We start from the raw sequence: 238,648 nt of genomic DNA on the forward strand, positions 1-238,648 counted from the left end.
TTTATTTGGCCATACGACAGACTTTATGATGGTTTTATTTGATTTTTATGCCTGCCGCTATTTCCATTCCATTTCTGTAATTGAATTGTCATTGTCCGGGGGGCGAACCGTCGCTGGTTGGTTGTGGTCCTGGTTGGCTGGTCAGCCAGTGGCCGACCGCTTGGCGGTTGTCCTTCTACCCGTTCGTTCCACATGTCCGAGGATGTCAAAAATGGTTTTGCGCTTGATTGGCGTTCGGCACAGGCCAAACACCCAAAGGTATACAAAGTGACGGACACGGGAAGTGGGAGCCCGGACACAGGACACAGGACATGACACGTCCTGGACTAAAAAGGGTTGCGGTCACAAAAGTTTCGTCCCAAGGCCATGGAAACGAAAGTTAGAAGTGTCCATTCATTGGCAAATTGGCGCAATTGATGTGGGAGGAAGGGCCGGGATTACTTTGGCGGAAGGGGCGGCACCCATGGACCGGTGATGTGCTAAATTGTCGCAACATGAAAGTGAGCAAATAAAAGTGACACGGGAAAAGGAAAAGGAAAATTGCAGTGCAATGGAAATGGCAAGCGGAAAAAGCAATTTCAAGTTTCCGCTGGGTCTGGGGGGAAAGTGATTTCCATTTCCACTTGAGGTTTTTGAATGAGGTTTGCTTTAAAAAGTAGATATCTGCTCAACACGAAACACGAATTAACAACGAATATAAAACAGGAGAGCAAAAAAGAAAACAGTCTTACAAAAAGTCTTACCTATAAACGATAGATAGAGAGACTCGTAGATTCAAAAGACTGATCGTTTATTTGTTAATTGATATATTCATAGACAACGAGACATTTCGATGGGTGGATACGCAGCAGCATCGAATCTAGACATAGATTTAATGATGGATAAAACGCAAAATATATTAAATGGATATGCAAATAGAATGGATAAAAAAAAAATTTAAAGATATAAATAAATAAATAAATACGCAGATAGCTTCGTAAAACGTAAAGAGTAAGTCACCGAAATTAGTTAGTTATTCTATAAAACTAGAGAGTTTCCCCCCCTACCGATAGAGTGTTGAAGTCTGATAAAACGAAGTAAAATATATAACCTATGTATATGCACCATGCACTACATCTATATGTCTATTTTGTTGTTGATAATAACAAATATGTACATCCTTTTGAAAAAGAGACACTCCCCTGGATATTCGGCAGCCCCAATACATATATGTCTATCATTTTCTATGGTTGGGGAGCAAGTCCCTCGCCATCTCCCGCTTCTGCGGAGATCATCCTTACACCTGTTCAAATATGCGAATTCTGTTCGCTTTGCACATTCTTTGATGCCCATTTGGAGGACAATTTGCGCAGTTTTCATATTTAAAATTCCCAAAATGGTGCTACGTGAGATAATAATCGTTACCTTTAATGGGATGGCAGGGTCCTGGCCCCTTCTCCCGCAGATACAGATATTTCACATGCGAGATACTTTCAGCACTGAGCAATTTTCGCTGCATAAAAGCAGCCCCCACACCACACGGAATCCACTCCCCGAAAGCGAGGAGATAAATTTTAAAGAAAAGGGTTTTCTCTTCCGTTGAGTTGGCAAGAAAAGTTGGCAACAACCCCGTGCTCCGTTCTCCGTGCATCGTTCAATTTCCGCCGGAAGTGCCATTAGCTGGGGTAGGTGGAAGGTGGTATATGGTCCTCCTCAAATGGGCAATCGGCAAACATAATGGCATAATCGAATGATAATTTAATAAGGCCCAAACGGTGACGTCAACATTTGAATTGTGGCCGTTTAATTGAATTCTCGCCTCGCCGCCTCGCTCCATTTCCTGCCCCGAATATGCTCCATGAGGAAGATGTTGCACGGATGGAGTCGAAGGTGAAGGTGGGGCATGTGTTATTCATATCGATGTGTGTGCGCATAATCAGAATGAATGTTCATCCAGGGAATTGCAGAGTTTCGAGTGAGTTACAAGAGAGAGTCAGAGGTGGACCAGGACATGGCTTTCACTGACAACCCGAACAGTCAGCGAAAGCCTGCTCCTGCTTGTGGTCCTCCACCATCCTATTGTAGACATCATCTACATCTCTGTCCAGCTCGATTCAATTTGCATGCACTCATGAATAATTCCCCCAGATGCTACATGCTGGATGCGGTGGGGTAGTGGCCCAAGAAACCAAATAATTCTAATGGACTTTGGCTGAAATATTTATGCAGCAACAACATCTAAATATGAGACCATACGAATATGCATGCCATACGAATTTCTGAAAAGGGCAGAGGAAGACTTGCACCACAAACAGAATAAATGAGCTGCAATAAAAACTACATTAAATTTGCTTAGAAGTTCAGGGAAATTAACTCTCGCAAATCCCCCAGCACTCCATGATGGAATTAGATATGCCGAACCAGAATAAAATAAATATAAATATAATAAAATATATGGTTTCTTATAATAATCATTCAATTTAGAAGCAAACGCCAATTAGAAGCAAACCCTACTCGTTCTTGGTTACTTTTTGATACGAGATTTTCTTTGGATTTAAAAATCTCTTGAATGTGTTTGGATTTTGTAGTAGTAGGCCACTCTGTTGAAATCCTCTCGATAATCCAGGCGGTCTGCCGTCACAAAGCCAACAGCTCTGGAGGTGGTGTCATTCAGCAATACTCTATTCACATTCGAGAGCTGGCCCTATCGACCATCTCGTCGGTTGCCACCTCATCGATAAAGATGATAGAGATAAAGATAATAGTTACTTGCTTACTTATAAATTACAAAAATACAAAAAGGAAATAGAAAATATAAACAATTTGTTTATTTACTATTCTGAGAAAATGACGGACTTTGACTCGCGTTTAATCCGCTTAATACGGGGAATTCCCCAGCTTTTTAAGCGGAAAGCCCGCACAGCTCCATACATATTTATTTTTACAGTCACCATAAGCTAGATTGCAGAAAAAAATTAACTAGAAAAAGCAAAATACAAAAAAAAAGCAGCACAGCAGCCCGGCCAGTACGAAGAAGGCCAGCGAAGAGGAAGCCTCCTTTTAAATAATTTAGTTTTAAACAATTTAAACCAACTAATAGAATCAAAAGCCATGCCCCCCGAGAAGGAGATTCGTTGCGGAGGTTCAATTACGCTCCAAGAAGTGTGGTTGCGGAGGTTCAATAACGCTCTAAGAAGTGTGGTTGCGGAGGTTCGATTACGCTCCAAGAAGTGTGGTTGCGGAGGTTCAATTACGCTCTAAGAAGTGTGGTTGCGGAGGTTCAATTACGCTCCATGAAGTGTGGTTGCGGAGGCTCAATAACGCTCTAAGAAGTGTGGTTGCGGAGGTTCGATTACGCTCCAAGAAGTGTGGTTGCGGAGGTTAAAGTACAATTCGAGAGGAATTCGAGGAGGATAGAAATGTTGGATGCAGCCGCCGATTCCGCCGGGCCGATTGTGGCTCTGGCGTAGTTGCTTTATATGTATACAAAATTCAGCTGGCCCTATCGACCATCTCGTCGGTTGCCACCTTATCAATAAAGATTACTTGCTTACTTATAAATTACAAAAATACAAAAAGGAAATAGAAAATATAAACAATTTGTTTATTTACTATTTCTGAGAAAATGACGGACTTTGACTCGCGTCTAATCCGCTTAATACGGGGAATTCCCCAGCTTTTTAAGCGGAAAGCCCGCACAGCTCCATACATATTTATTTTTACAGTCACCATAAGCTAGATTGCAGAAAAAAATTAACTAGAAAAAGCAAAATACAAAAAAAAAGCAGCACAGCAGCCCGGCCAGTACGAAGAAGGCCAGCGAAGAGGACGCCTCCTTTTAAATAATTTAGTTTTAAACAATTTAAACCAACTAATAGAATCAAAAGCCATGCCCCCGAGAAGGAGATTCGTTGCGGAGGTTCAATTACGCTCCAAGAAGTGTGGTTGCGGAGGTTCAATTACGCTCCAAGAAGTGTGGTTGCGGAGGTTCAATAACGCTCCAAGAAGTGTGGTTGCGGAGGTTCAATTACGCTCCATGAAGTGTGGTTGCGGAGGTTCGATTACGCTCCAAGAAGTGTGGTTGCGGAGGTTCGATTACGCTCCAAGAAGTGTGGTTGCGGAGGTTAAAGTACAATTTGAGGAGGATAGAAATGTTGGATGCAGCCGCCGATTCCGCCGGGCCGATTGTGGCTCTGGCGTAGTTGCTTTATATACAAAATTCAGCTTGTAATGTGACCGTTGGTGTTGCGCTGCGGGCACACTGGGTACCAGTGCTGCCAGATTTTGAAAGTCACCATAAGCTAGATTGAAGAAAAAATAAGCTAGAATAAGCTAAATACAAAAAATAAAGCTTTAAAATAAGCTAACAATAAAAACACATCAAAATAATGTATAATTCAATTTAATATATATATTTTTTTGAATTTTTTATGAAAGTAATGACATGATTTTATCCACTTCATTATGCCATGGCCGAGTGCTCAGCAATGTACAGCCTTTTGCTCCTCTGTTTTTGAGGAATTTCTAACAAGAGGTATTTTGTTAGTTTGTGTCATGCTAGCATTGGACGCATATGTTTTATAGCGACAGCATACTGCCATAATTCCCACGACTTGGCCCCAATTGTTGAGTTACAAAAGCAGCAGTACGCTTTTGTGGATTCAGTTGGCACATTGCGTAGCCCCTCCTTAAATTCATCGAAATTTAACCAGAAATTGTGGAAGTTTTATTTACAAAACACTTTTGGCATTTTTTTGTATACAAAGCTTGTAATTACCTAACTGTTTGAAGTGTTACAAATTGGTTAGCCAACGTCCAGGCAAGCCATTGCTGAGGGGAGTGCCCGAAAAAACGTGTGGCAATGTCGCCTCCATTGTTGATTTTTTAGTTTTTTGTTTTTGGTTTTACTTTTTAACATACAGTTTTTTTTACATATGATAATCATACGCGCCTAGTGGTGGCTAAAAGCTGAGTTTTGTTCGATTTTCCGAATATTTCAACCCTGCTCTGCCTATCGTCTGAACATTATCAACACTACCAACAACAAAAGACATCATACTCTTCCATCTCTCATGACAAGTGCAAGTGAAATTGAGAGAGCTGCGCGGTCTACTTGGCCAGAACCCCCAAGCCAGAGATGCCTTTAAATTAAGAACCAAATAACCAAAGGACATCGAAATATATGCAAATATTTACCAAATATGATTCATGGACTGAATGAGGGAGGGCCGCCTGGCCTGGAGTGAAGCGAGAGTTCTGCCATGTATTGCCAAATGTGGCTTGTTCCTTAATGTCTTGGCAAATACGAGTATCCAAATGTGCTTGTGGCTAGTCGCCCAGCCCGAATCCAGTAGCTGAAAATGGACTAACTCTGACCTGAGACGACCCCCATGCCAAACCGAACCGAAACGAACAGAGAGGAACTGAAGCGAAGGGAGCCGCTCGACTTGCTGTCCTGTCCTGCGTATTAAAAATAATATGCAAAGTGCGGGGACCTGTTGAGATTTTCACAATTCCCCGAACAAATAACATATTCACATATTGTTGGGGCCCCTGCTCCCCAATGACTGGCTGGCTGGCTGTCTGTCTGTCTGGCTGTCGAGGCCCTGGGTCTGGTGGTGCGGTGTGTCCTGGCTGGTCCTGCCTCCTTATGTTTGTGTGGTTTTTTTCCCTGTTTGTGCTTCCATTTTTGGAAGGAGGGTCTGCTTATGATTTATCATCGCCGAGGCCAAAGTTATTTCTTCAAGATTAAAACAAGGAGCGATGCTTTTAACTGACACTCGCCGCAAAGGACTCCTTCCCTCTCTCCTCGTTCATTTACCTAATGTGACAACTTTAATTTGGTTCCAGCGAAATTCCAGAGAAATTCCGCTAAGTGGCTTTCATATTTAAGATGAGATGGGAATGGGGATGGGGATGGGGATATGTGGGTACTCGCATGACTTGGGGGCGGACCGTGCAAACACCACTCAAATGCGAGAAAAGTTTTCCGCGCTGCAAAATTCTAGTTTTGCCAATTCAAACAGAAACTTTCCCAGCACCAGCTCCCTCCTCTAATCCCCCTCGGACCTGGACCGGGTGTGTGTGTGGAAAGTTTCTGGGATGCCAAAGTTCGCTTTGGCTGGCCTCAAAACTAAATATATTAGCCCGAAGGCTCGGCTCTCCAGCAAAGACCAAGAGAACTCTGGCTCCGAACTCCAAGAGACCGCAAGCCACACACATTATTAATAATATTTATGATTGAGTGACTGGGCAGAGTGGGTGGAGTGAGAGGGTGCTCATATCAAGACAGATGTCTGGGTCGAGCATCGAGTGTAAATTAAAGATTATGGCATATCCGCTGGCCAGGTCTGAATATTTGATGCTAATGAACAAGTTCAGGCCAAGAACCAAGTGCATTTTGGAGTTCAGTTCATAACGAAGGAATACATAATAGTTATTTCCGGTAATTAAGTTTATCAGGTAAGACATCGCACTCGAAGATATTGGAATACAAAGAGTGGGTTAATGAGAGCGGATTCTGACAACTGAAATGGTAATATAGCTTGAAGTATACAAATTAGAAGAATTCTTTAGCCTAAAAGCCATATAAAGCCAATGCCAATAGTTTTATAGAATCCCAAGATCGGAATAAGTGGAAATTAATATGAAAGAAAGGCCCGTGACACTACTAGATTATCCGAATTTAAGTTAATTTCATGTCGTTTCTGTTTGACAAACTCCAGCCACATGTAAGCTCCCCAAAGATCCAATTCCCTGGAATTTACACACAATGGTGGCTCTTCTTTCAACCATATATCTTAGCCGGAATCTAACAGTTTTTCAAATTGAAAAGCCACCCCCTCCTCGGGGTCTTTCAGGACTCTTTTCGCTTGTAGCGGGCGTTGTGTTCATCTTTATGTGCATGTTCGCACATCCATTAATCCGTTCCTCAAACAGAACAAAACGGAACAACGACAGGTCGGGCGGGGTGGACAGGATGGCGGATGAACTGAACCCGAATGCAGTCACTGGGGACTGGAGGAATTTATGGTATAAAAAATGGATTTGCGATGTTTTCGCTGTGCAAATTAAATTTATTGCCGCGGATACTTATCCATGCCCATTGTTCGGGGGCTCCGCACGTGGAGTGCCTCCTGCCACACGTATGAAACAGCATGTGTGTGTGTGTGTGTTTGTGTGTGTGAGTGGGAGTGGGAGGAAGGTACGCTCTACGCCCACAAATTTATTCGCGGCTTCTCATGGCGCTTCCCCATTTAACAGATGGAAATGGAAAATTATGAAGCGACGTGCCCGGAACTGCAAAAAATTTCCTTCAGTTCCTGTGCCTCAGCTCGTGCCCACATAATAAATGTACCTGCCTAAGTGCCCAAGCCACCATGCCATAGATGATGGTCTCGACCATGGGATACCTGTCACTCAGCAGGAGATACGGAAATTCACAAGTATTACAGTCACAAGTAAACTCAGTGTCTCCGGAGAGCTAAATTGAACGTCTTGCTAAAAAAATACATAGTTTTTATAATTCAACAGAAATTGCTCAAATAAATTGTCTTTCATATAGAACATTACCTCTAATATTTTATTTTATTTAATTTTTTGAATATTTAATAATTATAAGTACTCTTTTGTGTGTCTGGTGTTTCAATGTAATTATAATACAATAAAGGTCCAATTAAAAAAATTTAATTAATTCAGAACTAAGTCTGCCTTTGCATCACAATATAGAAAGAATATGACTCTGAATAATATTTTATATTTACTAAATAGTGTTTTGAAATATTTTTGCTGCATTCTTTTTTTGCTATTATTATTATTTAAAGAAAAAATAATTATTACACAAAAAATCGATTTAATAGACTCCTAAATTATATATCTCTATCGTATAATATCCCATTTAATATACCCTTCAGTTCTCCGAGTACAGGCTATTAAAGCTACACGCAGGAAAAACTGGAAAATTAAAAAAAAAGAGGCAGACAGTTGCAGGTCCTCTTCTGAGCCGTGCCGACCGTCACCCTGTTGCACTTGCCTGACAATGAGACCAAAACCCGCCCGCATCCCCCTGCCACACTCCCAACCCCCCACCGCGGTAACAGACTAAACGGAATAAGCGTTAATGCTTCGTTTGAATGAATTTTTGATTGCGTTGTTTACGATTGAATTTACTTCCTGCCAGGGAAAATTTTTTTGTATTTTTTTTTTGCATGCTTTGTTTTTTTGGGGAGTGAGCATAAATTTCCATGGCTTCAGCTCCGGCGGAATTTCTCCTCCTTATTTTCGGCAAATCCGTGCTAAATTTTGTATGTACGCAATGCTCGGAGTTGTTGCCATTTGAAGATGACTTTTGTTTAGTGCTAAATGGGGAGAGAGACCCGACCCCGACGTCGGGGAGATCTGAGATAATGCAAATGGCATTGAAAAGAATGGGATAAAAGGCAGGTGGAGAGGGGAGGGAATCTACTTAAACACACTTCACATTCAATAAGCATTGCCTGCAAACTGGGGGACCCAAGATATGCGATTAAATTAGCGATTATTTCTGATATAAATAAGTAATACAAGGCAGAAAAAGGAACCTTCTCTTTCCGTTCCTTGGAAGCTCACATTTCCAGCGGAATTCCAAGCAGAGTTGATGATGGCAAATCATCGAAGTAATCTCGTTATCGGACTCCTTCCGTTCCCAATCTGCGGGTCACTTTTTCAGCCTATCGATGGTAAATGTAAGGAGAAACCAATTAATCTCTATCAATGCCTTGACTTGCCAGGACCCAGACTCAAGCCCAAGGATCAAGTGACAAGACATTGACTGGCTTAGCAGACACACCGCACCCCAGCCGGAATGGACACAGGCGTGAAGTGTCCGGGCAGGAGAAGGGTCTCCGGTCGGCGCCAGAGTCGAAGGGAACTGACATCTACGACTCCCTGGAGTGCAATCGGAAATGGACGCCAATGAAACAAATGCAAGCACGTAAAAAAGCCAAAGACCACGGGACCAACCAGCCGAAGGTTGCTCTGGCTCTCTCCCCCATTTCTCGTGCTGCCCCACCTTTCCTCCTGCCTGAATTCCTTCCAATTGTGCAACGTGTGGTAAGAGTAATGAGAACTGAGAACAGAGAACAGAGAAATGCCAGCCGCCCGAAAGAGGAAAACGATTTTCCGGTTCAATCAGTTTTGATTTAAATTGCAATTATTAACTTCAGTTTGCCAAATCATTTGGATTTGAATGAGGAGCATCTATAAGTGGAAGCGGCAGAGGGTTGATAGGAATTCGAATGGGGAATGGGCTGCTCTCTGGATCTCATTAGCCTCAAAGCGGGTCGAGTGGAGGAATCCTCTCAGACCATAGGCAAATACAGGCATACCATTTCTTAGTCTATTTAAGCGATATCTGAAGTGGTACAGAGAGTCTAGAGAACTTAATAGATTTAACCTGCAAAATAAAAGTGAATTTTGAGGTTTTTCAGACAAATTTTACACTAGTAGAGTCTGTGGATCTTCTAGAGCTTTGGGCCTTTAGGCCTTTATCCAATTCCTTTAGTTTATTCTATCCAAAGGAGACTTACATATCTACTTTTCGAAGTATAGGTATGCATAAAGACATCTCACAGCACAAAGACTTCCAGATATTACCATTCCGTTGAAGACCAAAAAAAGCAGCTAATCTCTCCGAGCTACCGGAATCGCAGACAACCGTTATCCACCCATCGTCATGCAGTCCCCAAGTGATCCCAGACCCCTGCACCTAATCTGGTTCAGCTTCAGATGTCAGGGAGGGCGTGTGGGATCGAGGTGTTGGAGAGCAATTAAACATTTGACTAATAAATCTTTTCCCTTTTGTGTATTTGACTACGACCACACACGCACACACACACACACACAAACAGTGGACAGACAGACATTGGGTGGATGGAGGAACCTAATCTTACGACTATATATGCATGGTATGTTGTTATTATTACGAGTTTACTTAAAGCTGGAGGTTGGAGACGCCTAAACTCGCCCAAATCCGTGGGCAAATATTTCCCCCGATTCGCAGACCGATAAGCCCTATCAGGCGTCCACGGACTGGGTGCCATAACCAACACGGACCTGGGGGCCAATAAAGAGGGGGATGACGTGCTGGATTGTCACATTTCAGAGCTGAATGGATTTTGTTTTGGTCTCGGTCTCCGTCTCCGTCTCCGCCTCGGCCTCTGTCGTGACATGATCGGCATCTGATCTGTTGAGTGGTTTCTTTTCCTCCTCATCCTCCAGCCTCGCCTCTAAGGTCTGCAGCTCCTTGAGTCCAGCATCGGGCAGTGCGTGGCAGCCACTGTTCCACGGCTGTAACGTGGACTCCGAGAAGAGGACATACAGGATGCCACTGCCCGTCAGCATGGCGGAGCTCAGAAGGAACACTTTCTTCCAGGCTTCGATGGTTTGCTGGAGGAAAAACAGAACTCATTCAAATAAAAGCAACTGGGAAAAGATCTCCAGGAAGAAACTTACATTACCCTGGGTCAGGTGACCCACAATCAGGGGTGAGATGAAACCCGGCATGCCTCCAATCATGCCACTAACACCCAGAACAATGCCCGCATAGTTGGGCGACAGATCCACCATCGAGGCCAACGGGCCGGAGGACACTGCTCCATGGAACATGGTGGCCAAGGTCACCAGCAGAATGGCTGCCATTGCATTATAGCCAAAGTAGGCCAATGCCAGCACCACCAGACCCTTGACACCACAGCCTGCAGGAAAAGGAGAAGGAAGAGATTTAGGAGTTCTGGAGGAGCTCCACAATACTCACAGACAAAGGTGGCCAGCTTGCGGACATTGGTGCGACTCAGGCGATCCGTTCGCAGCAGATAGTCAGCCAGGATGGAGAAGGTATAGGCGAATATCATCCGCATCAGATGTGGCAGGCCGGAGAGGAAACCCGTCTGAGGAAAAGAAGTCTCCCATTACTCTCTTCCGACTCTCTCTCTTGCGGAGGAGCAACCACTCACCGCTCGGATGTTCCAGTGATGGATCAATCGGAAGTAGGTCGGGGCATGCGTCATCAGGGTGAACAAACCCCAAATGCCGCCCCACTGGGCCACCACATTTAGCCAGACGGGCCGCGAGGTAGCTATGGCCATCCAGGGCGTCGGACCCTTGTTGCTGCTCTGCACGGAGGCGCCCAGCGACTTTTCGATGTATCTGCGCTCCGAGTCGGCGATGCGCGGATGCTCGGCAGGTGTGTCGTAGACGAGGAACTGCCAGGCAATGAACCACAGAGTGCCGACAACGCCGCAAATATAGTATACCCACTCCCAGCTGGTCCAGTCGATGATGTAGCCAAAGATGGGGTAGAACAGCGCCACTCCGACCGAGCTGCCCAGATAGGCGCTGACGAACTTGCTCCTCTCGTTGGGCGGTATCCATTTGGCGGTCAGAACATGCATCGAGGGCCAGGCCAATCCCTAAAAGAGGATACGATCAGTGAACCGCGCGAAACCTGCATCCAGGCTATCCGTCTTACAGTTATCCAGCCTTGGAAGACACGCAGACAAATCAGACCCGTGTAGCTCCAGTAGGAGACAATCGGTATGAGGAAGCAGCAGAAGACTCCGATGCCGTTCGACCAGCCAAAGATCAGCTTGGTGCCGTATTTGGTGGCCAGAATGCCGCCGGGTATCTGCAGGGTCCAGTGGGCCCAGAAGAAGGACCCCAACAGAGCGCCCTGCTGCTTCTCGTTCCAGTGGAAGCCCTCCCGATCATAGCCAATCTGTCAAAGAGAAGGAGATGGAGGGAGAGATAGCGTTACTCATACGCCCCGTATTCCGCATTCCGCTGCACAAGCTGCATCCATTAACCACTTAACATGTGATTCACATATCCGAACGCGCACTCACATTAGCCCAATCAAGAAACCACCGCTCCAGTGAGAACCTCTCGCTGTCATCCGGAAGAGAGGCAAAGTCCGATGCGTTCACCAGATCGAGGGAGGACTGATTGAGGGGCACCGCCTCACCTTTGCCGGCAATCATGTCCACGATGGTGATGTTCAGATTGATCCGAATCATGTAGTTCACAATGAATCCCATGAACGTCATGTACCAGAGCACAGTGCGGGCCTCGACTGAAAGAACAGAGCGCGGTAGAGATATGTATCTTTGGGCGGATGATCTTCACAGAACATGAAATGTGAAGCCCCAACAAGCGTGGCTTGTGGTTTGAAACAGTGCCAGATCTTGAGCCAGATGCTAAGATGAACTTGTATAGTCATTGTAGAGTCGAACTGTAGCCCCCCCTTTAGTACAATACAGTACCTTCAGCCATGGCGAATGAGTTGATTCTTCTGTTTTAATCAGCTATCTTGCACTTGAATCGGTTTCCTCATCGCCGGATTGACAGGATCTGATCGGATTTGAGATCGCAGCGACAACGAACCGACTCGTCCAATTGCCAGACTAGAATGCCCAAGCCCATTGAGATCTGTGTGCCACACACCCACGCCAGGCCGCTCGCCACGCCACTGATAAGCGCTCGCCGCTCGGCTTATGTTGCAGCTCTGCTCGTGGATCGCTCATCTCGCATGCGATGGGGCCAGATAAAGTTCTCATTTTTAGCTGATCAGTCAGCCGGTTGACAAGCTTTATGACCTGGCGTGCTTACGCATATAGTATGGGAACAACAGACAAGTCAACTAATACGCGTACTCGTACCAGGTGACAGTTTAATGGATAGGATAGCCAGGAGAAGGATTAATTACCCAGCCGCAAAGTCCACACAGAGATGGGAGCTACCAGATACAGTGGCCATTCCTCATACAGTCTAAAGATACATTTATATTTGAGTTATTGCATTTTGTGTATACATCGATAAATTCACGGGTCACGATCTAACTATATTGCCACTGGAACATTTACATGAGGATCAGATCATATCATGGCTCTACATTCAGACAATGTATCGTACTTAGGTATAGGCTAGCATAGGGATTAGACGAATAGAACCTAGGGTAAGGTTGCACACAGTTCAAAGTTCGCAGAAGCTTGGCTAACAGTGGTGTGGGTCTGCCGTCGTGGGTGACACCGTCGTGGGCCGTGGTGCAACACAAGTAGCTTCCCACAGACGGCTCAACACTCATCCGACATTCTCGTAGGACATGGCCGGGCGCTCGGCGCTCATGGCAGTTGTGCTGGTGGCCGATCCGAAGATCGTTGGCGGGTGGTGCTGTTGCGACTGCTGCTGCTGCTGCTGGTGGGGATGTTGCTGCTGCTGCTGTTGCTGCTGCTGGTGGGGATTGTGGGCATGGTGCTGCTGCGTCGGCGGCTGCTGTTCGTTGCGCAGCTGCGCCAGCGGAAACATGATGTTGTGGGCCATCTGCGGGTGGTGGAGATGCTGCTCGTTGGGCGGAGGAGGCGGCGGCTGCTGGTGGGCCGCATGCTGCTGCTGATGCGCCTCCACATGTTTGCGCTGCTCGCTCTGCTGCTGCTGCTGCTGCTGGTGAGCCTTCTCGGCGGCGCTCTCCTCGTACTTCTTCTGAAGCTGGAAGAGCGGCAGCTGCTGGGGGACGTGTAGGGACACGGCCGAGGCGGCAGAGACCCGCTCCACCTGCGACTGGGGCGAGGACTCCCGCTCGCCCTTGTCGTACTTCTTCTGCAGCTGGTACATGCTGTGCGACAGATGTGCGGTCACGGAGCTGCCGCTGCTGCTGCTTGTGCTCTGCTTCGAGGACGTGGAGGTGGAGGAGGCCGATGATTTCTCCGCCTTGACCGGCGACTTCTTCTGGTACTTCTTCAGGATCTGCATTAGTTCGGACTTTACGTCCAGGCGTATCTCCTCGGGCACACGCTTGATCTCCTCGTAGAGCGACAGCAGGAAGAGCTTGTCCGGATCGCGTTGCTTGCGCTTCTTGCTCTTCTTGGGGAACGCATCCTGCATGAACTGCAGCAGCTTCTCCTCGAACGGCGTCTCCCTGGGCAGCGGCGTATTGCCGGCCTGACGCCTCAGTAGATGTGGATGCAGACCGCCATGGAAGGCTGGATGTTGAGGCATTCCCGGATGCGCCTGCGAGCCGTTACCGTGCTCCCCTCCAGCGCCAGCTCCATTGTGCGCCTGCAGCTGGGATACAGCTACTCCCTGGTACGAGCCACCATTCGATGAGCCAGGCGCATCGCTCGTCTCACCATCGTTGGTATGATGATCCTGCGACTGCTGGACCGCATGCGACTGGGGATCCTTCTGGTGCTGCATGTGCTGCTGATGATGGCCCACAGCCGCCGTCAGAATGGCGTCACAGAGGTGCTCTGGCGCATAATCGAACCCGGACATGAAGTTCTCCGGCTTCAGCTCGCCGTTCATCTCCTCGTAAAAGTACTCCGTCCCCACAATGTCAATAATATCGTTGTCCTCCTGGTTAAGCTCAATGCCGGGGGGCGGCGAGCCCCCCGACAGCTGGCAGCGCTTCAGCTCCGCCAGTTTCTTCCGCGTGGTCAGCCGCATATCCCGCCAGCACTGCAAAGGGATAATCGTACAGACTATTGTGTTGCTCCATGGAGAGGATAGGATCCACTCACCTTCTTCCATTGTATAATGGTCTTCTTGGGGCCGATGGTGTTCAACGCCGCTTGGATCTTCTCCCAGTACCACTCCTTCTCCTTCTTGCCCTCCATGTACTTGGTCTCCCGCAGCAACGTGATGAGCATTTTCTTTTGCGGCTTCGTCACACGATCCTAGAAAACAAAGTGGGGGAACTTTTTAAGTTGGGTGTCGAGACAGACAAAGGAAAGTTTCAAGAAGACTATAAAATAATCCATAGTTTTGTCAGAGGAAAAGCTCTAGTCTCTAATGGAATCTATTCTATTGTTGCCACTGACACTGACGGGGAGGCATCACATCACATCACTTGATTGTATTGTTGTCTATGCTGTGTGTCCCGTCCGTGCCAGAGGCAGAGGCAAATGCCAGCGGTGTCTATACATTTTTTTCCTCGCCTAACACGCGGATGATTTTGAAGAATTGGCGAGGATAATTACCATTGTGAGCCTGTGGAGGAATCTGCGTTTGCTCGAAATCTTGAATATTTTGTTTTGCGACCGCCGTTATTTAGGTTTTATTCGATTTTTGTGCAATTTTATTCACTTTTTCACCTCCCTCAAAAACATTGTTGTGTAGTGTTGTGCTGCTCTTCGGGTTGCTTCTTCCTCTTCTATCGCGCACACAAACGCATTTGTATGGCCGTGTGTGTGCGTTCGACGGTCTCACCAAACGTTCCGTCTCGCTTTTGCACGTGCACCGCATAGTCAGTCAGTCGCTTCGTCTCTGTCGGTCAGTCAGTTTGACGTTTGCTGCTGGCGCTGCCATCGCACACAGACCCTGTTGGAAATGTGCGCGCCACTGGGCACTGTCCGTTATGAAGTTTGAATGTAATTTTTGAATCGAAATACAATTTTGACAGTCAAGAGAGAAAAATCTTCATTCTCGCTAAAATAATGATCCGATCAAGACCAGATTTGCTTTTCTGGTAGATAAGGCCATTCTTGATCTTTGAAATTGTGGATCAAAAAATATATGGTACATATACAGCCCTCTCCTGCGCGGCGAAGAGTCCTTCTCTTCAATATAATTTTTCCTATATTATTATATTCATTTTACTAGTAAATTTATAGGTAAAATAGTATTTATTTTTAGTATTCAATTATTTTTATATGTACATACATGAATTCTCTCGTGAATGTAGATGAGATTTAAATTTTCAAAATGAGAATGAACTAGTAGAACCAGCACTGAAAGCAGATCAACGTTTGTGGCCACCGGTGGTGCCCGATCTGCTGACCTGCCGCGAGACGGTAGAGACGCCCTCCTCGAATAGCGTGCGGAACAGCACATTGGCATGATTGAAGAGGCCGTCCTTGAGCGACACAATAAGGAACTGAGAGTTAGTAAAGTGCTGCTTCAACATGCTGCCAATGTTCTGCGTGTGCGACATGTCCAGGGCGGCGTCCACCTCGTCCAATATATAGAGGGGAGCTGGCGAGAACTTCAGCATGGCCAGGACAAGGGATAGAGCCACCAGAGACTTTTGGCCACCGGACAGTTCACCGAGACTCTCCTTCCACGTGCCATTGAAGCCGACCTTGATCTCAAGGCCTGTTAGACAGCCGTTGGTCAGGACGGGATTGAGACAGGCATCGGCACCCGGCAGGAGAGCGCTGAAAATGCTACTGAAATTGCTGTTAACCTCGGTAGCCGCGCGGTTCAGCTGTTCCTGCTCCTCTTCGTCCATTTTCACAATAATTTTCTTAATCTTCTCCTTGTCGAGAGCCACGATGTTGCGGCGACGCTGTGTCTCGTCGTAGTTCTCCTGCTCTCGGGTCAGAATCGCGATGGCATTCATGTTAAGCGTTCGCTCCATTTTATCCTTACTCTCCTGCATCTGTTCCAGCTTGTTGCCAGCCTCAACGGGATTCGTCTTGCTGTAGTCGTAGCGGGTGTTCTTCACGCCAAAGGCACTTTTTTCCTCTGGAATCCAGGGATACTTTACCTCTAGGTCTTGAATCCGCCTCTTGGCCTCGTTGGTCTGAGTGCCGGACTTGCTCTTTTCATTCTCCTTTTTCTTTACCTGCAGCTCAAGTTCCTGGTTCTGCTTTTCCATCTTTTCCCTCTTCACCTGCAAGTTTCGCATCTCCTTGTTCTGGGCATTCAGCTTATCCTTCTGCACTTTAATGCCCTGCTCGAGCGCCGCCACCTCGGACTCTGCACTAGAGCTCTTCTCCTGCAGAGCAGCCAGATCGGCTATGAACTTCTCGAGATTTTCGACCATCTCCTGGTGCTGTTCCTTGGATGATTCAATGGTTTTCTGCAGCTCAGTGATCTCTAGCTTCAGTGTCTCGAACTCCTGCTCTCGCTTCTTCCAATTGGCACTCGACTTCTCCGCCCTCTGCTTGGTCTCCTTCACCTCATTGGTGGCCGACTTTAGCTCGCGCTCGCGATACCCCTTGGCATCGGCCAACTTTGCCTCGATATCCTTGATCTTGACCTGGGAGGTCTTCTGCTTTTCCCGGGAATCTGCATTCTGCTGCTCCAGGGACTGGACCTTCACCTTCATCTCCTCGATCTCGGCCTGGTTCTGCTGGAATGTGGTCTGGGCCAGACGGCTCTTGCACATGGTCACCTCGTGCTGACGCAGATCAAGATTCTCTTTAATCTTGTTGTACGAGTGGGCCAGATTCTCGATGGAACTGCAAATAGATTGATTTAAGTGGAATTAAATTGTGCCTTGCGATGTGCCTCTTCCTCTACACATACGCCATTTCCTGCTCCACACGCTGCAACTCGACCTCGAGATTCTTGTAATTCTTTTCCAATTCGCGGATAGAGTGCAATTCCTCCAAGATGTTTGCTCCCTTAGGCGCAGCACCACCCGATACAGTGCCGTGCGGGTCCACCAAGTCGCCTTCCAATGTAACCGAACGGCAATTTATACGCGGATCGTAGCTGACCTGCAGAAGGAATACGAATGGTGAGGAAAGAATCTATATTGCTATGCTGCTGCTATCACTTACCTTCTTGGCCACGTCCAGATCTTTACAGATTAGAACGCTGCCAAAGCAAAACTTCATGACCGGCTCATAGTAGCGATCGTACTGGACAAGGGACAGGGCCCACTGGACATTCTCTGGGCCAACCTTGCTCTGGGCATAGTCCACCACGTTCTTGTTGAGGGAATGCGAATTAATCTTGTTGATGGGCATCATGGTGACACGCCGCTGCAAGTTGCCCCTCTGCAGGATCTTTTTGCTGGTCACATCATCGTCCGTCACATAGCTGTACAACTGGGGGCCAAAAATCGGATATTAGTCACAAGGAAATTCCCAACTCCAGAACTATATGAGGTACTTACACTTCCGCCTGCTGCGGTCATCAAGGCCATGGAGTTTTGCATATCGGACACCTGAAAGAGCTTCCCCACCATGCCACGCACTTTGCGGCGATCAAAGTTCGGCTCTGGATCCTGGTACTGCAGATCGTAGCGAGAGGCATTGCAACGATCCAGCTCTCGCTTAAGGTCACGCTTGCGCGTGTGCAGTTGGTTTCTCTGCTCCCGCAGCTGCTCGAACTGCCCGCTCTCATAGTTGAGGCCTTGCAGTTGTCGCTCAAGGCTCTGGATCTCCACCAGAAGCTGGTCGTGCAGACCCTTGTCCTTCTCATAGGCAGCATCGTTCGTCTGCGTTTCGCCCTGTTTTTGTTTCAAAAGACCTCGCGTGTGCCGCAGCTCCATCTCCGAGGTTTTGATTGTGGTCTGTGCCTCGCTCAACTGTTCCTTGGCCACTGAAAAGCGAAGCAGAATAGGTAAGGTAAGCAAAGATTGTAATCGTTGCATAAAGGAGTCACCCACCTATTAGCTGCTCCTGCAATGTGCTCGCCTGACCATCCTCATTGGTGGACAGACCCTGAGTGACAGCCTCGAGCTTCCGCCGGGCAGCTTCATAGGCCTTGGTATCGGTCGCATCTGCCTCTTTTAGAGCTTCAAATTCCCCCTGAACCTTTGACATGGCGGCCTCCTTTTTGGTGAGTGCACGCTCGTCGTCGGCAATGTTCTTGGCGGCCGTACTTATCTTCCGCTGGTCTTGTTCAACGGTGCCCTGCGCTGCCTTCAGGCTGCCCGAGGCTTTGGCCTCCTGGGCACGCTTAGCGCTCAGTTGCGCCTCGAGCTCCTTTATCGATCCACCCATCTCGGCATCAATCTTCTCCTGCATCTCCTTGAGAGCGATTTCAATAGCTTCCATTTCTTCCAAGTTCTTGTCACGCGTCGAAAGGCAACTGGCTATGCGATCGTTTATCTTTTGTTCACTAGTCTCCAACTGTTTCAGTTTTTCGCACTGCTTTAGGTAATTCGCAGAGATGTAGATTCTGGTTAGATAATCGATTTCGCGCTTGAGTTTATTGTACTCCTCGTGGGCAGCGCGTTCCTCTTGCAGCTTGACCAGCTTGGGATAGACCTCCTCCTCCAACAAAGCTGTGGTCTCCCGCACTTTGGATTCCTTTTTTTCGATTAGATTCTTGGTGGCATCGCGCTTTGTCTTATACTGGCTGGTGCCAGCGGCCTCCTCCACCATGGAGAGCACCTGCATGCAAAGAGACAGTAAAACAGCTTGTGGAAGAGAGCGGTAGAGACGCCTGTACTTACCTCCTTGGGCTTCATGTTGAGCACTTGCTGGATCTTGCCCTGCATGATCAAGAAGTTGGGATTGTTCACATTCAACTGGATGGAACAGAAGAAATCCTGCACCTTCTTGTTCTGCACAATCTTGCCATTGATCATGAATTTGTTCTTGCCACCGACAACGACCTGGCGGGCCACCGAAATCTCGCGGCACTTCTCGTACCCCGTCGGACACTGCAGGGCATTTGTGTTGTCAAACACAATGGTCACCGTTGCCTTCGTTATACCCGCCTGTCCATTCTTGTACACCAAGTCTTGCAGAGCGGAGGCGCGCACCTTCAAAGTGTTTCTGGCGCATTAAATAATGTTGTGTTATATGTATCTGGCGGAACTTACATTCTGCAGATTACTGATGCCAAGCACGAAGCAAATGCTGTCCAAAATGTTGGATTTCCCGGAGCCGTTCAGACCGGTAATGGCCGTAAACTCCGGATCGAAGCCATCGATTTCCGTGCGCCGACCGTACGATTTGAAGCCGTCGAGCACCAGCTTTTTTACGTACATATTGCTGCAACTTATTCACAATTCAATTCCGTTTTAATTCGCGTCTGTTTTAGCGCCAATTCAGAATTGGCGTCTGTTTCAGTGTTGAAATTGTAGCTTCTTTTAAGCTAGATTTTTCTTATTTAAAACAAATAGCTTGAAAAATAATTGAAATGCTTATAGCTTGAAATCTAGCTTATTTAACAGTTTATTTAGCTTATTTTGGCTAAAAATAATTTACTACAAAACAATTTCTGTTTTTTAATTTTTATAATTGTTTGTAATATTTGTTCATTTTTAGCGAGAAATCGGACAAGTCATATTTTGTATTCGTATTTTGATATATCATCTAATTCTGGCAGCACTGGTCTGTTTTGTATATTTCGACTCTCAAAAATATACCAAAATATACCGTCTCATTTTAAAAATATACCGTAAATATACTGACGAATTTAAGTTCTATATTCCACGATGTTTACATTCCGTGGACATATCATTTTATCCAATTAATGAATCTATTTTCTACTCGACAGGCTTATTTTAAATACTTTACTTTGTTTTTTTTGCCTCAATTTTGGTTCCTCAACAACAATAGCGTCTCATATGCTGTAAAACTGAACTTAGCCCACTAAAACCCCCTCTATTTAAATAGTTCAACTACTTGAGGTAAATGGCGAAAAATATTAACGATTGTAAATTCTTCTTATAGATTCATGCCATCTTTCCTCTGAACTTAAAAAAAACACACTAAATCATTCACCTAAACTGCGTTAACATTATGAAATTTTCATTATTTTCGGTGGAAAATTAAAATACCCCCTTAATTGTTCTCCGTCAAGGATTGGAAATCATATTGTTAAATTTTGATGTTCCGTCGAATATTATTAGTTATATAGAACATTTGACCATACGATTGATGAATCATTTTTCTACTGAACTGGCTTATTTGCCAGTTTATTTTATTTGCTTTTATTGGATTTTGCATAAAAAAAGATTATAGCGAAATAGCTAAAAAAAAAAAGTTTTGGCGAATATGGGCAAACAAAACAAACGAAGAGGAAAGAACGCCCAGCCCTGCCCACATATTTTTATCCGATTAATTAATCAATTGCCTACATTCCTGGTTTAATTGAAATACTTGCTTTTACTTGAGTTTGCATAAAAAAGGGTTTTTTACGAAAAAGGTCAAACAAATAAAACGTACGAGAAAATCGTTCATTTTGCTCGATTTTGATCCATCGAATAATGCTGACTAACTAAAACCTTTAGCTTTGCCCATATAATTTCAGGCCATTGATAAATAAATTTTCTGCAAGAAAAGTAGCTTGCTTTTAATTACTCCATTTTATTGTATTGTGTCTTAAAACCAGGTTTAAACTAATAAGGTCAACAAAAAAACAGGCAACGTATGTAAGTGGGTATGTAATGTAACAGTTAACCCATTGTCGATGATCAGTGTGTTTTAAAATACACTCCACGAAAATTTGAATCTTAAAGAATTTTAGCGCTTTTGATTTTATTTATTCAATACAATTTACAATTTGGCCCTCACAGAAGACTGGGGGCTGTATCGCTTGTACATGCTGCGCCAGAAATCCATACGGTCTGCATCCGGATTCTTTTGCATTTTGCATTCCCGATCAATGAGTAGGCAGTCTAGCTGCATGGGCTGCCCAGGCAGGGCTTTTTGTACAGGTTTCCAACTGTCGGATGGTTTTCCGTGCCGCGCGAAATTCGCCCACATCTGGCAAATCCTCTCCGAGACGAGCGCATCATCCTTTTGCATCGGAGAATCGTCGCCGGCCATCTGGAATAGATAGCAAATATCATCAGCATGGGCTACTCCGCGAAGATTTTCATTCTGAAAGATGGTTTTGTATAGATTGCGACCGCCAACGTAGTCCAGACGATAGAAGTACAGTGGCGACTGCGTCTGACAGTTGGCATGGATCTCTGCCGCAATCTGCAGATCCATGCTGAAGTGATAGTCGGAGAACAAATCCACCAAATTATTAAGATGTTTCTTGGTCAATGCCTGGCCTTCGAAGTAGAAGTTACGTATATCAGCTGCTGCTTCCTGAGCTTCTAGTGCCTGTGGGTCTGGCACCAGGTTGCGGGGCACCGTTCGCGCAAGATCTTGTTCGTAGTCCTCCAGTTTTTTCTTGGCCCTTACAATCATTGCCAGTCCTTCCGCAGAGTTGTAGCCCATGATCATGGGCATTTTCCCCACGTGATCCCTTTTGTGCATCAGATCCAAAATATTCTCATCGATGAAACTATCCGGACTGCTGGCCTCCTCGACAACAGGCTTGAAGGGGAACGGCAGGTGACGACGCCGTTCATCCGCAGTCAGTACTTTCATCGTATTGGCCAAAATACCAATCGGTTTCACTTTCTCAGACTGAAGGAACTCCAACAGGGCCTTCGTGTTGCTCCCAAAATCGCCGCCGCCCAGCAGTTCGGCCAGTCGACGTGTTTTAAATGCCGGATCTGGTTGAAACACCCATTCCATGTTGCCCGTTCCGCTCTGCATGATGGCCTTATGGAAGAGTTTGTTGGCGTGCCGGGCATATGTATGCAGGTGAACAGACGCCCCTCCAGCGCTTTCGCCGAAGAGGGTCACATTGTTGGGATCACCATTGAAGCTGGCTATATTGTCCTGCAGCCACTGCAGGGCCATGCGCTGATCCTTCAGTCCCATATTGCCGTGTATGCCTTCCTCCGGCAAACTTAGGAATCCCAGGGCACCGAGGCGATAGTTCAGGGTGACCACAATCACATCCTGCTCCATGAGCTTGGCTGGAAAGTGGCTGAAAGTATTTAGTTTAGAGCTTAGCTCTACTCCGAGCAGCTCTGAACGGTTCCACTCACAAGTCGCTGTTGCCATTGCCAAAAATGAAGCCACCGCCGTGAATCCACACCATGACGGGTAAGGGCGACGATGATCGTTTGCCCTTGGGGGCGTACACATTGAGGAAGAGGCAGTTCTCAGAGCCAGCCACTTCTGTGGTGAAAGGATCGCGTTGGTGCGACACGTCTCTCTCCTTTCTGCAGTCCAGCTCATGCTCCTCGAAGCGCTCTTGCGGCACGGGGCTCTAAATGTGCAAATTACGTTATAAATATCTGTTACATGTTGGGAAAGCACTTACTCGAAATCTGAGGTTACCAACAGGTGGTTCGGCATATGGCACCCCCAAGAAACTATTGTACTCCAGGCCACTTGGCAGCTTCTGTTGCTGGCCCACAACAATACCCTGCTTCACTGGAATTTTCACCTGGCAATCACAAAAAATCCCATTAATTAACAGAGATGCTGCAGCAGAACAAATGAAATTACCTTCATGCTGCTGTAGAGTCTCACGAGAATGGATTTGCCGCCAGTCCGTTGCATTTTGCTGTCCCAAATTACGTAGCCCGCCCGGTTCGACAGACCGACTATCTAATCGCAATACAATTATTCGGCAATAAGAAACAATCAAACCAGATTTCGCGAAGGTGGACGGACTTTGAACCGAAACCGAAATTCTGGCCGAAACAGCTGACGCTGCGATTAACCCTTCATAGTGCTATGGGGTATTTTTATACCCCAAAATTCAAAATTCTGGTTTTAATAGTTTCATAACAGCCCCTGTTGATAGTTTCATAGCAGCTACCTTTTATTATCATAGCAGACATGTGTACAGCTGTTAAAATGTAATTGAAATTTATAATTTGGGAGGGAAAGTTACGGTGCAGTTGGTAACAGAGGCATTGTAATTTAGTAGCGAGCTAACAGCGAAAGAACATGAGAGCATAAGCTAACAGAGGTCGAAGCGATTCTCTTCTCTGTACAGACGCTTGTTAATTTAGGAGCGAGCTAACAGCGAAAGAACATGAGAGCGTAACTAACAGAGACCGAAGCGTTCGCTACGCTCTTTCGGACACCAGCTTCGCTCTCGTTCTTCGAAGAAGCTTTGAGCGGCCAACTCTGCTGCACTCTTATCACTTATCTTGCTCTGTTGCAGCCCTCTCACCACCCTCTTTCGTTCGCTACGCTCTTTCGGACACCAGCTTCGCTCTCGTTCTTCGAAGAAGTTTTGAGCGGCCAACGCTGCTGCGCTCTTATCACTTATCTTGAACTGCTGCAGCCCACTCACCACCCTCTTTCGTTCGCTACGCTCTTTCGGACACCAGCTTTGCTCTTGTTCTTCAAAGAAGCTTTGAGCCGTCGACGCTGCTGCACTCTTATCACAGTTCTCAGTTCCCCCCCGGTCCATCACGGTCATAAAAGTGGACAACTACATCGTGTGTTTCGAAAAGTGCGCGCGTGCGCCCTTCAATTAAATATTCCTTCTTTGTGATCACCATTTAATAAAAATATAAATGAAACTCATTAATAATAAAATGCACAATAAATCAATTGAAAAATATAATAATGAAATAGAAATAAATAAAATAAAATAAATAGATTATAAAAAATACTAAAAAAACTAAAAATAATAAAGTGATATAAATAAATATAAATAAATAATTGATAAAATATAAATAAATAAATTTAAATAAATAATTAATAAAATATAATAAAAACAAATAATAAAATATAAATAAATCAATTTAAATAAATAATCAAAGGAATAAATCAATAAACAAAAGTAAAATAAGTGAAAATAAAATAAAAATAAATTAATGTAAATAAAAAAAAAATAAAATTAAAAAAAAAACTAAAAATATAAAAAAACTAAATTTTAAAATAAAAATAAATTCATTTAAATAAACACATTACAAAAAAAAAAATAACATAAATTAATAATAAATAATATAAAAATAATCACATTTAAATAAAAAAATAAGTAAATACATTTAATAAAAAAATACAAACAATAAAATATAAATTTAAATAAAAATATGTAATATTTATATGTGTATAAATAATAAAACCCTAAAAAAAAATTGAATACAAAATAAAAAAAATAAATAATAAATAAAATAAACAATAAATAAAATAAATAAATAATAAAAGAAAAATAATAAATGATAGAATAAAATAAACAAATAAATTACAAAAATAAATAAAGTAAATATATATGAAAATAACAAAAATAAATAATAACATAATATTAAATGAAAATAAATAAATATAAAATAAAACTATACATTTAAATAAATAGGTACAGAAATAAAAATAAATTTGAACAAATAAATATTTGAAGAAAATAAATTAATAATAAAAGGGAAATAACTACAATTAAATAAATAAACAAAAAAAATATATAAATATTAAAATACAAATAAATAAATATTAAAATTCAAAATAAATAAATAACAAAAAAAATAAATAAGCTAAAGGGAATCTAAAAAGAAAATCAAGTGAAAAGTGCATGTTGTGAGTGAAAGTGCGAACGAGTAAAATTAATGTTGAAAGGACTGGCAAGGAATACGAGGCGACACGAATTTACTATTTATTTTGTATTTTTTTTTATGGTTTTGTGTTTGTGTGTGACTACCAACTACCAACAAAAAACTACAAAAACATACTACAACAACAAACTACAACAGCGCAATAAAAGGAAACATCAAGTAATTTTCAGCGCTTCACAATATAATAATGGGAACAGGTGAGTGTTTCAATTTTTATTTACTCTGTTTACTGGTTTTTTCTTCATATTTCATTTTATTATTATATGTATATATTTCTTCACTTTTTGTATTTTCTCGTATTACCTCTTCGCTCCATTTTCATTTGAAGTGTCCTCTTTGTTGTTTTTGATCAGTGAATATGTTCTGGTGGAAAGGACAAAGAGTTTTTTCAGGTAACAGGCAAATGCATTTCAATTGGAGGCATCGGATGTTGTTTTCGATTATAGGGGATTCTTTTAGGAGTACCAACCATGCCTTATGAAATTTTGTGAATTTCACATTCACTTAATTTGTTTAAGATTTTATCAAACGAATTACATTAAACTGCCGAAGGGGATAAAAATCCACGGAGGAGCATTCCAGCAAGCACGTGTCCCTCTAGTGTACCCGATAAGTAGACGATTAAAATTTACTACAAAACAATTTCTGTTTTTTAATTTTTATAATTGTTTGTAATATTTGTTAATTTTTAGCGAGAAATCGGACAAGTCATATTTTGTATTCGTATTTTGATATATCATCTAATTCTGGCAGCACTGGTCTGTTTTGTATATTTCGACTCTCAAAAATATACCAAAATATACCGTCTCATTTTAAAAATATACCGTAAATATACTGACGAATTTAAGTTCTATATTCCACGATGTTTACATTCCGTGGACATATCATTTTATCCAATTAATGAATCTATTTTCTACTCGACAGGCTTATTTTAAATACTTTACTTTGTTTTTTTTGCCTCAATTTTGGTTCCTCAACAACAATAGCGTCTCATATGCTGTAAAACTGAACTTAGCCCACTAAAACCCCCTCTATTTAAATAGTTCAACTACTTGAGGTAAATGGCGAAAAATATTAACGATTGTAAATTCTTCTTATAGATTCATGCCATCTTTCCTCTGAACTTAAAAAAAACACACTAAATCATTCACCTAAACTGCGTTAACATTATGAAATTTTCATTATTTTCGGTGGAAAATTAAAATACCCCCTTAATTGTTCTCCGTCAAGGATTGGAAATCATATTGTTAAATTTTGATGTTCCGTCGAATATTATTAGTTATATAGAACATTTGACCATACGATTGATGAATCATTTTTCTACTGAACTGGCTTATTTGCCAGTTTATTTTATTTGCTTTTATTGGATTTTGCATAAAAAAAGATTATAGCGAAATAGCTAAAAAAAAAAAGTTTTGGCGAATATGGGCAAACAAAACAAACGAAGAGGAAAGAACGCCCAGCCCTGCCCACATATTTTTATCCGATTAATTAATCAATTGCCTACATTCCTGGTTTAATTGAAATACTTGCTTTTACTTGAGTTTGCATAAAAAAGGGTTTTTTACGAAAAAGGTCAAACAAATAAAACGTACGAGAAAATCGTTCATTTTGCTCGATTTTGATCCATCGAATAATGCTGACTAACTAAAACCTTTAGCTTTGCCCATATAATTTCAGGCCATTGATAAATAAATTTTCTGCAAGAAAAGTAGCTTGCTTTTAATTACTCCATTTTATTGTATTGTGTCTTAAAACCAGGTTTAAACTAATAAGGTCAACAAAAAAACAGGCAACGTATGTAAGTGGGTATGTAATGTAACAGTTAACCCATTGTCGATGATCAGTGTGTTTTAAAATACACTCCACGAAAATTTGAATCTTAAAGAATTTTAGCGCTTTTGATTTTATTTATTCAATACAATTTACAATTTGGCCCTCACAGAAGACTGGGGGCTGTATCGCTTGTACATGCTGCGCCAGAAATCCATACGGTCTGCATCCGGATTCTTTTGCATTTTGCATTCCCGATCAATGAGTAGGCAGTCTAGCTGCATGGGCTGCCCAGGCAGGGCTTTTTGTACAGGTTTCCAACTGTCGGATGGTTTTCCGTGCCGCGCGAAATTCGCCCACATCTGGCAAATCCTCTCCGAGACGAGCGCATCATCCTTTTGCATCGGAGAATCGTCGCCGGCCATCTGGAATAGATAGCAAATATCATCAGCATGGGCTACTCCGCGAAGATTTTCATTCTGAAAGATGGTTTTGTATAGATTGCGACCGCCAACGTAGTCCAGACGATAGAAGTACAGTGGCGACTGCGTCTGACAGTTGGCATGGATCTCTGCCGCAATCTGCAGATCCATGCTGAAGTGATAGTCGGAGAACAAATCCACCAAATTATTAAGATGTTTCTTGGTCAATGCCTGGCCTTCGAAGTAGAAGTTACGTATATCAGCTGCTGCTTCCTGAGCTTCTAGTGCCTGTGGGTCTGGCACCAGGTTGCGGGGCACCGTTCGCGCAAGATCTTGTTCGTAGTCCTCCAGTTTTTTCTTGGCCCTTACAATCATTGCCAGTCCTTCCGCAGAGTTGTAGCCCATGATCATGGGCATTTTCCCCACGTGATCCCTTTTGTGCATCAGATCCAAAATATTCTCATCGATGAAACTATCCGGACTGCTGGCCTCCTCGACAACAGGCTTGAAGGGGAACGGCAGGTGACGACGCCGTTCATCCGCAGTCAGTACTTTCATCGTATTGGCCAAAATACCAATCGGTTTCACTTTCTCAGACTGAAGGAACTCCAACAGGGCCTTCGTGTTGCTCCCAAAATCGCCGCCGCCCAGCAGTTCGGCCAGTCGACGTGTTTTAAATGCCGGATCTGGTTGAAACACCCATTCCATGTTGCCCGTTCCGCTCTGCATGATGGCCTTATGGAAGAGTTTGTTGGCGTGCCGGGCATATGTATGCAGGTGAACAGACGCCCCTCCAGCGCTTTCGCCGAAGAGGGTCACATTGTTGGGATCACCATTGAAGCTGGCTATATTGTCCTGCAGCCACTGCAGGGCCATGCGCTGATCCTTCAGTCCCATATTGCCGTGTATGCCTTCCTCCGGCAAACTTAGGAATCCCAGGGCACCGAGGCGATAGTTCAGGGTGACCACAATCACATCCTGCTCCATGAGCTTGGCTGGAAAGTGGCTGAAAGTATTTAGTTTAGAGCTTAGCTCTACTCCGAGCAGCTCTGAACGGTTCCACTCACAAGTCGCTGTTGCCATTGCCAAAAATGAAGCCACCGCCGTGAATCCACACCATGACGGGTAAGGGCGACGATGATCGTTTGCCCTTGGGGGCGTACACATTGAGGAAGAGGCAGTTCTCAGAGCCAGCCACTTCTGTGGTGAAAGGATCGCGTTGGTGCGACACGTCTCTCTCCTTTCTGCAGTCCAGCTCATGCTCCTCGAAGCGCTCTTGCGGCACGGGGCTCTAAATGTGCAAATTACGTTATAAATATCTGTTACATGTTGGGAAAGCACTTACTCGAAATCTGAGGTTACCAACAGGTGGTTCGGCATATGGCACCCCCAAGAAACTATTGTACTCCAGGCCACTTGGCAGCTTCTGTTGCTGGCCCACAACAATACCCTGCTTCACTGGAATTTTCACCTGGCAATCACAAAAAATCCCATTAATTAACAGAGATGCTGCAGCAGAACAAATGAAATTACCTTCATGCTGCTGTAGAGTCTCACGAGAATGGATTTGCCGCCAGTCCGTTGCATTTTGCTGTCCCAAATTACGTAGCCCGCCCGGTTCGACAGACCGACTATCTAATCGCAATACAATTATTCGGCAATAAGAAACAATCAAACCAGATTTCGCGAAGGTGGACGGACTTTGAACCGAAACCGAAATTCTGGCCGAAACAGCTGACGCTGCGATTAACCCTTCATAGTGCTATGGGGTATTTTTATACCCCAAAATTCAAAATTCTGGTTTTAATAGTTTCATAACAGCCCCTGTTGATAGTTTCATAGCAGCTACCTTTTATTATCATAGCAGACATGTGTACAGCTGTTAAAATGTAATTGAAATTTATAATTTGGGAGGGAAAGTTACGGTGCAGTTGGTAACAGAGGCATTGTAATTTAGTAGCGAGCTAACAGCGAAAGAACATGAGAGCATAAGCTAACAGAGGTCGAAGCGATTCTCTTCTCTGTACAGACGCTTGTTAATTTAGGAGCGAGCTAACAGCGAAAGAACATGAGAGCGTAACTAACAGAGACCGAAGCGTTCGCTACGCTCTTTCGGACACCAGCTTCGCTCTCGTTCTTCGAAGAAGCTTTGAGCGGCCAACTCTGCTGCACTCTTATCACTTATCTTGCTCTGTTGCAGCCCTCTCACCACCCTCTTTCGTTCGCTACGCTCTTTCGGACACCAGCTTCGCTCTCGTTCTTCGAAGAAGTTTTGAGCGGCCAACGCTGCTGCGCTCTTATCACTTATCTTGAACTGCTGCAGCCCACTCACCACCCTCTTTCGTTCGCTACGCTCTTTCGGACACCAGCTTTGCTCTTGTTCTTCAAAGAAGCTTTGAGCCGTCGACGCTGCTGCACTCTTATCACAGTTCTCAGTTCCCCCCCGGTCCATCACGGTCATAAAAGTGGACAACTACATCGTGTGTTTCGAAAAGTGCGCGCGTGCGCCCTTCAATTAAATATTCCTTCTTTGTGATCACCATTTAATAAAAATATAAATGAAACTCATTAATAATAAAATGCACAATAAATCAATTGAAAAATATAATAATGAAATAGAAATAAATAAAATAAAATAAATAGATTATAAAAAATACTAAAAAAACTAAAAATAATAAAGTGATATAAATAAATATAAATAAATAATTGATAAAATATAAATAAATAAATTTAAATAAATAATTAATAAAATATAATAAAAACAAATAATAAAATATAAATAAATCAATTTAAATAAATAATCAAAGGAATAAATCAATAAACAAAAGTAAAATAAGTGAAAATAAAATAAAAATAAATTAATGTAAATAAAAAAAAAATAAAATTAAAAAAAAAACTAAAAATATAAAAAACTAAATTTTAAAATAAAAATAAATTCATTTAAATAAACACATTACAAAAAAAAAAATAACATAAATTAATAATAAATAATATAAAAATAATCACATTTAAATAAAAAAATAAGTAAATACATTTAATAAAAAAATACAAACAATAAAATATAAATTTAAATAAAAATATGTAATATTTATATGTGTATAAATAATAAAACCCTAAAAAAAAATTGAATACAAAATAAAAAAAATAAATAATAAATAAAATAAACAATAAATAAAATAAATAAATAATAAAAGAAAAATAATAAATGATAGAATAAAATAAACAAATAAATTACAAAAATAAATAAAGTAAATATATATGAAAATAACAAAAATAAATAATAACATAATATTAAATGAAAATAAATAAATATAAAATAAAACTATACATTTAAATAAATAGGTACAGAAATAAAAATAAATTTGAACAAATAAATATTTGAAGAAAATAAATTAATAATAAAAGGGAAATAACTACAATTAAATAAATAAACAAAAAAAATATATAAATATTAAAATACAAATAAATAAATATTAAAATTCAAAATAAATAAATAACAAAAAAAATAAATAAGCTAAAGGGAATCTAAAAAGAAAATCAAGTGAAAAGTGCATGTTGTGAGTGAAAGTGCGAACGAGTAAAATTAATGTTGAAAGGACTGGCAAGGAATACGAGGCGACACGAATTTACTATTTATTTTGTATTTTTTTTTATGGTTTTGTGTTTGTGTGTGACTACCAACTACCAACAAAAAACTACAAAAACATACTACAACAACAAACTACAACAGCGCAATAAAAGGAAACATCAAGTAATTTTCAGCGCTTCACAATATAATAATGGGAACAGGTGAGTGTTTCAATTTTTATTTACTCTGTTTACTGGTTTTTTCTTCATATTTCATTTTATTATTATATGTATATATTTCTTCACTTTTTGTATTTTCTCGTATTACCTCTTCGCTCCATTTTCATTTGAAGTGTCCTCTTTGTTGTTTTTGATCAGTGAATATGTTCTGGTGGAAAGGACAAAGAGTTTTTTCAGGTAACAGGCAAATGCATTTCAATTGGAGGCATCGGATGTTGTTTTCGATTATAGGGGATTCTTTTAGGAGTACCAACCATGCCTTATGAAATTTTGTGAATTTCACATTCACTTAATTTGTTTAAGATTTTATCAAACGAATTACATTAAACTGCCGAAGGGGATAAAAATCCACGGAGGAGCATTCCAGCAAGCACGTGTCCCTCTAGTGTGCCCGATAAGTAGACGATTAAAACGATTTTAATCTAAATTGAACTTTTTTATATTGAAGAATTTAATGGTAGAAATTGTAGTATTGAATATTGAAATTGCCAATCGATCCACAATCAAACAAAAAGGTATCCGCTGGATACAGGATATGTTGTATCCGCTGGATAGAGGAGATATTGTATCCGCTGCGTACAGGAGCTGTAATAGATTCTCAGAATAGAATAGATTCTCCCTTTGCGATTCTCAAATGTGGCCTTCTCATAATGATTTTAATGGTAGAATTTGTAGTAGTAGAATCATGTGTAGTGTTTGGAGTATTGAAATTGCCAATCGATCCAAAATCAACCACAAATGGTATCCGCTGGAGATATTGTATCCGCTGGACACAGCAGAAATTGTATCCGCTGGACACAGGAGTTTGTGATAGAAGCCCTCCCTACGCGATTCTCAAATGTGGCCCTCTCATAATGATTTTATTTGTAGAATTTGTAGTAGTAGAATCATGTGTAGTGTTTGGAGTATTGTATTCTCAAATGAGACACATTGCATGGTTTTAAACGATTTTATCAAAAGATTCTTCATAGAGACACTGCATGTTTTTAAAAGATTTTACCAAAAGATTCTCAAATGAGACACTGCATGTTTTTAAAGGATTTTATCAAAAGATTCTCCAATGAGACACTGCAGGTTTTAAACGATGTTATCAAAAGATTCTCCAATGAGACACTGCATGTTTTTAAACGATTTTATCCAAAGATTCCATGTTTCTAAACGATGTTATCAAAAGATTCTCCAATGAGACACTGCAGGTTTTAAACGATTTTATTAAAAGATTCTCCAATGAGACACTGCATGTTTTTAAACGATTTTATCAAAAGATTCTTCATAGAGACACTGCATGTTTTTAAAAGATTTTACCAAAAGATTCTCAAATGAGACACTGCATGTTTTTAAAAGATTTTACCAAAAGATTCTCAAATGAGACACTGCATGGTTTTAAACGATTTTATCAAAAGATTCTTCATAGAGACACTGCATGTTTTTAAAAGATTTTACCAAAAGATTCTCAAATGAGACACTGCATGTTTTTGAACGATTTTATCCAAAGATTCCATGTTTCTAAACGATGTTATCAAAAGATTCTCCAATGAGACACTGCATGTTTTTAAACGATTTTATCAAAAGATTCTCCAATGAGACACTGCAGGTTTTAAACGATTTTATTAAAAGATTCTCCAATGAGACACTGCATGTTTTTAAACGATTTTATCAAAAGATTCTTCATTGAGACACTGCATGTTTTTAAAAGATTTTACCAAAAGATTCTCAAATGAGACACTGCATGTTTTTAAAAGATTTTACCAAAATATTCTCAAATGAGACACTGCATGGTTTTAAACGATTTTATCAAAAGATTCTTCATAGAGACACTGCATGTTTTTAAAAGATTTTACCAAAAGATTCTCAAATGAGACACTGCATGTTTTTAAAAGATTTTACCAAAAGATTCTCAAATGAGACACTGCATGGTTTTAAACGATTTTATCAAAAGATTCTTCATAGAGACACTGCATGTTTTTAAAAGATTTTACCAAAAGATTCTCAAATGAGACACTGCATGTTTTTGAACGATTTTATCCAAAGATTCCATGTTTCTAAACGATGTTATCAAAAGATTCTCCAATGAGACACTGCATGTTTTTAAACGATTTTATCAAAAGATTCTCCAATGAGACACTGCAGGTTTTAAACGATTTTATTAAAAGATTCTCCAATGAGACACTGCATGTTTTTAAACGATTTTATCAAAAGATTCTTCATTGAGACACTGCATGTTTTTAAAAGATTTTACCAAAAGATTCTCAAATGAGACACTGCATGTTTTTAAAAGATTTTACCAAAATATTCTCAAATGAGACACTGCATGGTTTTAAACGATTTTATCAAAAGATTCTTCATAGAGACACTGCATGTTTTTAAAAGATTTTACCAAAAGATTCTCAAATGAGACACTGCATGTTTTTAAAAGATTTTACCAAAAGATTCTCAAATGAGACACTGCATGGTTTTAAACGATTTTATCAAAAGATTCTTCATAGAGACACTGCATGTTTTTAAAAGATTTTACCAAAAGATTCTCAAATGAGACACTGCATGTTTTTGAACGATTTTATCCAAAGATTCCATGTTTCTAAACGATGTTATCAAAAGATTCTCCAATGAGACACTGCATGTTTTTAAACGATTTTATCAAAAGATTCTCCAATGAGACACTGCAGGTTTTAAACGATTTTATTAAAAGATTCTCCAATGAGACACTGCATGTTTTTAAACGATTTTATCAAAAGATTCTTCATTGAGACACTGCATGTTTTTAAAAGATTTTACCAAAAGATTCTCAAATGAGACACTGCATGTTTTTAAAAGATTTTACCAAAATATTCTCAAATGAGAAACTGCATGGTTTTAAACGATTTTATCAAAAGATTCTTCATAGAGACACTGCATGTTTTTAAAAGATTTTACCAAAAGATTCTCAAATGAGACACTGCATGTTTTTAAAAGATTTTACCAAAAGATTCTCAAATGAGACACTGCATGGTTTTAAACGATTTTATCAAAAGATTCTTCATAGAGACACTGCATGTTTTTAAAAGATTTTACCAAAAGATTCTCAAATGAGACACTGCATGTTTTTGAACGATTTTATCCAAAGATTCCATGTTTCTAAACGATGTTATCAAAAGATTCTCCAATGAGACACTGCATGTTTTTAAACGATTTTATCAAAAGATTCTCCAATGAGACACTGCAGGTTTTAAACGATGTTATCAAAAGATTCTCCAATGAGACACTGCATGTTTTTAAAGGATTTTATCCAAACATTCTCCGTTGAGACACTGCATGTGTAGTGTTTGGAGTATTGAAATTGCCAATCGATTAACAATCAACCACAAATGGTATCCGCTGGATACAGGAGAAATTGTATCCGCTGGATACAGGAGAAATTGTATCCGCTGGATACAGGAGATATTGTATCCGCTGGATACAGGAGATTTTGTATCCGCTGGATACAGGAGAAATTGTATCCGCTGGATACTGGAGATATTGTATCCGCTGGATACTGGAGATATTGTATCCGCTGGATACTGGAGATATTTTATCCGCTGGATACAGCAGAAATTGTATCCGCTGGACACAGGAGTTTGTGATAGAAGCCCTCCCTACGCGATTCTCAAATGTGGCCCTCTCATAATGATTTTATTTGTAGAATTTGTAGTAGTAGATGCATGTGTAGTGTTTGGAGTATTGAAATTGCCAATCGATTAACAATCAACCACAAATGGTATCCGCTGGATACAGCAGAAATTGTATCCGCTGGATACAGGAGAAATTGTATCCGCTGGATACAGGAGATATTGTATCCGCTGGATACAGGAGATTTTGTATCCGCTGGATACAGGAGAAATTGTATCCGCTGGATACTGGAGATATTGTATCCGCTGGATACTGGAGATATTTTATCCGCTGGATACAGCAGAAATTGTATCCGCTGGACACAGGAGTTTGTGATAGAAGCCCTCCCTACGCGATTCTCAAATGTGGCCCTCTCATAATGATTTTATTTGTAGAATTTGTAGTAGTAGATGCATGTGTAGTGTTTGGAGTATTGAAATTGCCAATCGATCCACAATCAACCACAAATGGTATCCGCTGGATACTGGAGATATTGTATCCGCTGGATACAGCAGAAATTGTATCCGCTGGACACAGGAGTTTGTGATAGAAGCCATCCCTACGCGATTCTCAAATGTGGCCCTCTCATAATGATTTTATTTGTAGAATTTGTAGTAGTAGATGCATGTGTACTGTTTGGAGTATTGTATTCTCAAATGAGACACTGCATGTTTTTAAACGATTTTATCAAAAGATTCTCCAATGAGACACTGCAGGTTTTAAACGATGTTATCAAAAGATTCTCCATTGACACACTGCATGTTTTTGAACGATTTTATCAAAAGATTCTCCATTGACACACTGCATGTTTTTGAACGATTTTATCAAAAGATTCTCCATTGACACACTGCATGTTTTTGAACGATTTTATCAAAAGATTCTCCAATGAGACACTGCATGTTTTTAAACGATTTTATCAAAAGATTCTCCAATGAGACACTGCAGGTTTTAAACGATGTTATCAAAAGATTCTCCAATGAGACACTGCAGGTTTTAAACGATGTTATCAAAAGATTCTCCAATGAGACACTGCATGTTTTTAAAGGATTTTATCCAAACATTCTCCGTTGAGACACTGCATGTGTAGTGTTTGGAGTATTGAAATTGCCAATCGATTAACAATCAACCACAAATGGTATCCGCTGGATACAGCAGAAATTGTATCCGCTGGATACAGGAGAAATTGTATCCGCTGGATACAGGAGATATTGTATCCGCTGGATACAGGAGATTTTGTATCCGCTGGATACAGGAGAAATTGTATCCGCTGGATACTGGAGATATTGTATCCGCTGGATACTGGAGATATTTTATCCGCTGGATACAGCAGAAATTGTATCCGCTGGACACAGGAGTTTGTGATAGAAGCCCTCCCTACGCGATTCTCAAATGTGGCCCTCTCATAATGATTTTATTTGTAGAATTTGTAGTAGTAGATGCATGTGTAGTGTTTGGAGTATTGAAATTGCCAATCGATCCACAATCAACCACAAATGGTATCCGCTGGATACTGGAGATATTGTATCCGCTGGATACAGCAGAAATTGTATCCGCTGGACACAGGAGTTTGTGATAGAAGCCATCCCTACGCGATTCTCAAATGTGGCCCTCTCATAATGATTTTATTTGTAGAATTTGTAGTAGTAGATGCATGTGTACTGTTTGGAGTATTGTATTCTCAAATGAGACACTGCATGTTTTTGAACGATTTTATCCAAAGATTCTCCATTGAGACACTGCATGTTTTTAAACGAATTTATTAAAAGATTCTCCATTGAGACACTGCATGTTTTTGAACGATTTTATCAAAAGATTCTCCATTGACACACTGCATGTTTTTGAACGATTTTATCAAAAGATTCTCCATTGACACACTGCATGTTTTTGAACGATTTTATCAAAAGATTCTCCAATGAGACACTGCATGTTTTTAAACGATTTTATCAAAAGATTCTCCAATGAGACACTGCAGGTTTTAAACGATGTTATCAAAAGATTCTCCAATGAGACACTGCATGTTTTTAAAGGATTTTATCCAAACATTCTCCGTTGAAACACTGCATGTGTAGTGTTTGGAGTATTGAAATGGCCAATCGATCCACAATCAACCACAAATGGTATCCGCTGGATACAGGAGATGCTGTACCCTCTGGATACTGGAGATATTGTATCCGCTGGATACAGGAGTTTGTGATGGAAGCCCTCCTTACGCGATTCTCAAATGTGGCCCTCTCATAATGATTTTATTTGTAGAATTTGTAGTAGTAGATGCATGTGTACTGTTTGGAGTATTGTATTCTCAAATGAGACACTGCATGTTTTTAAACGATTTTATCAAAAGATTCTCCAATGAGACACTGCAGGTTTTAAACGATGTTATCAAAAGATTCTCCAATGAGACACTGCATGTTTTTAAACGATTTTATTAAAAGATTCTCCAATGAGACACTGCAGGTTTTAAACGATGTTATCAAAAGATTCTCCAATGAGACACTGCATGTTTTTAAAGGATTTTATCCAAACATTCTCCGTTGAGACACTGCATGTGTAGTGTTTGGAGTATTGAAATGGCCAATCGATCCACAATCAACCACAAATGGTATCCGCTGGATACTGGAGATATTGTATCCGCTGGATACTGGAGATATTGTATCCGCTGGATACTGGAGATATTTTATCCGCTGGATACAGCAGAAATTGTATCCGCTGGACACAGGAGTTTGTGATAGAAGCCCTCCCTACGCGATTCTCAAATGTGGCCCTCTCATAATGATTTTATTTGTAGAATTTGTAGTAGTAGATGCATGTGTAGTGTTTGGAGTATTGAAATTGCCAATCGATCCAAAATCAACCACAAATGGTATCCGCTGGATACTGGAGATATTGTATCCGCTGGATACTGGAGATTTTGTATCCGCTGGATACAGGAGATATTGTATCCGCTGGATACAGGAGATTTTGTATCCGCTGGATACAGGAGAAATTGTATCCGCTGGATACTGGAGATATTGTATCCGCTGGATACAGGAGAAATTGTATCCGCTGGATACTGGAGATTTTGTATCCGCTGGATACAGGAGAAATTGTATCCGCTGGATACTGGAGATTTTGTATCCGCTGGATACAGGAGAAATTGTATCCGCTGGATACTGGAGATATTGTATCCGCTGGATACAGGAGAAATTGTATACGCTGGACACAGGAGTTTGTGATAGAAGCCATCCCTACGCGATTCTCAAATGTGGCCCTCTCATATTGATTTTATTTGTAGTAGTAGATGCATGTGTAGTGTTTGGAGTATTGAAATTGCCAATCGATCCAAAATCAACCACAAATGGTATCCGCTGGATACTGGAGATATTGTATCCGCTGGATACAGGAGAAATTGTATACGCTGGACACAGGAGTTTGTGATAGAAGCCATCCCTACGCGATTCTCAAATGTGGCCCTCTCATATTGATTTTATTTGTAGTAGTAGATGCATGTGTAGTGTTTGGAGTATTGAAATTGCCAATCGATCCAAAATCAACCACAAATGGTATCCGCTGGATACTGGAGATATTGTATCCGCTGGATACAGGAGAAATTGTATCCGCTGGATACAGGAGATATTGTATCCGCTGGATACAGGAGATTTTGTATCCGCTGGATACAGGAGAAATTGTATCCGCTGGATACTGGAGATATTGTATCCGCTGGATACTGGAGATATTTTATCCGCTGGATACAGCAGAAATTGTATCCGCTGGACACAGGAGTTTGTGATAGAAGCCCTCCCTACGCGATTCTCAAATGTGGCCCTCTCATAATGATTTTATTTGTAGAATTTGTAGTAGTAGATGCATGTGTAGTGTTTGGAGTATTGAAATTGCCAATCGATCCAAAATCAACCACAAATGGTATCCGCTGGATACTGGAGATATTGTATCCGCTGGATACAGCAGAAATTGTATCCGCTGGACACAGGAATTTGTGATAGAAGCCATCCCTACGCGATTCTCAAATGTGGCCCTCTCATAATGATTTTATTTGTAGAATTTGTAGTAGTAGATGCATGTGTACTGTTTGGAGTATTGAAATTGCCAATCGATCCAAAATCAACCACAAATGGTATCCGCTGGATACTGGAGATATTGTATCCGCTGGATACTGGAGATTTTGTATCCGCTGGATACAGGAGATATTGTATCCGCTGGATACAGGAGATTTTGTATCCGCTGGATACAGGAGAAATTGTATCCGCTGGATACTGGAGATATTGTATCCGCTGGATACAGGAGAAATTGTATCCGCTGGATACTGGAGATTTTGTATCCGCTGGATACAGGAGAAATTGTATCCGCTGGATACTGGAGATATTGTATCCGCTGGATACAGCAGAAATTGTATCCGCTGGATACTGGAGATATTGTATCCGCTGGATACTGGAGATATTGTATCCGCTGGATACTGGAGATATTGTATCCGCTGGATACAGCAGAAATTGTATCCGCTGGACACAGGAGTTTGTGATAGAAGCCCTCCCTACGCGATTCTCAAATGTGGCCCTCTCATAATGATTTTATTTGTAGAATTTGTAGTAGTAGATGCATGTGTAGTGTTTGGAGTATTGAAATTGCCAATCGATCCAAAATCAACCACAAATGGTATCCGCTGGATACTGGAGATATTGTATCCGCTGGATACTGGAGATATTGTATCCGCTGGATACAGGAACTGAAATGGAAGCCCCCCCTAGGCGATTCTCAAATAACTCTCGAAATAAGGTAAGAAATTGTAGTAGTAAAAGTGTACAATTAAATCGTGTGCTTCGAGAAGTGAGCGTGCGCTCGTTCTCTGTGATCCCATTTAAATCAAAATATAAATGAAACACATTAATAATAAAATGAATAATAAATCAATTGAAACAAAAATAAATAAAAATACAAAAATTAAAATAAATAAATAATAATACAAATAAATATATAATAAAATAAAAATAAATAAATGAATTTTAAATAAATATTAAATAATTGTTTAAAATGTAAATTATGTAAAAATTGAAATAACATGTGAAACAACCCAACACCCACCCACCCAAAGGCACAAAAGTGTTCCAACGAAGCTTGAAATGTAAGCAAATGGCAATCTAAATGGAAGTCAAGTGAAAAGTGCATTCTGTGAGTGAAAGTGCGAGCGAGTAAAAATAATGTTGAAAGGACTGGCAAGGAATACGAGGCGACACGAAGTTATTATTTATTTTTTTTAATGTTTTTGTGTTTGTGTGTGACTACCAGCTACCAACAACAAACTACAAAAACATATTACAACAAAAAACTACAACAACAAACTACAACAGCGCAATAAAAGGAAACAGAAAGTAATGTTTCACAATTTACTAATGGGAACAGGCGAGTGTTTCAATTTTGATTTACTCTGTTTACTGCTTTTTTCTTCCTATTTAATTTTATTATTATATTTATATATTTCTTCACTTTTTGTATTTTCTCTCGTATTTCCTCGTTTGACTCCTTTTCCATTAAATGTGTTGTTTTTTTTTTTTTAATATAATATATTGAATTGAATATAATTGTTTTTAGGTCTTCAATTATACTGAAAACATCTTGGGCGTACCGTGGAACGCATATTCTGTACAATTCTCAAAAGTTTCACATTCATATGCTGCGGGGGCTCTTTTAAGCTTTACTCGTAGTACTCAGTATTTTATCAAACGTATTGCTTCATGTACATGCTCTGAATACGTTCACCGTTCCCTCACCGCAGTAAACAGTTCAACCCAAGTCCATAGGTCCGCCAGAAACAAATAGCAGTCTTTTCGATAGTACACATTCGTTTCTTATGAAATTCTAGATTTCCCTTAGAATTTCAAAGATGGAAATAAAACAAGTTTTGTATTTTTTTACACATTTAAAGATACATTTAAAATGTTTCTAGGGTTTATTTGACTAGTTCCATTGCATAAACATTAATACAAGATTCATTTACGGTTTGGTTTTACACTATCCACGTTTTTCAAATTGTTTTTTTTTCTTTTGTATCTCTTTGATCAACTCTACGCGCGATTCGATGGATGATGGTGGGTGGAGGGTGGACGGGGGGCCCCCAACCCGACGGTAGAACTAGCAGTTTGGGTTTGAAGAAATTTGGTGTTTAGTCAGAAGGCCCCTGGGATGGGGCCAACTTGAAAAAGGTGTGAGCTTTCTTCGCCCCCAAACATGGGTAGCCAGCTCACAGTTGGATCCGGGGCCGCCGCGCACACGTCGTCGAGCTCTGTAAAGTTTTGGGGAAGGGGAAGGGCAAAGGGAGGGAGGGGGTCTACGATAAGGTAAGGACAAAGGTATGGGTGAGGGTAATATAATAATTGGTAATTAACTTTAGTTTAGTTTTTTAAGCATAGTTTACACGAAAAGTGGGTTTGGAAACATTTACACTTATGTACATACATACATGCATACACATTTAACTGACACATACATCCGAACACTTAATAAACATTTATATATGTATATATGTAGAATATGTGGTAATAGTAATATTTAGCAAACATTCCAGGACACCTCCACTACACGGAGTATGCCCCAGCACTATGTAAGTGTGTGTGTTTCGAGACTCTTTTAGCCATGGTTTGTCGTCTTCTTGTTTGATATTCTTTTTCGATTGGTTGTGTTCTTCATTACATTAAAATAAGGGTCACAAAATATTGTTTTACAAATAGTAAATTGGTGTTTTTTCTTCTTTTCCTTTTCCTGTTTCTTCTTCTGTATTGCGTATCCTCATATTCATATTTAGTCCATATCGTAGTCGTCAACATGGGGGGTGTACTGTAATTGTAATTATTTTGAATCCTAGAACCGCCTCAAGGCCAGGGTTCGCTTCAGGTAGAGACAAATGGCCCGGTGTATCAGCTCATACTGCTCGGAGTTCTGGACCATGCCGCCGCGCTGCAAGCGTAGATTGCACACAATGCCCAGCACGTCCACAAAGATGTCTGGCATCTTGGGTAGCTTGTCGAAGGTGGGCGGCTCCTGGTGGTCAATTATCTGCCGTATATGCCGTATGGTGTTGCATGTGAAGCTGCTGTCGCTGTCGTCGTGATTCGCCTCCGAGTTGCAGTCAAAGTCTGCCACATACAGAGCTTTGGTCAGCATTCCGGTGAGAGAGTAGGCCAGCGACTGACGCACCTGCCGCACGGCATTCAATATGGCCGTGAAGCAGCCGGTCCGCCCGATGCCAGCCGAGCAGTGGATAACGGGCAAGGGCTGCACGGCATTGAAAATGTCCTGCTTATAGATGTCCAGACGCTGGGCCGTCAGATGGGCATTGCGCACGCTTCGACTCTCGTCGTAGTTGTCAAACTCCGATTCGCATTTGCCCAGATTCAGGACATGCAGACAAGTGTCCAGCAACGTATTGATGTCTCGCGGCGAGTGGTGATCGGGCCAATCCGGATACCAGTAGTGATAGCAGCAGATCTTTTGCAGGTGATAGCTCGCCGTCTGCGGCACATGGATGCAGTAGAGTAGCACAAACTTTCGCACCGAGTACCCGTTTCGTCGCACAATACCCACGTTCTTCACCAGAAAAAAGTTGCTCTGGGCTGGCAGACTCTCCAGCAGTTCGCTGTCCAGCGTCACCTTCAGCGACTCGACGCCAATGTGCTGATAGCTCAGATCCTCGAGCTCATTAACTCGCGGCGGCGGTGCCACTGCAGTGTCCGGCACAGACATGGGCACCAGGTGCTGGTCAAAGTATTCCCGGGCAGCCGTACTCAGACAGAACACCTCGCACTTGGCGGCCACAGCGAATATCTCATTGAGGTCGATGGGAAAGTAAATGGCGCACTTCTGCCGATTCGCCTCCGTAAAGTTGGTGAGCATGACGATCTTCTGAAAGTACTGCTGCAATATCTGCGACCTTTCCATGTGCGGACTGCTGCTGCTGCCCCCGTCTACGCAGCGGCGGATGTAGCGCTGCGTGTTCTGGTAGATCATCAGCCAGAACTCGAAGATGGTGTTGGGCAGCGGACCTTGGGTGGCCACATAGCACTTGGACACGTAGTCGGGTCCCTGCAAGAACAAAATTAGAATCATTCGGATACTTATAGGAAGATGGGACTCACCTTGATATAATTGGCATTGATGTAGGGCGCATCCTCGTTGGCGGACACATAGAGGGCTTTCTCCAGCTCTTGCGCCTGCTCCTCCAGGCTGATGAGCTCGCTGGCCTCTGGCTCGAGCAGCACACGGGAATGCTCGTTGGGCAGAATCGTCTTGTAGCGATTCTTCGTCTGGGACCCAAACACCATGGGCTTCTCCTGATGGTTGAGCGGCAGATCCCAGAACTCCTTGTGTAGATCGCAGAAGATGCGCTTCTGCTCGGCCTCCTCCAGCTGTGGCATCGACTGCACAATCCGCTGAACCACCGCCTGATAGCAGGCAATCAGCTCGCTATCCTCCGAGCTGGGCGGCAACTGATTCGTGGGTGTCTCCATCTCAGCATCGCGGCCATTCGAGCCCAAAACCGGCGGCTGTTCAATGATGTTCTTGCTGGTCTTGTAGCTGTGATCGAAAACGTGATTGAGGCGGATCAGATCGAACTGGTTCAGTGGATTGGAGGCACTCTGCAGCATCTGGATGCTGGCCAAATAGATCTTGAACTCCTCGCTGGTCGTCTGCGGCGAGAGGGGCCGTGTCATGATGTTGCGCACCGTAGCACCGGCGCAGGTGCAGGCAATGCTCTGCTCGGTACTGGCCGGACCTCCCTGTACCGGATTGGGCTGCAGGTCAGAAGCAGATCCGAAGCACACCTGGCCAAAGAACTGGTTGTTCTGTTTATTGTTGCTGTTCAGATTCTCGGTGCTGAAGAATTTCCGCTGGTGCGGGGCCTGGCTGGAGGCGGCACAGCTGCAGACTGTGACCTTGGGCTGGCCACACACATCCGGAACGGGCAGTTCGCCGCCACACCCCACCCCCAGAATGCTGCCCATATTGAGGGTGAGACTCTGATTGGATCCGCGCCGCTCCAGCAGACCGCGTTTGGGTGTCGGCACATTCGATCCCGATCCCGAGCCCGTCGAATTGGTTCGCATGCTCAATCTGTTGTACTTCTCGGCATTCAGCATCGCCTGCTGCTGTTGCTGTAGGTCTCCGCACGAGGTGGTGGTGTGTCCCTTCAGTGTGATGCTGTGAGTGGATCCCCGCCTGCGGAATAAGCCCTGACGATTGCCCTGGCTGCTGGCAAGATGTTGGGGTGTCTGCTGCTGACTGGTGCCTGCCAGTTGAGTGGCTCCGCTGCCTGTGCCCCCGCCAGCATCCAGGTTGCAGCTGGACTTGGAGTTGAGTATGGATCCGAGGCTGTAGTTGGACAGGCTGAGGCCGCTGTTCATCAGGTTGCCGCACGAGCTGTGCAGATTGAGAGTGAGACTGTGGTTAGATCCACGTCGCTGCAGGAGATTCATCGATGAGGTGGACACCGTCGTCTTGGCCTGAAGATTGGGCATAGGCAGGTCCATGGACTTCTGTTTGAAGGGCGACTCCTTGGAGGAGGAGCCGCCGCCGCCGCCAGATGAGAACTCTACCAGGGTGAGGCATTCGGGCAAGGTCTTCAGATTGGTGCTGGACGAGTGCAGCAGCTGGTTATGCTTGTGGGCACTGCGCGGCGCCAAAGTGGCGCCCAGGCCGAACTTTGAGCTGCTGTCCACGCTGCAGGCGGACTTCAGCTCGGCGGCGCTGCGCTGCGGGGAGTCACTAAGGCTCATTTCCGAGTCCAGCGAGCTCTGAGCCGTGCTACTGCTGCCATGATATGGATTCTGCTTGCGGTGGTACATCAGCCAGTTGGGATTATCGATGCCGGGCGACTTTCGGCGCGCAGTGCGACGGACATTGTGACTGTCGAGACGAGAGAGCGATGTCGAGTGTATGCTGGCGGAGGAGGTGGGCTGCTGCAGATGGTGGATGTGGATGCCACCGGCCAAGGGTTTGTTCTGGTTGTCCATCATGTCCTCGCAGCTGCCATGAGATTCGGTTATGTTGTGCACCACAATCGACAGCTCCGTCTCGTTGGCCGCCGAGTCCAGGGAGCGGGCTTTCTCCTTGGTGCTCTTGATGGTGGGCGTCTTTGGTTTGGGCAGCGGCGATACCTGTCCACCGGAGTGTTTGATGGGCACATCTGTGATGCGAATGGTGAGATTGTTCTTGTTCTTGCGATTCTTCCGGCCTTCGGCTCTCTGCTGATCTTGCGGCTCTACACGCGCCAGCTCGGCGGCCAGTGATTCCTTGCCCCTGAAACGCAACCCTTGGGCCGCTTCCTCAATATGTACTGCATCGATTGGAGCCTCCTGGACGACATGATGATCGATCTCGGGGAAGCGAAAGAAGTTCCCGCTCTTGTAGCCAGCCGAATTGATGATGTTCAAGGGAGAGCCGTGGCCGGACAGATTCAGATTGTTAATGGACGACAGAAACTTTGGTGAATAGGTGAGACGGCTCGCCTCAAGGCCGCCGGGCGTCGAGGAGGATTCATCTCTAAATATAATTGTGGGTGAGTTGTGCTCGCTCTTGGACAGATACAGACTATTCTCTAGATCGTCGCCGGACTTTGGAATTGTGTTCTCCTTGTCGGTGGTGCCTCCTCCCCTGCCCCTCTGCTCCTCTGTGGTGCTAGCAATGTGCGGTGAGCAGGATCGTCGATCGTATAGGGAGAAACGCTTGAACTTTCGATTCAATGTCGGTGACTGCGTGACGTGGTGGGGTGGATTCGGGTGGGCGATGGTGAACTGCTTGGCCGTATAGGGGCGTGCGGAATCCTCTATATCGTGGTCGAGTGCCTCTGCGGGTAGTGTGGTGGCGGTGGCTGTGCCGACGACACCCCCTGGCGATTGCGTTGCTGTTTCGGTTGTGGGCGATGGGAACTCAAAGGAGGTTTGCAGAAATTCCATGGGTGTGTAGTACGGTGTGCTCTTGTTGCTCTCCACATCCTCGACATCAATTGTGGTCGGGTAGGGGGTCGGGGGGTACTCAATTGATGCATTTTCCTTGTTGTTGTTTTTTAACTTGTCCATTATACACACACACACACATACGCAAGTGCAAAAGCAAGGCGCACAAAGCGCGTTCGCTTCGCCCGGTAAGTGATTCGATCCTCCTCACTCAATAAACATGTTTGCCTGCACAAATTATGCACTTTGTTCGGTTAAATCTAAATCGCCATCATATGAAAATCATTTTTCACAACAACAACATTTTCACAACATTTTCTCGAGAAAATTGAGATGGCCGTCCTTCGATAGAATGCGCGATGGCAGTTCGCTAGTGGTGGCAGTTCTTCGATAAGAGAATTCCCCGAAAATTAAACTATCGACATGAAATTTAACTATCGATAAGCAATGAAATTTTAATGACACTTTAAATACGATATCTATCGAAAATATACCGAATTAATGCTAAATACAGTTTTACTCGTGGCCGTTAATTTGAAAATTTGAAAAGTGTCAACTTTGAACATATTAAAAGATGTGTTTTAGTCTTCTCTGGCTTTGTTTAGCATATCACAACATCACCATTCAACCACATACGTTGCTTGGCCTTAGTCTTTTCCAAAAAGGCGGCTGCGTTTAGTTCCGGCCGTTATAATTTTTTTTCGTCTAGCTGGTAATTATAGCGCTCACATTTAGATGGCTTTTGGGACCGCGGCCGTTTAATCCAGAAAGAATCCGAGCACTGAGTGGCTAAAATCTGTTGCAGTTTACGAAGGTGATATCTGAGATAACTTTCGCTATCGGAGAACTCTGGAGTATTCGTCTTTATATTTGGAGCTGGATTGGATTCCAATGTAGCTTCAGACTCAGTACTTTCTATGGAAACGCCTAGGAATTGCAGATTCTTCTCATTTAAGTTTGTTTCTGTCGACGAAGATTTAGTTCGGACATCTTGGAGCTCATTCGGAGCGTCATTCTGTGGCTCCTGCAGCTCATTCTGAGTGGCATTCTTTGGCTCCTGGAACTCATCTTGGGGATTAAGGGGCTTCTGTGGCAATTTCTGATGTTTCTTCAAAATCTTTGACATTTTGTGGACCTCTTCATCAATGGTTTTGTCCTTTGCATATAAAATGACAAGATGCGGCTTGGGCTCCTCTACGTCGAATATCGTGAACTTTGGATCGACCGTTGACCTCCTATTGGCGGCCTTGTGTGATTTTTGCTGCTTCTTAACACGTGGCGGTATGACAATATTCATATTCTGAAATTGTTTGGGCTCAATGACATTGGCGACGACCGCCGCATAGCTGATAGCACCGTCGCCACCTGGCATAGGACGCGCACTGGCCAGACCCATGTACGCGCCCAGGGGCTTCTGACGCACGGGAAGGATCTGGCCGAGATCCTTGCTGCCGACTGAATGTCCATCAGAGCCTTCGGTGATCTTGTGGCGTATGGGCCTCCCCCCGTTGTGCTTGGGGAGGGGCGGCGGTGGCAACGGCCACTCTGACCAACTCAATTTGGAAGCCACTGGCTTTGTCTGGCGCCCCATCGCATTGTTTCCCGCCGGCCCTGGCGCGATCTTGCCCTGTACGAAGATGTTCTGATTAAGTAATTTTTACGACAAACAAAAAAAATCAAGAAACTTACTTTTGTTTTGATATTCTGTGCGCTCTTTGCTGGCATTTTATTTTTGTGTGATTTAAAATAAATTTCAGTTCCGTGTTGCCTGTATTCAGATCTGAATATTATAGTAATACAAATCGAGGTGAGGTGACAACTGGCATTCTCCGTCCAGTCAGTCGTAACTGTCTAAGTTTGAGCGTAGAATTTCCGACTTTTGTCTGAATCAGTTCTTATATATTTCTTTTTCTGAACAAAACGTTTCATTTCTCGAATTCAAAATGTTTGCAGCCGGACTCCTGCAACGTAGACTGAGCCTGAGCGCGTAAGTAGAGAGACCCATGTTTTGTTCATTAGAATTACACAGTGTACGCAACGAGAAACCTGCAGACTTCGACCAATATACCAGAAGAACTACAGTGATACGAAGTCCCCGAATCTCTACATGTGGGGCGGGGGCCTGGGCAAATTGCAGGGCGGTTTCAAGGAGGAGGAGTACTTCACCACAGTCAATCTGAATCTGATTGGGAAAATGCGCGGAAAGAAGGCTATCGCCGAGTTTTTGCCCAACTGGGATGAGTACCACAAGGCCATAGCCAATGACGCTCTTTACAACACCGCATTGATGAACAAGCACAAGAACGTACGCGAAGAGGCATTTTTCATGTCCGAGGTGGGTGCTGTCATAGCATATACATTGATTTCGTTCTCTTAATTTCAACTGAATCCGCCACAGACTGCTGATAACTTCAAAATACTGCAAGGACGTAACAAGGAAGAGGGGAAGTCCACTCTCGAGGACGATGCTGATGCTGGGCAGCAAGAGAAATTTGCCGCCGTACGGGCATCAATTGAATAGTAAACCGTTTTTGTTTATAATTTCATTGTTTGGGTAGGGTGAGCAAAGCTTTCTTAACCGTTGTTTGAAAGTTCTGTGCTCAAATAAAATTGTTAGTTCTTTATATTTAAAATTGATACTCGATAGGTGTATTTTTTGGGAAACAGGTTGGCAGGTCCGCAACGATGAAAATACTTATCGATAACAGAAACAGCTGTGGCGCGCGCAAGTTTCACAAATCGTCGCAATCGTTTGCATAAATCACACGCTATATATAACATATAACTATACTATATAATTGATTTGACTGGTATATAAGAGAAACATGTTTACACTGCGTCGTCTCAGTCAGCGCCTATACCCAAAGCAAATACAGTAAGTGTTCCATGAACATATTCTAGAAATTGCATAAGAAAATAGTATCGTATCGTTATCGTGCATACATACATATATTTGAACTATTTTCAATCTGCAGGCATTTGAAAATGTCACAGATCGGTGAACTCGGCAGTGGTGCCGGCAAGGGCGGTGGCGGCGGGGGCTCTATCCGCGAAGCTGGCGGATCTTTTGGCAAAATGGAGGCTGCCCGCGAAGAGGAGTTCTTCCACAAGCAGGTCGGTGGTGAGGCTGAATCGAGTGGATGCCGATTCTAATAGACTCTCCTTTGCAGCAAAAAGAGCAGCTTAAGAACCTAAAGACCAAGACGGAAGTCAAGACTCCAGATCCGGCCAAGAAATGAGCAATTTAATCAACCAACTGATTTGTATTTATTGAAAATCTTTGTTAAAAATATATACTATGTATGTTTAAAGTGGTTTCAGCACTTTTTACTTGATTGAATCAGCTGTTCGATTCTGGTTCAAACTAAGGTTCGCACGCGGTGGACCCACTCTGGATCGCCCTGCCATTTGTTTACGGATCGCAGTGGGGAGAAAAACGAGCGACTGATAACCGAGCGCTGATAAGACACCCGGAGACCTACAGATGTCCGCTTCTAGGCGGCAGCTGCAGACAGTTTTCACCGGTTTGGACGAGTGTGTGAGCATCGCATCGGACAAAGACAAAGCGCGGATGGCGTCGACTATACAAAATGGCCTGAAAGTGGCCCTGAGGAAGAGCATGAAGGATGCGCTCAAGTGCTTGGAGCCGGAGGCTATAAAGCGGCAATCGCACGCGGTCACCGCAAAGGTAATGTAATGATCAGGCCAGGCCTATGATAACGCTGGATAAGCTGAGTGCTGACTGCCGACATCTTATTGTTTGCCTTTAGGTGCTCCAAAGCGAGGCCTTCCGTCAGGCGCAACGTGTGAGCATCTACCTGAGCACCAGCGGCGAGGTGGACACGACAGAGTTGCTCTGCGAGATGTTTCGCCTGGAGAAGATGGTGTTTGTGCCCAGCTACGAGGGGGCCAGCATGAAAATGGTGCGTCTACGTGGCATGGAGGAGTACGAGAGCCTGCCCCTGACCAAATGGAACATCAAGCAGCCCGACTTCAAGGAGACCCGCGAAGATGCCATGACCAATGGTGGGTTTCAATATCATTAAGAGTGTTTAGAGCTTCTAGCACAATCTCTGATTCGCCTGCAGGTCACGGCATTGATCTGTTTATTGTGCCCGGTGTGGCATTCACCCGCTGCGGTGCTCGCATGGGCCATGGCATGGGCTATTATGACAAATTCCTGCGCCAGCACTCTGACAAATATCCCCACAAGAAGATCTCCTTCATGGCCCTAGCCCTCAACGAACAGATTGTGAGCCAGGAGGATCTACCGATGGACAACCATGACGTGCGTTTGCATAGTGTCATAACAGAAAAGTAAGCCCAGATCCTTTCGATCCTATATTTGTATAGATCCGAGCTTTTTAGCGAATTGTATAATCAAGATAAACTGACATTTCCCCATCTTCCGAGCGATCTCTCTTTAAAGTAATGGAAAATAGAATGAAGCTTAATAATGTATTGCAGGCAATCGAATGACCGATCTCTATCGTAGGTAGGGCGGGCGCGAGCGCAGACCACGCCCACGCGATCTGCCACTGTAGTGGGGCGAGGAGTAATGGGAGTCGCTGCCGCCAAAGTGCGATTCTGAGGTGGAACGATACGAGCCGCCACCAGACTCTGTCCAACTGGAGGGCGAGCCTATGCGCATCATTTTTTTTTGTCTGTCAAAGAAAAAAGACGGAGAATTAATGGAGAGTTGAGAGAGTGAAAGGACGTCTTATCGCTACCTAAAGGCAGCCGCTGCCGAGATGCGTGATCCCCGATTGCGACCCACTCGAGAGCCCCGCAGCATAGAGGGTATCTTGTTGTAGCCCGTTGGACCAGTGGGCTGAGCGCCACAGGTCTCCAAGGCCAGGAAGTCATCGACATGCAGCGACGGCGGGCGCGAGGTATTGGGCGGACGCGAACGAAAGAGATCGCCACGCGAGGGCGGCGGCCGGGCAAAGCCTCGTCCACGCACCGATGAGAGGAACATCTTCTTCTCTGGCCGCCCGGTGGCGGGCTCCACCTCCACACGCCGTGTACGGAAGCAGGGCGCTGTCGGCGTCATCTCGCGGTTGGACTGTGGTGAGCCGGAAAGATTCAGCGTGCGCTTCGACTCGCCGGAGGTGGCCAAGTCCGGATTGAGGCAGACATTGGCTAGGTCGGTGAGGTCGCAGGCTATGCGCTCGTAGAGCGGCTCGTTCATATCCTCGATCAACTCGATGGGCAGCGGCTCCAGCCAGTAGCGAGCCGTAAGCTGCGGATTCTCGGCAGTGGCGCAGTAGCGGGTGAAGATCGGCCGTGCGTCGTACTGGGTGACAATGCCTTCGGCCTGGGGCAGAAAAGGTTCCACGTTAAGGGATCCGCCACTGGAACTGGTGCTACAGCTGGCGGCAGGGTTGGCCCCATCATTTTCGGTTTCCACGGCGGGCGTTTCCATGCTGGCACTGCCCATTGCCTCCTGCCTGGACGCATGCAGGACAATCAGTTGCTTGAGGTCGCAAAGGGCAGCCTCATTGGCCAACAGTTTGTACTTTTCCAGCACTCGCAGGATGCGTGCCAGCACCGGCGGCCTGGCCATGTCAATGTCCTGAAACTCCACCAATTGCGCAAGCTCCATGGCCCCCAGCTTGAGGGTGCGATTCGGCATCGCGCACATCGGCGGCGGCGGTTCGATTTGCGTGAGCGAACGGAGCAGCAGGATCAGCGACTCGATGTTGGCATGGTACTCCACCGTCTCGTTGTGCAGGATGACGCGCTCCATCCAGGCCTGGAATTCGGTGAGTTTCTGCTTCAGCAGCTGGGCCAAGTGGTAAAAGGTGAAGCTGCAGAGAGCTAGATATTAGATATCACAGATCATTGGATGCTTGGCAAAATACTCACTCGTGTTCCGTGAGGATCACCAGATTGCGCACGGCCAGTATGGATATGCCATGGGTGACTTCGACGCTGGTTAGATTACTGAACACCGCATCGATGATCCGTGGTATGAGTTCCTTGGGCGGCAGGGCGGCTGAGAGATTCAGAGCAGGTTGAGCCGTCGATTTGTGGGAGATCAGGGATATGCCCGAGTCCAAGAAGCTGTCGAGGATGCGGTGCACCGCCTCCTGGCAGTTGGTCACCACCTCGTTGAACTCATTGAGGGCCAGCAGCGATTGGAACAGCTCCCAGAATTTGCCGGACAGAATCGAGAGCATGGAGCTCTTTAGCGGCGCAAAGGCGCACAGGCGCGTGGAGAAACGCAGGAGCCGCTCCAGATTGGTGGTGGGAATGCAGTTGGAGGTCTGGTACTCGGTGCATAGCAGCTCCGTGATGGTCTTGGCTATAAGGAGGGTCATGTTGGGGGCCAGATCCGAGAGCTGCATGCAGACGCGCTGCAGAAGCTCCGCCAGCTGCGGGAAGCTGGAGGGAGCCAGGGCCTCGACCAGCTTGGCGATCTGTCCGCTCTGCGGATGCAGGTGGGCGGACCACAGCTTCCGCTCGATGATCAGCCGCTGCTTGTGCTGTTGCTTCAATTGGTCGCAGAGCGGCTGGGGCATGGGCAGCGGGAGCGGCAGCAGTTCGGCCAGCAGCTTGAGTCCTGTTTTTAAGGGAGGCGTGGATGAACACTGGATGAATCTCTCGGGGCAAACACTCACCTGGTATAAAGTGCGCGGGTCCATCGATGTTCTTCAGCACCTCTCGCACCATCAGCGTCCAGAGGGACTTGTGCAGCGACTCTGCATCCTGCTCGTGCGGCTGGGTGTAGGCCAAAAGGCTTTTGACCACCTCCAGCTTGCACTGCTCCACCTCTGCGCCGGCCTGGCAGCGGGAGGGGTAGTAGTAGAGCAGATAGTAGACCTTCACCAGGTGATCGATGGCCGTCAGATCCTTGTAGGTGCCGTCGCGGCACAGTATTGCGTACGAGAGCAGTTCACGAAGGATCTGCAGCGTAGGCAGCATGATCTGGCAGCAGTGTACGCCCTGGATGGTCATCAGGGCGGGGGCATGAATGCCGGGCTGCTCAAAGTGCGTGCATAGGCGCTCCATGATCTGCAGCAGCAGCTGGACCCCATCCGCCGCATACAGCTGCAGGGCCACAAACCGATGCTTCAGCTCTTCGGTGCCGTGGGACTTCTGCCGGGGCTTGCTGATGGCCAGAAAGCGGAGGATGCGCAGGGCCATAATCAGGTCGCCGGGGAACGTGGTCAGATAGTCGAGGGAGCGACCAATCACCTCCACCAGCGGCATAATGTCGTCGTAGACGAACACATTGATCGCCTCCAGGGGCTTCATGTACACATACATCTCCTGCAGCACCGCCGACACAGAGGGCTCGAAGGTCTCGTGGTTCTTGGCCAGCTCCAGTATGACGCCGCCGTGCTCGATGAGGTAGTCCAGCTGCTCGCAGTAGCGCACACAGGCATCCACCATGTCCACCGCATAGCTCAGCACCGGGCTCTTGTACTTGGTGCCAGGGGAGCTCAGCAGCTGGCGCTGGGTCTGCAGCCGCTGCTCCTTCTTGATCAGATCCATGAAGATCTTCAGGTTGTTGTTCAGACCCAGCACCTCGATGGTGTGCTGGCGCCCGGAGGGATCGCAGGTCTGCGAGTAGATCGAGTGCATGTGCGTGGCTATCTTAATGGTGTCGTACTCGGGGCAGGCGGCTGTAAACGTGATGGCATCCAGATGGTAACGAGTCTGCACCTTGTAGGACAACTCGATGCCCAGGCGGGCCAGGCGGGGCAGCACGGGTCGAAGAATGGGTTTCCGTACAACTGGCGGGGGCGCCATCTTCGGCTCCTCCGCGGCGCGGATGCCAGCCGCTTTCCCCTCATCCGGCTTCTGCTCCACACTGTCGTCCATTGGCTTATCCTCCTTTCCCTCTGGCTTTGCCTCCACTACCCTGGGCTGGCTTGGCACCTCCTCCAGGCCCAGCAGTATGGACACAATCATTTGGGTCACGGGAAAGGCATCGTCCACAAAGTAATCGATGCCCACATGGGACCGGAGGAGGGTGTGCATCAGGTCCAGTGTGCAGAGGAACGTGGAGGCCGGCACCTCCTTGGGATTGCTCAGGATAACCAGCACGGCCTCGGCGAGCGAGTGCTGGACAAAATATGACTGCAGGGCGTTGCCAAAGCTCCGCTGGGCCGTGGGATCTGTGAGAACCTCGAACTTCTTGGAAACAGGCAGGAAGCGACGCGGCTGCTGGTAACTCAATTGGCTGTCGGTCAGGGCGTCCATGAGCATCTGGAAGGCAAACTCGATCTTCTGGCAGACGTCCAAGCGATTGGGATCTGGCGTCGCCTCAGGCACACTGGCATCCGTATCGAGAAAGATCTGGCGGCAGCATTGCTGGACACTGGCCAAGGCCTCGTACAAATGCAGCTTCTTGATAATGGCCTGCAGGGCGTATTTGGTTCTAGTAAGCTTCGCCGTCTTCAGGAAGTCCATAACCATCTGATAACCGTTCGTCTTGGGCGAGAGGAAATTCTGGACTCCCAGCCTAGTGTCCAGCATGGCATAGACCGCCTTGAGTAGCTGAAGCTTAATGGATAAGGCCATGTAGGGCTCTTTGTAGAGGCTGAGCACGGCCTCGAACAGATCGAAGTCTTGCTCCTGAAGCAGGTGTCCAAACAGTTGCTCATTGCTGCCCAGTAGCTCGGCCATGCGGGCCCCCAGCTTGATGTGGCGGATCTTGAACGCCGGCTGCGGCTGCATGCAGGCCGCCTGGAAGCTCAGAGCAACCTGCAGGACATTCGCCGCCTGGCGCAGATGCGCATCGTCGTGGCTGAAGAACTGCTGCAGGACAAAGTTGCGCCGCTTGTAGTGCTGCGAGAGGTATCCCAGCTGGTTGTTCAGCTGCTCGCCCAAGTAGACAAACTGTTCCCGCTCGTCCGCACTTAGCCCGTGCTCGTCGCTGAAGGCGGTGACGCTCTCGCAGCGTGTCTGCAGCGACAGCTTCTTGAAGAGCAGCCGCAGCGTTTCCAACTCCTTGTTAAGGTGAGCCGCCAGGTCGCCTTCGTAGACCAGCAACGGCCTCTGCCACGGCTCGAAGGCGTCGATGGCTGGCGGGGCAACGGCGGCGGCAAACTCCAGCTCACGCTCGTATTCGGCCGCTGCAGCCACGTCCTCGGCCTCGTCCTCTTCGTCATCGCCAATGATCTCGTCGTCGCTGAGAATGGGCTCGAATTGTTCCTGGGGCGTGCCAGAGCGCTCTTCGTCATCGCGGTCGCGGTGCAGGGACTCCGACGAGTGTCGATAGCCACGCGAGGCCTGCATTTTGTAGTGGGATCGCGAGTCGTCATCATCGTAGTCCATGGCATCGGGCGAGCGCGGTCTGATGGGCGAGTCTATCGATGCTGGCGGAGTTCGAGGCCACTTGTGCTCATCTGCATCCGACCGGGAACGATCGGAGCGCTTGCGACGAGACCGATGGCTGGAATACTCCGGTGAACGCGACCAATCTCTCGATCCCTTGTCGCGCGAACTGAAATCAAAATAAAAGACTGTTAATCTTCTTTCAGGAGTGAACAGCGTCAGAGCATACCATCTGATGTACTCCCTTTCGTTACTCTCCGAGTGCGTGTGCGTCCGCATGGGTGGCGGTGGAGGCGAGCGGTCCGTGGAATGGGTGGAGCGTCGCAGGCGACGCATCTCTCGCTGCTCCTCGTCGACATGCTGATGGTAATGCTGATGTTCGCGCGACAGCCCGTACTCAATGTCATCGTGCTCGTAATCGCTGACAACAACGGCCTTGTGCGGCACCAGCAGCTCTGTGGGAATCGGCTCCGCCCAGTCATCCTTCAGCACCTCCTCCTGCAGCAGGACATTGTGTGCCTCCGTACTGAGATTGCACATCTCCGGACCCGCAGGCTCGCAGGGCAGCGTTGGACTGGCTATGGGTTGCGTCACCGAGTTGGTCAGGATGCCATAAACGGCCAAGGTGATGGTGCTGTACCACCCGCGCAGCACGAGACCATCGGTGGGGATCTTCTCTCGCGAGCAGTCCAGGTGGATGCAATCGTTCTGGTTGTAACGCAGCAAGCCCAGGTTCTCAAACGCCGAGGCACCCGGCATGCCCAGGTCGTTCACAAAGAACTCCAGATCGAATTTGGATGGGTTCGTGGCGCCTAGACGAACTCCGCCCGGAAAGTCGGCCTGCACCCGCGCACCCAGCGGAATAATTCTCACTTGCGTGATGAAAACCGGCTTCGGGAACTGCACCAGATCCAGGTTTATGTCCTAAAGCAAAGTACGACGTGTGAAACAAAAGCCGTGTATGCTGGACACCGTTGCGCTACTCACGGTGATATCTTCGTGGGAGAAGGTGTCGAAGAACAACAGCTCGGCTCCATCGTCGACTTCGGTCATGTTGCAGTCTCGGTTCGGTCCAATTTTAAATAAGTTTCTTAAATTTATTTTCCGAAAACTGGCGTCAAGAGTGTGACCACTTACACATAATCACACACACAATGAGAGAGTATATTTTGGTATTTTTTAAGCTGAAATCGATAAAGGTAAAACAATCAGCTGTTTTTTATCGATAAGCAGATTTTAAATTTCTTGAACTTTTTACGTTCTGTTTTCTACTTCGTTCTTACTTCATACATACAAAGAAAATATAGTGGACTAGGCCTATTGGGGACACCACTTAAAAAACGCACCAAAAACTCAACCTCTTGGGTGGTGTGGAATAAGTTTCTTTATTTCATTATTATAGGGTATATATATATAGAGTAGGAGTAGGTCCAGAAGAGAAACTCGATCTGCTACATATGCCGGGGGCATCTTCGGGGCATCCAGCACCGCCTCCAACCGCAAATGGTTCATGAAATGAACCTCCTCCAATATATGCAGATTCTAGTCAGTCTCTGTTTTAAAGGTATCTCAACGATATTTAGCAATGGAAACCAAGAATTTGGCAAAAGGAACGTTTTTTCTCTTACGTTTTATTTGTTTGATCTTGATTCATTAATCGGATCGGACCGAAACGAATACAAAAATAGAGCAATATTGTTTCCAATCCTTGACGGGGACCGATTAACCCATTGTAGGCCAAGGGGGTATTTTAATATTCCACAGACAACAATGAAATTTTAATAATTTTAGCGAAGTTCAGATGAGAGATATCTTGTTTTTTTTTCTGTTCAGAGGAATGAATCGTTAATATTTTCAGCCATTTACCTGAAGTAGTTGAACTATTTAAAGAGGGGGCTAAAGTGGGCTAAGTTCGTTTTTTCATCATAGCGAGACGATATATTATTGTTGAGGAGGAAAAACAGCAATCTCCGTAGCAAGAAAACAAGTCAAGTATTTAAAATAAGCCATTCAAGTAGAGAATTGATTCATTAATCTGATAAAATTATTTGGGCAGGGCTGAAAGTTCGAACTAGCTAGAAATATTCGACGGAATATCAAAATCGAGGAATATGTATAATAGAAATTTAATTCGTCAGTACATTTACGGTATATTTTGGTATATTACTGATTGTCGATAAGACCGATAGCTCTTCTCCCTGAGTCCGGAAAAAAAATTGAACGGGTCGGTTGTGGCTGTTCTGTTCGATTGATTGTTTTTCCCTACTTCGCTCGAAATAAATTTTGCAACGCTCAAGAATCAACACACGAATGCTTTATCTTAATTTGCTAAAGTAAAGAAATTGAAATCCTTGTGTCACGCAATACAAAACGGGAAGTGACGCGTGAGTCCTTTGAAACAGTCAGAAGTTTGTCAAACAATTTGAATGAGTGTCGTCGTCTTCCTTTGATCTGCCGCGAGTGTACCGACAAACGAAAAAGAGAGGAAGAGATAAGAGTGCGATACCATTATCAATAATCCCAGAACCCCATCATGTCGATCTCGTGCAAATGCTCGAATTTTGTGGCCACCTCGTCCAAGCTGCAGCCCATCCGCTCCTTTGACGTAACGGCGTCTCCATCGCCGATGCCCGGAATCGAAGCTGAAGCCGGTGCTGTCCTGTCGACCCGGTTGTCGCAGGTATTTCAGGAAAAGTACCCCAGAGATTTTCCATTCTACACGGAGTTTATGGATTTCTTCAAGCACGTAAGTGTTGGATCCCATCGAAATTACAATTACTATCATTCAGTCCGAACTTATTCTATATACGCATCGGTCTTGCGTGTGTTTTCCAGTATTGATTGAGTGGGTAGTATGGGAAAGAGGGAGACGAGAGAGTAAGCGAGCATAGCATAAAAATAAGCAATAACAATGGGCCTATGTTGAATGCGAGTGTGTGTGTGTGTATTATCGTTCTTTATGCTTTGTGTGCCGGCCTCTATGGCTTTGCGTTTGCTTTGCCTTATTCTTTGCTTTGCTGCCTATTCTTGAGGCACGCACAATCGTGCTCACAAACATACCCACACACACACACACGCATAAATATGGGATAGAAGAGGCCTAGGCAAATGGAAAGGGAAGAAGAAATAGGGTCATTTCATCCATGAGAAACATGTACACATGTACATATGGTGTGAGGCATGATGGCATCCCATCCCTTTTCAAATTTATTTTCTGTTTTTGGCAGGCCGGTCCAAGTGCATTTCCTTTGCCGATCTTTCTCCTTTGGCCCAGCACCTGTTTTGTGCCTGGAACACCCTGTATACGCGTTTTCTGTCGCCTCCTTCCTGATCGACGGTATTTTTAGTTCTCTGCGTCAGCTTCTGCTTCTGTTTCGCTTGGGATATTCTGTTTTTTTGGTTTTTGTAGTGCCTTTTATGATTTATGCGCTTTTGCTTTCCGTTTGTCACGCCCTCTCTTGTAAGTAATTTGCATAATTTCATACACATTTTCCAGTTACTTCCCCCTCAAAGGCGTCGCAAAGGGTGGGACCCGGGACTGACTGGGCTGTGACGGGTTAAGTGGAGTCGGTTCCACATTTTAACATTTGAATGTTATTCTCCGGGAATTCTATTGTTTATTTGTTGATTTCATTATGAAGCGTATGCGTTTAAAAACCCCGTCTGCCCCACCACTTGAATGAAAGTTTAATTTTACCTTAACCCCCAAACACTATTATTCATTTTATTTGTATTTTTCCATTCGATTATTATTCTTCCTCAACAAAGCAGAACCTCTATCTCCTTCTCTCTATCTCTCTTGCTCTTTGTAGCCACCATCTTGTCCACAATTTTCAAGGTTAAATCTTGCTATCCCCACTTTTTCTTGTCTCTTTTATCTCTCACCTTTTCATCCCCGTAAGCACTTGTCACGTTTTGACAGCCACTGAGCTGATCCCAAGTTTGAGCAGCTTTAGGGACCACTCGCCCCAGAGTGGTTCATTGTGGGAGGAGGAGGATTCTGTTCAACCATCAATATTTGATTTTGTATTTTCTATAATCACGCCCATTGCACAGCCCACCGCAAGATTGTGTATGTAATTTGAGTTTTGCATTTGTTTTAATGCCAAATTGACTTGCGGTTTGATATTCGCCTTTGTAGTTGTTGCTTTTGTACTGCAGCCACTTCAAAAGCGCTGGGGCGTACAACAACATCAGAGCCAACAAAAACCATCATCATAATAATGGGCAGAGTCGAGACAAATAGACCAAAAAGTGTTATTTTGAATAATTCAAAGCTCAAAACAAAATAAAAGCGAGAACAACAAGAAATCGTCAAGCAAATGCCGAATAACAAATGCACTTACATATGTAGATAAAACTTAAACTGTTGAAAACTTAAACAGGGTTTTACATCCAAAAGATCATAATTCTTATATGACTAATAAGCGGGTACGTTCATCAGCTGACGTCAACTGTCATCAGCTGTTTTTTGTTACAGTTTCAAGCAATAGAATACAGCAATACATGTACATTCTCTATCCATAAGTCCGAAAATGTCATACGATGTACATTATTAGAACCTTATCAAGTCATTGGTACTCTTACACATCTATAGGGTATGACTTATATTAAAATATACAGACATAGTATATATCACAGCATATGTATGCCTATAGATATATGTATGTATGTACATATGGATGTACATATGTATTCCCCTATACAGAGCCAAAACGGAACGCTTTTAGAATAAATTACGAAACCAGCGACAAAACACACAAGCAAAAGAAGTAAAAAAGCACAAAGAGCAGGCAAGAAGAAGACGAAAAGAAGGTGGAGGATGGGGTGGAGAATAAGGAGAGCGACAGTGTGGAAGCGGGGCAGAGGTGCGGCTGAGGAAGAACAACAACGGCAGCAGAGCCAAAATACAAAACAAAAAACTTGTTTATAATGTTTTTTTTTCCTCTCCCTCCCTCTCCCTCTCTTGTGTGTGTGTGTGTGTGTGCCTGTGTTGTTGGATAAACAAGTTTCTGAGATTTCCAAATGCGGCCGGTCCGGGGTTTGGATTCGGATTCGTCGTATTCATCAGATTCGTTAGTTCGTTGGTGTTCGGTAAACCGGGCACTGTGCCCTGGGCCTACTATGCCTACTGGGCGCCCTCTCAGCGAGGGGGAGTCATATGTATCCATGGGACTGCGGGGGGATCAGCAAGGGACAGAGAAAGAGATGGTTTTGGGGCATTTTGATGGTCCCTCAGTTGACAGGCCGGCAGCTAGCCGCACCCCCTTCGGCCCACACAACCGCACTCTATACAAGAGCTGCGTAGGCCTCTCCTAATCATCATGGGACTGCGTAAAATGTTTATTATACACAATTTTATGCATAAATATTTTTCCAAAAACTTGTCCAACTTTTGTGTCTTTTTTTTTTGATGGCAGATGGTGCTGGATGGTGCTGTGTGTGTGTGAAGTGGGGAGCAGTTACAAGGTTGCATACTACACTAAATTTGTTGTTTCAAGAGATAATCACCATTCACCAAAAGCCACAAGAATCAAGAGGAACTAACGATTAATTTGTATCGTAATATGCTCACCCGCCACTGAGCCTGGAGTTTGGGTGGAATTAACAAGGATCTTAGAGCAGAGCAGTCGGGAAAGTCCTCAATGGAAGAGGAGAGCGCTCCCTGTAATGAGAGTGGAGTACCCGGGGAGGCTGCAAGCTGTACATACAGTTTGAGATGCCTTGCAGGACTGCTAACAGCATCCTGAAGGAAGAGAGTAAAAGAAGATATAGCCGATCACCCACCGCTCTGTAAAACGAGAGGCTATGTTTAAGGGGCGCACAGTTTTAGACGAACTGTGAGCGGCAAACGGTTGTGTTCACTTCTGTTCCAACCTCCCCGGTCCGCCTTCTAATTGCTTCTTCGTCTGCTTGATTGCACGCCCGTCTCTTATCAATTTGTCGATTGTCCAGCGCCCACTTGCTAGACTCGCAGACTCTCGCGTTCTCTCTTTTGCACACACACGCACACGAACACACACCTAGCTGTTTCTAGGTTATCAAACGGTAAAAGAGCTTCGACACACACAAACACACACACACACATATGCACTCGCTGCGATTCTGCTGACGTTTGTCTATCGTCAGTCGTGAGACTCTGCCTTTTGATACCCACACAGAGGGTATTAGTATTATGATAAGAGGTTTGCAAAAGCGCGTCCCCCCTTCCTGCAAAAATGGATCACTACTACAATATCATGGAGAAAGTTCGATCGTTTGAAAAAACCAAATAGGGATGAACATTTGCCATGAATATGGATGGATGGATATGCAAAGGGTATTAAACGTTTCGTTGCCTCTTTTTCTTGTTTTCTATTTTTGTATGGTTTGGTGTTGTTTTTCGTCTGTGGTTTTACGAGTATAGCCCTTTACTTTGCAAATGTTCAGTAAAAATCATTCTTCAAAAAGAAAAACAAAAACGAGTTTTTTGATCAAAACAAATTCAACAGTCCCCCAGATGCATTCATATGCTAATGCAGTGTTTATTTTTAGACCGACGAAACCGAAAACCCTTTTCCAACCCACTGACTACGTGAAAACTACAATCAACAAAATAAACCAAATAAAAAAAAAAAACAATAACCAAGTTTTTTTGTTTTATTAATTTACTATAAGGCACAAGTTATCAATCAGTCATGACTATACTATATGCCTATAAGTGTGCGGGGATAATGTAAGGCGCGGCTTTATAAATAGGCATTATCACATGTAAAGTGCTCTCTCGAGTGTGCGGGATGGTCTGAGAATTTCTACTGGTTTCTGTGAAATAATAATAGTAATTCCTAGCTGATAAGCGGGCGAGGGGCATGAGCAAAGTGTCGGCAAATCAGCTTGCAAAAGATAATGTTAGTGCTACTAAATCCTGTTGACAGTGTAAGAAATATGTTGCAGAGAGCAGGATACAAAGCATATGTATGTAGAGACAGGTCACAGTTCGAGAGTCACTGCTGGGGGGTGCCTGGTGCTGCTTCCTTCCTGCTCGAATCAGAGCCAGCCACCCCACTCCCTCTGCCCCCCTTGGAGAGAGCGCGCGTGTCGCTTAATTGAAAACCAATGTTAATCTTTGACAAGTTTAACCTTGAATGCGGCAGCAGTCAATCTTTACATACATATGTATGTATGTATAAACTCACTGAAATATAGTAAACATATATGTACATTGTATGTACACACTGGACCGCACCAATGTTGCCAATGCAGTGACACTCGCAGGCCGTTTAATGAGCGTGTCAAGACGCTGTTAAACTTTCAACCTTTTGGCGCTCAGAAGGAGTGTGTGTGTGTGTGTGTGTGTGAGAGAGTGTGTGGCACTGGCGGGGCAGGCCTTGTAAACTCTGTCAGGGCAGCCATTGCACCCCAGTGTAAACAAAACTATAAATTCTCGAATTGAGAAACTGTGTGCTTGGCTAAAAATAGAAACTAAATGAACAACAACAAAAAAAAGCACCTCTTTGGCGCAGAACACAACGTAGAATTTTCAAATATTCTACGCGAATATTTTATTTTGCGTGTGCGCTGCGGTTCTGTTGTGTGTGAGAGGGAGAGAGATAGAGTGAAGAGGGTTGGGATTCTCTTTGGGGTTGGGGGTTGATTATTGTTGTTGGTTTATTGTCGGTCGCTCACGTTTACTTGGCGTGATTTTTGTATTTTGGCGAGGGGTTAATATCTTTCTTCTCTCCCTGCAGACCCCTCCCTGCCATCCAATTAAATGCCGGCTGCGCATAAATATTTGCAAACCAACAAACAAACAAAAAAAAAAACAAGCAACAAAATGTGTGTCAAATGTGTGGTCAGAGATTTGTTGGCATGGGATAAACATTCATCACGGTAACACATCTCAATTTTGTTCAGATCCACCTGAAGGAGCAGAAAATTTAGGAGTGCCCGTTTTGGGAGATGCAGCTACTGGGGAAATACCCCAGAAGAATGGAATTTTTTCGGGACTTCTATTCTTCTCACTTTGCAGCTGTATTTGTACTATTTTTCCTTATCAATTCTAGTTCTTGACAATTCTAACTAGATCAATAGCTATTTATAGAGCCCAAGGCATAGTAGATAATCGAGGCTTATCACAATCCATTTCGGTAGCTCCAAAAATAGTCCAAAGGCAATTACAGGCGCACACTGAAATGTCAACTTCAGATGATCTCATTTATTTATAAGAATACATACATATGTACATATATGCGTGTATGTGCGTGTGTCTGTGCGAGTAAACTAACAATTAACAGCAGACCCACAGGGTAGGCTGTCGTCCGACGCCATCTTGGCTATTTGTTTATTAAATTTGAGCGGAGTCTACTCGCACGCCGCCAGACCACAACCGTACAGCCGTACAACCGTACAGCCGTACAGCCGTAGACCGGCGACCGGCCCTGCCTGCCGGGTAGGTAAACAACACACGGCAACAAAAATTTGTTTGTCAAAGTTTTTTGATAACAGAAAAAGCAAAAGCCACAGCCACAGCACACCCCTGCCAGCCGCAAGCAAACATTGTTGCGCTTAATTTACTGTTAGAGGCAGCCAGCCGGCCAGTCGAGCCTTGAATCGTTTACTCACCTCTCGCACTAGCTTTCGCCCCTCTCTTGCTCTCTCAAAGCACCTCCTCCCAAAGGGCTTTCACGTGTGCACGTTTTCCAAAGCTCTGCCGTCTCTCGCTCTCTCTCTCTCTCTCTCTTGCTCTTGATTGCATTCAGAGTTTCAGGCCATTGGCTGTTGCGGGTATCGTCTGGGGCTCTGACGCGGAGCTTGTTTGGGTTTTGTGCCTTATCAGATTTTGTTTTCAAACGACATTGAATGATATTTTTTGTTGCTGTTGTAGATAGGAAACATTTTGATTAGGAAAGTGCTTAGAGGAGTTGGGGAGGAAGCCTTAATTGGTTTAGAAAGTCGGAATGGGAATAACAATCAATCGTATCCTATTCGTTATATATGTTCATATGTATGTAGTTCGATCATTAATTGATTTAGGCTAGAGGCATTAAACTAGAGTTTGGGATTTACGATAATGCCTCATATGTGAACATTTATCTTTGGCCGCAAAACTTTCCATAGATAAAAAATACTAATTCCCCACAAAGTTGTATTGTATTCTATTTTCTTGACCTGCTTCAAATACCGTAACAATACTAATCCCTCAAATCTTGTAGCAGGGCCAGAAGACTCTCCCCCTCTGCGCCGCAATCGCGTATGGCACCCGTCGTCATGTCCGTCCCATGACAAACATGTTTTGGTAATCAAGTAAGCCTAAGAAATGACGGCATGTCGGTCGTTACATGGAATTGAGTTGGGCTTAAGTTTGGGGCTTAATTCAAGTGAGTCACCACCCACCGGACGGGAACCAGAAGAGAAGAAGAGAAGAAGATATCAGAGACTGCCACTGGGAGAGAGTGAGAATCTGAAAAGGTATGGTACCCCGAATGATAGAATCGTCCAAGATTATATGTATGCCAATTGTTGCCTGTGCAGATGTTGGCATACAATGCCCAATGCCTACTCCTATAACAGCCCTCTACTAGGGACCCCTCCGCAAAGGTCTACCAGATAACAAATAACGAAACCCAATGGAAAATTTTGAGATCACAAATGAGCACAGAACCCAGAGCAGTAGAGCAGGGAGGGCGAGAAATAAAACAAATTGGCAATTGGTAATCCGAAAAGAGCGAATCCGAAAAACGAGCCACACCCCGCTTGCGCGTGTCCCCAGCTGTCTAAAAGTTGTTTATGATAATGGTCCAACATTGGCAAAGGGGGGCGGGGGGTTGGTGGGTCTCTAAAGAGAGCACCCCGCGAACCCCACCCACCCCCCCTCTGGGCGATCCAAAAGTCAAAGCAAACAACAAGCGGCAGCCAAATCTATAAAAGATTATTTTCGTAGTTTCTTTTGCCAGTTGATTTGTTTACAACTTATTTTCTTTTTGGCTGAGTTTCGGTCTTTCGGTTTCTCGTCTCTCTGTCTCCCTTCTTCTTGTGCGCAAAAAACAAGAAGAAGCAAAATTCAATGAAAATAGAAACTGAAATGGAAAACAAAACAAAGGGAAATGCGTCAGTCGCCAGCGGATATTACTTCTTTTTTTTACGGTGGGGGGAAAGCATGATTGATGGACTGATTGATTGGTAATTATCGGGGTAGGTGTTAACACATTTTCCGAGCAGTTTATCTATCAATTCTATCAATCTATCTATCGGTACTCTCACTCTCACTGCCACTGTCTATCTCTCTCTTCTATGCGCTCCCTCTATATTTGCATTCGCTCTTCGTTTGTGAAGAAGCTTTCGGTTACAGCAGTAATCCTCCATTTTCCCAATCCAAATCGAAGCGAATCGAATTTGCATACAATACGAGACCCAAGACCCATTAGGAAAATGCGAGTGTCCGTCGGTGTCGAGTATCGTCTGGCCATAATTAATGCCAGGCAGTCAAATTACAAACAGCCAGATCCAGAGCCATACCAATAATAGTCACAGCCCAACAACAACAACACATTCATTATGCAGAAATGTGCAAAAATGTGATAAATGATTACAGACACATGCATATCTAAAAGTTGTTTGTTTTATGATTGTGTTGTGTAAGGCCTGCCTGCCTGCCTGCCAGACAGGCCAGAGCGGGGGACGAGGCTCGACATGTGCTGGGGCTCGGGGAACACACGAGTCGAGTATGCATTGATATGAATTTCAATTGTTTCGGTCTCTGTCCCAGCAGCCGCAGAATAACAACTACAATTCAAGTGCGCAACTTTTTAATGACAGCAAAAATAGTTATTTAACAGCCACTGTTAACAGCCAACAGTGTTAACAGCCAATCAGCCACACTGAGAGCACAAGATCTGCGCACACTGTTAGCTTAACAGCAGACTAACAGCCGGCACGTGCGGGCGGGACTGCTTCCTGTGGGAAAGAACAACATTTATGGAAACGTTTTGATGTTGTGATATAATACGTTGGCTAGAAGTAGAATTTTTAAAACCAGTATAACGGGTATCTCTTAAAAATATTGCCGTTTGTACGAGTCATAATTTAAAGAATTAAATGCCAAGAACACATTCTAAAGGATGAGGCATGCGGGCTACATACACACGAGTAGTTTCTAGCCCATTAGTTTATCTGATAAAATCGCTGAGCAATATATAGAGGTGTGTGGGTATCCATGTCGAATATCACGCACAGCTCTCGTTGACAGTTTGACAGCGAATCCGACAGTTTAGACAATTTGCAAACTGATTCTCGCTGGGCAGTGCCCCAGGCCATATGCATACTCCTCCATACATATATTATTCAGTTGTCGCGCTTTCGAGTGCGATTCCATGCAATTTATATTGATTTCCGATATTCCGGCAGCGTGCGGCTGTCGTTACGTGCTTTTTGTCGCGTTCCTTCCTCTCAGAGTCTCCGTCTCTCTCTCTCGGACTACGTTTTATTTATTAATATTTCATTTTGAGATTCGGTGTGTTTATTTTGTTGATGTGATTACAATTAATCAAATGGATCCATTAAATATATAGTCATATGTCAATGTCGGGCGTAAATGGGTATTTAATTAGTTCGTGCAACGTTCGGGGGCGCCGCAGCATAATTGGCAGCCACTGTGTATTCATTTAATTTCAATTAGCAGCCAATTCCAATTCGAACCCACTGTGCCGCCGTCTGTCTGTTGTCTCTTTATCATTGTTTCTCTCTCTCTCTCTCTGCCTCTTGCTGACTCTCTCTCGTGCAGCATTTACAGTTAATTAAGCAGGCAAGAGATGAGAGAGGCCTGCCAAATGCGAGAGTCGAAGCGTGTGATACCCTAAACTAAACAAAAAGGTACAAAAATTATCTCCCGCCGACTTTCCAGTGCCTTTTTTTTTGCCACTCTCTCACTCTTTGCCTCTTTCCAGTCATCGCATTCTCTATATCTCACGTCGTTTGTGTAGTAATTGTAAATCTCTTCTTGTGTGCAAACATCTGAACCAAATCGTAATACCCCCTCTTCAAGCTGGGTATCAAAAGAGAGCCTACGTGTGTATGCCGCTGCAGCAGAACAATTGCTAAAAGAAGAGTCATTGACATTTTGCATATTGCAAAATACAGAGAGAGGGAGAGGGAGAGCGGGAGCGGAAGAGGCCCTAGAAAATGTGTTAGCCTAGCCGCCTTCTACAAATATCAGACGATATGGACGGGGGGCGACACGTAGGTGCAAGTGGGAGAGGGAGAGTGCTCAACATTTTACAACTCTGACGACGTCGGAAGATAATGTGGGCCGGACGAGGCTACACAGAATCAAGAACAAGAACAACAGTCATAAAAACTGTAAATGAGGTAGAGAGAAAAAAAAGCCCAGAAAGAATGAAGTAGAATCGATGGAGTATTGCACTTACCCTGGAAGCACTGGGGATCTTACAATATCCTCTTGTGTAATTAAGAGATCAATCAGAAGGCCATCTTTTGCAATCACCCCACAATCTTATCTGCTTTTCTATGGTATATACCATAATACCTCCTAAGTGCTACTACATATGTACAGGGTATCCAGTATTGCGGGAGACACGCACTCAACAACAAAAACAGTCGTAAAATAGCGCGACTCGACGCTGAGCTAATAAGCCCCAGGGGCCCATAAATATATTTATGCGTTTGACAGCAGAAAACAGAAAAACACCCAAACACTTGACAATAATGCATTTGCATTGTCATTTGTTGTGTGTGTTTTTTTTTTTCTGGACAAATATTGTACAGTACGATAAGATATTACGGCAGAGAGGGTAAACAATAAACATTCAAGTGATGTGCAGACACTGGACGCTGCCCTGTGGTGGGAGAGGCGTGAGTGTGACCACACCGTAAGAACATTCCGAACAGGGGGGGGAGATGGACAAATGCAGAGTGCCCTGGGCATCGTTAGGTTCGTAAAATGTGTCATTTTTCAAATGTCGCCCCCCCCCACTCCCACTGGGGTAACATTGCGCTGGTTCATAAAAATACAAAATGTAGTAATAGCAGTGCGAGAATGTTTCCATAAAAATAAAGACAACACTTGTCGCTTGTTTATGCATTCAATTTCACCTGATGACAATGACGATGATGATGATGATGATGGAAATGACAATCTAGGAGAGTGCATGCAACGAGAACACACTGGTTCCACCCCCCCTACACCACCACGGTGGCGGACCTGAATGGCAACATTGTCATTTGATTTGTGCCGACGTTTGCATTCTATAACTTAATTCAATTTAATTCTGTTACGCTCCTCCAACCGGCTCTGGTTCGGTTCTCTCTTCTGTTTCACGGAATTCAAGTGTCGAATTTAGCAGAACACGTCTATAAAGAGTGCTCGGTTCCTGTCAGCTGTCAAACACGTGCGCGACGATCAAAATATATGCGGGAATTACGGCACAAACTCATGTATACAACAGTGATAGAACGGGATAGGGTTTTATTTACGCATTGGATAAATTCCGTTCTTCTGGTATTCTGCTCTGCCGTCTATGGAGGACACTTGGCGGGGTCACCATTTGTTGAAATACTTTTAATCTATGCAGAACTTATCTTCATCTTGCTTGGATCACAAACCTGTATTTGGTGGGTTATAGATTTGATTCTGTGAATATTTGGCTAAGGCGAAAATGTCTGGATTCACCATTTGTCGGGGTCACCATTTATTGTTTTTTTTACTTTTGTTATCTTCTATGATAGCTTTCGCTGACAACCACTCTTCCATAGTTTGTAAGACGAAATTGGAAACATCCTCTGCGTTCCATTTACGAGTATATCTATTGATATCAATTGTAATATCAGTGTATCATTCTGCCCATCAGCATGACTGTCAATATCGAATACGAGTAGTCTGTTTTTTGTTTGTTTTTTTCCGTGGGTGGATTCGTCTTGGTGGGTGTCAGAGGGTAGTGACAGCATTTAAGCATTCCCCTAATTGTTTGCTGTTGACTTGTTCCATCTGCTCCACTGCTTGTTGTGTGTTCTGTTCGATGATAAGCCCTTGACTTCACTTCTCTTCCACTGGGAACATAATTGACAAATTTGCACTTGAACTACTGTGTGGATGGATGCGGAGGGGGTGGCTGGGGGGTGCTGGTGTGCCAATCCAATAAAAAGTATACAGCAGAGAAAGAGTAGTTGTTCTTGGAGGTAGAAGGAGCGGAAGCAGCAGATAATGGCTTGGCTTGCAACATTGGGGAACGAATGGGGAAAGTGTTATGGCCTCTTATCAGGCATTGACCGAGCTACCGACCGACCAGAGTCTTATCACCTTATCACCTCCACCTGAATCAATGACTAATCTCTTATAATAATACCCTTCTCTGTTCCTCTCCTCTCCTTCGGTTCTGTTCTATTCTGCACAGGCTTATGGACCCATTCCAGACCTCACCGTAAACGTGATCAATCAGCGCGAACTGCTCTTCGGCCTCACGCTCGATGCGGGCGGAGAGAGCTGGCAGCTGAGTATCTGCATCAATTGCAAGGATGTGCTGTGCGCCAAGCGCCTCACAGCCGGAGCCGGAGCTGGAGCCGTGGCGGGGGCCACGCCCAACCAATACCTCATCAACAGCACGCTGCTGAGCAACGGCGAGGAGCTTGCCCAGCGACGCGGCCTCAAGTCATATTCGGAGACGTTCGATCTGCTGGTCATGATCAGCGGTGTCCTCTCCCCGCCACCACCGGCCACGGGCATGGCCGCCTCGTCATCGAGCCTCAGCATTGGCTCGCTGGCGGGCAATCCGCTGGACATGAAGCAGCAGCGCCTGCGACAGCTGCTGGCCAACAAGCAGGCGCGCCTGCAGGAGGAGATCAAAAAGACGAACGAGCGCATCGAGCGGTATGCGGGAACGGAGTTCGAGCTGCTGAAGAGCTTCCGGGAGAAGGCGGACCAGGACTGCGCCCAGTTGATGCACCACATCCGGCAGGTGCCGGAGCATGTGGCAGAGCTTCTCGATAGGGGCATGACCCCCGCCCTGGAGGTGACCGGCAATTGGCTGCCCAGTGCAGCCGGTGCCAGGCGTCGGAATACGATAAGCAGCCGCCGGGAGCTTAGCAACCCCACCACGCCCACCACCACCCTCAACCATCCCCCCAACTTCCTGGCGTTGAACCAGCAGCAGCAGCAGCAACCCTCACAGCCATCGCAGCCCCAGCTGCAGCCATTGTCCAGTGCCGCCTCCTCGATGGCCAGCGTCAGATTGAGGAAGATGTCCAACTTCGATACGCCGCCCGCCACGCCAGAAGCCACGCCGATGAGCGTCGGCAACAGTCCCACTTTCAGACAGCAGCAACAGCAGCAGCAGTCGTCGGTGGCAGTTGCCCCACACCTGCTTGCCACACACGGCGGCGGAGGAGGACGAGGAGTCACTGCGAACGGGGAGGACGATGCTGATGACTGCCTGTTCGACCTGGAGGATGTAGAGGAGTATACGGTGCCGCAGCCAGTGCCCGTACCCGTGCAATCCGGATATCCACACACCCTGATGTACCAGCGGGTGCACAGCATCCAGCCAATGCAGAACGGGATGGTCGATGATCTGGACGAGGCCGATACAGCCGATGAGGCGGAGGGTGAGTAAGCAGCAGGGATCGGTATTTGTCAGTGACTGAAATGTGTCTTGTCTCTCCTTAGATGCCCTGGATCTGGATAGCTCCGTTTCCATACCCGTGGGACGGGCTGGACGTCCGACGCAGGCCCAGCTGATGAACTTTGCCAGGAGTCTGCCCATCGAGATGCCCAACTCGACGCTTGCGGAGCGGGCAGCAGTCGCCAACAATAACAACAACTTTGCGTTGGGCTGCGAGGAGGTAAGATCCCTCAGTCGCAAAAGAGATGGAAGTGCATTCACATATGTAATCTTTCGACAGGGTTTGGACAACATCGATATAGCGGCCAGCATTCAGGCGCTGACCAAGAGTGTCCATGGAGAGGCTGTGTTTGGGGACCTGCCCCGGCCCCGTCTGCGCTCCCAGATCGAGGGCTAGCGCAGGGAGGCGCCGCCACAGCGAACGACGGGGAGAGGGAGATGACGAGTCGAGAACCACCACTACGTACACATACTTATATATATACATATAAATCAGTTCGTATTCCGCATAAACCCACACAACACACACACAAATCCGCGGACTGGATCCAAGGGAGCGCATCCACAACGAAAGATAGACCATAATAAACAGGCCAAGAATTTGCCATCTTGGAGGCATCTGAAGGCAGAACTACCATCTACAGAGTACCACTTGGGCAGTGAGGCGCAAGCTGCACCACCCACCACACACCACAGACTACACATCCCTTCCTTCTTTGACATGTTTTTCCTCATAAGTTCTTTTTTCATTATTTCGCGATGATCTTCGATTGAAAAGTTTGTATTTTCTTCGAACGACAAGTGCAAGCGGACGGACCCATTAGTAGCGGGTGCCGCCGCCGCTGCACATTAGTTTTGTCTAACTGATACTGATACGATGGTTACTGATGATGATGATAATGATGATGATGTTGTTAGTTTATACAATGAATAATCTAGTATACATATACTTGCATATATATCTTTATATTATAATATACTATACATATACAGAAAACTATAAAGAAGCGCCAGCAGCAAGACCGACCAACTGTCGAAACTTAATTGAAATCGCGGTTTTATTTAACGAAAAGGAATGTTGTTTTACGGCTAAAGATAAATGGGAACTATTCCTGAGAAATAAAGGAACTTTTGGCTTTTAGGGAAGAGAGGTGGTCCAAATCATCATTGGAGAAGTGTTACCATTGAAAACACTGGTATTTCACTCCCTTTACATCAATCTAATCGTTTTTGAATTTCGATTTATTTGGGATATTTTACGATAAAATCTCTAAAAGATATCGATGCTAAAAATATCGTGTGTCATTGCCAGTCACGTGTGAACGTAAAATTCAAATTTAAATTTAAATGCGAACTGTGGGATATATCCGATCCAGCACCAAGACATATGCAGTAAATAGAACAAAAAATCCATCAATATTCTTAACAAAATACTTTGTTTTGTGGTTTATATGTGGGTCGAGAACTGGAATTACAACTGATAAACCTCGTAACATAACTAGATATAAGACTAAGGACTAAACTTTACAACTTTAGACATGATTATCAAATATCGTATCTAGAAAACACCAGACAAGCGTTCGATCTCCAGCAGATCGGACAGAATCTCCTCGGTCCGCGTGCCAATCTTCTTGGCCACCTCATTGCGATCGGAGTTGGGAAGCAGGCGATAGGACCAGATCAGGTCGCCATCGATGATGCAACGCGAGGGGTTGAGGCCCTGCTTTTTGAACGACTTCAGCGTGCGGAACTCTTTGGGATTGAGGCCGCACAAGTGGTCCTGGTACGAGAGCAGGACGTTCTGCAGCATAAGGAAGCGGCGGTAGACCTTCTCCGGAAGCGGCAGACAGTAGCCAAGACCCCCATCCAAGGTGCCATAGACGACAAAGTGTTTGTTCTCGTAGAGGAAGGGCTGTCGCTGGTGCACGCCCCGCTGATGGCATTGCACCCGGAACATGGTATTCACCACCTGCCCCAGATGGTAGTCTGCCTTGCGGATGAGCTTTTGGCCGCCGAGAGATTCCCTGGCCTCCGGCTGATACATGTAGACAATCAGGTTGCGCTCAGCGTCCGTCACCAGGAAGCCCAGATTGCTGTTGTCCACCATAAACTCGATGCCGTACACCTCGAGGGGATTGAAGTCACGCGAGGCCAGCGAGAGGGTGCGGTGCTCCTCCTGGAAGCGCAGCAGACTGATCGACTTGTACACGTCCGCTATGAAGATCAGCGACTTGACGGTGATGATCTGGTGGACATAGATGTTGGTGTCGATGAAGGCCACGCCGATGAGATCGCCGTCCCGCAGCTGCCAGATGTAAATCTTCTGGCCCAGCCCGGTGACCAGGAAGCCCAGCACATCCGATATGGCCGAGACGGGGCCTTTTTGCTCCTTCTTGAAGACCTCCTTCAGCTTGAACTTGGTCATGGGCTTGCCCGGCTCGGGCACCACCTCGATGATGTCGTAGATGTGGATGTTGCCGCGGCTGGTGATGTCCTCGCTGTAGTTGAAGTTGGTGCCGATGCAGAGGTACTCCTTGAGACCCGATCGCGTGCCCTCGTACGACAGCTTCACGATCTTGAAGGCCGTCACATGCTCCCACGGCTCGAAGCGAATGGAGGCGTCCGGCACAATCTCCCAGGTCTCGGGCGAGATGAGAACCATCTCGAACTGCGAGCCATTCGGATAGATGAACCGCTCGCCGCGGCTCTCCTCGGACAGCTCCTTGTCCTCCCCGTTGAAGCGGTAGTACTTGGTCATCGGCTCCTCCGTCTGCGTGATCAGGCAGTAGACCCGATTCTCGCGGTGGTACACCAGCTGACGGGGCGTGCACCGCAGCGGCACCTTGCGCACGGGCCAGACGGAGTCGTAGCTCAGGTAGCTGGGCAGCACGGAGATCTTCAGCTCGAAGGTGGTGTCAAAGTACAGGAATCCATTGGGTATGTTCACGTTGTTGAAGGCAGCGAAGCTGCGGACGTCGCCGTTGCCCTGCAGGCGGTGGATGCGGAGTTCGCCGCGGGCGGTAAGGAAGACAAAGCAGGGGTTCACGCCACAGACCATGATCCCAGCCAAACCTCCAACGTTGGAGAAGGGCCGCAGCTTTTGGACGTACTTCGGTTGCATGTTGTAGGACTCCAGCTCCTCCTCTTCGTCGTTCTCCTCGAGCTCTATGTGCGAGGGCTGCTGATCCAGCAGATTCAGCTGCTCCAGCTTGCGGAAGCGGATCTTCAGGTTGCCCTTGGGATACCTGAACACCTGATAAATGAGCAGCTCCACGCGGGTGCGCACCATCAGCACGGGCCGCTCTCCATTGAGCCCGAGCCCCACCAGACTCAGTTCGAGGGGCAGCGGGGAGTTGGCGTGCTGCGGCATACAGGACTGGACAATGCCCACCTTGGAGTTCTCCTGCGTGCTGGATGAGAGCGAAACGAACTCCAGGGCATCCGAGAGGACCATGGCCCCGTTGCCCACATCATTGATGTGGTAGACGAGCTTCATATCTGGCATCGAGTAGATCTCGAGGGTTCCACTCTTGCGGGATACCACCAGCCAGTAGCTGGGCTTTGCCTGCACCAGGAGGCGGCGCCACCAGTCCGAGTTCTTCTGCTTCGATTGCTGGGCCAGGACCGCCATGCTGTTGATCTTGAAGGCATTCCCGGCATCGCCGTACAGCAGGTCCTCCTCATCCTCCACCTTCATGTTGGGTTCCGCCTTCATGTAGCCCCCGAAGCTGTGGCCAAAGCCGCTGCCCGTGCCCCCCGTCAGATTGAGCACATCGTCCGACTTGACCGTGAACAGGCCCGACAGATCCTTGTACGCGGCGATGGCCACGACGGCGGGCGAGCTGGTGATCGTGTGCTTGTTGATAGCCAGTCGGGGCGAGCCGCGCGTCTCGCGCAGTGCCAGTGTGATCACCTGGCCGTTCAGCATACGCAGGCACACATAGGGATCGGCTATGGCCACCTGCACCACCGGCGAGCCCACATCGATGGGCACGTTCTGGATGAGGCGAGTGCCCTGCAGCAGACGCACATGGCGTGTGGTAACCTGCAGAGGAAACAGGGGACTTGCATGAGGAGTGGCAGACAGGCTGGCTGGCTGTGTTACTCACCTGAACAATGAACCGCTGCTGGCCGAGATTGCCCACAAATATGGTGGCCTGATTCACCGTGAATCCGGTATTCTCAATCTCATTGATCTCCTGCCCGGTCTGCAGGACCAGGGTGGAGTTGCTCTGCGAGAGCAGCATGAAATCGTGCTGATCGTGCCGCGAGGTCTTCTTTGTGGCATCGTCGAACACCGTCCACACGTCCAGGCAGCCGTCCAGCTCGAAGCTGGTGATGATCTGCGGATTGATGCAGTTCACAAAGACGGAGAGGGCACCGTTTTTACTGTGCCCTGTGGCGGCCACCAGCTCGATCTTCAGGTCATGCAGGTTCTCCGCATGCGGTCGCAGCGTGGTCCCATCCTCCTCGAACTCCACGCGCTCGCCGGCGCACATGTAATTGATGGGCGCCACATTGATGAGGCTGTCGCAGACCTCGAAGATGAATTTGCGCAGCTGGAGAACCGAAGCCTTGGCCCCCGAGCCATAGACCTAAAGGAATACAAGTCAGAGGATAATTCCAAGGGAAATCGCTTAATCGCTGTCCTACACACCTCCAGTTCCTCGTCTTCTATCCGTCGGGACTTGGCTTGAGGGGGAGCCAATTCAATTTGGTCCACATCGTAAACCTCCTCGATGTCCTGATCCTCCTGCACCCGCTGCTGCTTCTGTTGCTGCTGCTCTGCTTGTTGTTCCGCATCCACATCCAGCGTGATGACCGTGCTCTGATCCTCTTCGGTGAAGTGCAGCAACAGGGAATTGCCCAACCGAGAACCCAGGAAAATGTACTCCGAGTGGCAGACGCAAATGCAGCTGGTCAGGACACTGGCGGCCGCTTTGTGAAAGTGGAAATTCCTCACAGTCCGCATGGAGTCCACGCAGAGAGTCAGCACATAGAGCTCGCCCGTGCGCAGCGAGATAACCAGTTTGTCCACATCAATGAAGGCGAAATTGGCGCAATCCAGGCTTATCCGCACACCATCCTGGGGCTTGAGGGGGAAGCTGGTGCTGTTGTCCGCCGAGCTGTTCAGGCTGACCCCATACGGCGGTACACTCTGGTTGAGGTAGATCACGGCATTCACAGTCATCACCAGACAGCCGCCAATGGGCTTCTGAATCGGATAAACCTGGGGGATTGGAGCAAAGAGCTGGAGATTAAATTTCGGCCCAAATTATGCTGTTGGGGGAACACACCTGGAAGCAGTCGAAGGGCAGACTATTCACTGTCCATATAATCGGATGGACGCGCTGCTGAATGTTCAGGGAGATGGCCACCAAGACGCAGGTGTCCGAGCGTACTTTTATGCGGCCCGAGCAGGTGCGCACCGGTTCATAGAGGATCAGAAGCGTAGGCTCGTAGTAGCCGTGCAGGAACTGTATATCCAGGACGTTGTCAATCTTCTCGTCCAGTTCTTTGAGGGTTATCAGGTAGGACGCCATGATGGGCGTCCTCGAGACCATTGCTGTGGGTGCCTTCTTGAAGGGCTTCACGTCCGTCAGCTCGATCTCGTCCAGGCTGTTGTCCTTGCGGAAGGGCAGCACCACCAGTCGTTTGCCGTAGACCAGCATGACAGCACAGCGGGCGTCCGGGTCCACGCGCACCACCGGCACAAAGTAGCGACCCGTCCAGCCACCCCGGATGTCCTCCTCCTCGAAGTAGTGCAGCGATAGTGTCTTCAGGGCGTATGTGTCCGGATCGTGCTGCAGCACCGACAGCTTCGCATCCTTGAAGCTAACCAGGAGAGCATCCTGCATTGCGCCCGCCAGGGAGACGCACTGCAGAGACATCACATTGCCGTAGAGGAAGTATGTGGCCAGGCACTCGAGCCGCATCTTCGGGGCAATGCGCATCTCGTTGGGATTGAGCTTCTGGCGCTGCCCCGCCTCCACATTCGGCGAGATGCGGTACACCTTCAGCATGTTGGCGCCGGCCACAACGAGGTTCTCCTCGAGGTTGTTGAAGAACCGGCACGAGATGGCGAACTCCACCGACGTGGCGGGGTGGGTTTGCTTGCACATGGAGAACATCGCGTCGCTTTATTTTCTTCTGCACAGCAATAAATTAAACATTATTTTCCTAAACTAATTGCTGGGATGTCTTATTCAGTGCTGCCATTTCAGCTTATTTAAAGCTAGATTTGGCTTATTTTAAAACCAAGTAGCTTGAAAAATAATGAGATCTAGCTTATTTAAAATTTCATTTAGCTTATTTTGGCTAAAAATCATTTAGTACAAAACAATTTGTTTTTTGATTTTTGTAATTGTAGTATTTTTTACGATTTGTTTGCGGTTTTTTGTGTACTTTGCTAAGCACTCGGCCATGACAAAAATAAGTGGAAAAAATCATGTCATTACTTTAATTATTGATTTATTTTTAGCTTATTCTAGCTTAATTTTATTCTTCAATCTAGCTTATAGTGACTCTCAAAATCTTGCAGCACTGGTCTGTTTTAGTTTAGTTCGTCCTCAAAAATATACCAAAATATACCGTCTCATTTAAAAAATATACTGACGAATTCAAGTTCTACATCCCTCGATTTTTATATTCCGTGAAATATTACTATCTATCTAGATCTCTCAGCCCTGCCCACATAATTTTATCCAATTAATGAATCTATTTTCTACTTGACTGGCTTATTTTAAACACTTGCTTTTATTGGATTTTGTCAAAGAATTCTCCTAATTATTAGCAACCTAAAATCAGTCTGCTCTTGAGTTTTTTTACCCTACCTTCTTTAAATCTACCATGACGGTAGATAGGGCTACCTTATTTACTGAATATTTGTAAAATGAGACGGTATATTTCGGTATTTACAAAACATACTCGATAGCAAAATTATGGTAATACTGATTCCGCGTTAAAATACTAATAGTTGTTTTTGGTCCGTATTTAAACTAAAAATTGCGTATGATATGTTTAAAAACTGCTCACAAACGCAACCTGTAAGCTTAAATGCGATAACTATAGTGATCTAGTGTGTGCTTAGTGTGCAATTATGTGATGTAAATAAATTAGTTTCATTCAATTGCACGCAAAGGTTTTCTGCGTAGCAGCGTGCACGAAAAGGACAGCCGCTGGCCGCCAGGCCGAACACTTGTACCAGAAAGAGACCGTCATAGTCAGCTAGAAAAGAATCATTTTGTAGCTGCTTTGCTTTTGTTTGTGTGTTTGGCATTCACATTTCCCCCCATTCAATATTTAATTCAGTGGCCGTTTATTGCAGCGGTGGCCATACAATGTGCAATAGATAAAGGTGGAAGGCACTATCCCCGTCTTGCAATATATGGGAGAATAGAAAAACCCCAAAGTACTCTTCTAATCGTGGCCAAAGGCAGTAATTTTCTACGTGCTTACTGCGCGTTAGTGTATGCGTGTGCCTGACCGTGTGTGTGCGAGTGTATGTGCGGGAGGAAAAAAACAACTCTGCTTAACCGTTTCTTGTTGTTGTAGTAACATTGTTGTTTTTATTGTTGTTGGTTTTTAGGCAACGGAAGAGGAAAAATTAATGTAAAAAAGAGACCAAATAAGATATCGGAAGTATATAGGAAATACCGTGGAACCGCAATCTGATTAAATATATCCATATACACACATACACACCTAAACAAACCAGCGGACATACACACACACCCATAGACACGAAAACACACAGATGGAAGTACATATACAAAGGGCGCAACGTTAAAATTATACAGAAAGGCTCTCGCTTTGCCTTAAAATGGACAATACTGCTGGTCAGGTTAGTAAAATGCTCCCGATTCACTTTACATACACCCACATCGCTGTTGGGGGAAATGGAAAATTTCTATTCCCCTTTGCGGTACCCTTGGTGGAGGAGGGGGGCAGTGTACAGCCCCACATTTTTCTACCGCAGAGCCTGCTCTTCTGCCCTTCCGATAATTTCTCTTCCGGTGCTGCAAATTGATTTGATTTAAAACCAATCAAGGGCAAACGCAAAAGCCCCTCCTGCCGCCTGTCAGCTGTTGCCGCTGCACAGATAGACGGAAACCGAAGACCGAAGCCCGATACCCGACACTGACTTTTCCCTTTCTCAATTTGATTTTCAGTATGTGCGGAAGAAACTGGCCTGATGGGACATGGACATAGAATAGATAGCAAACCCTCTGTGAAGATTTGGCTGTAAATAGTTTCGAGCAGTGAGAGAGAGACCGAGAGACAGATAAGCAATGAAAACCATTACGCCGGACACGACGACAGCGTCGCAGCATCAGCAAAAGCAACAACTTCTCATTCCACAAGCAGAACTGCAGATGCAACATCAGCAAACGATTATTGTGCCGCCATTAATAATGGAAGCCACGGCGCATGTGAATCTCGTGGACGATGATGAAAAGGATCCGCTGGCGCTGGAGCATACGGAGGTGGTGTCCCCAACGACCAAGCACTCGCATAGTCTCAGGTTAGTTTCCCATTTGATTGTTGTGCCAAAACAAAATGCTCATATGCCGACTTCTTTCCTTTCCACCTTAGACGTCACCTGCCGCGCATAATCGTGAAACCCATAACACTTGAGAAAAAGTCCATGGCGCCAAGCGAAGATCCTCTGCCAGCGGCAATGCCAGGACTGACATCGCTGGTCCCACATACTGCCTCCAATTCAGCTCCCCCCGCACGCATGTTCAGCAGTCGGCGCATCCAGCAGCAACAGCAGGCGAAGGCAGCTGCAGCCGCGGCGGCGGCCGCCGAAGCAGCAGCAGCAGCCGAAGCAGCAGCCCAGGCTGCAAATGCAGCCACCACGTCGCCGGGCAGCAAAGGTGCCTCCTCCTCGCAGGCCTCAACGATGCGCGAGGTGCTGGCCTCCATACCCGGGTTCAGCGTGAAGCCGCGACGTCGCAGCAACAAGAAGCTGACAACAGCAGCGCAAATTGAGCAAACGAAGGACGGAAAAATCGATCTGGAGACACCGGACTCCATATTGGCATCCACCAATCTGAGGGCGTTGCTGAACAAGCAGACGTTCTCGCTGCTGCCCCCGCTATATCAATACAATCTCATTCAGCTGTTGCCCAGTGTCGATCGTGAGGCCAGCGTTGTGGAGCCACAGTTCTTGCCGCCGCATGGGCTAGATCAGCCAAGCAGTAGTGGTGCCTGCGGCAGTGGCAGTGGCAGTGGGAGCTCCACCTCTGAGGCCATTCGACTAACTGCGTCATGCCTGAACAATGAATTCTTTGCCCGCGCCTGTCTGGAGTGGCGCGAGCGATTGAGCGAAGGAGAATTCACGCCCGAGAACCAGTTGAAGCTTAAGACGGAGGCGGAGCGCGAGAAGAACAAGCTTGATCCGTGGAAATTGAAGCACTTTGAGCCCTATTGGGGGGAGAAGAATGCGAGGAATGCATCGGGTATGCCCACCACAGTTGGCAAGCTGAAGCTAGAGATCGAAAAGGAGAAGCATCGGACGACAACCATTAAGAGTGAGCCCAAACCACCAGCGACAACGCAACAGCAACAGCAAAAGCAACAAGCAACATGTGATAATGAGACTGAACTGAAATTTGATTTGGTAAGCAATGATTGGATCGGAGATCTCTCTGCGCTTTGAACTGTACTCTGACCTTTCCACTCTTTCAGAGCACAAAGTGCGAAACGACAACAGCAGCCGCAGCCGCAGCAGCAGCAGCAAACACTAGCGTACCAGCAGCAGCAGCTGCAGGAAGAACAACAACTGCTCCGCCTGAGACTAGTTGCAGTCAGAATAGCTTAGTAGGGACAGAGCAACAGCGTCGCATCCTCAAACGTCCGTCGAGCAGCCCATCGCGTCGCAAGCCGACACCAACAATAATACTAGACGATGACGATGATGATCCCAATGAGGTGCTGCCGAGCACATCCAAGGAGAGCAAACTGATGAAAATCGAAGCTCCGTTTGTTCCTTATTCGTCGTCAGGGAATGCTGTCGTTGCCACTGCACCGTCGTCGCCCCTGCCCACCCTCAATAAGGATGTGGTGGATCATGCCACAACGAAGATAACTGCAACAAGAATCAATGAGGAGCGACAACAACAACAGCAGCAGCCAATTATCAACAGTACCTGTGATAAAATCGAGCCATCCGAGTGCAATGAAGAGTTCATTTCCATTGATCATCAGGACATGGTGGAGCTTGAAGCCGCGAACGCCGCTGCACTGGCAGTAGCCACGGCGGCTGTCACACCGCCAGACAATCCCGAGGCGGAGGTCAATGACTTTGAAAGCTATTTGGAGAGCGTGGAGCTAGTTACCAAAGGGCCATTGGATGCGTCTAATGAGGTAGATCACACAACGGCAGCAGCAGCGGAAGTGGCAGCAGCAGCATCAGGAGCCAGCCATGATTTCGTGTTTGCAGATACCATCGATCATGGTGAGCCATCTTTTGATTACTGTTCAGCGCTTAGGGGACTTGCCCCTCCACCTTGTTATACCCACCCGACTAATGTTTTTCCCTTGTGTTCGTTCATGTTCAGCATATTTCCACAACCATCATACAGACATCAATCACACCTTCTACACATCATCGTCATCGTCCAACAGTAATACATAATGCCTCCATAGCCCTTAAACTAAATATAAACTATATTGCTTTCCTCTTTTCGTTGCATGCACAGTGGCGCATTCGGCACTCAAACTGGAGGAGGAGCAGCACTGCATTAAGCTGGATGACTCGCCCATGTGTTCAGTGGCCATACCCAGCTCGATTTGCAGCTCGACTCCACCCAGCTCGATCACGTCCACTAGCTTTACATCCTCCTCATCCGCTTCACTGTCATCATCGTGCTCGAGCAGCAATTCCAGCTCCATGCCGGCCACTGTAACGGCGGCCACCACCAACGCGTCAGCAACGTCGACAACATCAGTAGCAGCCGTAGGAGTATCATCAACAGCCCCATTGTCGCTGTCCTCAGCGGCAGGGTCAACTCTGGCCGATGTCCAGGCTATGCTCTCCTCGGTGGTCACGTTGCAACAGCAGCAGCAACACCAGCAGCCATCTGTGGAGTTGAACTCGAGCGAAATGTATCAGCACGTCCAGCACGATTGGAACTTTGGTGACATTAAGCTGATGGCAGCAACTCCCCAAAGAAGCTCCCAAGCAGCGAGGGAGCAGCAACTGAATCATGAGGCTATCAATCTGATGGAGGTCGTCAAGGAAGAAGTCATCGATGATGATGCGTGTCAGGAGTTCCTCAACGAGAGCGATGAGTTGGAGGAGGAGGACGACGATCTCGTTGAGTGTATCGACGATGATCAGCAGGAACAGCAGATGCTGGAAGCTATGAACGACGAGGACAGTGATGCAGTGCAGCAAATAGTGGACAAATTGCAGCAGCATCAAGAGGAACAGCAGCAGCAACAAGAGCAGCAGCAGCAGCAACGGCAGCGACAGCATGTGCATATCCAGGATGTAGTGCATTTGCCACAGCATTCGTTTTTGCCACAGGCCCACACCGAGTACGGGAACGAGGTGAGTTACACGACAAAGTTTATAGAGCCACTTGAATCTTCTGATACCATTTGGTGTCCTTCCAGATTACGCAGGAGATTCTGGGCGAAGCCGTGCCCATGTCAGCTGCCGAAATGGAGGTATCCAGCACCGTGATCACCAACAGCAGCAACAGCAACGACAGCAGCAACAATCTGAGCCTCAATCAGCCGATGCAGCCACAGCAGAATGCTCCAGCGGTTGCGCCACAGCAACGCCAGATTCTGGTTGATTCCAATGGTCAGATTATTGGCAACTTTCTGTTGCAACAGCAGCAGCAACGTCAACACCAGCAGCAACATCAACAGCAGCAGCAGCTGCTTCAGCAATTCACACTGCAAGCAGCGGCCGCACAGCAACAACAGCAGCAACAGCAGGCGACGAGTAGCAATGCTTTGGCCAAAACTCTGCCTGTAACGCTACGCAATGGAACCCAACAGTTTTTGTCGCCCAACTTGATCGCCCAGCAACAGCAGCAGCAACTTGAGCAACAGCAGCAGCAGGCAGTGCAACAGAAACAGCAGCTACAGCAATTTGCCCTGCAACAGGCACAGCTCCATCAGCGGCAGCTGATGGCTCAAGCCGCTAACAACAATCTGCTCCAACAGCAGCAGCAACAGCAACACCAGCAGCAGCAGCAGCAGCAGACTGTTGTCCCCGCAGCAGCGCAGCCCAAATTTATATCCAAGCCATTGAATATTATTTCCATGACGCGGCCCGCCGCCAGTGCGTTACCCATTACGGCAGCAACAACAGCAAACACCACAACAATTCCGTCCGCCTATGCTAATGTTGTTGCCGTAACAGCCGCGCCACAGCCCCAGCCCCAGCCGCCACCGCCCTCAGTAGCAACATCAGTAGCAGTGCCTCAACAGCAGTCGCAGGCCCTTCAGCATCCCCAGCAGCAGCTGTCCAATCACAATAGCAATATGCAGCAGTTGCCGACATTGCCAAGCGTTCTAACGATGAAAACGCTGCCTCCCTCGGGGGTGCCGACGACCATTGCCCAGCAGCGATTGCAACCGAAGATGCCGACGGGCAAGGGACGCAAGGCCACCAGCAATAGGCTGCCCCCAGGGGCTGTTAATCTCGAGCGAAGCTATCAAATCTGCCAGGCCGTCATCCAGAATAGCCCAAATCGCGAGAATCTTAAAGCACAGCTGCGTCCCCCCGCGGCCATACTCAACCAGCATCAGCAGCCAACGGTAGTGACCACAACGGCAACACCTGTGAGCAGCCCGCTGAATGTGTCAACTGTGGCTGCCACACCCTTGTCGAACATGACGGCGGTTTCCGCGAATGTGGTCGCCGCACCGGCGGCGGCAGCTCCCATTCAGAATATGCTAAAGCCGGAGGAGCTGCTGGTTGGAGGAGCAGCTGCCACTGGAGCCCTGCCCGCCGGCCTGCCGCCCAATTTGATGGGCGTTGGACGTCCTGGAGTGTACAAGGTGAACATTCACTTAAAATTCCTTTTGAGACCATTTTCAATCAACAATTTGTGTCGTCTGCAGGTCATTGGTCCTCGCATGAGCGGCTTTCCGCGTAAGAAATATGTCCAGAGGAAGCCATCACCCAACGCACTGATACGTCATGTGTTTAGTCCGGGACCTGGAGCGGCCAATGCCACGCCCCAGCAGCTTCAGATACTCCAGCAGCAACAGCAACAGCAGGCGACGACATTGCCAGTGGCACAGACCCAGCCACAGCCACCGGCGGCACCAGAGCAGTTGATCCATCAGAACGGCAGTGGCCAGTACGTGTTGGTGCATCGCGCCACTGTGGGTGCGGCCGACAATCAGGCGCCCAGGGCGTCCAGTGCCCCGCCACTGCATCAGAATCAGGTAAGTGTTTGGAAGCGGTTCTCTTGTTGATATACATATCTAATGATTATTGTGCATTGGCAGTTTGTCACCGTTCAGAATCCGCTGCACAGCCTGAATGGCCTGCCAATGGGCGGACGCGGGCGTCCCGCATCGGTGGATAATACAGCGGGCAGCGGCAACGTTATGGCGCCGGCAATTACTGCCACCGAGGTTCTGCACCATCACCATCTTAATCACAATCACAATCACGAGCTGCAACAACAGCAGCACCAGCAGCAGCAGCATCAGCAGCAACAGCAACAGCATCATCAGCAGATGGGAAATGTTGGCAATGTGGGCGCCGCCGCGAATATTGTGCGGCGCAATATCGCTGCAGGTAAATTGGTGTATTATTAGTGGTTAGCGAGGTACGTCTTTCAAATCACCTTCATCCATCATCCTTCAATCTTGAGTGGATTCAATCCATGAAACCATGATTAATTGGCACGCAGTCATTAGTTTGTTGCGTAGATTTGTTAGAGTTACTCGTACCCTAGGACCCAGCCACAGGTTGGTTCTGTCTTTGGTTCTGATTTTTGATTGTATGGATAGATAGATTACTTGCATGTCTCATCAGGGGCTCATTCAGCTTTGAACTGCCTCTCAAACTTGTTTATATTTTTATAGAACTTATAATTTGTTAGTAAGTATGTAATCCACATGAGAATCCCTTTGCTTCAGTGTTTCATGTATCGAATTCCTTTTCTTGGCAGGATCCACCAACATCACCTACATCGATGGCAGCAATAACAATTCAACAGCCGCCACCGCCGCTCTCATGGAAGCAGCCGCCGGCAACAACTACATAGTGACCACAGCCGCAGCACCAGCCGGGGCCACGCCAACAGTCATTCAGCAACAGCAGCCACCACTGCAACAGCCGCAACAACAGGCCGTGCATCCTCTGCTGCAGCTGCGTCAAAGTGGGGAGAACACACCGCCGGGCAGCGAGGCTGCAACAGCACCGGCCAACAACTGCGCCTGCTCGCTGAACGCAATGGTTATTTGCCAGCAGTGCGGAGCCTTCTGTCACGACGACTGCATCGGTGCGGCCAAGCTGTGTGTGTCCTGTGGAATCAGATGAGTGCCGGACCCCCTGCCGATCGCCCATGTGAACAACGTATTATAGTAATATAGAGACCCCCCACCCCCCCATAGACATGTAGACTAGAATGCAATGGCTATATACATATGAGTATGTATCCCAATAGACAGACACACTATAGCGCAAGTGCAGAGGCTTACGCACAGCAGAACCAGCAGCAACACCAGTCCTGTTCACAGGCACAGGCACAGCCACAGGCCCAGTCCCAGCCCAGGGCACACACACAAAGCCAAGGCAACAGATAGATATATATCATAAATATATACACATATGTGTGTATATTTTAGACCGATCAAAGACCCATGTAAACTAAGTAACCTTGCAGTTCTTACAACTTTTTGTATAAAGCCAAAAAGAGTACGAAGAGGAGGAGAAGGAGGTGGAAGAACGCTTAAAGGGCAAACAAACGAGTGTTGTGTATTTTGTGCTTGTTGCATATCCCTAAAGATACTCGTTGTTTTTGTGATTGTTTAAGGATATCTCAAGCACACTAAAAAATAAAAAGCAAAAAACAAACAATCTATAAACTCTCAGTGTAATTACAAGAAAACATACAAAAAGAAAAAGAAAAACAAGATGGAAAAGAAAACGAAAACGAAAAAACAAAAGGCAAACGTAAAGCATAAAAAACAGATTAGATTATATGTAATGTATATATTTATTTTTAAATTAATTGTACCATATGGATAGAAATCATAGTTTGGCATCTGTCTGGCACCCCCTATGAAGACTATATTTTTATAATTTATTCGCGCATGTGCGAAGTTCGTTTGGTTTGTTCTATGAATATAAGAACTTCATATTGATGTATATGAGATATATATATATATATATATATACACATACTTTACTGTGTAATTTATAAACTAATTGGAGTGTATATCGCCTGGGCCCAGCGCCTAGTTCTTAAGTTCTTATACTGTAATTTTAGCCTAAGTTTAGTATTCTCCACCAGACAAATCACCCGCACCCACACTCACCCGAGCCTAGAAACGACTCTCCATATCCACACCATTTCTTTAGCATATAGCGCATAAACGTAATTCTAATTCACGAAAATAATTTCAAAAGAAGGCCCCCTATACATTAAGAAAAACTGTTGATAAAAAAACAATACAAAGGCAATGCAAATGATAAACGAAAGAACGAAAGAAGGAAACAAAACTGCAAAAGAGAGAACGAAAACCACATAGATAATAGCAAGTAAAAATCAGAAGCAACAAAGTTACGATTATGATGAGGTTAAACAAAATTCAAAACAATACCTAAGCAAAGAACAAGAACAACAGAACATTCTGCTCCTAGATGCACCTCACTGCAAAATTAACCAATACATAAACATAATTACAAATAAATTTGAGAAAAAAAAGAAAGTGATGTGAATAAGTAGAAATTTCTAAGGGGATAACGCCTCAGAGCTCACTGTTCATAGGGTGATATTCTTCTGTCGCAGAAGGAAACGATCTATCTGCAGAGTATTTACAGACTGGCCCACATTCTCTTGGTTATTTTATTCGTTACTTAGATTCAATTATGGAACAATTTTTGTTGATGCCCAAATTTTGACGGGCTTCAGTAATCTAATTTTCAATGCCTATAAGGCCCTTTTTGATGCATATGTATATAGATCCATTAATGACAGAATAGCTTTGGTTTTTTATAATTTTATAATTCCTTTTGTTTTTGTTTTTATTAAGGAGAAAAAAATACAACTTTGTTTCGTTCGGATGGTTGTAACTTTACTTTACGAAGTATTCAGTCCATTTCTAAATGTTAGAAATTCTCTAACTAAGCACAGGGTGCGGTATAGGTTTAAGCCCTGATGTCCTTGTAGTGCTTGTCCTCGTCGCTCTTGTCCAGCTTGATCGAGTACTTGCCGATGAGGGAGCCCTCAACGTCGGCCTGGCCATCGGGATTGAATTGGGGTCCATCACCAATATCCTGCATCTCGTCCTTGAGCACCCTGTAGCCGTCCTTATCGGCGATATAGTGAACGGTGCGCTTCACGAATCCATCCGTGTAGCTGTACGAGCCTCTGACGGTGCCCCCATCGCGCTCCTCTGTCCTTGTATTCTGGTTGTCGTTGATTTGATCGTCGATGTTGGAGCTGAAGGAGTACTGTGCATTTTCGTTCTGCTGGCGCTCCAACTCTAATCTGTCCTCCTCATCCTGATCGATCTGAAATCGGAGAGAAATAATTTTCATTAATCAACCTGATCGAAGTGAGACTCAAGCCCCTTTTTTCCAATTAAATATTCTTGTGATTTAAATAAAATATGAATCTGATTTCAAGGTGAATACCGCATCATTTCTGTTCGGTCTGTCAGACCTCTGGATTTCCCCTTCCATTGCACATATGACATCATGTGGGGATTTTCTATACTGACTAATGACCCAATGAACCTTGCTAACTATTGAGCGTATAGACATCTGTCAGATACGGTTATATAATAATTTTACATGATCTTGCGATCTACAAGGTTTATGCAAGCCAGGAAGATTATCGCCATGGAAAAATCTGAATGAAAATTGTTTCTGATACCCATATATTGTCAAATATTGAAAACTTTCGCTCATCCGAAAGTGCTGATTGGTGCTATGGACAAAGAATGTTCCCATTGTCATTCCAACATGAATCGGATGCTATGTGTTGCGCATCAGTGCAACTACCAGAAATTGCTGGCAACTTTTGACAAATTTTAGCAAATGATTATCACAACTTGTAACGATCGTGTAAACCTAATCTTAGCTGCAACGAGTATGACTCAACAGAGCGAACGAAACGTTGATTGCGATGTTTTGACACATTATTTCTGTTCTCCTTCCCCAAGCATATTCAATTTGTCTTCTGCTTGAATGCATGAACGGAAGCAGTAATTGAAAAATGTGTCGATGTATTCCAGTTATCTGCTCGATATGGGGTCTCGTTGGTAGGCTAAATGCTCTACTAGAATACTTATGTGAAGAAACTACCTTCGTTGAATGGTAAGGATTACAAGGAACTTCCACAACATCAAATCCCCACAGAATTTATTTTAATACTCAAATAAAATAATAGATTTGTATTGCTCTTTTCTATCATAGCTTGTATCTTGTATGTATCTTCTACATCCTTCTTCCATGTTTCGCTATACATTTCGCGGGCTTGCGGGTAGCGTCTACAGCTATCGGCTATCCCGATCCTAGCTATATGTAAATTCAAAGTCAAAATGATAAGTTTTCGCTGTTGTTGGGGTGGAATATTTTTTCTTTCCTTTGTTTTAGTATCACGCGTCAAGGCGAGGCGTGGCAAAGGCAAGGTGGGGAAGTAGTCTTAATACTAAAAAAAAACTGAAAAAAAACAGAAAAAAAACTAACGATAAATAACCTGAAAACTTGTTCGGTCAGATCGAAACGGCTGTGTGTCGGCATATAAAGCCCGACGAGCGGCAGTCGATGTTGACTATAGTAACCAAGCGGACGTTCAACTGTTCAAAACAAATATACCAACAATTATAATCATGGGTAGGTGTTATGAAAGCGAATGAGTGCCAAATGCGGAACCATAAAGAATGCGGCTTTCATTAAACATTCACATTCAAATTTACAGTTCGACTGTGCTTTCTATCGCTCCTGATTGCTGCCTGTGTGGTGGCAACACTGGCTGCCAGCGGTAAGTACAGTACAGCTTTCTCGCTGGCAAGCTTTCGCTGGAGCTTTCCTAACATTTCACCTCACCCTTGCCGCCAACAGATTGTCCTTCCTCGACCAAAGTCCAGAACTGTACGCCCAAGTGCCTGCACGACAGCGAGTGCAGTGCCATCGGTGGCAAGTGCTGCCCAAATCTGTGCAACGGACGAAGCTGTGTCCAGCCTAACCAGCTGGGCAACTCTGGTGGAGACAAGTCGCCCTTCGGCAGCAAGAATAGTAAGTGTTACCCCTCATACATGCAGAAATCTAATGAAATCTGACTACTGATCTCTTCCTTTGGAAGATATTTGCCTGAAATATGGCAGAATCTGTTAATAGGATCTGCGTCCATAGCTTCAAAGTTTTTGCTAAAAGCGATTTGGTTCTTCACGAACGTTCTTAAGTAATGGGATAGTTTAAATTTGAGGATCAAACCATCAAACCTCGCAGAGTATAGTTTAGTATGCTTCTATCGATTCCTTCCTACCTAATCGATCTGGAGCTGTGGGTGACTAAAGTTAGCCTTTAACTGTTTCTAATATGATTGTACTTTTGTTTAATTCCTAGCTGGAGCTACGGGCAGCTATTGTGGCAATGTCAAGTGCAGCAGCTTCGAGAAGTGCGATATGGATCGCAGCACCAAGCGTCCCAAGTGCGTCCGATCTTGAGAACACCCAACCCCATACCCATTCCCACCCCCACCTAATATAGCCACTAAAACACCAACAGCAACGCGATTAAACTTGTTTGTTTGTCACTAAATTGAGATTTTCCATGTGGTTTTCCTTTGTTCAGGGGAGTTTTCTCTTTTCTTTAACACTCACGGGTGCGGAGAGGACAACGGTAGCCAGCAGGCTGGCGATCAACACGAATTTGAACATTTCGATTGGGTTGATGAACTACAACTCTTCACTGGACTGGATGTGTGTTGGCGCTGCAAGTGATTTTGTACTATGGATCGTTGGCTGGCTGGTAGCCGGGCTTTTATATCACACTTGAGACCGAACCGGCCCAAAAGCAGCAGCACCGGCAGCTGCGTCAGCGTCGGTGTTGCCTTTTCCCCTGCTGCCACTTCACCAATTTTGGCTTTGGCTTTGGCCTGGCTGTTTACATATTTGACAAGCCAGAGATCTTCCCCTTACCAGATCGGACCCAAGCGTGGTGGTTGTTTTTTTTTGGGGGGGAAAACTCACAAAATTTCAAATGGAATTTTGCAATCGTTTAAGGGGGGGTCTCTTCGAGTGGCCCGAGGCTGTAAGCTGCAATTCGGTTTGCATGGTGTAGATGGGGCCCTGAAGAAGATTGAATGGGGAATCGGTGCATTGCGTAAGACTCGCGTGGTGCGGTGCGTTGCGGTTCGGGCTGGGTCCCATCTCGGCTTCAAGGTCAGTTGGTCAACCAGTTTCGATCTCGGCCAGTTCCAAAAGGTGCACTTACCCTACTGCCTATTCTGTTTCATCTTCTTCTGCATCTCCTTCTCGTGCAAGCGCTCTTTTTTCTGTAGTCTCGTTTTTGTTTTGCTTTTTTTTTTGGTCAACTTATGTAATTTATGTGAAGTTTTGTGCAAATTGAAAGCCTCGATGGTGTGTCTCGGTCGGGTCTGTTTGAGTTTGTGTTTTATTTCTCTTTCTTTCGCTTACGAGGAAGTAAGTGGAGCATTACGTTGCGTCTGGGGCGGGGGCACCCTTTGGTTAAGGCAACGCCATAACCACTCACCAACAGCTGGGACTCTGCCTAGAGATTGGGATTGGGATTGGGACTGGGATTGGGACTGGGACTGGAGCCTGCGACTGGCCCCCAGTGCCACTGCAATTTTCGGCTTCGCCCCAATCTGGAGATCTACAGTGGGGCGTACTGGCACAGGATGTTGGGCAATCTTGGTAGCAGCCTCAGATAAAACAGATAAAACATTCGAGGAACCATGGAGAAAAAGTCAGAAAAAGATTCAATGAATACATTTCGTTTGCTAAGAATAATATTTATTAAACATATATTCAGATATATTTATTTAATTAATGCTAATTCTTCCTCACTTTTTTCAACGCAATAAATTGAAATTTATGAAGCCTAAATTATACTTGATTGTATTTTAATTTTAATTTTTTCTTTACCCTTGCCAAAAGGTTAACCAAATGAATTACTAAATAAGTAAATGACTTTAAAATTTTGTAAGGGGCTCTGCGTACTCTGTTCGGCATAAAGTGAACTCTCGAGAATTCTCTCAACAGACATTTTATCACGTATCCGACCATAAGGTACGTTCTAGCAGTAGGACGGACCGATTTGGGCATGCCCAACCGACTCTGGCCCACTGTCCGAGTGCTTGGTTTATTTGTTGTACATCCGTTCGTTCCACTTTCGATTCGTTTCCCCATCCAGAGCCACCACGGAGCTTCCCTCCATTCACCCACCTGCCGATCGACTCTGCCTCTGCCTCTGCCGCTGCCGCTGCCCCTTTCACTGGAGGGAGCATATGGGTAGTCTTTGTAGTATTGTATTGTAGATGTAATAACAGTTTAGTAAACTTATTTTTCTTTTATGTGTGTTATTTCAACGCCGCAACGCAACGTTGCAGTGGCACCAATTTCGTTTGAGATAATATCCAGGCGTCTCTCGGAGATGGAAGACAAGCGGCTTTTTGTTGTAGTTGTTGTTATACCCTGCCAGAGGGTGGGTTTTTTTTGGCACAATATTTAATAAAGAACTTAAATAAAATGAAGACTTGTCCATAAATAATCCCCTTAAAAATACTTGGTACTATGCGTAGAAAGGGTATACAAACATCGTATAGGGTATGCGAGAGCCCACTTTCTTGTTGGTTTTTGCTTATGTTTTGCCTGAAATTGAAATCAATATAAAAAGCTCAAGGTGAGAGACCGCATCAACTCGATGTAGCCATGTAGTCTTCGTCTCACACACGCAACGCCCCATCATCGGTGCGACGTTGGCTTGGTTTACCGATAATTTTATAATTATACTTTGTTGCCTTAATGATGGCCAATAGCGCAGCGACAGAGAGGAGGGGGCAGGAAGCTTCAAACATTTGCCATATTTACGACTCTATTTGGACTCTGCCTCCGCCCTTCCTTCCTTCCTCTTTCTTCACAAATTAGCACGCTCCTATCACCATCACCATCACCATCACCCCATCTCCTGCTTCCACTGCCTGCCTTCCACTCTTCCGACGGACATTTGCATGTTAACACCCCGACCCGCAATGGGAGTGGGAGAGCGGGACTCTCTTGGGCGTTTACGTTGACAAATTGCTTTGGGGCGCTCTCTTTTATCGGCCGCTCTTATGCAAATGTGCTTTTTATTTTGTTTTTCGGGCCTGTCTGCTGTGGGTTGGCCGGCTCTTGGATTTAGCTCAGGGCTATGGCTATGGATATTTGACATTTTCAATCAAAATTTGTTAATTATTTATTGGAGTTTGGAGACGATGATGACCCAGTCATACAAATGATGTCTGTGAGGGCGAGTCGCGTTCGCCTTTGGCCACTATTTAGTCTTTGTTTTTTGTTGTTTTCTTCTCTATATGGGCGATTCAATGACCTTTCGATTTGCATTTTGGGCATTGTCGATCGATACGCATAATGGGACTTAATAATCCATTGAAGATTCATCAATTAATCGGATTTAGTGGGATAAGTATTTATGGAGGGGGGATCGTTTTGTTTTGTTACCATCTCAAGTGGAGATGATGGACTGCCACGGCTAATGTAGAATAGCATATAATTAATGTACATTAATTATTATTACGCGCACTGCTTGAAGCCAAGTAATATTAATACGCGTTTTGAAGCATTTCCTCAGTGGAGCCAGTGAATCACTTGTTTTCATCTGGAAATAAATCCGATTTATAAGCCATCGCATAAATTTCCAGCTTTAACAGCTGTCCTCGCACTTGGCAGCAGACACTGTATATACGCACAAATTTCAAGGACAACTCGGCAAAAGTAACCCGCAAAACGTATGTATACTTATACTTATGCATACATATACATAATATACATACTTATATTTGACTGCTGACATTTAGAAGAGGAATATAAGAAGCTTGATGTCGGCGTCGCCGGGTGCGTGCGCTCGAAAGGAATGCAATAAGAGAAAATGTGCGAAAAAAAAGACAGGAAGAGCAGCAGCAGAGGCTCGAATTATGCACGAACACAGACACACAACACACACGCACACATTTGCCTACAAAGAAACGAACGCAAAGCGCCAAGGTAAATTAATATTAGTGGGTAAGGCCACACAAGCTCGTGCAAATAGTAAAGCACTGCAAACGAAAGTTTTTGATGCAAAATATCTCAGACAGACGCTATAATTCGCTATGTAATTTAGGAATTAAAATATAATTTGAATAGTTTTTGGTACCATACCCACTGAATAACATATCTCTTGAATGTAAGGAGAGCAAGGTGCTGGGTGAAGAGAGCAAGAGAACTGGAGAACGGGACAGAGTAAACATTAAAATATGTGTAGCAAATATTTTCCCAAGCACTTCCTTCTACACAGACAACCATACGCATGTGTTTGTAAATATATATGTATGTACATATGTACTGAAAATACATGCAATCCCTGCACCCATAAAGAAATGGGAACAAATGGAAGCTTCCAGATACATATCTCAAGGCAGGTTTGGCCAGTTTTAGATTCACTTTATTTTTTGTAAAAGAAATTTTATATAAAACCAGTTTAAATTAATATAAATAGATTACTGGAGCTGTGACAAAATGTATGCCACATGTTTAAGTGTAGAAAAAGTAATGCCACTTAATTGCTCCAACTTTGTATCCACTTTAAATCGGGAAACACTTGCAGGAGCTGAACAAAAAACTTGTTCTTTCGTCTCTTTTACGCGGGATAATGTTTCATGGTCTCACGTTCCGACTTTAGTCAACGTTAATTGCATTATTCATAGCATTTAATTTTATTTTGCTTGTGCACGTTTTTTTTTGGTTTTGCAGTTTTTTACTCGACCTACCTCAAGGCTCACAAAGCACTTAGCAGCAGCCCCAGAAGGCTGTATGTAGGGGGGGCGGCAGGGGCCCCTAAAGACCCTCATATGCATGAGAGCGAAAGGAGCAACAGCAGGGCAAACAGCTGTAAGCGATACTGAGAGAATGCGGTGTGCGGTGCGGTGCGCTGCAGGGAGAAGAGAGAGAGAGAGCGAGAGAGTACGAAGTTATCAAAAGTAATTATCAACAAAAGACAGAAACAATGGCAGAACTAGGATTATGGAGGGTTTTTTTTTGGAACACACTAGCGGATTATGAGGGGGGGTGTGCAGTGTGCAGTGTGCGGTGTGGGGTGGGGTCGGTGCAGTGCATAAATCTGGGGTTAATTAAGTTAGATGGTAACTCAGTTGGAAAAACATACAAAATTCTCCTTTTAGCAGTTTATTTCGACATTTTTGGTACGTTTTTATATCTGGGAGTACAGGTCGTTCAGTTGCTGGGACTTGGAGGATCGTCGGAAGCATCTGATACCGTCCCGCTTTGGTATAAAACCATGGGTACCAGATATAGACCAGGACTTCCATTATACTCCAGATGCTGTTCCTTACCCAACCGCGTCCCCGCCACAAACGAGGCCATATCTTGGTAGAAATCATCGCCCATGTGCTTATCGTACAAAACCAATTTCTTGAGGTTCTTAGACGATTCCCCTGCAGTAAGAGGCTCTCCAGGCTCTCTCTCACCTGCTCCTGCTGTCAGCGGCTTGAAGTTCCTCCATAGTGGAGTTCCTCCTAGTATGTCTCGCAAAGAATCTGCTGGTTTTCACCGAAAATAGGTTCATCTTTAAAGCTGAAGTGCGGGCTGGTTCTGTGGCTGGTTGTGTGGCTGTCAAGGCAGCATTGACCCTGCAGGAGTCACAAAAATACAGACACTGGCATGGACACACGGCGACATGTGTAATTGTGGCAGCAATTTAAGCGCTGCATCATGCAACATTGCCAAACCGGAAGCAAGTGCACCACAAAACCCACAGACAGGCATACAAGACTAACAAGGGGCGGCAGGATGGCAGGATGGCAGGATGGGGCTGGGATTGCAACTTCAGGACGGTGGGTTCTTCTGCCGGTGGCTGATGCCTTTATTAAGCCAGCAAATAAAATCCGAAAGCGTCAAGGATACGCCTGTCTGTCTCATGCATAGTCAGGAGCACCACCATGGAGGTGCATACATACATACCTACAGAAGTAGGAGAAAAAGCAGCAGCAGCAGCAGTCGCATCCTTCACATGTTTTGTATACGGTCTGAGGCAGTTGCAATTTATGCACACAACTTGTCAACGATGGCATGGCAGCGATGGAGGGAGTGGCTTACAAGTGCTGCATTGGTTAGCCCCGTCGAGCAGGGGGGAGGAGACGAGCGGAGGGCACAGAAGGAGACAGAAGACAGGAGTACTATGTGGGGGAGGGGAGGGCTAGGTGGTGGAAGGTTGATAGAAGCAAGCAATTTACACCGCACAATGCGTTGACACACGTCGTCCGCAAATGTGCGGCCAGAAGACAATAGAGCCAGGCAGCCAGACACCCACCCAGAGAGCAACCCATGGAGCCCAAGTCAGACCAAGTCAGACCAGATACGGGTCTAAGATGGGAGCTTCGTGCCTCATTAAGCCGGAAAAGTGTCAAATGTCCTGTGTGGCTGCCAATGGCAGCGGCACTCTACCATCCCAAGGAGCTTTAATCTTGAGCCAGAATTTACGACTGTGTGCCAGGCGGGAGCGAGTATCCTCGCCCACTTATCCTTGACGCTGGGACTCCCCCCCCCGCCACACCTTCATAATTCACACAAGTGTTGACAATGAAAATGAAATTCCCATTAAAATGCAATATGTTGCAGCAACAGAGAGACAGGACAGGACAGGACACAGACAGCACAGACAGCGCAGACTGGCCAAAACGAACGGACAACTTGGCCAAGACCAATATTTATACGGCCAACAGCATTTTCGCCTGTGAAAATTTACACAAAACTTTATGATTCGGTTTTCTGTGCAAGTGCAAGTGCAAGTTTTCTCTCGTAATTCAGTTTTGTTGTTGCAAACTGTAATTGAATTGGGGAAAATATTTGCAGAATATTATTAAATTCAATGCGAAAATCATAAACTATTTGCCAAGAGCACATACATAGGTGGAGAATAATTAGGATTTTGTGTGCACGAGTTGTGAGGTTGCTCAAATTTACAATGTTTTAAGACTCAGCTTCTATATAGGCTACCTGTCTATAGATCATAAAAGTATGCCCCGAAAAGACAGCCATATGACAGGAGATTGGAACCTTTATTGCCTCATTCTGGCTATAATAATGATAAAGAGTAATAGTTGTTGAGTAATGATTCTACCTGTCTATAGATCCTAAAAGTGTGCCCCGAAAAGACTGCTGCTCTATCATTAATGCTGTGCGAAAGTCAGGTGTTCAAACTGAAAAGAGCTGTAAACTTTTGCCTCATTCTGGCTATAAAAATTGAGCTGATTGCCAAGCTTTTCTGCAATCTAGTAGACATGGATAGTACTATTTGCATTCGAGAAATTATACGATTTAGGTAGCTCAGACTTTGGGGGATTTAAACGTAATCTTCGCTATCACAAATCGTATAATTCGCAGATAATAATCGCTGTAAAGAGGGGCATAAATGTAGAAATCTTAATCTTCAATCATGGACTTGCCCATAGTTTCTGGCAAGAAAAATAGTAGATAAATAAATGTGAACAAAGACCAGGCGCCGGAGAACCACATGGTGACCGATATGCCCCAGTGGAACATCATCAGAGGAAAGAGCTTCAAAGTGGCAAAGATCAAGATACTCATCCACACCACCGATATGGAGGTGGCCAGCGAGCGTATCTGAATAGGGACACAAACTATATAAAAACCATAATCGAGTCGGATTGAAAGTATTACCTTGGCTGGAAACAGTTCCACCAGCTGGAGGAAGAAGAGGGCGATTAGGCCAATGTTTGCCAAATAAATGATGACGATCATCAGCACCAATGGCAGCCAATTGAAAGCCGTGAGATCGTACTGCTCCGCACAGTAGGTGAAGCAGCCGAAGGCAATGCATCCCAGCCCCACGCCCAGATTTGAGATCAGCATGAGCAGTCGTCGTCCCACAATGTCCACGATCAGGGTCGATGTATAGACGCCGAATATTTGCACTATCCCAATGATGATCGTTGAAGTGTTGGCGTCCAGGGCCAGTCCGGACGAGGCAAAGGTATCGGACATGTAGTTGATGAAGCTGTACACGTTACAGCACTCGAGTCCCAGGCAGAGGACAGCAGCTGCCCCAAAGGCCTTCAGGGCGGGTCTGGTAACTGCAGGAAATCCAAGGGAGATTTAATATACGAAAGTGCCCCCCCCACCAACTGTTTGCTTACTCAGGTCCTTGTAACTCAGAGGCTCCGAGTTCTGGCACTGCTGGGCCAGGACTGCTGTTCGAAGCTCGTCAAAATCGCACTTGGTTGTCTGTTTGGCTTTGCGGTCTGTTGGATTTTTGTAATAATCAAACGATATCTCGGCAGCACTCAGCTGGCCCTGCCTCAGGAGATATGGCGCCGTTTCGGGTAGCTTTAGATTGGCCAAAAAGTAAGCAATCGGCAGACAAATGCCCAGCATGGGTACCACATGATAAGGCAAATATGTGCTCAATACAAAGCCAGCCAGCACGCCAAAGTTGTAGGACAGCATCACCAAAGAACACAGAGCACCTCGAATGCTGTAGACGAAAGACAAAGAGAGAGTTATAGCTTCCGTAGTGGGGGGTATCTGAAATACCTGGTATCCGCCAGTTCGCTGATGTAAATGGGAAACACCACAAATGCCGCGCCTCCAGTGAATCCGCACAGGAATCGCGCGGCATACAGAAAGCCAACATTCGAGGCAAAGTAAACGAGTATCCAGAGGCACTGCAAAGAGGGACCGAATCTCTGTTAGGGGAACCCCACAATCGAGAGGACTACGAACCGCATAGGGCACGGCCAGAAGGTAAATGCAGAACTTTCTGCCCGCTCGTTCCAGGAGCAGGGCTATGGTCAGATTGGCGCACAAGCTGCCCAGACCGATCATGGAGCCCAGCCAGGATACCTCGTCGATGTTCACCTCAAAGTCCAGCGGGGAGCTCGGCGATTGGATTTTCGACAGGGTCGGCGAGAGCCAGCCCACGCCCAGGCCATGGCCGAATGTTATGATGTTCACTGTACACAGTAGACATTAGACATTGGGGACAATCGATGCGATTCCTCCACTCACCGATCATCGTGGCCAACACCTGGTAGCGCGTCCTTGGCTGCAGCAGGGAATTCTGCAGGATCTTTGTCATTTTTGTGTGTCTTTCGCGTGACAGCAACTCAAACCGAATGCCAGGCCATGTCTTTATGCAATTCAGCAAAAGGCAACAGACCAGCCCCAAAGTTACAAATTACACCCTAAAGATAAATCGGGGGGCTCTCCAACACTTAGATAAGGCTCATCCCGAGGGGCAGACATTTCACAAGATAAACAGAGAATTGCGCAATTCAGTAGGGGGGCCTGGCCTGGCCTGGCCTGGCCTGGCCATCTTTATGATGCTGGTTTAAAGAGATCTTATTCGTTACTAGGGGAAAAGCGGATTATTCTTGAACATCTGTGCTGCTGGAGGAGAATCATTTTCACTATAATTTCACGTTAATTAATGAAATACTGATGAACATTAATATGCCAATAGATTACTCAGACACGTTTCTGTCGCACCCAAGTCCTGCCATCAATTCAATTAAAACATCAAAATGTAATTATTTCCCATTAAGTCGATTTAATGCCAGACAGACATGGTATTATTGTATCTTTAACCTACAGCTGAGAGGCCTGCAGGCCCGGAGGCTTTCTGTGTGCAAACGGGAGTCTGAGTCTAATCTGGTTAAAGGACACTCTCGGTTCCTTTGATCATTTTGTGTGTTTAAGGTTGCTCAGATTATGGGGAATATTTTAAATTTCCTTCCTGCCAGTGCAGTAAAAGTTTGTGTGAAATTGCCTAACGAAATTGCCTTTTGGCATAAAATAACACATTTTCCAGCTGGTTGGGCCTCAAGGATTATGCCGAAAATCTTTGCTCACTGAAACTCAAATTGTATGTTTTTTTTTTAGTGGTTCTTTAGAAGTGTACACACAATACATACGACTACATACAATATTTATGTCTCGAAATCAATGACAAAAACACACGAGTATTTGATGGTTCAATCAATGATTTGTACGGCCAGAATAGGGAAAGAAAATGCCACAGTTTTTGGAAACTTTTTACCAGAAGAGGTTTCAGAATTGCAGCTTCTGCTTGAATTGAATTATTCCCCCTCACATCCCTCTCCCTCATATGTGGAGTATATAAATATTTCCTTTTTTGTTAGTTGGTTCGCTGGCGCTTGTTGCTTTTATTGGGCGTCTGCTTCTGCTTCTGTTTGATGTTTGCCAAACTAATTTGGCGGAAGCAACACAGCAGAGAGAGGGGGAGAAAGCAATGGCGTAACGGCGAAAGTTTTCCTTCGTGTGGGGTTGGTTCGGGGGGCGGGGGATGAAGTGTTTGCATATCAAGTATACGCAGCGTTGATTGGATTTGTTAACTGACCAACAACTCCTCCTATTACTCCTCCCATCAGTCCGCCTTCCCCTGAATATTCCTCCCCCCTCTATTTAAAGTGCATCCCCCCTGGAACAGCCACTGTGGTAATGTCGGATAGGGTTTTCGGTTGGCGTTATCCTTGGCACGTCCTGCAGGCATCGACGACGACGACGACGACGTCGTCATGGCTGGGCCTGTCATGTTCACCTCAGACAGGGAAATCTGACAAGATATGGCAGCTGTTCTGCGTGCAAGTTTCTCTGGCTCTGGCACATATAGATATTGCATTTTTCTGGCTCTGACGCCAGATGGCCGATGGGTGGGGAGAGCACAGAGAGGATGCGTTAACACACCTCCACACACCGCCATAATCGTTCACATTCGAGTCGTAAAAAGACACGAGCTCAACCATATTATGGCCACTTTATATTGCCAAAGGCGATGCCAAGGACACCCTCGGGGATGGACAGCATTAGCTACACACGAGTATCTATCCCTTCTGTTTCGATTTCTGTGTTTCTGTGTGCATGATTTGACAATCGGGACAGGGAGCATTTATTGTCACACAATATGTGGCAATAGGTTTCACCCTGTCATCCGTTTACTTCGTGGCACGAGTGTTGTGTGGCAATGGTCCACAGCAGTCCAGGGCTCCTCTTTGCCAACCAAAAGGTTTTGTTTACCTTAAACTGTGTGTTAAATCAACATTTGTTGAGTGGAAAATTGATCAGTGAACAAAATATTATTTATGTGTTTTTTGCTAATTTATTCTCAGTATTTTCTATATATATATTTTTATATTCTTTTTTTTTGAATATATTTATTTTGATTCTATAAAAATAATATAAATATATTTTTATATTCTACTCCACATTTTATACATTATTTTTTCTGTTTTTTTTTTATATTCTGCTTTTATTTTCATTTTAGTTATTCTTCTGTAATTTATTTATATTTATTTTATATTCTACTTTCTCGTAATTTTCCCTTCTTTTCACTAATTCTCCTAATTTAAGTTCGTTAATTTAATTTGTCATCTGGTGAATTTTTGCTGTTCCATCTTTCTCCGAAGGTTCAAAATTATTTAGTTGATGTTTTTATCACTGGCATTTAGGTATCCATTTTTCTATTAAATAAGTGATGGAGTTTTTTGGATAGAATTTTTTCTTTAACTAAAATTAAATCAATAAAATATTTGTAAATGTATAGAATTGAGCTAAAAAAAATATTATACCAATAATATATTATTTAAAAAAAACCAATAATAGCTTAATAAAATATTTAATTTATTTAAATACCGTATTAAAATCTTTTATTGACTTGTGCATTAGTTATGGCGTACAAGTTTGTAGCACTAGGAATATTCAAAATAAACAATGAAGCAATTTAAATATCTCCTTATTCAAAGCGGATTCTATTCTTGGAGCATCGTATTTTAGATCCTATTAGTATTTATTTTTTCTAAAATACCTAGTAAAATGCATAATAAATGTCTTGGAGGAATACCTACCGTAATATAATATAATTCCCCTTGACAAAGGGCCCCCAGCTTCGTCTGTCTTCTTGCAACAACATAATAATATGTAATAAAGTCCCACCCTTCATCCTTTACCCGCTGAGACTGACGTCATAAATTTAGCAAGCACTTCAAATGAGGGGTGGAGTGGAGGGGGGAAGATAGTCGAGTGGGTGAATGGGTGTACGAAAAGTATATCAAATGGCAGGTAAGGTAGTCTGGAATCATAGCGAGAAACAGTTCGAAAGATACCTATAGCCGGCGGATATCCTACCCCGAAGAGTGCGAGTGCCTTACCTTTTCTGGAATATACTCGTATGTTGGGTGGGCATTCGATTTGAGGCGAAAAAGAGCTTTGACGAAATGATGATGCTAGGTGGAAGAGAGAGGCAATGGCAAACAGGAATTCCGTAAGCTTCCACTACACCACTCCCTACACCCTACCCCCTCTCCTACATTGTCTCCGAGCTAATGAATTTATTGTTGCTGTTGTTGGTGTTGGTGTTGGTGAACCACTAGAAGCCAAGGAGCTGCACTGCCAGAGAAGCAAGACCAGGAGCAAGTAGGAGAACTTAAACAGAGAGAGGGAGAGAGAGAGTTAGAGAGAGGGAGAGGGAGTGTGTGTGTAGATTGTACGAGCAGTTTTTTATAAACTTCCTAAACAAAGTTCATATATTCGAGATTCGAGTAAGTAATAAAGCCTGTGGCATCGGAAAGTGTGGACATGGGGCCACGGCACCTTTGGTCAAAGTGAATCGAAAATTGGTTTATTAGCAGCCAACAAACAACAAATCATCAAAGTTTTCATCGCATCAGAAAGAGACAGGCAAGACAGATATAGAGCTAGAGAGAGAGAGAGAGGGGGATTTGTTGGGGAGGCACCCAAAGAAGTGAAAGTCCCAGCTGCCTGAAAGCCTTAAAAGTCGGAAACAGGGCCAAAATTATGGATGAGGCGTGTGCATGATTGATTAACATTGAATGAGTGGGTGGGGCGGGCCGTAATCCGTGATTTACCAGAAAAAAAAAATTATGTATAAAAAAATAGGGAAAGAAATCCCAAGAGCTGCAGGGTAGTAGCAGGGCGGAGATGGCCTTTAGCCAGGGGCCATGAGGCGTGGCTGGACTGACGCCCCAATTAATTAGAGGCGCACCGGAAACGGAAACGAACTGCATGACCATCAAGCGGTGGCGCCAGAGCGCCAGGACCACAGCCAGAGCTGCATTTGGCATGTTTTAGCCTGGAAAGGACCAGAGGATATGGTATTTGTGTGGACGAATTAAATGGGTGGAGGTCTTTAATCAAATGAAGTAAAAGCGTACAAATATTTGCACTATTAATTAAATTACTGAAACTTTATAAATACCTAAAGACCCTCCTCCTTTCCATCCCGTTTGTACATTTTATCTTTCAAAATTAAATTCTACGCCGACGAGAAAGGAAGGCCTGTGCCTCCCTGTGCCTCCAGTTAAAGTCCTTTATCCTGTGACATACTCCTTCGTGTTCCCTCACTTCTCTGCACTGCACAAACAAGTTGCTCTGAATCTAATAAATTTCATGAATTTCATTGGGAGTTTTATTATATTTCAGATTTCTAGCATCCTTTTCCTCCGTGTAGAGCTCTTTTATTGGCTTTTCGCTGATTTGATTTGCATGTGAGGCGCCTTGGGAGCTCCTTATAAAGCCATGAAAGGCGGCTGGGAATGCCAGGGGGTACGTGGAACTCCCCTTTTTTTGGTCACAGCTGCCGCCTGACATATTTCACTTTTTTGTGAGGGTGGTTGGGGCGGATGTTTTATCTGCGAAGGGGCATCATAATTGCGGCCATGCCGCAGGAAGCACACCGGAAGTAAAAAGAAGGAGGCCAACAGAGGGGCAGGCAGCAGGGCATTCCTGTGCATAATTGAAATTCCAGCCTAAACGCGTTTGTGGCTCGGAAATTGCGCGCAGAGAGCGCAACCAATGGCCGGGCGACGGACACACAAGGATGCGGATGCGACAGTTTCCACAACGAACCAACAACAACAACAACAACAATATAGAGAAGACACAAAACAAATAACAGTTTATTTGCATTTATTTTAATAAATATTATTTCATAACGCGCCTGCTTCAAATGGCATGTTGCATGCCACCTTCAGGCCTGCCCGTTGCATTCAAATGAGTTTTTGGCCAATAATTAATAACCGAATAAGCACAATTCCCAGCGGCAGCATTCGCCAATGTAATTAATTTCAAAGCAAATAACAATTATTTTTACGAAGCTGCAACAGCAGGTTGAATGCCACAATTATTATATTGGTAATTACGTCTCGTGAACATATTATGCTATTATACGCTTGGGGATGGAATATGGCCCTTTTTTGCTCTCCCACCAGACAAACAGAAATGATAAATGCATTTGAAAATTCAAATTTGAATTGCGCGCGCACATCTGCGAGCGATCAGCTGTCGCGATTTATCGAAACACTGCCATCTCAATTGGATTTGTGGGGCAGATTTTCCCGCGGACGGCCGTCCGCGCATTTAATGCGCATGCGAAGGCTTTCCACAAAAGAGTCCAAGCGTTGTTTTTGGACATTTCCAATGAAGTTGGCTGGCCAAGTTGGCCAAAGGAAGTCCGTCAGTACCAGCCGAGCTATCAAAACGCATTCACATTCGCGCGGCCATTGCATCACCTGCATTTATTGTGCATTGTTATCAGTGCAGCGCGCACGAAACGCGATCAAACAGCTGCAGCTGCTTAGAACTAGTGGAAACACGCAGATAATCACTTTTGTCGCTTGATAATCGAAAGGAAGTTTATGGCACTCTTTTGTTGTGTTTGCGCCAAAAATGTGTTGAATTTCAAAAATTAACGCGCGTTCATTTCACAACATAATGTTAAATGTTAACATAACATTCACATAAAATGCCCTAAATTGTACCAAGCGCGTGCGAAGGCTTGATCGAGCATAAAAATGTATGGTGTGTGTTAATTTATATACTTTACGGCATATTTTGACGTCAAAATTGAGCTGACGGTATATTTACTGTATATCGGTATATTTCGACAATGTGATCAATCTATAAAGTTTCATTTTTAAAGATATATTAGAGAACATAGGGTATGCAGGTTTTTTGAATTTTAACTCCCTCAAATCGAACTTCCGTGCATCTATTATTCCAGTGGATTGCATTTTTTTTATTCACTTTCAAACTATTTCTATTTGGCGCTCAAACTCTAGCGAAATTTGTTAAGACTCTCTTTGTCGAGGATCTTTATTCACAGCACAGCCGCTGGAAAATTCAATTTGTATGGGCCAGACTCATGTGCCCCAGAGCAGCATGTCCCGAAACATGGGCAACATTCTGCATACCCTGGGGGAAAAGGATATTATAGAGTTCTGAAAAGCAAAAATAATTGCAGAAACTATTCAGTCTCTTTTTGAAAGCTACTTTCACCAAATTTTGCAGTTTATGGCTTTCTTACAGAGACCAAGTAGAGATATCGGGATCGAGATATATACAGAAAACAGATCAAATGCAATAATATGTCCAAAGAATGAGAATCTGGGTAAAAGACATTATTAATTACGATTAAAAGCTGGCTGAAGAACAATATTTTAATTAAAAATGTACGAAAAGGGTATATAAATGCCCATACTCCATTTGGCAAGCAACAAGTCTTCAAATACCAGCAACATGTAAGCAGCATTCCATACTCAAAACCTTGTTTTGCACACAAGGGAGTATTTAAAATAGAGAATTGATTCATTAACCGGACCAAATTATGTGGTCAGAGCTGAGGGTTCTATCTAGCTAGTAATATTCGACAGAATTTCCAAAACGAGGAATATGATAAAACTCGAATAATTCGTCAGTATATTTACGGTATATTTTGAAAATGAGACGCTATTTTGGTATTTTTCAGACGGTATATTTCATCGGAACATCCGTGGGCACACTGGTCACGATAACAAGACGAGCATAAAAAATGTTTTGTGTGTGTGTGTGTTATAAACATTAAGTTTATAAAACAAAAAATATAAATACCCGGCAATAATGCAAAAAAATGCAATAGAAATGTCCGCGTGTGTTAATGTGTGTGTGTAAATGTCGCGGATATGTTGTCGCTGGGAGACCGCGAGAAGTGCCGTCGCCGTCGTCGCGCCCCCGTTCCCCCGTCGTCGTCCCATGCTCCAGTCACAGTCACAGTCCCAGCCCCTGCCCACTGCTGCTGCCCGCCGGCGTCTACACCCCACCGCTGCCCTGCTGCTGCCCCACGCCGTGGCTTCTGGTCCGCGCCAGGAAATGAATAATCATATAAAGATTATAATAATATAACCTTTGCATTGGAAACAACAACAAACATACACACGCATGTAGTTCGGGGAGATGATCAAGATCTGTTTGTAGGCAAAAGTGTTATCAGCAGGGGGCGGCAGGCAGCCAGCCAGGCAACAAAAAACACTAAGCAAAAGAGCAGCAAAAAAGAGAAATAGTAGTAGAAACGGTAAAAATGCGTGTGGCCTAAGAGAGACTTGTTATTGTTGTTGTTGCCGCACTTGAACCGTAAGACACCTCCACACGCTCTCTCTGTCACTCTCTCTCTCCCACTCACTGGTGCACACGAGAAACAACGGTAGACCATTCCCCTTCACAAAAAAATAATCAAATCTAAAGCAAAAACGTGACTAGCGGTTAACCAAATATAAAAAGGGGGAGAATGCAGGCCAAAAAGCGTTATATTCTCGTGTTCGTCAGCTGCGCCTTCCTGGCCTACGCCTACTTCGGTGGCTATCGGCTGAAAGTGTCGCCGCTGCGGCCACGTCGCGCCCAGCACGAATCGGCCAAGGATGGGGGCGTGCAACCGCCCTACGAGCAGCTGCCCAGCTTCCTGGACCAGGCGGATCCTCTGGGGCCACTGGGCCATCTCAACGGATCTGCTGGGGCACTGGGCGCCCTGGGACACAACGACTCGCGGCGCAGTCGAGGATCGGAGTGCCGGATGGAGACCTGCTTCGACTTTACCCGCTGCTACGAACAGTTCCTGGTGTACGTCTACCCGCCGGAGCCGTTGAATTCGCTGGGCGCTGCCCCGCCCACGTCGGCCAACTACCAGAAGATACTCACTGCCATACAGGAGTCGCGCTACCACACCAGCGATCCCTCGGCCGCCTGCCTCTTTGTGCTCGGCATGGACACCCTGGACAGGGACTCCCTCTCCGAGGACTATGTGCGCAATGTCCCGTCCCGGTTGGCCCGCCTGCCGCACTGGAACAACGGCCGGAATCACATCATCTTCAATCTGTATTCGGGCACCTGGCCGGACTATGCGGAAAATTCGCTCGGCTTCGATGCGGGCCACGCCATTCTGGCCAAGGCCAGCATGAGCGTCCTCCAGGTGCGACACGGCTTCGATGTCAGCATTCCGCTCTTCCACAAGCAGTTCCCCCTGAGGGCCGGCGCCACCGGCTCAGTGCAGTCCAACAATTTTCCGGCCAACAAGAAGTACCTGTTGGCCTTCAAGGGCAAGCGGTAAGTGAATTTCTCTTCAACAATTTTACCTCCCCCCCATCGATCTGGACATTGAGGGGCATCCCAGGCTCCAGGCTGCCTGCTGTCAAACTGTTTTCGATTTCTCTGCAATTAAAAATCGCACCCCAAGGGGTAGGCTTGGTCTTTAATCTCTCTGTATCTCCACCGAGGGGGGTGTGGGGATGGGGGGGAGTACGTCTGGTGTAGTCAGGCGGCAAATTGCAGGTTGCATCTATCGATGCCAATTCCTCTACAGGAAAATGGAATACTGAAAAACTGCACACAGAAAATGCGAAAAACTCAATTCGCAATCCGAAAAGGATGACTATTTTTGTTCGTTTTTGGGCCCATGACTTTGGGCCCTATCCATTGGGGACCGATGGGGGGGCGACTGTGGGGGGGTGGGGGCGAGGGGAGTTGCCATTCAAATTGAAAAATTGTCTAGCAACGCGTCGTTCATCATCATGTCCTTCCATATTTCTGTGCCACTGTGCGACGGGGAGGGGCGAGGGGCCTCGACGTGGTCCTGGCCTTTTGTTACTCTTTTGTTTGTCTTCGCTTTATTGTTGTTTACTCGATTGTGCCACACCGCACCGCACAGCACTACAATATCAGCGCAGGCAAGGACTACCATGTCCTCCCCCCCCCCCCCCCCCCCCCTCTCCTCACTCAACGAAGGGGACAGGTGGGAGGCGTGTGCTGTGCTTTGTTGAGGCTTCTTTTGGCAGGTAACTCGATTCCATAACACACTCTCCTCTCTCTCCCTCGCCCCCCACAGGCACCGCTCGAAAGGTGGAGGAGGAGCCACTGTCTGGAATGACCTTTTTGTGTCGTGCGGGAATCACCCGATGGCCACGTGTTTATGGGTGACATGAGCTCATTTTGCTCTAATTTAAAATTGATTTTTGCCCGCCCGCTTCGACAGCAGCACTTCATAGATACTCCCTTCGTTCATTACGCTGAGTGCTGTGGCATTTAACACTCAAGCAATTAATATTTTATGGAAAAAGCACTTGAAAAGTGAAGACATTCGCCGGGGAAATGAGTGTCCTGCTCCTGCAGTTGACTGCCTCGGAATGCAGCGACATTTGAAGATATTTCTATATACATTAGCGACTAAGATATGCTCGGGTTCTGTACTCCAAAGCGTCGCAGAGCCACAGGCGGAGGACTACATTCGGGGGTACGTCAAAGTGTTGTTCAGATTGTTAATGCCACACGCAGGGGACGGCTTGCCACTACACCTTCTACTCGTACACGCACTCGATTGAAAGCGAGAGGAGCCCACATGTGCAGGAAGCCAAGTGCCCCACTCCCCCACAGAAAGGACATCCTTTGTGGAATGGAAAAGTTGTTGTTTTTCCCAATTAACCAGCCAGGCACGGCTTCTGTGTGTTTTTTGGGGTCAGAGTTAATCTGTGACTGGACGTCGGCTCTCAACCATCTTTTGTCGGCTTTCAGCGTTCAGCCTTCGGCTTATTCGCACTTCTGTGCAGCAGTTGGGCACTCAAAGGCTCAAAAGGACTTCCTGTGTTAAAAGTTCCCATAGACGAGCGGATGCATGCGTTACGAGAAGCTTACGAGCAGCCTTAAATAGCCTCGTTTCTGAGGCCAATAGCATATGGAGAGAGCTAAGGGAATTTTTAGCGGCAATTCCTGTGTGTGCAGGCAGCCAGGACTCGCCTGCCACCCCCAACAAAGGTGGCAATGTCTTGATTTTCTCACGTTTCTCTCTGGCTTTTATTAACTTTACATATCCCCCTCCTCCACCCAGACGTAGAGGGGGTTCTATAACTAAAAGAAGTGGCATTATTTTAAGAGTTTTTCCCCCAGTTTATGCCTGACTGCATCCTGCCACAGATACTCACTTGCTTCTTGCAATTTGTGCAATTTATGTGCAATTTTTTATTGACTTTGCTACTTGGAGACTTTTGCTTTTTGCTGAGTTGATTCCTTTAATTAAGGCAATTTTTCCCCTGCCTGGAGAGGACTGTTCTGTTCATATTTTTGGTTCCAATTACCAGAAGGAAGAAGAACCAAAAAAGTGTACCTGCTGGAAAATGGGAGAAACTCAATCAACATTCATTTTGTTGTCCATCAAGGACTAAGGACGTATATCTATATCTGCACTCCCCCAAAGCCCTAAGGGATTCCACACTATCCAGGTTCTTTTTTTTTTGGTTTTTTTTGGTTTATTTTTCGTTTGCTTTGAGTTTCATTTGGATTTTCGAGTGTGGCATCGTATGCGTTTTCAGTGCAAATGCGAAATTGCAATTGCATTTTAGACCAAAACTCACACCAAACAACTTGCCCCCCCCCCCCCCCCCCCCCCCACTCTCTCCCCTCTCGCCATTTTGGCTCCAAAAACAGTTTGTTGCGGTTCGCTTTTCATTGCGTTTCGTTTCGTTTCGATTCCCACTGCTTTGCGGGAGGGAGGGGGGGGGGTCTGGGAAATTGGGAAAAGAATTAGCTTTCAGTGCTGTGTGCGTTTCAGCATTGGTTCATTGGTTTTTCCCAGCTTTTCACTTAATTATTTTCTGTACAAATCAGAATCGGAGTTTCCGTGTGAACCCCCCCCCCTGCTCTTGGGGGAATTTCATTGTTTCTATTGCAAAATCCAATCAAATGCTAAAATAAATTTAAGAAAATGTTGAATTCTCGTTGATTTATGGTTGCCACAAGTAGCACTCACATTCGTTTCAATAAGTATCTTACTTTCGTTTAAAGTGCACTTTCCAAGGGCTTAAATTGTATTGTTTTACACTGTTAAATTTGTATTGTTATTCAACGAAAATAGACAAGAGTCTTAGGTGCGTAGTGGCTGCCCTGCCCCCAAAATGTTTTCCCTGAATTGATTATGGAGCAACAATTTCAGTGCCTAAAGATGCCAATAACCAGACAAGCAGCAGTAAATATATACAGACGAGTGCCAGAGAGCAAAAGATACATAGATACTTGCAGGAGGCAGGAGGCAGGCATCGTAACTTTATATAGGGCCTAGGCTCACCCACACACACACTGAAAGCCCCCTCTCTCTCTCTCTCTCTCTCTATTCGCACTTATGACGTGTAAGCGGCTCAGACCGTTTATGCGATTTGCAGCTTTATTGACGGCACGTGCCGGACAGGCCAAGAAAGGGATTGCTGCAGATTGCAGATCTGCCGCGAGGGGTGGCTGCCTCCATCCGTCTCTCCCCCCCCCCCAAATAGAGAGCAGTCGCTGGCTGGGGAGGGGCAGTGCGGGGCTTAGAGGAAATGAATCTCGTGTCCAACTCATTTGGCATTCGTTGGGGAGCGGGCAGGGGGGAGGGCGGCAGTGCCCGCGAGCTGTTTGAAAACTGTTTCTAAATTGTTCTCGAATTTCACAAACGCCAAGAAGCTCCGGCCGGCTCCTTCCCCACCCTCCTTCGGGCCACCTCCTTTGACATCCACTAAGTGACATTAGTTGGCATTTTTTCTTCTTCCACATTCTCTTATTCTCTTTATACTTATTTGCCTTTCTCCCTCATCGCCTTCTTCGCCTTCTCCTTCGTCTTTGGATTCTCTTCAATTGCCTTATGCAGATTTTCTGGCTTCAGTGAATCGGGATTTGTGCCTGGCAAAGGGGAAATATTTTAGGTCAGCCCCTGTATGCCACTCTGTGCTGTACTGTACAGTGAAGGCCCACTTTGATGGACAGCCACTTACTTGGCTAAAGATAGATAGAAAGAAGAGCACAGAAATATTGGTAGAGGTATTCCCGTAAGGGCTTTATATATATTTCATGATTAAAATAAATATATTTTATATTTAAAATAAATATATTTCCTATAAATTGAATATAAAATATTTATTTTAATGTACATTAAATCTATATTAAAAATGTATTAATTATGGGCAAAAAAAAATTAAATATGAGGCAAAACAAAATTTTGAATACTTTTTTTTTAAGCAAAATAAAATGAATATATTTAATTTATTTTCACAAAGATTGTACATATGTATGTATTTAATATTTAAAAAAAATATATTTCTTATTTAAATTAAATATATTTCCTAAAAATTTAATTGAAAATATTTTAATTTAAAGCGTTTTATATTTAGATTAAATATTTAATACATTTAAACAATTTTAATACATTTAAAATGTTTAAAAAACTAAATTAAAATTAAATGAATTTAATTTCGTATTTAAACTCGCAATAAATATATATTTTTCATATCTGAATTAAATATATTTCCTAAAAATTTTATTTAAAGTGTTTTATATTTAGATTAAATATTTAATACATTTAAACAATTTTAATACATTTAAAATGTTTAAAAAACTAAATTAAAATTAAATGAATTTAGTTTCGTATTTAAACTCGCAATAAATATATATTTTTCATATCTGAATTAAATTTATTTAATAAATATTTAATTTAATTTCAATTTTAAAACATTTAAAATGTAAAAAATTAAATTTAAAAAATTTTAAATTAAATTTAAATTAATTTCGTAATTAAAATCGCAATATTTAATTGAAATTCCCCGAATGTTCGGGTTTTTATTCCACTATAAATTCAATTTATACACTAAGAACCTGTCGCCTCACGAGAGTCTTCACTGTACAACTGTACGGGATGTGCGTGTGCGTGTGCGTGTGGGTGTGTGTTTGTGTGGGGCAAGAGGGCCACTGACTCGTTGCCAAATAAAAGTCAATAAAGACCGTAAAGCCAGTTGATGACCATAAATATTCTTTATGGTTTCCAGTGTACCAGCAAACGCAGCGTCGAATGAACTTCGAAAAATCATCAACCGATAAATAGCAAAAACCCCATAAAACCCCGAAACGGAAGTCTGATATCTGTCCGATTGATGTGTGTCTAAGAGGCGCTTCCGGGGGTTAAAAGGGAGGGAGGTTTACTCTATTTCTGTGGCATATTTTTGGGCTTTTATGCAGAAATAAATGGAGTCAAAATAAAGACTTGTTCCTGCAAATTAGTTGCCACAGAAACACTCTTAATTAAGATTGCCACTCGGTTCGAGTCCGAGTTGGAGTCCACTTGCAGCCGCAGAATGTGAGGGGGAGGGGGGGTGCAGTGGCGCCACACAATAATCTTTCGGCTCTTAACTTTTGTGCACCACAAAAAAGGAGAAGAAATGCAGAATATCCTGCAGTACGACGCTTGGATACCCTGAGGGATGCTTCGTGTATTTCGAGGAGAGACTTCTGTTAAGAGAATTGTGCTACCCTGTGGAAGGGTATGCCAAATGAAGAGTAAGCCACATTTTCGTCTGCGGACGAAATGATAATTCAATTGCTCTCAATTGAGTGCTGCCATCCGCAGTCCGAGGAGAGACGGAGAGCGAAGCACTGAAACCGCCAAACCATATTCCTGCCCCTGCCCCATGCCCCATGCCCCATGCCACATGCCGCATGCCACATGTACGAGCATGCATGATTATTATTCCACTTTCGAGTTTGGGCTGGCCTGGCCTGGCAGAACGATAATAAAATAAAAAACATTTAATTTTAATTTCATTTTGTAATGAGTCATGACGTGGCGGGATGGGGGGGGAGGGCGGGTGGTGTTTGTGGTTGGGTCTGCGGTGCGAGGGGGGTGTGCGGGAGAGAAGCCGGAAGGCTCTGAGGATTTGCAGAGAATGTTTGGCCTAAATATGCGATGGCCTCTGGTTGTAACCTGCCACAGCCGCTGCCCCAGCCGCTGCCTCTGCCACAAATTTCTTTCTTTTTTTTTTAATTATGCTTTTCCTCTCCTTCTCTATGTGTGTGTGTGTGTGTGTGTGTTGGTCCTTTTCACATGGCCTGGCTTTCCTCTCGGTTTGTGGTTCGTGTCCGTGCTAAATGCGCATATGGCGCAAAATGAATTTTTGTGCAACAAACACTAAAAAAAAATAAAAATAAAATTAAAAAAAAAAATGTGCGAAAAATTATGGTGGAAGTAAATGTACTTCAATAGAGTACGGGCATACCCATTAATTTAAAATGTTTCTAAATTTACAAAACATTTTCCAAGACATGTCCTTTGTGGCGCAACATGCCATACACCTGCCTCTTACTCTCCCCACAAAGGTCCCTATCATTCAATAACAACGACCCCATCCAACTTATCTCAAATCCCACCAACGCAAATTCCAAAACTATCCTCAAATTCCTAGAAACCGCAAATCTCCTTCACAAAATATAACCGAGCATACTGTAAATACTCATCCCTTACAGCTTAGTTTTAACTAGTTATTAGCCTTATTTAATAAAATAATAATAATAATTTACAATTTTTGAGCTTAAGGCTGCCCAGGAGATTATCCGTGGAATGGAGTTGCAATTTTGTGCCACTTTGCTCCCTCTTTCCTTATCGCCTATACTGTGCTCTCTTTCCTAGAACTTTGTGTGGGAGACAGCTGCTGCTGGCACCATTATTTCTGGATTCCGTTTTGAGCAGCAATCATGAAGAAATATTTGCTTCTAATAAAGTCTATGAACCCGCCCTCTTTGTATGTTGGTTTCTTTCCTTTTTTAGAGATCTCCATGCTCTGGCAGGCTCTGAATTTACTAACAGGGTGACATCGTCACCACATCTGCTCTCTTTTGAGGACCATCCGTTTGCCATGCACCGAACGTAAACCGTTTCTCTCTGAGAGGCGAGAGAGCGTGGATGGTCCTCACAAGAGCGGACGACGTCACCTTATTACTAAATTCATCTGGGTTTAGCATGCAATTCTTTTGCTCTTGCGGCTCTCTTTTAATGAAGATCATCTCTTGGGCAAAGGCTCTCTTCTGCTTCTGAAGCAACAAAATATGCGACTATCGGGAGAGAGCAAAGACGGCCTCTTATTTATTTGATATCTTACCTTTCTGCTCTCTCTTTAGGGTTCTCTTTTAAGGCATGTCTGTGGTGTGGGTTAAAGTAACATTTACTTGACAAAGAGTTTACTCGTTGGAGGGAGTCGCATATGGTCTGGCAACTACTGGGTATGCCAGCCACACAGTGGCAACACACACACAGTTGAAATAATATGCCATGTGTGCACTTTTGGAGCCACAACAAGTACAACTACAACTACAACTACAGGCACAGCTGCTGTGGCAGTGGCAGTGGCGGCAACAACAGTTCCACTAGTGCAGTGCATTTATGTTTTGTTTGTTTGTTTGTTCTTTTCATTAATTCCTCTCTCCCTCTCCCTCTCTCTCTCTCTCTCTCTCTCTCTGTGTTTAAAGTTTCATCTTAAAGTTTGCCTACTTTTTAGGGCTATGGAAATAGAGGAAAAGGGAAGGTTGAGCTTCACTTCGCCCTGTTTCTTATTCTTACTTTCGGGTATCTCGGCTTTTAATTTATGGCAGTGTGGGGGTGGTTGTGGGGGGAGGGGAGCAGGCAGCGTGCTAATGTAATTATGATAAAATGCGTCACCGCAACGAGTTGAATCTGCTCTCCCTCTCCCCCTCGCTCTCCCTCTCTCCTCTTTGGGGCATGGTTGTTGAACAAATTTGTTGCCAAAAACACGCAGCAGCACTTGAGTACACGCGTTGTGGGTAAAACAATAAATTTATAAACGTTCAACCGAAACGCCATACATCCCCCCCTCCCCTGCCCCCTCTGTCGCTGGTAGTACGTTTTCTGCCTGTCCCCGGCCCCACGTTTCTGCCTGTCCCTTGTCCCTGCCTCACGACTGCCTGTCCCTTGCCCCTGCCCCTGCCCCACGTTTCTGCCTCACGACTGCCTGTCCCCTGCCCCTGCCCCACGTTTCTGCCCCTCTACAGCCCTGTGTGTGTGTGTTTTTTTTTTGGCGGAGTTTTGCCAGTAATAACAGCGTAAAACGTTGTCTGGTAAGGTGCCAAGGACTCTAATGGGCGGAGGAGGGGGCCCATGGGGGTCTACACCCCTGACAAATGGGTGTGTGAAGGGAAAAAGCAACAGCAAGAGAGGAAGAGAGAAAGTACGTGCTTGGCTAGGGAGTTACCCAAGTATTTGGCTAAAAAAAGGGATGTACATATGCCGGCCCCTTCTCTGAAAAAGCCTTCCATATATCCTTTTGGTGAAACATTTGAAGAGATTGACCAGGAGGCAATACTCGTATGCAAATGGAAAGAAAATTCAATTTGTTTTACAATAAATAAACACACACATATTGTATTTATGGAAATCGTTTATTTAAGAAATGTGCATAAAGGAGGAATGGATTTAATCTTTTTTTCTACTGAAGAACGAAGAAATTTGGTAGAAAGCTTACACATGGTAAATGCTCTTCGATGCTCTGCCAACAAAGATCTGCTTGAAAGTCTTATACAAATAGAAGAGAAATCTGCGAAGAAACGGAGTCTCTACCTGCAGCTCTTAGAGATATCTGCTTCTGAAGCGATAGAGGGAGAGAGCTGTATACGCTACCGCTACGCGCTCTCTTTTCGTTCTTCTACTGCTTCATACGACAGCAAACTTCGTTCTGCTCTCACTCTATCTCTCTCACTCTCTCATGGCCATGGTCCGAGCGCCCTCCGTGGTGATGAGCGGACCCGAAAGAGGCACAGCACATACTCGCGTGGCTCTCTTTTAGTTCCAAGCTAAGAAAAAGCTCTTTAAGTTTTGGTTGCTTTTTTTGCTGTCGCTCTATCGTATTCCTTGCTGCCAAAGGGAGAGAGGAAAAACACGTGTGTGTGTGTGCCGTTATTTCCCTCAACTCTCTAAACAATGGAACTTTATTTTCCAATATTCCTTTTCCTTTGTTTTGTGTTCTAGCTTTTGTTTGTTTGTTTTGTTGTCTCGTTTTGTCTTTGCTGTTCTTTGCTTTTGTTGCATTTTCATTGTTTGCCGTTTACTTTGGCACTTTTGGCCTATGTTACAATTTTTTGGCGACTAGCGGCCCACAGACGACGACAGACAACATTTGATGTTATTTATTGCCCAACAAAAGCGAAAGAGCGGCACAACAATAGAGTTGGAGTGGAATCCGCTCACGTTTCAAATAAATTGATTAAATTTCATGACACTTCATCAAGCCACAGAAACAGACACTGCCACTGCCACTGTAACATTTTCATGGGGTTTTTCAGTGGGTTTTATTTGGTAGCTAAAACTTTTCCACATAAAACATGGGGGCATGGATGCTGCAAGTTGTTTTCCTTGTGATATGATTATTATTATGCCTTGCAAAGTGCCATTCCACAGGAGGAAAAAACCACAGCATACTTCCAGGCGCTAATTAACCAACACGTCTGCGTCCCCCCCCCCCCCCCTGCGCAAACCCCTTGGACGCTTCGCAGAGTCGTAATGCATATTTGAAAAGCGTTTTTTAATTGAATCCACTTCTGCGAGAGCGTTGTGTTTTTTTTTTTATGTCTACTCGCCAAAAAACATTTCTCTTCCTCTCGTGGCAAAGCGTCAGGAAAAAACCACAAAACCAGATGGCAGATGGCAGAAGCGAGAAAGAAAGGCCAAGAAGATGGCACCCGAAAGCCTAGATACCCTAGCAGGACGATTTATGACAGTGTTTGGAAATTATTTGAGTGCTTTTTGCCCATTGAAATGTTTCAATTAACAAGTAATCCGATTTGAAGGCAATAGATGCAGATTGTATAGTTTTTTATTGGATCCGATTTTTATCCGATTAAATGATGAAGTATAATGTTATTTGACGTTCGATCTGCTTCGTACGAGTATATAATTCTGTTAAAATCCTTTTAAATAGTCTCTGAAAGTGCATAAAAACTCAAGCAAAAACCCACACGTTTAATCGAATAAAAAATCCAACAACTTTGCACTTACGTGGGCATACATTTTTGATTTAATTAAATTTGCTTGCCATTTTCCAACCGGTTTTTTGCTGTTGTTTGCCCTTCCTTAAATGAACGGAAAATGCATGAAAAGAAAAGCAAAAATAATCGGAAAAAAGGGAAAATAATTGCGTTAACAAATACCCTTCGTGTCAATAGAAGGGAAGGTAGGAGGGAGAGGTTATTTGAACCCCATTTGAAGCTCTTTGACTGGACCTTTGGGCCCTCGAGTGGCAACTGGAAGGACCACAATTAATTGACCCTTAGTATTCAGTTAATGGGAACAAGAAGTTGTTTAAGGGTCAATACATACCTCAAAAGAAGTGAAGAATCCTTAAACGATAAGGGTTTCAATTCATAAACTTTTATTTTCAATTGAAACTAACTCCAAGTGTAGATTTCTAGCTACATTTTTTGATTTCTTTAACTTTTCGTATTGCCAAATGCAAAGAACTTCTATCATAACAATAATTTTTGTTTATTCGCTTTCAAGATGGCATATATGTATGTGCATATGTAGGGTTTTTTGTTTATTAATAAGTGATTAAATTCAGCACTAGAAACAAAAATTGATCGTCGTTTATCTTCTGGTTTCGCAAGACCCGAGGCTGGATTGAAACTCTCGGCTTCCCTCTCACGCCGATCTGCTTCGTGATTCGCCCCACTCTCGTTCGTTGCTGTGCCTTTGCGCTCTCAATTCGCCGTCGCTAGCTCTTGCTTTGCGCTCTCAATGGTGCACTCAGCTCTCCTGTCCGCATTCGCCCACCCCTCGTTCGTTGCTGTGCTTTTTGAGCTCTCAATTCGCCGTCGCTAGCTCTTGCTTTGCACTCTCAATGGTGCGCTCAGCACTCCTGTCCGAATTCGCCCTCCCCTCGCTCGTTGCTGTGCCTTTGCGCTCTCAATTCGCCGGATATCGAACTCGCCGCCGCTAGCTCTTTCTTTGCGCTCTCAATGGTGCGCTCAGCTCTCCTATGCGAATTCGCCGTCGCTCGTTCTTGCTTTGCGCTCTCAATTCTCCTGTCATGATTGGAATTTCGCCGTGTAACGAAATCGCCCTCGCTCGTTGTTGCTTTGTCTTCCAGATCAAATACATACACATTATGTAGTTAATTTTCAGAAAGTTGTCCTTTCTATCCCCCATTCAACTTTGCGCCAAGGGTTTTGCCCTTAAAAAATACCAACTTTCGGACTGGAATGCGCTTTACTATCAATTTCAATTCTCTCTCTGTCTATCTCCTCCTTTCCCACTTTTTTAATGCCTGTCCTCACTCTTGCCGCCCCCACACCGCCACACCCCCCACTCAGTCACTGAATAAAGCTGGAATCTCTTGAAAGTTGGCTTCATTTTTCTGGCACTTTGCGGACCACCAGGACCACTCTCTCTCTCGCATTTCTAACATATTTCTGCTTTTATTTTACTGTTAATGCGATTCCCATTTTACGTTTTGCCCTTCTGCCCTTTCGCTGCTCATTTTTATGGAATTTCTGAAGGACTTTTCATGTGGATAATTAAGCGAAATACCAACAAAGCAGGCGTTAAAATTAAAGGCCAAAAGTGAACAACAAAAATGTATGTAAAGATAAATAAGAATGCTGTCGACTATAAGATACCCAATACTAAGAGATAAAAGATACAAGTTGGTGAAAAATTAATTAAAAAATTTAAAAAAAATATATATGTACATATGTATAAATATTTACGAGTCTGCATCTGCATCTTCGTATTCACGTGTAGCCTCTCGCTCTTTCGCAAAAATACAGGATTCTATTCTGTTTTAATTTGATTTTTTTTAGTGTTAGACATTTGCATGATTTGTGTAATGAATGTTAATACCCTTTATTTTTAAATTCAAAGAAAAATAGAGCTACATTTTCTTGAGAATTGTAGAAACTTCAGCAATTTTTTCTATTAATTTAGTGTTTTATTATGATCTGATTTTCCTAACAGTAGACAGAAGGAAGAAATAGCTATATCCATATTACTATTTTTTTTTTAGAAACAAAAATGATTTATTTTTTATAATACATATTGTTGTTTGCTATTACTTTTGGAGCAATTTATACAACAGTCAATAGTCAGGAAAAATTATGATGATTAATGCCTCTCCTTATTTGTTAATTAATTAATTACATATATGTATATATTTTATTTTATTTCATTTTAAAGAATATACCCTTTGACTCTACAGATCACTGGGTATTAAATTAACTAAAACATTCCCATGGGAATGTGCTATGCCTCTCTTTTTTTTCTGTTCTGGCTACTCCTATTTTTTTCCCCCTTTTATAAAATTTAATTTGGTTTCGTTTCCTTCGTACTGCGAGTGTATTTGATATTTGACCTAATATTCACTCAAAGAACTTTTATTTGCGGTCCTCTCAACGCTACCTTTTTCCTACTTTATTTAAATACATATATTTTATTTTATTTCTGTTTATCTTCTCCTTTTTTTTGTTCGGGAATATTTTTGGCAGCTAATTAAATATGAAATTTTATATTTAAAAAAAAAAAGGAGAAAGAAAAACACTCAAAGGCTCAAAAGTTACTCCAACTGAAGCCATAATTAGGTGGAAAATACATGGAAAGGGTCTGCCAGCATTCTAAAGGAAAATCTATGGAAATGCAATGGAAAAAATATCAAAGGGGTTTCCAGAAGAAAATTAAGATTTTATTCGTCGCTTTTATGGCGTATGATTGAAAAAGTCTTGCTCTCACAGCGCTTTAGATCTCAAGGATGATGTGGGGTGGGAGTGGGGTGGGAGTGGGAATCAAGGATAGCATTCAATTGCCCCAGCTGCCACATCCTGCCGCACAGGATGTGGAGTTTGGCTGTGGCCGTCGCTCTGCTTGGCTGCCATCGACAAAAATGTGCTTCAATAGTTTTCTAATGGACTTCATCCGCCATTTAATGCACACACCGACACGGACACACACGCCATATCTCTCATCCACACACACACATAGAGAGAGAGAGAGATGCACAGACACACAGATACACAGGCAAACGCGTGCAATGGAAGTCCGAAAAAGTCGAACACTTTGGCTGGCAGCTTGCAAAGATTAATGATCAGTGCAGGCCCAGACCGAGGACGAGGACGAGGACCAGGACCCGGACCCAGACCCGGACCCGGACCAGGACCAGCTCCCACCCACCCTGTAACGCATAATGTGCGATTTGGAGTCTCTGGCATCGAGGACGTCAATAAAATTCCCCATTTCCCCCGCTTTAACCCACTCTGCAGCCGTGCCACCTTAACCCACTTGAACCGACCCCTAACCGACCCTACCCACCCCGACCCAGTGCTGCCGCTGCCGCTGCTATTGACAGAGCCATCGAGTAGCGACAGGGGCGGTGGGGGGAGTGGGATGCCATGCATGAAGTTATTTAATATAAAAAATTGAATGATTTTTCCCCTTGCGCTGTTGCGCTGGAAAATTCCCAGCTTCTGTTTTGTGTTTGTTTTTAGCTACCGTCGATATGAGCCGGAAAATCGCTAACGAAGCAAAAATTCACCAATTCGAGGGATTCGAAGGAGTTTTCTATAGAATTTTCGAGAACCCAATAAACTCGACTCGATAAAAAGTTATTAAATTTACAGATACATATATCGCCTGCTACCTTGGTCTCTTCTGGGAAGCAATTCCCCCAATCAATCGCATCATAATAATCGCTGGCCATAAACTCAATCGATTCGTGTGCTCCAGTTCCAGGGAATTCCAATTCGTGGTCTTAAATGCAATATTCATTAAAATTATAATGCGGTTGCACCTGAGTCCCCTGGCATCCCCTACTGGCGGCAGGCACCGATGTGAGCTGTGGATCCCATCCGTCGGTTGTTCCTCCTCTGAGTTTTGTGTGGCTGCATTTAGTAGTTTGTGCTAAATCCGCTCACCGCCGCACGGCAAATTGTGCTCGGAGTTGCACGGCGTAACTTTTATGCCTCATTCTGGGCTCAGGCTGCACCCCAACTAGGACTAGGACTGGGACTAGGACTAGGACTAGAACACCCCTTTCTATTCACACATATGTCTGCAGTAATTGCCGCCGAGCCGCTGATTACACTTCAACAGTCGGAACACACACACACACACACACACAGAGAATCCCCTCATAAAGTTCACTCGAAAACACCTCCCTAGAACCCTGGAATCCCAGACTCCATTCTGTTGGCACTCGCCCGCTGGGCCTTCGACTGCGCTAGTTTCTGCCAGAGAGCAGAGCTCTGCATAAAACAGAAGCGTCAAGCAAATGATGGCCAGGCGACAAAGGTGTCGAAATTGAACCACGCTGATCTACGGTGATTATTCTTGGCTTTTAAGACCACATCAAATATGATCGAAGGGTCATTTTCATGTGGGTTTATTTCTGAGATGAATTTCCTGTAAAAGAAGAAAAAGTAGCAGAGAAAACTTTTTAGTGGAGATGACAATTGGGATCTAAAAGTGATGGAATTGTGGCTGTTCAGGCGCTAGATGTTAGCTCTTTTAATCGGGATAAATCTAACAAATATTCAAGGTATTTATTTAATAAAAACTTGAGATCTAGCAGGAAGCTGGGTTATAGGTGATATTTAATCATTCGTTTGTGGAAAAGATATCCCCAGACAGATATTTTATCTAAATTCCACTTATTTTTAAGATCTAATAGTCTCCCATTATGGACTCGAAAGCACAACGAAGGCTACACCTTTTGTCGCCTGTACCATATGAATATGAACGGGTGATGCGTGTAGGTGTGTCTGCGTTTGTGTTCGAGAGCTTTGGCTGGCGGGTCCTGTGCCACCCAGAAACTAAACGACTCCTCCTGGAAGCTCTGCTCCTGCTCGCCACTCAATTCGCCCTCTTACCACCCGCCATATTTGAATATTTAATTTTTTAGCGAGGCGGGAACAATTCGCACTTGGAGCAAACCTGACGCTAAACGTGGGCCAGAGCCAGAGCCAGAGCTATCGTCTCGCCTGGTCTCGTCTGGTCTCGTCTGGTCTCGTGGTGTTTCCCCATCCGTTAGCGGGTTTCGGTGTGTGTGTGGGTGTGTGCGAGTTTTATTAAGCAAACAAAATGTTTTCCATACCAAATGAAACCTCCCTCGAATCCGTCCCCGTTTGTTGATTGCGAGTTCAATGATCGGGTATAAAAGTTGCAGAAGGAACAATGGTTCAAAGGCCCAGCCGAATTGGCTTCAACGCAATTGTCAATATCCATAATTAATACAATTCGGACATGAATTCTGACACAGCCCAAACACCCACCTTCCATCCCCCCCCCCCATTTCTCACCTGCCACCTATACCCTTTTCGCTTGTGCGGGGGGTACTATGATTTTAGCACTCAAGCCGCCGCACGACGAGTGAGAAGAGTGCAAGAGAAGAGAGAAGAGATATCTGTGAACGGATCGGCGCACATTTAGCTAATACTCGTCTTTGGAGGAAGAGAATGGAGGAAGAGAGCTTAAATATTGTGTGGTGCCCTCCTGTATGCTGTGCTGCTGGAAAAGCTTTACATGCCAGAGTGCAAGTGGCAGAGAGAGACAGAGAGTTATAGCATACAGCTTTCTGTTAACATTTACATGGAATGATCGGCTAGCGCAGGTTCGAAACGAACACACACACATTATTCATACATACATTCGTGATGGTTTATGTTCGTACAGTGCGGTTGGAACGAACACGTTGCCTCTGAGCGCCGAGTTTCATAGCTTCCTGCTACTAACATCGCAATATATATTTACGTAAGGTGAGGCGTTGGGAGGGAGGTGGCCTCCCCCTCAAATTTCCAGGTCCCAGAATATGAGCAGCGGCACATCGTCACATCCAGGCCTAGTCGCTCCAGGCTCTCCTTCACACTCTCTCCCCGTCCCCTGTCCACCGATTAGTTGAACATTCGCTGGGGAATCTACATATGTATGTATATATTCGGCCTCCCTGGGCCGAGCAGCTTCTCCCTGCATCTTTTCCTTAGTTTCTGAATGTGATCATGCATGTTGGTATCACTCTCTCTCTCACTCTCTTTGCCTGGAGTTCGGGGCAGCGGTTGGACTCGCTTTAGCAGGCAGAGGTTTGTTCCTTTTTGCCTCTTTTACTCTGCCGCCACTCTGTAAGAGCATTAAGAGCTTCGGCCCCACTGTAAGCGGCTCTTTCTTGTCTTTTAATTAAAAGAAATTCGCTTTAATAAATTGCGCTTTGACAGCAGCAGATTCCGACAGTAGGTGCCAGGCGAATTAATGAATGAATAATTGAACGAATGTGTGAATGAATAAATGAGTTGGCTGAATCGTGGCACAATATAAAAGCTTTTTCCAATACTTAATTGACGCCAACAGTTTACACGATTTAAAGGATTCTCTTGGCCAAAAGAATCCCAATAAATGTACGAACCAATGCCATCCATCGTCGCGACGTCTGGCGCAATCGATGTGGTGGCTTGTTTCACGAAAAACCCCACATTTGTATGGGCTATCATAGGTGGGGAACGAAAACGGATTGCAGTAGGATTGATTCCCTCTTAAATTGGGTTAAACTGTACCTTTTCAGCGTTGCCATACGGCCTCTGGTCACTCAGTTAGCGGTCCCTCTCCGCATTCTCTGAATGGAACGTATTGGATGGACTCTCAATATTTGCATGTACATATGTATGTGTGCATTCCAGTGCAAATTCCGTTTATCCCTTTGACATTTCGTCGTTGAGTTGAAGGCGACCCAGTTTGACGACAAGTTCGTTGCAGAAATCTCCAAAAAGTTTTCCTCTTCAAGAGATCTGGAGAGATGGAGAAGACGGGGAGTGGATGGAAAGCAGTGGCAAAAAGTGCGCGAAAACTGCATGACATTATGGCCATTGCCAGCCAGCAGTTGTTGTTGCTCTCCGCTCTACGTGCAACCTGTAATGTCACCTGCACACCACCCACACATCCACATCCACATTCACGCCTGCACCTGCACCTCCACCCACAAAAATCCACTCCGAGCCATGGAAACTTCCGTTCTGGTTGCATTGTTCATTTAAATTCTAATTTGTATTTGGTGCACTCGACGCTGGTGCGACGTGGCACAGCGGCCGAATGGATAAAGTGGGTGGGTGCAGGTGAGAGGGCGTTTCCTGCCGCTTGGGCACTTGGACAGGTACAGGTCGACATCGGCCTCCCACCCACCCGGAAAAACCAAAAAGTGAAGTGAGGGAGATGGAAAAATAAAAGCCAACTCCAGGCCCGGCCATGTCCCCAATAATGTCCTTGAAAAATAGGAAGCGAAGCTCCCCAAACTGGATAACTTTTGGCTGGTGTGCAGAGTTTTTGTTATCGACTTAATCTTGATAGGAAAATTTAAATTTCACAAAGATTTTCCACCTAATCCTTTCCTAAAAGTCTTTCAAATGTATTGCAAGTTTCTAAAAACAGGATTTAATGAAAGCTTATGAAAGAAGCTTTAGCTGAGAGAACAAATGCAAAGACTTTACATATGGAAATAAATAGAAGCATGGCGCTTCGTGAAGTTCGTTTCTATGCGAGCGAAAGCGATTGCAAACGAGCACCAAAAAGCCCGATCAAACGTAGGTAAACGAAGTTGCCGCTTGTTCGCTTCGAACCCGAGCGACGCGAACATTCATGCAAGATCGAGCCCGCTGTTCGACGTTCCGCTGCCTCTCGCTCTCGCTCACTCTCGCCTTCAGCGACTCTCGAGTAAGCTTTCATCTAAAGCTAATTGCAAATACCTACCTGATACAAAACCCAACCGTAAATTGCATTCCTTTCGCTCTCGCTGTCTCCCTTTCGTTAATTCATTTCATTTTATTTCGTTTCGTTTCGCTGGCCCTATGCCCAGTGCAAAATGTTCTGTTATCTTTCGTGTATTATCTGCAATTGCAATCGGTAGGCTATCTCTCTCCGACACACCTCTGGCCCCCCCCGTTGCCGGGCGTTTTTCCCCGTTAAGCCGACATGTCGTTTCGTTTAAAGTTTACGGCGCACTGTCTATGCTCTTCCCCCCTCCTATCCTATCCTATCCTGCCGTCCCACTGTGTTTTTTCCTTTCTCTGATTCTCTCTGGACTTTTTTCACCGAGTTCTTGTTTTTTTCTCTTTGCTCTTGTTTTTTGTTTAATTCAGTTTCAGTTTTGTTGTTGCCTGCCGCCGCCGCTGCTTTAGTTGATTAAAAACCGCACTCAAAGTGGAAATGCGCTTTTCTTTGTTTGTTCCTTCCCGACTCTCTCTCTCTCTCTCTCGCTCCCTCTCCCTCTCTTCTCCACTCAAGGGAAAGCTTACTGTGGCTGTGGCTGTGTGTCTGTGTGTGTGTGTGTGTGTGTGTGTGTGTGTGTGTGTGTGTCTTATGGCTTTTGTTCGGCCTGCTGCTGGAATTTATAGCAGGTTTAACCTACTTTGTAGTCAACGTACTCGATTTCACCCCGCGGGGTCAGCCTCAAGGCTGGCCAAGTAAACTTTTTAAATTAGTTGTCAAATGCAAGCCGTTAAGAGGAATGCGATAGCCACAAAAGTACACCACTCTTTAGTCTATGCTCTCTCTCTATGGGAAACAAGGGATGATGGGATACCCTATATTATGGTTTAAAGAAAGACAAATATCACATACTTCGCCTTTTTCATTCTCCTTCACTAAATTCCAATATATTTCTAAAATACCCTAAAGAATCTTTGGACAGATTTGTAAATAAAGAACATTTCGCTTGTAAAAAAGACTCTGGTTTCTACGATAATAGTCCCATCTTGCTATAATTTGCTAGACCCTTAGATAATAGTAATTTCTATTAATACCCAAAGTTTCATAGCTAAATTCTAAACATTTTTGAAATATTTATACCCCTTTTTTTTTAGCCCTGAAAGCTCTAATAAACTGTGAGATCTAGCAGATCTATGGCTTCGGATATGCTTTCACACGCATGCTTTCCACTTGGGGAAAAAGGCAATGAAAAAACGCAAAAGTGGCGTTAATTAAAAGGGAAAAGATTTGCCAAAGTTATGTCCGTTGCACGGCAGTGTTGGGTGTTGCGTGCAAGCAGTGCATTGACTTTGAGGCGGTGCCAGTGGCAGTGGCGATACCCGATACCCGATACCCATTCCATAAATACACAAAAATGGGGAAATTGTTTGTTAAATTGTTACATTTTTCTTCTTCTAATTCGCTTTTACTTAGTCGTTAGATTAGGCAATTAAACTTAATTGTTGGTTAACTTTTTTAAGCCTAACTTAGCTCCCCCCCGCCGCTCCTGGCTTAACTGCAGCTTTGGCTCTTTGGTTGGGTAATATCGTGTCCCCCCGCCCCTCCTGTCGTATCATCAGGCCGCCTCCTCGTCCTCGTAGCTGGGCTTGTCGCCAAACTTCACAGATCCCCGCTCCCGGATGTTGGCCCGCGGCGGCCGCTTGTGCTCCTTGGGATGGGGATACTTGGCTGCTCCTGGTTGTGGCACCGCCTGCTCGAAGGCCACTGCACTCGGGCCGATGGGGCTGCTCAGCTGGTAGCCGCTGTGGTGCACCTCCGCCGGCCACTTGTCCCCGTGCATGGCCTCCACCAGGGCCGCCTCGTACTCCTCGTCCTCCAGCCGCTGCTTGTGCTGGTGCTGGTGCTGGTGCTTGGTGCGACGCTGCTGCTCCTGGAGACGGGCCCGCAGGCTGCTCATCGAGGAGGACGGCTGGCTGGTGGTGATCGAGTCTTCCTCACTGGCACCACCCCCTCCATCGCCGCCGTGGATCTGCTGCTGCTGCTGCTGCTGTTTGTGCTGCTTCCGAGGTCGTCTGGTGGTGGCCGCCGCCTCCCGTTCGCGGTACTTCTTCAGGAACGACGGAGGGTAGTTGGGGGCTTCGGTGGTGGTGGTCGTGGTGCTGCTGGTGGTTGTGCCTCGGCTCCTGGGCCGCGGTGGATGCTGCTCCTGCGGCGGTTGACTCCGATACCCCTTGATGGGCACAAAGCCGCTCTCCATCGATGCCACTGCCTCGTACTCCCCGCTGGAGTCGCCCGTGTGCTCGGTGACCTCGTAGCGGTGGCCCATCTGCTTGGCCAGCTCGTTCTCGGTCTCCTCCTCGCTGCCGTACTCGTAGCCCACCAGCTTCTCCGGCTTGGGCAGGAGCTCATGGTCCTGGTCATGATGGTCATGGTGATGGTCCCTCCCGCTACTGGATATATCCGTGTGGAGCTGTGTGAGGGCCTGTGGCCGCAGGGTCACAAAGGAGCCGCTGCTGGGCTGCTCGCCGGCCTTGTAGACGGGCTTCCAGCTCTGGTACTCCATGATCTTGCCGGAGACGACTTCGTTGCTGGCACTCCCCGGGCCCCCCTTGGCCTTCTTCCGGAAGTACTTGTCCATGAGATCCTCGTCGCTGGTCAGCGGTGCCTTGCCCTCGGCGATCAGCTCCTGCTCCTTCTCCAGCTGCCGCATCCGATGGTCGTAGCTGAGGGAGTGCGTTGTCGCCTCCGTCGCCACGCCCGGCCTGGGCTTGGGCAGGGGTCGCCGCAGCTGCACCACCTTCTTGGCCGACGGCCGCATCTTGATGATCTTCATCGGCTTGTGGGTGTGCGGATTCCGGATGATGTACTTCACGCGCGTCATCTCCGTGGGCCGCAGGTCGATCGTTGCGGGGCTCTTCTTCGTGTGCCCCGACACCGCGGGGCTCGGCAGGAGGTCCGTGAACATGCTCTTCATGGCCCTGGCACCGCCAAACATGCGCCCCAGGACGCTGCCCATCACCGAGTTGTTCATCTCTTGCCACATGAAGCGCCGCTGGATTCTGCAAGGGGGGGGGGGGAGAGTTGTGGCAAGTGAAAGTCAGGGCTCCAACAAAAGGGGAAAGTCTTGCGAAATTACTGAACGATTCAACTACAATTGTGGGAAAGTGATTTACTGGAAGATCTCTTGAGTGAATCCATGATTAGATGGCACCTTCTTTTCCACACTTTTCCGATCCGTAATCGATCCACATTGCCTCCCTCTAAATCGGAAAATCTTTCCTTCCCCTGGCTCTAGCGAATCTCTTGCTTCTGTTGCCACTCACCTGTGCTCATCCGCCTGCTGCTCGGCCCTCACGTGGATCAGCCGCGACAGCACCAGCACCAGCCAAATCCAATGGATCTAATGGGGCAATGCAGATATCAACAATGAATGTTGCCACGCGTCTATGCCACAACTATGCACTTCCTTCCGCTGTGTGTTACTTACGCAATGCTTCCTCATGTTGCACTATTTTATGTGAATTCCCACCGCGATATTTAATGTTGGGCGAGGATCTGGTCTGGTTTGTGCCCGAATTGTTACTACAGGCGGCAGCGCGGCAAGCACTTGCTTTTATATACTTGCCACTTGCCACTTGCTGTGCTGTGCTGTGTGGCATGTGGCAGGTTGCTCCAATTACCAGAGCTTGTCTTTGACTAGGCTTTGGTTTTGGCTCTGGCTTTGGCTTTTGTCTTTGGCTTTGAGCTTGGCATTGCTTTGGCTGAAAGGGGGAGAAAACAATGACTCCCCCCCCTCCGCTCTCCGCCTTCCTGCCCCAGCTGGCCGGCTTTTCGTTGGGCAATTAGTTCCATTACTTTTGCAGGTCTCCTCCGCTCTGGTCTCTCCTCCTCTCTGGTCTCTCCACCTCTCTGGTCTCCACCTCTCTGGGGTCTCCTCCGCTCTGGTCTCTCCTCCGCTCTGGTCTCTCCTCCTCTCTGGTCTCTCCTCCTCTCTGGTCTCTCCTCCTCTCTGGTCTCTCCTCCTCTCTGGTCTCTCCTCCTCTCTGGTATCCACCTCTCTGGTCTCCTCCGCTCTGGTCTCTCCCCCTTTCTGGTCTTCTCCACTCCGAATTTGTGGTTTCCATTCATTCTTCCTTCCTTTACATTGTTTCACACCTTCTCTCTCCCTCTCTGTATCTCTCTCTCTCTCTCTCGCTTTGATTTCCGTATGCATTTCTTGACGCTTGATTTCGCCTTCTGTTGCAGCTGCCTCTTGGGGCCTGAACTGTTGCTTTTATTTTTCTTACCGGGTGGCGTTTTTATTTGTAAAAAATATTTCTCAAATGTTTTTGTTTAACTATTACTTAATAATTTATTAATGAGCCTTGCCTGCACCATAATTTATTGGCTCACATGCCACATGCAACATGCAACATTTTAATCATTAATTTCATCAATTGATGGGCAATGGGCAATGGAACGTGCTGAAACTTTTCCGTTGAATAAATGGCTTTCTGGCGTGTGTGGCTGCCACATCATCATCATCATCATCATCGTCATCATCAGCAGTGTTGATGCCACTTGAATATATTCAAATTTGTGCCAGGTGGCGCCCACCCCACTCCACGCCACTCCACTTCATTGTAGTATCTGTCTAGTACATCCCATTAAAATTAGTATACGAGTATTTCTAGTAAATCCCCTTCAAAGTTTCCACAGATTTAAGCCAAATTTTTGCATGGATGGTTTGCCGCTTTATTGCCATTGACAGTTTGTTGTTGCTCTGAAGAGGAATACTCGGATTTTATATGCAACTCTCCCCCCCCCCCCCCCCCCCCCCCCCTCGCCATATCCATGGAAATGGTTTTTCCACATAAAGTGCTAATGAGATTTCATTGCACTTTCAGTCGCCGCATTCAATGCAAAGCAAATCCTTTTCAGTTAACTTTCATAATGGATTTTATTTCAATTAAATACCATACGAAAATGCATTTATTTTGCAATTAATTCCGTTATGCTCGCATTTTGAATGAATGTCAAAGAAACGCCTCATTAAATATTTTAACAAATGCTTGGGTATTTGTATTTACTGTGAATAAACTGTGAATAAATATACTGCGAATATCTATAGAACATATAGGAATCTATTTACATACAAGCACATACATATTTTTGATATTACGGCTAGACCTTTCAGCTCTATTTATATACCTAATTGCTGGCAATAATCTTACAATCTGCCATGCTCCAGTTTTCGCAAATTTTTTACGATTCCGGTTTCGGAAAAAATTCGCACAAATTTAAATTTGTTTGCTCCGGTTTTCGCAACTTTTTCGCTGAAAAGTAAATCGGAAAACTTTTGTGAATGTGAAAAACTGATCCTGGCTGTATATTTTTTTATTTTTATTGTATTGCAGGTATTTTTTTCTTAATTTTTTTAATATATTCAGGCAGGCTCCGTTTTTCATTTACTTTTGCGGATTACGTTTTCAGCCAAAACGTTTCGTTTTCGTTTTAAGGTGTTCCATTTTTCACATATTTTTTTTATCGATATGTTACATTTTGAAGTCCGAATTAAATTGGGCGGGAAACAGCTGTGCTCACCCAGATGTTCTGTTAAGCACATGTTACAAGCACAGTCTGAGCTGTTACATGCACATTTGTGCTGTTATACACAAAAATTTATTAATTGCCAACGTTCCGATAACCAAATCGGAATGCGTCAGCTGCTTACACCAAAACGAAATTTGTTGTTGCTGTGGCCAATTTTTTCCGAGCCAAAATTTTGGGTTGGGTTAAAATAAAATTATTTATAAAGAAAGCACAAGTTAAATTACCCTGATATAGGTATCAAGTTTAGGTTAATGCATCAATAAGTCATCTATTTTTTTCCTTTCGCAATTAAGGTTCGTTTTGTTGTATAAAAAGCCGTTTACTTTTCATTTCGTCAACGAAAATGTTTTCGTTTTGAAAACGAAGAAATCTTGCGGAATGGGAAAAAGAGAGCCCCAATTTATGTGATTTCAAAAGTAAATCGGAAAATTTTTGTGAATGTGAAAAACGGAGCCTGGCTGATTAAAACTGTTCTGTATTCGTATTTTTTCTGTAAAAACTTCGTTTTGAAAACTTTATGGTTTTAAACATTTGCTTTAAATATTTTTGTGGTATTTTAATTGCATTTTTCAGTGTCCTTTTTTGGGTATTTTTGTAGTATTTTTTTCTATATTATTGTATTTTTTTTTGACAAAACTGTATAGTACTATGATTGTTTTTTTTTTTTATATAATATGTTTGCGGTATTTTTATAGAATTTTTAGAAGGTGTTTTCATCGTTCAAGTTTTGCTATTTTAGTGGTATTTTTCTTTCGGAAAAAAATGTGTTCTGTAAGTTTTATGGTATTTTGATTATTTTTTTTTCTATTCGCTTGCGGTATTTTTATAGCATAGATTGTTTAGATATGGTTTGATGGTATTTTCCAACGTTTTTTCAGTTTTTATGTGATTAAATTTGTATATAATATCCGTTTTTTTTTTGTCTTGTATTTTTGTGATTTTTTTTGTGTGATTAAAGCAGTTTTCAATTAAAAACGCCACAAGTTCTGCACAATTTGTGGAGCCGCGCTAAAGACCCATTGAAGTCTCGATTACTTTTTGATTGCTTTGCTTATGCAGATGTCAAAGAAGAGGGAAAAACATACAAGTATAGATGGATTATATGTATGTCGGGGCTTTCTTCTGAATGCAAGGCCAAAGAGAAAGGACAATAATTGCATTAAAATAACTCACTTAACGACGACGAGGATCCACAGCCGAGATGCCCCCTCAACTAAGCTGCTATTTGCCAATGACCTCCACAAGCTTATCAAGTTGCAATAATTGCATTTTGTGGACTAATTAAACAACTGCTAGTCCTGGGGGGGCAGAGCCAAAGGGCAAAGAGAGAGGGAGAGAGAGAGAGAGCCTCGAACACTACGCAAAAGAGCTTCGTTTGTGTGGAGCTTCAGTCAATAATGTATTTAAAATGCCATTTGTGTAAATGGATTATGTGTAATCGATGGAGCTGCAGCAGCAGAAAGACCCCCCACCCTATCCCCCGCACTTCTGTGTAGACACATTTATCTGGGGGCATATCATTATCCTGCCCATCGCTTGGTATCGGACTCGGACTCCGAGCTGAGGTCGGGGCGACGTACGGAGACACTCTGCCCCCATTGTACGGCAGCAAATTGATGCCGTAAGCCAAATATAAACACAATAAAACCAAACCAGTCTCAACAACAGCAGGACCAAGGGGGGAGATGGCTGGGCGGCCTGGACATGTAACTGTTGTGAGTCCTGGGAAATTTGCCTGCTAGTTGATGCCACATGCCGCAAAATCAGCTACAGCAGCAGCAGCAGCAGCAGCTAAAGATTTCCTTGCCCCGAATGCAACACCGAGAGAAAGTTCCAGAAAGTTCCAGAAGTTCCACGTAGAGGATCGATGGAGGCTATTTTTGGCTATTTTCGACGAAGAAGAATCTCTTTTCAGGTTATAAAAGGTTCCAGAATGTGTCTTTTCTGGCTCGTGTGTTTTGCTGGTCTTTTTCGCTGAGTGTAATCGTGCCCCTGGGCTCAAGTTGTACCTAAAACGTTGATAAAATTCGCATTGGGGCTCCCACACAGTCGTACTCGATGCTAGGGAATCCTTATTGGACGCATTACAAAAGAAGGCCAGCGATGAATGCGAGAGCCCATCGGAGCAGGACCCTGATTGATACGGATCGATGCTGGAACGCAGTAGGCCACAGAGGATATGGGGCGTGGTCGCTGGTCAGCTTTACAGATGACACCCAAAGAGCCCCCCATCGATGAGATGGAATACGTTCGAATGGGGCAAGAGAGAGGCAGAAGAAGAGCACTTTATGGAGAAGCAAATATGCCAGACGGTTGCTCCAGCAAAAGGATAACCCGAAGGGAAATTCAACGATACAAACTGGGGAGCTACCATCGCTTGGAGCCTTTCCGCATATGTCCTCTTGTATTTATTTTCACGACCTGCCATTTAAGGCTTTTCTGTTTTCCATTTTCCATTTTTCTCTCCTTTTTTTGTTTTGCTTAACCAATTTGTTGTTGCCGTTGCACTTAATAATATATTTACGTATATTTTACGAGAATAAAAATGCATTTTTCCCTACCTGTCCCCTGCCCCAATGGCCCCCACTCTCTTTCTGCTCTCCTTTCGGCTTCGCGCAGCTGTCTCTGCTCCCCCTGCCCCACCCCTGCTCTCCCCCTGCTCTCACTGCCTTGCATCTGTATCCTTATGTCCACGGCTGTGTCGTTGTTGTCTGCATTGATTTAATGCCAGTGGCGATTCTGTTGTTCCTGCTCCGAGGATACCCCATGGTAATTGTGGATGGGCAGGGTATATCGTGCTTTGCCAGATTTAACCAAAAAAATTATATATAAATAAATAAAATTATATCTCTAATACAAATTATGTTGTTCACTGTTATTGGCCACAATTCGTTGGATCATGCCAAATTTTTTCATATTTCAAATAAATATATTTTATAATTAATCATTATTAAAAATAATTAAATATTTATTCCAATTCATGTTTAAAATAAATTAATTGTAAATTGTTTGGTATTTTGATTGTTTTTTTTTTTTAATATTTGTTTGCGGTATTATTATAGCATTTTTCGGTCCTTCTTTCAGTGTCAATTTTTGGTATTTCTTGTGGTATTTTTTGGTATTTTTTGTTCTTTTTTTGATATTTTATAGTATTTTTGCGCTATTTTTTTCGGAAAAAACTGTGATCTGTAAACTTGATGGTATTTTGATTGTTTTTTTGTTTATGTATGTTTCCGTTAATCTAAGCATTATTAAAAATAATTAAATAATTATTCCAATTTATTTCATGTTTAAAATAAATATATTATTATTAATTATTATTAAAAATAATTTTTAATGTTTAAATCAAAGTTGATTATATTTAATTAAATTATTTTTTTTTCAAAGATAAATTTTATTTTTTATTCTAAAATGTAATTTCTTAATTTTTATTTATTTTAAAATTTGTATTTATTTTTTGGTTTTTATTTAGTATTTATCTATAATTTAATGGATTTCCTCTGGATAGCTGATGAAAGTTGCGCATATCGAGGGTATCTCTCAAGTCGTTACTCGTCCTTTTTCTTTGGAGGATTTTTTCTTTTCTGCTTGTGCTCTTGTCGCTGTTTTCTCTCCAATGGCGACACAATTTGTATGCGTATGTATGAGGGACACACACACACACACATACACACATAGACAAAAAAGAGAGAAGCTCTCTTTGGAGAGCTAAGGACATCACAATAGCTTTGAAGCTGCATAGATAAGCCTCGGCAGCAGAGGCTGCTGCATAACCCAGGGCGACACCATTCATCCCCTCCACCCCCCCTTCCCCCAGACCAGAGTCCACCAGAGAAACGAGAGAATAAACTTATGTCATAAGCCATAGCCGGTCGTAGGGATCTGGCTTCAAGCAGAAGGCATTAACCCGTGTAAGCCGATCCCCCGGGGGTCAGGCGGGGGCCACTGGCACTCTGGGGAAGACTCCTGCACATGGTCTGTCCCCAGTTCTGTCCCCAGAGCACATTTTAAGCTTATTTAATGCGCGCATAAATTATTCAGGGCGAAAAAGCGTATTCGCGTCCCGGCATACTCAATTATTTTAGATTATGTTTGGATTAGTGGTCACGAGAGAGAAGAGCATCGCAGGAGAGCCTCCGCCCTGGTTATTGCACTTCATCGTCGCCGATGACAGCCGCCAAATGGCTTTTGGGGTGTCGATGGGGTCCTTGGCCTTAGTTCGCTCTCCTGCTGGGTTTTTGCCTTTTTCTGTGCGGGAATCGTTTGCGGCCTGCCGCTAGGCCCAATCAATATTTAATTGAGCCATCCCGGCAGGGGGTTTTTTTATTTGCTGCCAGGTAAATGATTTTCCATACAATTGAAAATTTATGGCAGATTATATCCAGGGATTTCGGAGAACATATTTCGATTCGTTGAAAGGGTTTCGGGGACCATTTTTGATTTAAGATTAGCTCTCCAAAGACATATGTTTTCGCCATAGCAATCAGGGCTCTGATCGAGCCTCAGTAACGCCCTAGTCTCCAATTATCCCTTTGGATTTCTCTTTAAAACTTTCAGATATCTTTAATGAAAGTATCTGCTACTTTCTTGATCTTCAGATGGCACTAGAAAACGCCACTTTAAACTTGTTCGGGACTCTCTCCATACACACTCTTGGCCATTGAAGGCATAAATTAGATTACAGCAGACCATTTCCTGGCCATTATGGCTGCCGTTGAAAGCATTTTTCTCAGCCTCTGCACTTAATTTATATTAATGTGACTGCCATCTCTCTTCTAAATTAATTTACACGACAAAAAAGTGAGCCCGGAAGGACAAACGAGAATCTGAAAAATCCCAGATGGCCTTTTTTTTGTTGGGGGGACTTTCGATGATAGTCCTTTTGTGAGTGGTTTTCATGGCGGCGCTGTCATTTTCAATCAGATTCGTTATGGAAACAAATTGGCAAATAAATTCTTGTATAAATACATTTTGCATATCAATTCATTCGCGTTGTAGAGGTTTTCAATGTTTTTTTTTCGAATTATGTAGGGGCAAATATTTTATGATTGGTTTTTTCCTCAATTATCCTTCACTGTTTAACTTTGAATTTGATTTGAAACAACCTCTGAAAAAAGATTATTTACTTTCATTGTTTCATTTCCAGGCATTCCTAACCTCAGTGTTGCATTTCCAGCCATTCCTAACCCTACTTTTTTATTTCCACTCATTCCCAAACGTGTTTTTCGAGCTTTTGCAATTTGTTCGACTTGTTTTCTTCATTCTGACTATAAAATAGATCCGATCTTTTGCCTCAATTAACCGATTTCTGAGCAATTATAGCAATCACCTATTAAAGACGTTGACGATCCATGCCCATCCATCTTTGGGTCTGCTTTTCCTGTTTTCTTTGTTTGAAAATGTGAAAAATCAAATAAATCTCTCTCGGGCTAAGGTGACCCAATTTCGTACTGGGATCCTATGGGATATTGCCCCAACAATTGATACGACGCAAACACACACACACACACACACACACTTTTCAATTCCATTCGTAACCCCAAAAGGCGCCGCAGGCAACGACACGCTGATTAAATCAAATAACTTATGGCTTAGTCCCCACCTCCTGCCCCGCTGCCCTCCTCCCAATCTCTGGGATGTTTGTTCGCTGTGGCAGGCTCTTGGCCCAAAGTCTTGTGCTCCTTGCTTGCTCCAGTTGTCGGACAACGGAAATCAGCGCTGCCCAATCTGCTGCTCCGTCTCTGTGGCACAGTGGCTGTGTGGCAGATATTTTGCTTTGCCCCATACTTCATTGTGTATGAAATTTGCTCAACTGCAAGCCAAGCAGAAGGAAATTGCACACACAGAGAAGCGTTATCCTGCTCACAGGACTCCCTCGCATCTATTCTCTAATGCTACTGCTTATTTGTACCCCGTAATCGTGGGTGACCCACGGGCATGCTGTTTATTGTATTGGTTATCTGGTTACAGATAATTTTCACAGTATTTATGGGTATCCCCCAGTCGCTACACTCGATCGGAACTGCCTGTCTTACTTGTTTTCTGCTCGATTGCTGATGCGATAGATGCCACGTCATGCCACTGTGTGTGTGGTTTGCTGCCATTTTGCTTAGCCGTACACTTGAGAGCGTTTACTGTCCGTCGTATCTTTGTATCTCTGTATCTGTATCTCGTGCAGCGCCCATTGTTGGTATCGTCGTGTGGCGTCTTTTGTTTCAATTGCTCTGAAGGCACCCGCCCCAGACAACGGCTTGGACTTAAGTTGCTGCCACACCCGCATCTAGATGCTTTTCTCTACTCCTCCTCCGCCTAAGCCCTATCCCTATCTCCGCCGGTGGCTGCTTTATTGCAATTGATTTTGACGCCGCTGTTTATGCCAACTGAACAAATCTGAGAAGCCCAATCCAGCGGCCACTACACTGAGCGAAAAAGAGGGCACAGAAACCCAGACTAACCTGTCCCTTAGGGCCTTTAGGGCTTGGGTCCTTTTCGCAGTGTACCTCCACTCCGCTCCGCTTCTGTGGTTGTCAGCATTTTCCGATGTGGCACTGACAACAACTTCAAACGTACGAAATCAAATCGAAAGCGGAAAATGCGCAAAGGCAACAAATAGAAAGAACTCGGGCAATAATTGTTTTACTTGAATGGGGAAAAAAGAGCCGAGGGACGCTAAAATAATCAAAGAAAATCGAAAGTATTGAAAATCCCTCTTTTTATATATGTATGGCGTCTAGGCATCACTTTAAAACATTTTGAAATATCTTGTATCCTTGTATCTTTGCAGCTATGTGCATGGCATTGGCTCGGAGACCCGCAACTCGCTGTTCCATTTGCACAACGGACGAGACATGGTCCTGGTCACCACCTGTCGCCACGGCAAGAGCTGGCGAGAGCTGCAGGACAATCGCTGTGACGAGGACAATCGCGAGTATGACAGGTAAGTGCTCTCTCTTTCGGAGTGGACGACGATAGACGATAATGATGTTGTCCTCGGCAGAAATTTCCCCTCTTATTGCAGGTTCTGTGGGTAATTTGTTTAGCCTCCTTTGTCGCCGGAGTGCTAATAGCTGCCACCCCTCCACCAATCCGCTTTCGCATCTAAAGCTTCAACAGCTTCATCCCTATCCTTTGGCCATTAACCGGAGTCCTTGGTGGGGCGGACTGTCTGTCTGTCCGTCCGTCCGTCCGTCTGTCTGTCTGTCTGTGATTAATGTGCTCAAATCCGACTTGACAAGCTCATTTAAATGGCACGACACTTGGGAGAAAGGCATTTACAATGCCAATGGCTTCCGTTTAGCATTAAAGTGGCACCAAAAACATGGTCCGTAGATGGGGTCCAGGCCCCGACTCCTTGACTTTTCAATCATGGTACGAAGATTTGAGATGTTTTACTCAATGTAGCGGGTGTTTTGTTCTTGGAATCGGCAGGGGGGCAGGGAAATTGAGTTGTAGAAATGGATGCCCACGGCAGGAAGGCGGGTTTCTTAAAGCAAGTTGACGGCTTTGTTGTAGGAATCCCTGAACATGATCAAACATGATCGATCAAGCACTTTACAGGGCAGCACCTGTAACAGACCAACAGAGCGCTGTTACTACCCCCATGTTAACAGTATGTTAGCATGTTAACATCGCTACCGGATACCGGCTCTCCGTTACAGCGCGCTGTACCCACTCTCTCTCTCTCTGACGCAGCGCTTTGAGAGCGGTCTCGCGCTTGCTCTCAAGATCCATACGTCTCTCGGTCGGCCTCCTGTTAGCTTGTAACCTAGAACATACACACATGCATATGGACATACATACGCAGACGCAGGTAGAAGCCGCCGCCTCTGCCACTGCGATCACAACGAAAAAAGAGCAAAAGCAGGCAAACGTATAACAGTATAACAATCAATGCAGACGATTCTAGCAAGAAACTTTCGGATGAGAGTCCCACGCATAACGTTCTCTTCGACGTGGCTCTTTGTTTTTGCATGTGCATTCTCCCTCTCCCAAGCTGACTGTTTTTTTATGCCTTTCTTTCCGTAATAAAGAAGTTGAATTTTACTTTAGAAAATCTCTCAAAAAATGGCTGCCATGGTTAGGCAATGCAGTTTAAAAAAAATACAAGCGAAAGAGATGCTGGAAAAAGTGAAAGAAATCAAGAGAGAGAAAAAACACGAATTGAATGCAAAGAACGAGTGAAGGAAGCGGCACAGTTGAATGGGCATTGAGATGGCATCCATTTCTGATGGCCATACCGTTAAATTCCATTCCATTCGAGCATTGTCGGCGTGCCATTTAATTCCATTCTCCAGGCATCCAGCCAGCTATCCGCCGGGTTCCGCCCTCGTGCCTATCGAGTTTACTGATTTCCTGCTGATTAGAGATGTCTCGCAAAAGGCATTACCGTTCTCTGCCGCTGCCGCTGTCCGCGCCGCTGCCTCTGCATCAGATATCCTATATATTATGTACTCGCAGAGGGTGTTATGATTTCGATGAAGGTTTGTCACGCAGAGAAAGCAGCAGCTATCTATTTTCACTGAGGGTTATCAATTGCTTCTTTAGGTAAAACTCTTCAAATCGAAGGGTATCTTAAGCTGTGGCCCTACGAATTACGAGTTCATTTTCAGCATTTTATTATTTTATTTTTTTGCGCAGCGAACTTTGCTTCTACTCTTTCACAATCAATTTATTGTTCGCTTGAAGAATACCATGCAAAAAGCGCAATGAGAAAGGAGAGACGATAAAAAATACAAAAAAAAAGAATGTGAAAGCAAAATTTACCTTTCACCTTTAATTGAATGCAATTTTTTAGATTTTTTTGTACTCTCCTCCTTTGCCGTCTCTCCTTTGCTCTCTCTCTCTGTCTCTCTCTCTAGCTGTAATTTGACATGACTTATGCGACAAATCCGCTTTAGCGTCGAGCATCAGCGATTTATGCTCCCTTCCTTCCCCTTCCTCCACCCCTCCCCGCGCCACCCCACCGCGATATGTTCGCGAGCTTCCTGCTCGTGCCACGCCCCACCGCCTCCCTCAACTGTTCTACATAATCAAGCAAATTGCTTTTCCACTCACATCATTTTTTATCAAGGAACGCCTTCCCTTCGCTGTCTGAAAACTTCGTTAATGCACCTGTCAGATATATATCTCACTCTCCTTTTTTTCTCCGACCCCACCCCACCCCACCCACTACTCCTACTCCTGCTCTATCGCTCTCTGTTCTCTTTATTTACATATGTATGTATTCCATCTATCCATCTCTTTCTACTCATGTTCTCTGTCTAACTTTCTCTCTATCAAAACATAGATAAACACAAGTACAACTACAACTACAACTACAACTACAAGTCCATACATGAACATGAACATGTTAAGAAAATTGCATAATACCTTTGAGTAGCATTAGGGATTTTCTTTTATTTTATTTTTTGCTTTTCTTTTTTCCTCCTGCTGCTACATTTTTTATACGCTTACAATTTCTAAAAGCTCATGAATGCGCCCTCAGCAGGAGCAGAGCGGGTCGGGGGGCCAGAGGTGGAGGAGGGGGAGGAGGAGTGAGCTTCGCTTCTGTATTTTTGATGAGTTTTTCCAGGAGCATTAATATGCAAAAATTTGTGCATTGTTGCTGTTGTGTCTGCCGCTGTTGCTGTTGCTTTCGCTGCCTCTGTCGCTGTCTCTGTCGCTGCCGCTGTGGCTCTTGCTGTTGCTTTCGCTGCCTCTGTCGCTGCCGCTGTTGCTGTCGCTGCCTCTGTCGCTGTCGCTGCCGCTGTTGCTGTGGCTGTTGCTTTCGCTGCCTCTGTCGCTGCCGCTGTGGCTCCTGTTAATATACATAACTGTTCCAAAGAAAACCGAAACCAGAGCCCAGAAACCAAAATCCATTCAATTTGGCAATGATTTAAAGTTTTCTCATCAAAACCAGTGCGAGAAAGTGAGAGTGAGAGTGTGAGTGAGAGCGGGACAGGGCGAGTGGCAGTGAAGGGTCAGCGAAGCTTGAAATTGAGATTGAAAGACGGAAAGGCGTCCGTCCAGAGGTTGTTGTATGAATTTTTAAACGTAAACGAAAAGAACAGTTTCCCCAAACCACTACCACCTCTCCTGAAAGTGATGAAAACTTATGAATAAAAACCGCATTTCGAAAAATTGAGCGTTGCCAGATGGCCAGCAGAAGGCGTTGCCAGGCTCAAAGAACTTTGCCTGCCCGAATCGTTTCTTCAACCATCTTACAATATATTATATATCTTAAATACAGACATTATATGCCTCACGGAAAATCCATTTAAAAGTTTTTGGTTATTGCTTTGGGGCGAACTTTTTTCCAACTGCAGTGGCGGGCAAAAAAAAACCTTGAGCCGCTTTTAATGAAATTTTTGTGCGGTGTCCAAAGGCGCCAATAAGTGTTTTTGTCACCGCTGTCATGCAACATATGTGCGGCAGGGGCACCATCAATGCATTGCAGTCGGAGCGCAGGGGCTTGATGAGCCGCCGCCGCCGCCGCCGCCGCCGCCGCCGCCGCCGCCACTGATGATGATGATGCCACACGCGACATGAGGCATGCGGCATGCGGCATGCGGCAGAGGGGCTGATACGAGGTCAACGATTCTATCCATTTGGTGCTTGTTCTGTTGTCTGTGTATTGCTATTTTTGAAGGCGTTGCCGAGTGGTGGCAACTGTGGCAAATAATGAGACGACACCATGGAATGTCCTTGAGAGTAAAAGTTGTTTTTCTTCAATCCCCTTTTTGTTGCTTGCTGGCACCAGACGCGACGCCACGTAGCTGCCAGGCCACGGCAACTGTTGCAGCCACACGTAGCATTACCTCACTCTCTCTCTCTCTCTCTCTCTCTCTTCCCCTGTGGGTGTGTGTGTGTGTGTGTGTGTGTGTCTTTCCAAGGTTCCCCCAAAGGAAACTTTCAGCTTTTTCGGCTCTTTAATTTTGGTTAGCAATTTATGACGTTCCTCCTTTCCGTTTGCCATCTTCCATGCAATTTTCGAACAAATTTCGGTTTGGGATGGAGTCCTTTTGCTGGCCAGGAGACTGAAATACGGTTTTGCATTACCAATTAAAAATATATCCAGGCCAAAAAGTGAATCGAAATACATTTCAACATGATTTTTGGTTGGTTTTTCCCCCTTCTGCCCGGAAAACTATGCTACTGTAATTTGTTGGACATTTTATGGGAAAAACTATTCAAATATCAAAGGGAAAATTTCCAATATCAGCTTTCAGTCGTTCACAGGATGTTCTAGGGATTGAAATGTTTTTGGAAATTAAAGTTTTGCTTTAAGCTGCCATCGTTTATCCCAGATTACCCAATTTCCCTGGGAGCCTGTTCGCTCCAAACAAATTTGGAGTTTTTGACTGGCAGAAACCCCTTTTTGGAGGGGGGGGGGGGGGGGGGGGGGGGGGGGCTCATTAGAAGGGGGCACAGCCACTCGGCAAACCCAAGCCGGGGCTTTATGCATTTTTCATAATGTAATTTCCCAAGTAATAAATTTTCATGCCAGCATCATCATTATCAACCAACAAGCAGGGGAGGGGCGAGATGGCAGGGTTGCAACGTGAGGAATGAAAAACTTGAGCTCGGTGCAAGGTGAAGCTGCCAGCCGTTGCACCTGCTGCTGCTGCCGCTGCAACCTCTTTCTTCGTTTGCCACTTTCCACGTTAATCTCAGATTTCCACATAAATCACTTTAAAATGGCGACACACTTGCTGCCGAGGCGAGAAGGTGGCACAAGGAACAGAATGTGGCGTGGCGCCTCCCAACGAAGGAAGCTCGGACCGCGCAATGGCAATTTCTTTGAGTACTTTCTCCCATTTTCTCCCATTACTTCGCCTGTGTGTGCGTGTGTGTGGGGCTGCCCCAAAAAACGTGCCAAGTAATTGCTGTCCATGGCATTAATGTCCTGCGCATAAGGACCAAGCCAGAGCTAGCTAAACAAAAGCCCGAATTTTCCACAAGAAATTTCAACGTGGATGCCCCAGCGATTTCTGGGGCAAAAATTCTGGCACTGCTCTCCCGTATTTTTCATAGCATAATCATTGTATGCTATAATAATCATAAATGTATTTGCTTTTCATGTGTGTGAGGCGAAAACTTCTCAATTGCCGTTGCATTCGCCCTCCCACTCCTACGCATTGTGGGCAATCGGAGGACATCTTTGTGCGGTCTTTCGGCGCTTCACCGCTGCGTCTCTGCTTTCATTATGAGCCATTAACACAAGCTGGCGACAAGCGACAAGCGACGACAACGATGAGAGCGGAGAATGGTTCAGGGAATTGGGTAGGAGGGAGGGATGCGAGCTTTGCACTCGAAACTAATGCGCCATATTTAATGTTTCTCTTTCTCCCACACCCATTCACCTTATACCCAGTACGCTTCGAGTGCGAGGGCATATTGGTTTTGTGAACACTTACGACTCCCGTCTCCATCGATTACATATACAGGGTATACCCTTGTCGTGGCGCTCTCTCTGCTGCGGTTGCTGCATTTGCTGCTCTGCTTCTAGCTACTCCCTCTGCTGCTGCTTTGGGATTCCTCTTCCTCTATATTCTTTTGCTGCCGCTGCTCTGCTTCTGGCGCTAGCGCTGCCGCTGCTCTGCCTCTCGCCTGCTGCTTCTGGCGCTGCCGTTGCTCTGCCTTCTCATTCTCCCACTGCTGCTGCGGCTGATGGCGATGCCGATGCCTCTGCCTCTGCCTCTGCTCTTCCTTCTTATCTTCTGTTGCGCTGCTACTGCGCTGCCACTGGTCTTAGGGCAAACAATGCGGATGGTAACTATTACAGCTGCATTCTCTCTCTCTCGCCCTCCCTCCCTCTCTTGGTTGAAGTTTCTTTTTATACCTTTTTTGTGTGTGTGCTTTTATGTTTTGTCTATGCTGACGGTTGCTCTCCGGTCTCGCTGCGTACTCGAAATGCATCCCAAATTGTCCCTATTTCAAATGCTGGTTTTGAAAAATTTAATTTGCATTGAAATGCGTCGCACATTTCTTTTACCCTCTCATCTCCCACTGCTGCTGCTGCTCTCTCTCTCTCTCTCTCCCTCTCTGACAGCTTTGTTCTCAACTAAAGTCAAGTGAAAACTTTTTGCGCTCCAGCTTGACATTTCTCTTCCAAAACCTCTACATCTCTCCTCTGTTCTCCTCCACCTCTGGGCTTCAAGTTTTTTTCTGTGTTCGTTGATTTTTGCTGTTTTTGGCTTTCTTTAATTAATTTTGCATTCTGCTGCAGCTGACAAGCAATTCCCGCCATAGGCAAAGTGTGCTCTCCACGTTCCCCTTTTGGCAATTCATTAAATGTTGCGTCTACCAGAGAATGGGGTGAGGGGATGAGGGGATGAGGACTGTGAGCATATAGAAATTTCAAGCTAAAAGCAAAGATGATAAGGCACAAAGCATAAAAGCGATAAGTAAAAAAAAAACAAACTGCTTTGGCGTTGCGCTGCGTATCTCTTATACATACCCTTTCAGGTCTCAAGGTATACAAACAAAAAAATCCGAATCCGATATGCGAAAACTACTCCAACAGGATTACTAATACATTCCATGTGCCTGGAATGGAGGTGGAGGTGGAGGGGGGAGGGCCTGTCATTGGCAAAAGCCAAATGATGAGAGTAAATGCCAAATCACAGCACCAGGCAGAGTCCCTCTGTCACTCAGCCAGCTTGTCAGTCACTCAATCAGCGCCGGTACAGCCGTCACCATTACGAGTACAACAAACAACGGAACCGAAAGAAGCTAAAAAGGAAAAGCGACAAAGATACACCGCAGGAAGCAAGGGCCACACAGCCCCTTTGACAGCTGGAAACCACTTAAATTATGTTCCCGCTGCGAGCAGGATTGGCCCCGAAGTTCCACCCCCTGGTTCTTAGGTTAATTTTGTGCGTACCTAGGCTCCACCGCAAGCAATTCACAGTAAATCTCTCTCTCTCTCTCTGTCTGTCTGTCTGATACCAAGCAACAGGTGAGACCTGACTCTGACTAAGTAATTGCAGGGTCAATGCGGAATTTGTTGCCAGGGAAACATTCCACGCGAACTGATACCGTATTCATCAACGATGGAAACTTGTAACTTGTTGCTAGGTGTCTGTTTCAAGTGGATAAATGGAATAATGCATAACAGATTTAAAGTTATTGATAAACTTTTGCGAGGAAAGGCGCTGGAAGCACTTCGCTGCTTTAGAAAAAAGAGCATAAGCCTAGGAAAGCTTTCCTTCTGTTGCTCTCAATGTCGCAGTCAGCGTTAGCAGCAGAGCAAGCGAATAATAGCAGCGCTGCTTAAACCAAGATCAGGAGAGGCTGAGCAGCGGTGCTAGCATAAGCCTAGGAAAGCTTTCCTACTGTTACTCTCAATGTCGCAGCAGAGCTAGCGAGTAAAAGCAGCGCTGCTTAGATCAAGATCAAGAGAGGCTGAGCAGCAGGGCTTTAGAAGTATGAGCATTAGCCTAGGAAAGCTTTCCTACTGTTACTCTCAATGTCTCAGCAGAGCAAGCGAGTAAAAGCAGCGCTGCTTAAATCAAGATCAAGAGAGGCTGAGCAGCGGTGCTTTATAGAGAAATGCTTACGCCGATGAAGCTCACAGCGAGCGTTAGCAGCAGAGCTAGCGAGTAAAAGCAGCGCTGCTTAGATCAAGATCAAGAGAGGCTGAGCAGCAGGGCTTTAGAAGTATAAGCCTAGGAAAGCTTTCCTACTGTTACTCTCAATGTCGCAGCAGAGCTAGCGAGTAAAAGCAGCGCTGCTTAGATCAAGATCAAGAGAGGCTGAGCAGCGGGGCTTTAGAAGTATGAGCATAAGCCTAGGAAAGCTTTCCTTCTGTTGCTCTCTATGTCGCAGTCAGCGTTAGCAGCAGAGCAAGCGAGTAAAAGCAGCGCTGCTTAGATCAAGATCAAGAGAGGCTGAGCAGCAGGGCTTTAGAAGTATAAGCCTAGGAAAGCTTTCCTACTGTTACTCTCTATGTCACAGCATGGCAAAATACCAAAAGCAGCGCAGCTTAATTAAGAGATCAACGTCACATCTCCTGCATCATTCTATCCAACGGCTAATGAAGTGGTTGGACGCAGAACTAAGTGGCGTGGCAGATTTTGAAGCAGCGCTGCAAGCAGTGGCAGAAGCTGTACCGCATGCCGCTCCGCCCGCGGCAGAGGGTATGTCCGCGGCGGAGGCAAGAACTTTTGACAGACAAACGCGTGTAAATAGCAAAAGTTTTGCTCGCATGATGTTGGCCAACCCAAACAGCACACAACTGTTCGCTTAACTTGGCTGAAAGCTGAAATCATTTAATTGCCGTTCAGGGAATGAGGAAGGATAAGCAGCAGTGGGAGAGCGCTGCTGACTAGCATTGCTCGTTGGCGGCTCTTAATTGCTTAAACAAGTCGCTAACTAAGCGAACAACAAAACTCACTAAGAGAGGGAGCGGCAGGAGAGGCACGAGAGGGCACTGACCTGCGGAAAGGACTCGCTCCAAATGCACCTGCATGTATGGAAATGGAAATGGAAATGGATACATGTATAGGCTGCTACTGCTACCCCCTAATTAATGGGGTCACGCCCACTTTGGTGGCACTTCATTCCATATTTATATTTGGAAACGGAGCAAACAAACCCACTCAAATGACCCTTTATCCCGAAAATAGCCGCAGGATCCAAAGAAAAGTGGACGAAAATTTCCTTTCATATCAAGAATATTTTGTTGAAAAGTTTTAATGGGCCAACATTTGATTGGGTGCAACAAATAGAGGCTTTCAGAGACCTTTAGTTCCGGAGAACTCTATAAATATCGTATATCATAATTTATTAACAAATTACTAAACTTCAATGCCATTTATAAGCCCTTAAAGGCCTAGGCCACAAATTTGAACTTATTGCCAGTTTCCTCTCCCACTTTTCTTGTAGTGTATCCTGAGATTTGCCAACTCTTTTGAGTTGTGGGCCTGCCCATGCATTTGGCAGTGTAATTTTTCAACTTTTTGCCCGAAAATGTCTGAAACCAGCAGTCAACATGCAATTTATGTTGTTTGCTCAAGATTATTTATACAAAAAAAAAGTTCAGAATTGCTCTCCCTTGCTCCCTCCCTCTCTCTCTCTCTCTCTCTCTTCCTGTGCGTTGTCAATGTGGAAAAAGCTGCGCCTGCAGTTTTCTAATAAATTTTTCTGCTGATTTTGCTTTTCAAAACGCGAATGTCCAGAGCTCAAATTGCAGGCCATTTTATAGGGGTGGGGGAGTGGGGCAGCAACTGCTGGTTGGGGTTGGAGATGGGGGTAGGGGGTGGGAATGGTGGGGCCAGAACATGCCTAACTACATGTAATTTTACGCGCAACTTAACTTGTAAACTGGCCGTTAGGCCATGCCATTGGCCAACAACGCCAAACAATAGTCCCTACTGTTCGCTTACTGCCCACTGCCCCCCCCTGGCCCCACCTGTATAAATGTTTGGCGTACATGGCGTATGTGTAATATGGCTGACTGATGCATTAGGGTTCGCTTTGATTTCTGGAATTGAAGATTAAAATCCCCGCAAAAGCCCTGCTAAGCACCCTTGCCAATGGACACCATGGCGTATGAGTAATGGGGGCAAATATTAAGCATACGCCCCGTCGAGCATTAAGCTGGAATCACGGGAATTTCGTCAAAATATCAAAGAGCAAAACCGAGCAGAGCAAAAGAGTTGAATGGGATTCAATTACAAAGATTCGAATGCGGGTAGGGTGGGCGAGGAGAAAAGAAATTAAATTTCCAGGAAAATGTATTAAGAAAAATGGCTTTTGATTGCGTTTTTGCGTTGAAGAAATTTTAATTAAAATATTTACTGCAAAAGCCATGGGATTGATGGTATTTTTGGGAAAATAGAGCTAATGGAAATGGAAAATTCTGAATAGAAAGCATCATAAATATGTTTCGAAATTTGTGGCTGCTTTAAAAGTTAAATAAATCTTGGATTTTAACCTTTAATCTTGAAGCACCTTTAGTTCCACCCAAGGACTTGCGGTGGCCTAAGAAAATCCTTCCTCTTTTTCCACCTTTTGCCCAGCCTTGGGAGATCCTTTCAGCGGCTTTGCTTTTGCCATTAACATATTGTTATTCCGATAAGTTCTCTGCAGTTCTCTCTCTCGCTTTATGCCATTCCCCGATTAAATGCTGCCGCGCGAGGTGCCATTATGCGGGGTCATGCCCTCAACTAATTTACATTGTCCGGCCTCTGCATCTCTACATCTCTGCCCTCTACCGTTCCAGATACGACTACGAGACTCTGCTGCAAAATTCCACGTTCTGCCTGGTGCCGCGCGGCCGTCGTTTGGGCTCCTTTCGGTGAGCGAAAAAAAACACACACAAAATTTTCATTTAACATTTTCCACAATTGCATTTTTTGTATGCCATGCTTTTGTTGTTATTTTTGTTTTGCAGATTTCTGGAGGCCCTGCAGGCGGGCTGCATCCCCGTGCTATTGTCCAACGCCTGGGTGTTGCCTTTTGAATCGAAAATCGATTGGAAACAGGCCGCCATTTGGGCCGATGAGCGGCTCCTGCTGCAGGTGAGCGAAACGGGGAATGGGCACGAAACGGGCATTCTACACTGAGGGAAAGTCGGGGGGCAGTACACACAAATTAGGCGGGTTTTGCAGTGCATTTCCGAAGAAGCTTTCCCCCCAAAGAGGCGCAAATTTCTCCCAGTGTACCCTCCCGTGCAATATATAGTAAACTTCAGTTATGGCGGCCCCTATATCGTATATAAAATATTGAAAGTGCACCTTTACCACCTGCCCCCTGCCACCTGCCTCACGCCACCCGGAGTCATTCGACGAAAGCGATTTCATTTGTTGGCTTTCTGTCTAAAAAAAGAAGAGCGCAAAGGTTTTCATTGTTTATTTGTGGAGGGCGCTGTGAACCCCATATAAATACAAAGTCCTGTTTTTTACGGGCGATGCGAGCGGGGGGGGGGGGGGGGGGGGCGACACTTCAAAATGTCCAGCCATTTGGCATTGATGAATATTCTGCAGCAGGGATTCGTAACGATTTGTGCACCTGTTACCGTGTCGATGGAAGGTCCTTGCCTGGCAATACTTTAAGGAAATCCTTCAAGGCCCTCCAAAGTGGGCCAATGAAGATCTTTAAGCTTTTGCTAGCCAATGAAGCCGTGTCCGGGTCCGGGTCCTGTCCGTAAGAGGCCTCCAGCTTAAGTTGTGGACAGTTTTGCACACTCCGAGTGCGAAAGCCGAGCCGAGTCCGAGTATCCGAGGGTCCGAGCACACCTGTCCGTTCAAGGACTGGTTTATCCTTGCTCCTTCCTGTCTGTTTGCACTGCCAGTGTGTCCTTTCTCCTTCGCCGGGAACTGCCTCAACGTCTGCGTCTTTGTCGCGGCCAAGTCTTGGCACATTGTTTGCCAATTGCCTGCCCACTCTTCAGCCTTCATCCCTCGTCCTCGTCCCTGCGCATCCTTTCTGCAGTCGAACTTCCTGTCTCGGCCATGTCCCCATGCATTGGCATGTTTGCCTTTGTAGTTTATTGGCAGGAAATGCAATTAATTTACGTTAACTTGAGCAGGAAACCCGAGCAATCCACTCTGGACTCTCTTTAAACGGTTGCAGTGGCACGGGCTGTGGCACGGGCTGTGGCACGGGCAGTGGCAGGTGCTGCGGTGGGCATAATTATGATGGATGGCACCCCCGACGCCCCTTTGCTTGAGTCCTTGGGCCAATTAAGGCTGTGCATCTGCCAAATGAATGCATCAATTAAGCTGGCATTACGCATACGCACCTCTGTACTCACACACGCTCTCTCTCTCTCTCTCTCTCTCTGTCTCTCTCTATTACAGGTACCCGATATCGTGCGCTCCATATCAGCGGAAAGGATCTTTGCCCTGCGCCAACAAACCCAAGTCCTGTGGGAACGCTACTTTGGTTCCATCGAGAAAATCGTCTTCACAACCTTCGAGGTGAGTCCCCCACCCCCCCAGGCCATTTGCATATTTCGTAACCCAACATATTTGTGGCAGATAGGGGGCTGCCGCTGTGGCACGGGTGGCACTGTCTGCGAGGTCTTACATTTCGCAAGTTGTTGCGGCTTCTTTGCTGGTTTCGGGCTCTCAATCGACAAGAAACGAGTAACGAGAATGTTCTTGGCTCCACTTAAACGTGTGCGTGTGTGTGGGGGGTGGGGGTTTCTTTGGAAAACTCTTGCTGTTGGGAAAACTACTTCTACTGCCAAAACTTTCAACACAGTGCGTGCCGTAATTAAGCGAGCCGAACTTTTCGTTTACTCGTTCGACGAGCAGTTCTCGTCGATGTTCGAATTGAAGGCAGGCATTCCCAAGAAATGTCCTAAAAGGTCGCCGCATCCCCTGGGAATCTTCGCCTGGTCACTAGGTTCTTATATGTTACTGGGCTTCTCTTTAAGTGGGTGGCATACTTTCTGCACAGACTGTCTTTGCATTTGCTTACAAAATGTATCTACCAGATACAACAGATACACAAACAAAGTTGTGTGATTTCATATCCTTAAATACTTGGGAAAAGTGTCCACTGGCAGATACCCTGTAAACGACAAGGAATCGCTGTATTTACGGTAATAATCATAATTTTGGAATGGGATTACTCGATATATTTCATGCAGGATCTATTCTTAGAGGAATATCTACAGATTGAAGATTTTTATAGAATATTTTAGTATCTTGGAGGTGAAGAAGCACTGAAGGTTACCTTTATACCGATATGCTCCTGTTCTCTGACACTACAGGGTATCGATTACTCGATATTTATGAGGAGATCATCTATATATTTCATACAGGATCTCATCTTACAGGAATATCTACAGATGGAAGATTTTTATGGAATATTTTAGTATCCTGGAGGTGAAGGAGCCAATATGCTCCTGTTCTCTGACACTACAGGGTATCGATTACTCGATATTTATGAGGAGATCATCTATATATTTCATACAGGATCTCTTCTTACAGGAATATCTACAGATTGAAGGTTTTTATGGAATATATTAGTATCCTGGAGGTGAAGAAGCACTGAAGGTTACCTTTATACCGATATGCTCCTGTTCTCTGACACTACAGGGTATCCACTCGACGCAAAGCGACAAACAACGTCTAGCTGAGAGCGAATTGTCTCTCGTTTCTCAATGGAAAACGAGTAAAAGGAGTAGAAGAGTACGAAGTAGAGGAGAGGCGATGCCGAAGGCTGACGGGGTTAAAGACCAAAGTTGAAGGAGGACTGGGATGAGGAGACTCGCGAAAAGCACACTAAACCGCCACCACTGGAGACCACTTTTCAACACTTAAATTGACACACGGACAGAGTGTGTGTGTGTGTGTGTGTGTGTGTGTGTGTGAGAGAAATGGAGAGTGGGAGCATCGGGAGGCATCTCGTTTTTCGCGTTAGTGGCAAATCTTTTGGCGAAGAGAGAGAGGGGGGGAGAGAGAGCTGACGACCGACCGACGACACGAAAATGTCCTCCTGCCTGTCATTTCGCGGATGGACAAAAACCGCAGCAGCAACGGCAGCCCCAATGCCAGTGGGGAGCCAGGAGGAGAGTTCGCTGCAGATTGCAGCTTGAAATACATGTCAGAGAGCCGCCCCTTCCGCCTCCGCCACCGCCTCTGCTCTTTTGGGGCTATAATCAATTTACAGTTACATTAAACAGCAGAAGGACGAAAGGCAGGGGGCAGGGGGCTGGGGGCAGGCGCAAACAGTGTTCGCATGTTACCAGATTAAACACAAATATTTTCCCTGGTCATGAGGCAATTAACTAACAGACCAAGACATGGCCAACAAAGGACATGCATGCACGCACTCCTACCCGCCTCGCTTCCTCCCCCGCCCCCCCCCCAACACTCCCTTTTCATGGCCAACTCTCAATTTATTATTATTGGGCCAAGAAGTGCTGGAACAGCTGCTGAATGCTGGCTTCCTTAATTGGTTTTCGATCGAGTTCAACAGAGATTCAACAGAGCAGAACAAAGGGCTATAGGGCGATAGGGGGCGGTGGAGGAGTAGGCCAGGCCAGGCCAAGATTTATGATATTTAGCCAAGAAAATGGAACACCTTTCACTGGGAACTAGAATTCACAGAAACTTCTTTGAGATGCCATTCAATCGTTGAAATATTTCGAAAAAAAGGATACATTATATACATACTATCGATGGGAATGGGGATGGGAAGGGGAAGAACCCCTTAAAGTATCCTGAGTTTCCCTTAAACTTTGCCAAAGGTCAAGTCCTGAAAGACACCAAAAACCTATGGTTATTTTTATTTTTAGACCAAAGGAAGTTCCTTTTAAATACCATTGTGAAAAGTCCATAGAAAACGTTTAAATATTAAGCAGGAATCGACAGGGTTCGGCAGTCCTTCAAATATCCTTTCTGTTTCGCCCAACAAAAGGTTTTGATTCGCCTTATTCCGCTCTATTGGGGGTAATTCTTTATGAATAGATTTCGAATCAGTGTCCACCGCCACCTCCACGTTCTCGCTGGCAAAAGTCATGCCACACACGCCCCGCTCTATGTGCAACACTATTCTTTTTTACCATTTCCCCTTTGGCTTGCATTTGATTTATGATTCGCGATTAAAATAATGATTTGTGGGCATCGACACGCACACAAAAAGACAGACAGACAGACAGACGGAAGGAAGGACAGATGTGGCATGAGGGGGGCGGAGGCAGAGGCAGCGGCTGAGGCAGGGCCACCTGCTGAGGTGCGGCACGTGCAGCAAGCCACATGAATTCTGGGCTTCTCCTTTGACCCACATTCCGTATATGCAGATGGCCAAGAATGCTCCCGGTCCCCCACTAATGTGTGTGCATCTCTCTACGAAATGCTTGTGGATGCCACATATTTCTAGGGAACATGAATTCCAGGCTTCTGCATGGACCTCGGAGGCAAATTCCTTTATAATTTGTTTTGTTTTTATTAATTTCCCTTTTTCCTTCCCTCCACCTTCTTGTCTACGCCACTCATGTCCCAGTTTTTGGGTGGCTGGGGGCAGGGGCAGCTAATAATCATTGCTTCTGGGATTCTGGGACACGTATGACTATGAAAAGTAGACGGAGAAGGGACTGTCTGTGTGTGTGGAAGAATCCTTTTCCATTTTGGGCCTACACTTAACATCCATTCATGCAGCAAATTGATTTAGGCATAAACAAGCCCGGAACAAGCTTTTAACCCTCTTGCCACACGCACACCCATAGAGAGCCTAACAAGAAAAGGAAATGTCAACCAGTTCTTGGGGTCGAAACCATAGATACCCTGGCAGATCCAACGTGATCCTAGTTTGCCGTAAACTTAGTGAAAAACCAGGACTTTGGGGCATCATTTACGACTACATATCTTTATTTGAATCAGTAGGAAGGCACATGTCCTTTAGCAGCTCCTATTCTGCTCTGTCAGTGTCCTTCCCATGAATTTCGGTTCTAAAAGCTCGTCATACCCTTTGGCAGTGCATCGAGAGTAGGCAAATAATTTCTGCTGCCTCAACGGGTCTCTCTCTCTCTCTCTCCCTCTCTCTCTGTCTAAGCCTCTGCTGTGCTTCCTTCCTGGGCGTTCAACCGCATATGAGCGACCAGCCGGTGTCAGTTTTTGGGGTCTCTTTTTAACCCCCTTTGGCCTGGCGGTCTATTAAAGTCAACAAACTGAGAAAAACAACAACAAAAGCAGCAGCTCTTTTGTTTGCTCTCTCTCTCTCTCTTTGACTCCTGTGCGAGCGAGCAAACAGCAAAGGTGAGGGAGAGTTAACAAAGCAGAGAGGCAGGCGTAAACGAGGGACAAAGAGAGCGCCAGAGCGAGAGAGAGACAGAGATGTTATTAAAAGGCGGATTAGACGGAAAAAACAAATTAAGCAGTTATTTGGTTTGTTAGACGCTCACAAAAGCTTGGGCACTCTCTCTCCCTTCCCCTCTCTCTGTCTCTCTTTCTCTTAAAGTGAGCGCTTCCTGTCTTTGGCTCTGGTGTGGGTGATGACACACTTTTTAAATAGCCGAATGGAAGAGATAATTTCGCAAGGCTCTGGCTCTAAATAAGCCATCAGCTTCTGACTAATTATGTTGCTTGGCTGATTTGCTTGCTGGCAGGCGTACTGCTGGTGATTGATTGATTGATGGAAGATGGACGCCTGTCTTGGTAGCTGAAAGCCTAAAGCGTTTCCCTGCCTGTTTTAGATTCTGATTTGCAGCGCAGCTAGCGGGCTCGTGCATCCACAATGTGGATTATGGTCCGACATGTTCCACACCACACACTGCTGACGTTTTATCAATGCACATACAATACACACAATACACACACACACACACACACATTTGCTGCGAACCCGAAGCGGCGCGCCGCTCTGGCTGTCTGCGAAAAAGAGAATCGAACGCAGCGCAAGTGCCCGAAGCTCAGTCCAAAGTCCACCTAATACGTGAATGTGTGGGAGGAGTGCGGAGTGACAGACGTATGTGAAACCCGAGAGAATTAGTGATGTTCCTTGCTTTAATTGGTTATCCGCATTCTGTTCTGTTAGCAGCATCAGCGTCATTTCAGAGCTTGAAATGTGTAGAGGAATAGGGGAATAGAGGAATGTACTATGTAAAAGAACCCCACATGCAACGGTTCCTCGCCTGATTGCCTGTAGGCAGGAGGTTCTCTTCTATCATGCTCCGGTCTACAGGGTCGCAAATCGTATGTTAATCAAGCCCCAAATCCTGGCTTGTATAAGGTATATGGAGGAAGTTATCACGTTGAAACCCAAATATACCTATCCTTATCATTAATACGATATTTTTTGTATACAGTCAAGTCGAAATTCTCTACTACTAACTGCCGTACAACGAACTTTTCTATACTTTCTGCAAAAATGCAAAATATTCTACGAATTCCCCTTGAGATTCGCTTAATGGAAGTTCGACTGTATTTCGTTTGTTCTGGCCCACCTCTGGGCTGATACATACAATATTTCTCTATTTTTGGAATGGAAAACCTTTCACCTGGAATCATTTAATATGCCATAGTTGGGAATAGTTTTCCACTCATTTTCAGCAGTTGGCAGCTCCTTCAATTATTTTAATTAATAAATCAAGAGTGGAATACGAAGTAAAACCGCAGTAAAACTTTTTGGCCAGCCCTTCACCAGAAACCAAGGACCTGGACCTGGACCTGGCCTGTGTGTGTGTGTGTGTGTGTGCGCATGTCTGTGTGCGTGTGTGGATGAATGGAAATTTTATGCGGCTGATCCCCAGATTTGCATAATTTTATTGTGTGTTGAACTTTCGAGCGAAAGCCCATCTGCAATACCCAATCGGGATGGGCTGTGCCCCATCCGGCCACAGGAATACATGCCACAAAAAGGTCACTCAAAGTCCACTTACCGAACTTACTTGGGGCCCAAAATCTTGGCCTAAAACCCAAAAGTCCTCATGTACCATGCATACATATGTATGTGGTGGGTGTGTGGGGTGCTGGGTATGTGGATGTGACCGATAAGCCTGTGGCATGCACTTAAGTTGCACGGGGGGAGCCGCAGAGAGAAAGTTCGCCAATGGCCACTAACATTCTCAGCAAAACATAATAAACCACAATAAGCCAAAAGCTCAGGACACTCTCTGCGCTGCTCTCCTCTGTTCTGTTCTGGAAATGTCTGCATACAAATGTACATCGCACACACACACACGCATGGCTCTGCACACATACGACAAGCCGTGTATGTACATTGGCCGTCGCAATAATAGAGCCCGTCACTTGGAAAGCATCTTTTATTTATTTAATTTAAAAGGTTTCTTGGCTGTGCAAATTTGTTTGACCTATTATTATCTCCCCCCTCTATTTGGGACACTCTGGTCATCGATGATGAAATTTCAGCGGTTCCTATTGAGGAGAATGCCGATACGGAATACAGTCTTCACGGAGAAGATTTGCTCTATAGGGAAAATATTTAATCATACAAAAAATGATGACGCAAAAAAGGCTCATGACGTGAAAAAAGCGCAGGGAAGGTAACTTACCTGAAAAGTATATCTATTAAACTTAAACGAGGGGGAACGCTGTGAGTTGCTGCGGACACCGCAACTCTACAGTTATACCCGATACTTAGTCAGTATGGCTCTCCTCCGGCAGACGCCGCTAATATTAAACGTTACGACAAAGAGTGCGTGCGAGAGAGACAGAAAATCAGTCTGAGCGTGACGTCGGGCGCTGCGTAGCCACTGCAAATTGATTTGTTCCTTTTGGCTATAAAAATGATCTGATCTGATCCAGATTCAGCAACCTGATAGATATGGTCATTATCTATGATTCTGCGTTTTTAGTTTTCTCGAATCTGCAATATTGTGGATGCAACAGATTTTCGTCCTTTGTGTGGGCGGAAGGGGGTGGGGCGAAATTTTGAGATATACGTTTTATAGTGAGATCTAACAGAAGTGCGGACACCAAATTTGGTTACTCTAGCTTTAATAGTCTCTGAGATTTGTGAATATCCCCATATTTGCATTCTTTGCGGGGGCGGAAGGGGGTGTGGCGAAATTTTGAAACAAACTCGTCTCGGTCCGATATATTAGGAGTGTGGATACCAAATTTGGTTGCTCTAGCTCTTATGGGTTCTGAGATCCTTGAACTCATATTTTGCAATTGGCAAAACCGACCATGAAACCTGTGTGTTAGAGTGAGACAGAGCGAGAAAGAGTGAAATTGTTTTCGTGATTCTGGCTGTAATAATTATACGATCTGGTTCAGATTTTGCACTCTAGAAGATATAGGCATCTTCTACGATTCTGCGTTTTTAGTTTTCTCGTATCGTTGAAATTGTGGATGCCACAGAAGTTTGGATCCAAAACATCGTTGCTCTGGCTCCTATAGTCTTTGAGCATTAGGCGCTGAAGGGGACGGACAGACGGACGGACGGACAGACGGACAGACAGACATGGCTCAATCGACTCGGCTATTGATGCTGATCAAGAATATATATACTTTATGGGGTCGGAAACGATTCCTTCTGGACGTTACACACATCCACTTTTACCACAAATCTAATATACCCCAATACTCATTTTGAGTATCGGGTATAAAAATTAATTAAAATATATAACAAATATCTAACTCAAACTGAATATTCAGAATGGCTCCGGTTTTCGCTAACTTTTGCGTTTTTAGCCAAAAAGTTCTGTTTTCGTTTTTAGGTGCTCCCGTTTTCGCATTTTCTCAGGTTTCGTGCTGTTAAGCGCAAAATTTAGTATACAAATCCTCTGTTAGGAGTCAAATGTATCGATGTATCGATACCCGAATCGGGCTGGCTCAGCTGTTAGCACGAAAACGAAAAGTCCTCCCTTTGAGGTTGGGCTAAAACAAACAAAAGTTTCCATTAAAAAAAGCAAAAGCTGAATTGCCCCGCTAATGGTGTCAATAATATATTAATGCATCAATAAGTCGTCTATTTTTTTCCTTTTGCAAAAAGGAAGCTTTTGAGTTTTTAAAAGTGAATCGGAAAGTTTTTGTATTATTTTTTATACAAAATACGAAACAGTGGGGAAAGTAATCAGAATAAGATGCTATTATCATTATTTAAGCCATAATCTTGACCGCAGCTGTACCTGGGAAGCGAGTGTGTGTGGCATTTTGTTTACGGCATTCCCGGTCGGGGCTGGGGGCTGGGCGCTTGTGGCTTTCTGCTTGCAACAAAATATGTGGCATGGCATACTTTCAGGCAGCTGTTGGGTAAAAAAAAAGCCATTTCCACTGCACTCTTCTGTTTGTTACTTGAGCCCCCGCCACAATATCCCTCTGTTCAGTCTGGCCGAGATTTGCATGGCAGGACCCACACAGATCCTGGACACACGGACTCCGCACCTGCACAACGCTGGAGGAGCAGAAGCAGGAGCTCTTGCGAATGGGAAGCAGAAATGGGAGGGAAAACAACTTATTATTTTGCCTAATCCTATTATGCGCATGCAAACGTGCGCCAAGAAGGGAACAAAAAACTTTCTCCTCGGGAAAACTACTTTGAGTCTGAACTGTCTCTCAATCCCACACAGCCCCAGCCCCAGCCACTGCCACCCACTCTAGCCACTACCCTCCTCTGTCTCTGCTGTTCCTATTCATCCCATCATTGAATCGTGCACTCACTCAAGCGCCGCTAAGTTGTCTCAGTGGATGCGGGGCACTGCGTTGCGATGCGATGCGATGCTCGTGCACTGCGAGAAAATTTCTGAGCAATAGATAAACCAATTTGGAATTGTATCTGCTGATGCTTTCAGGATAAGTTACAAGACGGAAACAGTGGCAGGCAACGGGGGCTCCATTCGAAGCCATTTTCTGCGATCCAGTATTTAATTTGGTATTATTTGGTATTCCTATTTCGTAGAAATACCACAACTATCACATTTTCCCCTGTTTTGTGCTGCATTTTGTTGCACTCTTTCCAGTGATCCGACCCAATTTACGTTCTAGTTGCAAAGTTGCTAAACTTTTCGTGAGCTGGCATTCTGTTTGGGCCGCCTCCGCACCGGCCTTGGTGTAGTTAATTTCGTCCACTTACCTGTCCGTGTTGGCCAGCCCGGGTCCTGGGCTTGGGCCTGTGCCTGTGCCTGGACCTTGGTGAGATAGCAGAAAATGCTGCGACAGCGGCTCAAGAAGTTTCTGCGAGTCTGGCAAATCCCCTTTTTGGTCTAAGCCGATTAGGCTGCCTGCCAGCCTCCTGGTCTTGGCCAACTTTCAGATAGTTTTGTTGGCCGTTAATTGACTTTTTTTTTTAGTTTTTCTTTTATTTCAACATTTATTATATTGTATATTTGTGTGGTGTGTTTTTTCTTTTTTTGTATATTTACCAAAATGCAAAATCATTTACTTAAGCGTACACATAACATAGGGAGTCGGGGATTACGTTCGTTACTTAAACATAGGAAACATATAGAGTGACGCCATGTAGAGGAGGCCAAGGCCGAAGAAAGGCACGCAGTAGTGGGCCAAGTTTAATTTAGTTGTTGTTCTTTTGTTGTACACTTGTGATATGCATGTCAAGCAGTTTTCCATTCCTTAGTCAGATCTCCGTGTGCGTGGATGAATGGTGGGTGGTCTCCGAAGTCTGTGAGTCTCTGCGATGAGTGTGGGTTGGAGCTGTGGCTGTGGCTGTGGCTGTAGATCCAGTCCGATTCGAGTTCCGGGTTTTTCCCTTAGAAGAGCAAAGAGAAGAGACTTCTTACGCCAGTGGAGCCAGCTCCGGAACCGAGGGTAAACCCTGTGCTCGGCGTCCCGCTGCTGCGGTGCCTCGAGACGTGGCTGGAAACGTTAGCACGGACACGGTCGTAGCTGGCAACATCCTGCAAGCAAAAGGAAGGGGAATTAGCCAACGATTCTTGAGGGGAGAGGGTGGTGGGTATTGCGTACTGGTCGAGCACAAACTCGAGATGTCTGCAGGGGCGGCAGATGTCGCAAGTGGCGCACGTGTTGTATATCGACAAGACTCTCACCTCTTTGTCGGCGTTGGCCAGGACGGAGCGCATCGAGTTGGCCACCGGCCACTTCTTCTTCATCACCAGATTGTTGGGGGGATCGTGGGCGGTGCCGGCATCCACCGACCAGATGGTCACGCTGGCCCCACCGAGCACCTTCGAACCGCGCGAGAACTTGAAGGCCAGCTCCTCGTCCCCGGCGATGCGGGTCAGCTGCCAGCCGGTGAGATTGATCTCCTCGGTGCCCTTGTTGTGCAGCTTGATGAACCGTCCCTCGACATCGGCCTCAATGATCTCCAGGTCACCCTTGGCGGCGGCATTCACCGAGTACTCGGACAGAGTCCGGTCCTCGCTCTCGTCGATCACCGTGCGCCGGCGCTTGACGGCAGTCGAGCCGGAGATGCCGGGCGTGGCCGAGCGACGGCCGCTGGGCGTGACGCGGCCCGATCGCGAGCCACCGCTGGCACTCAGATGGGTGCCGTTGCTGCTGGAGATGCCCGAGTCGGTGCCGGGGCGGCCGGGGGACTCGATGTTCAGGCGACGCTCCTCGCCGCACAGCAACTTGTCGTAGGCGGCGATCTCGAGGTCCAGGGACACCTTGATGTCCATCAGATCCTGGTACTCCTGCAGCTGGTGGGCCATCTCGTCGCGCATGCGCTGCAGCTCCGCCTCCAGCGAGGCGATGTACTGGTTGTGGCGCTGCCTCTCCGTGTCCAGGAGGTTCTCCAGCTCCCTGATGCGTGCCTACAGAAAGGGGGATCCAATTAGTAAACGAATGGCTTAGAAAGGATGGAGCACTCACATTCAGGCCAGCATTGGTGGTCTCCAGGTCCTGCAGCTTGCCATTGAGGCCGTCGATCTTGGTGCGCATCAGACGGACCTCCTCGGTGGCATGGGCCGATCCCTGGGCAGCTCTGGAGACGGCGGCCTTCAGGTTCTGGATCTCGTTGTCGTACAGCTGCTCGATCTCCTCGCGATTGACGCGCATCTGGCTCTCGTACTGGTCGCGCAGCTCCTGGAGGGATTGCTGCAGCTTCGCCTCGTACTGGCGCGACAGACGGCCGTCGATCTCGCTGATCTCGATCTGGCGACGGGACCGGGTCTCGGTCAGCTCCTGCGAGTGCACCTGATCCTTGAAGGCCAGCTCCTCGCGCAGGCTCTGGTTCTGGTTCTCCAGATCGACCCTGGCCAGGGTCTCGGCCTCCAGCTGCTTGCGCAGATCGTCCAGCTGCCGGCGCAGGCGATCATTCTCGAGGGCAAGCTCCTTCACCTGATCCTCGAACTTCTTGCGATCGGCCAGGGCCTGGTTGTACTTGCCGTTCACTTCGTTGTAGCGAGATTCGTACAGGCGGGCATTGTTCTCCGCCACATTGGCCTCCTTCGTCTTCTTCTCGAGTCTGTCGGCAAAGAAGGGGAAATTCGGATTATTCATATGATCCACATTTTATCTACATGTGCTCGAAGCATGACGTCACTCATCTGACTCAGATTCCCCCTCAAAAAAGCTCTCTCTCTCTCGCTCTCTATCCCTCTCTATCCCTCTGTCTATATGCATTATTCATTAGACGTATCCAAATTCGAAATTTGCTTGGAAACCCGTTCAACGATCTGCTATCTTCCATTTTTCATCCAACATCCACATCCACAGATATTTCGCTGCCATTAGCATAAACTAGCCCCTTGGCTATTTCTGACCAGCCCCTCCCCCTGCACCCCCCTCCATCTAACATTGATTTATGGTATGTTCTATTATTTGGAATACTATTTAGCTTAAAATACAAAACTCAACTTATTTATTGCCCCACGAAAATATCATCGAAAAATGCCACACATAATCCCCGGGAATATGTACGTTCCGAAAACGTGGTCGGCACGTTTTGTATTACTTAATATAGGAATAATAATTTGAATTTCAATTGAATGTTGGCTATTAAGCGTTAAAAAAAAAATACCTAATAAATGAATGCAATACCTTGTAGGGCAGGCCGTCAGCCTTCAGTCTCGCATTTGATTGGATGTTTCGGTTCTATGCACATCCCCCCCATTCCATTTACATTATAAACAATTTCCGCAGCTAATCAAGGAACAAAAATTGTGTAAAAATGGGCGGGAGCGAGGGCGGGGGAACGCATAAAAACAAAATAGATTCAAGGCTGTTTTGTTTGTGCTCTACTTTTTTCCCTCTTCCATTGATTTTTCTTTTTCGTATTTTGTTGGATTTTCGTTTGGTTTTTCTGTGCGTGTTGAAGCTCCATTTCCTTTTCCCTCCACTGCTGGCATTTTCAAACGAACAAATAAATATTTTTGGTGGAATTTTCGGGAAAATTTGCTAAAAATTGTTACCAATTCATTTTTTGGAATACCTACTATAGATGGGCTATCTTTGGAGTCTCCTTAACGTATCTTATCAGATTCGCTGTAAACTATCGCATTTCTTTTGGTGACACACCTCAAAAGCAAAGTCCTCCCCTCCCGCCCAGCTCCATTATCAACAATCTGGTGGCTAATACGAATTAAAAAAGCTTTGTGCACATTAAATATTCCCTGATAACGCAAACGCCAACGACGCGCAACGGAATACCTCGAAAATGGAAAAATCTACATTTGTTGACATCACACCCAGAAGAGCCATAGAGCATAGAGCCGTAGAGCCATAGAGTGCCCTAACCGGTTGTTTTTTCTTTTAGGAAACTGCGTGCGATACTATGACATCATAGCTGAAAGACATTAAGTCGTGTAACCTTCCATTGGGCTTAGAAGCTGTTTGTAAAGGGGTATATCGAAGGTGAGGTGAGGTGAGGTGTTTGTTAAGCACAAGCCTTTGCTTATGTTATGCCGAAGAGTTGGTAATTGAAACTATACATACGTATAGCCATGATCTGTGGGTAACCATTATAAGCCCTAGAGGCCTAAGACCAACAGGTAACCCATAGTCGTTTTTCGTTTCTCATTAGGATTTGCATGAAATGCCAAGAGAGTGCGAGAGCACAAAATAAACACAGAGCAGGCCAGCGATAAGTTACTAGACGGAGAGAGAGAGTGCCGGAGAGAGCGCGTGAGTGAGAGACAGCGTGAGACGTTGCGCTGCCATGTGCTGCGGTGCGTCGCTTTCGAAATGTGCTTTTGGCATGACATCATCGGCCTCGCTCAGTCTCTGCCCCCGCTCTCGCTCTGTCGCCATGACATCACTGGCTGATAATACGCAGTGGGCCCCCCCTCACCCCACTGCCCCCGCGGTTATTACCTGGGCTTCAAGTCGTCGTTCTCCTCCCACAAACGCTTGATATCGATCTCAAGTTTGGCCTTCTCCTTGGCCGTCTCGTCGAGCAGCTTGCGGGCGGCGGCCAGCTCCTTCTCGTAGACGGCCTTCAGATTGGAGGTCTCCCTGTTGACGGTGTCCTGGGAGAGATGCAGCTCCTGTGTGAGTCGGCTGTTCTCGTTCTCCAGATTGCGCATGCGATCGATGTAGCAGGCCAGTCGATCGTTCAGGTGCTGCAGCTCCTCCTTCTCCTGGATGCGAGAGGTGCGCGTGGGCGAAGTGGGGCTGGTGGCGCCCAAACGCGAGGAGGTGGATGCTCCACCCACCGGCGTGGAGGTGGAGGCGCGCGAGACGCGTGTGTTGAGGGTGACGCGGCGAGCGGACATCTTTAAAGTGTTTTGGGCTTTTGGGCGAGGAACGTTATATTAAGTACGCAAAGTGGCGCTAATCTGTGTGCTATCTCCTCTAATGTTATTCCACTTTGTGCTTGGAGTTTCTTCTTTTTTTCTCTTGACTTTTTCTGTTGGCTTGTACGTCCGTTTGCTTGGACTGCTGAATATTGACTGTGACGACTGTGCCCCGAGCGGCCCCGAACGAGGCCCGATGTGGATGTCTCGGCCATCATCGACGGAATTAGTCGTAGTCGACCGCATACGAAAAAAAATAACAACACGAATGTGTGCACGCTCTCTCTCTCTCTCTGTCTGCCAGTCGACTGCTCTCACCTTTTGGCTGTATTGTTATTATTGTTTCGCTTTCTTCGCCTCCTCTGCTTCGCCTTTCTATTCGCATTTTTGTCTTTGATGTACAGCTGTTTGTGTTTGCTGGAGCCGCAAATAGAAACCAACAAAATACTAATCACACCACAAACACATTCACTGCCGGCAACCCTTTGTGGTTGAGGGGAACGAAGCGGAAGGGGAGCAGAGATTCTCCTAGTGCATTCCCGCTCTACTCCGATTCTTCAATGGGAGCTCGGATTCAAGGTTAATGAACGACGCAATTTCGTTGCGTGGCGTTTTATCGATAGAGAAAGAATAGAGAGAATAGAGAGACACGCTCCAATGCAAAAAAAACGGCATTCTTGTCCGCTCTTTCATTGTATTTTTCTGTGATTATTTGTAGAACTTCAGTATTTTTACTGGTTTACTATCTAATTTGATTTAAATTATACTTAAAAATAAGCAGGAATGCTTTCTTTTGGTGCTGTCTGTGTTCTTTCTCGTTTCCCATACATTTGCATTCAATTTAAGCATTATTAATGGCCCTTATAGCGATAGTGCCGCTCGTGAATTGACCACAATGCACTCCCACATCATCAATTCCACTTCATTTGGCCAGAAAACCATATGTGCACATGTCCATTGTATCGATCAGCCGCAGGTCAATTATGGGCCCTACAACGCGTCCAAAATTATGAAATACCACTGGGGACTGGGGAGGCCCACCCATATTACGTACAAAGAATGTCGGGAGGGGGGGGTGGAACCAAAAACTGCCCCACTGGATTGTCAACTTGTCATAACTCGAATATTTATTGACATCGAGTGCCTCTGCGGGTAGAGAGAGGGCGCGAGGCACTAGGAATGCCAACAGTCATAAAAATAAATAGCCAGGGATAGAGCGAGATGGCTAGAGCTAGCTTTTGTCTTCTCTTTTTCTATATATTTCTAGCTTTTATTTGCAAAAATAAATAGCCGGCAAAAAAAAACAACTTTTTATTTTACCCACGAGATTAGCAAAGAGTGAGAGAGAGAGAGAGGTATGCCATGTGAGCTTTGGATTCTCTCACGCTGCTCTCCCACAACACAACGAAGAGTCGTCGAGTGCAGAAAATATGTGAACTTGTCATGCAATGTGCACGCCTGTGGCGTCATCGAAACTAAAGTGGAATGGCAACAAATCAAACGAAAGAAACCCAGAGGGGCGACCGGCTGGGGGGATACTTGTATGTAGCACTGACCTCCAAAAGGCGGCCCCTTCTCTGTGACGTCACCAAATTATTTTTAATCATGCCGTCGCCAACACCGCCTGCCCGTTTGTCCGTCGTATCGTTCGCATTTGAATAAGTTTAAGTATTCTCCATCTTTTCAGCTTATAATTATGTATGATTCCCCAGTGCTCGAGAGCTAATTAGATTTAATTAATGTGCCCCAAAACGCCAGAGTGCCCGAGCCTAAACCGATGTTAAATTGTTTTTCTTCCCTGGTTGTCTCTCCCCTCCCAAGTATTCTTTGACGACTCTGTTTCTGTTTCGTTTTCCGCGTGTTTTGTCTTCGCATTCGGATTCCTTCATTCCATTCCACATGCCATTGCCAAAGTATTTCTATTTTTGTTGTTCTACGTCAATTTGTCGCTTGATGAATTACGTGGGGGGATTATGATAAGAATTATTCCAGTGCCCCTGTGGGAAATGGTCTTATTAAACGGATCTTTTAATTATAAATTAAAATGTGGAAAATGTTTGCAGCTTGTAGTCTTTTCTTTTAAAGCTTCCTGATTCCTGTTCAATACCTGTTCAGACCTAGATTCCAGCATATAAGAAGAATTTGCTTGGAAATCCTTCAATGGCCTCGAATGGTACCCTTTAAACCTTGACTTTTAGATGGTTTTGAAAAGCACCTTTAAGACTCTTATTCCTTTCCATTTTCCACAACTTTTCCACACCAAACTCTTCCAAATTCCAAACGAATATTAAAGATGCACATCAATTGCCATTAAAGGAGCTGTATAGAGGGTATTTCAGTCAGAATGATTTTCGATAAAACTAGACGAAACAATGACAAATAAATAAACAGAGATTCCCCCCTGGGGGGCTGTTTGTCTGTTGATTTTAGCCAACTTTTAGCATAAATATTTATACAGTATTTATTTGCTTTTATTTGCGTTTTGTTACATTTGTTTGCCATACTTTTGTATCTTTGTATGTCGCCCCAAAACCTATCAATGCTGGCAATATGCAGGAAAATATTCTCACAAACTGAAAAACAAAATTTAAGTCTTCCTTCTCGTCTCCCTCTTTGCATTTGCCCATCTATCGCTCGCTCGTTCGCACTGTAGTCGAAACTTGTTTGACTTTTGCTGTATTTTTTGTTGGGTTTTATTTTCGTGTTGTTTAACGAATTTGTCAAAGCTGCTTCGCAACTTCAACTCCGTGTCGCTGCTGCTGCTGTCGCTGCTTCGGTGCTGCTGCTGCTGCTTCGGTGCTGCTGCTGCTGTTCATTATTTTCGTTGTTCGGAGCAAAGTAGAAGCGCGAAGACAGGGACGACAGCGACGAACGAAACGAAGTTTGCCAACAGTGATGACATCATCGTCAGCTTAAAGTTTCTTGAAGTCATGGCAAATGACGCTATAACGCTGTTAGACGAATGAACTCCAACAGATCCAAAAATAAAAATAAAAGAATTAAGCAAACGACCGAAACCGGGAATATAATGATGAGTGGCCTCTAATCAAAAGTATCAATTCACTTTGTAAAGTTTTTAGAATATATAATTTCAATGAAAATTAAATATTCCATGAATTCTCGTGTGTATCAGGTACTGAATATTCACTGAATATTTAAACATTTTTGGCAAAAATAAATTGCCCAACTTTAATCTATGGAACACATACACATGTACATACATACATACATGTTAATGTTATAATGAACAAAATCCTATCCAACTCCTGTTTTTAGTTAATTAATATTCGCACAACAATTTCAAAGCGTTTAATTTTTGAACAAAATAATGTACAAAAAAAACAATTAAAACAAAGTTTGGCTTTCGATTAACAAATTTGTTGCTTTGCGATACAAAATATTCACCCGTAGAACGGGTTTCTGTTTTTTTATAACTTTTGTACAACCTAAAAAAATATAATTTTTTTTCTACTTCTTTTAAATTTTTGTGGCTTTTTGCATTTGGTTTTTATTTACGAGCATTTTTGTGGAGGTTTTAAATAAACTAAATAAAATGTGGTCGAGTGCATAGTTTTTCGAGCAATCCCTTATAATTATAATGGAGGATTAAATGATAAAACATAAAAAAGGGAGCACTAAAAACTCTAAATATTATACAATAATCGAGTCGATGTTCGGGAACCCCAATCCTCAAAAATCTTGTATTCGAATCGGATAACAATTTGTATAGGAATATGGGAACGATGTACCAGATCTGGCTTTTGTTCTTAAATTTGATTTCATTTGATTTGCATGTTCTGCTGCAGATTCTTGGGAGCTGTATGGAAAAACTTGTTGGGACAGAATTTACATATCATTTTTGCAGCCACTCTCTGTTACTCTCTCTTTCTCTGTCTCTCCTTTGGTACTTGCATAAGTTAATTTCATGTTTATCTTCTGCCGAATTCACAACCAGAAGTCTGAAAGTGCCCAGGCCAAAAGGGAGTATTTTAAATGGCGGTGGGAAATGGCTGTACCCGAAAAGTATGCTAAGAAAAATAGCAGATACTTTTATTCCTACGGGAATGAAGAGCAGAAAGCCGGCCACATGCTCGAAATCGGAGTAGCATTACAAATATCCTCAAAGAAGTAAATTTCCAAAAGGCAAATTAATTCCAGAGAAACAAATTCGATTGCTCTAATTCCTCGATGCCTGCGCAGAAACGTGATTTTAGTGGCGTTTTAATTAAAATTGCATTTAATCCCTGTTCGGGAGAAGTGTCTGCGCATAAACGAGTGAAAGCCAACAAACAGAAAACGAAAAACAGAAAAAAAGCGTGCAAGAAATGTGAGAGAGTCTTGGCAAAAAGAAGTTCTCTGCTTTCGCATGCAATTAATTTCGCAGAAAGTTTCTCTGTGCAAAACGAGCATGAATGTGCATGTATGTACATACATGGCTGCTCAAAGAAGGGGTGGGGGTGGGGGAGGGTGGGAGGTGGATATTGTTTAAATGCTGTCAAAACTTTAAGACCTTTTTCTAGCCGCAAACCTCTCAATCGAAGTGCAAAGAGAGAGGCGGACAGAGGCGGATGTGTGGATGTGTGGATGCATCCACCTGTTTTATGTGCATACATTATCCGCTCCATTGGGCTTACGGTGTGTGTGTCTGTGTGTGTGTGTGTGTGTGTGCAACTTAATCATCGCTCAACCACACCGCTGCAGCACTGATGCGAAACGGATATGAAGTTTTGGCTGACTTCCTCTCAATATACCCGTACAAATCCCGCACACATTGCCTTGGCACTCGTTAAGGACTGCCAAAAGGCGATTGGCATCCAAATTTTGTGTTTATTTTGGCGAGGAATTCGAGGAGTAACTGCTGCTAAAGAATCGCCTGCTTGTGGCATATGCAGCGATGCAAATCAGGGCAATATTTGCCATCATGCATCATGCGAGTTGGCCAGCTCTAAGGCAATTAAGTCCGCCTTGGTTGGCCAATTAAAATGTGGCCAAAAGAGACAGACAGACAGCGAGAGAGAGAAACACAGGCACTGCGCATAATTGAATCATAGGCAGGCGGACATTGCCTTCTCCCTCGTGCACTCAATTATGCTGCAACGTCGACAGCCAGAGATTTACTTAATTATGTCGCAGGCGGGCAAACACAGAGGCCCACACACACCCACACATGCACAGGCACACACACTTAGAGCGAGAGGAAACCGTAAATAAACACGCGCGACGCGACACGACGCGACACGACGCGCTAGTTCTGCGTTTTCAATGCAAAAAAAAAGAGGCGGGGGGAGAGGGGAGGAACTGCAGCAAGCAGAAGGAAGAAGAGGGGCAAGCAGTGTGCCGTGGGCTTTTGCGGGACGAAGTTTTAGATACCCTTGCGGGTCCGCTTACAATAGGAAGCATCGGCAAACGGGCACGAGACACGAATGAGACACGAATAGAGGCTGTTTGACCCGAAGGAGATGTAACATTTCATACCTTATATCCTAATGACCGAATGAGACTGATGCCGTACCCTTACTCTGCTCTCCTTTACCCTTTACCCTGGATAAAAAGCGATGCGCTAAAGAAGGAATTATAATTACAAAATGTAAAGCAGGCACTTGAGACACGCGCCCCCCAGACAGACAAGGAGCCATTCGAGGGATCGTCAGCCCCGACCCGAACCCCACCCCACCCAACAGCGGCATTGCTCCATCGAAAGGTGCCACGTGGAATGTGGAATGTGCCTAACGAGCTTGGGCGCTGCAGACGGGGCGGCCAGCTGAGTTATGTGGCAGCTGATGAATGCAAACAAAGAATGCAAGGAATAAATCGAGAGAAAAAATGGGAAAAACACGCCAGAAACAAATAAACTAATGGCCCCCAGAACCATAGATTATAAAAAACGTAACCATTTCTCATGGGCCTGCTGATGTTAAGTAACACTGAAATCTAGTTGGATCTTTAAGCTAACGATTGAGGATGCTCTAAGGCGATGGCTACACAAAACCACATCACGCCCCAGGGGGAAGTCCTTTGCATAACACCCACTCCACCCACTGGTGTTTAAGGGGGGTCAGGCTTTGCAATTATAATTCCATTCAACCCCGGCCACAGGGAAGCCAAAGGCAAAGGCAAAGCCGATCCGGACGGAGAGGGACTTGTGGAGCTGTGGCTCCTGTGCATAACTAATTTGGCACGGCATACTTTAAGGCGTAGCCGTGCATTGAGCGACAAATTAACGCGCCATTAATGACACGCGATGCTTGGCGGGGGAGGCGGGGGGGGGAGCACTTGATGAGTGGCGAAGGAACTTCCGCCCGTAGAGGCTGCCCTGCTCCTTCCGTTGCGCAGCGGAAGCTGCGGTAACGCCTCCTCCGAAGGACTGCGCCAAGCGGAAAATTAGGCAACAGCTCAGGCTGCGGCTCCAGCTCCGGCTCAGGACCAGGACCCGGCCCATTGAATTATCGCACTCAAGAGGGGACCACGAGATAGACCGCCAGACAGGCATAGACAAACAGAGGAAGGAATAGAGTCATTTGGTATTGGCAGTCGAAAGGGGGGGGTGCCATTCAAAAAGCAATTGGAGTGCACTCCCAGTGCAGCTGCCTCTTTGCCACTGCACTCCACTGATTAGGCAATCAATTGGCAATCATCACTCGGGCATATAGCCATTAGCTCCATCCACTTACCCACTCCCCGTTTGCCTCTCGTTGCAGATCATTCGCGAACGCCTGCCGGACTACCCGGTGCGCAGCAGCCTGGTGTGGAACAGCTCCCCCGGCGCCCTGCTCACGCTGCCCACCTTCGCCGACAGTTCCAGGTACGAGCCATATGCCTCCTCCATTCGCAAAATATAGTATCGATAATCCTCCAACAGATTCATGCCTTTCATGCTCAATTCGATGGGAGCGGAGCCGCGGCACAACTACACGGCCGTCATTTATGTGCAAATTGGAGCCGCCATGGGTCCCAATGCGGCGCTCTACAAGCTGGTCAAGACCATCACCAAGAGCCAGTTTGTGGATCGTGTAAGCATTTCCACCATAAGCCCCCGCCCAGATGGGTAGCAAAGATCTTCATGCACTCTCTCTCTCTCCTTAGATCCTTGTACTGTGGGCGGCCGAGCGACCGTTGCCGTTGAAGAAACGTTGGCCCCCCACCTACCACATACCCCTGCATGTGGTGGCCCTGGGGGGCAACACTCGTATCGGGGCTGGGGCCGGGCCGACGGGCCAAACGACTGAGGAACGACCGAGCATATCACAACGCTTTGTGCCCTACGATGAGATACAGACGGACGCTGTGCTGTCGCTGGACGAGGACGCCATACTCAATACGGATGAACTGGACTTTGCCTACACCGTGTGGCGGGACTTTCCCGAGCGCATTGTGGGCTATCCGGCGAGGGCCCACTTCTGGGATGACTCCAAGGTGAGCTGGAGCGGTGCGGTGTGATGGAGTGACCAATAATCGAAACGCCAATCCATCCATTGCAGAACGCTTGGGGCTACACGTCCAAGTGGACGAACTACTACTCGATTGTGCTGACGGGGGCGGCCTTCTACCACCGCTACTACAACTACTTGTACACGAACTGGCTGTCGTTGCTGCTACTAAAGACTGTACAGCAGTCCTCCAACTGCGAGGATATCCTAATGAACCTGCTGGTCTCGCATGTGACCAGAAAACCGCCGATTAAAGTGACGCAGCGCAAGGGCTACAAGGATCGGGAGACGGGCCGCTCCCCCTGGAACGATCCGGATCATTTCATACAGCGCCAGAGCTGTCTGAACACCTTTGCAGCGGTCTTTGGGTGAGTTTCATCTCTGTACCCCGTACAGATATGGATATGAAACTAATTTGTATGATTTTGCAGCTATATGCCGCTGATACGTTCCAATTTGCGTATGGATCCCATGCTGTACCGTGATCCAGTTTCCAATTTGCGCAAAAAATATCGTCAGATTGAGTTGGTTGGCAGCTAGCGTTATGTGAATTCTGGCAATAGCTACAAGCGTTAATAGTACTGAATACACCACACACACACACCACACACACACAACAGACACACACACATACACACACTCATAGCCATTTAGAAGAAATTAATGCTGTATGCAAAAAACTATGTTAATTATTATTAATAGCGAAACGAGAGACGAGACGACGCGAGACGAGAAGTTAGTTAGGATCCTCAGCGGCAGCAGTATGTATTGTGTGTGTAAGCATTCGACGCTGCGGTTATGCATGTGTATGTGTAACAGCAGTGTGTGTATATATAATAGGACTCTGAATACGATACGATTAGCCATGTACGTAGTTGTAAAACTGCCAGCGGCAGGAGCAGCAGCAGTCGATATTGCCATCGTTTTATGCTAATTTCAAATTAGCCAAACTGCTAGACAAGAACTTTTTCTATATGTGTATTATGTGTATAACTCTCTATCTATATCAATATCTGTATCTGTATCTGTATCTGTATATCTGTATAATCTGTGTGTATAGTTGCGTATGTTTTTGTACCGTGCGCGTTGAGTTTTCTATGTATTTGTAAATGTTTGTCGCCTGTCGCATTGTTGCCACTCTTTGTGTATGTGTAGCTAGTGTTGTAAGCCCATGTAAATGTGTGCGTGAACGCCTCTCAGTTTCAGTTGCAGACTCGAGGCTCCATCCAATTCCTTAACGTCTAGTATCCAATGTAAATTCAACGTCAAATAGCAATAGCAAACAAAAAATAGCTCCATTCGAGCAGCCATTCAGTCAAGTGTGCACAAAAGCCAGAGGAGTAGCTTTAGTACTATGTTTAGCAATATTAAGTTTAAGGTTAACTTTAGTAGCTTTTTCATTTCCACTTTGTTATGTGCAATTCGTATTTGGACAACTCAGCTTTTAGTTTGTAATTCGTGGCCATCAGCAGCAGCCATCAAGATGCAATCAACTTTTTAAAAACCACTCGCATATCAGATGAAATGAGACGAGAAGAGAGATTTTTTGTGTTAGTCTAAGCCAATCTATACGTGCATATACTATATCAAAAGTATATACATATATCTATATACATATTTTTTACCACAAATATACACAACAAATGCCGATGAACAGTTTTGTACAATTTTTATTTCCTTTCTCTTCTTTTTTTTATTTTTTTGTAATATTTCGTTTGGAATTCTATTTTCTATTTTAGCCTTTTTCAAGTGCGCAGGGCAATAATCGGAGTGGAGTGCAAGATGAAATCCGCTACAAATATATAGCTTCAACATATCAAAACGAGTTGGGTGGGCCACGATGCCACGATGGTTCGATTGGATCCAGTTGGAAAATGACTGATTGGTCAGCGAACAGCGGCAAATATTTGAAATAAATCCATTTCGAATGGAAATCGACCTTCAACGAATGAACCAGTTTCAGGGACTCAATTAAAAGGGTCGTTACAGTAACAGTTTCAGGTACAGTAGGTACCCGCACAAAACGAGGACTTTTTTGAATGAGACACAGACGTTTTGGATGAATATTAATCTCTCAATCCAGAGTCTCTCAAGTTTTTGTTTACCTTCAACAAAAAATAGGAGTTACATATCTTTTGTGAGATAAATGAATCAGATCTCATCTTGAGGATGTTCGGCGTCTTCTATGCTTGTACGGCCAGGAAATCACTTTTTTATAATTGAAATTGAAGGTGCAGAGTTATCAATCTTGGCCTTGGTTTGAGGGATATTCTGCCAGTAGAGACCTTTCAGTTAAGAGGCGGGCCAACCCTTTGAACCACCCTCATATGAAATTGTGGAAGTACACCCTACTATACGGCCCACGCGTTCGTTTGAGGTGCCTACTGATTCAGCTATCTCCCGCTCCCTTAATCGGCGAGGCCCACCAAAAACTGACGTTGAAACTCGCTAAAACCATTTTCGACGGTCGCCATCGAAGGACACGAGTCACCGTGCACAGAATCCAAGCCCTTTTTGATTTCGCTGCGCGATTTCCCTCTTTTTCCGGACAAGTCGGCTCCCAAACGTGGTCGAAAAAGAACCACTAGGCCGATTCGGCTGAAATTTTGACAGTAGCCGGCTAAAAGAATGAACTACACGATAGTTAGTAAATCTCTTTTGCGAAACTGCCAACATCGGGCGGTGAGACCACCCTCGTATTCGTTCAAATCAATCTCGTGAACCCCTTCCAACCATCCATCTTTGAGCTGCTGAGCTGGTTCTTCGTACCAAATTGAAATGAAATCGTATAATGCCAAAAAGTAATGGAATGTTGCCCAAAACTCGGCAAACTCTTGACTGCCAAACAGCAAAATTGTTTAACATTTATCAGTCAAAAATGTATGCTTATCGGGGTAATATGTATATGTCACTATATCTATGGGTGTGTGTGTGTGCACAAGTATTGGCATGTCAGAAACAGATAGAGAGACAGACGGACGGACAGACAGGAGAGACGACAAATGCAATGAAATGTTCCCTATCCGCATGCACATAAATCAAATCAAAAATGTTTGCCGCTGACTACGAATAACAATAATACTCAAAAATGCCAGATAAATGGATAAATGTACATGCATGTATTTGTGTGCTGTGCGGCGGCCCAAGGCGAAGGATGTGCACCACACAGATACACACAGGCACGCACACAAATGTATCTGAAAAATGTGTAACTGAGGGAATTACCAGAATTTTTGTACAGTGTGTTTTATTTTTTGTATATAATTGTATTTGTGGATTTGTATTTGACACAACAGCAAAACAAAACAAAACAAAAAACACACACAGAACAACAGACAAAACTGCACTTTTTATACAAATTTAAAAACATAAACTTAGGAGACAAGACAAAAAAACACTTGACCAAAAAATACTCAAAAAGGCTCCTCGACCCCGCCCCGCCCACACAAAGAAACAAAATCAAACCTAAAAAAAAAATAAAGAAGAATAAGGCCAAAAGAACGCATTGAAAAATCCGTTAATTAATAAACAATACACATAACATAATTTAAAAAAAAATGGTAATCAAACTTATTGCAAAAAAAAAGAACATTAAACTTAAGTCCAAACCGAAACAAAAAATTCAATGGAATGGAAAAACGAATATGAATGTTGTGATACGATTATCCCCGAAATCCTCCCCCCACCCCCCACTAATAGGATATCCCTCCATCAGTCCCCATCCTGGCCCCATATGCAAATACGTTATGGGGATAATTGTGCATAATCAATTATTTTGCCGCATTAACTGGACAAAAAGAAACCCATGAATCGCATGAATCCCATGTGTTTTTCAATAACACTCGTATAAAAAGAGTTTATTTTTTTTTTGTGCGACAAGGGAGTAAAGAGAAGGCAGGGAGAGAGCACGTAACGTTGAGGGTAGTTCGAATTGGAAAATAAATAACGAATTACCTATTCGAAAACGATGTGCACTTTAATTAAACGAATCCCATGGAAGCTCAAGAGCAGCTTCGGGGATTGAAGTGGACTTCTCACCTGCTTGTCGATGGATCTGCACCTTTCGATGGGCATTGCAAGGCCTCGGGCCTGACAGAACTGACAATAAATTAAGAAAAGGAAGGCCTGAACCAAGTTCCCTTTTATTACATATGATTATAGCCCCAAGTATCGTTTCGAAGGGGAGCTGAATGCTTCAATGAACACATATCTGAGCTTAAGAATGATTACCCATCCCCAACCCCCCAACCCCCCTCCCACATTGTCGTGCATATTCAAGGACCCATCAATGCCTTTATTGCAATTAAATCTGTTGAAATGCGCTGCAGGGCGATTCTCGAATGTTAATTAATTCCATTTTTGCGTTTTTGTTATTGTAAATTCACATTTGAGATAAATGAATGTGCAGTGAATGATTTGCATGGAATCTGGTTTTCTATTTGTACAGGAAATAAAAAGAAAACAATGTTGTAAGCTGCAGCTGAAATGAAAACATGCAAAACATGAGTAAATAAAATACATAAATGTGCTTAAACCTATTGCCTAGTGAAGATTGTTAAAGCTTGAGGCATATTACACAGCGACAGCCACACAGATACACACTTAAACACCCACACACACACACATGAACTAATGTAAATTACATAACGAAACAGCATATACCATATAATATTGGCAAAGCATCGCATATACATATATATAACTATATATATAGGTATATATATATATATATGTATCTACCTACGTATTTATGGCAAACAAGAAATGTGATTTTTGAATAAAAATTTAAATGAAACTCAACTGTTATCTGTCTCTCAATTAAGCAGCTAATGTATTTTCCATTCGACAAGCTCGGCAAGGAGCCGCCCCACCGTGGGGGAGGCAGGAATGCTCCTGCGACACCTTGAGCCAAAAGTTGTGTGTGTGGGGGCGAGGGGGGGGCCGAAAAGTTTGCCAAGGAAGGAATTAGCGAGAAACTTTCGAGCGAGCACAAAATTTCATTGCCGTAAAATGCGTATCCATGTTTCTAGTTTTCTTAGCTAAACGGAAATAGTTTTCTCCCCCACTGCCAGCCCGCCTTCTGGTGGGTTTCCCCCTTTTCAATACACGATAAACAGAATTAAGGCCTCCTCCTGAGGCCTCCACAATTTCTCATTTGCCTGCCACAACCGTCGGGGCAAGCTGCTGCTGACCAAAGGCTGCATATTGTTACGACGTTCGCCTCTCGGCTCAGAACTTTTTTGCAATGGCTTCAATAAATTCGTCAACTTGCTACATTTATTGCCAGCCGCAAACAGAATTTAAATTGAAAAACAATTTGCAAAACAATTTACACAAATGTTTCTGGAGTGCATATTGTTGCGTGCAACAACATGTAGCAGCCTCAGACCGAGGATGCTCTGGGCCAGTGAGAGCCTTCCGAGAGTTTGGCTTTTGTTTCATTTTTTTTTTGTAATGAAAATATTTATGATATTCGGAGCGACTTTATTGCCTACATATTGCCAAAGCATATTGAAAACTTCTTTACTCAATTTCATTCTAGTAAAAGCCAATTTATAGTTGTTGCTGCTGCTGCTGTTTCGATTATGAAATGCCTGGGAAAGTTGTGCGTTCTTTGCCAGAGAGGAGGAGGAGGAATGCACATGGTTTCCATGGCTTCAGTGGGTGCTGCATCCTTTCTGTTCCGCCTGCCACTGATATTCGTTACTGTCGAGTGTAGATATTTGCTAGATTTTTGTATAGACCGCATAGGACAGGATATGGTATGTCAATTAGCAAGGATTTCCCTTCAGACTTTCCCTTCCAGCCAGAGAATGTAATCAAAAAGAGGAGGGAAACACTCAAAACACTTGATACATTTATAGTAATTAAATATACATTCATTCAGAGGGTTAATTGAACATTCAATTAATTAGAATATATATTTGATTTATGTACATAACCCACCAATGGGTGGGAGGGGCGCAGCGGAAGCCCAACGGTTACAACGGTTTTAAGCTTTAATTTGTAGGCACCTCCCTCTGTAATAGGATTATCTTCAAAATTACGTTTTAATAGGGAATCTGACTTGTGTTTTAGCCTGCAGTGAAAAGTTAGATCTATAAAAATTATGATTTAAGGATAATAGCTTCAATCTGCGCATGAAGAATACCTAAAAGCAGATCAACAGCATGTCAACAGCAGTGTAACAGCATGTCAACAGCAGACAAATAGCAGAGCGACAGCAGTAACAGCAGTGTAACAGCATGTTAACAGCAGTAACAGCAGATCAACAGCAGAGTAAGAGCAGACAAACAGCAGAGCAACAGTAGTAACAGCAGTGTAACAGCAGTGTAACAGCAGTGTAAAAGCATAGCAATAGCATTAAAAGCAGTAACAGCAGATCAACAGCAGAGTAACAGCAGATCAACAGTAGATCAACAGCAGAGTAACAGCTGGAGAGCACAGCAGAGGAACACCAGTAAAGGCGTGAAATTAAAACTAATTGTTCTTACACTTACCAGTATACCGCGATTTATTATTATCAATAACCTATGTTTGCAATATCTTCCATGTATGATTTAAGAAAACCCATCATTCTGTGAATTTCAAGCACAGTTCTAGGCACTGGTATTGAGTCGCTTTTGCTTGTGTTTTTGGAACAATGGTAGTACCCAGTGGCAGGCGCCTTCTGCTGTAATTACGTAATTAGCAGAAATAACAGCAAGGAGACGAGCCAGCATCCTGCAGCAGTTTTGCGTTAGGTACTTAACAAAACAATGCACAAAACTTGTTGCGGTTCTTGGGGGGCTTTCGGTTTAGTTTTTTCGTGTTTTTTTTTTGTTTTGCTGCTTTAAGCCTAATTTAACGGTTCTGCAGACAAACAGCGCGAATGCCAGCAGCGGCAGCCATTTTGTTTATGCCTGCAGCCACAGCCACACACACACACACACACACACAAGTCGGGAGCACTTAACGGACTCGAGCATGTAAGAGCGGGAGTGGGGGGTGGTGGAGTGCTTGAACATGGCCCACTTTCTAATTAATGCAAAATATTGTAGCGCGAAATACTACAGCCACCATATGTGTACCATAGCAAGGGTGGTGGGGAGTGGCGGTTGCTTTGTTGGCTGCTGTCCGCCGTGCGTTTCGCTGCACCCCAACGGAGGACTCCCCAAAAAGAGAAAATACAAAAACCTTGACAGTGTCAACGCGGCTTGCAATGTCGGAAGCGAGCGACCACCAGTGGGGTGTAGCCTGTGGAAAAAAACCCAAAAAATGCTCGCACATTCTGAATTTTAGAAATTAACCATTTTTTAAGAGTCTTTAAAACTGCGCTTTAGGCACAACTTTTGGCAGAGTTACAAATCAAGGCTGAAGGGTTGAGTGAAAGAGTCCATTAACTGATTCAATCAATGGAGACACGCCTGCATCGATGATACGCCATTCAAGCAATCATTGTCCTCGCATCCTCAACTGTAATTAAATGCTGTCAAGGACCCTCCCTCTGAACGCTGAACGAACCGAAACGAAGCCAAAGTGCACCGAAGCGCCAAACTTCATTAATTTGCAAGCAGAAGGGGAAACAACGTTGCCAGAAATTTTGGCTCTTTCAAAAATGTGTGGATGTGATGTGGGAATGTGGAGCAGCAGATAGCAGATAAACTTGAAGGCTGTCTCCTGGGAGTAGTCCTGGGTAATCTATGGCGAGTAGGTCATGCAAATCTCGCACGACAATATTAAAAAAAAAAAAACAAAAACAATAAAAGAGTCCAATTTTGAAAAAAGAAAATTATTCTTGTTGAATAGTAATTGGTTGAACATACAGTTTATCACTTTTCACTTTAAGCGCCTGTAAAATCTTTAAATATACATCAATCCTTGTGATTTTTTTTTTTAAGATTCATTAATTTATTGACAATGAAAAAAGACAATAATTTAAATTCAAAGAGATCCTTTTTCTTAAGAGATTTTAATTTGTTCAAGAAAAGAGCATGTATCCAAATTTATTTGCTTTAGTAATTTTTTAAAAATATTTGTTCCAAAGGGCCTTAGCTTTTATCATATTCCGAATAAGTATTGGCATACTCTCGACTAAATTTAGTAGGTGCTGGCAAGGTATCATGCGCCACTCCGACCTCTCGCGCTCCCAAAGACTCACCCCATCCCTTTGGTGCAGACTCGTACTTTTCTAATGTTTTTTAAACAGAGCCCATCAATTTTCAATGGGATTTAGATCTGGGCTATTGAGCAGGCCACTGGATTAAGTAAAAACTCGAGTTATTGGGATCGTCCCAGGAATTTAGCCTTGTGCGTCGGGATCTACCGTCTTGCTATAAAGTGAGGATTGATTTATATTTAAAGATTTTACAGGCGCTTAAAGTGAAAAGTGATAAACATGTATCCACATGTGCTCGCCACTGTATATTTACCAACAAAGTTGCCATATTGTTGCCTTGGTCTTAAAGATATAAGCCAAACAGAAGTGGTTCTTGAGGTTGGGGCAAAAATTGGGGCGAATTGGATAACATATTCATATAATATTCAGTGCTAGTTTCAGTATTCACTATTCAGTAACTTATTAAATGTAAAAGCATATCTCCGCGAAGGCATCGGATATTTTTTCGTTAAAAAAGTCAAAAATTATACCGTTAGCCGAGATTGTGCCAATTTTGTGGTATTTTTTTAGATACTTCAATATGTTACAGTGACTTTGGGAGAGAAAACTTCTATAAACAATTGCCTCTCTTATAGGAAAGACCATGCAAATACCAAAATGTTGAGTAAATTTATAGAATAATATCTGAAAATCGGTTTTAATAGCTGCCATGGGAGCGATCGGTCAATCAGTGCTGGCGTTCGGTGGTCGCACATCATTGCAGATTGAGGCTCAGTGGTAATGTGCATTTATAATGAGAGTATAGTAGGTACATACATATATTCGAATAGGTTATAATTTAATAACCAACCGCGCCGACCAAAGATGTGCGCCGGGCATCAGCCTTTGGCGTGGTTTTTACGGGCCAACAGCAACGTTAATTTGTTTATGGCCAACATGCAGGGACATCACAATGGCCAAAGTAGGACGTGACTGCCATTTGTTATAATTGAACATCGACCTGCCCAGAACCGCCGCTGAACCGGCCAGGACCAGGCAAACAGAAGCGAAGTGAAGCGAACCGAACCGCCCACATAGGCAAACATAAATTGATTAAGCCAACCCAGGCCAGGCCAGACCAGGCCAGGCCCGGCAGATGGATATGGCAGGAGGGGCGACCATTTAAATGTGCATTTTGTAGGCCCGTAATTAACTGGAAATTATGCACATCGCTCTGGAAACGGCAGCAGGAGCGAGAGTGGGAGCAGAAGCCAATGGCAGATTGGCTTCTGAGGGAGCTGCTGGTAATCCGCGTAGGTCAACAAACAAATTATATTTTAAACTAATTAAAATAGATAAATGCGCCCAGTGCTGGCCGGGGGAGATGCGATGCTGGAACAGCCTCGGAGTCAGAGTCATGACTATATTGATGTTAATTATGAGCCCTCTCCCGCATACAAACACAAACGATCGGCCGCTAAAGTCCGCAGACCGGAACTCCGCCTCGGCGCACAGAGTCGGACCGGTCGAGAATCCACCACCAGAGTGGACCAGAGCTGGAATTACTCCACCATTAATGGAAAATTAGTTGCTGCAGAGTGCCCGGCAGTACGAGAAATGCGACAACTTCATCTGGCAGCCGGGAAGGCGGGGGGGGCTGGGAAGCTCTGAGTTATTTTTGTTGGACATTAACAGTACGAATAAAAGTCAAACTCAATGGAAAACAAGTGCGAGGGCGGCACTAGAAGTTCCGTGGGGGGGAAGACTGAAAATGTAATGAAATTGGATGCCAGAAAATCGAGAGCAAGCCATCAAACAAGTACAAAAGCTATTCTGAAGAATGCATCTACTACTTATATGTCGAATCAATATTTCCAATCAACCCTCGAATGGATGGGAATAGGGGGATGGATTTTCGGTTTAGGCTCCAGCTCCAGCTCCAGCGAGTGGAGCCGTAACCATGACACGACTCCCTTCCTGCCACATGCATACCAACCATACCATATTGTTGCTGTTGCGTGGTGGTGTCTCTGTTCTCTCTTGTTTTGATCTATGGATGCATGAATGATTTGGTGCGGTGCGGCAGCTGTAATGACACCAGAAAACCATTGAAATAATTCTAGCAGAAATTTTGGTGAGCACAAAACATTTTCCATGAAATGGTGATGGTGATGGTGTTTGTTTTTTTTTTTTTTGTGTATCGCTCAGTTTACATTCCAGCGTCGAGTGGACAAATAGTTTCGCTGTGAAAAAATATCCCCAACGAAGCATTTATATATGTAATTTTTTATACAAAAAAAAAGCGACATAATTAATAAATGCGCTTAAATGCGCCATGAACTATGCAAAAGTGTTGTGCCATACACATTTGTAGAAGTGAAAGCTAAAAAGTGCTCGTTGGAATAATGCGGAACACATTAAGGATTCATTGCCTCCTCCTGCTGCTCCTGGCTGCCGTTGTGGCCCAGCAAACCCACATAAAGCTGGAGCAGGGCGATCTAATTGGCGTGAGTACTCCGAAGCGATCAGGTGTGAAGTGATGCCAACCATCCATCGATTTCAGCTCAAGGTCTTTCCGGATGGGACACGTAGCGCTGTCTATGCCTTTCTGGGAATCCCCTATGCCCAGCCGCCCGTGGCCGACCTGCGTTTTGCGGTAAGTAGTGTTTAAATCCAAAAACTGATGCAAATGAAGGTGAAGTATCTAAAAATGTTCTCGTATATTCCATTAAGCCCGCCAAGCCTAGCCTCAACTGGAATCGCACGCTCCAGGCCATGGCCATGCGGCCCATTTGCCCCCAACTCTCGAACACCATCTACGATGAGGGCTCGGATGGAGGGGTCGCCGGCGGTGGCGGCATTCCCAGAGCCGCGCAGACGGATGAGGACTGCCTGTACTTGAACATTTGGACACCGGAGACGGGGCTGCGGTACGGAAAACTGCCCATAGCGGTGATCATCACGGGCGAGGAGTTCGCCTACGATTGGCCTCGGAATCGCATCAATGGCCTGGACCTGGCCGCGGAGGGAATCGTCGTGATTAGTGTGCAGTATCGGAACAACATCTACGGCTGGCTGGGATTAGGGGAGGGGCATCGTCAGCTGCCGGGAAACTACGGACTCACCGATGTGAGGCTGGCCATCAGATGGATTCAAAGAAACGCCGATGCCTTCGGGGGCAATCCGGACCAGATCACCCTACTGGGCCATGGCAGTGGAGGAGCAGCTCTGGTTCTGGCCAGTGCTCTGGAAGAGTCCAATCTGGTGAAGCAATTGGTGCTCATGTCGCCCGGCCCCGTGCTGCGCTCCCTGGGCTCTGGGCATGATCAGCGAATCATGGAAACGGGCCGAGTGCTGATCCAGAAACTGGGCTGCCAGTTCGAAGAAGCCCAGCGCCGGCAACTGCTCGGCTGCTTGCAGAGGACGAGCCAGGAGGATTTGCTGAGAGCCTACGAGAGTGTATACAACCATGGCAACGGCAGTTACCAGCTCGGGGTTGTCCTGTGGAGAGGATTGGAGGAGCGACTCCACAATCAGACGCTCCCTCCAGTGCTCCTGGGAATCACCTCGAATGAGGGCGCCTTCCTGCAGGACTACTGGCTGGATGTGGCCCGAGAGGGCCAACTGGCGCTGCAGGAGTACATCAATCACACAGTGATGCCCAATGTCCTGCGCTCTCTGGAGGCGGGCAGCGATGAGAACGGTTCGCAGATGGCAGCCATCAAGTGGCGCTACTTCAACGGAGTGCCCGAGAGGGGGGGAAGTGTCGTCCATCTGTTGAATGGGATGCAGCGACTCCTGTCGGAGTCCCTCTACGAGCTGCCATTCTTCCGTCTCTTGGACATGCTCAATGGTTCCACCAGCTACGCCTATGTCTTCGACCAGTCCCATGCGATGGACATGAGGGGCAGAAAGAACCTCTTTGCGGGTGCCTCGCACAGCTCCGACTTGCCCCTGCTCCTGGGGCCGAGTCTGTTCCAGCAGATAGCCCGACGTCGCTTCACTGGCGAGGAGGAGCAGCTCTGCAGGAAGCTGCGGGGAGCCTTTGCCAACTTCGTGAAGAGCGGCAACCCCACGCCAGGCAGAATCTACGATGCCTGGCTGCCCTACAATCGCCAGAATCCCTTCATATACAGCTTGGGCGAGCAACAGGCGAAGCCCATCCAGTCAGGGGGCTTGGACGAAGCCGAAATCGATAAACTGCTGAGAGGGGACACGGCAGCGGGCATCGACCGCAGCCTGTCACGGACGAATCGCCACGACACGTACAGAGCCGGCCTCTCGAACTCCTACACGTCCAGCAACCAACAGGATTCCGGGTTTTCCGGTCATTTGCAGCGCGTCTATGGGTTCTGGCAGGTGCTGCTGCCTCTCGAAAAGGACAATGAATTCCGCGGTGGGGCATTGGGGCAGAGGGTGCGTCTCTTGGAGGCCCACGCGGATGCAGCGCGCTATCGGCAGGGCTTCTATGCAATGTTGGGCTTGGTCTGTCTGCTTCTGGCTTGTCTATGTCTCTGCGTCTATCTGCTGAAACGCAATCCGGATTCGCTGGGAAGACGAAACGCTTCGTCGGCGTCGGACTGCTATTGCTTATGACCCAAGTGGTTTCGCTGGACGACCATCTTTGGCGGTGGAAAGGATGGACAGGCGACCTCGGGCATTGCCAGTGTCGAGTCCTGGCGCAAAGGTGGTCGTGCAGCGAAACGTGAACGAGGCGAGGGCGAGGCTGAACGCGAGCGAAGGGAGCAGCCTCTCAACCAACGTGCCCGACGTCCCAGACAATTACAGCCGTACGACTTCAAGGCTACCCCCGCTGCTGGAGGAGCAGGAGCTGGAGCAGGAAGTGGGACTGTTGAGGAACTCCTGGATCCTGTCCCCAGCAAATTCGAGCCAAATCTGGCTGTTAAGAACTGGCAATATCAGTTGACTTGTGATAAGTTCTAAAAGTAACCAACAAATCTTAGCTGTAGTCTATCCACTTATATTTTCAATGTTTATATTTGTGCGTAATTAAATAAATATAAAACACGTTTGAATTTTTGAATTTGAATTTCAATTGTGAACTGATTAAAAGCGGCAAATAAGTGTTGTGAAATGGCATTTTATCAGCTGTTTTGCTATCGACAGAAACTCTTCACTAGCGCTACAGCTGTTCGGTATTCGATGTATATATCGGTTATTTGACTACACGTGCGCGCTTACAGTTTTCGTATTATTTATATCAATTTTGACTAAAAAGCGTTCAGAAATTCCATTAAAATGGGTTCTAAAAGGCCGCTGGACGTCCACATGTTCCCCTCGGACCTGGAGTTTGCTGTTTTCACCGACCAGGAGATACGAAAGCTGAGCGTCGTAAAGGTGATAACTGGCATCGCCTTCGATGCCTTGGGTCATCCCATGCCAGGTGGTCTGTATGATATACGCATGGGTTCGTACGGACGCTGCATAGATCCATGTGGGACGTGCCTGAAGATGCAGGACTGTCCCGGCCACATGGGCCACATAGAGCTGGGCACTCTCGTCTACAATCCTTTCTTCATTAAGCTGGTTCAGCGCCTGCTCTGCATATTCTGTTTGCATTGCTTCAAGTTGCAAATGAAAGGTGAGGGATAATGAATGATGGAGACCACAGTATTGTATGGATCTTGTATTAATTAATTATAGATCACGAATGTGAGATTATAATGCTTCAACTGCGACTCATCGATGCCGGATACATTATTGAGGCGCAGGAGCTGGAGATCTTCAAATCGGAAATCGTCTGTCAGAACAGCGAGGAGCTGATCAAGCTGGATAATGGCGACGCCGTCCATCCCCGCATCGCTGCCATGCATGAGCTGCTCTTGAAAAGTGGAACGGAACCCACCCATTCTACGAAGTCCACCTGTTCCTTACGCACGGCCGTCACACATTCTGCCCTGCAGCGGCCCGGCAAGAAATGCAGACACTGCAATAAGTCAATGCGCTATGTGCGGTACATGCATCGGCGATTGGTCTTCTACGTGACCATAGCAGACATCAAAGAGCGGTAAGGGCGCAGAAATCGAGTACATCGAGTACTTAGTCGCTAATCAACCAACCAATTTCCTCCTGCAGCCTCGGTGATGGCGCTGAGACCGGTGGCCAGAACAAGGTAATCTTCGCAGATGAGTGCCGTCGCTATCTGAGGCAAATATATGCCAACTACCCCGAACTGCTGAGGCTTTTGATGCCCGTTCTGAGCTTAAGCAACACGGATGCAGCAGATTCCGGATACTCCCCGGTGGATATGTTCTTCATGGACACCATACCAGTGACGGCGCCTCGCGCCCGTCCCATGAATGTAGTCAACGGCATGGTCAAGGGGAATCCCCAGACGGACATCTACGTCAACATCATCGAGAACAACAACGTCTTGAATGTGGTGCTGAGGCATATGAGGGGCAATCAGGAGAAGCTCACGGAGCATGCATTGGCCGCCTACCAGGATATGAAGGGATCGAATGCCCACGAGAAGCTGTACAATGCTTGGCTGTCCCTGCAGACATCAGTCGATGTCCTGCTCGATGTGAATATGTCGAGGGAAGTGCAGTCTGCCGAGGGCCTGAAGCAGGTTCTGGAGAAGAAGGATGGTCTGATAAGAAAACATATGATGGGAAAGAGAGTCAACTATGCCGCACGCACTGTCATCACGCCAGATCCCAATATAGACGTGGACGAGATCGGCATACCCGACATCTTTGCCCGAAAGCTCTCCTACCCCATCCCCGTAACCGAGTGGAATGTGACGGATCTACGCAAAATGGTAATGAACGGACCGGACGTCCATCCCGGTGCGAACTACATACAGGATAGCAATGGGTTCACCACCTACATACCCGCGGACAATGCAGCCAAGCGAGCCAGCATGGCCAAGCTGCTGCTGTCCAATCCCAAGGACGGCGTTAAGATTGTCCATCGTCACGTGCTCAACGGAGATTGTCTGCTGCTCAATCGTCAGCCCTCGCTGCACAAGCCGTCCATCATGGCCCATAAGGCGCGGATTTTGCGCGGCGAGAAGACCTTCCGCCTCCACTACTCGAATTGCAAGGCATACAACGCCGATTTCGATGGCGACGAGATGAATGCCCACTATCCGCAGAGCGAGGTGGCCCGAGCGGAGGCCTACAATCTGGTGAATGTGGCCAGCAATTACCTGGTGCCAAAGGATGGCACTCCCCTGGGTGGCCTCATTCAGGATCACGTCATCTCGGGCGTGAAGCTGTCCATTCGCGGACGATTCTTTAACCGCGAAGACTACCAGCAACTGGTCTTCCAGGGGCTCTCGAACTTGAAGGGAGACGTCAAGCTGCTGCCCCCGGCCCTGATCAAGCCGGCCGTGCTCTGGTCTGGTAAGCAGGTCCTGTCCACCATTATTATAAACCTGATTCCCGACGGCTATGAGCTGATCAATTTAGATTCGTTTGCCAAGATCGGCGGCAAGGTAAGTGGATCAGTTCGAATACTTTTCTATGTTCTAAAATGATTCCTAATCTCCCAAAGAACTGGAACGTAGCACGTCCTCGTCCAGCACTGCATGGCAGCAATCCTCAGGAACATGAGCTAAGCGAGAGCCAGGTGCAAATAAGGAGAGGCGAGCTTCTGGTCGGTGTTCTGGATAAGCAGCAGTACGGCGCGACCACTTTTGGCCTCATCCACTGCATGTACGAGCTGTACGGTGGCGATGTGTCCACCCGCCTGCTCACAGCCTTCACTAAGGTCTTCACATTCTTTCTGCAACTGGAGGGCTTTACTCTGGGTGTCAAGGACATTCTGGTCACTGGCGAGGCAGATCGCAAGAGACGACAGATCATACAGGAGTGTCGTGACGTGGGAAACAGTGCCGTTGCCGCAGCCTTGGAGCTGGACGATGTCCCGCCGCACGATGAGCTGGCCGAGCAAATGGAGGAGGCCTATGTGAAGGATCCCAAATTCCGAGTGCTGCTGGATCGAAAATACAAATCACTGCTAGACGGCTTCACCAACGATATCAACAAGTATGACGGGAATATTCTTCCTCCACGGGAGCTCCATTGACAATTGTAATTTCCTTCCAGAACTTGCTTGCCTGGTGGCCTCATCACCAAGTTCCCCTCAAACAATCTGCAACTGATGGTGCTGTCTGGTGCCAAGGGATCCATGGTCAACACCATGCAAATCTCCTGCCTTCTCGGGCAGATTGAGTTGGAAGGCAAAAGACCGCCCTTGATGATATCGGGCAAGTCTCTGCCAAGCTTCACTTCCTTTGAGACATCACCCAAGTCGGGTGGCTTCATCGATGGGCGATTTATGACCGGCATACAGCCGCAGGACTTTTTCTTTCATTGCATGGCAGGTCGTGAGGTAAGATTTGGGTCTTTCCGTGCCCCACATTGTGGATATTAAATCACTCTCCAATTTCAGGGTCTAATTGATACTGCAGTGAAGACATCGCGTTCCGGTTACCTGCAGCGCTGCCTCATCAAGCATCTGGAGGGCTTGAGTGTCCACTATGATCTCACTGTCCGTGATAGCGATAACAGTGTCGTGCAGTTCCTCTACGGCGAGGACGGTCTGGATATTCTCAAATCAAAGTTCTTCAACGAAAAGTTCTGTGCGGACTTCCTCACCCAAAATGCTTCAGCCATCTTGCGGCCCAGCCTGCTGCAGGTGATGAAGGATGAGGAGGGTCTGGCCAAAGTGCTGCGCCATGAGAAGCACATACGGAGCTGGGAGAAGAAGAAACCAGCCAAGTTGCGGGCTGCTTTCACTCATTTCTCTGAGGAGCTGCGCGAGGAGGTAGAAGTCAAGCGGCCCAATGAGATCAATGCGAAAACAGGTCGGAGTCGCTTTGATGAAGGTCTGCTTAAACTGTGGAAGAAGGCCGATGCCGAGGACAAGGCCTTGTATCGCAAGAAGTACGCTCCTTGTCCCGACCCATCAGTGGCCGTCTACAAGCAAGATCTTTACTACGGCAGCGTCTCGGAGAGGACGCGCAAACTCATCGATGACTATGCGCGCAAGCAGCCAAGCCAGAAGGACACGATAGGCGACATAATGCGTATGAAGAGCATCAAAGCATTGGCCGCGCCGGGAGAACCCGTAGGCTTGATTGCCGCCCAATCGATTGGGGAGCCCTCCACACAGATGACGCTGAACACTTTCCATTTTGCCGGTCGTGGTGAGATGAACGTAACTCTGGGTATTCCCCGGCTTCGAGAGATTCTCATGCTGGCCTCTTCGAACATAAAGACGCCCTCCATGGACATACCCATCAGGCCGGGACAGCAAGCTCAAGCCGAAAAGTTGCGCATAGCCCTGAATTGTGTGACTCTGGCCAATCTCTTGGAGTGTAAGAATTCGAATAAGCTTTCAAGAAACATCTTATTTATGTGAAATTTCCCATTCGCAGCCGTCCACATCAGCACCAGTCTGAGCTTGGAGCCGGAACGAGCCTACGAGTATGAGCTGCGCTTCCAGTTCCTGCCCAGAGAGGTCTACAAAGAGGACTATGGTGTGCGACCAAAGCGGATTATTAAGTACATGCACCAGACCTACTTCAAGCAGCTAATTCGGGCCATCCTCAAAGTTTCCAATGCCAAAAAAACATCGAAAATGTGAGTACAAGAGTAGCTCTGGAAGAGTAGCCCTTTGACCGCAAAAACATTCATTTTCTAGAATCGAAATCGATGACAAAAAAGAGGGCGAAAACAATAAGGACGAAGATAACGATCTGGACAACGCAGATTATATGGGTCCGAACAAAGGCGCTGCTGACAACGATGAAGATTCATCGGATGATGGCGTAAACAAAGAACTTATATATCGGCCATTTCAGCGCCCTAATATCGTGATACTTTTCTTTAGGGCGATGACGACACCACAGGACTGAAGTTGAAGCAACGCAAAACAGATGAAAAGGACTACGATGATCCGGATGATGTTGAAGAACTACACGATGCTAATGGTTAGTATTCGCAATAAATATTCACCATTAAAGTTCTTACTTTTCTATTACGCCCGCCAACAGACGACGATGAGGAGCAAGAGGATGACCAAGAAGAGGAGGAGAACGGAGGAGACGGCAACGAGAACGCCGATGTAGATGACAAGTCGGTGGAGAAGCTTCTCAGCAACCAAATGGTGAAGGATTACACTTTTGACAAGGAGAATCATCTGTGGTGCAAGGTTAAACTGCAATTGAGTGTTCGCTACCAGAAGCCCGATCTGACCTCCATTATACGTGAGCTGGCAGCCAAGAGTGTAGTCCACCAGGTGCCGCACATTAAGCGAGCCATCATCTACAAGGGCAACGACGATGAGCAACTCCTGAAGACGGATGGCATCAATATGGGTGAAATGTTCCATCACAAAAAGGTATTGGATGTGAATCGGTTGTACTCCAATGATATTCATGCCATAGCGCGCACTTACGGCATTGAGGCAGCGTCTCAAGTCATTGTCAAGGAGGTTAGCAACGTGTTCAAGGTGTACGGCATTACAGTGGATCGTCGGCACCTGTCGCTGATAGCTGATTACATGACCTTTGATGGAACCTTCCAACCTCTGTCGCGCAAGGGCATGGAGCACTCTTCCTCTCCTCTCCAGCAAATGTCTTTCGAGTCGAGTTTGCAATTCTTAAAGAGCGCCGCCGGCTTCGGCAGGTCGGATGACCTCAATTCCCCTTCAAGTCGCTTGATGGTCGGCCTCCCTGTGCGCAATGGTACGGGGGCTTTTGACTTGTTAACGAAAATATGTTAATACAAAAGTTTCTTCATACTAGACATTTTTCAAATAAAATATACAACAAAAATTCAAATATTCGCGATAGCACATAAACCGATAATTCTACAATCGAAGAGATTGCCCATCTCTATGAAACAGCTGTTCCTATTTGTTGACAAAAAGTTGATTTAATTAAACTTACGGAAAAATGTTGACTTCTATGGTTAAGGAGCATCATAAGGAGCAGGTGAAGCGAAAACAAGAGCAAGGTCTGTAGTCATTTGATTGTCGAGCTGCGTAAGTGATTATAATGTAATACACGCAGAGGTGCGCAGGAAGGAGGCAATCGAAGCGTCCAACGAACTCACACAGTCCTTGGTGGACCATCTAAACGTGGGTGTGGCCCAGGCATACTTGAACCAGAAGCGCTTGGACGCCGAGGCTAAGCAGCTGCATGTAGGGGCCACGAACTTTGCCAAGCAGACCCATCAATGGTTGCAGCTGATAGACAACTTTAGTGGCGCCTTGAAAGAGCTGGGCGACGTTGAGAACTGGGCGCGCAGCATAGAGAGCGATATGCTAGTAATACAACAGACTCTGGAGGTGGCCTACAAGGCTTCGCGCGCCGCCCAGGCTACAGGAGCCGGGCCGGAGGCCTCCACGTCAGCCGCCGCCGCAGCAGCAGCCATTAATCCCAATCCATAAGTAACATGAAGACTTGCTTGAAATCCTTATTTATTTAATTTGTTTGCATTCAAATACAAATATTTACATCTATATGTATAATATACACTCGCAGTCACTTGCAAGACACAAGCTAATGGTTAGTGAGTTAGTTAGCATGCGGTGCCCTCGACATCGGCCAGCGAGTACTTGTGGGCAAAGTATGGATAACATTATTGGTTGGTTAATCCAACTATCAGACCTTCAGTAGTGGCTAATTATTTACAAAATTATAATCGCATAAAGCCTTAAAATAGGGCAGCGAGTGCTTAAAGGGACGAACGAACAGAATAAAAGCGTTAAAATTAAGAGAACAGTAGCTTATACCTTCACAAAGAGGCAATTCCTTAAAATAAGCGAATATTTTGTAATTGCACACTTAGAATGGTAACGATAAAAGTTAATTCTAATATGGATGATTGTTAGTGTGTTAGTTTTATTATTATTATCAGGCTGTTGCTGCTGCTTAAGCTACATATCACAATGAGTGTGTGGCACCTATAGCCCGCTTTTGGTGCCAGATTTCTATTATGTAATCGTGTTAATTCTCGATTTTTACAAACTACGTTTTTCAACAGCAACAACGAAGTCAACAGATTAAAAGTTTAGACGATGTATGAGTTATAAATTTGTCAATTGCTCCCCAAAGCCATAAGATGCGATTATTTTGCCAGTGTTTTGTTAAAATTCAGTCAAGTGTGCTCGTCTTGTTTGCTAAGGCCCACAAAATAAAAACAATACAGATGGGCCTTGACGATGAGCATGGTTTTGGCAATTGGCGCGTTTTGTACAGGAATTACTCATAACGCGATGAGGTGCGGTCTGTAATGAACAAAAAAATGTTTATTTGTCCATCTCTGAGATCCTCTTCAGCTGATATGCACTTACACTTGCGCACCGGCGAACGCGAACGAGAACGTGAAACGCTGCGACTGCGTACATAACGACTGCGACTAGACTCCTTCGGATAATTGCGGTTTGCACGTTCATTGCGGTATTCGCGGTCGCTGCGTTCGTTGCGGTAGTCACGATAGCGACTGCGAGAATCCTTAGTTGTTGAAGAACCGTAGTCGCGATATCGAGAACCACACGGTGAGCCGGAGCGACCATACTGGTTGCTGCAGGAAATGTGTTTAATGTGGAACCCCTAGACTAGTGCAAATAGTACGTACCGAGACGAACGTCCCATGTAGATTCCAGGAGTAGGAGTGTGGGGACGTTGGGTTATTGAAAAGTCAACGCGTATGCGACGGTTGTCAATCTCCATGCCGCAGCAGGAATCCTTAGCGACACGGGCGTCGGCGACATTTTGAAAATAAATAAAGCAGAAACCACGCGAGCGATGGGTCTGTGAAAGCGAGGGATTAGAAAAATAAGAAGAACAATGTAGACAAACATGGAAATGTGTGAAGATGTGGAAACAAGCCTTTAGTGGTTTGCTATGTTTGTATAGCAAGCACTCACAATTGTTACCTATTTTTATCTAGCCAGACATCCAACCGGACAGGACAGCAAACACTTAAAGCTGTTCCGCCATTAGTGGTGGAGTCTGGCAACTTAGGGAGTGTGCACCTTTAACCGAACTTACCTGGGCATCGATAATCATTTGAATGCGCTCAATGGGGCCGTATTTGCTGAAAAGGTCGCGCACCTTCTCCTGGGAAGTATTGGTACTCAAGCCGAAGACGCCAATGCAGCGGTTTGTCTTGGGACGTTCCGAGGATCCTCCAATCTATGAAATACGCACGGTTAAAAAGACCAAAAATAATTCATACGCATCGCATTCAAATACCTGACGGTCCTGTGACTGGCGCCTAGAGCGGTTGCGTGCTCCTGAAGGCGATATGGAGCGGGATTGCGAGTAAGAACGCGAGCGCGAACGGCGACGTGAGCCCGAGCTGCGGTTGCTCCCATAGTATTCCAAATGAGACCTTGATTTTGTGTTAGAATGGAATTTGATCATTAAATCTTCGATGGTTCTGGCTGTTCTTCTTTCTGTTGTGTGTTTTGTAATTGAAATTGATTTTGACACTTGAAAAATGTTTGTGTTTTGTGTGGCTCTGAGTTCGATGGGAAGGAACTTTGCTTGGGGTCTCAACCAATTTGTTATTTGTGGCTTTGATTCTGTTTCGATGACCGTTCTTCTTTTTACTGATTTTGACACTTGAAACTGTTTGCGAATTGTGTTTTGTGTGGCTCTGAATTCTGCATCGTATCGACGGCAAGAATGGCTGTTCTTCTTTCTTTTGTGTTTTTAATTGAAACTGATTTTCACCCTTGAATAATGGTTGCAAATTGTGTTTTGTGTGGCTCTGAGTTCTGATTTTGATTCGATGGGAAGGAACTTTGCTTGGGGTCTCAACCAATTTGTTATTTGTGGCTTTGATTCTGTTTCGATGACCGTTCTTCTTTTTACTGATTTTGACATTTGAAACTGTTTGCGAGTTGTGTTTTGTGTGGCTCTGAATTCTGCATCGTATCGACGGCAAGAATGGCTGTTCTTCTTTCTTTTTTGTTTTTAATTGAAACTGATTTTCACCCTTGAATAATGGTTGCAAATTGTGTTTTGTGTGGCTCTGAGTTCTGATTTTGATTCGATGGGAAGGAACTTTGCTTGGGGTCTCAACCAATTTGTTATTTGTGGCTTTGAATCTGTTTCGATGACCGTTCTTCTTTTTACTGATTTTGGCACTTGAAAACTGGTTGCGAATTGTGTCTTTCTGTGGCTCGGAATTCTGCATCGTATCGACGGCAAGAATGGCTGTTCTTCTTTCTGTTGTGTTTTTCAATTGAAAATGATTTTCACCCTTGAATAATGGTTGCGAATTGTGTTTTGTGTGGCTCTGAGTACTGATTCGATGGAAAGAAAATTTGCTTAGCTTTTCAATAAATTCAAATCAATGGCCTGTTGGAAAATTCAATTAATTAATGCGCACTTTTTCTTACATGTTGATTGGTTTTTTTCTTGCACAATTTTTTGATCAGCAGGAACCACTTTCGTTGAAACGACAAATTAAAATGAAGGATTCCAAATGACAATTCAGAATATAGCCTACTTGATGTCGATACCCGGTTACTCGATATCTACATTTGTTGTATTTACCTGAGGGATGGGCTATTTTCGTGTCTGGACGAGGCAGACGATGAGGAGCCAGACGATGACGACGATCCGGAACGCTTGTGTTTGTAGTTCCTGTAACTGCACTATTAAAGACCCCGGGTCACCTTTTTTCCTTTTTATGGCTTACCTGGCATGGTTGCGATGCGAATGACTTCCATCCTTGGGAGAACGCGAGCGCTTTGGTTTAGAGTTGTTATTGTACGTTATTATGAAAGATGCAGTCTGCAAAGCTGGTAACTCACCATCTTAAAATGTTTATTCTACGATTTATATTTAAGTGCAAAAGCCGTCGAAATTTATTTCACTGCAGCGTGACCACGGATTTATATATACCGTCCGACCCTTAGAAATATACCAAAATATACCCTCTCATTTTTTAAATATACCGTAAATATACTGACGAGTTCCAGTTCTATTATACATATTCCTCGTTTTTGATATTCCATCGCATATTTCCAGCTAGGTAGAACGATTAATGAATTAATTTATTACTTGACTGGCTTGTTTCAAATACTTGACTTTGATGTTTTATGCCTCAATTTTGGTTCCTCAACAACAATATAGCATCTCTAAGCCCGAACTTAGCCCACTTAATAGAGCTAACATCGATGTCATCGATCTGGGATCTAATTCAGACAGTTCGCTTGAGACATGATCGGTGTATTCACTCATTGATATCATTGTACATTGAAGAACTCTAGCGGTCTTAAAACGTAAGTAGCTTTAGCTATAGCGTTATATTACTTTAGATTGAACCGTGTCGATATCGATATCAAAAGAGGATAGCGCCAGACCTTGTTTACGTTATCGAACATTGGGAGTGAGAAATGCCGGAAAAGGAAAACACAAATGAAAAGCTGTTGCTTCAAGTGCAGGAAGACTGGGCTGACGAGGCGGACCAACATCCCAGCTGTCAGCATGGTCCCACAGTGCTTTTCTACCGCCAGTCGCAACGTCCCGACCAGGGGTATTATGCCTGTTCGGCACACAGGGACTCCAAACTGTGCAATTTCCACATGGCCGCGGATGAATGGGAGCGTAGTAGACTGAAGGAAGTATTAGTTGAAAAAAACTACCCAGAAGCGTCCGGCCACGTTCTGAAACCATCTGATTCCGACCCAACAAAGAGTATACTGGCTCTCGCGCAGGATAAAGTGAATGCTCAGTATTTCTTTGATGAAGCGGCGTTGGACTTCTTGGCGGATCAGTGTCGTTGCCTGGGAATAACGTGAGTGGAATTTAATTGCGGGATTAATATATATAATCCCTATCATCATGACAGCAAGGTGGTCTGCATGGGCGCTCCTCGGCTGCATTTTCGCCTGCGTGCGAATTACAAAAGTTTCCTCCTGGATCTGGATGAGCGCTTCGCCCGTTACCTTGGTCCGGAGGAGTTCTGCCTGTACAACATGTGCAACAATCACTTCTTCTACAGGCGTAAACCTTTCGAAAAGTTCCTGCAATGCTCTGCGTGAGTCGTTTCTTTAAGAACAATGTGTACATAAATCCAAATGATGAATTTCCAGCGAGGACCGTTTGCTGATAGTGACCGATCCTCCGTTTGGGTGCCGAACAGAACTAATTGCCCACACCTTGCGCGCTCTCCGATGGCGCCACAATCGCATCAACCAGCTGCCCGTTACCCCGCTGTCTATATTTTGGATATTTCCCTACTTCTCCATCAACCACATCAGGCAGGAAATGCCAGAGATGGAAATGAGCGACTACCGGATAAACTATTCCAACCACACGAGGTACACGAATGTTGGCAAGGAGAGTCGGTTCTGCGGTTCGCCCGTCCGTCTGTTCACCAACGTGCCTCTGCAATTACTGAACCTGCCACAGAACGAGGGCTACAAGTACTGCCCAAAATGTTGCCTTCACACGGCCAGTGATAATCTCCACTGCGGGCGATGTCAGAAATGCACCTCGAAGAATGGCCAGACCTACCGACATTGTAACGAATGTGATATGTGCGTCAAGCCCAGCTATGTCCACTGCCACAGCTGTCGCCGCTGCACCCAACGCGAAGGACACGACTGCTCCTTCTATCAAACCAAGCAACAGTGCTGGCTATGTGGTCAGCGTGGACACATTGAGACGAATTGCGGCGTATGGAAGACGCAACGAAAACGATCTCGGACGGGCTGCCTCCTGTGTGGTCGGCAGGACCATAGGGAGCGACGGTGCCAGCATCGTGGAAGATACTTCAAGGAACATCAATTTTTGGGCCACACATCGATTCAGTGTCTAAGCAACTGACCCACTGAATTGATCTACTTGTTTATGTTTAATACAAAATTTATTTGTTGTTAACACTTGTTTATTCTTACAAATTTTGAATTGCAACGGTTATTGTGGATTGGAATTCTTAGTCGTCAAGCTCTCATCATGAGATATCAAGATTTGCAGGACGAAGGGTTAGCAAATTTTGAAAGTATTACGTTCATGTTTTTAACGACGCAGAAGGGGAAGAAACTTAGCTTAAGGTAATAATAATTTAATGTGGAAAACACACCAATGCTTATGTTTTGGCTGCTTCTGCTTCTGTTTCGGTATGAAAGAAATGATTACGTCGACAGTGCTCACGTTTGTTGAGGTGAAAGTATTTTATTGGCTATGAACGTAATGGCTTAAGAACGATTGTATTTCCCCCAAATGTGCAGCATGAAAACGGATGCAATGTTATCTACACAACACTGCAGCTTTTATGACTGCAAAATTTAATCGAAATGCTATAAGCGACTGATTCCAGAAATATATTTTTATGACCATAACATAAATTATAAATAATGCAATCACTTACATATCTAAAATCACAGAGTTTTACTACACAAGACCAAACCTAATGGCTGCGACTCCAGTACCACTGATTTTTCACCATTACATAGTTATAAAGTCTTTCCTGCTCAATGTTGTATAGATCCGTTATGGTTTTACAGACGCGCTCGTCGTTAAAATGACTCTTTGTCATTTTAATTCCAAAAAGTGCTTCTTGACACTGGCGCGCAAGCCAGCTCCACTGAATACCGGCTTCCGGAATAGGTCATACATATTCTTTTTGCCATATTTCTGGTGAATCTGATCCACAGTCTGGTCTATATCAGACTGCTTACAATAATAAATGTACCACAGCTTTCGTTCCGGCGCGCGTAAATCAGTTAGGCTCAAAACGCCGAAAAATTCGACCACATATGTATTACATTTTGGTGGATCATCCTTGGGTTTCGTATGCAACAAATACCTCAAATGTTTATCAAATTCTTCGTTGGCTGGAGAGAGATTAGTCATCAATATTAGCTGACAGTCTTGAGGCAAAGAGTTTGTGTTACCTGAATCTGTGTCTTTTATTTTAGCTGCCATGTTTGTCCTTAGGCTTTACTGGTAGAAATGGTCCTAGCAGAGGATTTGATTCTGCTTAAGTAACAAACTTTTCTCCCTCACTATCAATTTCAATAGGCACGCAATAAAGCTTTGCTTTTGTTTACTGTTTTAAATTTCACAATAAAGCTACTACGAAAAGCTTTCTGCTTTGATACTAAATGCAACCCTGAGTATCGATAAGAATACAACAGCTACTACTAAATCTTACAAATATGCGAAAATCTATATAAGGCCCCTAATCGCAAACTATATCCACAGATGCGGAAGTTTTAGATAGCCGGCCTTCATAGGATCAGCAGCTGGCTGCCGACAGAATCAAAGTCTTCTAATATTTCTGTATTAAAGCTTTTAAAGTTAGATCTCTTGCAACAAAACGAGATTTCTATGAACTCGTACCCACTCACCCTTAAAAGTGTATTTATTAAATTAAATATGATTTTATTAAGTAGACGGCGGTGCAACCCCCCAGCTGTTATAATAAACATTTTGGCCCATTATAAAATCATAATACCTTCGCCGTTCGGCATAATACAAGTCTGTAATAGTGTTTATCACTTTTTCGTCATTGTATAAGGTATCTGGCGGGGCCTCCAATATATTCCCTTTTACGTACCACTTCAGGGCTGCAAAGTGATTCTTTACCCGGGATCGCAGACCGGCACCACTGAAGATGGGCTTTCGAAACAGATCGTACATATTTTTCTGGCCATATTTGCGGTGGATGCGGTCCACCGTAATGTCAACCTGATCGCTGGTGCTATAATACATATACCAGAGCTTACGCCGGGGAGAGCGTACATCGGTTAGGCTCATCACACCGAAGAATTCCACAGCAGCAGGATCACATATATTTTCAGTCCAAATATATTTTGTATGGAAAAGTCTTCCAATGTACTGCTCCAGTCTCCTTTCAAGGTCTGGATACGAAGCTGTGGGTCAAATATTTATTATATGTTAATTTTAGGTAATTAATACCCGATTGGGTATAAAACTTACCATTGGGAGTGTTTATTTCCTCTTTTTCCGCTCCAGTGACGTTCATCATGTTGAGGTCTTTGTATAGTGTCTTCTATTGTATTTCCCCTGGCCGGACTGGCCTTAATTTTTTTTTCCATTTTATTATGAAAAGCTAATAATTTCGCCACTAGAGCTTGCAGCAAGCAGAGAGCTTTAACTGAAAAGCTTAAAGTGCCGAAAAGGTTCAAAAGATGTTTGACTATATCCACTTATTTTAACAAACATTTGTTTCTTCATTTGTGGAGCTACATATCATATGTAATTCTATTCTTGCGCTCAACGATGCACTTATGAGTAATTCTTCTTAATCAAAAACGTTTTAGATTAACTTAGAATACCTTTATCTTTTTAATCAATACACTTAAGCGCTGTTCTACCCAATCAATTTCATAGAGTTTTCCTGTTCCCAGTAAGGTGGTACAGGTCAAGCCTCCGTCGAAACGGTAAAACGAATTCCGGTCTTAGGCCATACAATCTCCGCCAACGCTCAATGCAAGAGTTTGATGCGTTTGGCAGTGAACTGGTGTTTTTCTTTACTTCAGCTTGGGATACCACATCGAAAAGGATGGGCTTCATTAATTGTAGATCAGATCGTTGCCGTTCAGTAGCGCCTTTGGCAGTAGCTGGATCTTTGTTTGGTCTGTCTGGGGGTTAAATTTACACGGGAGTACACGCCAAAGGAAATCTCCTTCAGTGTGAAGATCACCTCCAGATTAATATGACATCCTCCATTTCCGTACTTCTTGAGGAAACTGGAGAGCGATCGAGCTGGTTGGGAGGGGTGTCTGGCAGGGGTATGCTCGTGGTCCCACTGCTCACTCGACCCTTGGAGATGTTCACTTGGATAATGGGGGTCATTGTCCAACACACAAAATCTATATATATGGATCTATGGAGACGCCGCGCCACCAGCAGCTGTACATGGTATTTATTAGATAGATATATGCCATGAATCTATCTGATTCCAGAAATATATTTTTATGACCATAACATAAATTATTAATAATGCAATCACTTACATATCTAAAATCACAGAGTTTTACTACACAAGACCGAACCTAATGGCTGCACCTCCAGTACCACTGATTTTTCACCATTACATAGTTATAAAGTCTTTCCTGCTCAATGTTGTATAGATCCGTTATGGTTTTACAGACGCGCTCGTCGTTAAAATGACTCTTTGGTGGCGCCTCAAGTAAATTTCCTTTGGTAAACCACTTTAATTCCGAAAAGTGCTTCTTGACACTGGCGCGCAAGCCAGCTCCACTGAATACCGGCTTCCGGAATAGGTCATACATATTCTTTTTGCCATATTTCTGGTGAATCTGATCCACAGTCTGGTCTATATCAGACTGCTTACAATAATAAATGTACCACAGCTTTCGTTCCGGCGCGCGTAAATCGGTTAGGCTCAAAACGCCGAAAAATTCGACCACATATATATTACATTTTGGGGGATCTTCCTTGTGTTTCATACGCAAAAAATACCTCAAATGTTTATCAAATTCTTCGTTGGCTGGAGAGAGATTAGTCATCAATATTAGCTGATAGTCTTGAGGCAAAGAGTTTGTGTTACCTGAATCTGTGTCTTTTATTTTAGCTGCCATGTTTGTCCTTAGGCTTTACTGGTAGAAATGGTCCTAGCAGAGGATTTGATTCTGCTTAAGTAACAAACTTTTCTCCCTCACTATCAATTTCAATAGGCACGCAATAAAGCTTTGCTTTTGTTTACTGTTTTAAATTTCACAATAAAGCTACTACGAAAAGCTTTCTGCTTTGATACTAAATGCAACCCTGAGTATCGATAAGAATACAACAGCTACTACTAAATCTTACAAATATGCGAAAATCTATATAAAGCCCCTAATCGCAAACTATATTCACAGATGCGGAAGTTTTAGATAGCCGGGCTCCATAGGATCACGCTTAAAAGCGTATTTATTAAATTAAATATTTAATTTATTAAGTACACAGCTGTTTAACCCGACAGCGGTTAAAATCCAAATTTTGGTACATTATAAAATCATAATACCATCGTCTTTCGACAAAATACAAGTCTGTAATAGTGTTTATCACTTTTTCGTCATTGTATAAGGTATCTGGCGGGGCCTCCAATATATTCCCTTTTACGTACCACTTCAGGGCTGCAAAGTGATTCTTTACCCGGGATCGCAGACCGGCACCACTGAAGATGGGCTTTCGAAACAGATCGTACATATTTTTCTGGCCATATTTGCGGTGGATGCGGTCCACCGTGATGTCAACCTGATCGCTGGTGCTATAATACATGTACCAGAGCTTACGCCGGGGAGAGCGTACATCGGTTAGGCTCATCACACCGAAGAATTCCACTGCACAAAAATCACGTACATTTTGAGTCTCAATATTTCTCCTTGCGAATAGTATTCCCATGTACTTGTCCAGTCTATTTTCCAGGTCTGGATATGAAGCTGTGGGGCAAATATTCATTATAGGTTCAATTTAAGTAATTAATAACAGATTGCGTATAAAAGTTACCATTGGGAGTGTTTATTTCCTCTTTTTCCGCTTCCGTGACGTCCATCATGTTGAGGTCTTTGTATAGTGTCTTCTATTGTATTTCCTCTGGCCAGCCAGGGCTTTATATTTCGTTTTGTTTCCATTTCTAATGAAAAGCTTATAAATTTCGACATGAGAGCTTTTATTGAAAAGCTTAAAGTGCCGTTTAGATTAAAAAAAAAAGTTTGATTACATCCATTTATTTTAACAATAATTTGTTTCTTCATTTGTAGAACTACATAATTCTCTTGCGCTCAACGATGCATTTGAGTAATTCATCTTAATCAAAAACTTTTTAAAGTAACTTAGAATACTTTTCCTTTTCACTTTTTTAATCAATTATACACTCAAGCCCTGCCCTATCCAATCAATTCCACAGTGTCGTCCAGCTCACCCTTGATCTCCGCTTCCATTGGCACAACATTGTTGGAATCGGGCAGTATGCTCTCCTCTGCCTGGGGGGACATCTGGTTAATGATAAACACATTCGGACTGCGCGTTTGATTCAATCCAGCGGATCGCCCGCTCGATGTTGGGGCAGCAGACTTTGACGTTGACCCCCGCACAGGCACAAGGACAGGCACAGCCACCGCCTTGGGCTGAGGAGTCTCCGATAATGCAGCAATCGTTTGGGCTACACCTGGCCTTGCAGGGAGTGTTTTCTGTTCTGGCGGTGGGTGAATGGAAATGATCTTCCCTGAACCCTGAACTCTATTTCCAGGGCTGCCTTTTGCTCCTGCTTTCATAGGAATTCCAGCCGTAGTTTTCGTTTTCTACGAAGAAAATAAACATCAAATAATAATTTTATTGAACGTACCACATACTCGATTAAGCTACCTTGTTCTGTTTTAGCTGCACACTCGATCTGGCCGACTTGCTTCCACCCTGGGCTGCCGAGGAGGCGGATGGTCCCAGTGGAGTGCTGCTGGCCATGGGCGTTGGTCGATTGACAAACGAAGCGTTCGGTGTCGGGCACTGATATCCAATGATGTTCTTCTCCGAATCGTACACCGGAATGCCGGCTGGCAGAGAACTGCGCTTTTGTGCTGGCTTCTTTGTTGCTGGTGCGGGTGCGGAAGGGGTTACAGTTGCAGATGCAGATGCAGTGCTGACTTTACTCTTGGCCACCGCCGGGATGCCGACAAGACTGGCGACTGTGGGCGCACTCTGAGTAGCAGCTGTTGTTCCCACAGGGTTGAGGCAAAGCGAGGGCAGGGGCGTCTGGATGTTGGTAGCTCGGTTCAGGTAATAGACGTAGTTCTCAAGGAGCTTGGTGCCCACATCAACATCGATGGGCATTAGGGTGCTGGTCATCACAATCTCCTCAATGGTGCGCTGTCGCTCGACCTTGGTCAGTGTGGTTGCACGTCTGCTCAGGCTCTGGAGCACCAGGTCGAATATCTGAACTCGCGTCTGCAGCTCCACACGTTGTTTGTCCTTGGGGCAGATTGGCGGCAGCTGGATCAGGGCAGGTGGCATACTGGCCACCATCGACGAGCTGGCAGCAGCGGGTAGGGCAGCCCCAGGCGGCAGGACCTTTTTGGTTAGTGTCGTTCCACGTGGCAATTGCTTGGTCAAGGATTGAACGGTGTCTTCAGCATGAGAAACTGGAAGTGCAGGAGTTGTGGTGGGTGCAGGTGGAGCGGTGGGCGCAGGTGGAGCGGTGGGTGGCGGAGGGTTAGAAATGGGAATTAAGGCGGGAAGAGTCCGAGGAGCCGGACCAAGGTTGGACGACGGCACTGCCACTGGAATCGACGGCTCACTGGAGTCCATGCTCATGCGCACCGTCTGCCCCACCAACTTCCCTCCAGTCTTATCCAGCTGCGCTAGCTTCGCACGCACCTTGTGGGGCAGATCCTTATCCGCCTTGGAGATGATCCTCGTCGTGATAACCATGAACTGCGGCAGCTCCAGCACAGGCACCTGCGCCGTGGCATGCAAACGCGTCGGGTCAATGGCTCGCATCGGTCCATCCAGATTGGGGCAGCAAAAGTCCAGCCCCACGTCGCCATACGATCGCTGATAGCGGTGCGGATACAGGAAGGAGAAAATCTTGGTATGGCCAGGCTTCTGGCTGGATTCGGCCGAGCTGGCCGATGGCAGCGAGCTGACCAGTCTGCCAGCCGACGGCGGAGGCGCACTTATGCGAATTGTCTGAAAACTCGATGTGGCGGGTGGAAGTGGAACCACCTCCTGAGGTGGCGTCGCCTCTTCAGGAGCTTCCGGAGCCGTGGGTATGGTTATGGGTGTGGCTATAGGTGTGGGTATGTGTATGGGTACGGGTAAGGCTCCCAATGTATCTTCTTCCATTGGCACTTCGGGCGGCACTTCCTCTATTTCCGTTTTTATTTCCATAACGGGTATGGGAATCGGAAGTTTCATCGCCAGAACACCATGGGTTTTTTTCTGTGCTGGTTGTGCCAATACCGACACCGATACCGAATCTGACTTGTCAACTGGTGCGACTGGTGCTCGTGCTGTCTGCGGCGCTGTTTTTGGAGCTGGAGATGGTGCTGGGGCTGGAGCTGGCTCTGGCACTTGAACCCTTGCTGGCTCTGCTGCTGGTCCTTCAATTTGTGGCTCTGGACCCGGCTCTTCTGGTGGTTCTGATCGTGGTTGCTGTAGTGCGACTGCTGGCTGTTTTCGTACGTTCGCTTCCATCCACTTTTTGACCACTCCCCGGTTGATTTTAACCAGACATTTTCGCAGCTTAGGTTTTGTAATGGGCTGTGATTTGGAAGAAACTGGAACTGCAACTGGGGCTGTAACCGAATATGGAAGCGGCGAAGAGGTGGAGCTGCTGGCAGCGGTTATCATCACTGGGAAGGCAAGGGACGGAGCTGGACGTGCTTCTGGCTCCTGCTCTTGCTCTCCTCTTGATCTCTTTTGATTGCCGACTTCTGTTTCTGCCTCTGCTTCTTCGGTAGCTTTTCGTTTTTTGGCCGACCGTCTGCGTCGCGAACCAAACCGCAGTCGCGCCGGACGTTTAACCTTCTTAGGCGGAGCTAGTGGCTCGACTGGCGGTGTGGGGGCTGCTTCCAGTTCAGGCTTTTTCGGAGCAGTCCGCCGCACCATAGGAGTTGGCGTTGTAGCCATAGGAATTGGCGTTGAAGCCAGGGATCGATTGTTACTGGCGGCGCGCGTCATGTGTGAGGATATTGAGACAGCCATTGGACGGGATGTCGGTAAGGAATTGCCTTTTTCCAGTCGGGTTATTCGACCGGCGCGTTCGTGAGAGGATTCCCTTGAGGCGCGACTAGTTTCCACCTTTGATTTTCGGATCGCAATGCTCTTTCGAAACACATCCAGATCGGACCATTGCTCTTCGGATTGTGTCAATCGAGACGCGGCATCGGTTACTGGTCGAACTGTTGACAGCATTGCGGGTTTAGCCATCTCATCAGCTATAGCTTGCTTTCTGGCAGCATCTTTCGACTTCCGAGGCTCGGGGTTGCTTAGCAGTTGCGGATGCGACAAGGATTTCGTGGTTGGCTCCGTGGAAGTATATGATTTTTTCGATTGTTGTGCGGACATCTCCAGCCGGCGATCCTCCTTCCCAGCTTGCTCCGTGGTCTTAGTCTTGTCTGGCGTATTTATTTTCACGATCTTCTTAGTCTCCGGCTTTTTCTTGGTCTCCACTTGCCTCCTTGCTGAAACGATGTTCTTCTCGGCATCCAGCAGCGCCTTCGTAACTTGAGCTGCTGTTGCGGGTGCGCTGGTGGGCCCCGTTTTCCCCACTGCAACAGCCGCACATTCATCTTCTTTGCTCGGCATCACTGAAACGGAGATGATGTTCACCTTCCTCAGTGCTGCTGCAGGTGTTTCTCCTTTGGGAGATTCTGCTGTTTTCTTGCTCGGCAAATCGCTTGCTGGCACAACACCCTTCCTAGTCAGCAAAGTGGAGCTGGGGATATTCCGTTCGGGATCCTCGTCACTTTCTGCCGCTGTGTTAGATCTCGGCAAGAACTTCTTGCCTGCACTATCCCTTTGTGTAGTCTTGCGGGTATCCACAAACGAGTTGAGCACACTCTGCACCAGAGGCTTCTTGGACGGCGCCGGCGGACTCTCTGCAGCTGCATCCGGGGTTTTCTTGGGTACTGTCGATATGATGATGTGCTTGGTCATATCGCCGCCCTTGGTGCTCTTTGCATTCGATTTACGTGCGGCTCCCGAGGACTTTGCGTCCTCCTTTCGTAGGTCGGTTGTGGTTGAAATAATTGTGTCCTTGCCTATAAGGGATATGAATTTAGCCTTGGGATTGGCAGAGGCAGGTGCAGATGCTGTGGCTTCGTCCTCTGGCTTTAGACGCTTCTGGGGTGGCCGCTCTTCCGCCTCCAGCTGATTGCGGCGACGCACTGTCATTCGGAGAGGTTGAAAATGAGATCAGATTATAGGTGAAGGTATGAAGAAAAGGAGACGACTACCAACTCACCTAGTTTTTTCTGGCCCTGTTTGTCCTTTCCTGTTTTCTCCAGCTCTCGCTGCTGCTGTTGCTTCCGACGGGCAGATTCTAAATGGAAAGAGACGATCAGAGGGGAAGAGAATAAAATGTAATATTAGACATTTTTTTTTAACAGTGCGAATATTTGGGAAGCTATTAACCATCTGGCTGTGGGGTCTCCACTTCCCGTTTACGCAAGGCGCGCACGGGTGGCATGTTTGATTTGCTCGATTCCGGGGCGACGGTGGCACCTGTTGTTTCTGTTATGACTTGGCTGTTGGCATTGGACTCCTCAACGCCCGCCTCAGGGGCGTCGGCTGTGGGATTAACCGATCCCCCATTGTTTTCGTCGAACTTTAGAATGCTTTGGCTATTATCCTCCTCCTTGTCCGGTTCCACAGAGGGAGCCTTCAAAGGTGTAGGTTGCTCTGCCGTTTCCTCGCTTATCGGAGATTCCTCCTTAGCGGTGTCCCCTACAGATACAGCTATGGACCGAGCTGCTGAAGTAGTCTCTTCCGTGTGGGCTTCGTCATTAGATTCTTCCGTCACCTTAGCTTCAGCAGAAGTCTCTCCTTCTACACGTGCTTCCTCCTGATGTGCTCCTTCATACTTATCCCTTAGCTGGTCCGCACATGCAGTGCCATCTTCTGTATCCACAATTGGCTGTTCAGGCGAAGCTGGCTTTAAAAGTTCACCAGCTTCTGGCTTGTCTTGAGCCTCTGGTTCAGCCTTTGCCTTGTCCTCTTCTCTCTTTGCAGAGCTTGACGCCTCTGTCGGGCCGTAAAGCCTATCCCTGAAACTCTTGACAGAAGTTCCTTTGACAACAGAAGATTTGGAGCTGGGTGTTCTCCGCATTAGGACGCGAAGCTGGCGACAAGGCGCTGTGCATGGTGTGATTGGAACACTTGGCTTAGGTGTGGTGTCTTCCGATGCATTCTGTTCGGATGACACATCCGGTGTGATCTTGGTATTTTTTTGCTGCTTGGGACTGTCCGCCCTCTTTTTACTGGAACATCTCTTATCCTCTGTTTTTGGCTGTGTTTCTGGCTGCGGTTCCTTGCTTTTCTCTGAACTAGGATTACTTTCAGAAGTTTGCTTACTCTCCATAACGCTGACCGCTTTAGTTGCTGCTCGACATGGATCCGAATGTTCTATGGATTTTGGTGGAAGAGTTGGTTTTGTCGATGGCGGACCTTCCAATTCGGTTGCTTCCGACGATTTAGTGGATTTCGGCTTTTGCATTCTTGGCTTTTTTGAATCAGTCATTTCAGGAGCCGGCCTTGGCTCTTCACCTTTTGTTTCGGTCTTTCCTGGCTCTGTCGTGTCTGGCGCGTCTTTCGGCTCAATTTTTACACTTTCTTTGTGTTGCTTGTTCCTTGATTTGTCTTGTTTCAATATTTGAGCCTGACTGGAATCGAGTTTTGGTTCTACTGTGGCTTCCGATGTTTCCGGTTGTGAAGATTCGCGATTCGTTGCAGATTCTTCATTGTTGAGTTCAAGTCTGGTTTTCCTGCTAATTGGCAATGATTTACTACAAATTGAACGTTCTGGCGTCTCCTGCACTGGTTCCGTTTCTTTGATCGCAGTATAAGGCCCATCTGCAGATTGAGCCGCTGGGTCTGGCTCTGGCTCTGGCTCTGTTATTGCGGCAGAGGAAGGATCCACTTTCAGTTGAATGCTTCTCAACTTTTCCTCCTTCGATGGATCATATTTTTCAGCATTCAGTGTTTCGATGGAATCGACTTTGGGATCAACTACCTGCTGCACTGATTCTGGTTCTGCTTCTGGTTTAATGTTGCAGGACTCAACAGAAGTCGTGTGAATGGCCTTTCTGCTCTTTATTTTCTCCTTTTTTGATAATCTCCCTTGAACTGTTGTCGGTGTGGAAGTGGATGGATCTTCTGGGTTTTTATCTCGTACGAGTTCAGTATTTTTAATCGTTTTTTCCGATTCTGTGCCATCAGTAGAGGGTTCCACAGTAGTTTTGATTGTTTTTTTGCCCTTTACCTTTTCATTTCTTGACGATTTATGTGCCGTTGCAAGCGCTACAGGCTCTGGCTTTTCGGTAGAAGCTTTATCTATCGTTTCAACTTTTTCCGGTCCTGTCATTTCCACTGGCTTCGGTTCTGTAGAAGACGCTGGTTTATTACCTGGTTCCGCAAGGTCCTCCTCCGCTGGGGACTTGTTTTCTTGTTTGTTTTGTCTGCTCGTGGATGTAGTTGCCCCCTGTGAAACATTAGGTTCGGCTCTATCTTGCTGAGCATTCGCTGAATCCTGTGATATACCAGGTTTGGATTTATCTTTGTCTAAATCACGTGGAAAAGATTTTCTTTTCTTCTTGGGTCTTCCTCTTTTTCTTTTTTCTCGCGGCTCCGCCTGCTTCGGCTCGACTGTATCATGAGCTGGATCCACTTGCATCTTTTCAGGATCTATTTTTGCTTCCTTATCACGTTCGGCTGGCTTATTAAAGTCTTCCTTGGGTGGTTCCAGCTTTGATTCAACAGGATCTGTGTTGGGTGTCTCTTTGAAATCCGTTGGGGTACTGTCGCTCTTCTCCTTGACTTCTTCACACCTGGCAACTCGTTCCGCCAAAGATTGCACAACTGGCGCCTCAACTTTAGGATGGACCGAAGAAATGTCTTTGCTTAGTGACGCGTGTGGGGTTTCCTTCGATTGTGCCCTTGTCTTTGATGAATCTGCTTTGGGGGAGTCCCTTCTGTCAAACCGTTTAACCGTGTCTATGGTCGCTTTGGAAACTAGACTCGATTTGGCTGAGCTGTGTGCTCCTCCTCCTGTTCCTCCAGTTGAACATCCAGCTGGTACGACTTTTAACCCACTCCTGGTTCCCTCAGCCAGATCCCCAGCCTCAGCTGGTGGTGGTGCTGCTGATGGTGCTGGTGATTCATTCTCAGTTTCAGTCTCAACCATGTCGGTGGCGGTCTCATCCTGGCTCTCATCTTCTGGTTTGACTTTTTCTGTGCTTTTCCCCTTCTTTTCCTTCTTTTGTGTGCTCCGGGACTTTCTCTGGATGGCATATTTCTCACCGTTATCCGTCTCAGTCCCACTGGACCTAGCCTGCTCCCTTCCAAATCTGTAATTGTCAATGGTCTCATCGGCCGACTGCGGCTCTTGCGATGATTTGCTTCCCGCTGGCGATCTACCCAGTCTCGGGCTGCTCCTTATTGATGGCTCGTTCAAGACTGTATTTCTTTCGCCTTTCGGTGCGCGCTTGACTGGTGTGGACTTTTTGGGCTGGCTGGAAATGGTTATAGCCGAACGATTAGCCATTCGGGAAGCTAAAGGAGGCAAACCAACGTCCGATTCATAGTTCTTGGGCATAACAACGGGTGATGAAGGATTGCGATTGATTTCTTTCTTTCCTGTGTTTTCTGAGAAGCTGGTGGGAATTTTGTCACCAATTTCGCTGCTAATTGACTCGGCTAATGGTTCTTTACCTGACGACTCCTGCAATGCTGGCAATGCTTCTACTACAGTCTTATCTGCAGGACATTTGGCAGAAACAAGAGCTATTTCTTCGGTAGCCTCTGGTGGGCTTAAAGCATCTGCTATTGTCTGCTGCTCAAGCTCCTTAATAATTTCAATCACAGGAATTTCGCCAGGAAGCGCCAGAGCCGTATCGCTTATTTGAATGCCTTCGCATTCGGCGGCTAGAATCTCCTCGGCCAATTTTATATCTTCAGCTAGCTGGGAATCAGTCTGCTCTGTCAATACAAGTTCCTCCCTGATTTGGACTTTTCGAATGCTGTTGACCGCTTCGGGGAGAACAGTTTCAAGTTGTTCCATCGCTTCGGAGGGTTCTGTGAGCAATTGATCCACAGCTTTGGGTAGTTCCAATTTGAAATCATCCTCCTGGACAGAGATATCAGCCGTCAATTGATCGACAGATGCCGGTAGAACCGTTGCAACACCAACATCCTTTTCGGACGATTCTAAATCGACTCCTGGCTTTTCGATTGGGTCTGTTACGGTATGCTCCGCCATTGACTCTTGCGTTTCGACAGCCAATTGAATTGTCTTTGACTCAATGGCTAATTCAACTTTAGAGACCATTCGCTCGTCCACGTTACTGTTTCCGTCCAGACTCTGCCACACAATGTCTCCACTCGCTTCGGTTAGTGTTTCACCTTCAGCTCCGATGATTGGTTGCACGGGACTTTGAGGCATGGAGGACTCGCCATGAGCCGTATTGAACGATTCAGTGGACGTGTCCGATCTAGTGGGCTTTTCCACTTGGAGATTCGCTTCTTGGTCTTTTGTTTTGAGATCTAATAATGGTTCTGATATTTGATGAGATTGTGATAATGATGTTGTGATAATTTCGTCCTGTGAGTAAACTGTAATTTCTGTAACATCTTTGGCTCTATCTAGTTCTGTGTTTAGTTCCCGCGGACTTCCCGCTTCTGGCTTTTTGATCTGTTCCGCCTTATCCGTATCCTTTTCTTCCACTTTTTCCACCTGTGCGCCACTGGTTCCTGGAACTGCATCCTCAGTTGCATCCTTCTCTGTTGTCTCTGTTGGGGCCTTAGCATTTACGGCCAACAGAGCGGTTTCCGCTTCTGTCGGTGGCCTTATCTTGCGGGGTCTTCCGCGTTTCCTCTTCACTGGGACTTCTTGCCCCTCGCCCACAGTTTCACTTGGCTTGACCACTTTTTCCTCCGTCGTGGCTGCCCGGTTTTTCTTATTCTTTCGACTCCGGCCGCGTCCCCTCTTTGAAAATGCTGAATCACTCTTGGCCCTCCTCAGCGTGGTCTTCGATGAGCCACAGCTGTCGAGCTGTTCATTGGAATAGGTTAACTTGCGCACATGGCTATTGCCCAAGACTGGAGTCGATCTGCCCGGATCTGCCGAGAACTTAGATCGAGATCTGCTGCGTGGCTTTGAAGCGGAACGCCTTTCAAATTCGAACGAGCGCTCCACATCAATTTCATTGATTTGCTCGGCCAAGTCGAGGGTCATGCGCTCAAGGGATTCGAGAGTGATGCTTTCATCCACTTCGTAGGGATTACTATTACTGCTAATGATCGGCACTGGATTTCCCGCTAAAGAGCTGCAACCGGCTTCCACTGGTGGCACCTGCTCCGGCTCTGCTTTCTCTGCCTTCTGCTTCTGCTCCACTGTGGGACTAGCTGCGAAACAGAAGCAGAAAAAGTTATAAATGTAAGAGATATGCTTGGTGGGGGTGGGGGGATATGTACAGTAGGGTAAACTGGCAGACCTGACACCCCAATGGACGCATGGACACACTTACCCGCTGGTTGCTCTTTAGAATGCATAACCTGTTCGGAGGAAGGTAATTTCTTTTCACTGGAACGCGATTTTTTAGCACTACTCTGTTTTTTATAGATCGGCGGCGACTCGGCACAACTTAGATTATTCAAATACTTTTGCAGGAGTTCACTATCACCGCTCATTTTCCGTTGCCGCTGCAGCTCCTGCTGCTCCTGGCCTTCGCCCTCGTCATCGGAAACAACAGGCGTCACAGTTTCTACGCGGTTTTTGTGTTTTTATACATTATAAATATTATCAGAGGGTTGGCAGTATCAACTAGTCAATAACGTTGACTTACCCGCCAACGAAGTGGTCCTGCTGGTATCCGTCGATAAGTCAATGACCGGTTCCTCATCATCCGTGTCTGGATCGTCGAAGAAATCCGATTCGAACTCGTACGAAGAATCGCTGTCCGAGTCTCCATAGAGTTCCCCCAAGTCTGTAGCGATTAGATAGTTCATAGTTAAATTAGTTGGTTTCATCTTTTTACCCAAATGGATAGCTGGATCTTACTCAAGGGATCTGTCTTGGGCTCGTTCTTTGGTAGCCTAAGGTCTGGTTTATGTAAAGTTACAGTCTTGCTATTTTTAGACACAGAATGGCTGCTGCTGGCATTGCTAGAGCCTTTGGCCGCATTCTTTGATTGAAGCCCATGAACTCCGATTTTGCCCGAGGAACGGTGCTCTGGAAGGGACTTGTTGGACTTCCCAAACCCACTGCTGTTGCTTTGACTGCCACTGCCTCTGTGCAATCCCTCCGTCTCGGATTTCCTCCCTGCGCCACGAGATGTACTTGGCTTTGGTACAGTTGACCTTTGTGTTGGACGCATAAGGGCTTGGCCTGAGAAAGAAATGAACCCTATTTTTATTATGGATCTAAAATCAATTCGTTTGGGGTTGACTTACCCAATTCGTCTACAGAATCAAAGGACGAGAAACGCTCCCGCCTTTTGTTTGATTTTGGCTTGCTAAGTTTCCTATGAAACAGAGCGTCGAAGGCGTCGTTGGAACCGTCATCGCTGGAGGAGGGGAGTCGAGGAAGACGGTGCCTCTCCCTTGATTTTGAACTGCCCTCGTTGAGCTGTTCGTCGTCAATAAATTTCCCATGGAATAGCTTCTGAAATATATCTGCATCAATCGAGGACGAGTTGCTCGAGTCTGACGAAATTCGGCGCCGCCGGGGAGGCACTGGCGTGCGCCCATCGCCAGTTTTAATTCCTAAAAGTACGGAATAGTTCAACATTTGCCACAAAAGGAATATTGCAAAAAGTATTCGGACGGACTGGGGACGCACCTGGCAACACCAAATCTTTATACTCATCAAGATATTCTACATCCTCCATGTTACAGTTTTCGTATGGTACGCGTCCCTGCCTCGCGGATGTGCTATGAGTTTAACCAATTAATTGCATTACTTCATAAAATTATGCGAACAACTTAGTTGGGGTTGTATTGATAACATTATTTAGTGTAAAATCGGCACGCGCAGTAAATTATTTTTTACGCAAAAAAAAGCCAAGCCGACATAGGCAGTGTGACCGCGGAATTATCGATAAATATACCGAAACATACCGCCTCATTTTCAAAATATACCGTAAATATACTGACGAATTCAAGTTCGTTTTGATATTCCGACGAATATTACTAGCTAGATAGAATACTCATACTACTTTCTAATTGACTCGTTTATTTTAAACACTTGCTTTTTTTGGATTTCTATATAACTTTTCAATGTTTACCATTTGTAAAGGCTGTTCCATCTGTACCAGGGGTGCAATCGTATTCGATGTATATTGTACATTGTTGGCGAAACGAATATAATAAAATATCACAAATCCTCCACATGCATTCTTAATGCATGATTTGTATCTGAAATCCCGAAAACAGTGTGTATTTAACAAAATAAAATTAATGATATACAGTTTCGCACAGTTTTGGTGTGGAGATTTGGCATTCGCATAATACTATATATATCTGCCTCAATTAAATAATCACACAAGTTTGATGCAGCAAATTATGTACATCAAAAGCAACTGTAATTCTCTTTCAGGAGTCCCACATCCGTACCGGACGAAAACATCGTTAGTACCGATAGTTTTGCAGCCCTGCCAGTGACGTGGAATGAAAGAAACGAAGAAAGCCATACGAACACGAAGCCGAGGCGAGCACGTCAAATATCACTTCGCCTCTTCACTCATATTTTCCAGGTCAGCAATCGTTTTTGGTTTGCTGTTCAATCAAAAGTTAACAATTATAAAGAATGGTGAGTAAAAGCCACTGCAGTGGGACGATTAGTGACTAATTCGGAATTCAACGCAGCCTGCTCCTGCTAGTTCAACGTCCGTCGGCAGCGGCTCACGCTCGCCCAGCAAATTGTCCGCGCCACGTAGCGCCGGAGCTGGTGGTGGGAGCACGCTGAAGCAGCGCAAGACGACCAGCAGCACCACCGCAGCCAGAAGCCGTGCCCCTGGTGGAGCCGGTACTGGTGGTATGTGGCGTTTCTACACAGACGACTCCCCCGGCATCAAAGTGTAAGTCGAGTGACCCCCAGATTTATTGAAAGATTCGCCAGCTAATTATGATCCGTTTTCTCTTTACGTGTGTTATAGTGGACCCGTTCCCGTTCTGGTTATGTCGCTGTTGTTCATTGCTTCCGTTTTCATGCTGCACATTTGGGGAAAATACAATCGTTCTTAAGCCATTACGTTCATAGCCAATAAAATACTTTCACCTCAACGAACGTGAGCACTGTCGACGTCATCATTTCTTTCATACCGAAACAGAAGCAGCAGCAGCCAAAACATGAACAACATAATTATCTGCATTCCGCTTGTTGAGGCATTGGTGTGTTTTCCACATGAAATTATTATTACCTTAAGCTAAGTTTCTTCCCCTTCTGCGTCGTTAAAAACATGAACGTAATATTTTCAAAATTTGCAAACCCTTCGTCCTGCAAATCTCGATCTCTCATGATGAGAGCTTCCGTAGTTTGCCGACTAAGAATTCCAATCCACAATTTATCGTGGTCGAGTGCATTCGAAATTCCGCGTATAACCGTTGCAATTCAAAATTTGTAAGAATAAACAAGTGTTAAGAACAAATAAATTTTGTATTAAACATAAACAAGTAGATCAATTCAGTGGGTCAGTTGCCTAGACACTGAATCGATGTGTGGCCCAAAAATTGACGTTCCTTGAAGTATGCTGCCACCGTCGCTCCCTATGGTCCTGCAGACCACACAGGAGGCAGCCCGTCCGAGATCGTTTTCGTTCCGTCTACCATACGCCGCAATTCGTCTCAATGTGTTCACTTGGCAGTTTGGTTCAATCCAAAGTTGAATCATAAATATAATTATAACTAAAGCTACTAAGGTTTTAGGACCGCTAGAGTTCATCAATGTACAATATCAATGGTATGGTATGGTTTTAATATTTGGGAAATACTTACTATTTTATGTAGAAATTATTGACGATTTTGGAGAATTCAAATTCAGTATACTGTATGGTTAGTGGTGCTGTCAAACCTTTAAACATATTGATTTGCTTTCTGAATTAGATCCCAGGCTCTTCGGCTCTGGCGTTTATCTACCTCCGCGTCATCATAAGTCCAGCGTTAAGTTAGATACTAAAGGTTAGTGGTTAAACATTAAACAATCCCATTTAGCTATAATATTGTTGTTTTCAAAAAAAAGCGCCGATAATTTCCACTTATCACGCAAAAATACCGAAATTTTTTCAAGCAGCCCAGTTCATACAACCACTAACCACACAGTATGGTTAGTGGCAGAACTAAGGGTTTTAGTTAGGCAGCATTATTCAACGGAATAAAGAAATTGAGCAATTGGAACGATTTTTCTCTTACGTTTTATTACGTTTCATTTGTTTGACATTTTTCGCTAAAACCTTTTTTTTTGCAAAATGCAATAAAAGCAAGTGGTTAAAATAAATCAGGCAATTAGAAAATATATTCACTAATCGGATAAAATTATATGGGCATAGATAAAGGCCCGGTTGACAACATTTAAATCCTTGTCGCTCACATTCAAAAAAGTTCGATTTGGCGCGCACCACTCGGTATATTTTGTATTTCGGTGCTGTTCTGAGGGTCATACTGTAGAAACTGGTTTTCGCCGCGCTCCCATGTGGTGTTTTTTAGTGCTAAATGGTATTTTTGTCTTCTATTAATTTAATTTTCAATTTTATATAAAAATCCAATAAATGCAAGTATTTCGAATAGGCCAATCATGTATAGAATTGATTTATCAATCGTACAAAATTGAGTGGGCATGGCTAAATGTTTTATATAGATAGTATTATTCAACGGAACAAAGAATATGAGAAAATTTGAATTCGCCGCAGTTCGCCGCAGTTTCGCTTTAGCAACAATGAGTCTCGTTCCATACACAATGTTGCGCATTCCATACACACTGTTGCAGCAACATTTACTTGAAAACCGTATTTTAGTCAAAATAAAATACATTAAGGTAATTAAAAGAAGCAATCTTGTAGAAAATGCATTTATCTATGGGATAAAGCTAAGTGGGCATCTATAGCTTGAAATATAGGCAATACCCGATTCGCCGCAGTTTCGCTATTGCAACAATGAGTCTCATTCCATACACAAACATGTTGCTAATTCCATGCACACATACCCTGGGGGAAATGGATGATATAGAATTGTGAATACGTTTGTCTTCCAAGGCTCAGTAGGAATCAGGATCGAGATAAATATATACAAGATACTAATAATACACATGAATAAGTCAAAAACAAATCAATTTGAGAAAAGGTCTTAATAAAATGCGTTTGATCTACATATAAAATTAACGAAATAGGGTGCACAAAGGCACTATACACGCATCATGTCTTCAAATACTAGCAACATTGCGACTGTTTATTTGGTGAACTATTTTGTTTAGCCCTTTTTTACAATAAATACAATAAAAGCAAGTGTTAAAATTAAGCCAGTTAAGTAGAAAATTGATTCATCACTCGTCTAAAATTATGTGGGCATGGCTTAATGTTCTATATAGCTAGTAATATTCAACGGAAGAAAGAAAACGAGGAATATGTAAAATATAACTTGAATTCAGTATATTTACGGTATATTTTTTAAGTGAGACGGTATGTTTTGGTATATGACGGATCGATAAGTCCGTGTTCTATTATATTATTTTTTCTTTCAAAATTTCAAAATAATGTACTCGAATATGTCTAAAGAATATCAATTTGAGAAAAGGTCTTAATAAATCCCATTTCATCTTCATATAAAATTAACAAAATAGGGTATACAAAGGCCTATACTAGGGCTTTAGCGACTGTTTTTCTTGTTGAACTATTTTGTTTAAACCTTGTTTTAGTCAAAATACAATAAAAGCAAGGACTAAAAACTAACCAATTGTATAGAATATTGATTCATCACTCGTCTAAAATTATGTGGGCACGGCTAAATGTTCTATATAGCTAGTAATATTCAACGGAATATCAAAAACGAGGAATATGTATATTCTAACTTGAGCTCGTCAGTATATTTACGGTATATTTTTTAAGTGAGACGGTATGTTTTGGTATATTTCTGACGGATCGATAAGTCCGCGGTCACACTGCTAGCACCCGTGTTTATATTATTTTTTCTTTTCAAAATTTTTATTGAGCCGCGCTGGTTGTGTTGCAGGGAAAGAAGTGAAAATGAAATCGCCAAAGCATGGTAGTGGAAACGCTTTGTTTTATGAGATCAAAAAAAGTTAAAAGAGCAAAAGGATTGCAGCAGGATTCATGGATTGAAAATGGGTATGTAGAAAAATCTGTGTTTCGTCTTTGCACGAATTTTTTGATGAATGTTCTATTTTCCGAAGAGTCGAGTGCCAGGTCTTCGGGCCTGGCATTCTTTTCCTGTAGAAAGAATAAGAACGGCCAACTGATAAATCATTTCACCTAAATAAATGCGTTAAACATCCGAATGGCAATTAAACAAATTTACATTTTCTTAGGTTTCTAGGTATGAGGCCGCCTCAACACGTGGTCCGGTACCCGGCCCAGCTAATGTGAAAGGTAGATACCCCTTGCTGTGTATAATGATTTAGAATTTTGTATCTGATGATAAGTTCAATCTGAACAAAGTGCTGTTGATTTTCAACTTAAAACTAAACCAAAAGGATTCTGAAAAACAATTTTATAAAGCAATAACCACAAATTTAACCATATGAACTTTAACCTAAATTATTCTTCATTTTAGGTCAATGCTTCAACATGGCCAGATATCTGGAAATATATAATGCAGAGGTAAGTTTTTGCTCGTCTTTTTTTTTGTTTGGGTCGAGAATGTGATGATAAGTTCAATCTGAACAAAGTGCTGTTGATCCACAACTTACAATTAAACCAAAAGGATTCTGAAAAACGATTTAGTTCAGAAATGTTGTGAAAACCCAGCCGGAATGAGAAATTAATGCATTTTGTCTTTCGTTTCAGCAAGCCGACATTTTAGTTGGTCATTCGATCCGGAAAACGTGACTAAGGTATGTTCTTTTATTTATTGTCAATATTCATTGCATTGCATGATGATAAGTTCAATCTGAACAAATTGCTGTTGATTCACAACTTCAAATTAAACCAAAAGGATTCTGATAATTAAAAATAAACCTTTTTCTGATTTAATACAAAACTGAAAATAGAAAATAACCTGGATTATTTTTTTTATTTTTTTAGGTGCATTTCTTGATCAGCCGCACTTCAATCGTATTCTATCTGTCAGATGTGGCTTTTGTGTAAGTTGAAAAATTGTTGAAAAAAATATACATACAACTTTTATGTGATGATAGTAATTACCGTATGATTTTATTGATTTAAATCTCCATGGCTGCAATTATTGCAACTGATTGTCTTTCAAGTCAACGTAAACTATGTATATATTCTAGCGATATTTTATTAAATAGAGTATTCATTTGTATTTTTAGTGACGATCCTCCATAATTTGGAACAACGGAGGAACCCCAATTCATACCATAAATAGAAGGTAAACAGCATAAGTACATACAAATATTTGATGAATTTTGAATAGTATGATGAAAGTAATTACCGTATGATGTTTTTGATTAAATCTCCATGGCTGCAATTATTGCAACTGATTGTATTTGAAATTCATGCTATTATTACCATGTTAGTGATATTTTATTCTAATGGGTTCTTAATTACCTTAATTTGTAGTGTATACCCCCGTTGAAAGACGTCTGAACTACGAACTGGTCTATCGAACAGATAGAAAAATAAGGATCATGAAGCTAGGTAAGATATACATACGTATACGACAGTCTGTAAAGTTTGGTTAAAATATTTACATGATGAATACCTTTTATCTATTAACTTTCGTTCTACTGAGTAGAAAATGCGGAGAAATTTACCTGAATCAACTAGACTATCATATTGATGGGAAGACCGAGTTTATATGTGATGTTTATAGCAATTTTCATGTCTTCTTTACAGTGTTGCCTTTATCCGAAGTACCCTGAAGACTTCAAAGTATTGCATTGCATGTGCTGGTAGGTTTTCTACTCGTTTGTTTTACCTTAAACTCTTTAAATGATGTTACTTCAGTATAGTTCATTAGAATCCCACATGTTACAACGTTTTCGAAGCTGATATTCTCGTCGAATCAGCTTCTGACGTTCCGCTATAGCAAATCATATTAATTGATAAATAATTGCAGCTCCGTTGATTTGCTCTACACCAGTTGATCAGATTCAGCATAATATATAAGGTAAAGTTTTGGAAACTTAATTAAGATTGTTTTTTGCGAAGCGTTTTATTTTGATGAATATCCTAACTCAGGATTCCCTCTTCTGAGTAGAACCCTAAACAACCATGCTGTTCACTTTTCCCTGTCTGAACATAAAACGCTTAACAATTACAATTATTTGCATGTTATACTTGTATGATATTGTTTAATCAATCATTTTACATTTACAGATTGATGTATCACCACTGTCCTAAGGATACTACATTTGCTTGAGTTTCACATATATTTTAAGGTAAATAAATCCTTGAAGTTGTTGTTTAATAACTATGATTTTTTGATGAATATCCTAACTCAGGATTCCCTCTTCTGAGTAGAACCCTAAACAACCGTGCTGTTAACTTTTCCCTGTCTGAACATAACTATATGAATATTTGTGTCGTTTCTTTGATACTGGTATTAAACTCGGAACTATTTATTTTATTTGCAGATATGTTACCTTTCGATCAATGATCGATCACACATTTTGTTAGTGCGTTTGTTGGCGTAGTCACCAGACAACAGGAAAAGACCTCCTCCCATCATTAAAACAACAGAGGTATATTGTGCTTAAAGTATTCATGTTGCTCTTTTGAAATGATGAAGAAGCCCTTAGTGGTTTTTTCTTCTTAGAATCTCAAACATCATGCTGATTTTGTCTTCTTTCCCCAACTGATTATTCATTTCCGTTAAGAACTTGAATTAGTTTCCAAAGCAATGTGCTAATTATGTTATCTCTCTCTCTTCCAGGTTGTTTTGTTCGAGAATAAAATGCATAAAATAAAATTAAATTGAAAATCAAATATAATAATCTGCTATATATTGAAGGAATTGAGATTTGGCCTATTGTGGGGGAAAGATTTTTTCTGCTAAGATTTTATTTGGGACACTGTTTGCATCGGTCTTTTTATTATATTATTAATAAATTATAAATTCTTACGCGACATTTACACCTGAACCATATACCCACTGGCGGCACCTAGTGTTCGGCGTCATTTCATAGCCAGGTGGTGTACTTATAAATGACATGTAGAGTACAATAATGTCTATCCTTTTCTTCAATGTCTGGCAACGCTGATGCTAGAATAAAAGCTGGTTGCTATGAGATTCGGACGGTGATTAACTTAAATTTTTGATTACATTTTAATGGAATTACGTTTTAATGCAATTTTCAGATTATAGGTCACGTCTGTGGTTACCATTCGGTGCAGAGGACTTTGAAGCTAAAAGGTTACTCCGAACACTCAACCCCTTCGCACGCACGCACTCACTTTCCTCTGGGATGTCGGCCTTCTTTGCATTTTTAAAGCACCGCGCTGGCAGGCATCAATTTATCATGCTGTTGTGTTGGCCATATAAGCGGAAGTTGTACAACCCAGCACTACATGCCCTGCCAGCCGTATGAGCAGCAACAATACCATCAGGAGCAGGCAGCCGCAGCGGCAGGCACGAGATGGAGAAGGAAGTCGAAGACACAACCCCACTTTCGGGGGGCGGGGGATGGGTGTCACATCTATTTTCAACATTGTGCACACATTTCATTCATTGAGTGCATGTCGGGCCCGAGACCGAGACCAGAACGAGCATATTTACAACCATATAGTAAGAGACAGAGTGCAAGAGGCACTTATGCGCTTTTATGAGATTTTATGGCACATTTAAAAAAGACAGTTGGTTATTTTTTTACTAAGTTGATAATTATCTTGTGGGTGGATGTGCACGTGTGTGTGTGTGTGCAATCAAAACGCAATGAATTCAATTGAAAATTTTCCATTTCTTCTTCAATCTGAAGTTATTTACAGCTTGACTCCAGTCCTTCGGTACAGGACGGGGAGGGGGAGGGGAGCGAGCGATGGAAAAGTGCAGCAATTGGGCAGTCGTCGAACTTTTTGCACTCGATATGTGACGACAAGGACATCGCTGTGCTTTTCACTCGCCTCCCCGAAACTGATAAAGATAAGGCCAAGGAGTCTGTCGCCGTCTCGAGCTTCTGGTTCTGTTTCTGGTTCGAGTGTGTCCTGGAGGAAACTTTGTCGTCATGCCTGCCCGGCCCGTATGGCCCGGCGGTTTTTGCGGCGAACAGAACCAGAACGAGAGGAGTTGACTAGTATTTTTGTGACAATTTATTTTCTGTGCTCTGGCTGGCATTTGCTTTTCAACAAATCGAAAAACTATTAAATTGGGCTGAAAGCCAGAAACTAAACGCAAAAGAAGATAAAGTGAGAGAGAAAAACGTAGCAAATATAAAAGAAATAATGAAAAAAAGAATGTATGCTTAACAAACTATTGAAATCTGTATACTCTTTTTTGAAAGATAATGAATTTATTTTGGGCATATTGCACAAATTCCAATTGCTCCAAATTAAGGCTTGCCTTTTGGATCCACTTTCATTCTTCAGGTTTATGATATGTATATGATATACAAAAGGAAGACCTAGCTTTCATTCCTGTAGAGATAATTTCACATAATTTGTGTGGTCTTCGCCCCCATACACTTCCACTTTGGCTAAAGGGGCAGCTCGAGCTCCACCTCAGCATCAGAGACTTCGCTGGATGACAGTCGCGCAATTTCTCCCCCGCCTCGACACATTTGATTTGGCTGGCAACTTTTCACCTCGGAAATTCTCCCGAACAGAGTGCCACGACATCAAGTTAATTGGACGTGCAGTGTGGTCATGGCCAGCAGGAGAGAGGGGAGCCGTGTGGCAAGTGTGACCCAGGCAACGGCAGCCTCGCTGTACACCTGCCACAGCGATTACGATCTAAGCAAACGGTTTGGACGCACACAGAAGGAAACATGCACCACACATAGGAGAAAGGGCCAGATGGATGGAGCTTGGGGCATTCAACAATTTTCGAGACGAGCAAACAGACGTTAGCACATGGGTGCGGTTATCTGTCGATCTATGAATATATAGAACTTGGCACCTCTTTGAATCCGAATACGAATCCGAGTCCGAAGCCACTGCAAAGTGGGGCCCAGACCACATCCCAAGGCAGGAAGAATGGATGTGCCAAGGCGACAAAAACACTTTTCGACTGACACTAAACTAATTAAAAGTTTCCCTGGCTCTCAACCCATATGGCTATTATTGGCTTACAAATTGTGCATTGAAATCACGTAAATGTCGGAGGCGCAATTTAATCAGCACAACATCAGAGAGTGCGGCTGCTAAGCCGGAATTAAATTTAGCAACATAACCAAATCAAAAAAGGGTCCCAGCACCAGCACCAGAACCAAGGCCAGCAGAGCAGTAGACCCGGACTCGGACCCGGACCCGGACAAACGTCCGACCACCACCCACAAAACAACCCGTTGTCAACGGCACACCGCGCCCAGAAACGAACACAAAATTTGCACGCAAACTACGTGACTTCAATGCCTCAGTGCGGCTGAAAAAAAGAAAGGTGTACGGCTGTGTCTGTCCGTGTATCCATGTATCCATGTGGTTAGCCACCAATGGCTTTTTTTCGGGTCCCGTGCACAACTTTTAATCCCTTGCACTTTTGTCAATGTCGGGATGCCGAGATAGAGTCAGATTTAGATTCTGTGCAATGACAAACAATACAAAAAGGAGAATGAATCAAGCAGGCACCTAACGAATAAGAAACACCCTTGATCTCTTCTCAAACCCTCGTCCTTGTGGCGTGTGCTCCGGTCCATTCGAGGCAATCCATCCATCAACCGCGCAAAGTGGACGATTTTAATGCCCTCCACTGGCCAGATCCGATTCTCTTTGAGTGCCCCGTAAGCACATCAGAGGACAGCAATTGTTTTTTTTCCATCTTTCTTCTTTCGGATATAATCGGAATTAACTTTCCGTTTTCTTTGCTGGGATACGGCAACCGTATGCTGCATCGATTAATTATGAGTGTAAGGAATATATAATACGTGGTTGGGGCGGCATGCGACGATCAAGAACGATCACACATTTTCAGTACCAACCCTTATCTTAATATCTGTATCTTTGTTTAAGACCGACCGACCAGACCTATCCAATGGCAATTCCTCTTGGGATAGCCTCACAGCTCGTACTGTCCGTAAGGGTAAAAAGGGTACAAACAAAGGCGAATGGCACTCTGTTTGGGAAATAGTTTTCCACCACAATGACATTTCTGTTTTCCCCTGTGCGGTTAGTGGCTGGGGCACGGAACGGCACTGCACGGGAAGATGGCCAATAAAATTAATTGATTTTGGGGTTTCTTTTTTACTGCTGCTTGTTCTGCTGCTGCTGCAGAGTCTGATTTCTGCTTCTGTGACAGTTTGACCGCATTTGATTGACACTCTAGGGTCTGCTTCTAAAGGGTATTCTGTGGGAAACGGCCTGCTATCGGCTAGCCCTTCAGAACCTTAATTAGATTAGCAGTTGCACACACTGATTTGGATGGTAGCTGATTTGGTTTAGAGGCTAACAAATGTACTCGATCCTAAGCAGTGGGATTTTTAGTTTGATCTCAGATCTGTTATCAGATCTCCCAGCTATCCCTGGCCCTTTATTCCCCCCTAAACTATCAATAAATATTTCTGCTAAATAAATACAAAATACATAACGTTTAATTGGATATACAACACAGAATGAATTTCATAATTGTTCATGTATTGCCTATCCTTCGAATGGAATGATTGGGGAATTTCGTTGGGGAAAACGAACAATTGTAAATTGTAAATTGTAAACGTAAACGCTTTCAACGGTTTTCCCTGTGCATCTGGCATTGATTTCCATTTTCCATTTTTATTAACAACCATTTAAGTGCAATGAAGTGAAATGCGAGAATACTCCGAGTATATATACATATATATATATATGTATATTCCTCTAGTGTATTTTTGTTCGTCCCGGATTTCGTTTTTATGGCGGGGCATAGTGTAGATGGCATTTCATGGCTGATTTAACCCGGCACCCTAACAGTGACTGCTGCGCTGCTGCTCTGCGGTTCTGTTCTGCCTGTGACTGTGGCTGTGCCTGTGACTGCGCCTGTGACTGTGCCTGTGACTGCGCCTGTGACTGTGCCTGTGACTGCTCCTTCTGCTCTTGCCACGGTTATTGCTGCTGTTATTCATTCATTTTTTGATTCATTCGTTCCCTCGTTCTCGTTCTGCTTAAGCGAGGTATTTGCGGACGGCCAAGGGTATATTGTATTCAATCATTAGTGGGGGCTATCGGAGCCCCCTATCCTCCCCCCTATCGGAGTACAGCCTCTGCTGTACTGTCATTTCCTTTGGGATGATTTTAAAAGTGACTGCTTTTTTCGGTACTGTTAGCGGGTATCAGACAGTCCGAATATCGACTATACCATTCCTACTTCATTTTTTCATATGTCAGTGGCGTAAATGAAAACGCAAACGGGGCGTATGATTAATGTGGTTTACATATGAAAGCGACTCTGTCCTCTGCCCCCTGCCCTCCAGCCGGCACTCTGTCTTTGTCTGGTTTTGGTTCTGTTTCTGTTGCTGTCTCCTTTCTGCTCCTTCTGGGGGCGACTGTTGTTGCTGCTGGCAGTGCTCATTCAATAATTTATTGCTGGCATCCTCAGCCACTTACAATGTCAGAAAAATATGCACGAAATATGCATAAAAGTATTACATGCAGGCGTTTGTCAGCCCCAGCAGACCCCTCCCGCCCCACACTCCTCCTCCCACAAGTCGAAAGTGAAAGCTTACGCCGTAATAAATCACGCAACGTGGGATTATCAATTAATTGGCTTCTAACAATTTTACAATCCAATCAGAGCTGATAAGAGATACAAAATGAAATTACGAATGCCAGAGGGGGGGAAGTGAGTTCTGTGGTGAGTTTTATTCAGATTTTAATTGGCACTCAAGCCAGGGAAACCACATCACGAATCTTGGCAACGGAGTATGCAAATTTCAAGGACAGTTCCAGAACACTCTATAGGATTTAGGTACACACATATGTACGAGTATATATTCCGATGTAGCTTCGACTTATTCAATGCTGAATGTACGAATGTTCAATGTGCACAAAAATTACTATCAGCCCTTGGCCTTTGGTCTGGCGGAACGTGGATCGTCATGCTTATGGCGTGTATATAAGGGTTTACAGTGCAGATCTTTTTCCTTGTTTCTGTATCCCCCTACCGAAAGACAGAGTGAGAGGAAGAGATACCAATTCCATATGTAAATCATAAGCTCATATATTAAATAAAAGTATAAAAGTAGAGCCGCGGCCCTTGCCGCTGGTTTTTAACCCTTTTCTGGGCGGGGCTCTTATCATTCAAGCAAACCAGACAGGAAGCTGGTTATTGGATTATATGCATTTTATATTGTAATGCATATATACAGTGGAGCACCCGTTTCTCACAGTGTACTTCCATAAATATACTCGTACAATTCATTATCAATTGAATGCCATATGAGCGATGTGACTGCTGCTCGAACTCGAACCGAAGGGTGATAAATCTTCAGTCTTCCGAGTCGAGACACCAGTCGGACTTCAGTCGAGACCTCAGCGACAGTTCAGAATGAGCAGTTCGAGCGTCGAGAAGATTGGGATCGTGGGCAGCGGCCTCATCGGCAGAGCCTGGGCCATGCTCTTCGCCTCGGCGGGCTACCGCGTACAGATGTACGACATTCTGGAGAGCCAGCTGGCCACGGCCCAGCAGGAGCTGCAGAAGGAGCTCCACAGTCTGGAGGAGAGGGGTGCGCTGCGGGGCCAGTTGAGGGCGGCGGAGCAGTTGGCGCTGATCGGGTTCACCCAGCGGCTGGAGGAGCTCGTCGTGAATGCTGTGCACATTCAGGAGTGCGTTCCCGAGCAGCTGGAGCTGAAGAAGTCTCTGTATTCGCAGCTGGATGGCCTTCTGGGAGACGACACTGTGGTCGCCAGCTCAACGAGCACCTTCATGCCTTCGCTGTACAGCGAGGGACTCAGCAGGCGACAGCAGGTGGGATGCCTTGATGCCATTTTCTCACACTCACTTATAAGCTTTTGACCCACCAGATGCTGGTAGCCCACCCCCTGAATCCGCCCTACTTCATACCCCTGGTGGAGATTGTGCCCGCTCCCTGGACCACCGCCGAGGCTGTGGAGCGCACCCGCCTGCTGATGCTGAGCCTGGGCCAGCGGCCGGTGACGCTGAAGCGCGAGATCGAGGGCTTCGCCACCAATCGCATCCAGTATGCGATACTCAACGAGGTCTGGCGCCTGGTTGGCTCGGGGATACTCAGCGTAGCGGATGTGGACCGGGTGCTGAGCCAAGGACTCGGATTGCGCTACGCGCTGCTCGGCTCCCTCGAGACGGCCCACCTGAACGCGCCCGGCGGGGTGGCCGATTACTTCCAGCGCTTCGGCGGCGAGATCTCCGCCGTGAGTGCCACCTATGGGCCAACGCCGAGCACCCGAGCGGAGGCAGGGACGCTGGCGGAGATTGCCAGGCAGTGCGAGGAGCTGGTGCCGCTGGAGACGCTCGGCCAGAGGCGGGCCACGCGGGACGCCTTCCTCACCCAGCTGGCCAAGCTGAAGAAGCAATTCGAATAGGAAACTAATTGCTACGCTTTTTTCGTTGATTAAAATATTCCGTAACAAATCGAGGGAAAAGGCTTTTCTCACTCTCCGTTTCCTGCCCCTCCTCCATGGCCCACACTCTTGATGCTCCTCCGTGTTCTCCGTTTTGCCCGTGCATTAATGAAATTAATTTTTGCGGCAACCGGAAACGCTTTTCCAGGCGCACCATTCAAGTACAACGTGTCGCATTTCCGCTCTGGCATTAAATTCGGGTTTTCCCCGTCTGATTCCGACTCTGCCGCCCCACTTCTTCGCCTCTTCGCTTTTCCACTTTGCCATTACATTTTCCCTTCATTCGGCACTTGGGCCTGATGAATACTGTCGGCTTTAACTCATTTTTCATTTCGGGGCAGTCTCCATTGCAAATTTCCATCATCCCTTCCTTGAGTGAGGAAACTCAATCTGAGAGCGGCATTTGTTTTCGAAACGGACGGGATTCATAGTGAAATTTGAAGGGGCATAATGGCTCCTTCTACATCTACAATTTGATGGGATTACTGGCTATGGTAACCGACTTTAATGCCCTCGAATAATATCCCTTGAAAAATTTGCAAATCACATTTCACTCGATTGTTATTCGAAAGCGAAAGACCTGCTCTGCCCTTTTAATAATTTAAGAATTCTCACCAAATTCCTCACCAGGGCCATATAACAATTAAAGCCGCAACATTTTTGCCAGTGGGTGGGTGGGGAGTGCGAGTGCGAGTGGTGTGGCCCCCGGGGCGTCTCGTCTGCGGCCCTGAAATCGTGATGGCGTTGGCGGTGGGCTTAAAACTGCAATGTCATTGTTACGGGACAGCGGGGGAGCAACAAAAAGCATGTGGCTAGTAATTCATTACCCAGACCAGGACCAGAACCAGGACCAGGATCAGGACTCATCGGACTGCCAAAGGGAATTCGTAGGGGGTGACCAGCAGCAGCCAGGACTATTGCACATGGCGCTGTCGGCCAACGCCATTTAATGGCCAAACAAAAGGCGTTGACAAAAAAATATCAGAGAGAACAAGCAAGAACGATATTAATGGACAACTTCCAACTAAAAGATACCCGTTTATAGGGGAACTACTATATGTGCTACGATAATGCTACAATACGGCTACGATACTACCACTATGCTGCTATATATAGGTACTACTATATCTTGGATACATATGTATATCTGATGAATGTGTGCTAATTTGGTTGCGGGATATGATGGTTTTTCTCTGAATCTGCCTCTAATAAATATCCCTCTATGTTATCTGTCGATAATCTCTCTATTACGAATATATGCCAGCCAAGCGAGTGAGCAAGGGGTTGACGCACGAGTGAAGCAAGCGTGCAGGCTGGTGTATTTCGTATAAAGCCAAAGCGATGTTCCACATCCTTAAAATTGTAAATATTTATTTAGTGTCTGAAGCTCTTTTGGCTGGGGTATTTTTCAAAATAAATGTACTTTATGGGTTCGGACATACGCCTAGAAAAACAGAGTATGCCTTTGGACTCTGCAAAGTACCGCGTATAAAAAGAGCCGGCCGCAAAGTGTGAAAAGTGTGGATCGAGTTATGAAGTATTTGCAAAAGTGCAGACGGGACGCAGTGGATGGGATGGAGGAGGGGGGGCTGTGGACGGGCGGATGGGGTATGGGGTATGGGGTGTGGGGGCAGGCTAAAAGTTAAAACAACGAGCCATAATTAATGGAATGACAACAGAGAGCAGGCAACAATTTCAATGTCCCCTACAGTTTGATTTTTTTGTCTGGCTTTTTCCTTTCTTTTTGTTTTGTTTGAGCCAGACGTTAGGACCTGGTCCTGTGGCTAGGTGGGAATGTTTATTGAACTCTTCCGAGAGCCAGAGAGAGAGAGAGGGAGAGAAAGATAGGCAGGGAAACAGAAAAAAGGATTGGGTATGAAGAGGAAGGAAGCCATGGGCGGGAGGGGCTGCAAAAAAAGAGGAAATGCATTGTTTCACGCCCAATTTCATTTGGGTATTTTTAATGGTCGTACGGGGAGGACAGACACGGGACGGACAGGGTCCTGGCGGAGGCTGGAGCTGTGGGTGGTGCTTGCAATTAGCGTCCAGTAATCAAAGTAATTAATGAAATGCATTCTAGAGGCTCCCAGTCGGTATGCAAAAGTAGAAATGACATTGTTTTGGCTATGAGAATGGATCAATGGAATACGCTGTGACTCTAGGACGAATCAGTAGAGGATTCTTCTCTTGGTGCCATCCCCAGAGCTAGATTCAAACTAGCAACTGACAGGATTAACTGTACGAATGAATCACAATAAGAGCCACTAATTGAACAAAAGCAAGCCGAAGGAAACTCAATTCCTCCGTCGTTATTCATTAATTATCCCCACCTCCGGGAGACCCCTTGCGACCCCCCACAAAACACCTTCATGCGAGAAGGATCCAGCAAACAAGCAGATAACAAATACAAAAATAACAATTTTTCATCGGGTCTGTCATCTGTTCGTGTTCTGTGAGTTGTTAACAATCGATATGATGTGTTTTCCAGACCCATCGGGGCGTAGGGCGTCCTGCAACACAACAAATGAGGACAGTGTTTTATGGCCAAGGGGGGATGGTAGGGGCACCCATCCCGCTGACAGATAGTCTAGCACAATAAATCATTACATAAAACATTTACGCCTCGCAGGGTACAAAAGTTGATTCGAACCGACGGACCCGCTCCGCTCCGATCCAAACCGACCCCATTCGATTCGATTGCGGGAGAGGAAGCTGAGACGATGATAAATAAATAAGCAGATCCTTTGAATAAAGATGTCAAAGATTGGGACTAGACCAAGGTATGTGATGGGTTTCGTGACGTGACCTCCACACCATCAGTTAGCCTTAGCCGTAGCCTCTTCCATTTATCATGTGGGGGGAAGACAATCGATTGGAATTCATTTAATTTGACCATTTCAAATGCTCCAAAGAGAAATCAGAGCAATGGCCAAAAGGCATCAAACAGCAGCAAACAATAGACCTGTCTCCTGGCCCTGCCTTGAGCTGCCTTGAACTGCCTTGAGCTGCCTTTGAGGCGGATTCCCCATCCGATTCCCACTGCCATTCCGGCTCCATCTATCGCTCTCCCGCTGACATTTATCTTGATCGACCTCAGTGGCACTTTTTGCACCGCACCACACCAAATTCAATTTGCTTTATGGATGGCACACAATGGACACACAATAAATACATCAAATAAGAGCAAAACCCGTTGGATCAGAGGCAACGAAGTGGGTATACCCTAACCAGCATCTTCGTAGAGAAATGATGAGAGAGATGTAGGTATGGGAAGCCTATGTAGAGAGTATCAAGAGTATGTTGGCCACGTGTGATACGATATCCTGCAGTCTCTAAAGAACATCTCCTTGGGCAAACATTTTCTTTTGGGCCATTCTTCGATTGCGTTATTTGTCTGTGGCATTGTTGTGGCCGGCCAATAAATCAATGCCTTTGTGATAATTTATGTTCTCCATTGGAATTTTCATTTATCTGTCGAACATATTAAATCTGGGCTAATCGAGGGCCGAGCAGTCGGACTCCATTATGACAAATGAGACCAGGTCTGGGTTGCATTATTAAATCGCTTTAAAGGATGCTTCAATGGCTGCCACAGCCTGGGCCTGGAGCTGGGGCTGGGGCTGCGTCCTCTGGCTGTTGCAAGTTGAAGAATGTTGCTTTTGGCCCCGCCCCGACCCGACCCGGCATGTCCGGCTTCTAGTCGTAGTCGTAGTCGACTAGTCCCTGGTCCCTTGTCCTTTGAGCGCGGCACGTCAGCGTTTTTGCTACTCCTCGTTTTTGTGTCTGGTCCGTCGGTCAAAACCGCAGACATTTTGGAGGAGGGCGTCGGGCAAATTGTTTGGCCAGCACAAAGTTTATTTAATTTCTCACAGAATGGAGATCTACGTGCCCCCTTTTTTTGACTTTGTTGATTAAAACAAATTGCGCTCTGTCTCAACGGCAATCAGACCCACAGACCCCCAGACGGACACCCGCCCCCTAGAAGGGGCAGAAAAGTCTAGCATTCCTCAAGGTTTTTCCAAGGGTTCCTCGACTCTGGGCTTAAGATTGCTTCAACCAAAGAGTTCTCAGTAGTATGATATGCTAGGAATCGCTTTAATAATTTCCAAATTTTATTGAACATGATTCAGACTCTTGAAAATCAGGAATACACGTGCTGCAATTCCGTGAATTGCCAAAGAAAAGTGCATTTCAAAGCATTATTCAATGTTATACACAAGGAATAATACGATTGCTTGTTCACCATTTTGTTTTTGCTTTGTTATGCTTTCTTGCCGCATGCACAACTGTACTTGTTGGCCCGCTGCCTGCGCTGGGATCCGTGCATGTGACAGCGCTCGAGAGGGCCTTATCTAATTAGTCTCTGAGTTTATTTGAGTTGATTTTCGCAATCAGATTTCGTGTTTGCTTTTCGCTTTCTGCCAACAAAGTCAAATTCGCTGGCAATTGTCATAACTCTAATGCAATTAACCCTTGCCCTCGCCCTCGCCCTCGCCCTCACCCCAGCTCCAGTCCGAGCCCCAGAGCGCAACTTCATTGGATAAAAAGGATATAAAGGATAGGAAAGATAGCAGAGAGATGGGAAGCCGAGTAAATACAGCCATGGAGTAAACCTAAATATTTAATTAGGATTATAACGAAGCGGGCTTATCGCGGCCAACGACGACCGAGGGAGGAGAAGACACCGACGAATGTCAAAGAGTGTGTGTCCTGCGGGCCAGGGGCTTCCTGCGGGAGTATGTGGAGGATGCGTGCCGTCTGGCGTTTCACTTTTCGTTGACTTAATTTAATTAATTTCCTAGCCCGAAGGGTCCATCCTGTCTGTCTGCCTGCCTATCCGTCTCCAGCTCGCTTTTCCTTTCAGCTTTACATTTTTTTTAAAGACCCTTCACTTGTGATTGCCGAACGATGTGTACATAGTGTGCCTATCGACACACGATATAAAGGATACCTCTGTGTGTGTGTGGGGCAGAAGCAGGACTTGGACCAGGACGAGGACATTGCTCTGCTTGCGGGTGTGCAATATGCTGTAAATAATGAAAATCCAATTTTTGTTGCTTCTTTATACGTTTACCTCTGGAGTGAAATGAGTGCCGTGTGTGTGGTGGGGGGAGGGGCATAATGTGTTCATCATCATCGTGCCGGAACGATGGCTATGGTGAGGAATGAAGGGTACCAAACACACTCCACTATGAGAGGCTCCACCTTGAGCACCGTACGATACACTTCTGCAAAGGGTATTTCGCATTCTCTCCCCGAAAGAAACGCCAATTTGTTTTGCCTTCCTGATTGCATTACGCTCTCCAGACTCGTGTGCTCTTTTTTTTTTTGGCTGACGTACCTTTGCGATTTCATTTCGTTTGCCCTGAATCCCTGAAAGTTGAAGTAATCAAGTAATGAAACTCCGTCCGGCGAAACTTAAGCAAAGACCCCCTGAATGGGGCGGTCGGTGGGCAGCCACATGTTGACGGGTTGCTGGGACGAAACAGAAAAAAAATTATGCAGAACAGAACAAGTTTTCGTCCATATTAATGCCTGGACGAAATGTGATTAAAGTCAAGAGCCATCTACGGCACCTCAAACTGTTGACTGCAGCCGGAGCGGAGAGGAGCGGCAATCAAATTAAACTTGAAGTGATTTTCAATTGGAAATTCTCGAAACGGGTCCCTGGCACACCGCAACAGTTTTAAGTGTATTCAAATTAAACTGACGCAGACCGAACCAAACCGAACCGAACCAACAATGCCAGACGAAGTCAGGCGGCAACAGTCAGAGACTTACCACCAGAGGTGGCAGCCTGACCGCCTCACCGGACATGGCATGGTTGCAACTGACATTTTCCGATATTCCGTACATATCTCCTGGTGTTTCAGCTGTCCGATCAGAAAGGTCTACCTATAATTTGTACTATTCGAATGGGTTCAAACGATACATTGAACAAATGTTGGCAGGTTTTGACTGAAAACATAACCGATGGAGTTTCCAGTCTTGTAGTATCGTTATTTCCGCTCTTACGCTCTCATCTCTAGTCTGTCGAATGGGAACCATCCTTACTGTCTCCTTCCTGGGCTTCTGCCCCATCAAGTGGGTCGTGGGTCGACTCTGCCTTCAGACTGTTTTACTGGACATTTTGCCTTGTAATGCGATTGTTGTTTGTTGCCATTGTTGGCGCTGTCATTCTTGTGACTGCTGTTGTTGTTGTTGCTCTGCTATCTGCTTGTCTATCTGCGTGTTTAGTTGTGGACCAAATGGCTAAGAGGGAGGAAGTACTGGTGCTGTCAACAAGCAGCCTCGGTGGCATCAGCAATTGCGGATCTCCAGAGGACCCCACAGCCCACACCCCCACCCCTATCTCTTCCTCTCTCCTTGTAGGACCTTTGATTCGTTTCCTGGACACGTCTCGTCTGCGGTCGTACTTTTTTTTGGCAACATTTAGCGCGTGTGCGGGACGGCACGGGACGTACGCGGTTTTTGAGCTGCCGCCTGTCGTTGATTAGATTGTCTGATGCTTTAATAGGATTGTAAAAGCCTGAACGAAGCTACAGAGTGTTTCATTTATATATTCTGTGGCACTTTAGTCCCCCGTGAAAACATCATCATCAGACCAACCAAAGGATGAAGGGCTTGGTACCTTGATATACCGCCACGGTTTCTATGGCATTTATATGACTTAGAATCTGCTTGGTTTTACCTGTTAAGCCATATATTCCAAAACTCTAAAGAACTACCATTACTTTCTTCATTGAAAACTTAATTATGTATTTGGCCTATATTTCCCAAATATCTCTCTATATCTATTACCGAATCTAATTATTCAATTGCACAAGAGCCAAACGAGTGCCATTTCCCAGGAAAATGATCAAAAACAGTTAAGCAGCTTAAGTGCTGCTGATTGGACGACTGAAGTGGGAAACGTTTATAAGGCAGCAGGCAGATGGCAGCAGGCAGATGGCCGGCATATGAACAGTTAAAGGCTTATAAATTACATCCATATATTCCGTCCTGCAACATGGCAGACTTCACTCCCTGTGGCCGATGCAGAGTCGAGAAAATCTGTATTAAAATCGCATTATATCCGCCTCACTTGACAGCGAATTGGGGAAGGCGGCGGTGGGGCGAGGGGCGAGGCGGGTGAAAAGTGCAGCTGCATGAAGGTTGAGCCACTGGAAAGAAAGGAAATTCTGCAGCCAAACGTACTCGTTCTGTCAGGACCGAAATGTTCGGGGCAAGTTTATAAACCAAACTCCGGAGGAGTCGGGAACAGTCGGGGACGGAGTTGGGTGGCAGTGGCAGTGGCAGAGGCAGAGGCAGTGGCTGCGAGCAATAACCTCAGAATGCATTTACAGCTGCTGTGCTGTGGACAGGAGGACAGAGGAGCAGGATGCGGTTGACTGGTGGGGGCCGGAGAGCAAGGATGAGGACAGGACTGGGGGCCAGGACCTAGGCTGTAAGTGCCAGTAAAAATGAAAACTTCCTCGGTCCTCGGTCCTCGGTGCTCGGTCCTCGCCAGAACAGCAATTGTGGTTTCTAATTGTTTTGGGTATTTTCGCTAGTACTTGCATTTGCAATTATTGTGTGTAATTCGGAACTAAGTGTTCTCTTTTTAATAGGTTTTGTCCTTTATTCGAACTGACATCTATACAAATTCTTGATTTTGTTTTGATCCAAGCAAATTACATGAGTAGATTGATAGATGGAGACGAATCTTCGGAAAAACAAGCCCTTGAGCAGCAGGGATCTATGGCGACTTGGCTTAAAAGTATTTGGTCATGATCCCTCAAGCTACAAGGAGTTCTCAATTAACATTTGATTACCATAGAGCAGAGATAGAGAGGTGTTCTGGAGCTGCTGCCTCTATCCGGATTCTTAAAAGTCATGTCTCTCAGATCTAAGGGGTTTGTTTTGCAGGTTTTCTACCTACAACCGTACGTAATCATTCGCGGATATTGGAAATCTCCTTAAGTCAGTTTTGGTATCTCTACCGCAATTGAGTCTATGAAAGTGATCGCCACTTGGCGGACTACTGCCGGCAGTTCCTTGGATTTCAGGCCTTTGTTACTTAATCCTTATCCCGTCAATATATTACTGATTAGAGTCCTACTGCTTTTTTGTCTGCTTTTCGTTGGGTTTTTTTGAATGTTTTCTAAAATGAGTTGTTGGAGGGGGGGCTGTGGGGCTCTCATGTGTCTCTGTCCCTGTCTGGGTCTTTTAGACGGCTACTAACCCGTTATCCTGGAGCACTCTGTCCAGCCGCAGGCTAAAGCTTCGCCTGTCACTCAACGGGGGCTTTCGTGGCGCCACCCGCTTGCCACAGACCAGTCCTCCCGGCAATAGTCCTCTTCCTGGAGTGGCAGGCAAATGTAACAAAGAAGATATATTAAAGTGGTTTTTAATCATTCCGCACTTTTTCCAGCCACACTTAACTTTTTTCAAATGTGTGTGTGTGTGTGTGTGGCATGGGAAATAAATTAAAGGAAGCCTTTCAGGACATAAGCCCTGCCCGGATCAAGCTTAGTGGAGAGCCAGGGCCCAGAGTGGAGGGGCGGCTAGAGAGAGTTTATTAAAAAAGAGACGAACGAGCCCCCAAACAATAAATTTATGTACGGCTCAAAAGTATGAAAAATGCGTTGCGCAGATGAAAGAGGAGCGCACACACAGATACACACACACACACACACACATACTATTCTCGTACACCATTTAATGCAGATTTATGATTTTAATAAACGATTTTTATAAGCGTATTTGAAGGAAGCTAATAATTTGTATATAATAGGTGGTTCCATTAATATGATTGAAATACGCATTTTAAACTGGGACCACACCATCAGAATCGTATCTTTCTATCTATCCATCTTCTCTACACTGATATACAAAAAGAATTCACTTTGATTTAAATGAAAATGCATTAAACGGCCTTTTTATTAATGGCCCATAATTAAACGAAATATAAAACACTTTAAAAGAAATAATTTATATTAAATTGGAGGGAAATATATTTAATTTGAACATGAATATATTTATATTAAATATAAAATACGTATACATCAGACCCTGTCATATTAATGTCAAAATAAATTAGAAATTAATTAGAAAAATCATCCAATGTGATATTTTCACTCTCGGTGCATCGAAATATCTGTGTGTAACTCAGGCCTCCTTTCTCTGGGTGTACATACCATAAATACCTATCATTTGATATCTCCTTGATTTCCGGACTTCTAACAGTGTACAAACCAATTCTAAGGCCACCATGTGGTGGGCATATTAGGAAATCTTGATTGATAATTATGCAAACTTGTGTCCCACGGGACGCAGTTATTAGCTGAAAATCAGCATCAACTTCATCGTTGGCCCCCTCTGCCACCACCACCACCAGCATCGGCATCAGCATCGGCATCGTTACGGGAAAGTGCAATCTCGATTCCACAACTTTGCAGACTCCTGCAGCGGCAACAAACATTTTCAATTTGCCAGGTGTGCGACAGGAGACAGGAGACAGGAGACAGGAGAGACGCGCAGGGCAGGTGCCGTGTGCATGAGCTCGACAGAGAGCGCCGCGAGCCGCGAGCCGTGAACCCACAACAAGGCGGGCTGGATTCTGTTGACGACGATGCCAGGCGCTGCGGTTGGATTCGAGGATGCGGCTGATGAGGAGATTGTTTGAAAATCACAAGAGCAGCATCAAAAGGGGCCAGAGGCGCGGAGGCGTGGCTAAAGAGGGTTGACTGAAGAAAATCATAATTGTTGGAGGAGCGCTCAACCATTGAGTGGTTTTACAATCCCATAAACTATTTTGATGAGGATTATAGGGCAAGGCATAGGGTTCTGTCTTACTAAAACAAAGAGCTGGAGCTCATATCGAAATATGCGAAAGAGGACTCTCATAACTCAGTTTTCAACCACCGTCTTAAGTCGTCCGTCGCTCAAGTCGTAGTCAAGCAATTATCATTAAAAACCACCCCAGAGCTAGTATAAAACTTACACTAAATACCAATAAACGTTATATGTGTGTATCTAGTACATCGAGTAAACTTTGGAGCTCTCGTGGAGCTTTGCTGATGAGCGGCTTTGAAATAACCTCTCAAAGGAAAAGGAAATAACACCACAATGCGGTTCCCTTGAATGGAGAAGCGTGACAAAATTGGCAAAGCAAAAGCATAACTGTGGTATTGCTCGTAAATATGAGCACTACAGGGAGTGGAGTGGAGTGGAATGGGTAATTCTATTTGGGTATCTGTGAGTCGTTGTACTGTTGTTTACTTGATTTCTTTGGGGGCTTTCGCTTTTTTCTACTTTCGACGCTTTAGACGCACAATGCGCCTCAAATTATGCAACACAACGCGACAAATTCAATTTGCCATGCCCCATTCCCCATTCCCCCCACCCATCATCCCCCTCACCGGATAAACACGTGACCAACAATAACGAATGACAGGAGCTGGAGGAGGGGAGGAGGAGAGCAGGCGAGGAGCGAGACACGTGGAAACTTGCGTTGAAAAATCCCAGGAGAAATTAGTTTGATTTATGTTGAGTTTCCGGTGCAAATAAATTGCCAAGTTTACAGAACTTTGGACCCACTGCAGACGCATAATTGATTATGCGAGCGGCGTACGCAGACACACACAATGGAAGGACAGGACAGACGGACAGGGCGGGCGGACGGACAGGACGGGCGGACGGGCCACGGGGTGCTCCCTGTGCATTGTTAATGTCGAGAGCGTCTATTACTGTACAATCTGCTCGTCAAATTGACACTCGATTGTTGTTTGACTGCTGTGCCCATGGTATACTTTATAGAGGGTGTGCCTAGTGAGTGCGAGAAAGCGTTCTTTGCACATGAACATCATCGTAGAGAAAGAGAGGGAAGGACCACAAGTTGAAGCGCCAAAGAGGCCCTGGATCAGTGCCGCCAACTTTTCAACAAAACAAAAGCTTTCAGCTTTCATTTTTCAAAAAAAAGCAAGCGTAGTTAATGGGTTTAACAATTTTTTATTAAAGTAATACTTAATATATTTTTACAGTATTTTCATTAACCATTCCAGCTCTACGGGATTATCTTCAGATACGAGTTCGGACGACTGACTGCTTCGTAGTCAAAGCAGCATTTAGTAACATCCTTCCACTGACAATAAAACCTTACCTTATTCACAGAATGCTATTGGTCCTTCCACTAACCTTGCAGTATATAGATGTGCCAGTTCACACACCAAACATGTCAGAAGACCCAGGGTCTTCGGCTCTGGCATTCGTCTAACGCTGGACTTCAGCTTCGAGACGAGTAAGTTAATCAGTATATAACTGTGGACATATTTTAAAATATATCCTCCTTCACAGAGGACCGAGTCGTATTCGATTTCCCCTCCGCAGGCGGAGTCCTGCCCAAGTATCGCCAGCCAGACAGAGTCGTGTCCCAGCAGGACAGAAGCGCACCCGATGCAAGATTGGAACCTAACAAGACATCGTCATCCTTCATCGATAACAAGAACCTTGACTACGGCAACCAAGGACCTGGACTACGGCAAGCAAGGAAGGTGCTACGCGAGCTACTGGATAGATCTCATTTCTTTTGGGTTTAAGGATTATAATATAATATAAAATCATAGATACAAATTTGTACCACTTGTTTATTTATTTGTACTAAACTATCCTATGCTAAGCTAAGTTCTGATGAATAAAATGAATGAAAACTTATCCTTTCTGTTCTCTGTATTGGGGAAACTATCCTGATCAAGAAAATGCGTGGCACGCCCAGATCGGTTCACAAATACCGCTAGAAAACCAAATATTTTCGATTGGAAAAAAGGTCCTTGATCCTTGATAAGGACTCAATTAATCAAGAAGTCGTCGCACGTCCCGATCTGGCCACAAATAGCCGAGAAAGCTAAATATGCATGGCTGGGGTTTGTCGGAGTCCTTAGCGAAGGATCAAGGACATTTTTTTGATTGTAGGAAGACGTCGCACGTCGCGATCGGGACACAAATAAAGCAAAAACAAGATGTATATCTCTGGAGCAAATATCCTTGATCCTTGGTCCTTGATAAGGAATACATTAGACCAAGGAAGCTATTCCGAGTACGGAAAGCCACGGCACGCCTAGATCGGGCCAAAAATAACGCAGAAAACCACAAAAGTTGTTGTTGCCAATTGTTGTACACCAAATTTTTGTTGTTGTACAACAAAAACCCCCAACCTGCGACCGCTCAAATGGCCAAAATCGGGAATTTCAGATGTGGGATACCAGGCGAACAGAAATCAGCAGCAAGCAACCTTTGCGATCGGAATTGGGGATTACGGGTTTGAGAAACGAGAACAGGGTGAAAATAGAACAAGTAAACTAAAATAAAATACTAATAATAATCCCAGATTTGAATTTCGGCCGTTACACCATTTTAAACGGTCAAAGAAAATAGGAAAAAAACGGAAAAAATAAATTAAAAGAAATTTAAAAAGACCGGCGACGCTGTGCTGATTTCTGTTGGCCTGGTATCCCAGATTTGAAATTCGGCCGTTACACCATTTTAAACGGTCAAAGAAAATAGGAAAAAACGGAAAAAATAAATTAAAAGAAATTAAAAAAACTAGTGACCTTCTGCTGATTTCTGTTCGCCTGGTATCCCAGATTGGAAATTCGGCCGTTACACCAGTTTGAACGGCCAAAGAATATAGGAAAAAACGGAAAAAATAGACTTAAAGAAATTTAAAAAACTAGTGACCCTCTGCTGATTTCTGTTGGCCTGGTATCCCAGATTTGAAATTCTCCTTATTAAGGATCAAGGACATTTTAGGATATTTAGTTTTCTCCGATAGTGTCCCCAATACAGAAGACAGAAAGGATGAGTTTTCAATCATTTTATTCATCAGATCTTAGCTTAGCATAGGATACGTTAGTATAAATATATATACAAGTGGAGAACATTTGAATCTACTATCCTAATATATGGACGCGTATCTCCGTAAACCTAACAACAACGAGATCTATGCAGTCTAGTTGCCCCCCAATCCCTTGGTTGCCATAGTCAAAGTCCTTGTTGTCGATGGCCAGGTCAAAGGATGACGATGGCTTGTGCGATTCGGGTCTTGCAATGGGTGCGCTGCTGTCCTGCTGGGATACGAATCTGTCTGGCGGGGATAGGCGGTTTGTCCTCGGTAATACTTGGATAGGACGTCACATGACGGGGGGAATCGGATCGGTTTGTGGCAAATCGTTGGGTACATATGTAAGTCCTCTGTGAAGGAAAATATATTTTAAAATATGTCCACAATTATATACTGATTAACTTACTCGTCTCGAGCGTTTGATTCGGCATATGATCCGGATGGCCAGAAGGGTGAACGCGCTGGTAAACGATGGTGGGCATATCGGTGTCCGCGGGCACGCAAGAGGTATTCCTGAAAGAGCTGGAGGGAATAAAAGACGAAGAACCAAGAAAAAATAGTCAATGGGCAAGATGAAAAGGGGGCAAACAAGGAGAACTTACCCGGTGAAAGTCGATGGGGTAAAGCATGGTGCATGAAGCAAGACGATGTCGGTAATGTATGCACCTGGGAGGCACGTACATACGTCGCACGTCGTTTCAAAATTATCTTGTACGCTGGTGGAGGTATTGGCAAATATCGATCAAATATAATGATGAACCTGCCACATTTTCACGCAGTAAAAAAGCTGAAAGAAAGCCAAATTAATTTATACAAATTCCAGAATTCCTGCTTCCCGACATTCACAAATTTGTTCCGCAGTTGGCCTTAAAAAAAAACCAGATCTTACGGAGAAAAAGCGAAATCGGCAGCCCTGCACTGCATCAGCTTGCTTCTGCAGTCACTCTTCTGCAGTCTCTCTTCTGCGGTCTCCCTTCTTCAGCCTCTCTTCTGCGGTCTCTCTTCTTCAGCCTCTCTTCGGCGGTCTCTCTTCGGCGGTCTCTCTTCGGCGGTCTCTCTTCGGCGGTCTCTCTTCTGCGGTCACTCTTCCGCAGCCTCTCTTCTGCAGTCTCTCTGCCGCAGTCCCTATGTTGCTGCCGTTTCCATCGCTCACTCGCTGATTTTCGTTTTTTCTGTCTCTTTTTCGCTTTAGCTGTTTATTTTCTTGGAATTCATTCAAACGAAGCCACTATGCTGTTCATAGAAGCATACATATACATATGTTAAAGAGCTACAAGGGAAGAGTGAGCTATCCATGGAAATAACTATTCCTCTGCACCTGTCTTTGTATCTTGATATTCCTTGTCCTGGTCTACCGTTACCTGTTTGTTTAATACACTTTTTTTGAATTTATTCGATGCACAACTAAAGTACTTAAATTATTTTTTGTTATCGCCGGACTTTGTCAGTTCAAATTGTTGGCTGTTTGCTAACCAGAGCATGGGACAACAGAGCGACAGATACAGAGATAGAGAGCGAGGGAGAGGGAGAGACTCGGTGAGGCGGCAAAGTTTGTCCCAAGCAAAGTTTTTGTTCGCAAATTGCAGTTTGCATTCTGCTGCTGCTGCTGCTAATGCTGATGCTGCTTACTGTTTGCTGCAACATCATAACTGCCACTGATGATGGGGGCAGTGGGCGTGGCCAAAAATTCAAAATTCACTGAATTCTGCAAAGGAGTTTATTGCACTTGACTCGAGGCCGGCACGAGATGAGTCTTGACACTGGGTAGCGAAGAGAGAGGCGTGGAGAGGAGAGGAGAGGAGAGCCTCCTCGTTTGGGTAACTGAGAGCCGAGCCGAGTCGAGCCGAGAACTATGCGCCGTTTGCTTTGGTTTTGTGTGCTGCAAGTTTGCTTTGACACTTTGACATTGACAATGATGTATGTGATTGTAGTGTATTGACACTCAGATTTAAGCACGCGTTGTCTTCAAGATTCTCTTTTATTCTATATCCCTTGGATGGTGTGACCGTATATGGATATTAATATAATACCTAACACGCCTCTCCTTAGATGTTTAATATACATGTCATTTACAAATCTATTTTCTTATAACAATTTGATTTGTGTACTTAATCTAATTATCGTATATAAAATTTATGTGATTTCGTATTTTTCTTTCTTCTTAATCTATTTAGTATTTGTTTCAGTGTTTAATTTGTACATAATTTGATTTCATAATTCCTTTCTTTATATTATTTTATTGTTAAATACGCTTTACTACCTTCCCTGCCTCACGTGGTCTCAACTCTCTCC

The 238,648-nt window shown here is 45.0% G+C and overlaps 32 protein-coding genes, 1 long non-coding RNA gene, 3 other non-coding genes and 1 pseudogene across 40 annotated transcripts; 17 read left to right on the top strand and 20 right to left on the bottom strand.

Moving 5' to 3' along the window:
• Positions 1-9,798: 9,798 nt before the first annotated feature.
• On the bottom strand, positions 9,799-12,414 carry LOC6590754 (sialin). The gene is made up of 7 exons (XM_002016110.2): positions 12,276-12,414; positions 11,859-12,085; positions 11,486-11,731; positions 10,971-11,426; positions 10,772-10,904; positions 10,471-10,712; positions 9,799-10,404 (listed from the first exon to the last, which is right to left on the bottom strand). Exons 1-7 carry the CDS (start codon positions 12,283-12,285, stop codon positions 10,117-10,119), a joined length of 1,602 nt encoding a protein of 533 aa, XP_002016146.1. The 5' UTR covers positions 12,286-12,414; the 3' UTR covers positions 9,799-10,116.
• A 360-nt stretch (positions 12,415-12,774) lies between these two features.
• Positions 12,775-15,361, bottom strand: LOC6590755 (hormone receptor 4). The gene is made up of 3 exons (XM_002016111.2): positions 14,988-15,361; positions 14,529-14,684; positions 12,775-14,466 (listed from the first exon to the last, which is right to left on the bottom strand). The coding sequence occupies exons 1-3, from the start codon at positions 14,988-14,990 to the stop codon at positions 13,093-13,095; spliced, it is 1,533 nt and encodes a 510-aa protein (XP_002016147.1). The 5' UTR covers positions 14,991-15,361; the 3' UTR covers positions 12,775-13,092.
• A 266-nt stretch (positions 15,362-15,627) lies between these two features.
• On the bottom strand, positions 15,628-19,702 carry LOC6590756 (structural maintenance of chromosomes protein 2). Its single transcript, XM_002016112.2, has 7 exons — positions 19,514-19,702; positions 19,142-19,453; positions 18,350-19,079; positions 17,855-18,282; positions 17,517-17,786; positions 17,260-17,453; positions 15,628-17,192 (listed from the first exon to the last, which is right to left on the bottom strand). The coding sequence occupies exons 1-7, from the start codon at positions 19,679-19,681 to the stop codon at positions 15,749-15,751; spliced, it is 3,546 nt and encodes a 1,181-aa protein (XP_002016148.1). The 5' UTR covers positions 19,682-19,702; the 3' UTR covers positions 15,628-15,748.
• A 1,454-nt stretch (positions 19,703-21,156) lies between these two features.
• On the bottom strand, positions 21,157-23,148 carry LOC6590759 (esterase B1). Its single transcript, XM_002016115.2, has 4 exons — positions 22,998-23,148; positions 22,810-22,935; positions 22,532-22,755; positions 21,157-22,470 (listed from the first exon to the last, which is right to left on the bottom strand). The coding sequence occupies exons 1-4, from the start codon at positions 23,049-23,051 to the stop codon at positions 21,195-21,197; spliced, it is 1,680 nt and encodes a 559-aa protein (XP_002016151.1). The 5' UTR covers positions 23,052-23,148; the 3' UTR covers positions 21,157-21,194.
• A 3,796-nt stretch (positions 23,149-26,944) lies between these two features.
• On the bottom strand, positions 26,945-28,936 carry LOC6590757 (esterase B1). Its single transcript, XM_002016113.2, has 4 exons — positions 28,786-28,936; positions 28,598-28,723; positions 28,320-28,543; positions 26,945-28,258 (listed from the first exon to the last, which is right to left on the bottom strand). The coding sequence occupies exons 1-4, from the start codon at positions 28,837-28,839 to the stop codon at positions 26,983-26,985; spliced, it is 1,680 nt and encodes a 559-aa protein (XP_002016149.1). The 5' UTR covers positions 28,840-28,936; the 3' UTR covers positions 26,945-26,982.
• Positions 28,937-40,602: 11,666 nt separating this feature from the next.
• Positions 40,603-45,916, bottom strand: LOC6590760. The gene is made up of 2 exons (XM_002016116.2): positions 42,804-45,916; positions 40,603-42,750 (listed from the first exon to the last, which is right to left on the bottom strand). Exons 1-2 carry the CDS (start codon positions 45,741-45,743, stop codon positions 41,530-41,532), a joined length of 4,161 nt encoding a protein of 1,386 aa, XP_002016152.1. The 5' UTR covers positions 45,744-45,916; the 3' UTR covers positions 40,603-41,529.
• Positions 45,917-46,049: 133 nt separating this feature from the next.
• LOC6590292 lies at positions 46,050-47,407 on the bottom strand. Its single transcript, XM_002016117.2, is given in 2 exon segments — positions 46,050-47,247; positions 47,310-47,407. Coding segments are annotated over 2 exon segments (1,062 nt in total). The 5' UTR covers positions 47,346-47,407; the 3' UTR covers positions 46,050-46,221.
• Positions 47,408-47,522: 115 nt separating this feature from the next.
• LOC6590293 lies at positions 47,523-48,259 on the top strand. Its single transcript, XM_002016118.2, has 3 exons — positions 47,523-47,607; positions 47,673-47,955; positions 48,019-48,259. The coding sequence occupies exons 1-3, from the start codon at positions 47,564-47,566 to the stop codon at positions 48,139-48,141; spliced, it is 450 nt and encodes a 149-aa protein (XP_002016154.1). The 5' UTR covers positions 47,523-47,563; the 3' UTR covers positions 48,142-48,259.
• A 156-nt stretch (positions 48,260-48,415) lies between these two features.
• LOC113565045 (ATPase inhibitor A, mitochondrial) lies at positions 48,416-48,931 on the top strand. Its single transcript, XM_026985156.1, has 3 exons — positions 48,416-48,495; positions 48,596-48,734; positions 48,791-48,931. The coding sequence occupies exons 1-3, from the start codon at positions 48,446-48,448 to the stop codon at positions 48,857-48,859; spliced, it is 258 nt and encodes an 85-aa protein (XP_026840957.1). The 5' UTR covers positions 48,416-48,445; the 3' UTR covers positions 48,860-48,931.
• A 66-nt stretch (positions 48,932-48,997) lies between these two features.
• Positions 48,998-50,032, top strand: LOC6590294 (5-formyltetrahydrofolate cyclo-ligase). The gene is made up of 3 exons (XM_026985155.1): positions 48,998-49,308; positions 49,391-49,646; positions 49,709-50,032. The coding sequence occupies exons 1-3, from the start codon at positions 49,105-49,107 to the stop codon at positions 49,939-49,941; spliced, it is 693 nt and encodes a 230-aa protein (XP_026840956.1). The 5' UTR covers positions 48,998-49,104; the 3' UTR covers positions 49,942-50,032.
• LOC6590295 (protein virilizer) lies at positions 50,017-56,032 on the bottom strand. Its single transcript, XM_026985154.1, has 6 exons — positions 55,896-56,032; positions 55,138-55,832; positions 52,244-55,077; positions 51,489-52,185; positions 50,351-51,430; positions 50,017-50,284 (listed from the first exon to the last, which is right to left on the bottom strand). Exons 1-6 carry the CDS (start codon positions 55,959-55,961, stop codon positions 50,107-50,109), a joined length of 5,550 nt encoding a protein of 1,849 aa, XP_026840955.1. The 5' UTR covers positions 55,962-56,032; the 3' UTR covers positions 50,017-50,106.
• A 1,409-nt stretch (positions 56,033-57,441) lies between these two features.
• On the top strand, positions 57,442-71,560 carry LOC6590296. The gene is made up of 4 exons (XM_002016121.2): positions 57,442-57,654; positions 69,293-70,499; positions 70,561-70,736; positions 70,797-71,560. The coding sequence occupies exons 1-4, from the start codon at positions 57,442-57,444 to the stop codon at positions 70,911-70,913; spliced, it is 1,713 nt and encodes a 570-aa protein (XP_002016157.1). The 3' UTR covers positions 70,914-71,560.
• A 375-nt stretch (positions 71,561-71,935) lies between these two features.
• On the bottom strand, positions 71,936-76,690 carry LOC6590297 (cleavage and polyadenylation specificity factor subunit 1). The gene is made up of 4 exons (XM_002016122.2): positions 75,814-76,690; positions 75,174-75,746; positions 74,626-75,111; positions 71,936-74,561 (listed from the first exon to the last, which is right to left on the bottom strand). Exons 1-4 carry the CDS (start codon positions 76,645-76,647, stop codon positions 72,075-72,077), a joined length of 4,380 nt encoding a protein of 1,459 aa, XP_002016158.1. The 5' UTR covers positions 76,648-76,690; the 3' UTR covers positions 71,936-72,074.
• An 855-nt stretch (positions 76,691-77,545) lies between these two features.
• Positions 77,546-85,631, top strand: LOC6590298 (polycomb protein Asx). 3 transcript variants are annotated; one of them, XM_002016123.2, is made up of 11 exons: positions 77,546-77,562; positions 78,105-78,359; positions 78,688-79,040; positions 79,112-80,141; positions 80,210-80,978; positions 81,082-81,147; positions 81,223-82,076; positions 82,142-83,542; positions 83,606-83,935; positions 83,999-84,293; positions 84,670-85,631. In XM_002016123.2, exons 3-11 carry the CDS (start codon positions 78,808-78,810, stop codon positions 85,038-85,040), a joined length of 5,349 nt encoding a protein of 1,782 aa, XP_002016159.2. In that variant the 5' UTR covers positions 77,546-77,562; positions 78,105-78,359; positions 78,688-78,807; the 3' UTR covers positions 85,041-85,631. The 3 variants fall into 3 exon arrangements, with proteins under 3 accessions (XP_002016159.2, XP_026842786.1, XP_026842785.1); XM_026986984.1 differs by lacking the exons at positions 77,546-77,562; positions 81,082-81,147 and having other exon boundaries at positions 77,869-78,359; XM_026986985.1 differs by lacking the exons at positions 77,546-77,562; positions 81,082-81,147; positions 84,670-85,631 and having other exon boundaries at positions 77,866-78,359; positions 83,999-84,313.
• A 1,104-nt stretch (positions 85,632-86,735) lies between these two features.
• LOC6590300 (cuticle protein 21) lies at positions 86,736-89,776 on the bottom strand. The gene is made up of 2 exons (XM_002016125.2): positions 89,555-89,776; positions 86,736-87,239 (listed from the first exon to the last, which is right to left on the bottom strand). The coding sequence occupies exons 1-2, from the start codon at positions 89,609-89,611 to the stop codon at positions 86,874-86,876; spliced, it is 423 nt and encodes a 140-aa protein (XP_002016161.1). The 5' UTR covers positions 89,612-89,776; the 3' UTR covers positions 86,736-86,873.
• LOC6590870 lies at positions 88,488-89,498 on the top strand. The gene is made up of 4 exons (XM_002016126.2): positions 88,488-88,565; positions 88,651-88,713; positions 88,794-88,967; positions 89,298-89,498. Exons 1-4 carry the CDS (start codon positions 88,562-88,564, stop codon positions 89,396-89,398), a joined length of 342 nt encoding a protein of 113 aa, XP_002016162.1. The 5' UTR covers positions 88,488-88,561; the 3' UTR covers positions 89,399-89,498.
• Positions 89,777-95,998: 6,222 nt separating the features above from the next.
• LOC6590871 (facilitated trehalose transporter Tret1) lies at positions 95,999-98,066 on the bottom strand. Its single transcript, XM_002016127.2, has 6 exons — positions 97,997-98,066; positions 97,712-97,941; positions 97,523-97,653; positions 97,126-97,463; positions 96,650-97,062; positions 95,999-96,592 (listed from the first exon to the last, which is right to left on the bottom strand). The coding sequence occupies exons 1-6, from the start codon at positions 98,064-98,066 to the stop codon at positions 96,392-96,394; spliced, it is 1,383 nt and encodes a 460-aa protein (XP_002016163.1). The 3' UTR covers positions 95,999-96,391.
• Positions 98,067-104,890: 6,824 nt separating this feature from the next.
• LOC6590872 (exostosin-1) lies at positions 104,891-169,403 on the top strand. Its single transcript, XM_026985107.1, has 10 exons — positions 104,891-106,375; positions 136,168-136,320; positions 146,590-146,664; positions 146,761-146,887; positions 148,169-148,288; positions 168,135-168,238; positions 168,296-168,446; positions 168,520-168,849; positions 168,915-169,231; positions 169,295-169,403. The coding sequence occupies exons 1-10, from the start codon at positions 105,564-105,566 to the stop codon at positions 169,401-169,403; spliced, it is 2,298 nt and encodes a 765-aa protein (XP_026840908.1). The 5' UTR covers positions 104,891-105,563.
• On the bottom strand, positions 125,407-127,137 carry LOC6590874. Its single transcript, XM_026986969.1, has 2 exons — positions 127,115-127,137; positions 125,407-126,850 (listed from the first exon to the last, which is right to left on the bottom strand). Exon 2 carries the CDS (start codon positions 126,832-126,834, stop codon positions 125,407-125,409), a length of 1,428 nt encoding a protein of 475 aa, XP_026842770.1. The 5' UTR covers positions 126,835-126,850; positions 127,115-127,137.
• Positions 157,247-161,584, bottom strand: LOC6590875 (lamin-C). Of its 2 annotated transcripts, none has more exons than XM_026985109.1 (4): positions 161,015-161,584; positions 158,573-159,167; positions 157,789-158,514; positions 157,247-157,638 (listed from the first exon to the last, which is right to left on the bottom strand). In XM_026985109.1, the coding sequence occupies exons 1-4, from the start codon at positions 161,413-161,415 to the stop codon at positions 157,492-157,494; spliced, it is 1,869 nt and encodes a 622-aa protein (XP_026840910.1). In that variant the 5' UTR covers positions 161,416-161,584; the 3' UTR covers positions 157,247-157,491. The 2 variants fall into 2 exon arrangements, with proteins under 2 accessions (XP_026840910.1, XP_026840909.1); XM_026985108.1 differs by having other exon boundaries at positions 157,706-158,514.
• Positions 169,404-179,345: 9,942 nt separating the features above from the next.
• On the top strand, positions 179,346-181,546 carry LOC6590876 (cocaine esterase). The gene is made up of 3 exons (XM_026987103.1): positions 179,346-179,447; positions 179,504-179,596; positions 179,674-181,546. Exons 1-3 carry the CDS (start codon positions 179,346-179,348, stop codon positions 181,534-181,536), a joined length of 2,058 nt encoding a protein of 685 aa, XP_026842904.1. The 3' UTR covers positions 181,537-181,546.
• A 626-nt stretch (positions 181,547-182,172) lies between these two features.
• On the top strand, positions 182,173-187,756 carry LOC6590877 (DNA-directed RNA polymerase I subunit RPA1). The gene is made up of 10 exons (XM_002016132.2): positions 182,173-182,542; positions 182,605-182,968; positions 183,037-184,402; positions 184,462-184,955; positions 185,016-185,301; positions 185,362-186,289; positions 186,350-186,554; positions 186,616-186,742; positions 186,805-186,904; positions 186,968-187,756. The coding sequence occupies exons 1-10, from the start codon at positions 182,200-182,202 to the stop codon at positions 187,696-187,698; spliced, it is 4,944 nt and encodes a 1,647-aa protein (XP_002016168.1). The 5' UTR covers positions 182,173-182,199; the 3' UTR covers positions 187,699-187,756.
• Positions 187,757-187,862: 106 nt separating this feature from the next.
• Positions 187,863-188,694, top strand: LOC6590936 (biogenesis of lysosome-related organelles complex 1 subunit 1). Its single transcript, XM_002016133.2, has 2 exons — positions 187,863-187,931; positions 187,988-188,694. Exons 1-2 carry the CDS (start codon positions 187,871-187,873, stop codon positions 188,365-188,367), a joined length of 441 nt encoding a protein of 146 aa, XP_002016169.1. The 5' UTR covers positions 187,863-187,870; the 3' UTR covers positions 188,368-188,694.
• LOC6590937 (transformer-2 sex-determining protein) lies at positions 188,385-191,786 on the bottom strand. The gene is made up of 8 exons (XM_026985131.1): positions 191,749-191,786; positions 191,634-191,683; positions 191,489-191,578; positions 190,178-190,316; positions 189,974-190,117; positions 189,558-189,733; positions 189,274-189,503; positions 188,385-189,207 (listed from the first exon to the last, which is right to left on the bottom strand). The coding sequence occupies exons 1-8, from the start codon at positions 191,749-191,751 to the stop codon at positions 189,182-189,184; spliced, it is 858 nt and encodes a 285-aa protein (XP_026840932.1). The 5' UTR covers positions 191,752-191,786; the 3' UTR covers positions 188,385-189,181.
• A 307-nt stretch (positions 191,787-192,093) lies between these two features.
• Positions 192,094-194,255, top strand: LOC113565042 (zinc finger CCHC domain-containing protein 4). Its single transcript, XM_026985130.1, has 4 exons — positions 192,094-192,219; positions 192,286-192,734; positions 192,789-192,977; positions 193,033-194,255. Exons 2-4 carry the CDS (start codon positions 192,334-192,336, stop codon positions 193,766-193,768), a joined length of 1,326 nt encoding a protein of 441 aa, XP_026840931.1. The 5' UTR covers positions 192,094-192,219; positions 192,286-192,333; the 3' UTR covers positions 193,769-194,255.
• LOC113565044 lies at positions 194,251-194,946 on the bottom strand (annotated as a pseudogene).
• Positions 194,947-195,300: 354 nt separating this feature from the next.
• LOC6590938 lies at positions 195,301-195,965 on the bottom strand. The gene is made up of 2 exons (XM_026985133.1): positions 195,887-195,965; positions 195,301-195,819 (listed from the first exon to the last, which is right to left on the bottom strand). Exons 1-2 carry the CDS (start codon positions 195,933-195,935, stop codon positions 195,332-195,334), a joined length of 537 nt encoding a protein of 178 aa, XP_026840934.1. The 5' UTR covers positions 195,936-195,965; the 3' UTR covers positions 195,301-195,331.
• Positions 195,966-196,817: 852 nt separating this feature from the next.
• LOC6590939 lies at positions 196,818-197,591 on the bottom strand. The gene is made up of 2 exons (XM_002016136.2): positions 197,484-197,591; positions 196,818-197,423 (listed from the first exon to the last, which is right to left on the bottom strand). The coding sequence occupies exons 1-2, from the start codon at positions 197,512-197,514 to the stop codon at positions 196,966-196,968; spliced, it is 489 nt and encodes a 162-aa protein (XP_002016172.2). The 5' UTR covers positions 197,515-197,591; the 3' UTR covers positions 196,818-196,965.
• Positions 197,592-197,847: 256 nt separating this feature from the next.
• On the bottom strand, positions 197,848-198,506 carry LOC113565043. Its single transcript, XM_026985132.1, has 2 exons — positions 198,425-198,506; positions 197,848-198,357 (listed from the first exon to the last, which is right to left on the bottom strand). The coding sequence occupies exons 1-2, from the start codon at positions 198,471-198,473 to the stop codon at positions 197,870-197,872; spliced, it is 537 nt and encodes a 178-aa protein (XP_026840933.1). The 5' UTR covers positions 198,474-198,506; the 3' UTR covers positions 197,848-197,869.
• Positions 198,507-198,629: 123 nt separating this feature from the next.
• LOC6590940 (SH3 domain-containing protein C23A1.17) lies at positions 198,630-209,613 on the bottom strand. Its single transcript, XM_026985129.1, has 7 exons — positions 209,469-209,613; positions 209,081-209,392; positions 208,689-209,015; positions 208,474-208,614; positions 202,878-202,955; positions 199,283-202,800; positions 198,630-199,218 (listed from the first exon to the last, which is right to left on the bottom strand). The coding sequence occupies exons 1-7, from the start codon at positions 209,515-209,517 to the stop codon at positions 198,805-198,807; spliced, it is 4,839 nt and encodes a 1,612-aa protein (XP_026840930.1). The 5' UTR covers positions 209,518-209,613; the 3' UTR covers positions 198,630-198,804.
• A 738-nt stretch (positions 209,614-210,351) lies between these two features.
• Positions 210,352-210,919, top strand: LOC6590941 (protein transport protein Sec61 subunit beta). Its single transcript, XM_002016138.2, has 3 exons — positions 210,352-210,437; positions 210,494-210,705; positions 210,784-210,919. Exons 1-3 carry the CDS (start codon positions 210,435-210,437, stop codon positions 210,869-210,871), a joined length of 303 nt encoding a protein of 100 aa, XP_002016174.1. The 5' UTR covers positions 210,352-210,434; the 3' UTR covers positions 210,872-210,919.
• A 2,903-nt stretch (positions 210,920-213,822) lies between these two features.
• On the top strand, positions 213,823-216,744 carry LOC113565121. Its single transcript, XR_003408455.1, has 12 exons — positions 213,823-213,963; positions 214,164-214,224; positions 214,409-214,455; positions 214,642-214,688; positions 214,879-214,937; positions 215,127-215,185; positions 215,377-215,454; positions 215,653-215,708; positions 215,876-215,926; positions 216,136-216,197; positions 216,393-216,500; positions 216,692-216,744. It is a non-coding gene; the product is annotated as an uncharacterized LOC113565121 (long non-coding RNA).
• LOC6590943 lies at positions 214,262-214,342 on the top strand. Its single transcript, XR_047907.2, has one exon. It is a non-coding gene; the product is annotated as a small nucleolar RNA Me28S-Cm3227 (small nucleolar RNA).
• On the top strand, positions 214,496-214,572 carry LOC6590944. Its single transcript, XR_047908.2, has one exon. It is a non-coding gene; the product is annotated as a small nucleolar RNA Me28S-Cm3227 (small nucleolar RNA).
• LOC6590720 lies at positions 214,722-214,802 on the top strand. Its single transcript, XR_047909.2, has one exon. It is a non-coding gene; the product is annotated as a small nucleolar RNA Me28S-Cm3227 (small nucleolar RNA).
• Positions 216,745-222,440: 5,696 nt separating the features above from the next.
• Positions 222,441-223,490, top strand: LOC6590724 (lambda-crystallin homolog). Its single transcript, XM_002016139.2, has 2 exons — positions 222,441-222,844; positions 222,901-223,490. The coding sequence occupies exons 1-2, from the start codon at positions 222,491-222,493 to the stop codon at positions 223,435-223,437; spliced, it is 891 nt and encodes a 296-aa protein (XP_002016175.2). The 5' UTR covers positions 222,441-222,490; the 3' UTR covers positions 223,438-223,490.
• Positions 223,491-236,314: 12,824 nt separating this feature from the next.
• On the bottom strand, positions 236,315-237,338 carry LOC113565139. 2 transcript variants are annotated; one of them, XM_026986132.1, is made up of 4 exons: positions 237,246-237,338; positions 236,959-237,072; positions 236,763-236,878; positions 236,315-236,706 (listed from the first exon to the last, which is right to left on the bottom strand). In XM_026986132.1, exons 1-4 carry the CDS (start codon positions 237,278-237,280, stop codon positions 236,465-236,467), a joined length of 507 nt encoding a protein of 168 aa, XP_026841933.1. In that variant the 5' UTR covers positions 237,281-237,338; the 3' UTR covers positions 236,315-236,464. The 2 variants fall into 2 exon arrangements, with proteins under 2 accessions (XP_026841933.1, XP_026841934.1); XM_026986133.1 differs by having other exon boundaries at positions 236,959-237,143.
• Positions 237,339-238,648: the final 1,310 nt, after the last annotated feature.

This window comes from Drosophila persimilis, unplaced genomic scaffold (assembly GCF_003286085.1).
Source record: "Drosophila persimilis strain 14011-0111.01,24,50 unplaced genomic scaffold, DperRS2 tig00000002-arrow-pilon, whole genome shotgun sequence".
NCBI lineage: Eukaryota > Metazoa > Arthropoda > Insecta > Diptera > Drosophilidae > Drosophila > Drosophila persimilis.

What these genes read in the sequence shown, in the direction of transcription:
- LOC6590937 (XM_026985131.1), bottom strand. An exon ending in GAAAATAGCCCATCCCTCAG is followed by an intron (nt 190,317 to 191,488) that starts GTAAATACAACA and finishes CACAAAATCAAG; the next exon opens with GTCTCATTTGGAATACTATG. An exon ending in AAATGATTATCGATGCCCAG is followed by an intron (nt 189,734 to 189,973) that starts GTAAGTTCGGTT and finishes TCGCTTTCACAG; the next exon opens with ACCCATCGCTCGCGTGGTTT.
- LOC6590300 (XM_002016125.2), bottom strand. Translation starts at nt 89,611, where the DNA reads ATGTTCAAATTCGTGTTGATCGCCAGCCTGCTGGCTACCGTTGTCCTC. An exon ending in CCGTTGTCCTCTCCGCACCC is followed by an intron (nt 87,240 to 89,554) that starts GTGAGTGTTAAA and finishes CTCCGATTTCAG; the next exon opens with ATCGATCAGGATGAGGAGGA.
- LOC6590939 (XM_002016136.2), bottom strand. Translation starts at nt 197,514, where the DNA reads ATGGCAGCTAAAATAAAAGACACAGATTCAG. An exon ending in AATAAAAGACACAGATTCAG is followed by an intron (nt 197,424 to 197,483) that starts GTAACACAAACT and finishes ATCTCTCTCCAG; the next exon opens with CCAACGAAGAATTTGATAAA.
- LOC6590757 (XM_002016113.2), bottom strand. Translation starts at nt 28,839, where the DNA reads ATGCAACGGACTGGCGGCAAATCCATTCTCGTGAGACTCTACAGCAGC. An exon ending in TTGGTAACCTCAGATTTCGA is followed by an intron (nt 28,544 to 28,597) that starts GTAAGTGCTTTC and finishes TTGCACATTTAG; the next exon opens with AGCCCCGTGCCGCAAGAGCG. An exon ending in GGCAATGGCAACAGCGACTT is followed by an intron (nt 28,259 to 28,319) that starts GTGAGTGGAACC and finishes AAATACTTTCAG; the next exon opens with CCACTTTCCAGCCAAGCTCA.
- LOC6590875 (XM_026985108.1), bottom strand. Translation starts at nt 161,415, where the DNA reads ATGTCCGCTCGCCGCGTCACCCTCAACACACGCGTCTCGCGCGCCTCC. An exon ending in AACGACGACTTGAAGCCCAG is followed by an intron (nt 159,168 to 161,014) that starts GTAATAACCGCG and finishes CTTTGCCGACAG; the next exon opens with ACTCGAGAAGAAGACGAAGG. An exon ending in CTCGAGTTTGTGCTCGACCA is followed by an intron (nt 157,639 to 157,705) that starts GTACGCAATACC and finishes TTTTGCTTGCAG; the next exon opens with GATGTTGCCAGCTACGACCG.
- LOC6590296 (XM_002016121.2), top strand. Translation starts at nt 57,442, where the DNA reads ATGTCGATCTCGTGCAAATGCTCGAATTTTGTGGCCACCTCGTCCAAG. An exon ending in TTATGGATTTCTTCAAGCAC is followed by an intron (nt 57,655 to 69,292) that starts GTAAGTGTTGGA and finishes TATTCTGCACAG; the next exon opens with GCTTATGGACCCATTCCAGA. An exon ending in TACAGCCGATGAGGCGGAGG is followed by an intron (nt 70,500 to 70,560) that starts GTGAGTAAGCAG and finishes GTCTCTCCTTAG; the next exon opens with ATGCCCTGGATCTGGATAGC.
- LOC6590295 (XM_026985154.1), bottom strand. Translation starts at nt 55,961, where the DNA reads ATGACCGAAGTCGACGATGGAGCCGAGCTGTTGTTCTTCGACACCTTC. An exon ending in ACCCGCGCACTTTATACCAG is followed by an intron (nt 52,186 to 52,243) that starts GTGAGTGTTTGC and finishes CCTTAAAAACAG; the next exon opens with GACTCAAGCTGCTGGCCGAA. An exon ending in TCGGCAGCGGCTGCCTTTAG is followed by an intron (nt 50,285 to 50,350) that starts GTAGCGATAAGA and finishes TTTCTTTGACAG; the next exon opens with ACAAAAAAAAATGATGCGCA.
- LOC6590874 (XM_026986969.1), bottom strand. Translation starts at nt 126,834, where the DNA reads ATGTGGCAAGAGATGAACAACTCGGTGATGGGCAGCGTCCTGGGGCGC.
- LOC6590760 (XM_002016116.2), bottom strand. Translation starts at nt 45,743, where the DNA reads ATGGACAAGTTAAAAAACAACAACAAGGAAAATGCATCAATTGAGTAC. An exon ending in TCAATGCCAATTATATCAAG is followed by an intron (nt 42,751 to 42,803) that starts GTGAGTCCCATC and finishes TTGTTCTTGCAG; the next exon opens with GGACCCGACTACGTGTCCAA.
- LOC6590298 (XM_002016123.2), top strand. Translation starts at nt 78,808, where the DNA reads ATGAAAACCATTACGCCGGACACGACGACAGCGTCGCAGCATCAGCAA. An exon ending in AAGCACTCGCATAGTCTCAG is followed by an intron (nt 79,041 to 79,111) that starts GTTAGTTTCCCA and finishes TTTCCACCTTAG; the next exon opens with ACGTCACCTGCCGCGCATAA. An exon ending in GACGTCCTGGAGTGTACAAG is followed by an intron (nt 83,543 to 83,605) that starts GTGAACATTCAC and finishes TGTCGTCTGCAG; the next exon opens with GTCATTGGTCCTCGCATGAG.
- LOC6590876 (XM_026987103.1), top strand. Translation starts at nt 179,346, where the DNA reads ATGCGGAACACATTAAGGATTCATTGCCTCCTCCTGCTGCTCCTGGCT. An exon ending in AGCAGGGCGATCTAATTGGC is followed by an intron (nt 179,448 to 179,503) that starts GTGAGTACTCCG and finishes CATCGATTTCAG; the next exon opens with CTCAAGGTCTTTCCGGATGG. An exon ending in TGGCCGACCTGCGTTTTGCG is followed by an intron (nt 179,597 to 179,673) that starts GTAAGTAGTGTT and finishes TATTCCATTAAG; the next exon opens with CCCGCCAAGCCTAGCCTCAA.
- LOC6590293 (XM_002016118.2), top strand. Translation starts at nt 47,564, where the DNA reads ATGTTTGCAGCCGGACTCCTGCAACGTAGACTGAGCCTGAGCGC. An exon ending in CGTAGACTGAGCCTGAGCGC is followed by an intron (nt 47,608 to 47,672) that starts GTAAGTAGAGAG and finishes AGAAACCTGCAG; the next exon opens with ACTTCGACCAATATACCAGA. An exon ending in AGGCATTTTTCATGTCCGAG is followed by an intron (nt 47,956 to 48,018) that starts GTGGGTGCTGTC and finishes AATCCGCCACAG; the next exon opens with ACTGCTGATAACTTCAAAAT.
- LOC113565043 (XM_026985132.1), bottom strand. Translation starts at nt 198,473, where the DNA reads ATGATGGACGTCACGGAAGCGGAAAAAGAGGAAATAAACACTCCCAAT. An exon ending in GGAAATAAACACTCCCAATG is followed by an intron (nt 198,358 to 198,424) that starts GTAACTTTTATA and finishes TTTGCCCCACAG; the next exon opens with CTTCATATCCAGACCTGGAA.
- LOC113565042 (XM_026985130.1), top strand. Translation starts at nt 192,334, where the DNA reads ATGCCGGAAAAGGAAAACACAAATGAAAAGCTGTTGCTTCAAGTGCAG. An exon ending in TGTCGTTGCCTGGGAATAAC is followed by an intron (nt 192,735 to 192,788) that starts GTGAGTGGAATT and finishes TCATCATGACAG; the next exon opens with CAAGGTGGTCTGCATGGGCG. An exon ending in AAGTTCCTGCAATGCTCTGC is followed by an intron (nt 192,978 to 193,032) that starts GTGAGTCGTTTC and finishes ATGAATTTCCAG; the next exon opens with CGAGGACCGTTTGCTGATAG.
- LOC113565139 (XM_026986132.1), bottom strand. Translation starts at nt 237,280, where the DNA reads ATGCAGTGCAGGGCTGCCGATTTCGCTTTTTCTCC. An exon ending in ACCCCATCGACTTTCACCGG is followed by an intron (nt 236,879 to 236,958) that starts GTAAGTTCTCCT and finishes TATTCCCTCCAG; the next exon opens with CTCTTTCAGGAATACCTCTT. An exon ending in GAATCAAACGCTCGAGACGA is followed by an intron (nt 236,707 to 236,762) that starts GTAAGTTAATCA and finishes TTTCCTTCACAG; the next exon opens with AGGACTTACATATGTACCCA.
- LOC6590724 (XM_002016139.2), top strand. Translation starts at nt 222,491, where the DNA reads ATGCTCTTCGCCTCGGCGGGCTACCGCGTACAGATGTACGACATTCTG. An exon ending in GACTCAGCAGGCGACAGCAG is followed by an intron (nt 222,845 to 222,900) that starts GTGGGATGCCTT and finishes TTGACCCACCAG; the next exon opens with ATGCTGGTAGCCCACCCCCT.
- LOC6590759 (XM_002016115.2), bottom strand. Translation starts at nt 23,051, where the DNA reads ATGCAACGGACTGGCGGCAAATCCATTCTCGTGAGACTCTACAGCAGC. An exon ending in GACTCTACAGCAGCATGAAG is followed by an intron (nt 22,936 to 22,997) that starts GTAATTTCATTT and finishes TGTGATTGCCAG; the next exon opens with GTGAAAATTCCAGTGAAGCA. An exon ending in GGCAATGGCAACAGCGACTT is followed by an intron (nt 22,471 to 22,531) that starts GTGAGTGGAACC and finishes AAATACTTTCAG; the next exon opens with CCACTTTCCAGCCAAGCTCA.
- LOC6590938 (XM_026985133.1), bottom strand. Translation starts at nt 195,935, where the DNA reads ATGATGAACGTCACTGGAGCGGAAAAAGAGGAAATAAACACTCCCAAT. An exon ending in GGAAATAAACACTCCCAATG is followed by an intron (nt 195,820 to 195,886) that starts GTAAGTTTTATA and finishes TTTGACCCACAG; the next exon opens with CTTCGTATCCAGACCTTGAA.
- LOC6590871 (XM_002016127.2), bottom strand. Translation starts at nt 98,066, where the DNA reads ATGACAAAGATCCTGCAGAATTCCCTGCTGCAGCCAAGGACGCGCTAC. An exon ending in TCTGAGTTACAAGGACCTGA is followed by an intron (nt 97,063 to 97,125) that starts GTAAGCAAACAG and finishes GATTTCCTGCAG; the next exon opens with TTACCAGACCCGCCCTGAAG. An exon ending in TGGAACTGTTTCCAGCCAAG is followed by an intron (nt 96,593 to 96,649) that starts GTAATACTTTCA and finishes GTCCCTATTCAG; the next exon opens with ATACGCTCGCTGGCCACCTC.
- LOC6590756 (XM_002016112.2), bottom strand. Translation starts at nt 19,681, where the DNA reads ATGTACGTAAAAAAGCTGGTGCTCGACGGCTTCAAATCGTACGGTCGG. An exon ending in ATCTGGACGTGGCCAAGAAG is followed by an intron (nt 17,454 to 17,516) that starts GTAAGTGATAGC and finishes TTCCTTCTGCAG; the next exon opens with GTCAGCTACGATCCGCGTAT. An exon ending in CGTGTGGAGCAGGAAATGGC is followed by an intron (nt 17,193 to 17,259) that starts GTATGTGTAGAG and finishes ATCTATTTGCAG; the next exon opens with TTCCATCGAGAATCTGGCCC.
- LOC6590877 (XM_002016132.2), top strand. Translation starts at nt 182,200, where the DNA reads ATGGGTTCTAAAAGGCCGCTGGACGTCCACATGTTCCCCTCGGACCTG. An exon ending in TCTGGCCAATCTCTTGGAGT is followed by an intron (nt 186,290 to 186,349) that starts GTAAGAATTCGA and finishes TCCCATTCGCAG; the next exon opens with CCGTCCACATCAGCACCAGT. An exon ending in AAGATTCATCGGATGATGGC is followed by an intron (nt 186,743 to 186,804) that starts GTAAACAAAGAA and finishes ACTTTTCTTTAG; the next exon opens with GGCGATGACGACACCACAGG.
- LOC6590870 (XM_002016126.2), top strand. An exon ending in GGCAACACTGGCTGCCAGCG is followed by an intron (nt 88,714 to 88,793) that starts GTAAGTACAGTA and finishes TGCCGCCAACAG; the next exon opens with ATTGTCCTTCCTCGACCAAA. An exon ending in GCCCTTCGGCAGCAAGAATA is followed by an intron (nt 88,968 to 89,297) that starts GTAAGTGTTACC and finishes TTTAATTCCTAG; the next exon opens with CTGGAGCTACGGGCAGCTAT.
- LOC6590754 (XM_002016110.2), bottom strand. An exon ending in GGTTTCTTGATTGGGCTAAT is followed by an intron (nt 11,732 to 11,858) that starts GTGAGTGCGCGT and finishes TCTCTTTGACAG; the next exon opens with ATTGGCTATGATCGGGAGGG. An exon ending in TCTTCCAAGGCTGGATAACT is followed by an intron (nt 11,427 to 11,485) that starts GTAAGACGGATA and finishes ATCCTCTTTTAG; the next exon opens with GGATTGGCCTGGCCCTCGAT.
- LOC113565045 (XM_026985156.1), top strand. Translation starts at nt 48,446, where the DNA reads ATGTTTACACTGCGTCGTCTCAGTCAGCGCCTATACCCAAAGCAAATA. An exon ending in CTATACCCAAAGCAAATACA is followed by an intron (nt 48,496 to 48,595) that starts GTAAGTGTTCCA and finishes TTCAATCTGCAG; the next exon opens with GCATTTGAAAATGTCACAGA. An exon ending in AGGAGTTCTTCCACAAGCAG is followed by an intron (nt 48,735 to 48,790) that starts GTCGGTGGTGAG and finishes TCTCCTTTGCAG; the next exon opens with CAAAAAGAGCAGCTTAAGAA.
- LOC6590872 (XM_026985107.1), top strand. Translation starts at nt 105,564, where the DNA reads ATGCAGGCCAAAAAGCGTTATATTCTCGTGTTCGTCAGCTGCGCCTTC. An exon ending in CGTCGTTTGGGCTCCTTTCG is followed by an intron (nt 146,665 to 146,760) that starts GTGAGCGAAAAA and finishes TTTGTTTTGCAG; the next exon opens with ATTTCTGGAGGCCCTGCAGG. An exon ending in AGAGCCAGTTTGTGGATCGT is followed by an intron (nt 168,447 to 168,519) that starts GTAAGCATTTCC and finishes CTCTCTCCTTAG; the next exon opens with ATCCTTGTACTGTGGGCGGC.
- LOC6590755 (XM_002016111.2), bottom strand. An exon ending in CCATTATACAATGGAAGAAG is followed by an intron (nt 14,467 to 14,528) that starts GTGAGTGGATCC and finishes ATCCCTTTGCAG; the next exon opens with TGCTGGCGGGATATGCGGCT.
- LOC6590297 (XM_002016122.2), bottom strand. Translation starts at nt 76,647, where the DNA reads ATGTTCTCCATGTGCAAGCAAACCCACCCCGCCACGTCGGTGGAGTTC. An exon ending in TGCCCTTCGACTGCTTCCAG is followed by an intron (nt 75,747 to 75,813) that starts GTGTGTTCCCCC and finishes CCAATCCCCCAG; the next exon opens with GTTTATCCGATTCAGAAGCC. An exon ending in TAGAAGACGAGGAACTGGAG is followed by an intron (nt 75,112 to 75,173) that starts GTGTGTAGGACA and finishes GTATTCCTTTAG; the next exon opens with GTCTATGGCTCGGGGGCCAA.
- LOC6590936 (XM_002016133.2), top strand. Translation starts at nt 187,871, where the DNA reads ATGTTGACTTCTATGGTTAAGGAGCATCATAAGGAGCAGGTGAAGCGA. An exon ending in GAAGCGAAAACAAGAGCAAG is followed by an intron (nt 187,932 to 187,987) that starts GTCTGTAGTCAT and finishes TAATACACGCAG; the next exon opens with AGGTGCGCAGGAAGGAGGCA.
- LOC6590940 (XM_026985129.1), bottom strand. Translation starts at nt 209,517, where the DNA reads ATGGAGGATGTAGAATATCTTGATGAGTATAAAGATTTGGTGTTGCCA. An exon ending in ACAGGGCCAGAAAAAACTAG is followed by an intron (nt 202,801 to 202,877) that starts GTGAGTTGGTAG and finishes TCCGAATGACAG; the next exon opens with TGCGTCGCCGCAATCAGCTG. An exon ending in TGCAGCTAAAACAGAACAAG is followed by an intron (nt 199,219 to 199,282) that starts GTAGCTTAATCG and finishes TTTTCTTCGTAG; the next exon opens with AAAACGAAAACTACGGCTGG.
- LOC6590294 (XM_026985155.1), top strand. Translation starts at nt 49,105, where the DNA reads ATGTCCGCTTCTAGGCGGCAGCTGCAGACAGTTTTCACCGGTTTGGAC. An exon ending in CGCACGCGGTCACCGCAAAG is followed by an intron (nt 49,309 to 49,390) that starts GTAATGTAATGA and finishes GTTTGCCTTTAG; the next exon opens with GTGCTCCAAAGCGAGGCCTT. An exon ending in CGAAGATGCCATGACCAATG is followed by an intron (nt 49,647 to 49,708) that starts GTGGGTTTCAAT and finishes ATTCGCCTGCAG; the next exon opens with GTCACGGCATTGATCTGTTT.
- LOC6590941 (XM_002016138.2), top strand. An exon ending in GACTCCCCCGGCATCAAAGT is followed by an intron (nt 210,706 to 210,783) that starts GTAAGTCGAGTG and finishes CGTGTGTTATAG; the next exon opens with TGGACCCGTTCCCGTTCTGG.